The 288358-nt window shown below is 39.7% G+C and overlaps 2 protein-coding genes across 6 annotated transcripts; one reads left to right on the top strand and one right to left on the bottom strand.

Annotated features, from left to right (window-relative positions):
- Nucleotides 1–83932: 83932 nt before the first annotated feature.
- On the bottom strand, nt 83933–200659 carry ARHGEF7 (Rho guanine nucleotide exchange factor 7). 5 transcript variants are annotated; one of them, XM_066313810.1, is made up of 22 exons: nt 200480–200659; nt 185984–186070; nt 155768–155852; nt 151452–151582; nt 148794–148995; nt 139823–139911; nt 133635–133729; nt 133262–133357; nt 127093–127215; nt 117427–117565; nt 116491–116550; nt 115136–115282; nt 113194–113280; nt 109771–109849; nt 108329–108468; nt 107471–107695; nt 106346–106439; nt 103421–103510; nt 100098–100274; nt 90775–90874; nt 90109–90163; nt 83933–87051 (listed from the first exon to the last, which is right to left on the bottom strand). In XM_066313810.1, exons 1-22 carry the CDS (start codon nt 200642–200644, stop codon nt 86929–86931), a joined length of 2589 nt encoding a protein of 862 aa, XP_066169907.1. In that variant the 5' UTR covers nt 200645–200659; the 3' UTR covers nt 83933–86928. The 5 variants fall into 5 exon arrangements, with proteins under 5 accessions (XP_066169907.1, XP_066169910.1, XP_066169908.1 ...); XM_066313813.1 differs by lacking the exon at nt 200480–200659 and adding an exon at nt 186162–186284; XM_066313811.1 differs by lacking the exon at nt 100098–100274.
- Nucleotides 200660–238158: 37499 nt separating this feature from the next.
- Nucleotides 238159–275007, top strand: ANKRD10 (ankyrin repeat domain 10). The gene is made up of 6 exons (XM_066313815.1): nt 238159–238458; nt 244225–244377; nt 252518–252609; nt 266790–267025; nt 270333–270428; nt 273352–275007. The coding sequence occupies exons 1-6, from the start codon at nt 238258–238260 to the stop codon at nt 273816–273818; spliced, it is 1245 nt and encodes a 414-aa protein (XP_066169912.1). The 5' UTR covers nt 238159–238257; the 3' UTR covers nt 273819–275007.
- Nucleotides 275008–288358: the final 13351 nt, after the last annotated feature.

A 288358-nucleotide genomic window follows, 5' to 3' on the forward strand; every position in this document is an offset into this window, starting at 1 on the left:
TTATCTTATTTCAAACAAAGACAAGTAAACATGCACTGTACACCAGAGCACAGTGGAACTAAAGGCACAATAGATGCAGGAGTGTATAATAAATACGCCATTAAGGACAAAAACCAAAAAAAGCCCCATGTTAAAATAATGTTTGAACAGCCTACTCAAGCATTCAGAGATCAGAAAATACACACCATAGGGCTGTTTTACACAGTCAGAGGAAGGTGCTGTCAGCAGCTACAGCTGTAGCTCCATAGGCTTCCCCAAGCACCTCTCCTGCCAGGACTATGGGTGCAGAAGGAGATCACCCAGATGTCCTCCAGCAGAGGTGATGCTGTGTGGGCAGGCACTCCAGCACACACTGAGCCCAGCACAGACCTGCTGGCAGCTGCACAAGGGCAGTACATGGTTGTGCTGCATCCAGGTGCGATCAAAGGTTACAGCTGAGGCCCCTAAAATAGAATTAGACACAGTCTTTCCATGTGACAGAACAAAATGTCTTTGAGCCCCAATACACCTTTTTTCCTTTTTTTCTTTTCTTCTTATTATTTTTTTTCCTTGAGTTAATATTTTATGTCAAGGAAATAATGTTAAGAAAAAAGACAGTGAACACTTGCTTTTGAGGGGAAAGGAGGAGCAAGTTCAAGTGACGTGAACTGTGGGATGATGGTTTATATCAGCTGAAAATTGATACTGTGAGATATTAATTTTTTCCTGCATTTTTTCCTGCTTTCAATGTGACTGAGACGGTCATCATTCCAGCTGGAATTATTTAAGCAGAAGTCATACCCTAATGCATCAAGAATGAATCATTTATCTAATTATCTGTATTTGTCTCTGTTCCCATCCAGTTTTGCATATTGAAAAAGATAAGCAATAAACATGATCTATTTTTTCTCTCATTTACACTTTTAAATATTAGCTTTTAATAATAATTCATAGGGAAAAAAAGCACATTATAGCAGCTAAAAATGTTAGCTAAAAATGAGCATAGTGCTGTTCTTTTCTATTACACAATTTAAAATAATACACTGCTTCTGATTTGCATTCTGTAACTCACTGCTTCAACTAGATTTTTCTAAAGAGAAAAAGTTGATACAAAAAGCAGAGGCAAGAGCATCTGGAATGAAACATAGAAAACCCCTCCCTGTGTTAAAGTAAAATGGCCTAACAGTAGCTCTGTGCCAAAGATGAGATCAGAAGTAAAAAATTAGGCAAGACTCCTATCTAGAATTCCAGACTAATCCTGATAAGGAAAACTTTAAAAAATGTTAAGAAACGGTGATAAAAGCAGGATGAAGGGATCAGCTGGCTAGCTGAGAAAGAGACATTAAAGAAGAAAAAGCCATAAATTGGAGGTTGAGGATACAGAATTTTATTCCGGAATAAGAAACAAGCAATTGCAGGCATTCGGGAGATGAACAACATTGATTTAGACACAGGACTGTGCGTCTTTAATGTCTATGACCACCATCTTTCAGAACAAAAGCGGAGAAAACAGAAGAACATCGTTTAAAAACGCATTTTGATGCTCAAGGAGCGTTTTACCTCAGTTGAGGATGGAGGAATTTAACCAAGGCCCTGTGCTCGGAGGTTCCTGAAGGACAAAGTGCCTGCGGGTCAAGACCGTCCGGGCTCTCTGCTCTCACCTTCGCCGCTGTGTCACACTGCCTGCAGCGGAGTCCCGGGCTGAGCACAGAGCCGTCAGGGTCACGGCAGGCAACCTCACTATTATTTTACTTAGAGTTTGCCATTTTTGTACTCGCGTCCTCAGCAAAACCTACACGTGTGGACTTGCACGAACGAAACTCCCTGAAGCCAGCGACCCCCTGCTCCCCGCCCCTGCACTCCCCATCCCGCCGGCACCCGGCCCCAGCCGGGCCAGGGGGGATTCCAAACTCCCGGAATTTCCTGGTGAGCCTCCGTCCAAAGATGGGCGGCAGCGCTGGAGCGGCCCCGAGCCTGCCCCGGTCCGCAGCCCGCATGGCCATCCCGCAGCCTCAGCCTCAGCCCCAGTCCCAGTCCCAGTCCCAGTCCCAGCCCCAATCCCAGTCCTCAATCCCAGCCCTCAGTCCCAGCCCTCAGTCCCAGTCCCAGCCCTCAGCCCCAGTCCCAGCCCCAGTCCCAGTCCCAGTCCCAGTCCCAGTCCCAGTCCCAGCCCTCAGCCCCAGTCCCAGTCCCAGTCCCAGTCCCAGTCCCAGTCCCAGTCCCAGTCCCAGTCCCAGCCCTCAGCCCCAGTCCCAGTCCCAGTCCCAGCCCGCAGTCCCAGTCCCAGCCCTCAGTCCCAGTCCCAGCCCTCAGTCCCAGTCTTCAGTCCCAGCCCTCAGCCCCAGCCCTCAGCCCCAGTCCCAGCCCTCAGCCCCAGTCCCAGCCCTCAATCCCAGCCCTCAGTCCCAGCCCTCAGCCCCAGTCCCAGCCCTCAATCCCAGCCCTCAGTCCCAGCCCTCAATCCCAGCCCGCAGTCCCAGCCCCAGCCCGGCGGCTTTTCCAGAGGGATGCTGGCGACATCTGGTGGCGCCGGGAGGCAGGCCCGGGCCGGCAGCAGCGGCAGGGCCGGGGAGACTCGGGGAGACTCGGGGCAGGAGGGGCTGCATCAGCCCCGGCCCAGCCACCGCTCACCCCCACAGAGAATCCAGGGGGGAAAGGAAACCTCGCGGGCTGAGAGAGGAACAGTTTTAATAATTGAAGCAAAATAATATTATTATTATTATAACCAAAATAATAATCGCAATTAAAAAAAAGGGGGGGGGGGGGTGGGGGGGGAGAGAGAGAGAGCAATAAAACCCAAGACAGACAAGTGATGCACAGTACAGCCGCTCCCCACCCACTGACTGATGTCCAGCCTGTCCTTGAGCAGTGATCAGCGGCTCTCAACCTGCTCCTTTTAACGCTGAGCATGACATTCTCTGGCATGGAATATCCCTTCGGTCAGTTCAGGTCACACCCCTGGCCGTGCTCCCTCACATCTTCTTGTGCACCTGCTTCTTGGCAGAGCATGAGACACTAAAAAACGCTTACTTAGGACAAGCATTTCTCAGCAACAACAAAAACATCAGTGTGTTATCAACATTACCCTCATACTGAATCCAAAACACAACACTGTACCAGCTCCTGAGAAAAAAAACTACAGCATTCCAGCCAAAATCATGACAGATGATGAGACAAAAAATATCCTTGGCCTAAATAGTACTAGGTGGCTCCAAGAAAGTTCCGAATCATAGGGAACTTCAAAAGTCAGATAACAAGAGCAATCTTGCTGTCAGGGTGGTTGGAACTTGCCAATCTTTAAGGTCATTCCATTCTATGACTCAATAGCTACCCCCTTTGCAGCATTTGTGCCATTCTTGTAATGCAGCCACAGCAAATAAGAGGTCTGAACCTAGGTGTGAGCTCCAAACTCTCTAACAGGCTGTCTCATCATGTCAAGATACAAAACATCTTTCAGTGTAGAAAGAACATACATTAGAAAATACTCATTTTACTGGAAATGTAAATTGCACACAAACTAGGTGTTTAAATATATTTCAAACATTGCAAGCTTATAAGAGTTTAAGACTTTCACGGAATCATCATTTTGCTTCCAAAACAAAGCAAAAGAGTAAACAATTTGTGGACATCCTGAAGGAACAGCTGTTAGTCAATTTCCCAGTTGGAGTTTTCAGCATACTTTTTTAGAGTTTAAATGCCATGTCTGATCGGTTCTCACACTGCAAAGGAAACCCCAGACAAAACTGATGAGTTTTACCATTTTAACTGGTGAAATTCATAGGACTCTCGTACCAGACTCTAGATTACATAAAGTTTTCCAGGAGAAGTTTTGGATGTCCCATCCGTGGAAGTGTTCAAGGCCAGGTTGGATAAGGCTCTGAGCAGCCTGGTCTAGTGAGGTGAAGGTCCTTGTCCATGGCAGGGCAGTTGGAACAAAATGATCTTTAAGGTCCTTTCAACCCAAACCATTCTATGACTCTATGATATCAGTACATTGACTTTATTGCCACGAAATCATAAATACTTTCTCCCCAAAACTGGTAACAATGGGAGGTCACTAAGAACACCTGGGCACACATCTTTCAAACATGACCTAGGTCTGGTGAACCCTTCCTCATCTAGATTGATAACATGGGCCAGCTCACCTTCCAAGGTCATGTTGAGGAAAATGGAAATTTTTGGCAAACAAGTCTCTCAGTTCTACCTCCTGCTAGAAGCACTGCCAGAATCCCCACAAATCAAGAGCTAGGAGCCTTTCTACCTTAGAGGCCTACCTTAGAGCTGTAGTTACTTAATAATCAGGCATATCCAAATATTACTTATATTTGAACATCATAAATATTCCACTAAACCTCTAGGCACTTGGATGCTCATGTCCATAGAACAGCAAAAAATCAGAGGTATTTTGAGGTTACACTTCCTGGTACATTCAGCACCTCCAGTTGAAACTGGAACCATCACATGCAAAACATAGAGAAGAGAACATACAATTACTACATAAACGGAGTTATATAGTAATTTGGCTTGAGAAATACCCTGAGGGAATGGACGTGGTTAAGCTCAAGGACAAATTCTTTGCCTGAATGGTGTAAAGGTCTTCTAAGCTGGGGAAAAAAACCCAACAAAACCAAAAACAAACAAACAAACAAACAACAACACCCCACGACTGGGCCCTTTGCTTTTCTGAACTGTAGGAGAGGGGATTCTTGTTCAGGGCAGTTTAGGACTTACTTGAAATAGGTATTTCCAGACAATTCTTTTGTTCAAGTTTCCTCCATAGATCAATGTACCAAATGTGTATTGCTTTCCAGGAATCACAGACATTACAAAGAGAGGAAAGTACAGTTGGAAACTTGGGAATGACAGAATTGATGTGTTTCCACTTTTCAAAGAAGGCAACAATGAGTCAGCCTTAGATAATCATTGAAGCCTTGACTCCAGCGTGCTGTGAATAATCCACAGTTAGAAATCAAGGAGTTGGGAATGCTTTTCTCTATAGTGGTAGGTGCGTTGCTAGAGTGGGGGCGAAGGAGAGAACATGACAAGGACTCTCTTGCATCTCAGTGAGTCTTGACTGTTGGAGTGGCCTATTGACACTGCTGGCAGCTGATACAGATTGAAGTACTTTGTGAGCCACTCAGTCTTGCCTGACTGGGACTTCAGCTCTACTCAGCGCTGCTAAGGCAGCAGCAAGAATGTGATGTCTAGTTTTGGTCACAGCACTTCAAGAAAGATGGGAGACAAATTAAGAGAGTCCAAAGAGGTAATAAAAATGAAGAGAAGTGTAGAAAACATAACCTGAGGTAACAACTTTCCTTAGAAAAGAGAAAACAGAAAATACAGTCCATGAACTGTCTTCAAAAATGTAAGCAGTTACTGCAAATAGAGAATATATCCTTTGGGGTAGGAAAAGCAGCAACAGATTTAAACTGAATCAAGGGTACACTACATTTTCCTCAGGGTACAGAGCAATTACACCTTCTCGTTTTAGTTTGACACGACTCATTGCACTGCTTAAATATAATGTCAATATTTTATTCTTAATTATCCTATGTGCACTTTTCTTTACCGCCTTGGAAAAGTAAAACATACAGTCAAAATACTGCCAACAAGATCAGTGTTTACTAGTACCTTATTTTCTGTATACCTCAATTTACAGCATTCCTATCTACTTCATGCAGTTGTTGTGAGACCTACTCAAACACCTGCTAAGATATTTGAAAAGTGCAAGTGTGAATAGCATAATTTTATTAATATATAACGATATTGTGTATATTTATGAATAGTATATCTCAATATATGTTTAATAGTGTTTTATATATTATTAACAGAACTAATAAAAAATGAGAAAAACGAGGCCCCAAACTGTGACCCTGCTTTCACCAGAAATTTTTTAGTCTGGCATCTTTTAGTCATTTATAATTACATATAGCTGACAAAAAGGTTGTTGGGATTGTATTCTAATAACTGAGGAAAGAGACAGGGTCAGTTGAGTCATGCAGGCATGTCAACAGACCAACATCAACAACCTACTTTTCCAAAAGAAGAATGTAGTCAATAAAACATAAAGTAAAAGCATTTTAAAAATTTAAAAGCTTTTCCAAATACAGAAAGTCTATATTATGACAGCAACTGGGCACTCCAGGAAGCACATTACCAAAGCATGAAAGCACTGCTGAGGTGACTGAAGTCACTCTGCCTTTAGTCTTGTGTCTCTCAGCACACCCAAGGCACACATTAATGGCTTAATGTGTTATTGCCTAATTAAATGATTAAATGCCTTGCATGCAAAAGACAATCAGTTAAGTGGTAGGTTCTGGCACGCCTTGCCCTGAAAACACATTAAAAAGCACTTGCCATCTGAAAAGAAAAGAGATGAGGGCACAAACATTTGGGTCTACACTACACAAAATGAATTCAATAAAATGTGTCAAAATTTAATGACAGTGACAGTGAGTGCACAAAATCATGAACTTGCTTTCAAACTGTCAGAACAAAAAAGAAAAAAAGCCTGGATTCATATGTAAAACAAGTGGCAAATGCCTTCTAAATCTCTTGCATGCAGTATCTATGATGTTTTGTGGAAATGCATGATAACACAGAGGTAAAACTTCATTTCTGTACTAGGCATGTCAATGTGCATATTTTCATTAATAAAATCATTGCTGTTTGTGGTTTCACTACAACTGCTGCACAAAACATCAAAAATACACTATAGCTATACCTTAGGGAAATTGCCTTGCACTTTAAGGGTGGATTAGCATCATCTAAAGATTGTTAAAGCTAAGAAAACTTCATTAGCTCCCCTTCTAAGTCCAGAAAACCTAAACTCAGTCCACACCACAGAAGATTATTGACTAAAAGGTATTAAGACTGTGTTTAATCACGAAGAAAAGGGCTAAATGGCCCAGTTCATCACCTGGTTCTCCTAACTGCCACAATTCTTGTATTTCTGTGGCAAAACTGAAATGGGATTGCTTAAAGCAGAGCATAGCCCTAACTCTTGTCAGCTGTACAAAAAACCACTCAGTTGCTGCCTTTGCCTCATTGGAAACTTCAAAAAACTACATGCAGTTCTAAAAGAGGAACCCTTGAACCTGACCCACCAGATGTCACAGAAGCAGCAGAAACCCAGCCAGTAGCAAATATTTTCCTTTGAAGCAAAGCTAAAAAGAGATAGTGCCCAAGGTAACAGCACATGTGTTTAGGTTAGACACTTTAAGCATATGCAGGCTTTATTTTAGACTTTTTTCTAAAGATAAGAGCTTGAGGATGACATTGATTTTAGGTAGAAAACACTGTAAACAACTACCTGAGGTCCCTGGTCTCCATACAGGTGGCCATGTATGGTTGTGGATGTCCCAGAAAACAGAGTATTGAGCAGCAGGATGCCAGGCAGCAGCAACACACAGAAAAAATGCATTTCTACTAGCAGGAAGCTGAGCTTCACAGCCAAAAATTGCCTACTCTGCTTTTAAAGAAAAGACCAAAAGGCATTTCTGCCTACCTAGACATAGCAAACTCCTTGTTTGGCTGTAAGAAACAGGATGCCTCAGTTCAGTTGCTCCCTCAGGCAGAGGGAGCTCAGTGTGTCACACCTCAAGAGGAGCTCCTGACTCGAGATAGGCCTGAACAGGAGACCCTTCTCTCCATCTAAGCCCACTTCACTAACAAAGCTAACATTGTGGTTGCTTTGCATTCTTGCTTTATTTCGTAGAATAACATGTTACAGAAGATGGGTTGTTGCTCAATGAACAAAGGAGCATCACAAATTCCTAAGCCCAAAATGCAGCCACTGCCTCATGGCACTTATATCCCAGCACTCAACAACATCATAGAAAGGCTTGAGTGGGAAGAGATCTTAGAAGTCACTGATTTCCAACTCCCCTACCTTCCACTAGGCCAGGTTACTCAAAGCCCCATCCAACCTGGCCTTGAACACCTCCAGGGATGGGGCATCCACAACAGTGTCTCAAATGTCATGTTTTGGGTGTTTGATGTGAAGAAACACTTATATTAAAGATCCTGTAGCTCTAGATTGTTCTTTAAAGCTCTAACATATAACAGTTACTTTTGAACAGTTTCAGTTATGACTGCTGTGAACTATAGACTAAAGTTTCACTCAGAGTAGTGAGGGCCAGGAATATGTGTTGTGTTATACTCCTGAAAGGCACGTTGCCATCTGAGCTTGACAGGGATGCCCTAACATTACTTACCTGCACTGATTATGATCATCAGTGAAAGCCACTAAATTTGGCTAGTGTGAGTCATTTTGGAGGCTATATATATATGTAAAGAATTGACTGTCAGTCTTTTTATTCTCGAGTTTAAAATACTGAAAGAATGGTCTGCTCTCTGAATGAGCTTCTGAGTTTACAGGAAAGGTAAAATATATGCATTTACCTGAGAAGGTCACATTTTCATGATAGAAAATTAGAATGGGAGAAATTTAAAGGAAGTAGAGGGGGTTTTGTTTGTTTTTTTTTTTTTTTCATTTCCCTGATTCCTTTCTTTGAAATCAGCTATCCCCAAAGCATTCATGATAGATTTTTGTCTAGTCTGTTTTCAAAATCCTAGACTGCATTATCTTCCCCCAAAACAGTCACACATGCTAGTATGTGCTTATATTTGCAATAAGAAAACAATGCAGTTTTTCTACCTTGAAGTTTGATGCAGTTTAAATTCACAATTTCTTATTCTGTCAGTACAGCACACAGAAAATAGTTTCTACTGGTTTTGCAACTTTTTCATCTATTTGAAGACTGGTTCCCCTTTCCATTAGTTGCAGATTAAGTAATTCCAAATTCTTCAAGATTTAGTAATAAAAGTTTATTCTGCCATTACTAGGCTCATGGATTTTCAGTGAACTTCTTTATTTTTGACACCTTCCTAGCAGTTTATCAAGCATTTCAGCAAGCTTTCCTCACATTAAGTAGAGCAAATGACTACTTCACAGTATGCAAATATTTCCCGTCACTTTCTCTTTCCACTAGATCTCTATGCTGTGGCCCAGCACAATCAGCATTATCTTCTAATCCTTTTTTACCATGCTTCTCATCCTTATTTAGCCTGTTGTTTCCAAATGTGGGGTTTTACCACTTTCTATCCCTGCTTTCCTCTGGTATCCTGTATTATGCTGACACTAAAGTTTACCCTGTTCATTATTTCATTGTTTGTTTTGTTTGTTGGTTGGGCTTTTGGGTTGGTTTTTGGGGTTTGTTTTGTTTGGAGCACTTTTCCAATTCATTAATATAATTTTGAATTGACATTGTCCTTCCTTATTCTGAGCATCCTTTCCAGCTTAACACTGCTTGCAAACACTACTACACCATTTCCATGACTTCTGAAAATCCTGAGTGGTGCCAGCCCAGGAGACATTGTGAGTACAAAGGTTGCTAGCAAGTCAGTAGCTGGAGAATTAAACTGTCCTTATGCTTTCTCACAGACATTAAGGAATGGAGGGCCTTTTGCTTTGGTGATCCAAGGTCACAATCATGATTTGTTAACCCACAAGGTTCAACAATGTTTCTATTTGCAATTTGATATTTGTTTAGCTTATCAAATTTCAGTTATTCATGTAAGGACTGCAGAACTAGTCCGTAGCTGGATGGATTGGCTCCTTTTTAACTGACTCACCCGGACAGCAGACTATTTTTCAGTATTATTAAAAGTATAATCTCCTTAGCTGACCTCCAGCAGAAAACAAAACCAGAGGTCTGTTTCCATAAAAGAAATTCTAAGACATTACATCATACTCAGGCCTCTCATTGGTTTAGTACCACTTAGCTTTGTCCCTGGCATAACATTTAAACTACATGACTGGGCAACAGGCCCTTTAGAACTGCAAGTCAACCCTAATAAGCTTAGACTTATGATACAAAACAAATTGAGTCTGACTGCTGTAATGCATGCTGTTGGCATAATTTTGTCCAGAGAAATCTGAAGTCTAGTGTACTGGTCAAGGTCATTGACATGATGATGCTCCCTTCCTTCATGCCCGTGTTGTTTAAGTGATGAGTGCTTAGATAATGAATCAGATTAAGTATCTTGATGACACTTTTGATTATGCTCCTTCCTCAGAAAGATCATCAGATTTTGGCTGGTGGCTGGCAATCAGCTTTGGAAAGGCAGCAAATTTCAGAGACACAAACTTTCCCTTTTTGGTAATGCAGTGACCTAACAACAGCAACATACACCCTTGGGCCAGAAGATTTGATTATTGTAATTCTATCCTTGCAGAACCTTTCCAGTGCCGGGGGTTTCCAGCTTGCAGGGGGTTCAGAAATGTGTATGTGCACTGGAGTAAGCATCGCAACCTTACTCAGAACTGTAATTTCCTACAGCAATACTTTCACCTCAGTCAATGGAGCTGCTCCCCAGTCACCTCCCAGTGGCAGAATTTGGGAAGCTAAATCCTACAGCAGAAAACTGTCCCTGTTCCCACATACTCCTCTGTTACTTCTCCAGGACCTGACACCCACACAGGGACCCAGCATGTGAGTATACATGTGGCTGAGTTATGTGGCAGAAGTACAGCCACTTGGTTCAGGGGGGTCGTGGTGAAAAGATGCTGTCACCTGTTCATGCAGCCCCTCTGAGCCACTGCCAGCTGAAGCAGCACAGCTCTGGAGCCTCTTCCAACCTCAGCACCCACGGTGTCACAGTGAACTGTGTGCCCTGTGGTACAGGCAATGCATGTGCCACAGGGCACACAATGAAAAAAACCACTGGTTCAGGGGTAGCCAGTGTGATGAGTGAATGCAGCCGCAGGGAGAAAAGACTCCTCGTGTTTGGGTACTGTTTCACTCTGAGCAACATCTTCAACATCTCATCACTAGATGGCGGCGACCTTCACAAATTTCTAATCAATGAGAGCTTTATTCTCAAATGTGCTTGCCAAATCCCTGCTTTCTCTCTTTCATAACTACTAAAACTGCTTTCTCTTCTACATAACAGTTTCCTGCATAATGCCTTTGCAAATAACGAAGTAGATCTGTTTTTCAGTACAGGTATTCTGAAAAATAAAAGTGTGTTTTGCTAAAATTCGTTATGCCTTTGAAATAACCCTGTCTTGCTGAACAGAGAAAAAACATCCTGTTCTGAGCTTACATCAAATTTCTGGTTTTATACTCAAGTCTGTATGGAGAGAATGCTTGTAGTCTTCATATAGATCGATCATTTATGCAGTTCACCTATGTTATTTTCATGGGACTATCCCATCAGAGAAAAATTCTGTGAAGTTATCCCTTTTCATTCAAGTTACCATTAATTTTTCTAGCTGTTTACAGATGTAATTTCACTCAATGTACAGGGAAAAACACAAATCACAAAGAAAGCACACGTATGTAACAGGTTTATACATCTCAGAAAGTCCTTTGGCCCTATATAGCGCACCTGCCAAGTGCCACACTTGTGATTGTCCTTTGGCCCAGTTTCACATTCCCTCCTGCCCTCTCTTGCAAGTCAAGGGAGTATTGTCATTTATGTCCTGCACCAAAAGCCTGCATTGCCACTGGTGTTTCACTGATTTATCAGTCAGAGGTATGCCACACATGGGAATCTGGGGCTGAGAAGCAGCTCTAGCACTGCAGAAGCCCAGAATTTGATGCACCTCAGCACAAATGATCTGAAGTACCTATCTGGAAGATGCATGCACCCCAGTAGCAGGCTTGTACTGCAAGTCCTCCCTCCCATCATCTGACCTAGCATAGAAAAGGCACATCCACTTCATGAGAAAGCAGTCACGAGCCTCAGGAACTGAGTAACAGCTGCTGGGCATTTTGTCTTTTTAATCACTGTGCTAAAGCTGGGGCACAGTGATATAGAACAAATCTCCTCAAGCAACAAAGGGACGGAGCAGAGCCCCAGCTTTAATCACACTATTGAAATCACATCAGATCTGGAGCCTAAATTCAAACTTTAGCTCTGGATACCAACTTAATGACATCAGCAAGGTTGCAAAGGTAGTTTACTCTGGTCCTGCAGCCAAGAGCAGAAAGAAAACCTGCTTAGAAGAAACTACACACAACTGCATGTCAGTTCAGAACAGATCTTACAGTGCTGAGCACAAGGTACACACTGGAAATATATGGTAAGATCTAAACCTAAGACTAATAAATTAAATCATGTTTGTTAAAATAAATATCTGTTCTATTGCTGAGATTTATTTTTTGGCATATAATTATGCAAAATATACATAGTAAGACTAAAAGTTTAGCGTTTCAAAGGTAATTCCTTTCACTACATACATACAATCTTGTAACATCACAGCTATTTAATGTTTAATCAAATTATAGGAAAAGTGTATCTAATCCAAGTTCACTACTAAGTTGATCCAATAAAACCAGCTTACTATCATATTTTGTAGTTTAAGGATAGATTTCTTTCATTGGCGCTCGTGGCTAAACCAAATTTGAAGCTTAAGACTGAGACTTTTGAGACTGTTCTTCAAAGTTTATCACCTAAGAAGCCTCTTCAACTTGAATGTCTACATAAGATCAGTTGCAAACACTATATATATATATGAGAGACCAAATTCTCATATATATATGAGAGACCTTTGCAAGTCAGAGCACAGGCTCAGCCATGGAGAGCTAATTACATGGGCATAGCCCAGGAACACATGCAGTAAAGACCACAAAATAAGGCAAGTATGCAGAGATTCTTCTTCCCCAGTGTCCATCAGCTGATCTAACACAAATGTGGTAACTGATGGGCACAGCTCGCATTCTGTCAGAGGGAAAGATTGCCATTGCCTTCCTAACATTTCAGTCTCTGGAATTTTACAAGGTAAAGTACATGGTATTTCATATCTCAATTTGTGAGGCTTTCCTTTCTCCACTTCACTGTAAGGGAAGAGACTACCTAGTCTGGGAACACAGTCCCCTTGTTTGATGGTGGAATAAATTTCCTCCTGAGAACCCTATTTTCATCTTTTTATTGACTACAGAGATTCTTTTAGAAGAACTTGCTTAAGTCCTTTTTGCCTTCAATCTCTGTAAATAAGCAGGCAAAATTTATGTATTCTCTTGTACTTTAAAGAAAAACATAATGAATTTCAAGGGAAAATATTTACTTACACTGAGCAGAGAAAAAAGATGGGAATGATATCTGCAACCTTCCCGTAAGATATGATGTTGCTCTTCCAGAACTGCAGCAATGTTCAAAATATATTTATTAGGAGCAGCCCAAAGTAAATAGATTTGAGTTTATCAGAAGCATTTCAGTTGCTCAGATATCATTAAATCAGACCAAACCCTGTGGGACCAATTGGACCAACTGGAGGTCCAAAGTTTCATCCCAATACTTCTGAACTGACTCCAACTGCCAAGAATCACTTGTCTCAAAACCAAAATGCCACAAGTTGTGATAGTCAGAAATTGTGAGACACTTATCGTTGCAGCTTGTTCTAACCCATGTAGCACTTCAGACTGAAGAATAATCTCAAACACAAACACTTTCATAATTGAAAAAAAATCTACTGATTTGTATTTTAAAGTGCAAAGAGATTTTTCCATCCTAAAACCCTAATATTGTTCAATTTTTCTCTGTTTAAACAAAAATTTCAGCATCTATATTTTTACACTCTTCAGAGTGAACAGCTTGACTCAAGACTCCTGCTGCAGAAGGCATGTTTTTGCCACACAGCTGTTTGATCATCCAGTAAGGTACAAACCAGATCAGGGTCCCAGTGTACCACCAGCATTCCTTGGAAAATACGAGTCATGAAGAATTGACTTAGAAGTCTAGACTGAAGTCTAGACTTAGAAGTCTAGTCTGATCCATCCACAGATGGATCTCTGTGGCTCACTTTCACTTTGTTAGGGACACAGACTCTAGCAAGATCTACAGCTTTGGAGATTCAGCATCCTGTCCTGGTTTAGGGCAAATTTGTGAGGAAACCTCCAAATGGGGTTCCTCTAGAGAGCAAACCCAAACGGCCCCTCCCCCAATCGGTCCAGGAAAAGACTTCCTTGGAGAAAAGTGGAAAAAACTATTTAGCAAACAAACTGTCCACATGCACAAGGAATGAACAATATGAAACAATGAAACCTTTTGTTGCTCTCAAGTGAGATCGTAAATTGAGAAAGTCCTTGCCGTGGGTGTAGCTCGGCTCTCAGTCTCTTATCAGTCCCTGCAGAGGTCCAGGCCCCGGTGGGCACAGGTGTGAGCTCCTGGTGCTCCTCTGGATTTTTCAGTCCAGAGCAGATTTAAATAGTCCCAATAAAAAGAAGAAAAAGAAGAAAAAACAAAACAAAAAAACAAAACAAAAAAAAACCCCAAACAAACAAACAAACAAACAAAACCACCAAAAAAATAACCTGTCCAGGAGCTGCTCTGCTTCAGCTAGCTAAACTAACTACAAGCAAAGAGAACTCTGTCCTGCAGTCTGTCCGAGCCTCAGACTAACACACAGCCCAGAGAAGGAATGCAGAGGAGTGAATGCCATTTTCAAAACAAACTCTGTACTACTTTCTCCCCCTTCACTCCCAGAACCACTCTTAAAGGTACAACACCTAACATACAGAATAAACAGAACAGAAGCATCATAAAGTCACCCTAGGAAACATCATGTAAAGTTCTGCTCCCAAACACAACAAGAAAGAAGCACAGCCATGCTGAATATATATTTCAATACAGCATATATCCAAGCATAACCTAAGTACTTTTGAAATTAACATTATAATCTTAACATTATGATGTAATCAAGTGCAGATACTAAAATTGGAGCAATAAAGAGAATATTAGCAGAATATTAGAATATTTTCTACCTGAAAGGAAATGGTAGCCAGGTAGGGATCAGCCTCTTCTCCTAGGCAACCAGTGACAGGATAATAGGATATAATTTCAAACTGGGCTAGGAGTGGTTCAGGTTGGACATCAGGAAGAATTTGTTCGCAGAAAGGGTTCTTAAACATTGGAAGGGCCTGTCCAGGGAGGTGATAAAGTTGCCATCTCTGGTGGTGTTTAGGAAACAACTGGAAATAGCACTTAATGCCATGGTCTAGTTGACAAGGTGGTGATTACTCAAGGTCTTGGACTCAATGATCTTAGAGCTTGTTTCCAAACTAGTAATTCTGTTTCTGTGAAATTTATTACAAATCCTAAAAAAATCTAAAACTATTGGTTTTTTGGATCAGGGTACAGGCTTCAAAGTTTCTCTGACTTCCTCACACACCTAAATTCCTCAAACTCCACTCTGAAAAACATACTGACATAACCCAGTCAAAAGCACTGCATAGCACAGCCCACAGGTTTACCAAGGTCTGATTGCAATACCAGCCTCAGCCAAGGATGGCAATGATCCAATTCCTATCTATAATTTATAAATTATAAATGGATGCTATCCCCACAATGATAAAATTGATGAATCAAAGACTGACTCAAATACACAGTACCTCTATGGCTTTTAAGAAAAGGAAACTCTCCCGTCAAATCACAAACAGATGGCAACATGGGAGATGGAAAATTCTTCTGCAAGAGTCAACTCTCTTTGCTTTTCAAACTAGCTGTCAAGTGACCTTCTGGTGAAGCAGACTTAACAAGATCAAATCCCTCCTTTCTTTACACATACAATGGAAAACATGATGCAAACAGAATGTTTGGTTTTCAAGTAAGATTGCAAAATACAAAACATTTGGTAATCTTTTTTTAAAAGCTTCTTCCTTGAGTTTCTCTCACAGAACTTTATTCCTTGAGTTAGTCTCAACATCTCAGATTCCAAATACTTTAATATACTTAAAACTCATCTTTTCTGAGTTTAAGTTACAGTATCACAAATATATTTCTCAGCTCTATTTCATAGGAAGTTTGCATTTGCTTTCAGCAATTTAGTTTCACAAGGGAACATCAGTACTTTCAAGAGTGAAGACTAGGAAGACTGTCGAAAAAAAATCTACCTAAATTAAGTAGGAAAGCAAAACATTGAGAAAAGAAAAGCTTGATTAATTAATTTCCTTTCCGTATTTTTTGTAGAAAACTGAGGTATTAATCTTTATATGGATTATTCACCATTTAGTGAAAGTACCTGTGTAATTTTAGCCTCTCATCTGTAACTGCAACTCAATGTACATTACAATCCGTCATGATTTATGGCTTTGGTCTTGAGAAAGAAACTCCATGATGTATCAAAATATTATCTCTTGACAGGAATTTGGTCTACAAGAAATAATGACACCAGGAAATAATGGAGGATATGCTGGAGCTACTGTGTATAGGTGTGAGATATAGTATGGGATTTTTCAACACAAAATTTTCAGCATTCAGCTCTAAGTCTTCTCATGGAAGATGCCCTCTTGCTACCTTCAGTGCTGCCATAAGAGACTTAAGGATCACAATTGCCTCAAACACTGCCAAGGCCACAGAAGGATCTTGTCATAAGATAAGCCATCACAGCCAGAACTTGAGATAAGAAATAACTGGGACATAAAATTGAGACCAAAAAAATCACTGAGACATGAACTCCTATTTGCTTTGACTAAACTGTTTTGGTGCCACTGCAAATTCAAGATGTTTATTTTCATCTGTTGTCGTCATAACACTTGAAGTCACCAAGAATACCCAGTTCGCATGATGAAGTTAAAATAAACCAGATAATCTGTTCTTACTATATCAAATCCCAGTGTGAAAGCTTTAAATCTCTCTCTGTAGTTACTTTTTTTGTCCAAATAGATGCTGATATCCCATACCTTGTAATTGACTCAAACATTTTACCAGGTACATGACGTGAATGAAAAAATCCTGTTACTTTAACAGCAAATTGAACCAGTGCCGAAAAGCTGCTTTGGGCAGTAATATGACATTTTAGTTCATTTCTTTGGCAAAATAAAATGTAAAATAAAAAGAGAGGGGAAAGAGGGAATTGGGAAGAATCCATTGACAAACCCACAGTTAAAAAAAATAATTAAAATAAGAGGAAGTCTCCAGAATTTTCAACTTTTGATTTGCATAAAAACTCTTGAAATATTTTTTAATACATGCAGAGAGAAAGCTTCTAGAAATGTAGTAGCAAACATGACACTATAATCCCCATTTCCTCCTCCAGTTATCTCTCTGATATTCAACTTTAAAAGAAAGTTAGAGAAGAAGTTCAAAGGCCTTAGAGTAAATTCCATTTATTCTTTTTTGTTTGTTTGTTTGTTTTAAGTTATGCATACAGCTTTTACCATATTTTTTTTTCTTGCCTTTAAAATGTCATACTAGTCAAATGCACCAGAAATTAAAACCATGTGAATTTGCTTCAGATGTAATTTGAATTCTGTCATGCTGGAGCACTCAAAACTTTGCAAGTATGAAATTATAAAACATAAATGTCATATGTTTTCATGTCACTCCATGAATGCCTACAGTGGCATATCAAGTCCATCCTCTAGAAATACCCATATTGAAGTATTAGAAAAGCAAATGCAGCTTAACAAGTAATCAAGGATATGCATGATGCAGGGCACTGAGTTCTCTCAGATTGTTACATCATGCAGGAAAACAAAAGGTGAGTCATAAAAACTTTCCACAATGCATCTGTCATGTTTCTTCAGAAACATATCCAAAAATCCTTAAAGTATACTAAGTCACACCAAAGCATTTCTAGAGAACACAAATAGTTTAACAAAAAGGCAATAGGTTTTATCTCTGTATGTTTGAAGGCACATTTTAAACCTACTTCCATTATTTGCTATTTCTTCAGTACTGGGCTGCATCATTTTCATCCATGTGCCCTTGATTGGGAGCTGGTTATCCCAATTTTTGCAAACCTCTATCACAAAAGCTATTAATATTTTCTTCCCCATTCCAACAGAACTGAAACCCAGGGGACTTTGCCTAAATAGCATCTGGGAATCTGTCACTAAGTATTCTAACAAGATCACACTGGATGTTGAGGAAGAAGAACTAGGTCTTCCCATGGGATCTCCCTTCTGTGAGTGCTACAGTACAAAGCTTGAATTTGAGTCTGCTCCAGCATAAAGCTGGATAACTGCTCTTGCATCAGCAGCTGTCCAGTACGAAGTTCCTGGGAAGGGTAAAAGTGATGGTATTCTCTCTCTCAACACCAGGCAGGATAGCTTCATAAGAACAGATGTGACTACTCTAAATGCACTGACACATCATAAAAAAAAATCTGTACATCTATAACATAAACAATCCATACAAGAGTTCAAAATAAAAGCAAATCTTCATTAAGACACATAAGAGAATTTTCAGCATAACCAATCCTTCTTGTTGCACCATTTTCTTAAATTAAACATTTTGAAAACCAGAGGCAATTCTACCTTACAGTAGGATTCCTTTGAGTCCTAAAACAGCATGAAATGGAAAACAGTTTTATGTGTGATTCTAGAATAATATTATTGTAGTATTTACTATTCAGATGGTAACTCCAAGAAGTGATCTCTAACATGTCCTTGGTCCACACCAAGAGGAAAACAAACCCAACCAACATAAATAATTTAAAGTCCTGGATTTGGAACATGTATTTTCCCACACAGGACAGCCTCTGGTACTCCAAGCAATTCTAGAACCAGTCTGTGAGCATCATGATTGACTGTTTAGCTTCCATTCCTGCAAATTTCAGGCACAGAAACTGAGTGAATACAAACAAGCTGTATTCTCATCCCCTCAACTACTTTGCCCATCCAAATGCTCATGGAGGCTCTGGTCCACCTTTGACAATTATGTGACATTTTCTCATTGTCTGCCAATTCCAGATCTAAAAACCTAGCCACCATCCATTTTCTGAGCATTTATGGATGACCTCCTTTCGCTAACAAGGATCAGCTAATCTCTCATTCCCATCATACCAACCTACTGAGAGCCATGAGGGAAGCCAGGAGCTTGCTCTTCTTGGAGTCATTCTCAGCACCTGCTGCAGCCCGAGCACACTGTCCCTTCCTGCTTCTCACCTTCAGCAGTGCTAAGCAAGAAATAATTCATCACTTGTAAAATGGATTAGAGAAAAGTCCGTGTTTATGTAAATTTCAGGGAAAACTCTTCAGAAGAAATTGCTTGAAGTGATTTGGAACACTGATGGAATTAGATTGCTGTTGTGATTTTCTTCTGTTCTACAACAGGGAAAACCTTGAGTACCTGGGCTTAGTACAATATTTTGCATATCAAATAGGTACCAAATTGCTAGTATTAAAACATTCTACAGTCCAGCCAAGCAGACATCTTTCCATGAAATATGAAATAAGAAACCAACTTAACCTCAGCAAAACAAAGGCTTCTTCTTCAGCTTTCTGAAGTCCTTCTTAACATAAAATACTGATAAATTAGGGAATGTAAATTCCTCTAAAAATTTCACTGTATGTGAATAACAGATGTCAATTTTCTATAGTACTGAAAAGTTATTACATCATTCAGATTTTCATGAGTAGCAGGAAATGTCACCATTGTGCCTGCAACCACATGCTGAGTGTAGCCAGACTAAGAGCTCTGGGCTCCCGTTGTTTGGTTTGGTCTGATCAGAGCTGACACTTTCAGTAAGGATAAACAAAACAGCTCTATAACTGTTCTCATACTTTGTTGATCAATAGTTTTCTCTTGCTGCTTTGCAGCAGACCAATTATTCTCTTGGTGTCTGTTGCTCCCAGTACATTTTGGATGTCTCTAGCTAGTTATATCTCATTTTGTTCCTTTGGCATTTCTGATGTTATCTTCACTTGCTTATGCTATCCTTTTATAACCTCCTTTAAAATGAGACTCAGCCTGAATTGTGTGTTCCCTTCTGTACGTCAGGGCAGAGTTTTCATTGTCTGGATTTTTCAATGAATCTCCTTTTTTGTCTCCATCTCTGCCCACCATAACCATTTTTTATTCTTTTGTGTATAGCTATTCAGTTTTATTTGTGTTTTTTAGAAATCCTGACTCTGCCATGATGTTCTAACTGTTTCCCTTTTACTCCAGCTTCCTCTGTAACACCTTTCCTTTATCTTACTTGTTTTGCACTGATATACTCAAAAAATATTTGCAGTTAACTTGTTTTTTTCTTTGAGCTAATCTTTTAATCATCTAAGTGTATTGAGCTTTTTATGACGTCGGTGTTTTTGGTTTTTTTTTTCTTTCCCTTTACTGAGCTCATGACAAAATCTGGACTGTTCATTTGCCTTACAGGTAGGAAGTAATTCTTTCCCCCCTAGCTTGCATCTCAGTTTACACTACTGGGACAAACTGTGCTTCAAAAGCCATTTTTCCAGCCATAGGTACTTCAACATTTCTAAATGTTGAATGTATTGTATCGAATACATGCAGACTGTCAGTCCTTTAAGGGCCCACCTTGTTTCTTGATGTTTGTTGTGCAAGAGCTGTAAATGTTCACCCTGGTGGGGTGGCAAGTTCATAGGGTCCACATATGGCATTTTCTATGAATCATGCAAGCCGTACAGCCTTCTGTTTGGAGGAAGTGCTCCTCAGAGGAGCTTGCGTCTGCTGGACAATACGGAAAACAGAGAGAGATTAATGTGGTCCAACAAAGACCTGCTCTGTACCATACCTGGAGCAACTAAGTGCAAACAGTTTCTGGACTGTCATTACCTGGAAAGGATGTGACACTCAGGGAACTCAGACATTTAAAGGTTTCTTCAGACACTGATCAGATACAGCACTGGGTGGTTCACTGCTGGATTCATTCATCTCCTTATCCTTGCCTTGGAGTGGATACACAGCCTCAGTTGTGAACTTCCCATGTCAAGCAGTGCTAACAGCTTCTGAATCTGCCTGTCCAACTCTGTCATGGCTTAGCAACCACCTTGCCCTCAGGAACAGCAGGAGCTGGGAGGACAGAGAGAATACCACTTCTACTAGAAATTATTTGTGCCCATAAAGTCTCTTCTTGTCTCCTAACTGTTCCTCCACTCCCATTCCTCTATCAGGTATTGCCATTATTATCTGCTCCAGCACAGAAACGCACACTTTAGCCCAAGTTCTTTGTCTTGCAGACTGCTGAAGCTGATGCAAATGCTGCCAATGGCATAAATAGCACACTGGTCCATGTCAAAGATGCCTATTATGTTGGGGCTTCTTTTGTATTCAAGAAGTCCTAGGTGGTTTTGATTCTGAAAGCATCTTCCTTCAGTGTATAACAACACCACCACCAACAATAATAATAATAATTATACAACCCTCCTCACACACAGAGACAAGATGTTTTGCTTTTCCTAACAAATTTACTGTTTTGTGACACTTATTGATATGTCATGTCATCTCCTCTGCTTGAGATATGTTCCTCAGAGCCATCATAACTGGCTTTCCCTGCACACAACATTTCAGTGTCATGGGCCACAGTCATAGAAAGTGAACAATGTTATGGCATGGTACATGGAATAGTTTAAATGGGAATTTCCCCTCTGGAAGGCCACAGCTTTACACAAAGCCAATAGAAGTACTCTTTATAGAAATTGGAGATAAAGAATGACAAAATAAAACCATATGGATCAAGCTTCAAAGAGTAATCTTGAAAGGATGGGTTTTCAGAGAGGAAAGTAAGGTACGTGTTATTTGGAAATCAGATGTTTTAATTATTAGTTACAGTCAGAAAATCTCAGTCAGTAGTTTCATACTTTCAAGATTTCCCAGCTGCTTATTATCCCAGCTTGCACATTTTTGTGGGTTTTTTTTTTCCCAGTTCATTTTAAAACATGTTAAAAAAAAAAAAAAAAAAAAAAAAAATCCTGTATGAGTCAGGAAATATAACTTCAATGAAAGTCTAAAAAATCCCACAGAGTGAGAGAACAAGGATTTTGACACACTACTGCAGCTATATCCACATCCATCTCCCTTTCCAGGAAAAATAACAAAGTATAATGCTCTTTAATGCAAAATTGTATTGCCCCCTATAGCTTTTTATTTGCAGATAAGATAAGCATCTTCAATTTTTGATGGAGTTGTGAATGAAAGCACCCAACCTAAATCTCAACAGTTGTTAAAATGGGTGACTGATATGCACCTAGCCAATTTGTTGTAAAGAAACAAATTTTAAAACAAATACACTTCAGATGTAGCACAGCATATGGCTTCACCCAGCTCTCAGTAAGAACAGACTTAAAGTTTTTCTAGTAGAGTATTAAATACAGTGGTTTTCCATTTCGAGCAAAAGCAAAAATTCACACAAGTTATTGTTGTAAAACAGCAAAGAATTTTTGCATACCTCACAAGTTTCAAAAGGACAAAAAGACCCCCACCTTATTAAGATATATACTTGCTAGATAGCCTACCTAAAGTAATCCAACTCAGTGTAAGTGTAATATGAAAACACAGAAAATGAACACCATGAAAATGTAGTGATGTGAAGTTCTACAGTGACCTAGAAATAGAGATAGGAGCAGAAACAGGCATCCTGGACTTTTTCTCACAGTGCAGTCCATGGGGAAAAGCAGACAGCAACTTCACTAATTCTTAAGTACTTCAAGACTGTGAATAAAAGCATCACAACATATACAAGATTTTGATTATAGAGTAACTTAAGAATCTTTGTCAATGGTTTATGTGGCTCAAGATACTTTTTTCAAGTTAACACTGAGGCACATTCCACTGACTGGTGAAATAACCACAGTGCACAGTAATGTTTAATGACTTGCTTGAGAGAATTCATAGCATGCAATACTAATTAAACTTCACTGCATTCTTATTCCTCAATGATTGACCTGTAACATTTTACAGCAATGGGAAAGATTTAACACTCCTGTCATTCAAAGATACAAAGGTTTCCATGTTTCCTGCAGGTTTTAATGAGCAGCCAAACATAATTCTGAAAACAAAGCTAATGACCACTTAAAAATTCTCCCCAAAATTAAGTGCAAGATATTTTGCATTTGCATTTCAAGCAGGTAGGCTTTTAAGTACCAGTGCACAGTTGCCCAGTTTCATTTATTCCTACCAGCCTCTGCAATGTTTAAAAGACTACCTGCAATCAAGTATTTGAAAGACAAGGTTTTGGACATTGAGTAACTTGCCCTATGTTTTGGCATGTTTGATCCCACTGTATTTGCAAATGAAGAAAAGGACTCACTGAAAAGCATATGGAGAAAGGAGCCTGAGTACATAAACCTGAAGTTAAATAGATCCTTAGATTTGGCTACCCAAGACCTACTTCCCAGTTTTGAATACCTGCTCTCTGGAGAAGGCTCATTTCCCAAACAGGAAGATTCACAGCTGCGTAAAACTCCACCTCCAGAAGGAAACACATGTATAAGGGGGCTGGGCAAGGCAGTGCTTGCACATCATCAGCTGCCATGACAAACCTGCACACTCTTTGTGTACCTCTGAGGTGGGTATGTGCCTGTCACTCCCCCCAGCCTCCTGAAGGTGCCATGATGGTGGCAGGTGGGCTGCTCCACTGATAAAAAAACGCTACAACACACAGGTGTGGAGAGGACTGAAAAACAACACAGTTTGTGGCCAGCTGGCAAAGGTACAGTGTGACAGGTCAGGAAGGGAGGTCCCAGTTATTTTGGGAGAGGCCAAAAGCAGAAATTCCTGCTGAGGGGTACCCTGGGAGTGCTGGGGAAAGATGCTTCCTGAGAGACGCAGTGTCTGAATGAAGGTACAAAGATAAATGTACTGCCCTGCTTTGCTTGTCCAAACGGGAGGGACACAAGATCTATCTCCAAAAGGCTGGGAAGGTGTGTGAAGGATGATTTGTGAGACGCTCGATTTGGAGAGCACTGCTACTGCATGGAATTACTATGCCCTAAAATTGAGGAGGCATAACAAGAACTCTCTGTAGGTAATCCCTTAGTTCCTTCTACAGCTGATGAACAGAGACAGGCATCTCTAGAAAATTATTACTTTCATCCCAAAACTAACAGGTGAAGTAAACTACTTTCTTAGCATGCCCATTTCTCTCCAACAGATGCAAGAAGTTCTGGGAAATTAGCTCAGAGGTAGATGTCTAAAGTGGAGTGAGATGAACTCCACACATCATTATCCACAAAAGCAATCCTGCCTATGATTACCAATAATCTATCATCACAAGTCTTACCTGTTTTTTCTAAAAAGAAATGCAGTTTATTTAGATCCCAAAAGGCAAGTAGTCAGCATTTAATTCAGCAGGTCTTCCCCAAAAGAGATATTTAATTCAGTCTCTGATGTTCCTACATTTCTCTCATGGTGTATTTTGCCACAAAGAAAATGCAGAAAAAGAGAACAATCTGTGTTATGCAATGCCATCTGACACCCCTGACCTCACTCCTCTTCCTGTACAATTCAAAAGCCAAAGGAAAAGGAACAAAAAGCTCCCACCAAAGCTCCAGCAAAAACCATTTTCTCATCATGTTGCTATGGCTTTTCATATTTCCCCATAGTGACTGACACTGCTTTATAGAGCTGTGCAGAGAAACAAGAAGAACATATCCAGTCCTGCATCACCTCAGGCTCAGTCTTCTTTTTTCTGTTTCAAGTAACTATCAAATTGAGAGTAGAGTGCACTTGAACTAATTTCCCCCTTCCAAATACTGATAATAAAAGGAACCTACCCTGCCTAATTTTCCACATGCAGAAAATAAAAGAAGATCAGCTGCTCCCAGAACAGTCTTCACAGAAAGAGACAGTGGTGTCAAAGGCCTCAGTGTGCTTCCAAATACTTATTAGTGCTACAATATCAAAATACATGTTTCACAGGCAAGTGAAAACAGAATGTTATTCTGTGATGTGGATAAGAGATCAGTCAGATACATACCTTTTACTGGCACTGCACTGAAAGGCAAAGTTTGACTGGAAAGGCAGATGCAGTAATTTCTGGCAGTGCCATTAGGGTGGATCTTTTTCTCTCTGACACAAATCAGTAGTAAATAACACACAGTTTTTCTGGAAAGGTAGTTCAGAAAAGCAGTTCAGAAAATCATTTCTTTACCACCATAAATGAAAGCAACATGAGAACTGTACAACTTAGTAGAATTGATTTGTTAAATTGTAGTATATGGTGCTGACTTCTCAGTCAATATTAAACTACTTCTGAAAAAAAAAAATAATAAAATCTCAAATCTTTTAATGGTCTTTAGTTATTTTGAACAAATAACTGAGCTCTTCTTGAGTTCATAGAATCAAAATTGAAGTTCATTTTGAATTCAAAAAGGGAATGGACCCATAAAGGCTCCATTATGAAAATGCTTTTGACTACAAAGCCTAAACAACAAAAAGATGAAGGAGCCCAAACAGAGGCACTGTGTTTCCTGATCAGTAAAATTACCTGGGGTAGGGAGTTTAGAATTGCATTTATTTTTATATTTTTGGAAGGATTATGGACCAGGTACAGAAGTAGTTTCATCAGAAAGTTGTCCTACAACTAAAACACTGAAAATCATGGAATGGTCTTATATTGTAGGATTATGGCATGATATTAGTTTTGCATTATGTATTATATGCATGTGTTTCTATAAGAGTTTATGGTGTCCCATTTTAGGTAATATACTCCAAAATACAGTTTCCTTTCCAGAAAATCTGCTAGAAAATATATTTCTCTGATGTGAAAGACCAAAATAAAGACAAGTTGAAGAAAAGTGAAGAAACTTTTTTTGAAAGAACATACAATTCTTTTGTTTATCTAATGTTTTATAGATTTGTGGAACCAGAACAGGAATAATATCTCCCAATAGCATTTTTTTTTTCATTTGGAGCACACACAAGAAAGTTGGGCAGGAAATATCACCACATGTCATAACACACTGCCCAGATGTGAATGTCAGTGATAGCAGCTTTCCATTAAAACTGCTGTATTGTGTAATAAAATATTCAAATTGTTGCTAGTGATGCTTTCTTTTCCTCAAGTACAGTAGCAGAGAGCTACCAAACAAAACCAAATGTTGACATAAATAACAGCCTTCTAGCACCCTGAAATTATTTTAGTGAAAAAATGATTCATTTTTCGTAATGCTTGTAAAGACATGAATCCCACAAAAGATAGCTGGGCAAGAGTGACAAGGAAAAATGCTTTTACAAAAGAGCTTTTGCCTATTTTGCCATCCAACAGGTAGACGTTTCACCAAGATGACAGAGAGAATTGTTGTGATGATGACTTGAGAAGTACCTTTTATTTGTGGGTCTCTCAAATCACTCCTCCATCCTCAAAAAGTTATCTTGGGAGGCATAAGGTGCATGTCCTAAGAGAGTGGGCTGGCTGCAGGAGCCCTAGAAAAATCTCATCCAACCTCTGTCTTTCTCTCTCTCCTCTCTAGAGGGACATACTTCCCTCTTGCAACTCCACAAACTTTTTGAGGGGTCATATGAGGAACAAGCAGAGACAACACAAAGGCTAGGTGTATGGGAGGTGCAGGCATGGAATAGAATTGTGGGATTGTTTAGGTTTGAAAAGATCTCTAAGATCATTGAGTCCAACTGTTAACCCAGCACTGCCACGTTTACCACCAAAACACATTCACATGTTTTTCAAACACTTCCAGGGATGAGGATTCCACCACTTTGCTTGGCATCCTATTTTGATGCCAAATTATCCTTTCAATAAAGAAATTTTTCCCGTTATCTAATCTAAACCTCCACATGCTGTAGAGATGCTTGTGTTCCTCCTGACGGTCTGCTTCCCATGTAACTGGACACTGAGCAGAGGACTGCCTAATCTACTGCAGTGCAATGTGGGTTATGGTACCTTTGCAGGGATGTAAGGAGCAACCCATGATCCCTGCTTTCATCAGGAGTAACCAGTGATGATTGACAACCACAACTATCAAACCACCACCCCTTCGGACTGCACAACACTTTTTCCAAGTCCTACAGAGCACTGATTTTACTTACTGCAAACTATTTGGTCTTTGCTAAGTTGGGAGGCCCAAATAACAGTCATAGCTAAATGAATTTGATATACTTAGTGAACCCAAGCTGAAGCTGTGACAGTCTTGTTCTTTGCCCAATATCTGTGATGAAGCGAAGGACTGTTCATTATGCAATATAAGCTCTACTTAAGATTTTTTCTTTCCAGCAAGTGCTATTGTTTTTTAAACATTATAAGTGAGCAACATCCAAAAACAAATGCTTCTACATCATTACAATGGAACTTATTCTCTTACTCCTTAGCTTAAAAGTGGTATATTCAAGTGTGGAATCCATGCAAATTCTGTGGTAACTAAGTAAACAAAATGTGAATGACTGAAGATCCTTTGGATCTGCAGCCTTCTCAAGACACAGAGAAATCGGTTGTCATAAATATGCCTGTGGAATAATAGGAAAATCTTCTCTAGTCAATGTGCATTCAGTAGGAATATTGCACTCATGTTATTTTCATTTTATTAATTTTAATATGGAAATCAGAGCTTCATTACAGTGGAACAAGAAATACAAGATAATATAAAATTTCAAAGCACACAAATAAAATTATGCCTTACCAGCTTTCATTTCCCCACAGCACTCTGCAAATAATACGAACAGAAGTTTTGTTTCAGGATCGGTGTGGCATAACCAATTTTGCTCAGGCAAAGAGCCAAGAAAACACAAGTTCTAATCCCTACCCTCAGGCTCTCACTTCAGCAAGGCACTTATGTCCCCGTGTAACTTTGAGAAAAAGCAGTGTAGTTGCAGTCAATGAGCCTATTTCACCATTCATGCATTTTCCAAGTACTCAGCTGAGGTGCTAAGCTCCTTTCTGCCTTTTTTTTTTCCACCTATAATGGAAGACATGCTAAACTATGGCACAGTGTTGCTGCAAGGTTCCTCATCTGTATTTCTGATGAACTGATGCAGCCCAAATACCATGGAATGCCAGCATTGTGAGGTCTTTAATATGTTTCTTTTTTAAAACATAAATTCCATTTTACCAAGATACTACCTCCTGATTTTAAGCAATGCTAAGCACCTCCCTTTTTATTACTATAAGAGTCCAAGTGAATTACCCTTGCAGCCCACCGGTCTTTGGTAAACCCACCTGAGCTCTGCTTTAGTCCTTCTGCCACTTTGTACACATCATTGCTGCCCTCCTCCTTGGGTTTTGTTTGAGGGATTGCCTGTCTGTGAAGATAAAGCACCATTTTAAATGTGGACCAAGCTTGCCTTCACTGTGTCTCTACAGCTTTACATTTTATGACTATCTGCACCTTCAAGTCACTGTCTCCTGCTTTGCATTAGTTTTTGCACTAGTTTGGTTTTTGTCCTGGTTCCAAGAATTTCCTCCTTTCTGCACATAATATCACCTCAGACCTTTTTAAAGCTATTCACATCCCTATTTCTAGGACCAACCTTCAAATTCATCATCCCAACTGCTGTGATCCACTCTTCCAGCTCCCTTGCTGGAGTAGTGGATCACCTGGTAACAGGCTCTTACAGTAAGACCAGCACCCTCATGGACTACCCTAGCCCACCTCTGATCCTTGCCTTAGCCCTGACAGTAATGCCACAGCACACATCCTTTTCTTGCTTCTTTTTCGGAAAGAAGTATTTCCCCACTTTTCCAAGCTGTCCTAAATGTGCTTATTGGCTTTTAGTCTCTCAATACTTCTGATATTCTCTTAAAAACCAACAACCTTTCCAACATCAACAAGGCGAAAAATGAGCTGAAATCTTTGCTTTTCTGTGAAATTCATTCTCCTATGCTCTCCTGCACTCCAGCCTAATTTTCCTGTTTCTTCCTGTCTTTCCCTTACATGCAGTTTACTTGTTTACTGAGATAAGGTCTGTCTTCTTGCTTGCTCATGGCTACAGCAACATCCACAACACACATCCAAATTGCCATATCTCCAATAAAGGCCTGTGAAAAGTCAGCCATGATTGGTTGAGTACAAATCACATGCTCATCCCTTCTGTCCTTTCCCAGGGGGACATCCTCCCTTGGACACTCCCAGGAAATCAGCAGGTCCCCATGCCATGCTTTACTAATATCCCAACACCTCGTGGGTCAGTACTTTACACACTGAGGAGTATCAGCAGGTTATTCCTTGGTGTCTTTAGAACATTGTTTTGTGTACATGGCTGCTGTGTACATTTTATTTTTATAAAACACAGTGCTTTTCAAAAAACTTCAGGTCTGTAACAAGATGCAAAAGCCTGTGATATTTAAGAAACAACATTAAAATATGTTTAAAACTGATTTAAACATATTCTAAGGATTACTTGTTTTCAAAATATTACTTTTCCCCATATGACTGTAAATTATGTAGCTGCATATTCTAATTTTGCACCAGAAGTGGAAAACATCATCAGTAGATTCAAGACCTGTTTCCCATATAAATACTGGAATTGTTTCACAGTTTCCCAGCAGGACAGTCGTAGGGAGCATCTACTTGGAGGTAATTTTCTTCCAGACATCTGTCCTCATAATTGCAGCTAGACCACTATCTATGTTCTGGTGAATCCAAAATTGGGTTTGATGCACCTCTGTTCGGGATAGCCTTACATTTAATTACAACTGCTTAGGCATTAAGGTAGACTGGCTGTAGCCCCTCAGTCCTACAATGCTGATAGCACAAGATCTTGGAGGATGCTTTCAGTGGGGTTTTAGGGGCCAGATGAACATTCTGCTACACTGTGATACATATCTGTGTACCTCCATCAATTTCCTGGAAGTTTCACTAATATAAAATCAGCAGAGGAAAGCAAAAGTTAAAATCACCAGTTTCTCTATCACACAGAGGAGCCTGAAATGACACAGAAGATGGAACTGCTACACATTGACATGGCCTGCATTCATGCCTTGCTATGTATACATAGAGTAAACATATGTAAACAGAGAAAGACAACCAGCTTTCTGCTTTTAGCACACTTTCCAGTACAAAGTCACTACATTTGCTTCATTACAATACTTCCACTTAACACCAATAACCATCTGTACACAGGCTTGTGGGGCCTATGCACCTGGAGCAGCAATAGAGCACAAGAGCTTTTAAAAAGTTACTTTCTGAAAATAATTCAGTCACTGGGAGGTAGTGGAGCAGTGGTTTGGGATCACTGCTTCTCTAGAAATAAGACAATATTCACACCCTGCAGTGTATTGGGGGCTGCATGTTGTCTGTAGGTAACGGAAGGGGATCCTTCCCCCCAGCTCACACCGGTGAGATACGTGTGATGGGCTGGCTCCAGTGCTGGGCTCCTTGGTGCAAGAATGACATAGACTTACTCAGGTGAGTACAGAAAAGGGCCAGAAAGATGATGAAATGCTTGAATCATGTACTGTATGAGAAGAGGCTGAGCACAGCACCATATCAGCCATTTCCTCAGATATAAGTCACAGCATTTCAGCTACAGAAAGATTTCTAGGTTTTCTTGTCTCAGACCAACCTTAATACTGCAATGCTAAACAAACTCCTCTCAGAAAAACACAAACATGAGAAATTGAAAGGAGACAAGACCCCATTTAGCCCTACAGGTCTAAACAATCCTTGCAGACTTAATTTTTCCCACTGTGAAGCTGGGCATGGGACAGAAATGAGCCATAAAGGGTTAAGTGTTACAATATCAAGTTGCCTTTCTACTGGTTCTCCATGAGGCTGAACTTTATTCCCAGTTCAATGGTCTCTCCTAGCCTATCTGAAAAATAGGTTCTGTTGGCCTCATGCTCATGCAGATCAGTCCAACACTCTCTCATGTATAAAATTTTTAAGTAGCTATATAGGGCTACTTACCGTCCTGGCCCTCTCACACCCTGGCTCCCCATTGTACCTGCCATTGTACTTGCCATCTGTCTGAAGACCCTGCACAGTGACCTGATAACCAAACTGGCTTTCAGACAGTCCTCAACAGCAAACATTCAATTCAAAAGCTCTGAAGCACACAGAGAGGGACTCATGTCAAGCCTTCAAAGCATATCAGATTTATTGTATTAAATAACATAGCATCCAAGCTCTTCCAGTTCTGGGAACAAGGATGGCATCTCAGCATAACCCTCCATCTTTAGGTTTATATTTGATGCCTCAGAAACAGAATAAAACTACTTGCATTTTATTTTTTCCTATCTTTCCATACATTTCATTCCTGTGTAATAAATAACCTCCAAACCTGAATTCTAGTCAATCACTATCTCTCTGACAAGTCTATCAGGGAAGGAGAGAACAAAGCAGAAAATAAAAAGTGACGTCATAGATGCCTCTGAAAAGTTAAGCTTAAAAACTGGGGAGTGGAGAGGACTTTTCACACTCCATGAAGGAATAGGGCAGACAATACCATAAGACCCTTACTTCAATCCAAAAGCAAGTGAAACAGTCTTCCAACACTGTAAAAAGCTGTGAAAAGCTAAAAGGAGCAGGAGTTAATGGAGATTAACACCAGGGGAACACCTTTACATTAAAACACACTCCATCAGACCTCATTCTTCATCACTACACAGGGGTTCCAAGCTTCTTTTCTTTCTGAAACCATCCTATATGATGCTTCATGAGCCCTAAATCCCTAAAATCAGTTGTCTAACCGCAGACAAATGCAGTATCTGTCTTATACAAGCAGTTGGAAGCTGCAGAGGGACCTGCAGAGCTCTGTCTTCTCACACACATCATCACCTGACTGGATGACCTCAGCAACACAGTGGCACTGGATTTAACAAATTCTTAGGTAAATGCTATTAAAACTGTATTTCATAGGGTTGCACAAAAGTTTTGTACTGGATACACAAGTTGCTATTCATCAACTTTCAAACTTGATCTACTAAACATAAAACGAAGAACATAAGAACATAGTCATAATCCATAAATGAGAAGACTTGAATACAATTACAGGGGTTTTTACTATATTAATTTAAAACACTTCAGCTAACATCTACCATATTTCACTGAAATATTTATGATAATTTACATTCATCAGTTTTAGCCCCGGTTTTCAAGATTTAAAATTGTTGAGATATTACTGCCCAATATCCATTTCCAGGATGTGCTCATACTGCATTCATGAAAATATCTGCTGAAACACTCAGGCATAAGAAATGAAATTTCAAGTCACTTTTTATTTTAAAATTACAGGTCATACTGTAATCAAGTGGAGGAGTTCATAAAGGTAGACCAAAAGAAACTAAGAGAGTTTCCCATATTTCTCAAACTTTTTTAGTGTCGCCTTTCAGATAATGTGGATTTTATCTTTCAGCAAGAATTACAACACGGTATGGGATACCAATATTTCCCAAAGCAGTATCTTTGCAACTAATGTACTGCAATTTCTAATTATTTTAATATATTGGCTATGATTAATTTGATTATGATAACAATGACATTATTAAACTATTATTGTTGGATCATGTGGCTTATGTTGTTTAATCTGACACTGACATGATGAAAATCAGACTATTACAGGAATATTCCTGTTCCTGTTGTAACACACCTTCAGTCACAAACCACAGGTATTTGTTTCTAACTGCTGCTGAGTTCCATCATGCATATTTCATTGAGAAATGTTTGCAGAGTTTGCCTCCTGAGACCAACAGATATGAAAACATGACAAAACTACTTAGCTTTAATGTACAGAGGAAAACAATGGATAGCTACAACTTGTTAAGGTGTGCTCAGAATGAAGATGATGTAAGTCATTTGCCCAAACCTGCTTTTCTCCTGAGCAGAGGGTCAGTACAACATTCAGTCTCAGTCAAGAGCAAGCAAGGAGATACATATGTTTATGCCCTTTAGCTGTTTGTGTCAAGTATTTTTGATTACAGAAATATACAAGGTCATTGAAAAAAAATTGACAAATGCACATTAATCAGTTAAGAGAGATGAGCAGGTTTTATTCCTCAATGAAGCAAAATTAAGTTACTGGCACAACATGAAACCTCTTCAATGATGTGAGTTCAGCCTCATCAGTATTTAATTCAGTTTTTAGGGAATAAAAATACTAAAAATGGAAAATAAGCACGTGGGGAAAACGTAACTTTCCTGTTGTTCCTATGGGCCATGTGATGTGCCTGCTGGGCAGCTTGACAGAAATCCAAAGATGTTTCTTATGCTCAGACACATGATTTTTGAAAAGCCTGATTAAAGAAAGTGTTGAAGGCTAGCGACTTAGATTTGCCCCAACTGTTCAATTTATGATAATAATAACAATGTGACATCACATTACAAACTTTCTGTAGATAACCAATTTAGTTGCTTTGTTCACTGAAAGATGATTTGAAGATGATGCTCCTTATCTGAACTCACTTCTATGTGCCAGCAGATCTAGCAGATGCTTCTTCTGAAACATGCTTAGAGCCTACTTAAAGTACTAAACTGAACTTCAGGCCTAATAGTGTCTTAATATGAACCCAAAGCAGGCGCACTTTAACTGTAACTGGAATGAAACAAGGGTATTTCTATCAGGTCAGCAAGCAAAAACTTCCTGCACCGGGTACCTCACAGACTCACAGCTCTGTACAAGTCAGGAGACAGCTTTTGCAGAGCTTCATCACAGTATGAGTCAGTAGAATGGAAAAGCTCTCTTGCTATCAATGAACAGCTGAAGGCACTCCAGAAACTCATGCCCACAAACATATCAAAGAAGCTCGAGATGCTCTGCCAGTGTGACTGCAGAGCCCCAAATCACAGCACCTTCCTAGCAGGTTAGAAATGACAGCATGAATTCAGACTGGCACTATATTGTCAGCAGCTCAAGGGCCTAGGAAGACCTAGCAGGATTTAAAGGAAATTAAAACAATGCAGAGATTTGTCTATTCTTTTGCTAAAAAGCAGAGAAGGTAGAAGATCAAAAGAAAGATCATCTCCGTGGATCTTAAAGGATCCAAACACTCCTCTGCCAACAGGTAACATAAAGCCTGCAACAGAATAGAGAGCAAGGAAAAAGGAGAAGATTGTCCTAATTAAGAGAGGTAATTGTTTCCTTTTCAATCATGTCCTGCATGCTTGCTGGCTTTCCGTTTCCTCACAGTGAAAGTCAGGCAAAAAACAGACACTCATTGCTTTCCCCTCTTCTTCCTCAATATTAAAATGAGGTAAGCCCTGACAGCATTTTCTTCTCTTCATTTAAAGATCCAGCACAAACTAAAACAAGGAAAGCCGTGAGTGAGGAGGGTACCAGTGAGGAGAGGAGCCCACTGTAGTGTTCTGCAAGGCCATGTTTGCATCAGTCTCCCAGGGAGTGCTAATTCCTGTGCAGCTTGCCAGTGTCCTGTACCCAGATGATGCAATGCCCCTGCTGCACAAAGTCAGCACCCACATGACAAGCTACCAAAATGAATTGGCAAGCCCTCATTGCTGCTTTTGACAATCAGCTTCAATGGAGCATAAGACATTAGCCCATCATCTACTGAGAGAAGCATTATCGTATAAAGCTGGTAGATATTTCATTCTCTTGCAGAATGAAAATCATGGGAAGCAGTATGTCCCCTGGACATTCAGAAAAGACATGCAGTTGGCAGATACAGAATCATTACAGCATGTGACTGCTGCTAGAGCTTAGCAACTGAACAAATATCTTTCTGTCTTTAGGTTTGTATGTTATATCCAGCCTGGAATGAGAGCAGCTGTAAGTTATTGCCACCTATGATTGTTCCATGGGCTATTCCTTAGGAAGAGCTAGTCTCAAAGCATTTCTATTTGTCAACATTACCCAGGAAAATAGTCACTTGTGACTTTCTTAAGTTGAGAGCGGAAAAGAGCTCATAGGCTTTAGATTCACACGTGTCTTTATGACATAAAAGATACAGTTGGATCCACCTTTCCAAACAAGTCTCATGTTGTCTTCAGAGGATTTTATACTGTGTCAGTTTTGCGCAGCGACAGCCACTCTCTCCCAGCTACATGCAAAATGAATACAATTATTCGATCACAGGGTTGACACATTCCCTTCCCATGTTATAAAGCTCAATCTTTCATTTTCTATTCGGTGGTATTTTCAAAATTCTTTATCCATTTTCAGTGCTGGATCCATCCCACAAACTATGCAGTGAAGTTACTGACTTCCTGCTCAAGCCTGCACTACCCACCACATCTTGTTCATATGATGAATTACATAACAAAGAGTACTTTACTTGAGCACATCTGACCAGGTAGAGACAGCCTTTAAAAACACACATCACATCCACAGGATATGTGTAATGCCCATGAAAAGACATGTCCCCAAAAACCTGACAGGAAGTTTGCAAAAGTTCAGTGTGTATAGCTTTGCCAGTTTCTACAGTGGCTTTGGGATGGGACTTTCAACAGCCTTTCATCACCATGTGTGTCCTTTGATTCAGGTCCTCTGCACACAACTATACCACTTACTTTCAGACTAGCCATTATTTTGAAAGCATGGAGTCTTGCAGCTTAAAGACTCTTTGCTTCTTTGAATAGGACATTTTCCTTTTGCTGTGCTGCCATCCAAGGCAGCATTTACACACACAAAAGCTTGATTTCTAGGGACAACAGGAATTCAGTGGTCAAAAAAAATGAGTTCCCCTGTTACATGAAGAACGTTGGTCTTACCTTTATAAATAACTGAATGTTCATTTCTCAAATCTGTCATTCAGTGTTGGGAGGAATACTAAAAGAGGGTCAATGCCCTCTTTCCCCTACTCACACAGTGTGAGGTATGAATACCTAATGGGACAGAATTTCTGTAAGATGATGTACTGGTGTTATTCTGGAGTGGGTTGACATAAAAAAATTGAGTCCCAAGCAGTTTTTCAGGAGGGTAAAAATTCAAACACATCCAAAGCTGAATGTTTATCTACCTAGTACCACAAAAAATCTGGCCTATTCTGGATTAGATTACTGTTGAGACATTAAGGAAGCATTTTCAGCAAAATGTGCTTTCAAGTGTCAGAAGACAAAAATTGGTCACCCAGAATTGAACTTAAAATGGCAAGATTCCCACTAGACTAGAGATCTGTATCAACCGGACCTTTTTCTATATCCATTCAACACAGTACTTTTATACTCCAGCCCCAAGACTGACAGGGATGCTGGCCATCAATGTCAAAGTCTCTGATGCACATCTCAAACTTGAGTAACTCAAGTCCCACATTCTTATTCTGTTAGACTAACCAGAGTATTACCTTTTTATGATTTTAAGTGCTGAAATGCTTTATTATATTAACAGGCAGTAGAGTCTCATTTAAAATGCTGTTCTGGTTTGGAGACCTATTGAAATGATTTAATTCACTTTAAAAACTCATTACAGTAGATATTCTTAAGAACTGACAAATTATTTAAATTATTTCAGTACAGTTATGTCAGTTTATGAAGTCAAGTGTTAATCAGTAGTCCATTATTCATCTTACATATTTGCAGTTCAGCCTAATAAAACGACTGGAGAGTCCAATGTCATTTTATCCTTTAACATTTATGGGCATATTTACATTGATTTTGTGAAAAACTGTCAGTTGAAGCAACATAATGCCACATTTCCAATATGGCTTAAATGCAACATTTTCACAATTCCAATGTGGTTAAAAACTTCCATGAAAGACCTTGATGAAAGATTAAGACCAGCTCCAAAGAGACACTGGAGATGAGCTCTCAAACAGATAAATCAAGACACATTTTGCTAGCTGCTATGAGATATGAAGTATTTGATGTACTTTATAAATGCTTTGCAGCTGGATGTTCCATTTCCTAGGGAGACTGTAATGACATTTTTGTAACACTCTCTAAGTTTTGTCTCTTTGCTGATTGGAAGAAGTATAAACTGTGCTCTTTCTTCAGTGTAAGCAGTGCTTGGGAAAAGGCTGTATGAGGATGGCTGTTTAATGCTTCAGTTGTGCTACAAGCCTAGACCATGAAAATGAGTAACCTTAACAGTTATAATGATGAGTCCCCTTAAATTTTTCCCATTTCTATGGTAATGTGTAGTGGACACTTCTATTACTTCTTGCTCCTGTTCTTCTGAAATGGCTGGTATCTCTTTGGCTTCAGTGTGGCAGTGGGAACATATATTTTTATAGATGACCTTAACACCAGCAAACATGGATGGCTTAAGGAGCAAAAGAGAAAGGCTGTTCAACTTCAATGCTTTCACATTTGACAAAAAAAGAGACCTGAAAACTTTTGCAAAGCTAGCATTTTACTCTGTGTGCACATCTGATTCCCCATCACTTTCACATCTGCTTTCAAATTGGCTACAGATATTTAAGTGATTGAACACTCTCAGGAAATTAGGACCAGTGCTTTGAGCAATGATAAGCTAAAATTAAGAGAAGATTAAATTGTTTTTAGAGAGGTAAGAAAATCAGTGGAAGAAAAAAATCCATGTGTGGATAAAGAAAAAATATACTGTCATCACAAAGGCACAAGTAAATTTTTAAAAGAAATTGACTATTTCATGCTTTGTGGTATTCTCCAGATTCCTAAGGATTGCCATTTTGTATTTTTTTTTTATATTTATATTTACTCCTCTGTGTACGTACTCAATGTACCCAATGTGCATAGGTCTGATTTTGCAGCATGTATTCTCTTTGGCTAGTGGTATCAGAGATGATGCTAGAAATATTCTGAGAGATCATTTCATCAGGAATTTACTTCCTTAAACATCTGATTCTTCACAGCTGTGCAGAGTGACTTAAAACTCCCTACAGTTGCAGCAGGTGCTTTTTGTACATTTACACCACTATTGTTGTGGGCTAGCCTGTGAGCCCAGAAACTTGTGCCTAGCCACCATTTCCTCCTCCTCCAATTTCATAATCTAACCTGGAGGATGCCCAGGCCTTTGAACTGTAACCCAGCTGCCATGCCAGCCTCCATTTTTAACCTATTTTCTGAAATCACCAGAGAAACAGCAGCATACTAGACAGTGGAGAGTTAGGATCCTGGTTTCCCATTTGTAATAGCAAATTGGAAAATTTTGCTTCAGCTCATTGTTTAGTTGATTTTCCTCTGTTTATTTCCAGCCCATTTTGAACCACTAAAAGCTATTAAAGTGGAATCCCTCCTTTCATTCAACTGCTGAAGCCCATTAGGTAGCCTAGCTGCCAGCAAAAATTTTACATTTATTGACTTATTTGTACTGTGTTTCAGAGCCTTAAACTAGAAAGATGCTGCTCAAACTATCTTTAAGAACAGTTTGGATAAAATGAGCTGAATTACACTGTAAAATAACCTTACCCTCAGGCCATCACACTAAGAAAAGTTGAAGAACCAGCTCCCCTTATAAAGCAAAAAATTCCTATTTCAAAGCAGAACATTGGCATTCAAATAGCTACATTAAGAAAGCACCACACGCATTAGAGATCAGCTCTTTTTTTCTGGCTACATTTCCATAACGAGGAAGTTAAGAGTGTGTTTACAGCAGGTGACAATGCAAAGCCTGAGCACTAGAAGGCAAAGCCTTGTTTACAGAGTTCTCCCTGGATGTCTTAATAAAAATACTCAATGCTTTTCATTTTATATGCACCACGTGGATTCAAGTACATCGATAAGGCAGAGTGCATTGAAAGCTGAGAACACAATAAGCATTGAAGTCTGCTAACCTTACACCTAACTTGAAAATAAAAAGACACCCATAAACAAGCTCTCAGTTTTCAAGGAATGAAGTAGACAGACATGAAAGTATCGAAGCTTCAGGCTGCTCTCAACTTTTATCTCTGCAATTTATATAAAGAAGTACAACATTATACTTAAATCTACAAAGTGTAAGCAAACATAACAATCAGAAGAGCAAAAGCAGGAAGGTCTATGAAACAGCATTCTACTCTACAGACATTCATCCACAAAATATGGGTTGCACTTTGTGACCTTCATCATCCCAATTATTGATAAAAATCCTTTAATATATTTTTCATCTTAAGTATTATTTCTATACATTTTAAAGTCTATCACATAAGCCTGTTGTCAGAGCTATTCTACCACCAGATTTCTAATATGAATAAATTATCCAGATATGCCTTTACTGAAGACTCTTTTTTTAAAAAACAACTACATGCAAATCCAGCCAAGGTGACCACAAACTACTTGAAAATCAAGGCTGGAAAATTTAAATATATTTACTACAGAGGCAATGAATATGTAAAAATACGTTTATATTTAATTCACTTTGTTTACCTTCTGTACCCTACCACAGGGCATTTTTTCCCTGTGGTAGGGTACATTCATTAGGTAAGATATACCAAACCTGAATATATTAATTTTTATTTTACTGCAGGATTTGATGGCCTTCAATTACGCTAGTGTCTGCAATGACTGGAACTTGCTTTTTATTGCAAAATCATTACTAACATTTGCCTTGTACCTCTAGGGGAAACCATAATCAGTAAAAAAATTAGGTTCCAGCGTCAGCAGTAACTTGAAATTTCAAGACAAATGTACAGGGCATCATCCAACTAACTGTGTCAACAGGGGACAACTTTGTGTGTTGCCTGTAACTTATGGCTGCATAGACTGCAAATATGTTCCTTTATAAACTTAGAAATGCTAATTGCAATTGGAAATATGTGCTTTTGTGAGTTACAGCAGTACATAGGGTTAACATTGATAAACATAATATTTATTTATATTATAGTCTAAAATAGGCATCATGAAATTAGTTTGGAGGTCTTACAGTGTTTCTCTGCTAGGTAATTATTTCTTATGTATAACACTGCTAAAAATCAGAATAATTCTTGGGCACGAGAGGCATTAGCAGTCCCCTTATGGGAAGCTTGTACTTTCTTTAGAGTACAGATGTCCCACTCTGGTGCTATCAGTGTGGGAAATGTCTAATGCTGGTGAAATTTAAAGACGTAGTTTGTTTTCAAGGATGTCTATGCTTATACCACAGCTTCATTAGAGCACCTCATACCTAAATGAAGCATCCTTTTTGCATGAAACCCAGAGCAAACCATGCATTTCCATGGCAAAGGTGAACCCAACATCAGAAACATTAGGAAAGACACTGCTTCAAACACATACATTAAATCTTATTCAAATATGGGAGGAGAAGGAAAATTCTTTCTAAAGCTGTAGACAAAGTAGATTCCTTGGCAAAGTTGTTATACCTATTGTATGTATTTGGTACTAGGACAGCAGCACCGTCCAACTACAACTGAAATGTTTCCTTCTAAAGAAAACTGATAATGCAATGTACCAGAACTTGTAATTAAAAAGCTAATATCACCACCACCACCACATGTCAGTTTCCCAATGAAACAAATGCAAAAAGCACATTGCTAGATAGTTTATTTTTCACCAAAACAAAAAGGTTGGTTCTGTTGAATAGACTCTCTGTTCTCATATTAGTAAGTACCAACAGATGCTCTTTTATATGCTAACATACTTCCCATTCAAATGCACTTGAAAATTTAGTTATATTATCATTCTTTTAAACACAAGCAATATTATTTATCTCAATTCAACTTTAAATGTAATATAAAGCAAATTTTCCCATTGTGAAGAAAACTGCAATTGAATGCATGCTACATTTTGTCTAACCAGCATTTACCCACAATTTTTGATTTTAAAGATTTTTCTCTAGACAGAGTTAACCCAATGAGGAACAACAATATAAATACTTGTAATGTGCACAAATATTATTCCAACTGCAGCAGCAAAACATATACCAGTCTTAAAACACTTTGAGAAATAAAACACTGTATTTCTGGGAGCCAAACACAGAGGTATGTTAAGTGAATAATAAAAACACATTTGTGTGTACTAATTGGATAATGACATATATTGCTTTGACTGTCAGTTACCACTGTGCCTTTAAAAGTTCCTTTTGTTAAGCATGTAATTTCACTGTTAAAAATGAATAAAAACCTCTGCAACTACCTCAAGACAGCCTTGCATACAGATACAATGTCAATGTTACTTTGAAAATAATCCTCATTGTAAGACTTTGCACTTTACATTCTGATTTACTTTTATCTATCTGCCTTGGATGTGTTCTGGTTTGGCAAGGGTGGCGGGGGGCGGGGGGAAGGGTTTGTTAAACTTTTCTAAATCCTTGAGTAAGTTATAAGGAGAACAATACACCTGGTATTAATCCATTTCTTCTTTCAGATTAAAAGAGTGTGGCTTGCAGAATCTGCTTTACAATCCCTTCCACTGGATGAAAGCCCTTTGCAAAGCTGCTTCCGACTTGCCACCAAGACACGCTCAGTCCTCCAGTCCTCCCTGCCCCCGAAATCCACAAGTAATAGCACAGTTTTGAGCAGCTATCATGTCTCACCCTGCTTCTCCCTGGGCACTCTAACGAGTGGCTTTAGTACCAGTTCTCTAATCCAGGCAGGAAAACTAGTCAAAATTCAGCTAAATCTTTAAGCAATCTCTCACCCCAGCCTTGGTGAGGCTGATCAAGTCTGCATCTTACACATAAACAGGCTCCAAATCAGCATTTTCGCATGTCTGCGTCTGCATGCAAATTTGTCACCACTCAGAGCTCAACACTATCGAAGCTATCAACAATTTAAAAGCATTAACTGGTGGAGAGGAGCGGGAAGGAGGTAATTTCAGGTACTCAGGCTGAAGTTTACCCTCCACTCCCCTCAAGCTGAGGCAAAGAAAAAGAGTCACTAACAACAGGACACGCTCCCAGAGTTTTCTGCCAGCCCCTCACACAACCTATCTGGGGAGCAACCTCCATCCGTACCAAGACCTTTAGCACCGAGCCACAAAACGCAGACCTGACAGCAAGGTGCGCCAATTCAACACGGACCAGCGCCGAACCAAACCTCCAAAGCGTCACCCGGCTACACAGTAAAAAACCCCAGCGAACCCCAAAGCAACATTTCCAAGAGCGCCTCGCAGAGCGCTTGGAAACCCTCGCTCCTCGCCCCTCACGTCCTCCTCCAGCCCCCGCTCTCGGCTCCGGAGCGAGCGAGCGGATCCCACGCCATCCTCCCGGGGGCTGGGGCCCGTTTTCCCGGGGCGCTGGGACAATCCCCAGGAGAGGTGTCCCGGGCGCCGCGGGCAGCGCCGCGGCCGCCGTGCCTTACCCTGAGCAGAGCGCAGGCGGCGGGTGCCTCCGCGCCCCGCGATGGAGAGCGGGCAACTCTTCAGTGATAATCAGCGCTGAGAGGCTGCTCCTGTGAATAGTGTACATCCTGTAGCAGCAGGCTCTGTTTCTAGCAGCTGGCAGCAGCTTTCGCGGGAGCGGTGATGAGCGCAGCTTGAGATCTTCCACAATTAACCAAATATTGTATAGCGGCAACAAATCAACAACTAAAACCCTGCTCGCAAATAAAAGCAAAGTACAATTTCAGATGGGAGCTGAAAGCTTAAGTCACCGAATGCTACATCTCTTCTTCAAGATTATTCCAGCAAGCTCCTTCTGCTATTTTTACTGTACCATAATGCACTAGGTCTGGCTTTTACCCTATTGAAAGAACATGAATATATTATTATCCACACAAAAGAGCAGGTTATTGTTTATGAATTACCAGCCTTCCCAGCAACAAAGGCTATTTTCATAAGAAAACTCAATTTCATTTTAGCTCCAATTTGATTACCAGCTGAAGAAAAGCAGCCCTGCGCCTAAACCTCAAAGGATTTTTATTCATACCATTGAATGGGCTTTATTGCTTCCTTTTCAAAACTGATGTAGAAAGCTTTTAGAGTAAAACATTGACAAAAAATTATTGCGCTGCTATTTTGTGCAATAACAGAGCTGAAGAGGGGCAATGATTTCTCAGTCATCCTTCACTGTACTTCAGAACAGTAAAGGCTGGAATTAATGACAGACCATAGAGAGGAGCTAAGCCAAGGTCTCACAATGCATGTCAAATCTAAATGATCACTATACATTGAAAAGACCCAAAAAAGCCTGCAGCTGATTGATTCATGGCTTTCACAAGAAAGACAGGCTTGAAGAGTTTATTGCACCACAATTTACTCTGAATTATCATAAAAATGAATGTAGAGGCTGAATGTCACCCCGGCACACTCCAAAAACACACATCCAGGGACAAAGTTCACCCAGGAATTATAGCAGTGCTGTTCATGCTACTATAGTTAAGGGTCTGTCACTTTTCTCCTATTATAGGGGGTTTTAGCTCAGCTGTAAAGCTGTGCTCCAGGATAAAACTTGGCACAAAGATCTCATTTTGAGGGAATATAATTTTTTTAAACAATTTTTTTAAAAAAACAAACCTTCCTGGCTGTTTTTAAGTTAAACATTTCTAAAAGCTGCTTGCTAAATTCTGAGGCTTTTAATCAATTGTATAACTCCAAATTTCGTTTAGGAATTGAATGATTTTTCTTTCTTCAAGAAATAAAAATTAAGCTGTCAGACCATAAAGGGTACAAATTGGTTTTGCTGTATTGGATGGAAAGATTTTTAAATTATTTTGTTTTTTTAACATGTATGATAGAAGAGTAGAATTGAACTGCTAGTGTATGGACTTTGTCAGAGACACCTGGATGCCACATTATGAAAGCAGCCTCTGTACTACTAAAATTTGAATTGGCTCAGTCACTAAGTTAAGAAGTCTACACAAAAATTCGCATCCAGCAGACTGGAATGGCTCAAATGGAGCAAATTTAAGGCTACTGAGACAATTTCTCTCTCTTTTCATAGCTACAGTAAAAATGCAATTAATTCATTTTCATCTTTCGATGGTTTGACATCAACTTATGAAAATCTAAAGTGGAAAATAAACTGTAGTTGCTACCATAGGGCCCATTTGGGGCTCTTTGTTTAAGACAGAAACTTTGAAAAAAAAAAAAAACCAACCAACTGTATTAGTTTTACAAGTACACCGACAAGTCTCAGTTCATGCTGAATTTATACCTTTTACTTCATAGTGCATTTTTAGCATTACCTGTCCTGAGCAGAGACTCATATTTCAGACATCACTCTTAATCTCATATAGATTTCAGGGGGAAAGAAAAGATTATCTTTAGGTTTTGGTGGAGTCCAAACCTGGAATTTCAGAATAAACTGAACTTTCTTTCTGGTTCTTTTTCAGAATAGGCACAGCTCACACCGAAAAGCTGGAAGGGTTCAGCTTGGCTAAAGGCAGATGCTACTCCTGAGGCTCATCTCTAGGTCCAAATCGGCTTTGGTTCTTGATGCTCACTTCAGTGAGTCAGGCTTTCTGTACTGGGATGGTCTGACTGCAAAAGTCGTTTGTGAATTGCTGTTAAGATTGTAAAAAACCTGCTCTTCTACATTTTAATATGGAGTATTCTCACTGAAAAATATCTGGAGAGTTTATAAAATCAAAGAAGCCTGAAAACCCCTCTTTTAGTGCCAGAAAGAAAGAGAATATACATAAAATTACTGACATTTTGTGAAATACTGCAGTTTGGATTTTTTACAGCTATTTCTGACAGTCGGGTAGCTCTCTACAAAATTCGGTGTACACACAGACCACTGTCAGCTCACAGGAGCTGAGTACAAAGGAGTGTTTCAAAATTCCAACATACAACTTGCTACACAGTCTCGTATTTCTCACATCTTCAAGTTTTTTCATTATTTCATTTTAATTTTTTATTGTATTTGAAACTTTTCTAAAGAGTTGGTGGCAATGGCTATGCATTCCCTTGAGACACAACCAAACCCTGGCAAACTGATGTGGAAACTGGAAAAATTTGCAACCCAAACCAAGGAAATAAAAAATAAAATAAAAAAAAGGGGAAGAAGAGAGAGAATGGCATAGACCACAGACCATGAACAATTACTCAGTTTTCAAATTCAAGAAGTTCTAATTCCACAGTAATTTAACACACATAAAACATCAACAATGTTGTGTACTTGTGTAGGTATGTCTGAGTAAAGACAGGATGGCTACAGCCACTTATGTTCTGAAAAATAGTAATTTTTTAGGGAAGTATATTGTAACTACTAAAAACTATTTGTCCACATAGAGCAATTTCAGTTCCTATTTCAAGGCTTGTTGGCACATCAAGGCAGAAAGGGCACCTCGTACAATACCACTGCCCAGGTCCACAATTTTTAACCACAAATTCAGTTATTCTTGACACCATTTCTAAGTGAAATACTACTGAAGATCAGGAGAGTATTGAGCACCAAAAGAGATCTCACACTATTGTGTGTTTAAATGTGTGCACACACACAAGCAGACTATAAAGGTGGTCTCCATATATAAATGCACACAAAATCTGGCTGGTTTTGCAGCACTGTCATAATTCATGTGTAACCATTATATGCAGTCATGCACACGTGCACATTTTTGTTTACAGCAGATGCTTTCTGAAAATATCTATTGTCTCATATCCCACATTTTTTAAGCATAGAGGATCTGACAGACTAGGGAAGTCTTACAAATAGACAGTATTTTTATATATTGCTGCTCCCTGAAAGCCTGAGCTGACAGTGGGTTTGGACCCTTCTTGGAAAATCCATGGCTGCACCCAATCTCTTTTCCCACTCATTAACACTTACTCTCTTCCTTTGGGACAGGTAGTTCTCAGGGCAGGAGTAAAAAGTCCTTCACACAAGGCACCTTGCACAACTGCAGCAAACAGCCTGCTGTCTCCTGGGTAAACTCCCACTGCAGGAATGCAGGAATGGCTGCCAGGGTGCTACACCATTAGGTAGTTCCCATGTAAGAAACCAGGGGTGGAAACCCATGATAGTTTTCAATCCCTCAACACACAAAAGAGGCTGATGCTGTGGAGCTGGGAGATGTCTTTGAATGCTATGGTCATGAACGTGCATTAAGCACTCTGCCAGGACAACAGTAACTAGGGAAATAGCCACAGGATTTGTCCACATTATTTCATTAGAGCATTACACAGCAAAAATCAAGGAAAGCTGCCAAGCCATCAGTTAAGCACAAGACTTTATTTGAAGCAAATGGACTTTCCTGTATCGGGTCTTCATCATTAATTTTTCCACAAGAATGATGATACAGATTTATCCCTCCTGTGCCTTCATCCTTGGACAAAATATGATCAAAATACCCTTTGGCACAAAGAGGAGCAACAACAACACAGGGTTTCTAGCAGACATTACTTCACTCCAGATGTCTTCCTGATCTTTAATATTTCCACAATACTTTGCCAGAGACCCTTCCAGTGTTCCATAGAATCACAGAATTGATTGTGTTGGAAAGGACCTTAAAGATCATCTAGTTCCAATCCCCCTGCCATAGACAGGGGCACGTTCCACCAGACCAGTGTGCTCCTTGTCAGATCTGACTTCAGCAGCAGTCTTAAATTTTGTCCCATCACATCCTCCCCCACAGGTAAAGGCTATGCTTTGACTCTCCCTGCAAATCTTGACCCTTCTGTTCCCTTCACCTCTACTGACTTAAGTGACTGCAGTGAGAGTGCAGTGTGCTGGCACAGGAGAGACAGGGAATAAGTGTCTCTGGGTGTAAAACTAGGTTGTAAAAGCTGCCCTTAACTTGAAATAAAAAAGCTAGAGGGTCTGTCCTCTTAGAACATGAGTAGTAAATTCACTACTTGGCCAATACTGAGAAATAGTTGTTTTGCGAAAGGAGGTGACACAGTTCGTTTTAAAGTGTTTGAACCTGCTAGTATTAGGCAAGCCCTGACATTTTAGAGACAGGCTCACTGTTTCATCATTGTCTTACAAGTGTGGGTCAAAGCACTATCAGTCATCCATCTGCTCTCACAGATCCCAGTTCAGCCTGCACTTCAGCAGTTGGATGCTAAGTAACACACAGGAGACCACACAGGCTTTTTACAGGTGAAGGGGGAGGGATATCACTGCAGAACTTCAAAGTAACTTAAGTTGCTCTTTTGATATTATCTCAAATTTAGGTAGGATCAGATAAATGTAAGTCAGATTAATTAATTTATTAAATGTTTATTATTCACATCTTTTTCATTTTGTTTGCTCTCTAGGAAATGCCTTAGACTTACTACTAAATTAAAAGTAAACGTCCTCTCAATTTTCATAATTCTACCATAGGAAACCTTCCAGCAGCTTTTCAGATGGCACAGCAGCTTGCTTTTTCACCAGTTTAGGAATCTCAAGCAGAGATCATGCTTTTAAGTCCATGAAGAGAGAAGTTGCTACAAACTGGCTAACAGCATTGCTACTGTGCATGTGAGGAGGCAAACAAGGGTTCACCAGCACCATTTTTTTCCCCCACTCCCAAATGGAGGGGCATTTTGATGGGATCTTCTCAAAAAGAGCTAAAAGGTACCTTGTCATTGCTGTTTGCATTATTGCAGGAGGTGGGAAAACTGCTGATGGACTCAGAGCCCATAATATCAAACAGAAACTGCTCTCTGGTGTGGGGAGTGAACAGCCCAAAACAATGGATGTTTGGGTGCAAGTGAAGATAAGGCTGTATTGTCAGTCAGTTCTATTGACTGGTCTCCCTGGACATCAAGTCTTTAATTTCATTCATGTTTTCATAAGTATTCCTAGAGACTCTGATTTTCAGCTGGAAACCAGATCAGAGTTTGTTTCTGGTGGAAGGTTACAAGTTTTTCAGTTAGAGTGGGCCAGGGAAGTGTTGAGCCACTATTTATTAACATAGAGACGAGCAGAACCTAAACCATGCAAACCTAAACCCCAGTTTAAGTATTTATAAGGATACAGGAAATTGTCTTCTCCATGGCAGAAATCCTTTCTCCCTCACCAGAAAAGTATTTACTTTAGAAAAATAAATAGTATTTATTAGAAATGTTATTTAAACGCACAAAGCAAAACTGTCTTGTAAGAGATAGCTGGAAGAAAAACCCACTCAAAGTAATATAAAAAGAATGTAAAGAAAGAGTAACTGTTGGTGGGAGGAATATTCAAAGACAAGCAGGGAAAGAAACGAGCTCAGTTCAAAGGGAGGTTGTGATAAATGACTGCCTGAAGTACACTTAAATGGAAGAAGACAACTTAGAGACACCAAAGAGACAAACACTGAGGACAACAATCCTTAAGGTAAAGCCAGGAGTCGCAGCTAGGTAGTTGAGAATAATTCCAAACAGAAGCAGCTGTTTTAGGGCAGTCCTGCATTTCTGACATAAAAGGACTGCCAAAGAAAATAATCCTCAATAAATAGTCTTGTTTGTGACAGAAGGAAATTACATCTTGCTTATCTGCTTCTTTTCTTCACTGTGTATAAACATACTGAGAACAGGTTTGTTTGAAAAAAATATACTCATTGTGGCAGCAGCCCACTCTTTTATCTTTCTTTTTTCTTTCTTACCTCAGGAAGAACAGAACCAGGAATATATTTTCTACCAATATTTCAAAATAAAAGATAGTTCTCCAAACATCACAGATATGGTTTGCAACAGGATTCAGTGATGTCTGATGCAGTGCCACTGGAAGGAATAAAATTTTTTTGCAGTGGAGGAGTATTTTTTGAAAATTAATAAGAATTGAAAAGAAATGGAGAAGAAGGCTGATAGCAAAGGTTGAGGAAAACACAAAGGGTCTATTGGACAGCACTTCTATTCTTCTCTGTATGGTGCATTAAGTGCATTATAGTAAAAATGAAGGAAATTTCTTTCCTTCTCTTTAAAGTCCAACATTATTGAACTTGAAACCTTTAACTGTGAGCAAAGCTGTGGCTTTTCTTTAATACAATTCTGCTATTGATTTCTCCATGCATTTCATTCGAATGATTCTGACAGTTTAAAAAAAAATACATTACCTTGATGAAAGATACAATTTTTCTCATGGAGAAAGGCATTCAAGTAGGTATGTGTGATGTATCAGACATGTGAATCTTAAGTGATGCTCCCAGGCACCAAAAAAAAAAAAAAAAAAAAAAAATTAAAAGAATGGCGATCCAGCTCTCATTGAATGGGACTCTGCACACACACAGGTATCACAGCAGCATCTTTGGTAAACACAATGACTTTTTCCTTTCTACTGCTTTCCACTATCCTAAATCCCTTTTCTGATCTGTTGACCTCTCTTCTATTGTGTTTATCTCCTTCATTTGGCATTTGGTCATTGCCACATTGCATTAGCTTCCTCTTTATGCAAATTGTGTTGTTTAATCTTTAATAATGGAGAAACGTGTATTTTTAATGTGTCTTAATATCCTAGCACCAGCTGCTTTTTTTATCACCATATAACCAGTCTCCCCATTTCCCATCACAGTCATCCCATTTGCACATGTGCTCTTTTGAAAAACACTACACCTATTCCTTACAGACATAAAACTCACAGACATGAAAGACAAAAATAGTCCTCTAGTCCAACCTTGTGCATTATGGCACTATAAGATTGTTTATCTGTGCGTTACTTGAAGCTCAAAAGCCTTTCTTGTGCTGGAATTTATGCATGAATACTGAGCTAGAATTTATTCAATGAAGGGCATTGCTGCCCTTGATAAATTATAACAATGGTTAATTTTCTGTACTGTTAGAGTTTCCTTCATCATACTCTTACTTTTAGGCTGAATTTGTCTTTCAGGCACTGTAAAGAGAAAGACTCTATTCAAGCCTCTGCAGCAAGAACGTGCCCTGATTTTGTTCCTATTCTGAGGACAAACACATCTGAACTAGAAGTACTGCTCACTCTTTTTTCTGTACTACAACAACCCCAGCAGTTGAGTATATCACTTGTCCTCTCAGACCACCAGCAGCCGGGCAGATGTTGGCCTCAAGCAGTCTGGGAGAAATATGGTGTGCCATTGGCAAGACCCAACTTTGCAGAGGGAACTGGAATTTTCACTTTTGCAAAGCAGCCTCCATGAAAATGACACAGCAAAAGGATTCCCTTTGTGACCTTAGCCAGCTCATTAATCCTCTTCTGTGGAGCAATTTAAGAAATCCTACATGTCCAGATTCCAATAACTCTAAGCTGACCATGCTGCTCCTAAAGGAATAAAGTTTCAGTATTTTTCTAAAAATTGTAAATCAAGTTATAAATCTCCTTATCTATATTTGGGGAAAAGAGCAGCTGTTTGGATGAATAGTACTCTGCTGGGGGCCTGGAGCAAAAATTTCCATTTCTATTCTGAGATGTTCACGTATTCTGGTGCTGATGTTCTTCATAATTGCATTTCTAGAGAAAGTGTCTTGGTCCTGTTCCACTATGCATACAAAGCATGGCCTATGGTACCTAGAGCCTGTGCAATGGGTGCATGAGGAGAAAATGGAACAAGGCAGATGGAGAACAGACTGGCCAGACAACTGCATAGACATGGAGTTCCAACTTCCCTAGCTGCAGTGCAGAGTGGTAGAAATCCAAGAGTTTCCACTGCTTCTTGCTGCACAGAAAAGTGTTGTAAGTTATGTTAAGGGATAAAAGTTCCCACAAAGGAACAGAGAGAGACAATAGAAAGCAGAGATCCTGACTGAAGGACTCCCAAAGTATGGACACTGTATCCAGGCCCCTCCCAAGCAGACCCAGCAGATCCATCAACCCACTTTGTGTGTGTCTCTAAGGGTGACATCATGTGTGGTGGTGGCTGTGGGCCCAGAGGAGAACCAGCCAGCTCAGGGTGTAGGGGGTGGATGGGTGATGTGGTATTTGCCAGCAACTACAGGGAGGGTCTCATGCATCCAGGGGCCAGCAGCTGGGGGACTGGGATCCAGGGGCCATCCGTGAGGCAGACTGAGTGTCTGAGCCCAGGCATTGGACCATTGGAGTGGTCCATCCTGTATGGATAGGTATGCTCTCACTAGACACCTCCTGGTACTGCTCAGGGATGAGCAGGATGAGGCTGTCATTGTTGCCTGTGACTGTGTGAGTGCCCTGTGTGCCTGTCTGTGACCTGTGTGCCCAGCCATGTATATACAGATGTGGTATATATATGTGCTCTATCTGTCTGTGGCTCCTCGGGGTGCATTTCTAGCCTGACTACAGGGACGAGCTGCAGGCACATAGCTGCAGCATCCCCACCTCCCCAGGGCTGCTGTATGTGGCATATTTTTGCTCTAATAGTCTAGATTATCAAACCATTCTGGATTTTTCCCTCATACAAATGTAAAGACGTAGCAGGGTAGGTCTCTACCCCAAGGTCAGATGTCAAAGAAAGAAAGTGAAAGTTGAAGGTACAGACTTTGTCAGCAGAGAGTGACAGTCACAGAGAGAACTACTCAAACTGTAGTAGCCAAAGTTCACCTTTTCAGATTTTCCTCCTGTTATTCTACTATCCCATCCATTTCTGTGTATTTAGAAGCAAAAAATAACCAAAATTTTCAGTTCATTTCTTGGAATGTTCATATCTCCAGAACAATATGTGGGTGACTTTGATCCATTTCAACACTTTTTATTTCAAGGTGAGAAACCAAGGACTGTGCATAAAAGATACCCCTCTTGAAGGCTCTTCTTGTAAACTCTGTAATACTTTTCCCAACTCACCTCCATATCTTGTTCAAGAATCAAGACTCTGAGTGGAAACATTGTCATCTGTCAGTCAGGCAATCTGAAGCTACAATCAGATGCCCAATGCAGAATTACATATTTCTTTGTACTGAGTTTGTGTGGCCAGGTTTTGGTAGCAGAGGACTAGAGGGGTGGTTTGTCTGAGAAGGTGCCAGAAGCTTCCCCATGTCCAATGCAGGCAGTTACAACTGGCTCCAAGACAGACCTGCCACTGACTAAGGTTGAGTCCTGCTGTGATGTTGGTAGCACCTCAGGAGTAACAGATTTAAGGAGGCAAAAGAGTTACTGCACAATAGCAGTTGCAGATAGAGTAAGGAGTGAAAACAGGTGAGAGCAACAGTCCTGCAGACACCCAGGTCAGTAGAGGAGGAGGTGGAGGTGCTCCAGGCAGAGCTGAGGTTCCCCTGCAGCCCATGGTGCAGACCATGGTGAGACAGCTGTGCCCTGCAGCCCATGGAGAACCAGTGCGGCAGGACACCATGTAATAAACTGACTGCAGCCCCCATTTCCCCCCTACCTGAGCCACTGAGGGAGTATGAGGCAGAGAATCAGGAGGAAATTTAAGTCCAAGAAGGAGGGAGGGATGGGGTAAGTTGTTTTTTGGTTTTGTTTCTTTTTAAGATTTACATTTACCTTCATTATCCTACTCTGATTTCATTGGTAATAAATTAAATTCTTTTTATCCAAAGTCCTGTCTGTTTTGCCCATAACAGTGACTGCTAAGTGATCTCTCCCTGTCCTTACCTCAACCTATGAACTTTTAATTTTACTTTCTCCTCCCTGTCCAGCTAAGGAAGGAGTGATAGAGAGGCTTTGGTGGCAGCTTGGCATCAAAACCCACAATTTATGCTCACTTCTTAAGTGCAGGGTCACTGTGTTTCAGGAAATCAGCTTTTGCTCTTGCTGTAATAAGCCCCATGGAAAAACAAACTCAGAACTGCCTTTAGAAATATTACAATAAATTTTTCTTGCAACATAATGCTTATAAAAATTTCGACAGTGCTGAGATTACTCAGTACTATTGCAGTGTTATTTCACTGACGCTCTTTAGACCTAAGAGGAAAAAGGAACATAAAACTCCCAAACTGATCAGGGTAAAAATCAGTTCAGAATAATATCCTGTTTCTGATGCTGGTCAACAGCTGGAAATATTTGTCCCCAGTATATCCTCCTCATCTCATTGAGAAGCACAGGGGTTTCCCAAGGCAAGCATCACAGTCAAATAAATACATGCAATAACCCAGCAATGGATGTATTCTTGAACTTCTCCACATCTTTTAAAGTATTTTTTTTATTATTTTACTCCATCCTATGACATATTAGATGATTTAATTACACACCATGTTTGTTTTAAAGACAGGATGTTAACTAGGCTATGTGTTCCATAGCCATTTTCTTGTGAAAAATAATGAGTAATAATTGCCTTGTCGTCTTTCTAGATCATCTGCAAATTTACAGTCCTCCATTCCAATTCAGTTGGAGATGACTGTCTATAAACGCTTCCTACAGAAAACCTAGAAGACTTGGAGAAGCCTTGAAGCTGGACTTGGACATCTAATTTAAACTTACTAAAATTAAGGAAGATTAATCCTAGTTTTTACTGCCCTGAAAAATATTGTCTGAATATGGCTACTATTTGAACACTCATTAATTTTTATGATTTTGTTGAATTGCATCCAACTAATGAATCCCCTTGGCTTTTCAAGAGCATTGGTAATTAACATGAATTCTAATACCAATAAGCTGCTATGCATTGTATTCACCACATAATTAATATACTGGATCTACAAACTTACGCATTCAGTACAGAATTAAGAGCTTTTTTAAAAACATGACCTTTTTTCATACCTATCATAGCAGAAAGTACTGTAGAAAAATCCCTCACACACACACACAATCCCCTATTCTGCATTATGGAAACAGAATCACGGAATGGGTCTGGCTGGAAGGGTCAACAGTGGTCATCTGGTCACACTAGAGCTCATTGCACAGGATGGTGTGCAGATGGTTCTTGAATATCTCCAATGAGGGACAACCCACAACCTCTCTGGGCAATCTGTTCCCAGTAAAACAGTTATTCCTCATGTTCAGGTGGAGCTTCCTGTCTCATTTTCTGTCCATTACCTCTTGTCCCATTGCTTGGCACCACTGAGCAGAGCCTGGTCTGCCCTCTGACACTCCCTTCAGATACTGCCAGACATTGAAGCCTCACTGCTAGCTTACACTGCTAGCTTACAATGTGGGTTATCCTTGATGGAAACTCAAATTAAAGATTAAATTTCCTTTGTCATTCATTTAAAAATATAGAAAATACCATGTTAGAGCTACTGCTGATGAGGACTATGATGGCTATTTAAATAGGAGGAATGTGCAAGCTTTGTGTCATCTTTGTTCAGTATAAGTGTTCCTACAGTCAACAACAATTCATAAATAGGTGGATTTCACTGCAGAGCTGTGGCACATGTTTTTAGTGGAAGCTCTGTACATATCATTTCTCTTTCATTAGAAAGCCCACTGTAGGTTACCTGGCCCCTGAAGTGCCAGCCAGAGTGCCTTGTTCAGTGCCACAGTGTCTTTCAGAGCCACAGGCTGAGCTGGGAGCCCCAAAGCAGTGACCCTAACAGCTCCAAACCAGCTCTTCAAGGCAGAATTCCTGTGGATTTTCACAGGGGACTGAGTTGTCTGAGTATGTGTTGCACAGTTCCTTGAAGACCAAGTTCTTCAGGGGCAGGTGCAGGTGCTGATCGACCTTCAGCCATATTAGGCATCATCTAATCACCCATCTGCTCAAACCAGGAACCTTCAATGAAAATTGGAACTCCAGCTGGAGCACCATATAAGCCTCCAGGCTGAATGGGCTACTAGAAGGAGGGAGCTGGGGGTGCAATATTGTCCTTCAGTGCCTTAAATCTTCCTGCACTTTAGTTTGCCCCCAGGTGCTCTACTTAATCTGGTCCTTAGCTACATGGGTAGCCCAGAAAATTCAGGATTTGGAGGTGTATTTGAACCACAGAAGAAATAGGCCATCACTAACAGTCTGTAAGAAACAAGATGAGTGTAGAAACTGCTGTAGAAATCTGCTGGGTGTAGAAACTCAGAGTGATTAAACTCATCTGGGAAAACAAAGATTTGTAATAAAAGTATTAAGATTGGTGGGAATCAAGAGTGAATGGACATATCTGGGCGTGGAGGGAAAGGAAGGAAAAGAAAGGAAAGCAGAAGCAGAGCTGTAAGAGTGGCAGGTGGCATTAGGAGCCAGATATGCAAGTTCCCAGCATCCAGACACACCTTCACAGAACACTCAGGCAGAGGAAGCACCTTGACTTAAACAGAGGACACTGTGCACTATGAGGAGATGACAGAAAAGTAATGGACAACTGGAATGTTCAGACACAAACATAATGAGCTAAAAGGGAACAAGTATTAATGAGTTACACAAGTGGGTCGGGATGTCTCAAAAGAGCACTGTTGCAGTCAGTTCCTTAAAGGCACATCTTGGTGACCTCAGCTTACCAACCACATGCTGAAGAGCCCAGGAGATCCAGGGAGTGGAAGATAACTGGCATCCATCATCCTCCTGCCCTAGCCAGGCCCTCTGCACATGCAGCTCAGGACTTGTGAATAGGGAGGCATGAGTAGAATTAGCCATTTTTAAAAGACATATTAAAAAAAGATTCATGTTGAGCCTTGCTATGTCATCTCCTGGATTCTGGAGACACTAACACAACCTTTGGATTGGACTTCAGTTTCTTTCTTCCCTGGTAGCTCTGAAAGTATTGAAGACCCTTTAGTACCTTTGCCTCTGCACATCAGCCCACAGTCTTCCTAGGCAAATGGTTAAGTGAGAGGGGAAACCACTCAAAAAATCAGTCTGTCTCATGAGGGGAAGAACATATCTCATGGAGGCACAAATCATGGAAATTATTCTTGGCTGACAAATACACAGCTATCAAGTCCCCCATTTTGGAGATCGATTGCTCAGTCTGGTAGTTATTCAGAGTATTCACAGTTGATCTGCCAGCTGTTAACGAATTTAGAGGGGCCAGATACTTTATATTTGGGAGGAGATGAAATGATTCTTGGTCACCAAGGGTTCACTTTCTTCAAGGTTAAACTCAGCCATTGTTGCTCTGATAGAGATGAAGCCCTGGGAGCAGTGCCACTGCTCTGTAGTTGCTGACTACACTCAGTTCCTTCTCTGCAGTTCCCCATGAGCAAGTGAAGTGCACTTGTGTACCTAGGCTGTATTTCAGCTGAGAGGTGCTATGTGCACAGGCTAATGGGAAAATAGTCCCGGAACTTTCAAGTGTATTACCTGTGGTAAATTAATCATTTAATGTAGGTATACATTTATGTAATATTTGCCCGAGAGTTGCTCTGGAATTCTCTTTGAATAATATACAATTAGATTTAAATGTTTTCCTCAATTTTCCTTTCATGAGCATATTTTCCAAATTTTCTCTGATAATTCATTCCATAGCTGCATTTCAACTGGTTTGTAAAATTTTACTAACTCACAAAGATATAATTTGCATAGAAATGAAATACAGACAGAAATGCTGAAGAAAAAAGGAGGTTTAAACTAAGTATAGCATCGCAAACAATTTCTTTCATAGGTGCTTTCCAGTGCAGTTGGAAACAGTCATTTAAAAGAATACTATCAAAGAACATGCTGTACCAAAAAATGGTATATTATAAACCCAATTCAAACAGCCACATCTAAATTCCACATTCATATGAATTGAATGATTGACTGATTATTACTGGCATTTATTTCACAGAAAGAGAGCAGCTTAATAAAAGTGTATTATTCAGTCAATGGTATGCTATGATGGATAAAGAGGTGAAAATCACAAACATTTAAATCCAAAAAAAGGCAGAAGGCAAAGCAAGTACTGAAAAAGAGGGAAGAGAATTCACTGCTAAGTGGTTGTCTTTTAGGCTACCCTATTGACAGTCTACTCTAGCAGCTAGGCTCAGAAAACATGGAAAACTGTGCCTGGGACAGAATTTACAGATGACTCTTGGATAAAGAAGGAGGAGCTGCTCACTATTTTTCTTTCTGCTTATTGCATATTGCTCCCATTGGTCTTTACCTACTGGCAAGATTGGCCTTTGTTGATTAAATCTTGCATGGACTTCCTAAAAGCAATTCAAATCTGAACAAATGTTGGTCTTACAGGGAGCTGACATATGCATTAACATTTGTACCACATCAGTCAAGGGGAACCTTCAAACAGAGCCTTAAAACCAGTTTAACCCACATGTAAAGCTCTCTCTCACCTAATGGGTTGAATCCAGAACTTGAGCTGTGCTCCTCTAGCAGCCTCAGAGCACGATCCCTCATTGCTAGTCCTGATGATGCACAAAGCCTGTAGGGAGTTAAGCTGCCTCTTAGCCAGACTACATCTTCATGTCACCTGGTGTTCACACAAGGAGGAGCTGACAGTCACAGCCATTCTCCTTCTCCCAGAAAATGAGTTGAAGCCCTTGGAAATCACCTTTCCCATCATCTTCTCCTTTCCCACAGTTTCAGCAGCAACTCAAGTGCTGAAATTCAAGCCCCTGCAAAGACCCATCACCCCTCTTCAGCTTCTACCTGTGCTCCTGCCCATGCCCCTGTGAGGGCCAGAAATGAAGCACACAAAACTATGAGGGGACAAGATTTTAAGCAAGTAAGTGCCCTCCCAGCCACTCTTTAGTAGCCTACCTCTTCACAGTACTGTTTCACAACAGCCAAAGCTGCATTCTGCAATGGCATTGGAGGAGCTTCTTCTGGGGGTCTCCTATCCTGACATATGTGCACATTACCTCTCCTGCTTTAAAAAACACCCAAATTTAAAATATTTGTCACAAGTCAGCCACGGGGATAAATAGAAGAGGCAAAGCATTGTATTTACTTTAAAAACACTCCAGTAAAAGCTGAAGATGAGGAATTAAAAGATTTGGGCCATAAATGCATGGTGTTCCATCATGCACCAAGGAAGAGACCCAGCTCAATTGCTGAGAAACATCTGTGTAGCATTGATCAGACACTGCTTTACTTCAGCATATCCTTAAAGCACAAAGAAAACCCACTTCCATCTGGGGAAAAAAGGTACGGGGACTTCTTATTTTGAACTAGTTTTTATTTTTAACCTGAGTTTGTCAGTTATAAAGAAATCCTTGTATACATACAGGATAGTTTCTGAACAGCAATCACTGATCTCTTCCCAGACCACAAATTATATCTAAACTATGCTGACAGGTCAGAGTAATTGAATGACCTGAAAAATGCAGTTCACATAAGTCCAGGAATTTGCACAGCTCTCAGAATTTTTCTTAAAGAAGGATGGAGAAAATGTAGTCTACTTTCTGCTTGTTACTGCAGTGGTTTCTCACACAACGCTCACTCAAAGGAGATTTGGAGAGCCATTTACCTGAACAGTGCTTTATAAATCCTTCCTAAAAATGGCATCTCACAAGTATAAAATTCAGTTTTTGCTCAAGAGACTTGGTTTAAGGTCAAAACAAAAAGAAATGCTAGAATTGCATAAAGAGTAAAGACTATTTTCACCTTTATATTCCCAGTTTCTGAGTCTTTATTTTTGAAATATAAACCACCTTCTCAATTATTTGGATTTTTGCTTCTTAAACGTCTTATAGAACATTTCTTGTGGTGAATGAATGGAGCTGGGAGAGGTGAGGATGGCAGAAACTGATGCTATTGGCAAAACTCCTTTGCTCAGATTTGGACTCTCAGAACTAATAGTCCCCAGTACCAAAAGAGATCCTTTTGCGTATATTCTTGTAAAAACAAACCTAACAAAGAAGTCCTGAAATGCATTGCTAGGTATGTGAATCTTTTAAATAGTCCATTCTTCCAATAGTTTCTGGATGCATGCCAAGTATTTGGAGATAAGAAAGAATTTATTTATGCTGTTTTTTCTTTCACCCTTCACACCAGACCAAAAGGTTGGATCAGATGATTTTTTGAGGTCCCTTCCAACATAAGCTAGTCTATGATTCTGTGAAATGGTCATTGTATACTGAACTCTTTTGCTTAATGGATATTGATTTGGAAATAATTTTCGTCTGTAAGTCTCCTTCTGGGTGAAGATCAAAATTTGGTGCCCATTTGGTACTCACTGGAATAGCAGGTGTATGTCTCATCTGCCCATTCTCTCTCTGCAGAGGAGTAGTGTTCAGACTATGTGTATTATTCCGATTATCAACTACAGGATGATATTTTGTATTTGCTTTTCATGATAGCAAGTGACCAAAAAAAAAAAAAAAAAAAAAAGTGAAGAGCAATCCCATGGGGGTTCTTATTGACCATAACTAACGTGTATGAGAACACAGACACTATTTCAGTCTCTTACAAGTTTTCTATGAAGAGTCTGATGCTTTTATTATACAGAAAACACACCTCACTCCTCTCATGGTTATATTGTGAAGCTGGAGTTAACCAAAAACAGCAGTGAAAAAGATTTATCATAATTTCTTCATTCAGGATGAACATAAGGTCTCAGATGGACCTGGAACACAACCAGAGGAAAACAGGTTTGAGCAGAAGCTGGCCCATGCAGCTCATGCAGCCTAATTGGGAGAATGATGTTGCAACTGCTGTAAATAAAGCACTGATTGACTCTACCCAGGCTCCAAGAGGAATGTTACTGCACACTGTTTTCCCATCTACCTCCTTGTAGCTTGCCACACTTACTCATACAAAACTCCTTTTCCAGTTAAAGCCTCTGTAACTGTACTGTTGTTACAGGACCTAAAAAAATCATAATGCAGTTTGTTTCCACAGATCCAGAACTACAGCAGCTTCTCTACATTTAAATCTGTAGCAGCAACTTTGAACAAAAAGGCACAGCCAAGACCATGATATGCCATGCAGCATGGGTAAATGGAAGCACACACTGGATGCATGTTTCCCAATAAAGATTTGTAAGCCATTTGTAGTTAAAATCATGCAGAATCTCTAAAAGTAGCATGCAATGTTCATGTTCTTCTCATATGCTTCTTTCTTTATAGCATAACTTCATCCTATTCAATGGTAGATGAGTGAGAACAAAGACAGAAACACATCTGGCAGCTTCAGAATGATAAATCCCTATCAATATATTTTTTCAGATTATATCATAAGAAATCAGATTTTCTTTTCTAAAAGTGATCCACTGCAAAAGAGTTATTTAACATACCTTTAAAGCTACTCAGCCCTAGGAATTAAAAGCCATGTCAGAAGCAGGTACTACAGGAATCACAAGATAACAATATTTTAGAAAAAAGCAGGAAACACAAGAAAAACAGGGAACATCTGAAGCTTTTACAGGGCAGCTGCCAAAACACCCACTCCTTCAGAGAACAGTCATGTAGTGAGAAACCTGTGGTAGAGAGGGTGAAGGACACCCACAGGAACTCTTAACAGTAAGGGAAGAACCAACACCTCTCAACATCTGGTTAAAAACTCCAGGATGGAGTGGACAAAGGCAACTTCTGCTCCTGGACTGGTACTGGGCATTGCCATCACTCCCTGTGGAGATAAATAAGCAGCTGATAGTGGGTAAGGCAGGAGCACTTTGCTTTCAGCTGCTGGTTTTTGTTGGGATTTTAGAGCAAATGGGCAGGGAAGAGGGTGAAATAGCCCTTTCTATTTTTCATTGCAACATATTCCAAGTGAGAAATGCAATAGAACAAAAGAAATGGGAGCATATAAACATGGAAAGCAAGGGTAGTTCTGAAGATTAGGGATTTGGGACAAGGGATAAAAAGGAGAATATTTGTACCCACTGAGCAAGGAAAAGCATGGAAGAATGAGAATATGAGATCAGGAGAGCCTGGATGGCAAGGTACAGTTAAAGTTGCCATAGAAGAGAGTAAGAGAAGAGAAGAAAATGCTGCCCCTGCATGAGGCTGAGGAATCTTACCACACTCTTGTGGCCAGCACCATCTTTCTGATCATCTTAAAACATTGAGAAATTAAATAAAGAGAAAGAAAGCTTTCTAAAAGAAAAAGACCAACAGATCAGGAGTAGTCAAAGTGTTAACACAATTACCCTAGATAAACTGGAAACTGTATTTTTGTGCAGATGGAGGCAAGCCTTGCTACTCATGGCCTAGGAATCACATGATAAAGAGTATTCAGTATATTTTTGCATCTTTTTTTCTTCAAAGTTGTTCCAGATTTTACTGAGGTGTTGACAACCTTGCCAGCTACAAACACTTGACTCAGCAGGTTTTTAAGATCTGTTCCTCTCTGACTAAAGACAGATCCTGAGAAATTATGACAGACAGATTCTCAGGACACATCCTGAGAAATTATTAGCCTTCTCTGAGCATCTCAAACCATCAGGAATAAATGAAGCAATATCTGTTTCCAGAAATGAGACCAGTGCATCCTGCTAATGACGAAGCAAGAAGCCACAGATCCCTGAGAGAATGCATCTTTCTGTGCATGAAATGGTCCAATTTTAAACATGTGATACCCGGCATAGCTAAGGGTCTCTTCACTCCCTCACCCACATTTTCCAGATAGACAAGTTTGGCATGTTCCACACTGGGGGTTTCTCTCTGGCATCCATTCTATAACACTCCACACCTGGGCTGCCCCTTAATTGATAATGTAATTATCAGCATAGTCATATTACTTCACACCAAGCATTTTCAACCATTTATCACAATGTTGATCTTTATTTTAAATATAAATCAGGCAATCATTTATGTCTTTTATGTTCTTTGTATTTATTCAAGAATATTTAACTGTAGACAAAAGGTGACTTATTCATTATTCATCCTGAACAAGGCAAGTATGGCAATTTGAAAAGCCTGACATTTGAGCTTTTTGCCAACACTAGCAAAATTATATCCTTCCCATTGTAAATCAATGAAGTAGAATCATTGTGCACAAAAGAATTAAATTGCCTTGTCACTTTAATAAGGCCACCTTATATACAACCTTCAGCCAATGCCATTGTGCAGAAAAAGGGTGCATCCTTTGCCTCAGCTGTCTCAGATCTCAGTAGGCTTTCCAATTAAATGAACATCCTCTTAGTCTTTCACTCCACTCCACTCTTTCTCTTTTTTGAGAGGCAATGTCAGAATGTCATAGGCATAACTTGCTATCAGTGGCATGCACACATCAATGTGAATTAACTTCCTCCAACTCCTGCTTTCTTTTGGCAGCCTTTTTAACTTGTTTGTCAATTCCAAAATGATGGACCTCCAAGAAAAGGGATTTTTTTTTTTGTTGATGTTTACTGAGCTTGGATAAAAGCTGCAAATAACTATCTGCAAAGCAAAAAAAATCTATACAAATGTGAAGATCCTTTGCAGGCAATGTAGATAATGTAAAATGGCAAAGAAACAACATGTCCAATCAGGAAGAACACAAGTGGCATACACCAGAAAGAGATCAACTTTGTATGTTCTCACTTCACAGGCTAGGACCCTATTATTACAATCAGACCTGATTTTTCCAATCTAACACCCCTTGGACACATTTTACCCTGAGAGTAGAAACCTTTAACCAGCCATTTCCAGGCTTTTGAACCACTATCCAGAGCAGCTATTTCATAATTGAACAACAGACGGCTGCCCATAATAGTCATATGCCTGCCTGCCTTCCTTTCAATCGTAGCACACAGAGGTTGAAAGAGTGACTTCAGCCTGGATTTTTCTCAGAATCAGAGAACTGAAAACAATTGAACAAAGCCATGCACACCAGCAGCTGAAACACAGCAACGTGAGTGAATCTTGATATTTCAAAACATACCTAAAAGTCTGCAGCTCTGCAATTGTTTTGGAGTCTCAATATTTTGTCCTGTTTTGATAGTTAACTGATAGGTGCATGGTAAAGAAAAAAAAAAAACAAACATGCAAGTATAGAAGCAGTGATGATATTCTTGACGTTGTTAACATTTTAGATTTAGTCAGAAAATGTTAATAACAAATGACCTTTTTCTGAAGGGTATTTTAAGGAGAACAAGCAATTTTCTGTAATGTGGTTACCATAGTGATTTGCCCTCTAAAAAGACCAGAGGGGAAAAAAAAAAGATGTACATCTGTAATCAACCAGCTACTGCAACAACAAATGGTCTGACAATACAACACTTTAATTCAAGCTGGAAGGATACTTGGTCTGAAGTTAAGTATAAAAGAAACTATTTATGGCTGCAAAATAGGTCCTCTAATAACTATTACAGAACATTTGTGATGATTCAGAAGGGATTTTCCTTGAAAAGCTTCATTGGCGCACAATAGATAATTTTTTTCTTAGAAACTACATCATCTGTACCATATTGAGCCGTTCAGTAGAAAAGCTCAGCAAGCAATTAGGGATGGTAATAGGAACCTCTGCCTCCTTCACTCTCTGTCTCTTCCTTTCCTGGAGCCCACCTGGAAAATAAGCAGTTAAAAGAACTGCTACAGTTCAAAACTTTTCTGCAACTAGACGTACAAACTGATACCATAAACATTTTCAACCTACTTGTTCTGGTAATGTTGGGGTTTTTAAGGACAAGAACTTCAAATCACCCGTCAACATATAACTTGACATTCAGAGTATTAAATTAGAATTCTAAAACTTCAACCATCTTTCTAATTCTCTTTACTGCTTCTTGACACCGGGCATAGACCTTGAACATGTTCCTTTCCATGCTGAAGTTCTCTGGAACACTGTGGGACAAGCCTGCCCTTACTCAGAGAAGACCTTGCCACAGCAAGATGCTGCAGCCTGAAATCATGTCATGTCCAGAACAATCCCTTCTTTTGTAACCTTCAAGGCTTGGAACATGTCTAACAAACCCCAGCACCACAGTGCCAAATATCAACTAACTTTTTCTTTTGTTTTAAGGCATTTTAAACCGAACTATAAAAGCTGAAGAACAATCCTCTTTTAATAGTTAACAACACAACACAGAATAATAAATGCAGGGTGGCATAGCATAGCAGTTCACATTCACAGATAGAAATTGGCTAGCTCTCAGCTGGGACATCCCAAAGCAAGGAGGTGGGACCAGTTCTCACCTGAGGAGGTGAACCCAGCTCTTTCCTTTGATGTTGTAGGCATTTCTTGGGATACTCTTCAGTCTGAATACTTCTCTGCAATCAGTCTAGAGATTCTTCTACCTAGGTCTGGAACACCTACAAGTACCATGCCCAAAGCTCTGCTGGCCACTTTCAGCTTTCTCTATAACCAAGGCAGACAGGCATGTGCACAGAACATTTTTATCTGACTAAAATTAGTCAGATAAACATAAATACAGTCAGTTATATTATAAAGCTTCTGCATGCACCCACAAAGGAGCAAAGTATAGAGGAACAACAGCATTCAGAGGCTGGACTAGACACAGCACTCCAGTTGAGGCTTCACCGGTGTTGAGTAGAAGGGAAGGATCATCTCTGCACCACTGTTGGAAACATTCATCCTACTGCAGCCCAAGATGCCACAGAGTCTCTTTGAGGTGAAGGCATGTTCCCAGCTAAGGGCCCCAGGTTCTTGCTGCAGAGCTGCTCCCCAGCTGGGCAGCCCTGGCACTCCAGCTAACAGGCCTCCTCCTCCCCAGGAGCAGGACTTTGCTCCTCTTTTCATTGAACTTCATGACGTTTTTGTCAACCCATTTCTCCAGCCTGTCAAGGTCCCTCTGAGTGCCTATCAGATGCTCGTCTCAATTGAATGTCATCTGCAAATTTTCTGGGGGTGCACTCTGTCCCCTCATTATGATGTTAAACAGGGTCAGAGCCAGGACTGGCTCCTGGGATACACTACTGGCGTGGTGGTTTGAAAATAAAACAAGTGAGAAGCTCCAAGTCAGAAATACAATTTAATAAGAAGAAAAGGGAAAAAAGGTAAAATAAAATAAATGCAATAATACAAAAAGACCACTGACAGAGTCAGAATACAACCTGAGCAGAGTGATGGAAGCAGTCCAGGTGAGGTGGTCCTCCTGAAGCAGTGATCTCATAGAAAAGGTCTGGTCCTCTGGGAATCCAGTGGGTGAGGACTACCTGTACTGTCCCAAATCCCAGTTTATATCCAGGTGAGAATGCTTGGCTCCTCCCCCTGGGCAGAGCATCTCACAATGGGATGATGAGTCATACAGGGGCTCCTTGATGGCCCATTAAAGAGAGATAGCTCCTGGAGAGAGTTATCTATGAGTCATGCACAAGGCATTGATGGGCCATTAACAGAAGGCACCCCAGAGGAACTGGGGCCTGGGAAGAGCACTGCTCTAACAATTGGGTTCATCAGTTCATGAAGATGGTGATAGAATACTTTGTGCACATCCTGTACTACAACCCAGGACAACTGGCTACTGGTCTTCACGCAGACTTCATACCACTGACGTCCACCCCCTGAGCCCAGACACTCAGCTGTTTGTCAATCTGCTTTACTGTCTGCACATCCAGCCCACACCTCATCAGCATTTCAATGAAGACAGTATCAAAAGCTTTCCTGAAGTCTCGGTAGACAATATTTGCTGCTTTCCACTCAGTTACCAAGCCAATCATTTCACCATATATCAGATTGGTAAATCTGTGCTAATTCCTCAAATTATTTTTTGGTATGACATGCATCTGGAAATGGCTTCCAAGATCTTTACTTTACCTTCACAGAGATCAAGGTGAGGCTGATAAGCTTACAGTTTCCTGGGCCCTCCTCCTTGCCCTTCTTGACAATATGGGGGACATTTGCTTTCCTCCAGTCCTCAGGCAGCTCTCCCAGTCACCATTATCATTCAAAGATAATAGACAGTGCCCTCTCAATGATGACTGGCAGCTTCCCCAGCACTCATGGGTGCACCCTATCAGGCCCCATGGATTTATGTAGGTTCTGGTTTGCTTAAGTTCTCTCATATGTTTTTTTCCTAACAAAGGTAAGTCTTTCTTCCTCCAAACTTTCCCACTGTTCTCTGGGTCCCCATATTTCTGAAGGAGGATCTTACTATTAAAAAGTATGCACTCAGTACCAATGAAAGACACTATTCTTAAACTAGAAGGAAGCAATCCTCCAATATCAACAAAGTCTCCTGAACCTGTTTTATCTACAGGGCCATCTCCCATAGGATTGTTCTAAGCATATCCCTGAAGAAGCCCAATTGTGCCCTTCTGATGTCTGCTGTTATTGTCTGGCTTTTTAACTTGTTCCTTCTTCTGAGTATCCTGAAGTACACTTTTTTCATTTTTCTGAAAAAGCTGTTTCATCTACTTCTTCCTGATCAGGCAGCATGCAGCTGACACCCACTGCACCACCACCCACTAACCCCGATCCTATAAGTGCTAGGCTGGCTCCTCATCTTTTCTAGGCAGAGCTCTACGCAATTCTACTGCCCTCTCTCACAAATGCTAAGTCTCTTTCTTTGTCCTCCTAGCCTGCCCCTCCACAGAGCCTGTATCCCTCACTGCAACACTTAGGGAGCATGAGATACCCCACCACATCTCTGTGCAAGTGCACACAGATCCCAAAACCCTGCAGTTTGTTCCCCTGCTGTATGCATGACTCTACAGGCACTTCAGGGAGGTACCCAAGTGCACTGACAGCCCAGAAAAGGTAAGAGCTTTGCCCACCATGCTGTCCTGTGGGCATTTCTTCATTCATGTGCATACACTCAGAAGTCCTTTCAGTCCTTTTCTGCTGTTTGCAGGGTTTGTCTTGATAATATTACCCTGCACCTTTTACTTGCCAACCACCACCTCACTTAAATGTGGCCATCACCTCCCACTCCTGTTATTCCTTCATAAAGCTCTTCATACCAGGTTAGTCAACTTGCTGGCTATGATGCGTTTTCCCCCTTGGTCAGGTGAACCATCTCTCCTCTTAGGCCTCAGGCAGGTCCCGTTGTCATAAAAGCCTCTGTTGTAAGTACCAGCTGCAGAGCAGAGTTTGAGATGGCTAGGTCTGAGCCTTTAGGGAATCAAGGACAACCAGGTAACTCCTCATCTTTGTTTCAAACCTGTTGCTAAAAAAGCCCCTCCATTTATGGATTCTCTGTACACTAGGGAAATTAAATGCACGCTCTTACTACTGCTGATTCCATGCTTACAGTCTTGAAGAGGTCTGCTTGGGCTTATTCATCTAGGTAACAAATCACATCATCCTGCTGTGATGTGAGTCTACAGATAAGCATTCTGTGCAAATACTGGGCAACACCTAGTTTAGGAACATAAGGAATTGAAAATCCTCTCTAATTTCTAATGATAATAAATATTTGTGCCTTTGGACCTACCAGCAAGAGTTCCTATGTTGTTATCTCATCAAGTCTTTAAGGCATGTGGATTTGTTAAGTATACAAAACAAAAAAACCCTGAAACTCACAGGGCAGGCAGGCAGTGTGAATGACATGGCCATTATCTCATGTATACAAGCCAGTGTTTCAACAGCAATCACATTGTTTTCTTTTCCAGCTATCATTTAATTGACTTTAAAAACAACAGTTTATTTGAATAAATGTTCTAAGTCTCTATATATCATTTAACCAGGCATTAATGACCAGTTTATTATCAGAGTATATCATGCTGCCAATGGTCCCATATTAGTTTGACTGTGATCTGATACTGCTCTAAATTTCTCTGGATAATTCAATTATTTCAACATCAAGATATGTTTGCTGAAAATGTACCACTGAATGATTGTTAAAGTCTGCCTCTATTAAATGAAAATTGATTATGGACTTATGATGAGCCATAAAACAAGTCCCAGGTGTTTTTTTTTTAATTCCTAGAGAAAGTATTTTAGCCAAAATCCTAAACTTTTAATAGAAGGTCTTCATACAAGATAGCAAACAACATATTATAGTCATTTTTGGGCAGAAACTGAAACGGAAGGTGACTTTAAAAACTAAAACTTCTGTCAGGAAGGACAAAGTTGAAATCAATCAATCAATCAATCAATTCAGGCGAAGTAACTTCTTTAGACTCCTACTGGAGGACCAAGAAACCCTGTCTAGAAATGCTGGAATTCACAACAATTGTAACATCTTACCTTGCACCCATCCTATAGTGACCCTCAATTCTTCCAGTCATTGTAGAAGCAATTGTTACTACCCATGGAGCAGAGGGAGGCTGTTATTAATAAGTGGAAGCCTAAGGCATAGGGGAAAACCGTGGTAATTATTTCCTGTGGGCCTTAATCACCATACAATGCAGCAAAAATTACAGAGTGGAGAAGCCAAATTTGTTATCATTGGTTTAAGTTGTGTAACAGGAAGAAAGACTTCAGCCACTGATGAGCCACAAGCAAACATCTCAACACTCAGCCTTTCCATAGCCCCACACCTCACAGCCCCCAGTATTTCTAAGACCAGTAGAAGCAAGTTTACAACCTCTTTCCACAATGTCCCATCTTGGAACTCTCAAAAATCTTTGCTGAATCAAGTATCTATTTTTCTCCAAATTTTTATACGTAATAATTTAAATTTTAAAAAAATGAATCTCTGCATTTATGAATACAAAAGGTTCATAAAGAAGTTATGTCTTACCACAGGACCAAATTACTAACATAATTCCCTCACAAATCCAACAGAACACACTGAAATAAGATCACTTTGAAGTGGTGACCAGTACCTTATAGACGAATGACTTTTATGAATGAATGAGGGAAACCAGAATCTTCTCAGTAGGTTTTATCGGTGCCAGGAATATTCCAGGACTTATGCAGATGGCAGTCAGTGTGACTACTATCATTGAGATAAGCTGGGTTTTCTGAGTGGCCTCCAGCAGGGCAGAGATTTCCCACAAGTCCTCTAAGACATCTGCTAATCAGTAGAGTAATCCCAGAGCAAGGTTCAGCTCACATCCTAAGCAAACATCAGATGGATGGTTCTCTAGGCTCCACAGACTACAGTGATTTGCTGCCAGGAGAGCTTAGACACCGAGCACATGCACAAAGGTGCCCACATTTGGATGTCTTAATTGCAGCTGAACTGCACAGTCAGGGCCGGATCCAACTGCTTGAGCAGCTCAAGCCTGTCCAAAAGGGCACAAATCATTTTTCTCAAATCCTCCCTACAGTGGAATAAAGCCATAATCTGTCCATCATCCTTTTTTCCATGGCTGAAGGGAGTGAGTTGCATTGAATGACCATCCAAGCTTGTAGGACAAGATACTCAAAACAACTCGGTTGTGCCTCACCACACAGTTTATTCACATACCCTATCTTCATTCGGTATTCCCTGGGCCAGCAGCACAGACATTTCTGGGGATAAAAAAAAAGAAAAGAAAAAAAGTTCAATATCTGTGAAAGCCCCTATAAGCTTGAAATCAAGTTATATATGGTACTAATTCAATTTTGACAAAGTCAATAGAATTACATTTTCTTTATAGAGTAAAAGCACTCGCCTGCTGTATACATAAATATGATGAAGACACCCGGGACAGGTATTATCAAGCTGGCAAGCACTTTCACATATGCTGAAAAACAATTACACTTTGTCATCTACAACTCCTCAACATTATTTCTTCTTCATCCTTTAAATAATGATGGCAGCAGCTTGCACATTACCTACAGGAGTGGCATGGACAGCACACACTTAGTGGTGTGATTAATATTAGGTGTCATTGGAATAGTTTTCCTCTTCCAACATGTTTTAGGATCTTACAAGTTTTTTCCTTTATTTCCTGTAATCTGGAAGACAATTCTATCTAAATCTGGAAGATAATTCTACCTTTGGAACCCTTCACGAAATCATACATTTTAGCCTCGCTCATTCAGGAAAAAAGTAAAGAGAAGATTATGCTAAAAGGTAAGATGCCAAATAAAAGAGCCCCCATATGTATCATTAGAGGTACTGTTAATATTGTCTTAACTGCCATGACATTTAAAAAAAAAAACAGTTTTTAAAAGGCTGGAGTTTGATTGCTGAAACACTGGCAGAGTCACAAAACACACTTCCTTTACCGTGAAGGAATCAAGTCCCTGAATACCTTTGTACTGGCACATAAATAAACTTACATAAAATAGGGAGCATTTCAGGGTTCTGTTTACTCAGCCAAGGCAAAGGGTCAGGGGATTTCTATCCCTGCTTTACAGCCTCACTGGCATCAGGACAAGGAAGGCTTGAACCCTGTGTCCCCACCAGCCAGCAGATTCCTCCTGAGGTTACCACTCAGTAAGGGAGAAAAGCAGCACTGCATCCTCCCTGCACAGACCTGCACTTCTCTACAAACCCATCCTGAAGCGCTGTGATGGTTTTTTTATGGGTCATTTGAATCAAGCATTGAAAAATGTCATGTATTTTCCCCTCTTCTGGCCAAAGCTATTCATATAATTCAGTCAGGATGTGAAACTCTGAGCAGCCTCAATGAAGCAGCACTTTTTTGGCAAAGAGATTTGTATGAAAGACAATACCCTTTTCTGTGCACAACAGTTCTTTCAGCAAAGCCTCATATTGAGTCTGAGTTAAAGGTGCCCTATGCCAGAAGAAACAATACCACACACCATCTTCCCTGCACTTAGCATGAACCTGCTACTCCAACAGTGAGTAAATTAAAATAAATGAGGAAATGCAGAGAAGTCAATGTTATAACAAGTGAAATAACCCAGATCTCAGGAAAGGGTGCTGAAGGACATGCATACACTTGTGTGTGTGTTTTGCACTTGTTTCACAAAGAGAAAGGAATTAGGAGGAGAAAAAAATAAAATGAGGGGCACATTTGGTCTGGTAAGCTCATTAATGCTGTGATCATAGAACAGCCTGGGTTGGAAAGGACCATGAAGATAATTTACTTCCAATCCCACTGCTATGGGCAGGGACATTTTTCTGAAAATGAAAACATGCTTGTGCAGCTCATTTTGGTGTTCCTTGAATACCCTAAATTGTAAGTCAGAAACCTTTTACTCCAGTCAGAAATTAAAATCTGTTGAGCAGAGTTCCTCTCTTGCAAGACTCTCCAGGCTGAAGAGTTATAGGTTAGTAATTTGCCCCTTTTTGAGTTCCATTTTATGCCATTACCCACTTTCACACAGATACTGTCTTCATTTTAATATTTTTTTTAAATTCCTTTCCTATCTCTGGTTTTACACCTTTTGTATTATTATTCTTCATTATTATTTGTCCAAGCTTCTCACAGAATATGCTGAGTTGGATGGAAGGGACACATCAGGATCATTAAGTCCAACACCCAGCCCTGCACAGCACCTTCCCTATGAGTCATATCCTGTGCCTGAGAGCACTGTTCAAACACTTCAACTCTGTCAGGCTTGGTGCTGTGACCACTTCCCTGGGAACCTGTTCCAGTGCCCAACCACCCTTTGGATGAAAAAGCTTTTCCTGATATCCAACCTAAACCTTCCCTGACACAATTCAGGCCATTCATTGGATCTTGTCACTGGTCACCACAGAGAACAGATCAGTGTCTGCCCCTCCTCTTCCCCTCATGAGGAAGCTGTAACTGCAATGAGGTCCCCTCAGTCTCCTCTTCTCCAGGCTGAACAGACCAGGTGACCTCAGCTGCTCCTCACACGGCTTCCCCTCAAGGCCCTTCACCATCCTCATGGCCCTCCTTTGGACACTCTCCAATAGTTCAGTTTCTCTCTTATACTGTGGCACCCAAACCTGCCCCCAGCACTGGAGGTGAGGCTGTCCCAGCTCAGAGCAGAGGGACAGTCCCCTCCCTTGCCCTGCTGGCCATGCTGGGCCTGATGTCCCCAGGACAGGGTTGGCTCTCCTGGCTGCCAGGGCACTGCTGGCTCATGTTCAACTTGCCATCAGCCAGGACCCCCAGGTCCCTTTCCATGGCACTGCTCTGCAGCATCTCATTGCTCAGTCTGTACATCCACAGCTGCCTCATCCCAAGTGCACAATCCAGCACTTTCCCTTGTTGAACTTCATATAGTTGGTGATTGCCCAATCCCCTAATTTGTTGAGGTCTCTCTGCACGGCCTCCCTGCCTTCCAGGAAGTCAGCAGTTCCTCTCAGTTTTCTATCATCTGTGAACTTGCTCAGTATCCCTGGAAGTCCTCTGTCCAATTCTTGCACTGATCCAGTTAACTTTCTCCTGTTCGGTCAGTCCAGGTAGACTTCTTATATGAAAACCAGATATTTTCAACAACAAGGTTTTTAGCAACACAGAAAAGAATCACAGAATTGCATAAATACAGATCTAATTTAGATGTTCATAACCCATACAGGAAAAGATAAAGGAAAATTGTCTGTCCCACTTCTCTGTGAAGGTGCTCTTTTGCAGGTTTCTTTCTCCTTTATGAAGAATACATGCCTGCTCTACATTTTTATGGACCTCTTCAATAATTTTTCTGAGTAAGCTTATTTCTGCCCCTTTACTCATAAAGATTTTGTTCTCTTCTCTAACACGTTGGGTTTTTTGTTTGGTTTTTTTTGTTTGTTTGTTTTGTTTTTTGTTTCTGCTTTTGTTTTTGTTTTTGTTTTTTGTTTTGTTTTTCTCCTGTGGCTCTGTGAGAGGAAGCTGAAACCAGCCCTCTGAAATGCAAGTACAAGTCAACTTACGAACACCAGCTTATGTTTCGGACACAACTGAAACACTAATCAGTCCTTGGCTGCCTCCAAACAGGCAGATTTCTCAACAGTTAACAAACTGTTAACCTGTCCCAGATATTTTTATAATGAACCTTTAGATAATTTTTTATTGGAATCTGGGTATTATTTCTGCAAATTCTCCTCCCACATTACCCAAAATTGATGAAGTTCTCTTGGTTCATTTAGCATGAACAATGGGATGCCAGTCATCAGAGTAGGATGCAGGGGCACAAGGGCATCAATAACTCAAAATGAGAACATAAAGTCTGTGGTGAGCTTCATGGGTGTAGGTCCATCTCTTTCTGCTTGAGACATGAGAACCAGAAAGTTGGTCCATGAAAAGAATTATTCCCAAAATTAGAAGCGATATCTGACATCTGAACAATGCTAGTTTTCAGATAACTATTTCACCCACAAAAGGAGCAGTCTGTGCTTACCTACACCTCTTCTGGAACTTTTTGGTGATGTATTTCATAAGCATGGAGTTCAAAAAGTACAAAATAGAAAACAAAAATGAAGAGAGGAAAAAAAGGCAATGGATTTAACATTAGCTTTTAATTTAACTTCTCTACAAGTGGCTGCATTACCTTCATAATCACTGAAAGTGAAATCTGTAATGCTTGTGTAGGATAATTTAAAGTTTGAAGCAAACAAAATAAAGGTAGAATTGACTATTCATAACAACACAATCTTCAAGTCATAATGGACTTCAGTGGAAGACTCTTGCTGATGCCAGTCTGAATAGTCCAGCAGAACACAAGACAGACTGAATACAATAGAAATGTTGAGATTTGATTTGTAATATATAATTATTTCATATTTTACTGTATTATAAGTTTAAATTATCCACATCAGAGGTTTTAGTATTTCAAGTCTATGTAAGAGAATAGAATTTTTTACTCCTGTTCTGACAGGAAAGGAGGAAGATAATGAATATGTACTGCAGAAGAAGAATAAAGAAAAGTACAGCTCTGTGACTGACCAATTTCAATATATTTACAAGTAGTTCAACATTTTAAACAAGAAATCTTTTAATAATATAAAGTGGAAATGGAATTGTAAAATCACTGCAACTAGGTAAAAAACTAAAACTGGAGGGGAAAGCTATGTGCTGGCAAATTGAGGCACTCACACAGGACACCGTGTGCAACAGGAAAGAACACATTGAACCCACATCAGGGGACACTTCCCAGATGCAGAACTAATATTAATGGAACGCAAACATTAAAAGATCAAAATTTTAAAGGGATTTTGTTTCAACAGGAGCCTTTTGGAGCTGCACTTTTGGAGATGTCTGTGGCCCAGAGCCATAGGCATGACCCTGCAAATCTGCTTTCCTGTAACCACCAAGAAGAAAGGGAAAGCCCATTCCCAATCAGCTCTGTCCCAGTTTAAAAATGATATGTATATTATGGAAGTAGAGGCATTGTAGTGCACTATCTCAGGGTATTTAGTGCTGCACAACATGACTGTGGTATAGGGTACATACCCTGATTCTCAATACAGAGCAGTGCAGAGAGCACCACACTACCATTTGAGCTAGGACCAACACCAGCTACACTGCAGCCTTACAGATGTCCCCAGCCTATCTGTACTCTGCTGTTTTGAGTGAAGTTCCTTCAGCAGCATGAGCAGTTCAAGCCCACTGGGTTCTCTGGTGAGTTTTTCATCCTTGAGGGTTTTTGAGACCTGTCTGGACAAAGCTTTGAGCAATCAACTCAGACCTCAGAGCTGTCCCTGCTCTGAGCATGAGGCTGGACTTAAAGACCTTTCAAGGTCTTTTCTAGCCTGAATGTTTTTAATAATGTACCTAGCCCGTAGCAAAGGTTGTACTGCTTTAGCTGGTCCTACCATCAGTGCTCAGGTGGAGACGATGATGTATTCAAGTTTAGGCTTGTTCCTCTCTGCTACAGTCAAATTTCTAATCTTTATATAGGCTATGAGCTCTGAAATGTAGTAACTATGGTAAATGTGAGCAAAGGCCCACCTCTTTTTGTTTTTTAAGGTAAGCACCTGGGAAGCCAGCCTAACTGTGGAGCATATGTGATATGGGTCTAATGCCTGTCCTCTCAGAGTCAAATCTTGATCAAATCTTGATTAAGCAAGAAAGCTAAGTCAAAACAAAAACAACAAAAAAAAAAACCAAACCAAACCAAAACAAAACAAAAAAACCAAACAAACAAAACAAAACAAAAAAACCCCACAAAGAAACCAAGGATGGAAAGACCAGCTTGACCAGCTGGCTCAGCCTTTCTCTTGGCAAAAAGAGAAATTTTGTGAAGAACTAATAGGGTTTAAATACTTAAATATCCTTGAGCCAAACCAGGAGCCATGATCTGGAAGGATGTTTTTCTTTTTCAGTATGAGTTCAGGTTTCCTATGCCTCACTACTAACCCTAGATAGTGGTTCCAAATCCCAGTTCCAACTAGGAGTAAAACTTCCCAGGAGTTGTCAATATCACTTGTTGGGCTGCAGCAGTCCTTGATGATAGCTGCACGAAAAATTAGGGTCAATTTTTCTGGGAAAACGAGAGCTGTGATGATAGAAACTACCACAAAATACCACAGATCTGCTAATTGATGAGGACCAACAAAAGAATTTTCTATTGAAAATGGACAGTGAACATGCAGAAGGCTGGATCCAGCCAGATACAGCCCCTAGAAACTTGTGAAGTATCTGAAAGTTGTACTTGGTTTGACTGGAATCTTGTTCTTTTTCTTCATAGTATTTCATATGGTGCTGCAATGTTTAGATTTGTGATGGAAACAGTATTAATACACTATTCTTGCTGAGCAGGGCTTGCATAATGTTAAGGGCCTTTTCTGCCTCTCACACCACCTCATCCAGAAGGAGCTGGGAGAGGGCACAGCCAAAACATCTGACCCCAAGTGACCAGAGGGATATCCTACAGCATGTGATGTCATGATCAGCATGTAAAGCCGGGGTGAGAAGGAGGAAAGGGCAGGGGAATATTCAGAGAGATGGTCTTTGTCTTTTGAAGTCACCATTAGGGATTGTGCAGCCTGACTTTCCTGGAGATGTCTGAAAACCTGCCTGCTCACAGGAAGTGGTGGACGAATTCCTTGTTCAGCTTTGCTGGCGTGTGCGGATTTTGCTTTGCCTGTTAAACTGTCTCCAGCTCAGCCCACGAGTTTCTCCCTTTCACCTCTCTGATTCTGTCCTCGATCCCAGAGAGGGAGAGAGTGAGCGAGCGGCTGCCGGGGGCTGGGCTGCCGGATGGGTTCAGCCACGGGGAGGCAGACAGAGAGCAGTGAAGAGAATGCCAGAGCAGCAGGAAGAGGCGCTGAGAGGAGGGATGACTCGGGAGGGGTTTAGCACGGTTTAAAGCCCCGCTCCCCGGGCTCGCCTTCCTGGGAGAGGTTACAGTGCACAGACAGCAAACCCCAGCGAAAAGAGAGAGCGCTGTTTCCTCCGCCCAGCGTGCTAAAGACACTCCGATGTAGCACAGCAGGTGGGATTTTGTCAGACTAGCAGAAAGATGTATGGGAAGGGGATTCCCTGGACTTCGGAGTTTCTTAGTGCTTTCTGCATCTAATTGGAAGGCACAAGTACAGCACAGCACATGATGCTGCTTTGCTGTTCCTGACTGATGTGATTCCTCCAAGTCCTACTGCCCTCAGGTCAAGCACAGAAAACCCTTATTAACAGCAGCTTGTTCTCCTTCCCTTGGGAACTCATATTGAGTTTCCAAGATATTTCTTTGTTCTACTTGTACTCTGTGAGCTGTCCTTAATTTACATCTTCATGGGCTTCTTTTCTTCCCACCACTGCTCCTGTGTGCCACCACTCCCCATCCTTGTGCAGCGAAACAAAGTAATTCCTGCACTGGTTGGTGACAGCCTCTTCACTGCAGGCATTCACAGAGCCCGGTGTTGCATTTTAGAGGATGCAGGCATCCAGATAGCCAAGAGCATTATCCAGGAGCTCTAGGGAGTCCATCCAGGCTCAGTGCTCCCAAGCATCAGAATAAAACACATATTTCATTGTCTACTTCAGACACAAATAGCATGACACTAGGATAAATACAAATGAAAGAAGGGCTAGCAGACTTCCAGCTTCCCCAGCCTGTATCCTTACATCACAGTTTTTGTTAGGATTGTGTTTGTTCCGAAGATAATACAATATATATGACAAGCTTCACTGGTTTTCTTTTTCTACAAATTTGTCCACTTTGAAAATGCATCATATAGGATTATTCACCAAACCACAAAACCTCCTCATGATGCAATGTCCCATACAGTGAACAAAGATAAATCAGACTTTGCTGAAATGTTCTGTGAATCTCATCAGTCCATCATGTTTCAAAATCTTGTCAATTGCACCAGATTTCAGAATCGCTCAGCTTCTGAGCAAAAAGCTCAAAAAGGTGAGCAAAAACTCACCTTTTTTTTGTTCTTCTGATGAATACAGGATTTAACTGCACCATTGCACTTCTAGATCCTGTTTACTGCTTTACCACAGTTTTAAGTAGTGGCATGACTAATTTACAATATGTACCATTTTGTGGTTTTATAATATTGACTGTCTACATTTCAGAATTATTTCTCATCCAGTGTGGCTTTTTCTAGCCCTGAAGACAGGTTGTGTATTCTCCCAGGGCCTCACATAATGGAAGTACAGCATTTGGTTTTTTGCACTATAAGCATGTAAACCCGAAGTAAATATAAAGCAGTTTGCTTCCTATACCACAACTTACAAAGGAACAACTTGTCCCATCTATCCCTATTTCAAAGCCAAATGCTCAGAAATAATTTACTTTGGGGCGTTTCCAAAGCCTGCCAGGAAGGGAATGTCACAGGATTGTCAGTCATTGTATTCCAGGTATGCTTTAATACCCCAAATTTGGCAGAGGAGAGGGAAATACTTACCTGCACAACAGTATCAGCTACAGCAAATGGCTAGATTCAGTCCCTCAAATATTCCCTTTTTGCAGTTATCACCTGTACATGTATCACTTCCAGAAAACAGTATCTCACAAAACAGGAGCTGAAGAGGAGCTCTGTCATGGAGGAGGGATTTTATTTTTTGCTTTACACAACTTTTCATTTACTTCTCATTTCAATGTGGACAGTCATGTTGATTTCATATCCATTTAATCTGATAAATTTAAAATATTTTTCTGTGAACAACCGTAGAACACATCCAGATGATGCCCTACAATTACTGGTCCAGGGCAGCATCTAAGCAGCCAATTATGAGAACTTGGTTCGGAGCAGGGGCTTTCATGGAGAGATGACAAAGAGGCAGGTTCAGAAAGAGATATGTTGAGGGTTGTCTGGAGAACAGCCAGAGGCATTGATCTGGATAAAAGAGTTTGCCCAGGACCACATCAGCCAGCACAACATGCATGGACTTTGTGCAGTCAAGTGCCAGCAATCAGAGGGAGAAAGAATTTGGTGGAAGAGACATACCCTGAGCCATGGGCAGGAGGGACAATGCACTGAAGAGACAAGAGGGTGCAAGTGTGTGACTAGTTCATAGAGTGAGGTTTATAAGTTTAGTTTTGCTCTAGTCATTTTTGTTCAAATTGCAGACTGTTTCTGTAAGTCTCTGGATTTCCCTCAGTCATTATGCCTCAACTTTTTATATATTTTTTTCCTTCAAATATCCATGGCATTACTTCACTCTGAAAAGGGGGACAGAAGTCCAGCAACAGCATTCTAGAAGCGTTGGGCAGCTGTTCTTAAAATAGAACTTCGCAACTAAACAAGCAAAGTGTTACTGACTTTGGAAAGGGGGTCTCAGCAAACATCCACATAATCTTATGGCTGTCCACAGGCACAGCCTCCAGCAGCTGGCAGACTTCAGCTGAGCTGGGCAGCAGCCACTCTCACACAGGCACCCACATCTCAGTGCCCCATAAAATCATAGAGGTTTAGGTTACAAGGGATCCTAGGGATCATCTGGTTCCAAACCCTTGCTATAGACAGGGACACTTTCTGCTAGACCAGATTGCTCAGAGCCCCATCCAACCTGGCCTTGAACACTTCCAAGGATGGGGTATCCACAGCTTCTCTGGGCAACCTGTTCCAGTGTTTCATGGAGGTGTCTGACATCGCCCTGTTCCATCGTGTTATTTTCAGTTGTTTCAAGACTGACAAGTTATTGATTTGCTAAGAGTCTTTACACAACGTTTTATTTCACTTTCCTAAGGTGCCTGCAAAAGCCACAAAATCCGGCAAATATGGTCAAGTCCTCTGCTTTCCATACTCTATCCAAATCTGAACAATTTCTGAGCCTCTTGATGGAGGTTCCTCCTCATGTCAAAACCATGTTTGACAAAAGGAATGAGTTCTTTAATTTTCCATAAACCAACACTCATTAGACCCAAAAAAACACTATAAATTATGCTCCTTAAATAAACATTAAGAAAAGATTCTACCTTATTAAGGCTGATCACAGAGCACTTCCAAATGCTGCAATTCATAGTCAAGACAAGATGCAGAACACTGTAACAGGAGCATGTTTTTGCCTAGGAACCAAGTAATAGCTCACTGAGTAGTTTAACATATTACAATGTACACAGTCACTGCCTGCACAATGCATGAATGCACAGAGAAACTACGTCTCTGCTTTCTAATCTTACTGGAAAAGCTTCCCTGTAAACAGGGATCCAGATCTCCCCCGTGGAGATCTTGCCTGAACACAGACAGAGAGTTTGTGGTCAATGATGATGCGTGGCTTAGAGGGAAAGGCCAAGCCTGGAAGCTGAAAGGGAGCTGTGAGGAAGTCACACTAACAAAATGTGCTTCTTCATAGCAGTCTGCTGACTTTGTTTGCAAATCTATGAAGAGGAGTTTCTGGAAAGCCATTTCAGTTGGAAATGAAACAGAGAAAAGGCACAAAGGATTCTAATGTGGCTGAGAAAAAACAAAGTGTTCAGTAGCCTGAAGTTTAGGAGTGGAATCTTTTCCAGCTGCTCAGGACCTGCAACTCACCCTTCTTTCCCCACAATGTGGGCTGATGCTCAGTGAGGTCATGTGATGTTCCACATAGCATCATAGTTGTCAGCACATGGATATGGGAGGCATAATACAGAAGAGGACACTAGCAGAAAAGAGCAGAATAAGGAGCTCATGTTCTGTGCACAAAAACCCTCCAAAATTTTCACCTCATCTGGGACAATGCCTGTGGGTTACACAATGTTTTCAGTCCTGCTTCCCCATCAGAGAAAGCCTGTCACTCCAACTTCTTCCAATAGCCAGGGTTTTCAGTAATGCCAAGCAACAACTTGTCTGCCACCCTCCCACTCAAGTTTTCACACTCCTGTTCTTCCCAGTGTGCAGAGCACATAGGACATGCTGCCTTGCTGAAGGAGCCCATCAGTACTTCCCCTACCAGGGTCATGAGACAAGGGCATTTTCACTGTGGTTTTCTTACGTCACAGGTCAGCTCCATGTCACAGCTCCCTGCTCCCTTTGCCATGTTCCCCTCCATAGTGCACCTTTACACAAGGCTGTCCATCCACTTCACCTGCATGCAAACCCACTTTTACCATATTCTGGTTTGGAGTGCAGCTCAAAGCATGACTGCTGTTTCCACAGGGTGGTTGAACTGGCCTTTAAAAGCCCCTGCCAAGAAGAGTCCTCGTGTCACCCACCACATCAGGCTGTGCACATGAATCCAGCCTTACAGACATGTATAATGATTAAGGTAGAAATTACTTTTCCTCCTGCCATACACCAGTGCCTCTCCACTTAGACAGATGCATCTGAGCTCTTTATCTACAGGCTTGCAGAACACAGAACTCTTCATGTGAAGTATTTCATGGTGGATGTTGATAAAAACTGATGCTCTTAATGAGCAGGAAGTCGTTCAGAATAGCCAGAGAATTATATGCTTATCCTTTTAATCCAGTGCTTCCCTACTAGTGGGAAATACATTGAAACGCATTGAAATGTTACATTATTTCTTGCATTGAAGTGTTATTTCACTCTCTAATATAAACGAGTTCATCTGAATTGTTTTAAAGTCACATCTAAACAGATTCCAAAATACCAGCTCCCTAAATGGGAAGAGGGAGATGAGGAGCCGAAAGAAGCCCCCATAATCCAAGGTAGACCTGCTACATCACTCAGTCAAGAAGTCTATGGGGCTGAATGGGGTTCACCTGAGCATACTGGGGCAACTGATGGAACTCCTCACTGAAACGCTTTCCATCATTTCACAGAGTCACAGATGGGTCAAGATTCAAAAGTACCACCAGCAGGCCATCTAGTCCAACATCCCTGCTGTGGGTGTCTATCTGGATTTCAGTAAAGCTTTTTAAACTGTCTCCTGCAGCATTTTCCTGGAGAAAATGGCTGCTCATGGCACAGACGGGTGCATTAATCAAGGGGTAGGTAATAAACTGGCTGGATGGCCAGGCCCAGAGAAGGATGGTGAATGAAGTTACATCCAGCTGCTGGATGGTCACAAGTGAGCTCAGCACTGGGGCAAGTTGTGTTGACTATCTTTACAATCTGGATGAGAGGATCAAGTGCACCTCCAGTCAGTTTACAGCCAGCACCAGGCTGGTCAGGGTATTGATCTGCTGGAGGGCAGAAAATTCTACACGGATCTAGACAGGTTGGTTTGATGGGTCAAGGCCAAGAGTATGAGGTTCAACAAGGCCAAGTGGCAGGTCCTGCCTTTGGGTCAAAACAACCCCAGGCGACAGGGCAGAGAGGCTGGAAAGCTGCCTGGAATAAAAGGAGTGGGAGGGGCTGGTCAACAGCAGCTGAACATGAGCCAGCAGTGCCCAGGTAACTAAAGGCAGCCTGGTCTGTATTAGCAATAGTGTGGCCAGCAGGACCAGGGCAGTGATTGTCCCCCTGTACTTGCCACTGGTGAGGCCACACCTCAAATCCTGTGTTCAGTTCTGGGTTCTCACTCCAAGACATTGAGGCACTGGAGCATGTCCAGAGAAGGGCAACGGAGCTGGTGAAGGGTCTGGAGAATGAATAATGAGTGACTGAGGGAGCTGGAATTGTTTAGTCTGGTAAAGGCAGCTCAGTGGGGACCTGGCAAGTAAAGATGAGAAAAAGAGCAAAACATGCAGCCAGGTCTGTCTGGATGCAGTGGCAGAAATCCTGCTGAAAATCTGGTGGTCATGGCAGGGCAGGGATGTTTTCTTGAACCTGTATTTTCAAATGTTTATCTTCAAACAGAGAGAAGTTACCGTGCTCCCTTAATGCATAGCTCTTTGCCCTTCCCAGCACTGTTAATAGTCCTATATCATAAATGCCCAGCAGTGATGAAATCAAGTGCAGTGGATGGAGCACGCATTGCATCAGCTCAGTGTTTTCTCAATTCAGTCTCAGAATGAAGATTTCACATGTTAGACGTTGTAGCAGTAGATTTTTCTCAGTTCCTGTGAAATTCTGCCAGTTACAGAGCAAGGCCAGAGATTTAAATGAGTTAGTGATCAGAAAAATTCCTTGCTTAGTTCTGCCTGACAATAAACTTGATCCTGTGTTACCTCAACACTGCATTATGCTGAAAGAGCTTCTGTGACGCTCAATGTTCAGATGCTATAATAAGTCATGTGTGCCATGGGGAAGTGCTAAAAACCCGACACAAATCCCACGGGCACAGCTTGGTCAAATGCTACATGAACACTTTCAACTGTGACTGTCTACCTCTGTACTACAGGACAAAAGGACTGCACTTTTAGACTGCACTTCCTGGAGCTTGAAAAGCTACTCCAAAATATACAAAAAGCTTACTCCATTTGGTTATAAAAGCACACAAAAGTAGAAATATTAACAAATTCAGGGAAAGTGAGTAGTTTCTGACACAACAGAAGCTAACACAGTCCCCTGCTGGAAAAATATTGCAAAAACATGCTATTTCTGTATTCATCTCTCTACTGCAAACACACAGCTATCACAGGCTGCTTGACTGACAAGAGGCAGCTAGCAACACACTAAGAAAAAAATTAAATTGTTTGGGGAATCTCACCAGGCCTACAAATGACAGCAGAATGGACATTAGGAAAAGGTTTGTCCTGGTTTCAACTGGGACAGAGTTCGTTTTCTTCTTTCTTACTAGTTAGTACAGGGCTAAGTTTTGGATTCAGCAAAGTGTGCTTCCTTGCCCAGGCTAGTTAACACTGCCCTGTTATTGGAAAGCCAGCAGACATACCTGCAGGTGTGCACACCCACACAAACAGGTGAGGGGATGGATTCAAGACAGTGGATGGGGAAAAGAAGAGTCCCCAAGTGAGCTCTGCCATGCGTAAAGGAGAGCCTGTGCACGTTCAACAAAGAAAGGGAAAGAGATCAGTGAGAATGTGCAGGAACTAATGGGAACACCTGAGCAAGTTTTGGACTGTGAAGACCTGCACTAAGTAATTGGTACCACAGTCCTAACTATTCATAGCAACTTGCAGAACTGTAGCTCATTTCTAAATCACAAGATCTAGATTTAGGTCTGGACAGTGGCTTTAAGGCAGTCAAATTATTGAGAGCTGAGGACTTCAATTTAGTTCCAACTCCAGGCTCAGGTCCCCTTCCAAGACATTATTTGACTCGTGTATTAAAGAAACAGCTCAAGTGCTGAGCACGTAAGGTAAAATACGGTGAGCCTTCATCCCTTCTCCAGATAATGATGCATGCCTTGCACAGCAAATTCATCTCAAATTTCATCTCAGCATTTCTCCAAAGTGCAAACTTCCCTTTTCTGGGATTCTTCAGCATCAGCACTGTGAGACTTAGGGAGTAGATACACACACACACACATTAACCCACACCACCCACTACTATTGTAGGTCCCTTACTCCCATAATCAAGGGTTACATGCTTCTTCTTTTCCCTTCTCATGACTATCACAGCAAGCAAAGGTGTCCACTGAAAGTGGCTAATAGCCTTCTGCACTTGAATTTTGAGCCTGATAGGTGTAGCAGGTCCAACAGGATGCAACTGAGACACCCCTTGAACAAGCAGGACACAGCTAAGTGTCAGACAAAATGGTGGTGCCTTGAGGAACATCCATTTTAGAGTGCAGCAGTGAGGGAAAAGTGCAACAAAAGGTCCTGTGAACACCTGAGTTGGAGGGGAACAAGGTGCCACAGGTGCTGGAGAAGGGTCCCCTGCAGCCTTTGGAGAACATCACAGTGAAGCAAGTTTTTCCCTACAGCCCATGGAGGACTCCACACTGCAGCAGAGGCACAGAGGGAATCTGCAGTCCACAGTGAGCCCTCAGTGGGGCAGGCTCATTAGCAGGAACTGTAGCCCAGGATGAACCCACCTTGGAGCACATCTACCCTTGAAGGACTGCCAACTGTGGAGAAGACCAATACTGGAGCAGGGAAAAGCACAAAGGGGGAACAGGAAAGAGGAATTGTCATAGACCAAAACCTCCATTCCCACATTCCTGCACTGCTTGGTGGGGAGAGAGGGGAAGACAGGAGCAACAGAAATGGAAGAGTCAAGTTCAGCCTAAGACGTGGGGTAAGGGAAAAGTGGCTTAGTTTTTCTGTTTGTTAATGATAAGAAATCAGTGGTTTTTATCTCAAGGCACAAGCTTTTCCATCTTATTCCTTCCTCCATCTTCTGCTGAGGGAGAGGAGTAAGAGAGCAGCTGTGTGAGGGTCTGGCAGCCAGTAATGGTCAACCTACCACAATAAAAATATTCAGAAAGAAAAATCCCCAAAACAGTTCAGGTGAAAGGAAATGACCACTTGAAATTGTGCAAAACACCCATCTTTACAGTGATGAACCCAGAGAAAAGTTGAAAAGTGAGACTTCTGACAATAATTATAAACTATTACAATTAAAGTCCTCTGTTCTAAGGATATCTCGCTGCTGAACTAGGCTAGAATAAATATATCATTTCATACACCCAAAAGGTTACTAATCCCTTCAAATGCCTTGTCCAAAGACTGAAACCATCTTTTCAAACAAATGGTTCCCTGCACTTTCCTTAACCCACCATCTGGCATAAAGCCATACTGATAACTCTCTGCCATAAAAATCATCCCTCTCCCCTGTTCCAGGCAGCACCAACCACAAAAAGTCTCTATGACACATACATCACTAATTTCTGTCTATTCAGACAAATCATGCATATTTTACTGAACTGATGCAGTTCCTAGTTTTCTTTCCTTTTACTGTTTTCTGTCTTTGATCTCTTCCATTTCGTACATTACCTGAGCAGCTCAGATTGCCAAAGAAATCTAAACATTTCTCAATGTAAGACAGCTAAGAACCTCCTTCTCACCCCTCCCAACAACCCTTGCTTTGTTTTTGGGGTTTTTTGTTTGTTTGTTTATTTTTTGTTGTGTATTTTACAGGCATCAATTTACTATCATAAAAGACCACAAAAAAGCTCTTTCAAGACAGTATAGCAGCTACTAAATTGGAGAGGTGGTTATTTATATGAAAGGCAAAAAAATTAAAGCAAAATCCCTTCTTTATCTCATAGCCCACATATTAGATGAAATGTAAGACTTCATATGGTAGGGGGAAAAAAGTCATGGTTTAATTACAATGTAGCATAAACGCTTTAGTAGTGGATACCAGGATATTATTGTGACATCTAAACTAGAATTCTCCACAGACACTGTAAACAGATACTCTAAATTCCCTAAATGATTTGCATTAAAAAGGTTTATACAAAAGCAGTCAGTTACTCAATCTTTAGGATGTCTTGACATGGTGAGACAAACACACATACATCAGTAAGTACAGAGAAATTATGTTATGCTACATTTTGGACAGTTCAGAACTGAAAGTGCTTCACATCTATAGGATAAGAAATGGCTTCATCTCCTCATCCCTAAATGATGAGAGCAAACAAACAACCCTTTAATAGGTTAAATAAACAGTGCCCCATTTATCCATGCTTATTTAAAGTTTCCAACAATTCAGAAGGTCCACAGTGACATTTACAATCTATATACACTGTAACAAATTGTCAATGAAAACAAGTTCAGGTACTTCTCGGTTCCCAAAAGTTGGAAGCTGTTCTCTGCACTAGAGACAAAAGCTACTTACAACATTAGGTCAGTTTTCTGGTTTGCCTTTTTTTTTTTAATTTTTGTGTGTGTGTTTTTGTAAAAATTAGTCCTCCCAATCCACCTTGAATAAAATAAGTCCCTAAGTCCTGGTCATATTTAACAACTGCTTCCTCCCAGTGTTTAAGGCATGTTCATCAGATGTCAATGTAGGGGTACTGTCAGAAATTATAATATTACAGGTACTAAGAGTCAGCAGATTTACATAGCAACACCACTCTTTACAGTATCATGTAAAACAAATTGTTATGATGGAAGTTGTTCCTGAGTTAAAATTTACTAAACACTAAAGTTAATGTTTTCCTTTTATACTTCCTCCTCTGGAATGTCCTTTTGCATATGTTCAATCAAAAATTAAAACTCACTCTGAAAATACTGTGGATGTCAGAAAGTGAAAATGTTAGCAAAATTCTAATTATATTGGCTTACCCAAGTCTAAATTTGGCCATGATAATATGCATTTTCAGGGGTTAGTATCATTTAGTTTTTAGCAAGGATATTTTCTAAATGGGAAAATAAATATAATGTCAGTCCACAATTTTGTGTAACTGCAAACATCAAGGAAAGATTTTGGTATCAAGAATTAACAAATTTAAAATTCTGTGAATACATGTAACTCTGTTAATGTAGATGTTTTTCATTTTCTCCTCCTTTAGAATTAAAGGAAAACATTTTAAATTGCAGGAATACAAGACACCTACAAATATATTCAGCTTTCTAAAAGAGACAACTTGTCTACTCAGGTTATGAAACATCCATTCCCACAGAATTACTTCTCAAGTATTTGACAGAATTTCCTATTTTAAAAAAGCTGTTCTTGACTGAAAAAAAGTGGGTAGCTTTAAAAGTAGATTTTTCATTAGATTCAAAATGTGCATGACGATTCCTACAACCCAAATCATCCTGGCTCCAACTCACTGAAGTTCATACAAACATTTGCTCAAGTCTGAGCATTATATTTAGCAGGAGTTAAAGGGCACTAGAAAATCAGAATGACAAAAAGTGTGACTCAAGTCTGTGCTATACCTGCACTTCTGACTCAACTGAACACAAACCCCTCAGAAAGTCTAGAAATTCGACTGTCTAGAGTTGAATTCAAAGTCTGATGAAATCCATGAGAACAATGAGCTTTAATGGGATTAGTATTTTAAGTGCTCCATCTGAAGCTCACCGTTTGCAGTGATGTATCATCTATCTTAAATACAAGAAACTGCAGTGATTGCACCTATCAGACTAGGGAATGTTCCTTTATGTATTTTAAAATCTGTCAGCAGTGCAAATTATGAATTACAGTATGATTAAAAAAAAAATCTTACTTCCACATTTCTTTCCATTTAAATCCTAGTAGGACAGAAATCAGCAACATGCAAAGAAAACAGGGTGGGAAAGGAACAACTGCTTCCACAGTATGGGAACTCCAAACAGAGTCTTATATAGTGGTATAGAAACAATGCTCTGAATTAATTTTGGCCTAGCCCATGTGTCTTATACACAAAGGTTAGCTAAAATTTAATTGCTGTGACCATAAAATATAAATAGCAACAATTTATTCACAAAATTCTGGATTAGATTGATTTTTTTTCCTTTAACAAACTGCATGATCTGTTATCAGCCAGCTGTATGTTTAAGCACAATAGAAAATGTAGTACATCAACACCTAAAAATCACAGTCATAAAAAGTAGGCAAGTACATCAGTCTTTTGGTGGCCAAAGCACAACAGATTAGTCTGCTGAACAAGTGTATGTGAATGTAAATTGTGGACATTAGATTTGTTAAAAATTGTTTTGACTGTCAATAAACAATTTCTTGTTTATTGACAGTCAATTTCAATACTGCTCTTAAGGAACTGTAAACTGTTTAAAGTAACAGGTAACAGTAAAGGATTTAAATATAGTGGTAAATAGGAAAAATAGGGGTTTAAATTTGCATGTGTGGTGAGTGGGTAATTTGGAACTAATTCATAATTATCCACAAAGAACTCTGACCTTTCTTAGTAAGACAGTACTGCCATCATTTCTAACACTTGTGACCATTATAATAACACAAGAAGAAAATCCCAACATATCAGCCCTGATACATCAATCACATATGCATTCTAAATTACAGCTATTTACATGAAAAATATATATTTAATTAAAAAGCCACTGAAAAACATGGACTTTTAGTCAGGTGCTGCACTTTCTGCAAAATGAGGTAATTTGGATGCAAACAAATTAGGTTGAGTAGAGTTCAGGATCCACGGTCTCCATGCTTAAAGTACAGATTGCTTCAGTAAATGGCTTGACTCTTTCTTTATGTTCAGAGCAAGAAATCACTAGATCCAGTTAAATTCTGTTTTATAGTGCTCTTGATGCAACACTGACTAATGTCAGAAGGCTTCCCAGCTCAGTTTTACAACTGGTCTTTCAATAGAAAGAAGAAGGGCAAAAAAAAAAAGTGGTTATAAGTTGGTTTCATCCCAGGATGGATCATTCATATTCTTTAAAACTTTTCTAACAAGCTTCTCCAAGTCCTTGCGAGCTCTTTGTTCCTCTTCTAATGACTTCTTCATCTTTTTATTATCCTGTTTAACAGAGACAGAGATATTACTGGTTTGTTTTGGAGGTTTTTAACAGATCTGACCACATACACTGTCAATTACAAACTCTGAAGGCTCTTCTCAGTAAAACAAATACTACTTGTTCAAAAGCAAAGCTTCTATTAAATCTTCACAAGTTACACACAGTTATTTCACACAATGCAACAAAAGCTACCAAATGGAAACTGAGCTACTTCCTATTCGTACTTAGGGGGCCTTTACACAACAAGTGCTAGTAACAGGTGGCCACTAATCTTGAATTCTTCTGCTCAAATCTGATCAATGAGGAGTAGAATATATTTATTGCTAATGGAAAAAGGAAATGGAGCAGTAAGCAGACAAAATACCCTCTGTACATATACCCTCCTGTGATTTTAACTGGTTTCAAACTCCAAAACACTTCTCAAAACTTTATGCAAATTAACTTGCTTCATTAGGAATGTAAATACTTGAAAGGAGTATCCTGAAAACCATTACCTTCTCTGAAAAGTGCTTTATGACTAAATTTTAAACTAGACTGATGACTACCAGCAGTCTAAGAGAAGCCTGAATTTCAAAGAACACCATCTCTCCACATGTATATTAACAAGTGAGTTGTCACTGTTTGGTGCCATCAGGCAATATTGAAATAAATGAACAACAGGACTGAAAAGGATGACAGGGACCAATCCACAGGAATGCTTACACTATTTAATCCTGTACAGGTGATGCTGGGAACAGTAGGGAAGCAACCAGAAGGTAAAATAACATTGAAATAAGACCCCAAGACAAGTCTAATGGTGTTTAATAAACCCAGGTCTTCAATCCATGGGTCCAACTGAACTCCTATTAGCTGTCATTTACAGATATTTTAGAAATAGGACAGGATAATAAATTCATAGAATCTGAGTTGAATTGCCTGAAAGCAATGTACAAATGCTTCCTGAATACAGACACACTTGGTGCTGTGACCTGGGGTGCTGGGCTCCCTGGGGAGCCTGTTCCAGTGCCCAATTACCCCCTGGGTGAAAAACCTTTTCCTAATATCCAACCTAAACCTCCCCTGACACAGCTTCATCCTGATCCCTCAAGTCCTGACACTGGTCACCAGAGGAGATTGGTACCTGCTCCTCTTCCTCTCCTCACAAGGAAGTTGTAGACTACAATGAGATCTCCCCTCAGCCTCGTCTTCTCCAGGCTGAACAAACCCAGGTGACCTCAGCCCATATTGCTTCCCCTCAAGGCTCTTCACCATCTTTCTTGCCCTCTTCTGGACACTCTCCAATAGTTAAACACCTTTTTTAAATGCCAAACCTGCCCCCAGCACTGGAGGTGAGGCTGTCCCAGCTCAGAGCAGAGGGGACAGTCCCCTCCCTTGCCCTGCTGGCCATGCTGGGCCTGATGTCCCCAGGACAGGGTTGGCTCTCCTGGCTGCCAGGGCACTGCTGGCTCACGTTGCCATCAGCCAGAACCCCTAGGTCCCTTTCTGTGGCATTGCTTTGCAGCTTCTTGCTCCCTTGTCTATACACACCACCATGGTCTGTCACCTCATTAACTCCATTCTCTCTTCGAGTCTGTTGAGAAACTCAGAAAGCTCATTATTTTATGTTGGAACAGATGTAAGTTATTAAGTCTGCCAATTCAGGATGAGTTCAAGTGTATTGCCTGTGGAACAACAGCTATGAATAACTGATGGAAGCTGCTATAGGAAGGATCCCACTTTACAGTGGTCTACACCAACCAGGAGACTATGAACTCCCAGAGAGCTTTTATCCAAAAAGCCCTTGCCAGCTCAGAGGTTATTTCTTCTCTGGTTGGCAGCATATAGCAGTGCACCAATAAATGCTTTTAAGGTGAGATTCCTGAATTCCTGATACACAAGAAAATGAAATCAGGCTTTAATATGTCTTGGCTTGGAAGACTTAAGTTTCTGAAGAACATTATTTGGAAAGGCACCAAAAAAGAGCTGTTGGCATGAAGCTTAGGAGAAGGTGACTTTTTGTTTGAGGTCATGGAGCTGTGCAGAGCCTCAGGGAGGCTGCACATTTATTCTTTGTACATAAAGCAGGAAGTCACAGGAGTATTAGAGGGCTATTATTTCTGCTTTTATTATATGAACTGTAGTTTGCAAAAGACTGCTGAATTCAGATCTAACCTGGGATACTCATTTTTTATATGCTGAACACAGTAGAATTTAAGTATGCGATAAATCAACTGTCCTGTTTCAAGGAATATGCAGGACATCTTTAGAAATACTAGGTATGCTTACAGATTGCAAAAAAAAATTTCACATTTTTAGCCCCAGACCTGAAGAAATTTGAATACAAATCCTTTTTACATTAACACAAGAAATTTTATTCAACTCCCAGAGTCAGACTGGTAAGCAAATTCACACCTTGTATAATAAGGAAAATCCAATGCTTCGTTTCACCTATGCATTAAGCAAGGACTACATGGAGCACCATTAATATGGTTAAAACAAGCTACATCCTGAAAAGATTATATTTTTATTTATTCATGGTGGATATTTAGAACAAGTAACAAAAAAGCACCCAGAGCTATGGTGAAGCCCTCATTTAAAAAAAGGCGTGTGATAGGCACTGAAAAGGACTTTTGTCTTTGGAAATGAGTGGTTTTAAGAGCTAATTTGTAAGAGGTGTTTAGGTTACTTTAAGATTGTATCATTTTAGAACTATCAGTATCTGGTTTTATTTAGGCCTTTATTAGCATTCTTGAGTAACTAAGATTTCTCAGTCTCTGTAAGCTTACTTTGCTGGTGATACAGCAAAACTGAAGTTGCTTAACTTCCATCATTTCAGAAGCTGCAGCACCCAAAACCAGCTTAATAATTCACTTCAGAGAATTCACTTTTGCTGTTCTCAAAAGACTGATGACAACAGCAGGGAGTGCTTTTTGGTAAATGGTATTTTACTTTAAAAAGTAAATTAGTCCAAAATTAAAGTTCATGACAGTCAAAGTGAACTTGCAAGCCATATTTAGTTTTACAACAAGCCTTCCATCTTTTCTTTCTCCATGTTGCTATAAATGTAGTAAGTTACCAACCTGTCTTAACTCCTGTACTTCATCCTTTAATGCATATACTGTGTCAACAAGGCTTCTAAAACGAAAAAAGATCATCTGTAAGAACAGTTTCCAGAAGTATGCATCTAAATATATTATTAGACAAAACAGTTTAATGAGATGCAAATAAATAAAAAACACCCCATACCTAATAGCTAATTTCAAACCTGTGTTAAAACACCATTTCTAATCCTGATTTATATTCAGCAAGGCAAGGACTTGTTACCAGCTCCTGTGACAAGAAACACCTCCCAAGCACTTATGGACCACTACTGGCTTCTTTATTACAGCTTTCTACAACAGAACTGTGGTTTCATTTCCAACACACACTTTACCAAAAATGTAGAACAACACCACTCGCTAACTAGAGGGATGACACATGTTTAATACTGAAATCTCACAGCACTTGGAAAAATTATTTATAAGTGAGGCACATCATTTCTTGGCATGGGTGGAATAGGTTGCACAGCATATACAAAGAAACCAGACACTTAAATGAAGGCCAACCGCACTTTGAGGACTGGCAGCATACTCCAAACAGCTCAATTCCAACTACAAACAGACCACGCACACCCTACTATAATGGGAGGAGGAAGAAGAGTGCAAAGTTTACTACTTTAATTCATCATTCATTAAATGTTTTCTTACTTCTCTTCTATAACAGTCTGACCATTACTTTTAGTTTCTTCTACAATAATTTTTTCTTCTTCTGGAAGCAGGACTTGAGGAGCTAATTCTTTACGGGAACCTGTTGTAAAAATAAATTACAAAATGAGCAACTCCCAAATACTACTGGGGTATTTTAAAGATTATTCTTTCATTCACTGCATAATACACCCCCATGACCAAGGTATACAACTTTCCACTTCCCCCTTCCCTCTACACATGAGTTGCTGACACATTTTTTACTTTTGAAACCACAGCCTTACAATAGAGATTGTCTGACATTCCTATCTCCACTGGCGATATAACTCCCAAGTCACTGACAGGGATGTTACACTGTTCAAGGAACAGTGCACTATTCAACCATCAGTAAAAGTGCAAATTCCCCACAGCAGACTGAGAAAGACATAGCTGTGTTTAAGTAACAGCGATTTAAGCATCAAGGACAGATTCTGATCTCACACTGATACAAAGCCAAAATATAATTCTGCTCTAAACCCATTACTCTGTCAGTAAGGAGCAGAATAGTGGTATCAAATGACACAGCAATTGAAGAAAAGTCAAAACCCTTTTCCCCGTAACACTGTAAGCACCACACTTTGTGTGTGCACACATACACGTGCAAATACTCTTACAGATAGCCTTTTGTCCTATAGTACATTCCTACCAAATGACACGCACTCTTTGTATTTAATAAATGTTTTAAAAAGCACTTCATGGTTGATGATAAAGACTCAAAACATTCCAACATCTTCAGAACTTTTTTCACACATTACAATTCAAGATAAAACATATAAAGATATCAAGATAAAACATATAAAAACGTAGTTCTGACTAGAAAAGCTACAGAAACGTGCATCCACCCATAAGTATATATTCTATAAACATTATTCAATTAGGCTGCAACAAATTATAAGGTTCGGGTTTTTTTAAAGAAGGTCTGTAAATAAATTGGTGTCTAAGCATTTGTTCAGAATTCAAACATTGCAGATAAGGCACTGAAATCCTCACATTTTTTTAACTAAGACATGGATTTTAAAAAACAAAGAACACCTGCCCACCAATTCGCTGTAGTGAACTTTCATTAACCAGGAATTTCTCAAGTCTCATACAGTTTGAACTGATAACTTGGTACTACAGAGCACATGCCTGTCCAGAGAAATTAGTTGCTGAACAGCTGCTTTGCGCTAACAGTGCTTTTCTTTTATGGTTTGTGGTAAAATACATAATAGAAACAAGTAAATAAAAATGTTGAATAAATCACACTTACTACAAAGTACTAACTTCCCAAACAGCTGCAGTCTTGAGTTCTGAACAGTGAGCTTGTAAGGACCCTATCTTAGCTGTACATGTTTAGCTATTTAAACTATTTTAACAAACAATGCAAATGTCTTTAATGAAGAAAAAGTTTTCTTAAGCTTACAGTAAAGATCTAATGTATCAGTATGTGACTGTCAAAATTACACAGAATAAAGAGAACAGCAGATTTGAGAAAGAATCTTGTCCTTGAAAGCTGTAAATTCTTCTGACGGAGCGAAGAAATCTTTTAAGGGTTAATACACTTCCACTTATTTTCCAGGAGGAACAACCTATAAAACAAACACATCCAAATTCTGTAGGGAGCTCAAGGACACTTCCCTGTTTGAGCTGTCAATCTCTAACTGTGAAAAGCTCTCTTATGTTTATTTCAGTTAATTGCTTACTGCTCTGCTTTACTAGCCTTGCAGCTAGCACAGAACTGAATTAAATGTTTTATTAGGAATAAGCTCGCACCAGCTGTTACCAGATCACTGCATTTTGGGTCTCTGGACTGATGTGGAACATACCTCAGCCCAGCACAGGCCAAGGGAGACACTGACCAACAGGAGAGAACTGCCACACACTTCTCACCCATGACTCCCTCCACCCAAATGGAGCACACGTTATCTTTCCCTTTGTATAGAGCTGCATCCAACTCTCTGCCTGGGCAGGGTAACATGGGTCCTTGCAAAGCACAAATAGCATGGAGGAGACAGCTTGACAACAAATGTCCCAGCTGTTCAGTTAAACACACACATGCATGTGAAGCAGATGTCTAGAGCAGCCCATCCTGAAGAATGTACAGCAGAGCACAGCACACAACACTGCTGAGACACATAAGGCAGTTCAACAACATTATACACACAAGGAGACCTCACACTGCACAAACACACACAATGGAAAACTGCTGCTGAGAACACTGACCTTCTTGTGCCACAGGACAGTAACTGTGGAACACAACAACTCTCACTCTTGCCTTCACTGTTCCAATACCCTTGGTCATACAAACTCTTGTTTGTATGTCAGAACTCTTGCTGCTCTTATGGTTTGTACTTATGCAAAAACCACCATGCTTTCTCCTTGATCATGGCTTGGGTTTTGTGGACTTTGGAGAGTTTTTCTTTATTGTAGATACTTTTTTTTCCTAAACCCCAAAAGCACTTGCTGAGTATCAAAGGTACAAACACACAGCACATCTATCCTGCCACAAAGGATCCAGTCATCAAATCAGTATGTACACAGTAACATCAGACATGAGGTGTCAAGTTCTAAAGGCAAAAGGAAGCTATTTCAAAATCCTTCTTTTCTGCAGCATTTATGCTAGCAGCTATTATTTTTTTAAGGTGCTTTTTTTTGCAATTACACATCTGAAAGTAACTTCAAGCAGAGTTATCACTGGCACTCAGCAACATCCCCTAAATTCCACCTTGCACCTTCATCCAGTTCTTTATGCCCTACCCTCTGTGTAACCATTTCCCTCTGCAAAAGCTGCAGCTATAGGACATGAAGAGAGGGTTGTGTTACAGTACAGTGGGGACTTCCCACTGAATTAATACTGAAAGGACAGTCTAGGGAATTCGTTCAGCTCAGATAATCCTAAAGAATTTTGAGACATACCCCACATTTTCAGGAAATAGGCTGGAAGAATGAAGTCACTTTAGTTTGCCATGTCTGCTATTCCTCAATCCTAAGCATCCAAGTTTCACACTGAATTTTATTACAAGACACTATTCCAAGTCAAAAAGGCCAAATGACTATATTTAAATTGACCTCAAATAACTGCCTAATACACCTTGAGACAACATAACCACAAGTACTAGTCAGTTAGTTTGCTGGGGTTTTTCATGTGGGGATTTGTTGGTTTTGGTGGGTTTTTTTTTGTTTGGTTGGTTTTGTTGGGTTTTTTGGTTTTGTTTAGTTTGGGGATTTTTTGTGGGTTTTGGTTTGGTTTTGTTTTTTTTAAGATGGACACTCTGCATGCCAAGCTACACAAAACATGGTTTCATTTGATTTTGGGTTTGGTTTTTTTGGGGGGAGGGGGTGAGTATTAAGGGAAGTAAGGCAGATGGGAGAAGAAAGTATGTTTGACAAACCCAAACAATTACTTCAAGATTAGCAAACAAATATTAAGGCCAATTAAGTTGATTCTCAAAAGGGAACTCTTAAATCCAGGGTCTTGGAAGAAGGACCCCACTGTTTAGAAGTCTGTTGAATCATTAAGGCAAATAATTGACCACTACAATCAAGATTCAACTAAGTTTTCACAAATTAAATTCCATGAAAAAAAATACAGGTAACTATTCAGTATCAATACCTCTCAGACCTAGAGAGGAGAATAAAGAACTGCAATACTTTTTGACAAAACCATATCCTAAATTACAGGTTAAGTAAATTTAGCTTCCAGAGTAAAGGCAGTAACAGTACAGTCCATTTGACTATTCAGATCAGGGCTACAGGCCTTAGCAATATCCCCTATATAATGTGGTAGAACACTTGAAATACAAGAATAGGCCTGTGAGGAAACTGAGCTTTTGGGTTTCAGTGTGTGATCCCCTTTCCAGCTAAATCAATCAGTCAATCAATCAAAAACAAGGAAGCAGTTCTGAGCATTTCTAGAAATAAGGAAAGCTGAAACCTGTTTGGGTATTTACATGGCTGAAAGACTTCATAACAAAAGTTTACTTCATACCTGCCTACAACAGGTAGAGTATCACTCCTAGCCCCAGGGCATGGTCTTAACACCAAACCAGGAAGATACTAGAGCAGAGACTGAATGTCACAGAGGTTCTCACTGGCGTCTGTTTCCAATCCTAACTCACAACCTCAGCCTTTTATTCACTTTTCCCCCCCAAAAGGAGCATGACATGTTACAAAATGGTTGATACAGAGTCAACCCCCCCGCCATGGGCAGAGACACCCTGCCCTAGACCAGGTTGCTCAAAGCCCCATCCAAGAAGGCCTGGAGCAGGGATGGGGCATCCACAATTTCTCTGGGCACCATGCTGTTTTTATATGGCACCATCCTGGCTCCTGACAGAAGGGAGGCTTCAGAAAGAGCTGTACTGGTAAACAGTCTGATCCTTTGTTCTGAATCATTTAGCAAACAAACATGAAGGGAGTTCAGAAGTTTTGCAGGAGGGAAGTAAGAAAAGGGGAGTGAAATTCAGAAACCTTTCCACTTTAACTGGATATTAAATCTCTGCCTATATTGAAAGACCTTGTCTGTCCAGGAACCATTTAAGCCAAGAGTAAAATGGAGGTGGGTATGACATCATCTGCTTAAAGTAGCTAATTTCAGGGCATTAGTTAGAAGACAGCTCTCCACAGTCAACCAAGAACAGCTGCTGTAGTTATCCATAGAAGACTATGAGTGTCCTAATTTAAGGTATGGAAGTCAGATGTGTGGGGATGGTGGTAATTTCAAGAAGTGCACAGCATTATCTGAGGCTGTTATCTGAGCAAAGACTCTGTTGCACAGCTTTTAAGTATTGTTGTTTTCTTCATACCTTTACTGTGATTAAGATAGGTAAGGAGGGGAACAAGGCAGGGATAAAGGTCAAAAATTCAAAACATTACTTGTAAATATACAATTCTGGGTTTTGCCAGCTTTACAGGCTAAGAAGCCCTCAAATTAAATTTACTTTCAATAAAAGTAAATGAGTTCCAGTGAAAGGAGCGTGACTTGCCACTGAAAAACAAGTCCTTGCAGCCTCAACTGTTTAGATCTACATTAACACCAGCATGTACAGACATGTACATTTCTTAGTGAAGCAGATGTTATATAAAAAAATTACTTGTCATTTTAAATATTCAATGTTTCACTGCATTTGTTATAACAAAGATGTTAAAGCAAATGAGCACACCTGCCAAATTAACTTTTTCTTAATAAATTTTTCATAAGGTCCTAATACAAAGAATTCTAAAAATGCTGCTCCTGCATGTGTTAAGATTTAAAAATTGGAAAAATCTGTGCTACAGATCTGCCAAAATCAAAAGGGTATCCTTTACTATCTTTGTAAAGAAAACACAAATCAGAACCCAAATACCAGCTAAACTTTAGTTCATTGTATAAAATACACCATTGTTGCAAATTCTTGGGAATAATAAAAAGTTGGGCATGAAGTTGTTTTGTCTTTTTTTTTTTAAACTAATAGAGATACACAAATAAGAATAAAACCCCACATGACTCAGATGACTGATTCAGGCAGTTTACAGCAATATGTTTAGATGAGTAAAATGGACACAATTAAAGTGGAATGAAATATAACTTCATATGTAAGTGTTAGTCATGTAAAAACAGAATGAATAGTTGCAAAAGACAGATACACCATCTGAAGACATGGGAGATATCCTAAGACAACATTTGGAAAGAGCTACTCCACTAAACTGCCTGTATTTAGCTAACCAATACAAAATTTCCAAGAAGATGGCTGCAGGACTAGAGTTGCCACAATCATAGCAAAACAAAGTTACCCCCTTTTAACAGAGAGGGGTGATTATTAAATTTATTCTGATGTAAACATTTTAGCATGTCTATAAGCTTATTGATTTGTTTAAATTCACTCATATGTAAGCATCTTTTAAGTAGAAGCATTAAAGATAACTCATTCTTTGAAAAAAAAATGTTGCAATATTAAATCATGAAAACAAATAAGGTTATATAGACCTTAGTACATTCATAAAATTTCTCTTGCAATAGGACCTGCAGAAGTGAGTTTTAGATTGTTCCAATAACTCAGCCCATGCTTTTACTGAGAACATATCTATCAAAAACAAAAATAAACAAACAAACAAAAATCAACCCCCAAAACAACAAAAAAAAAACCCCCTAACACCTAAAAGGAAGAAAATAAAATCAATTTAACAGGAGAGGAAGGCAACAGAAAAACAATCTATAGGTGGAAATATCTCTGAAATTAATTTTAACAAAGAAGAGAATATAGAAGAATACATACTTCACATTACATTGAGTTTCCTGTGGATGTCAATTACATTAACAAAGATTACACACTTATGTCAAAAAAGGTCTTTCACGTCAGCATTTGATTCCTCTGGGAAGAAGGGAGAAAGAGAAAGGAGGCATAGGGAGAAGAGCACGTGTTAAGTTACAAGTTCTGCTGTCCTTTCCCCCTGTGTAATAATTAAATATTAAAGTCACAGTCTAGCAAATGCAAAATTTATTTCAACTGTACATAACAGATGTCCTTTTCATATAAAACAAAACACTTAATTGATATATGCAACCACAAACAATATGCATACTGTACAGTACAATGAAACATTCAGATATACATCCATTTTGCATTTTCCAAAGGCAGTCACCTACTAAAGATGGCTTCTCCCATTCACAAATGAAGTGCACAATATATATTATTCTTTCTATGTTTTACGTCACTATATACACATGACTGTGTTTTGGCAAGATTACGCAAAACACCCAATCAATATTGGTTGGCTTCAGTTTATGGTAAGTACTAATTTATACGGAAACACTGCATGAGCCATGAGAAGAGGGCCTGACAATGGCTTGAACCTACCTTCTGATTCAGGTTCTCCATCCTTCCAGTGTATTTGTAACTGTACACATACAATTTACAGAATTGCATAAACATAAGGTACTGTTATTACCATGACTAAAGTTCCACAAAAATAGAAACACTGAACCTTTGGACTGAATACCACCATTTCCACATTTGCTTTTTTTTGTTTGTTTGTTTGTTTCAAGCATTTTGCATTGATACTCCTGATTAGTTCACAATAGTTTACAGGCTGTAACACTGAGACATAGAATGGTTTTAAATGTGCTGTGACGTTAATATGAGAATACACAATATGAGAGATCCTAATTATGATAGTACTTAACAACTTAAATGCTACAATAATTAATGGTGGTAAACTGTCAAAGCTTTGGTGCATAGAAAGTCAAAATCTTCGGATCTGGATAACAAAACTTTCTGTGTGATAAGGAAAGTTCAAGTGCAACAACTGTATTACAAACTCATATTTACACTATATAACATGAAACAGACATGAAGGAATTATCATTTATCCAGTGCAGAAAACATTATTCAACTAGAACACCACGGAGCATAAGAAACAGATCAAAAAACAATCCATACTTTCCATATATGTTAAAAAAAACAAAACAAAAAAACTGACTGAAAAGAAGAAAGGAGTGAAGTGGGTTACAAATGTGCTGTGAAATGATATGGAGCACATATACTTATTTCTCTAAGCAAGACTCCTCTGTTTGCGAAAGGTTGAACATACACAAGTTCTTGGTCATTACATTAATATACGACCAGGAGTAAAATGCACCCCTGAAAACCCTCCTTGGTAAGCACTAGTGCTTTTGTTAGTCACATTATAGAATGCCAGCAACAGTGAGAGAGGATAAAGCAGGGGATTAAACAAGACTGAATGTAAATTGAAGACATGAACTGCCTTGAAACATATTCTCCACACTGACCATCTTCTGGAATCATGCATGTCTAGCAATGGCAATTTTCTGATCATGTGACCTGCAGAAAGGTATTTATTACCTTTTAAACAGTGTGATCAGGTTCCCAGGCTGCAGTCAAATTTCATCATTATTACTCTGAACTTGTTCACACAGTACTATCTGAACACTGGATAACATGCTTATGTGAAAAGTAATAAGGGTGCTGCACTTGGGAACCCTGGCAAAACTGAGAACTGTTTCTGTCCTTTCATCACTTTGACCACACTTTTCCCTAATGCTTACAGAGATTTGGAAAACATGCTGTTTGTGTTTTGATGCCAATTATGTTAGAAACAAGACAGAACACACACACACAAGTTCTCCCCAGCAGTGCCCCAGATGCAGGTTTGAGACCTTCAGCTGTGCACAGCACGTCACAGTTCTCTGAAAAAGCCAACATGACTGTAAGTGAAGAGCTGCTGCTGAAAACAAACCTGCTTATGAGAGAAGTTACAAGACACAATAAAATCTGTCATAGACATGCTCCAAGCAGTACAACCCAAAAGCCAAGCATTCTATTATTCAGAACTTCAAACAAGCCAATTTGATCACAGTTGTACCTAGAGTTTCAGATGCTGAACACTGGAGCCTCCATCAGGGAAATCATTTTCATCTCGTCTTTTCAAGAAGAATGGTCAATTGAGAGTTGACAGTTGACAGTATTTTAAGAGGCAAGTAAACATCTAAACCCTGCTTTCTGCCACGCTACTGCACACAGTAAAGTGACAGTATGACCACAGGCAACATGAGAGTACCAAAACACTGCGTGTAATGAGCATGGACTGCCAGGTTTTCATGACAATTGCCGGACTGGGGTGGGGAAAGAGCAGCGAGGTCCTTCATATAAACGTATTAAGCAATGAACAAAAGACAGCAGTATAAAACCAGAAATTTTTATGGATTAGCAAATGCTCTTCCAAACAAATAGGCCAGATACGTGAATATCTGAATGATTTTACAGCTCTTGTACTGCTTATTTTTAAACTGCATTTCACTTACTCTACCAGCTATGTATTTTAATATGTAGAAAATTCAACCACTACCACTAAGGTATTTCCAAATAGCTGGCACTCAGCTCTCAAACCAGTATGGTTTCAGTACAAAATATAAAAATGTGCTTATCCAAAATTAAAAAAAAAAGAAAATAAAGAACCTGTTACTACACTGACCAAGTTAAAAAAAAAAAAAAAAAAAAAAAGACCATTCAGAGCTACAAATTAACATCTATCAGTTAAAAAAAACCCTCAAGAAGTATCATCCTTAACAGGATATACACTTTTTAGAATGACTTATTTGTATGTGTACTGAATTGACAATAGAGCCTTCCACCAGGTATAACTGAAGTTTCAGGAACTCCCTCAGAAGTTGTTAAAATATCACATTAAAGAGACAAGGAACAGCAAGAAAACATCTAAGAAAAGCAGGCTGTGATACAACAAGCATTTGTTAAGAAAAAGCTCAGAAGTGCATTAGTTCTGGTGAGAGATATATGAGCAACAGCTCTTACGAGATGTAGACCCCATTCTGTAACTATGGGCTGTCCATATACTGTCATAGTCAGAGTCTTCTGAGAGGTCTGAAGGCTCCAAACGAGAAAGACTACTGCGACGACCCAAGGAGTCTAGACTTGATTGGTCATCATCAGCCAAGACGTGATTATGCATCAGGTCAGTGCCTTGCCATGCTAAGGATGTATAGGTGAAATGAAATGGTGGATGTGGATAGGCAGAGGTGGGATGAGGAGGAGAACGTAAGGAATAGCCACAACCAAACACATGAAATAAAAGCAAAAAGGTGATGGGAAGAGAAGGAAAAGAGAAAATATTGTTAAAAAGGCACCAAAGTTGGAGGTTTTTCTTTTTTTTTTTTTTTTTCCTCAAATTTGTTTGGGGTTTAGGTACAAATTACACTCAGCACATAATAATATTTGAACAGAGTTAAAATGCAATTTTGAAGTGGTTTTTAAGTTTCTAGGCAGTCTCAGTTGAGAATTTTGAGTAACAAAATATTGTTTGAAAGTAGAATTTTTTAAAGAGGAAGTCAGGTTCTTTTGAAACACAGAGTCAGTTCTGGTCTGGGGAGGATTTGACTGGGCACAGAGCAGTAAACAAACACAGTAAGCCAGCATGAACCAGCACCAATGTGAAAAGCAATAGCTCCCTCCCCATCACATATCTGTACCTCATCCTTTCCCTCCCTTGCAATGACACAGTCTTTTGTACAGCTGCTTCATGAGCCAAGCCAGGAAACAGCTTCAGATGAAAAAAAATCTTTTGTAGGGTTAGTTTTTCAAGCAGATAGTTTTCCCACCAGCTCACAACACAGCCAACAGAAGTGCTTGTGTCACCACCATGAAGAGGAAAATGAAGGGGGAAAAAGAAAAGCAAAGGTTCTCATGCAGAGCAGGGCTGCTGATTACTAAATCAGCAGCAGCATCTTGCACCCATTGAAGGAGATTGTGAAAGTACATGTTTTTCTGTGCCCATACCCCTTGTTATTTGTTAAGCCACATTGCAAATTAACTCACAGAAAAATGGACCAAGAACCTAACAGTGACGTGGCCCATTCTGACCCCTCACACACCTCTCCCTACACATCTGAGTCTATCCCCATAATTAAATACTGTTAGACCTCTAGGGTAGTTGGTCAAGCATAATAAGGACAGGTTTTTTATTTTTCAAGATCTAGCAGTATCCAAGGATTGAAGCCATGTAAGTGGCCATATTATGAGCCACCACACGTATGATACTGCAGAGGATTTAAAGTCTTCATTTGAACCAGAAATGCAAAATAAGCTGTGTTCAAAAAGCATGAGAAAGTCAGACTCTGCTCTTTCATTTCCATCTATCTACCCAAATTAAATATCACTTATTTCCCACCCAAACAACTGATAAAAAGCTGTTCTGCTACCTCTGCCACACCTTGTCAGTTTGCACTGGTGTCACAGCTCTGCTGCACTGACACTGCCAAAAGCAGTAGATTAAGGGACAGGCAGAATATTAACAGAGAGGTAAGAATGGAGTATGTAAAAAAACACCATACTTCACAAGTGACAGGCAACACTCTCATTCCATTATTCTACACTGACTACTGCTCCAACAGAAGCAATTCCAGTTTTATTGGTTCTTTTCCCATTTCCAATTCCAGTTTACAAATGGACCTTCTGAAGCATAGTCTTAGGTAACAAGACTATACTTCCCAAACAAAGCAGCTATGTGCCTAATGATTAATTTTTTTTTCTTGCTGCAATTAAGAGCAAATAAAAGCTGCTGACTTCTGATGTATGCAATGATACCCACAGCACTATGTATATTTCTTAAATATACATAGACAGGAAAAATAGGCAAGCAAAAAAAAAAATCGTATCCACTTCATATCTGCACACACTACTGTGCAAGTGCAAATGTTTTCCCAACCATTTCTTGTCACATTATCCTTGGGAATAACAGATCACAGCTGAGGTGTTTAAACGACAATAATCTCATTTGATTTTGTTTGGAACAACAGTATATCTTCAGAACTTTGAACTCATTGATTCCCTTTATCCAATTAAACACATTACTGTAATGACTGTAGGGCTATAAAAAAAGATTAGTAATTATAAAAAAATAACAGTAGTAGCCGATTTCATGATCTTGGAGATCTACGGTTCATTAAGACAGAAAAATTAAAATTAAAGCTTTTGTTGCTACTTGAGAAGTTTTTACAGTCTATTGTAACTGCCATATTCCCATTGTAAGTTACATAGGAATACAAAGTAGCTGTGTATTTTTTCAAGTTGGCAATAGCAAATGAACATGTATTAGAAAAATTCAAGAACTAAGTCTGCAATTGCATTTTAAGACTTCAACTGTCAGCATGAAGTGCCTTTGCTTCAAGGCAAAATGGGCCTAGAGCACTGTAGGCAACAGTGAATAGTATTATTTCAAAATTTAAATAGCTTTAGTGGACAAGAAGTTATGATGTCCAGTCTTCTAGTTCCAGCAAAACCAGCCAAGTACTTCAAGATCATTATACTGTGTTCCAAGGATCTCCAAATTAAATTTGTATTCAACAGTGCAAAAAGGAACAAACGCAACAGCATTTTCTCCTTCCTTGTGTAAATGGAACACATGCTGGTGGACTCCCCTGCTTTGAGCAATGTTTTACTTACAATACAGAGGAACTCCACATGGCAACCTTGATTTGGATTAAATGAAGTAGGACCCCAGAGGCACGTTACAGGTTTTCAATATGCTATGTATTGATCTGAGAAACTAAAAATGGCTTTAAGCAACACATATCTGAGAACAATTTCTCCTAAAATTATGAGACGGATTAAAATTTGTAATTAATACTAAAAACAACTAGTGGTAATAAAATTAAAGAAATTTTATAGGTCTAGGTTACTTTTCCATGGAGAAAGTCTTTGTTGAAGAGAACACAACAAAAATACAGTCCTCCAAAACTACGATGACTTCTTCATTCCTCCTACTTACCAGTCTCTTGAAATTTATCCAAAAGCATACTGATAGCTGTTAATTCAGTTCAGATACCTTTTATTCATTGGTGAAGCTTTAGTACAATTTTAAACCATGACAAGTAATCACATAAGGTTTTTTGTTGTTCTGGATTGTTTCAAAATACTGAAAAAATGATAGTCTCTAATCATGGTCCTTGGCATCCAATACATAAACACTTGGCATTGATGTTAAACCAGAAAGAGGTTATTATTTGCAGGTCCAATGTGCTCTTTGCAAAGACCTGGGAATATACAGCACTCACTTTTGCAAACTATCCCATTTGTGTTTTATTTAGCCATTTCTACACATTAAGTACCTTCTAACTTACTTGAATTTAGTGTTTGACGTGTTTTGGCACTTGTGCAATATGCTTCAATGACTTTAAGAATTTGAGCATCTTCTTCTAAAGCAGCTGTACCTAGAATCAATGAGAGAAACAGAATTTTAAAAATGGGCATATTTCTTAATATAGAGAAGCCTTTGTAAATCAGCACAGTTCAGTTGAGTCCAAAGTTCAGCCTAATCAACCCTTTAAAATCCTTTTAATCATACAATTTTAAAAATCAAACTTCAATGAACAAAAGTAACAGTTTAAAAAGACAAATACTATTTTGAAATGCTTTGAAAAAATTCAGTTAAGATTAACCACCCACACATTCAAGAAATTTTCTGTGTCTGATGTACAGAATATGTTTTGAAGTGTGAGGACTCTCATTCTAAAGCAGTCATTTTACTGAAAAGCCCCTTTATACTCAAGTTATTATATAAACACACAATTCAATATGCATACTATTCCATTACTCAATCAAAGAAGTCAAGAAACAATACTAATTCCCAGAAAACATCTTGAAAACTTTTTGCCTATATATGTGTATATATATAAAAGCAGATTTACCCCTTTCAACAGCACACAGTTGAAAATAAATCTCATAATTAACAGCATAACTTCAGCATGCAGAAGGAAAGATTCCACTATCTGTACCTATATCTATCCTGTACATATATCTGTGAAAAGTGACTACTCTAAACTACTCAGACTTCAACACAGAAACAGGACTACTGAACAAATTTAACTATTCAAGCTTAACATGGCAACATTTTCCAAAAGTAAAGCTCCACAGCAAATCTCACTGGGTAACTCAGTAAAAATACCGTCAAACTGTTAACCTGCAATAGAGTGAAATTCCAATCAGAAATCCAGAGGTGCCTCTACCATTATTAGTTTAGATGAAACCAGAAGTCTGTGTGCAAGGCAAGACAATTTGTTGTTTTAAAAGCATTTGTCCTCTTTGCCCCCATGAGATAATTAGGTTTGAAGACTTCCTGCTGCATGAATCTGAGCAACTTTCAACATCAAAATGCAGTTGGATTCTCTGCCAGCCAATATATCCTGTTGGGTTTTGTAACTTATTATCATCGGAACAAAGCCAACTTTCCAAACATTTATTGGGACAGGCTAGCTACTGCAGAAATTATCTTGACCCAATACAATTTTCCTACAGTTTAAGAGATGCAGATACTCCAAAGTACAGGTTATCCCTCTTTTAAGGCAGGAAAAATAATTGGATTTTGTAGTTAGAATGCAGCACCATATTATTACAGTATCAGGACAAATACTACTCTTCTGAAACAGCATTTTAAGGGCAATCAGTTAAAACATCTCAGTTGTTTTGTCTGTTGAAATGCTCATTTGACACAGCGATTCTCAAAACATCGCCCATAAATCCTCTGGATTCCTGAGAAGAAAAGTAACAAAACCCAGACCACTCTATCAATATGCTTTAAATTCAATACAAGTGGGAAACTTTTATAGCTCCACAAAAAAGCTGAGAAAGTTGAACTAACAGAACCTTCTAATTACTGATTAGGGAAGATGAACATCAAGAATCTGTAAGAAACATTCTTTGACTAAAAGCTACTAAAAGATCCCCTTTCAATACAAATTATTGAATCAGGAGTAGAACAATGTATTTGCAAGCTACAGACTCCTCCTTTACCCCAACTAAGAACCCTTAACTCCTCCCACTGTGTTGTTTAACAACGGCTAAACCTGCAAGTTGACAGCTTTATCACCATCACTACAACTACTGAATCTCCGTTCTCCAACATCTCAAATGATACAGCATTACAGTATTTTTGTTTTTCCTAAACAGATGCCTTTTTTACCCTGTAAGGATAAAACATCCTGAACTACAACATCCACCTGCACATCTATGAACAAGAACCATTCTACTCACTAGCTTAACCTTTGCTACATGAAATGCACAGAGCATTCAGAAGGACTAACACCTCAGACAAACCAAGAGCACCCGGAGGAAAAGTTTTTTCTCTCCAACTCTATATAAGCCTCTGAGAGACAGCTGCCACAATAACACACTTCATGCACTGAACACTCATGGCACAGACTATCTTAAACAGCCCATGAGCAAAGGACAGACACAGAGAAGCAAAAGCTCCAGTAAAAATCTGCCCAATAAAACACCCTGTCTTTTACTGATACAAGTAACCAGATTATTCATCGACACAAATTTCTAAGGAAGAATTACAGCAACACTGACAACTAAGTGAATACTGTGTTTGCTTGATAACAATTAATGCTCCCTCTACTTTCAATTATCCCAACATTCAGATTTTGACCTCTGATTTTCTGTACATTACTCAGTCTCTCTCACATCAGTGTTTTTCTTCGTACTTCACGCAGCCTAAATATCTGCAATTTATTTAGATACAGACATGAGCAAATTACTTTATTTACAGGAGGTAAGAGAAGACTGTTGGACGCCAGAAGGAGTGCTTGTGGAAGCAACTTGCCTTCAAATCAGCAGCAATAACCAGCCTTCCAACACTGAGGACAAAAGCTCCTACCAAGACCAACTTAAGAACATAGCTACAAAGTATTCTACAAGATTGGTTCAATATCTTCACATTGTTGTTTATAGCACTAAAAGACAGGTTTACTTCACTGAACTTCACATGGCTCTGTAACCTCTCTTCCTTCTGTAACACAGAGAAATAGGCACTTCACAAGCAGACATCCGCTGTAGCAAGCAGTAAAGCTCTACAAAGCAACTAATACCATCATAGCACAAAATGAATATAACAAACCATCCTCTGGATATACCTACCCCTCTCCCCTGACATGAGAGAGGAAACCAGGTGACTTGCTTACACTGTACAACTGACTCTTAAAGAATTTAACTGATGTTAATTCCACCCTTTGTATTATACAGGTATTTTTTCAAGTCTCTCTTACTTTTTCTCAGTGCAAACTCTTCATCTGACGGCTTCCGCTCCGGCTTGCGTTTGGGAAGCAGCTTTTTCATGGTTTTAGGGCTTTTACTGAGATCCTGTATAGGAAAAATAAAAAGAGTAGAGCTTCTAGACATATTTCAAGAATTTAACTTCTAAATGCATATAGAAATTACTAACTAAAAACCTTTTGACAGCACCAAAATTCAGTTTACTAGTATTTTTTGCCAAGTTCAATTTGCCTGAATTGGCTGATTTCCTCCCTACTCTTCTTCCAGCTATACACATAGCCAAGTATTTTATCTGTTCTATTAACAGAAATACACATAAAACCTGCTGCAAAGGCATTCAGCCTGTTTGGGAGCTAGTGAAGGGTGAAAGAGGCATGAACACATTAATAGGTCTTTTTCCTGAACAGCTGAAGAGACAACCCACTTCACTTGTCTACTGGGAAGCAAGAACAAAGGATTTAACAAGGAAGCTTGGCAGGTACTACACTCTTGAAAGCCAAAATTCATTAAAGTTTAGGTCTGTTTTTACAGAGGTCTTCAGAAAAAAAAATCAACAAGAAAAACATAAAAAAAAATCCCCAAAATCACAAACAAACAACAAACTCAACAGCATTTCTGCTCAAAATGTGGTCATGATAATTTACAGGAACAATACTAAGTTTCAGGAACAAAAGGCATATGCTTGTCTACCCTTTACCTGAAAGATACAATACATCTTCTGTGAAAATACAGAACAAGAAAGTAAAAAGGTGACTGAGCAGGACCTACCAAAGATGATCATGACAGGTTTTGAATGCTATTGTATGCTAAACATCATATGGATGATTGAAATTTTAATACATTGGAGAATTTAGTGGCCTACACATGAAAGCATAAAAGGATTTTAAGTTAAATTACAAAATGAGCACATAGTACAGCCAAACAGAAGAACCTCTTCTAGCAGCTAAGTCTCAACACAAATCTTGCACTGAAGATCCACTCTCACTTTTTCCCTGTTGTTTAGGAGATTTACAAAATTAAAGGAAAGTCAGATACACAGAGCCACCACCAAAAAATAATTTACAACTTCCTACTGAAGGCCTGCCACACTGTGTCTTTTCTTGGCTGCTGCATCTCACCTCCTTATAGCAAAGAGCAGCTGAGGGCCGTAGCGGAGGCGCGGGCCGCAGGCAGCTCAGACTCCACGGCTTGGGCGTTTTCGGCGGCTCCAGCGGTCCCCAGTTTATTGTGGTGTGTGGAGTGCCGTGATGTGATGGATGAGGGAGAGTGTGGTAGGCAGGAGTCAGGGGTATTGGCTTGCTGTCTGAATGCTTGCTGGAGGGAGTCACTGGGTGGGAAGGAAGCTGCCAAACAGGATGGGAAAAGAGAGAAAGCATATTATCATAATGGAGACAGAGTGTCATTAAGGACTGCTGAAATAATCCCACCTGCTATAGTATTTCTGTTTATTACAGGTGGGCTTTGAAAAATTTTACATTAAGTTATTTTTTGGAAAAAAGGAGCTTGATTTTTTTTTTATTGTCTACCACAGACGGAGCACAAACTAAAGAAAGAACTGCTCCCACTTCTCTCACCACCAAGGGTGGAGCTAAATTTAGAACCATTCATATCCAACAATTCAAATGCAGACTCCAAAGAAATTACTGTTTCTCCACAGCCTGTCAAGTACATCACAAATTATAACCTACTGTTCTAAGTATACTTAAAAGACGGTGATGCATGCACTTGGTCAAAACAGAAGCAGTAATGATAATGAACTTTCTTTCACCCCATTAAACTGTTACACTGAGTTTTAAGCATTTTGTTCTTTGTTCCCACAATTAAAATCAGCATTATCTTTTTACCTATTAAACTACAGTGACACAATTCAGTTCTTGTTACTAATGGCCAAAAAAAAAAAAAGGCTTTCCACGGTGTAATACCTGCCAGACAACCTAATTCTGCTCATTCACTTGAGTCCAGAAGCTCTTTCTTACCGTGTGAGATGGCACAGAGTGCGGTTTAATGGTGGGATTCCCAACAGTTGTGACTTTGGTTTGCTTCTGCAGGTGATCCACCCATTCATGCAAATCTTGTTGGTTGTTACAAGATACTAATATCCTTTCAATCATATTTCCTAGGTGATAGATAGCAGAAAGACATAGGAAATGAAAAAAGAACAATTTAGTCGATCTGACATGATTAAAAAAGACACTCATTTCCTAAAGGATTATGCCCTCTCAATACTAAGCAAAAATTTAAATCATATTTTCAGTACAATAGCATCCCACTTCTCCAGGTTCTAACACACATTGCCTCCATTAATTTATTCTTAGTCAAGCACAGGAGTTCCACTTTTTTCCCCCTAGCTCTAGTAATTAAGCACAGACAAGAGTAGGAGACAGTCTTATGCTTTTCCATCTTCCCCAGTAAAGCCAGCACAAACCTAAAATGTCACTCTCGACTCTGTACACTACAGCACAGGAAAAGTTATAAAATCAAAGTTCACCAATCTTCTCTCAGAAAAAAGCATAAAATTAAAGCTAGGGCAAAAACCACTTGGAAAAGCAATCTCAACCAAAGATAACCTTAATTTCTGCACTTAACATAATTTAACCCAGCCCATTTCCCTTGAGGTCAATTTCACAGCTATTATCACAAAAACCCCCATTTTTTTTCTCAATATAAATAATCTTTTCCCCTGTGACTCATAGTACTGATATACTTGAGACAGTCAAAATTAGTCTATTTAAATGCAACCTTGGAGGTAGAACTGATCCAGGAATTGAAGGAAGATACGAAATTCCACCATGGGGACCTTGCACAGTCCTTTAAATTGTCTCAGGACATACATGATGAAATGAATGAATAAACAGATAGAAATTACCCATATAAGCATAATGGCAACAATCATTAACATCAGAGATGCTAAAGGAGCATCTCATTTTCTCAGAAAAGAGGTGGAAAGCTTCTAGAAGAAAACTGCTGCTCAAAGCTCTTCCAGCACCTCTCTAATTCCTATCCTTTCAGTAAATAGTGCACTTTGAACTGCTTCATCACAAAAGATCTTCCCCAAGGCTACTGCCTCCATTCTTGAAGACAAAGAAATTTCAAGCTGAATCTCACGTAAAGACATCCTTAACTGTGGGTAACTGTGCTACAAAGTTTGTATAATCACAGGATGGCTGAGGCTCTAAGGGACCTCTTTAGGTCACACTCCCCATTGCCTAAGCACAGACACCTGGAGCTGGTTGCCTGGGATCATGGCCAGGGAGCTTTCCAGGACCTCCAAGCACAGCCATCTCCCCAGGCACTCTGTGCCAGTGCTTGGTCATCCTCACAATGAAAAAAGTTTTTTCCTCTGTTCAGAGCAAGCATATGATGTTCAAAACAATATATCCTGGGATAACTAGTAAATAAAAATATTAATGGGCAATACCTGATATTTCAAATGCATTTTTATGGTTTTCACTGTCTTCTAGCTTTGTAATAGTCATTCCTGTCATAGGCAGTTTTCCCTTAAAAAAAAAAGATGGTAACATTGACATTAAATACAAAACACAAAAAGACATTATCAATTAAAGAAAACACTAACTTTAAGCTCTGAAAAAAGACATTCATAGCGAATTGACACACACACACCCTGATGGATTTAAAAACACTTAAAAATCCATATAAACATCTCACAATGGGAGTTTTTCATATGTCCAACTTCTGCAAATTACATCTGTGACATCAGTACATCTAGCTTATACCTATCCAGGCTACAAAATCCATACAAATACAATAGCGCTCATTCCTCAGTCTCGGATTCTTGAAACTGAGACCTTCAGGATCATCCATATCACATGACTGGAGGCAATAGTAACTCTTCTTTAAGCTCACTTGCTTGCAAACTGATCAGCTCCCAGAATAAGGTCTGTAGAACAAGTAAATTTATAAAGGACTATTTTACTAAATAAATGCATCAATTATTTACTGAATATTTCTCTAATAATGTCACTACTAAATTGCCTCATGGAAATACTTTGAGGGGAAAAAAAAGCAGTGAACACCTTCACATTTGTAAATTTCCTTCAGGAGAACATACTAATTTTGCAGAAGACCCCATTTTAAACCCAGTCAACCAGGAAAAAAGAACTCAGTTTAGGATAACTTTTTGACCCTTTAGAAACGGAGATGAATAAATAAAGTTGAAAACTTCTGGGATGAAAATGAAACTTCAATAAAAGTTTTTTAAGACAGATCCTGTATTCTCCTGCACAGAAACACTATTCAGCAAATACTGGCAAAAGCATAAATGCTATGGTACTGTGGAATTTGCTCCAACAGAGCAAAAAGGAAAAAAATAAACAACTTCATGTTTTCTTTCCTAAAAACAGCAGAATGGACAAAGGTTTCTTAGAAGCTTGGAAATGAAAAATCCCTTGGTATTCTGTAGGCACAGAGCATGCTCAGGCCCAAGATATCAAAGAGAAAGGACTTCTCTTGCGGCAGCTTCCCCACTGAAGGAAACATGGTGGCGACACACACTCCACAGTGCAGTTAAAATGTGCTCTTTTCCCTTTTTTCCAATGTTTGCTGGTTCATGACTAGCACAGCATACAACCACAAGAGTGATGTGCAAGAACTGCTGACACAGGTGGTACACTGGTGACAGAGATCCCCCGAATCACATGGCAAGGAAAAGTACAAAGTCAGCAAAACAGAAAACGGAAGTGAACTTTGGAATCATTTATATTTCCCTTCTAACAAACAATTGTGTAGCCCCCCTAAGAAGCATGGTCCTTGCTCCTTGTGACTTCAGCTTACCACTGGTAAAAGTTCTTCCCATTAGCTCATGTGGCAGATATCAGCATTATCAACCAGAAAATCTGAAGCCTGACAACAACCGGGCCATTCAGAAATGCAGGGAGGGTGTTATGTTGGATGATGCCTCCAGTGGAATAATTTCCCTGAGAAGGACTGAGGGAACTGCATCATCCTCTGTCTATATCCGTCCCAGTTCTGAGATGTGAACCTCAGAAAAAACGTCCAAAAGGCCCAAGTTATGCACTCTAGACAAGGGCTCTGAGCAACTGTCTCAGACACAAACAGTGATGAAACAATTTCACCTGGCTGTGAACATGTAGTCATTAAAATCTGAGACATTCTCAGTGATGGGACTATCACACATGATAGTCTCCTCACATGAGGTTGTGAGGAAATTAAGAGTTTTGCTTTCAAGAGCTGGTTGGACAGTCAACACTAAGAAAGGGCTGCAGCCATTCTGAGTAGAAAAGACAAATCACAGAAAATCGTTTATTTTTTTACTGAACAATGCTGAGCACCTAGGGAATAAAGTGGGTGGGAAGAAGAAGAAATGCAAGTGATAGTAGAGGAAAAATAAAGCTTGATGGACTGTTTAACTTCATGCTGCTTGTAATATACAAAACTTCCAGTCAGCTGCCTTCATGATGAGTACAGAAGAATCTATCCTCATCAGAAATTTGAACTGTGCCACTTCAAACACAGAACCAACCTGCCTTTTCTAGTATTTTTTTCCATCAACATTGGGATAATTAGAAGTGGCACAAAGTTAACAAACTTGGCAGTCCACTTGAACCACCTAATGCAGCAGCTTTTCAGACAATTGTGGTAGGTAAGGTACGAATCCAAACACAAATTTTGGAATTTAATTGCTCTTAATTAAAAAAAAAAATCTCCTTTTGTGATTGACTGTGGTTGATCACATAGGAACACCAAATGATCAACCTTCAGCATTCCTTTGAAGCAGGCAAATCACTGCTCAGGAGAAAGGAATGAACTGTTCAAGTGTTTTACAGAAGCATTTCTAGTAGGTGAAATCTGTCTCCTTTTAGAACTTTGTTGCAGTTTTTCCTTGTCCTTTGGCATTATTTGAACATTTTCAAGACTTTGGAAGTCATGGATTGCACATTTGCCTCTCTCAGGAGTCTTTGAAACTATATACCCAAGATGCAAGCGCTTCTGTGAAACACAGCCTAGAGCTCCAGGGGAGCCAGAACAAATGGCACTCCTGCACTGCAGCAGTTGTTCCTCTGGAACAGGCCTGTAGGGCAACAGCCACAAGTACTCAGCTAGGAAACCTGGGAGAGAGCTCAAAGACTGTTTCTACCAGCTGTGAGCAGAGGACTGGTGAAGTGAAACACTTGGTGCATTTCAGGTGGTGTTACACTGAGGAGCCCAAGGCTGGGGACAGGGACTCAGCGTCAGTCCATGCACTTGAATCTTTTCCCATTGTTGGAGCATATCAAGCACATTTGGAGCATGCCTTCCAATTCAACTTTATTCAGAGAGAATCTAGTCTGTGAGCCCCAAAACAATTTCGACTTTATAACTCAGTGCTCATTAAACAGAAAAAAACTAAAATATGAATTTTAAAAGTGTGCCGCTGATTCCAAGATAAAACACTAACGTGGATGCCTCTTACCAAACTGATGGTAACAGCCTAATTCACACTGACAAAAGCTTAAGGGGGCTGTGCAATTTTGTTAAGTCTCAGTAGCAGTCAAAGAGCACTAACAAACCTATGCAGCAACATTGGTTTTCCACATAGATCTAAAAAGCTACCAATACTTCCTCTCATCAGCTACTACCAACAGGGTAAAAAAAACAATGTCTTCTTGATGATAGTGACAGCTACAAAGAAGATCAAACCCTGGGCTTCTATGCCAGAATGATATAAGACAGACGACCACTTCTTATGCAGATATTACTTTTTATCTTTATAAATGCAAAAGTTTAATAATCCTTCCAATGAAATATCCTTCCTATGAAATATCATTTGGAAATAACACAACTCCCAACACATTCTTAGACATTTGTAAATGTATTACTTTACCTGGTAGATAAACCCACTCATTCTTGGGCTGGCTGACAACATTAGCAAAATGTTAGGGAAGAGAAGAAGATACCTTTCGTTCTTTTCCTTGTTAAAAGAAGAAAATGAAAAAGTAAGTACACCATCACAAGTCCCCTCTCCATTTATCTATTACTAAAAGCTATCAGCATTATAACTGGATGATTACTCCACAAATATTTGCTCAGTGCAAAACTCTCTCTCCACTGTATTTAGAAAAATTAAAAAAAGGAAAAAAAAAGTAAAGACGACGACAGAATTACTTATTTTCTGCTTGAAAAGTGCTACTAGCACATGCCTATACTTTTTCCAGAAGAGCACAGCCTTGTATTTAAAACAGGAATTTCACAGGCTCGGTGAAACACTGACCTTGTTTAATATGATAACAACTGTTTGGCCAATTTCAGTAAAACCAAAATTACATACTGGATGTATTTCTTCCTATAATTTAGATGGATACTGTTACAGTCATATCGAGACTGTGGTCTCTCAAATTGGAGATCGGATTTTTAAACACTGGATTATGCCCAGAAGTAGAAAAAGCAAAGGAATAATTACTAGAGTCACAACGAAAGCACTCATTACTTTGCTGTGGTTTGATTTGCTGGTTTCACGTATGAAGTTATCCATTGTGGTTTTGTTTTGGGGTATTTTTATGGAAGGAGGAATAAGTTTACTCTGAATCTACTGCTATAGACAACAAAAGGGAGAAGCACTAAAGTGTAAGAATTAAATGACAAAATGAGTGTATCAACTGATAAGGCCACCGTTCTAATTTCAAGCGTCTTTGCAAAATTACAAGTCCTTCGCAAGTTTTAATGTTTTTTTAAGTAAACATTTGCAAATGTTTGTATCATTTTTAGAAAGACAAAACCAAACCCAGATGCTGTTGCATAAATGGAGCTGTCCTATATCTTGCCAAAAAGCTGTAATGCTACACAGAAACTTCTAGAAGTCCATTGCATTTGACATTTTACCTCATAATGAGAGTGGGGGATGGTGATTTGTTTTGCTGGCTTCAAAAAGAGACATGACTGCAGAACATGCACCATCAGCTCTACAGAATCTTATTTAGTTTAACACCTAACAAAATATCTGAGAGAAAAATATCAAGTGACTAACTTTTAAATATTCAGTTGCATAAACATTTTTCTTTTTCTTCATATTTATGGACCTCTTTGTTCTAAGGGAGGAAATGGACTGAATGAGGTTGCAATTCAAAAGTCCTCATCAGGTTCAAAGCCTCATTGATTTTTCAGGAGAACAACAAGCAATAAAAACATGTCAGTAACCTGTATAATGTTGCCTTTCTGTTAGCACTTGCCTTGAAAATTATTTGAACATTATTTCTGGTAGGACAAGTTTTGCTTTATGTTTTATTTGCTTCTTTGGTTAGAAAAAAAAAAAAATCGCCCAACTTTGTCACTTTTAACTTTCTAATGTATCTTATTGTACTTCTCAAAGATCATTTGGTACTCAAGACTGTATTTCAAAATTTACTACTTCAGAAATGTGCCCAAAACAGTCAAAAAAGAGTTTGCCTCAGACACCTTACAACACAAAACTTTAAACCTTTTGCTATTTAAAACACACGGTAAAAACTGCTACGCACAATGATCCTGTAACATAACAACGCATGAAAGTCTTGTTTAATTATGCACTTTGAAAAAAAGCCCTGCAAAAATCATCTTACAACATTTATAACTGCTGTATTCAGTCACCTTTCAGTAAATTTTACAGATAAGACCATCCACCTTCAAGGAATTTTATTTTGGGTTTTGTAAAAAATGCCTTAAATCAACAGAGCAAGACTTTAGCGGAGATTACCATCCCTGAAGCACTCTCTCTATTCCTGTTGTATAATGATTATAATGAATTTTACTGAAAATTGGAATAGTGACATTAAAGATGAGAAGGACATTACCTCACTTCCAGCACACTGAATCATGACTTGGGACATGTAAATCACATTGCCAAGTGTTTTGATATCCTCTCCCTCCCAACAACGAATAGCTTCTGTCAGTATTTGCAGTTCGAGTTCTTTCCGTTTCCGTACTTCTTGACATTGTGCCTAACAAACATTGGGAAAAACATCATCTCTATAAACTCCATCAATTTGGAAGGATTAAGGGTAGAAATACCTTAGAAATACCACTACAGCTGCATTTACTGCTATGCTTGTAATACACAGAAGACATCACCTTACTTGAAGCATTTTTATTTAGATGACTATTACTAATATTTTTGATAAACCAGTTTTACTAACTTAAATATTATGGCTTTTCAATACACTGACTTCAATTACCCTTCCTAATCCAGTCATAGCTCTGTTACTCAAATTTCTCCTTCCTTTATGTTTCAAATCTTGTTATGACTAACCAAAAATGGACATGCTCAACAGCAAAGAGCAACACAGCTGTCAGAAATACATGCCTATACCACAAGGCATCTTCTTTCAGTAAAAAGAGACATGCCACCTGTGCAAACTGTGAGTGTCTAGAACCTTGTGTTACTACTTCTATTAAGTAACTCTACTCTGCTCTACTTCTACTCATTTGAATTTTCCTCAACGGAATTGTTTCCTCTTGTTTGTATAGCACCCAACAGGATGTAACACACAAACCTCTTCTGAACACTGATAATACTGAATTTCTAGTTAAAAAAATTTCAAAAATGCCAGGTTATCATCAGCACACATTCCTAACAGGAAGCACAACACAATAAGTTTATTATTACTGAGACTGCATTAATTATATGCTTATTGCAGTTCAGGCAAATTTTCATTTTTTTGTAAAGACTGTAGCACACAGCCTATCTGCTCAAATTAGGCTTCCTGATCCTATTATTGCTAGAAGCTTTTCATCTTCTGAACTTCACTAGCACTTTCCTCTTCAATCCCTCTGTCTCAAAATCAACACTATTCCCCTAGAAGGAATGCACTTAGAAAAAAAAAAATCAGAACATGTACTCATTTGTTGTAAAGAAGCCACTCTTCAGGACACTAGTTGTGCAAGCACTAGTAGAGAGAAAGATGAAGTATGATGAAAGGGCAGAAGTGCAGAATAGTTTGCTCAACTCTTACTCCAAAAGTCTATTTGCTACAACTCTTCAGCAAATGACCATCCTTAGCTCTGCCCACATACAGGATTAATTTCCACGCCTTTAAAAATTTACTACACATTTACAAAAAAATGCTTCACTTCTTTTAGGCAATAGAGGGAGATTAAATTAGCAAACATTCTACTTAGAATATATAATCTATTCTTTTATCACACTTACAGAAAGATTTTTGAAGGCAGTCATGGATTTTTGAATATCTGGACGATCTGGATGATAATCCTAAAAATAATGGAAAAAACATATGTAAAGGGTTCCATTCTAGAAAAATTAATTAAAAATGTTAGAGGCTTAACCAAAAACAAGCAATCCTGCAAAACTGAAGTTGTAGACTAATCTGGTCTCTTCATGGCCTTCTTATATCAAACATTGTGGGTCTAGCTTCTAGTAAAACTGCAGTTATTTAGCAAAATCCTAGTTATACTTAAAATAGAGTCAAGGAAGTTTTATAAAACCTAGTGGATTACAGATTTTGAAATCCCAGGAGGAAAGTATTTACAGAGTTTTGTTTAGTAGGTTAGCTTGTCACAAAGGCAATTCCCTACAGACTAAGTAGCATGTTCTGCTGTTTCTGGCTGATAAGCCAATCTGTGTGACAAGACCACTATCCTTCCTATTTCTTTTTTTCACACTCCATGCATGTAATCTACTAAATGCAAAGGTGAAAAAAGTAGGTGCTCAAACACCTTCTCGCCCTGTAAACATCACTTTTGGACAAGTACTCATTAGAAGTCAGAGGGACTACTTTGCCAATGTGTTGGACGTGCTAAGGTGAAAAGCAGTACTCCCGCTACAAGATAAAGTGACCTCAAGTAGTGTGCAGTAGAGACATTCAATGTCAAGTTAACTAGAGACCCTGGTAAGACTATCCTAGGAATGATGATCAACTTCTCTGGATAGTTTTACTTCAAATGTTTAGCTTTTACAGGAAGTTTTATTGCACTGACTTTTACATAAACCACTGCAGCCTGTAGTTTAGAAGGCTGACGGAAGAGCAAACAAATGTAATTTTGGGTCCCATCATGTTTGACATGTACCTTTAAAATAATTGCTGTCAAATCATCATTAAGCTGGAACATAAATGCTGATAAGATATACCTCCATGTGCCTTTCAAGTTCTTTGAGTAACGTGGGGTATTTATCCAGACGCATAAAAGGTTTGCTGAGGCCCGTGGTCAGCACAAGGATCCCAGGGCTGTTTGCACCTTTCATCTCCATGAATTCTCCTAGCTCCTCACTGTGTACACAAGACATTTAAGGAAATGAAGATTAAATTACCAAAACAAATAAATTACATTGAATCCATGATTCAGTCCTTCACCTGCAATGAAGTATGCCAATAAAACAAGAGGCCAAATACAAAATGAAATCAAGTACAATTCAAGTGCTGTGACCCGTTTGTGTATGAAACAGAATACAGGAACAAAGCCAAGTGTAGATTTGGCATCTAGCCAGGGAAAAACATACATAGGATCAAATCCTCTGTTCTAGACAACCAGTGCTCAAAAGACAGTTCCTAAATGTTGCACCATTCAAGCAACAATTATAGAATAAATTTTATTACTTAGCTTTTTATTCTAGTAAAATTACATATGACCCCAGAGGTGGTTTACACAAGTAATACAAAAGCAAGAGTCAAATGCTTCATATATAATTAAAAATAGATATTTTTTATGGTGTCAGACACTAATAAGAAGACAGAACAGTTCAGAAGTTTTTCTCTCCTCCACTTCCATTTTTAATGACCTCATCTCACATCCAAGGTGTTAATGCAAAAAAATTACCAGCATCCCTACAAATGGTAGAAATAATCACCATGCAGTCTATTCTCTAATGAGCTACGGTTTTGTTATGTGTGGACTTATACAACATATTTCTTTTCACAGCAAAGCCACTGGAAGAAATCCATTCTCTCCATGTATCATGAATTGCTACTTCCCCTCTCCAGATATTTTTTAGTGTTTAATTAATTCAGAACTGGCCCAACCCCTCAATTTTTATAGCAACTCAGTTAAAACACCAGATCTGAAGATTTCAGCTCCCTTTGCTATCAAGAAAACAAAACAGCTACATTTCCTGCTTATAATGCAGAGACTTTAGAGGACTATGGTGGAGGAGCTTTTCAAGAGTTTAAATTACCAAGAACAAAATGAGCCCTTTCCATTTGGAATGGAAGATATGGCAGCATCTGGGCTGATTGCCAGGCTTCATAAAATACAACTTGCCAAAGAACACAAAATTCTAAAGGCAAAGATCTAAATAAAAGAAATACAGAAAGTCATTTATTAAAAATGTAACATCTTACTGGTATTTAAGACACACATACACTCCTTCCCATTCCGGAACAAGTGACACCACTTATTAATCTCTTTTGTCCAAACAGGTGAAGAAGACAACAGAACAAGAACACAAACATGGTGCTTAGGGGGATTGTTTAGTGGTGGACTTAGCAGTGCTGGGTTAACAGTTGGATTCTATCTTAAAAGTCTTTTTCAACCTAAATGATCCAACAGTTCTATGTACTGTGACCTTCCCATCCCAATATAAGTGCTCTATGCACCATCCCACCTGGATCATTCACCTCCCAGATACCAAAGTTTCCCCCAGCTCATATAAAAGAAGGTACTTTTCTACCAAGTTTACTCCAAGTTTACTTGCCTTCAGATCAGTCAACTGAATTTACTTACACTACCTTGTTTATGTATATCCAGCACTGTTTCTGAATTGTCAGGTCCATCATCATTTACATTACCTCTTTCAAGAGCTTTCTGTCCCCATTCTAAGGAGGCCCAGGCACTCCTCAGTGTATGTATTTGTGCCATTTCAGCTGCATTTAACTGCAGAGTGGAGAAAGAGGGTGAGGGGATTTCTCAACATCTGCTGTGCATTTTAAAGATGCAAAGAGAAGGGCTGGGCACACTTGGGAAAGACCTTGCATCCCTCTTAAGCAGGATATATCAGCAACTCCAGGCCTTCTAAATCAGCTTGTGAAAAACAGGTTTTAGCCAAAATTAAAATACCTTGAAAAACTTCCTACAATACCTTGCATGAAGCATTCTAATAATACAACACAGATAAACCTGAGTACTTTTTGAACTTAAATTTAAAATTAAGCAAAGCTGGCCAGCTCTGAATACCTAGAGGCTGAAGAACTTTGCTAAACACTTCCTTAATCACAACCCTTGCTTAGCACAAAATCACACCAGGTCAGAATTTGACAGCTGACTGCAGTGGCACCCTAAACAAGACTAAAGACTTGAACGTGTAACTGTGTCTTGGGTTAACCAGTACCAGCTGCTTTCAGGTCAAGTACTCAGGGTAATTCACTGAAACATCAGGATGCATGGCACAGTGTGGGAGCACCTCCTCTCCTTCTGACTCAATTAAAAGGAAAGAAACTGTTTCCAGTAAGTAATAAAGGTATGACACCCAATTTACAGGAAGCTTTACCAAAGTTCACCTGGGAAAGCCCTTCTGCCAGAAGGCCATCATTGGTTTTAAATTTCAGTTCCTTATATATATGACACTGATCACGTGCAAGTCATTGTTTTTCTGTTTTATTCATTCATTGTACCTGTAATCACCCCCACCCATTTCAGCATCCTAAAGCCAGGTTACACACAGTACTCCATACTTCATCATATTTCATCTTCTTCATGTTAAAGACATTTCCTACAAGAACCAAGAGGAAGTAGCTGTTTAAACTCATTCTTTGCATTTTGTTTGCTTCAGTCAGACATAGCCCCTGCTGCCTCATTCTATCAACTCAGCCCTTTTACAGTATCTATTACTCTTCCTCATTTCAGAGAGCACAATCCAGAAGGGTATTGCACAGATTCTCTTTCACCCCTACAAAGCTGCATTTTCCACAGGAACTGCCAATCTCAAATACCACAGGCCACTCAGTTTAACACCATTCTGAACAGTCCTCATTTTTGCCCTTAGACTGCTAAGGGGCAAAACCCCCTTTTCTAATTACTTCAGCCATCTCCTTACTGTTGGATGCATACAAATGCATTATACAAATAGCATTTGCTGAGCTACCCACTCAGACAATTCTTGCACTTCCCTCTCCCTGCTTTTTTTTATTTTAATGTTTTTGGTGTAGGAGAAACTTTGGTTACCATTTCACCCATATTCACATTTCTAATTTTTTATTATTGTTGTTCTATTTTTTCAACTTCAGCATTACAAAAGACGTGTGATAGAACAGGGGAAAATCCCCTACAGCTTGAATTAAAATTGACTTCTTGGAAATTTGAAATAAAACTTGGTATTATCTTGTTTTCACTGTCTACTCTGCAATCCCTTTAACTAAACACACTCTGTGGTTATGCCATTCTCTGCTCGAGTGACACTTTGTGTTGATCATCGTCTTTTTTACTTAATCACAGTACAGGAATCTATGGAGCAAGTTTAAACCTCAGCTCACTTGAAACGTACACAAATGTCCTGAAAAACAGGCTTAGCAATGCCATCATCAGGAAGCATCTAACAGGGAGCAGTGTTAATAGGTGTAATTAAAACTGAATGACGTAGTTTTCCTCCCGACATTCCCAAGAAGACAATGTCTTCTTTTATACATTTCTCTGCTTCCTTCTGACAAGTTTTGACATGCCTGCTTGTTCAAGCTCCAGTCCGAACACAGGCACACACTCCTTTAATACCATAGTACCCAAAATTTTGTCTAAGCAGGTCCATCATGCAGACCACCCTAATATTCTACTCATGCTATATGAACCTGGCAGCTCTGCAACTATGCAGACATAAAATACTCATCAAAATGTGGATGTTACTTAAGCTCAAAGCTTAAAGTGAGTGTCTTTCATTTAGTCACAAAAGACAAATATAGTACAAGACATAATAAAAGGGTTTACTTTTACTTTCAAACACATGAGTGCGTTAAAATACTGTTTGAACACAAAACAGCTCACAACCATTTTATAATTAATTGCAACATTAAAAAAGTCTGTGTCAGCTGCTTTGCCAAAGACAATGGCTCTTTCATGTCACAATTTCAACTGATGCCTGCAAGTACCACTGTCTCCTAGGCACTATAGGCTAAATGAAACTCCAGCCCACAGCTAAGAGTATGTTTTAATAAAAGGCTATCATTTAGCTGAACAGGAAAATCTTTTGAACAGTGAAATCATCAACTCAGTCACAAGTGCATAAGCAAGTAGCTTTTCAGAAAGAGGCAGATGAGACTTTAATTCATTACTTGCATCACTTTACACAATAAAATGCAGAGAAGCATACAAAAGTGCTGTGCTTCATTTATTCTGAAATTTCAAGCTGAAAAGTTCCTCCCACTCCAGACTAGAGTTGGTTCACAGCTTGAGGTATTTTAAAGGTCACCATGAAAAGTGTCTTTAAGCCCTACTAATTCAAATCTTTCTCAGAATAGCTGCCTCAAAAGCTGCAAATGACACTGGAAGAGGGAAGAAAACAAAGTTCAGATGTGCCTACAAGTAACAGATGGAAAAAAATAAAGGCCATTGAACCTTGATGAAAGCAGATCCAGGAACTAAAAGCATATACATTTAAAATCACAACTTACACTTCTGAAGGAGGTCTCTGTTTGTAATAGATGGAGCACGAGCTATCACTGCTGAGGGGTCTGAGGACTGCACACAGGCACCGCATTTTGAGTGTGTCGTGACACAGCTTAGCTCAGCAGCCCCTCAGCCGCAGCTTTTAATTCCCTAGGGCAAAACCTCGCAGGCAAGCTCCTCTCCCGGGGACTGCTGCTCGGTGTATGACATCAGCCTGCACACTTGCAGGCTCAGGGATCCACCAAAGTGGGGGAGGCACAAAGAGTTTTCTGACTCAAGCTGATCTGTATTCCATGCTCCAGTTACTCAGAGTAATTGTGATGTTACAGCTCCACAAATTTTCTCCAGACTGCTAGGTCTGTGATGCAAGTGTAGAATATGTTTGGGACATGTTATCCAAGAGAACAGAAGAATCTAGCAAAACTAATGTTTCAACAAGTAAAGATCTGTGGATAGCTTTCTTGCTGCTGAGAACTGGCTTGATATTTACCACTTTGCAAAATAAAAAAACCCAGGTGTGTGTTAGTAATTTTCAACTGCCTTTCCATTAAATTAAATTTTCATCTGGTAAGATTTTTCTTCCGTCTGTTTTAAAATAAATATGCTGCTGTTTAAGCAAATTAAAAAAAGCTTAACACCCCACTCTACCCCTCCAAAATTACATACCTGATGCTGGTTACATTGGGTCTGTCCATATTTCCTCAAAAGAATTGTCTGTCCACTGATAAGTGGGGCCTGTTATTTGGTTTTTTAGATTATGTTATCCAACCTTCTGTAAATCCCATACTCAAATACCTTTTCTCTTGCTTTTGGATATAGTCCATAGGAAGTTGCAGTGCTAGCTTCTGCCTGCTCTTGTGCTAGATTTTTTTGTTGCACTGAACTTTGTTGCTTGTGATCTTTCCCAGCTAGGTAATATGTCATGTTCCTGGCACTCCTTATCCTGCTGCAATTACCCATTTCTGTACTTTGTATCCAACTGGGTTTTTTAATCTGCAGGAAATTCACTCTTTCACGCCTTCCGTTGCTCATTCTGTTCCTTTGCTTACTGGAAGGCAAGCATATGTCTATGATCAGAAGCACACACTAGAACAGTGCTAGTTTGACTAAACTCTACACCCTCAAGGCAGTACTGGTCTAATCAGCAAGCTAAATTATCTCCTAAAATAATACTATATATTGGAACATCTATCCTTAGACCTGAACTGGGATCTTCAAGCCGCAAATAGTAGAACCAAACCTGATAGAATGGAGCTAAAAAGCTGGGGCTGTTGTGGAATAAGGAAAATGAGATAGGGATGGTGCACAGTGGCACTACAGCCATTATGAGAAAGGACCATGCAAAACTCTGAGCTCTGTCAGAGCACCACCCAACCGTACCCAGCAAACTCCACCTCTCCAGCTTGTCCAGTGGCTTAAGACACAATTACAAGATACAAGGACAGATCTGAGAAAAAATTACTTAATCCTTCAAAATTCTTGATTCATTAAGCAGAAGGAATTTAAACATTGGAAAGAGAGTATGCAATAGCTCCAAAACAATTCCTGAGACAAAAAGGACCTATCAAATTTCAAGACAGAATAAACTGGAGAAATTATGTTGCATACCAACTTTAACATCTGGGTAAAACACAAAGCCACAACTGGAATCAAGAAAAGAATCTGTTCCCAAGCTTAATAGAAAGATTTTGTTGTTGCTGTGATTATCAGAGGTAAAAACATCTTCAGAAATACATAGCTCTGAAATCTGAACTAATGTATGGGCTTCATTAAGCTTTACTCCCATTTCTTCATGTTCACAGATACTCAGGTCTCCTACTATTTTAACGGTCTTTTAATTATCTGACTATTAATAATTTAACTTAATGAAATGAAAAATATTTGTGGCTTTGAAGATTTGAACATGATAAATGTCTTACTTTTAAAATAACGTAATTGCCCCCCTTTGGCCCAGTGGTTTACATAAACATGAACACACACACACACACACACAAACACCCTTATTCTGTATTAATTGAATAAAAGCCCCCATGTTCCTGCTGCAAATGATCAATAATCAAATGACAAAAGACGAAGCGGAAACAGATTTGCATTCATACTGGATGGCACTTAAAAGAAAAGAAAAAAACCCAGTCACATTCCAATTGAATGCCCATTTTAAATCTCCAACCACATCCCCAGGACAGCTATTTAGAATCTACTCCACAAGAATGCTTTTCAAAGAAAGTTTTTGTCTAGAAGTGTACAGTAATTCTGAGCACATTAATATTGAGTTTTACCTATACACACACAGAGCCTTTACAAGGTGTCAACAATATTTTAACAGGTCTTACAACAGTGCTTGAAGAGCACCCCTGACAGCTCAGAAAATGACATATAAAACCCCCACGTGTAAGGCTCCACCAAACCAGAAAACTGTTTACCATTTTAATGCAAGTGATCCAATCACTCTGAAGAAAGAATACAGCTAATGCTTCAACCAATTTCCTTAAAGCTTTTTTCAGCCAGTGACAGTAAAAAAACCAGTAGCAGAAGTAGTATCTTTCATAAAATTTAAAAAAATCTTCACCTAGAGCAATTATTCAAGAGATTATTTTGTTGGTATGGGTTCCCGGAAAGCAAGTAGTCTAATAAACTGAGTAGAAAATACTAATTCTGTGATATAAGGATATGACATTTGCTAGGGTTTTTTGTAGAAAGGCTTTCAGAGGTACAATTATTGGATATGTGTTCAGTTTATGAATTGCACAGAGCTCATGGAAAGAAACAGACAGTAAGAATTTATGAAGACAGTAAGAATTTATCTTCCAAATCAAACTGCTCTAGCTAGTTCCCTTTTCTTCTCCAAAATGCTACTGAATAGCACAGATGCTACAAACGTGATATTGAAGTCCAAGCATTCCACATACACTTAATTCTTTGCCCTATTTTTGCTAGTATTAAAATACATGGGTTTGGACACTCTTCTAAAATTGTACTGACAAAACAGTCAAACAACATTACCTTTTCTTAAAAACCTTAAACCTTGGTGTTTTAGCCAGTATAAACTGCAGTGCAATTGTTTCACCATTACTACAATCACAGCTACCTCAAACCTTACAGCCATTTTTAAATTAAGGTTTATAGGGGATTTTTTACAAACTAAAATGATTTCAGCAAAAAAAAGAGACAGTTCTGAGTATTTGACATTTCTTCATGCCTCCAACCAGTTTGTTATTTTTCTCCTTCCCTTTGCTTTGAAACAATGTAATTAAAAGTTTTCCAGCATTCTGAGAGATAGAGATTCAGAATTGCTTAAAGCCACCTTCTGATTTCTTCACAGCAGTTGTGTCAAGCAAAATATTCAGTCAGGCCACTTGCTACGTACAGCAATGTTGAACAACAAAATTTAAGGTATTAGAATAATAAAATAGGGAAAATTAGAAAGAATAGGATGCAATTCATGTTGACTCATGCCTAGTAACACAATCGCATTAGAGAGAAAACTGTCTATCTCAACTTCTCTTCCGCTGAGCTATCTCATACGAACAAACTTCCACAACCAAATCATTTAACTGCTCTACGATACTTATATTGTCTCCACCAGGATTTGATGTCAACCTGACTTGACAGACTTGAAGATGAATTTTTCTCAGGACATCTTACACAAAATGAAACATGAAAGAGAAGAAATGCTCCTCTTCTCCATTTGCATAACAAACAGCTATCCTCTCACATTTCCACCTGAGTTTTGAGATAACCCTTTACAGAGATCTCCGAATCTAAAGAAATGCAGATGATCATTTTGCTGTCACATGCCAGCTTCCATCTATAGGTTAAATCCCAGACCTCTGTAGGGAAAGAGCATAAAGACTCAAACAAACAAAAAATATTCTAAGCCCAAAAGTATTAAAAACCCTTTACAGAAAATGGTACTAAGAAGAAGGTCATTTGAAAGAAAGCAAACACATAGGGATTTCATCAGGGGAGGATTAAAAATACTTTTGTCTTGCTGAATTTTAATGACAAAAACTTACCTTCTTTTTGCCTATACTGTAATGTGAATTTGCAGCTTGATTTTTCCAGCTGGGGTTGGAACATAGTTACATGTATTAGTGACTTAAGTCAAAGTTCAGAGTACTTGGTAACTAGAAGGCTTTTTGTCTCCGTAATACTATGAGAAAAGCTCACAAACATACCACAACATTGCTGTGAAAATGAAATTTGAGTTCCTGAAAGAAGTTAATACTATAGGAAAAAAATCTATTGTGACTCTCTTTGTTTTCTAAGTGTTATGAGTACTCAAAGTATCTTTACTTTAATCCAACGCAACAAGACAAAAACGAGAGGAGTGTCTGAAGCAGAAGAACATATATCCTGCTAGAATGTGTCCTGTAGTTAACCTCCAGAAGTATTGGTTCTGCCCTGCACCACAAGCAAGCATAAACTGCCCCAAACTAACAGCTGCTTCAGCATGAGAGTAATCAGAATACAAGTTGATAGCAAAAGCTTGTGAAAGCTGACTACTTTCATCAAAATCTTGCCTCAATACTTTTACCTCAAGGTGATACAGGACATCCTCTATGCAAACTTAGGGTCTGTCCAAAAGCTGAGCAACCTACATCATGCTAACTAAGTATTATACTTCTTACAGAAAATAATAATCTTGTAAAACTCACACTTCTTTCATATCACGCTGAAGTAAAGCTAAGGGCTAAATATTATGAAGTTCAGTATATACAGGCTTTTACATGGCTAAGTTACAATGAACCAACTTTCTAAGAAGCCTAAGTCATGTCAGTTATGCCATAATTCCACAAATTTGTTTTGATCTCAACATTTTTAAAACAAAGATGACAATCAGTAAAGTCTGGTTTATATATTCAGAGTCTAGCATGTGTTCTTTCAATGAAAAATTTCTCTCAAATAGTTGACAAAACACTGCCAAAAGTGACAAGCTGCCCTGATCATAAACAGGGGGCATTTTGGGTTTTTTTAAAGCATGGGGTTTTTTAAAACAAAAGAAGACAAAATTACCTATAAAGCACGTTTTATGGAGCATTTTGTCTGTTTTATGGGGCATTTTGTCTTTTTTTAAAATGTGCAACTTTTTTTCTCAAACAAGTTCTATTACACCAAACATGTCAAAAGAGATGTCCCAGCTTTACAACTCAAGTGTATGCTGCAAACATTTTTGTATCAGACTTAGAAGACCACAAAGTTAACATACCTGTGTTCTGTAAGAACATTTACTGCTGATGGGTGGTTGGCACAGTATGTAAGGTATAAGCTTTTCATTTGTGGCATCAAATTTAGAAAACATCCTCCAACCCTCTGCTGAGCTTCAGGCAACCTAAAAAGAGAGTAGTGAAGATGAAAATACTGTAATACCAACCAGACAGAGAAACAAATTAAAGGTCAGAAAAGCAGTGCATATTGTGTGCTGAGTTTGGCTGGGATAGAGTTAATTTTCTTCACGGTGTCTAGTAGGGGACCATGTTTCGGATTTGTGCAATAATGTAACAGTGACAGAAGGGATGAAACTCTTCTCTCCAGAGCAGCTCCCACTTGAAGGACTAAGCCTCTTCAGCAGAAGGTTGTATGGCCAATTGTATAACCCCCACTGAAGTTAACCAGAAGATGGGCCACTAGCTTTCATCAGTCCTAGATGACAAACTTATTCCTGACACCTTATCTAAACCACTGTACAACATATGCAAGATAAAATGTTTCAATTTCTCCATGCATTTGCCCTCTTTCCATAAAGGCTGCACTGCCTAACATAAATATGCTGAATCTTTGCTTCTTTGCAAGACATGAGAGTGGATTTTACTATTGTTGTTAATCTTTTTAACGACTCCTAAAACAGTACTTCACTCTTCACATCAGCGGTAAAGCTCAATGAGCCCTCACTGAGTACTCTACGCACAGACTGCTGGCACAGTCCAAGAGCCTCATTTTAAGATCAGTTTCAACAGTTCTCTCTGGAAGAATATTTTTTTTTCCCTGAAAAATATTTTTTTTTAAGTCAGTATTTTCTGTAGTTGTCCCAGACATGTACATAAAGTTCCTAAACATCCATATTCAGCAGCAATTTTAGAAAAAAGTGAGAGACGCTCCAGTGAACTTCAGTAGGAAACAAACTGTTCAGCTTTCCAGGACAATCACTCCTGCAGGCAGGGGATGTTCCCATTCTGCTCAAACACAGTCATCTTGTCCCAGCCCTTGGGTTTGGTCACAGCACATCAAAATTCAAAGTTCATTCCAAGAAATTCTGCCCCAAATTCCAAAACAGGAAGTCTGTCTCCTATTAAGAACATTATGGGAAGACTACCCAAAATGAAGTTAAAATTGACTGTAGAGGTGTTCCAAATGTGAGTCAGAGGAAACACAGTCCCTGATTTGAGAGCAATGCTTGTTACAGACACCCAGAAAACGACAGCTGAAGCCCCAGCTAACACATCACACCAGACACACTCAGGTCGTAGTTTCAACACTTCTTATATCAAGGGCCAGGGATCACATTTTAAGTTTTCATTTTTTATTTTTAAAAGTTTAAATTCTGAAGTCAACAGACTGGCTGCTTTTGCAGGTGTTTAGGGGAAAACCAAGGGCATTCCCCATCACACTGAGGGAGTGCTATTCTTACAGCCTTGCCAAGCAGCATTTCCTGCCTAGCAGCTGGCCCCCTTTATTAAATCTAGCATGAGCTAATAATACATTCTTCAAGTAATAGATGCAGCCAAAGTCTCAAACTCTGAAGAAATACTCAAGGCATATAACTCAGTATTAAATAGCAAGAGGCTCCAATAAACAGTTGCTAAAAATGGTTAAATTCTCATTTCATACTGTAGTGATGGGGGTGGAGGGTGAATTATGGCTGTTTGCATCAAGCAGACATCTGTGTCTTCTCAGTCTGCTGTTCTTTCAGCAGAATCAAAGACTGACATTATTCTCTTTCACATGCTGCACATGCATTGCCACTTTATACTGCCCATTCTTTGTTGAATTTAGATAATTAATAGACTTTGTAAGGGGTAGTAACTCATCCCATTTGACTTCTCTATTGCATGCATTTTAGTTGCAAGTGCTCTACTATTTTCAGCAGATATAGATAGTTTATCTCCTCTACCTGCTGAAAAAAACAATTTAATACCTATCACCACATCATCTAAATATTTTAGTAATTATTGTGTTCATAAAGACCAGTTATTTTACAGTTTATTCTGAAGTTATTGTCCCAAAATTCTTATTATATTTAGCACTTTAATTAAAAAGGAATCATATTTAATCACATTTAAATATTTACACATATATTTAAGTTATACCAACTTCAGTTAAAGAAAGGCCAGATACATGTTTCAATTCTATTTGCAAATGTAAAGGAACCATAACAAAGCCTCTGCTGTTGTACACATTCTAGAAGAATCACCATGTGTACATCCAAACTACCTAACATTGTCTGCTTGTTGGAGTTGCATCCAGCAGCTGTCAGTTCTGTTTCTCCAGACTTACAACAGGCACCCAGTGCACGGTAATTTGAAGAAAGAAATAAAAAATAAGTACAATTGAACTCCAAAGGGTGCAGTCTGTGAAGAAACTAAATGCATTATCTCCTGAGGCTTCTCAGTTAACAAGGTTACTGAAATAAGGGGCCACTTTGCAACTTTCTGAGCTACTGTTTGGACAAACTGAGGCATTACTCAACTTGTTCACAATCCTTCAGTCTAATTTTCATCATCTTTACTACCACACTATTCACTAATTGTCTAATTGTCTAAGCTCCAGACACCAGTTACTATGCATGTTTGTTTCAGGATATCTAAAGACACTGCATTCAAATTCCATTAATATTCATAGCCTTATTTCTGTTGATACTCAGGATAACCAAAAGTAAAGGACAATACTAGGACTTAACAGACTTAATTTGTATGTGCACTCCAAAACCAAACCTGAAACACTAACGAGTTTTGGACTAGATTTAAATAGCCTCCCCCTCACACTCTGGCCTCTCCCCTCTGTTTTTATTGCTTGGGATTTTTTTTAAATTCCATTCCACTTCAGGATCATCCCCAAACATGAAGTATCTGCTCCCACTTAAACACAGAACAAGACAACAGTTACTGTGACTGCAAGAGCACAGACATGAGAGGAACAGAAGACAAACCCCAGCTATGGCTGTTACAGGGTAAGAGGTAATCCCGTGATACCACGTAGAAGAGTTCAATTTGCTACAGAGGAGATTCCATCCAGCAGTGCATGTAGCTGGTGTCACCAGCCAGCCTGTGTGCCATGTGCCCCTCCTTACTGAGAAATACAGCCATGGACCGACAGCTTCTACTTCCAGGTGAAGGGAAGAATCTTTTCTGGAGCAGGAAATCAAATGAGGTTCATTCTCCTGCTACAAAAATACCCAGAGCAACACTTCCAATAGAGATTATTTCCATCAGCCCAGAGATCCCCTGATGGACACTGACTTTGTTCACAGAGACTCTTCTGCTGTGTGAACTGCCGCAGAACTGATCTTTGCCACAGACCACAGATGTGGAATGAAACCTGGACCACTTTTTGTCTTCAAGAGACCAGAGCACAGAGCACACTTGCTATGTTTCACTGTCAGAAATGTGCTCTTTCACAACTGAAGACTCCAACAGCATCTCTCTGCCTTGTCTGTTACAGTTGTTTTCCATCCATGAACCAATGCACTAGAAGCTGATCAGCCAAAAAAAAGAAGCACCTTTGAAGTCTATCAGCTAGAAAATTCTCACTCGATGCTAGTTAGATTTATTCTATGCACCACTTCTGTTTGGTAAATTAAGAACTGAAGTTACAAAGGTGGAAATAACCCCAACCTGGACAAGCTCAAAGAAGACAAACCTTTAGCAACGAACCAGAAGATTTTCAAAGCCATGGGCAGGGTGACACACAACTAAACCAAAACCATATCCAAACAACCATTTCCCTCAAAACACATAAATAACCCACTATAGCATTATATGTTCTGAAAAAAAAAAAAACAAACCCACAACCCAAAGCTTAACATCATAAGGATTAAATAAGCCAAAGTGGCACAGGCAAAAAGGAGAAAAGCATAGGAAAGTTTCTGCCACTGAAGTGCATGCCAGGATTTGTTAAAAAGAAAACTCAAATGACAAACTGTCTTCAAGGTGGGTATGGAATTCAAAAACCATTTAACTCTCATGCCCAAGAAAGGAATTTGTCAAGCAAGGCAGGTTGGCAACATTGCACCTGGCAGGATGACAGCATTTGGTCATTCTGACATGTCAAGTTAGAATAAAACACCACACCGGATGTTGTAATATGAAGTCCCTCAATGATGGAACTATAAGCTCTCTGCCAGAAACAAAAGAGGTGATTAATCTATTTTCAGCCCAGGAGCTAATCTGAGTTTACAGAACAGGTTCACCAGCCAAAAAAACACAGCAAAATGACCAAAAAACACAAACAAACAAACAAACAAACAAAAAGGCAGCAGAGCAAGGATTCTTCTACATGATGGGAATCATGATGGATTAGTGGATTAGATTCCAAACAGGAGGATGCTGTATGCTCAAGTTAATGTGCTATGATGAAAATACAACTCAGCATGATGAGCCTATTTATGAAACAAAAATAAGACAAAATGTTTGCAATAATGCTTCAGTAACTCTAGGGCATCACTTTCTCTGCCCACCTACTAGTATCCAGTATGTTCCTAGTTAATTATACAGCAACATTTCACTTACCAGAAAGAAGAAAAAAAGGACATTATGTAAAGGTGCTTTAAAAGAGTTTAAGCCAAACAGAGTTATTAATGAAGCTTTCTGAGCTTGAAGCTCCATTATGATATCACATGCAGGTTAAAATGAAGTTTGCATTAATATTTGTTTAAAGGTATATACTCTTTTCCTTTCATTTTTAAGACCATCATAAAAAAAGTTTTAGAAGATTGACAGTCTATTCCATGCAAAGGATTTAATTTCCCTAACTTCTGATACCGAGAAACACAATCATAGTAGCAAGCAAATGAGACAACAAGGAGCAGTGATGAGAAACAAAAGGAAACATCTGAGTAAGTCGATAAATGGACACTTTCAGAGATTTAGACCTTTAACTAATCAAGCCAAACTTGCCAGAATGACTATCCTCCTTTCTCACAGCATGAGAGACAGACCATTTCAAGAAAGTTTTCATTACACTGCTAAACTGCCATCTGAACTACACAGCATCCTCCCTTCCCCTCTCTCTGGTCTAAGTTATCCAGAGACCGGAGAGAGGGACAGAAGGCAGGTGGTTGGAGATCTGAAGTCAGCAACAGTACAGGCATCTGTTACTGCCTAGTGGAGATGCAGCTTATACTCTGTCATGACAAGGCTGCTTCTTCACACAGAGCAGCTCAGGGAAGAGGAGGGAGAGGTCAAAACAAGACATATTGAGGTGATACAAAGCTCACTGTTGCCAAAAGAGTCATGGTCTTCTCCGTCCAAGACATTAATTCATTCTCACAGCAAACTGAAACTTGTTAAGCCCTTGTTAAGTAGCAATTCAAATTATTAACTTGGCAGAAACCAAGCAAATTTGCATTAGGAAGTTGTCTTAAGTCACCACACGGTCAGACAAAACTAGAATACAGGCAAGGAAAATGACACAACTGAGGCTAGGAATGTAAATTGCACTTTAAGTGGAGTTTCAGAAAATTGTTAGGACAATGCAAAGGCTATATATCCACCTTCTTTCTTACACACCTAAGTGCTGAGGTAACAAGCTGAAAAATACCAAGTCACCGTGTCAGCCTAATTTATGGAAGGAGGACTAGTGTCTTCATGCCCTTCTTTTTGTGCTCCATGCTTCCTAGATGGTGCAGGACAAGCATTGAGGAGTTTCACTTAACTCGGGTTGCTCTTTCTGCCTATCCTGCAGACCTCTCCCAGCACACTTTGATGACCACTTTTGTTCAGGTCAGAGGAATACTAAGTACAGGCACTCTCATAGTGTCCTTCATCCAAGTAACTTACATCCTTCTCCATTGTTTCAACATGACATAGGATTCCTCCATTCCTTCTTTGTTTCTCTTACTTTGAGGAAAATACTTAAAATTCATGCTCCCAAAACCACTACTTTCCTACTCGTATGCACTTGCACTTGCATCATGAAAATTCAAAATTTCTTTTAAACTGTATCAAAATTTCTACCTCTGCTATTGCATCCTAGGTCCAATATGTATCTGTACAAACAATCAATATATTCTCCAGACATCTATTACAGTACTGCTCTGGCAACAACTCTTGAAATAAAAGGGGAAAAAAAAGAATCTATGCCAAACAAAATATGCAACAAGTAAAGCAATAGAAGATATTTGCATGTTAGCATTTACTCTATCCAGTCTGCATGGTACTTACTTGGTGCATTCTTCTAAAGACTGTACAAGCATTTGCTGGAAAGAACTTATTTCTTCCAGGTTTCCCATTAAGTATGAAGTATTTGTCAATGTTAACCTGGAGCCAAAGCAAATAAAACATGTTTAGGTTTGCAGCTATTGACGGATTGTGCATTAACACTATCTATTGCATTAAAAGAAAATGCTTACTGGTTCTTAGATCAAGGACCAGATTGTTTCAGTCAGAAAGCAAACTGAATAAAACCAATCCCTGTCTTAAGAATCACACAGTTCACAGAGGTAAATTCACACTGACATCGACATTTTGACCATGTTAACCCTCCCCAGTACAAAGATCTCAAGCTTAATTTAAAACACAGGACAAACTCACATACTTTTCACTGGCTTGTAATGGTCGCAGGTAGTTTGAAAGCATTGTTTGTAGCTCCTTAGCATATTCATTTTCTGTTTCTAATATATTTTGTAGCACCTACAATAAATGACAATTGCTAATTGGTACTTTTTAAGAGATATCAATAACAGTTTTAAAGCTATAACTAAAATTTATTAAGCATGAGAAGAATGTAAATGAGAGTTCCTACTTTAAAAAAAGCAAACACCAGCAAGAAAAGACTGAATACTATACATCTAGAAATTCACAGGGGAAGAAAACCAAAACACTACACACAAGATGAGCTACCTTTTAGCTATATAGAAAAAAAATGGTAAGCTAACAGGATTATCATTAAACATTTGCAAAATTTGAGTTACACAGAGCTTTCTTCCAAAGCCAGGGGTAATTATTCCCCCTATGTACTTCAGAACAGTCACAGATCATCAGAGGATGGTAAAGCATAATAGAAGTTGCAAGAGAAATGAGCAGTGTCATTCTCTCAATCTCAATTACAATGCATTACAACTAATGTTGCTAGTGGAGTGTTCAGAAGTACTAAATAACCTGCTAGAATACCTGAATATTAACAGATCTACAAAGCTCAAGTAATTCCAACTTCACTTAATAATACAATTAGCACTATTCCATTATTTTTAAATAGTGCTGCCTAACCTTACACTGGGAGTACACTACTATAAGAAAATTACAATAGACTGATGCAAAGCCAGATATTTATAAAATAAAGCATGCACTTGGGTTTTGGCTGAATATAAATCAAATATGTAGAATAACCCCAAGTATGTACAAGAGAACATTTTACTGGACCATTTCTTGAGAGCCTGCTTTAGGATATCCTCCAATATAATTGAATTAGGTTCTACTGTGCTTTTAGAAAGCAACTTATTTTTTGGCTCAAAAAAGTTATTTATCAAGAGAATCGTCAGAATTAAATGCAGTTTAGTGAACAGAGCTTTGAAAGCTTACTGCTATTCACTGGTCATCAGCAACACCACAACTCCCATTTTGTTACATGCCATATTTGTCAAGCCTACAGTAATATCTCATTTCAGCATTTATAGGAATTACTGTAATTGAGTGCATTATTCACTGTTGTAGTCAATACTCTTTCTTAGGAAATAAAAAAAGCCATTCATTCCTAAATGCAAACCTGATGAAATAACTTTAAATAGTTCAGTATGTCAATGAAGAATTCACTGTTCCTTTCACTGGAGTCATTGACTCTGCTTATTCCTTGAATGCTTCTATTCATTTGGGGAGAGAGAGAAACCATTTTTGAGTCCATTCTTTTGTTGCAAATCTGAATCCTGAACTGAAGATTAAAATGTCGCCATTCTCTGCTAAACACTGTGACAGAAGAATGTCACAGGGAAAGTTATGGCTACTAACTGGGAAATTACAGCATAAAGTACAATATGGGCACACAAATTTTAAAAAAGCTAAGGGGTTTTTTGACCATTTAAACTAGGGAAATAAAATACCTATGCCAATCATAGCACAAACTCACCCCAAATTCTCTTTTATATATATAAAAACAAAGAAAGCAAATAATTCAAATGGTAATATAGAAGTACTTGGCATCCATGAGGTTCAAAACTAAGTGCAAAATCAATCTTTTTCAATATGGTTTTTCCTCAAAAAAATCTCCCAGCCCAAAGTCATTACGCTCGCAAGAAAAATTAGTGGGGAAAAGGAGACTGAAAGCCAGGGACAAAACCACAGTGTCCTGATGAAGAACCACACAGTATTAAAAGACACTGAAAGATAAAAATCAACAAATTTGCTAAGGATCTTAAAAGACTGCACCACTATCCCATTTTCTCAAAGACTACTTCCATTCTGTGGTATAAACAGCTGTCAGAAAAGCTTGAAATAAAACTAATTTCATGTTGGACGCACTTCATTTTTTTTTTTCTTGTGCTGGTTTGGATTTTTCTTTGAGGATTTTCTTCACCATATGGAGAACATGGGATAAGAGGAAAAAGACTTAAGGGCAGGAGGAGGTAATAAAAAGAAAGCTTAAAAACTAAAATTAGTAATCTGACAATTAGAGAAAAACAAAAATTAATGCCACTGTAAACAAAACTATGCTACAAAACCTGTGCAGAGTACCAGACGAACTTAAACATCTTTTTATTCTAGTAGTTCACAGTGTTACATGATACTTGAGATACACACAGTTTCAACAGTCCCCAGAACACATTAAATCTATTATCCTTTCTTTTTAACAAATACAATTTTCACTACATATAACTTTATTTTTTTTACTTTGAATATATTTTTAAAGAATAACCTTGCTTACATTGCTCTAAAACGTAATTTCTGTGATACCTTGTATTCTTCCAGCTTGACTTACCTACCTTACTGAGAAGTTATGAGGACTGAACTCTTGCACTGTGCTTTGAAGTGACAAGTAGTCCTTACTGCAACTCAGTATTTTGGCACCAGAAATCCCTCACATTCCTCATATCCACATCTTGTCCACATGATCTAATAATCACCTTTCTTCCCTTTCCTGCTTTCTGTGCATTCTGGCTGCTGCAAGACCCCATGAGACCTCCAAGACCTTGTTTCCACAACTGCACCACAACATTTGCACAGATCCAACTGAGTACCAAAAGAGCAGCACTGAAGTGACTGCCTTTGCAGTCTGTAACGCTGATGAATGGCAGGCACAGACAACTGAGCTCATACAGCACCAGCTCTCTCAATCACATCACATGGCATACAAAATTCAAGGGTGGTTAACAATTCTGTCACACAAAACCTCAGCCTTCTCCCTAAGGCCATAACTACCACACAAAAATGGATTTAAAATTACCTGCGTGAAGATGATCACCTCCCAAACTGGTGGGAGAAAAGGCAGAGTCCAGAGATACACCTGGACATGATCCTGCACCACATTGACATTTTTTCATAGTAGTATTGCACTTAAACAAAATATCACCTAGTTGAGCAAAATCGTGATCAGTATGTAATTTTCCTGGATCACAAGAATTTGCATGAGGAACTCCTTAAAACAGTGCAAAGCACTGCACAAGTACACCATATCTTGAGGGTCCTCAAAAACTTACATGAACTTCAGTAGACAACTTGATCCAACTGTAAAGCGTGGCCTCAAAAGGAGTTTATTGTCTACTACTTCTCAAACACTCAGAAAGGAACAAGGTCATCCAAATACTCACAACTGTGGAGAAATTTTCCCATTTCTTCATCTGCTTTTAGAACAGCTACCTAATCTCAAAACAACTGTAAATGGAGAGAACCTGATTTTATTCTGGATACAAAGTTATAAACTCTCAAGGGATCTGAAGTAAAAATAAAACTCAGAGTAATGCCTGCTCTGTCTTCAGGGAATAACTTACAACAGTAAATACACCCACTTCAGCAATAGGCTACTAAATCACTTCTACATGAAAAATGCTTAATCAAAAGTCTGGTTCATACTACACACTACTATAGAAATGTAGCATTTTATAGAGGACAAAACCTCAGCATTCTCTACTAACCTGAATTCCTAAGCCAGGCCAAATGTACGTACATAACTAATGTCTGTCTTGCCAGCAACACATAGTGCAAGGAGCAATTAATTAAGCACACTAAAAGGCATGAGATTTGCCTCATGAACACTACATAGAGCCATAAATCCACAGAAATAAAGAACATTTTTACAAGGGGGCAAAGAACAGAGGAAGGTGGTGAAAGCAGTCTCCTCTCTACATTAGGTATTTTTCCTTAGCCTATCCCCAGTCCTCCTCCCAGAAAGGGAGCTTTTCCTACCATTTCCTGAACTGCCCTTTGATTTTGTTCTCAGTCCAACAAATGTATCCGCAGGTGCTGCCTGCTTCCCTAGGGTAAAGAGCAATAAATAATCAAGAGGACTAGAGAATCTCAGCACATCCCCATGTGGGGACAGCCACAACTCAAAAATAATACACAGCCCCAGCGTACTAGTCTCAACTCAAGCTTGCTAGCCGACAGAGCCTTAAACACAGATTTTAACATTTACTCCCTCATTCGAGCTACATCCCTTCAGCTACTAGGTGCCAAAAGTTTTTTTGCAGATCTTCTGCTTTTTCCACAACTTTATTTATCAGTACAGATTGACGATGCACAGCACAGGGAAGTCTCATGTCTGCAGCTTAGGTATTAAGGCAACAAAAACTCCAACTCAGAAGTTCACTTCAATGAATGGGCTTGATGTTTGTCTTACCTACATGTAAAATGTAAAAATCATACCTATTTAATAATAACCAAAAACATTTTATAGCTATATTGCCAAAAGCGCAAAATGTATTTCAAGAAAATCTAAATGTCAACATGTTTAATTTAGGTTTCAGACACAGCAGTACAGTCTTACTTCCCTGAAACAATGGGCATGCTACAGTACAGTCTCATTTTAAACCAGAAGAATAAAATGGTGAGTTAAAAAAAAGGAGGAGTATTTGCCACATCGTGGAAAAATGTCAAAACAAGGCAATTACACAATTCATTGCAGGCAGACTTCTTAAGAAGCACTCTAGGGTCAGTGCTGTAATTTACAATGTATCTGTATATTATTATGAGCTGGTCATTGTCACCCCCTACTATGTCATCAACAGTTATTAAGTAACTAGCACTCAAAACAGTTGGCATCTTACTTAGATTAAGTTAATTGTACCAAGACAGTTGCACCTGAGCAAGATGAAAAATAAACTAATCCTAAGAGTAAGTATACGATGGTCACTAGGGTTTGGGGGGGGAGGGTGTGTGTTTGCTTTTAATTAAGCTGCTTTAAAAGCCAGCTACAGCTGTATCTTCCAAAGCATCGTAGCTTGAGACACCACGATTAGAAGGGGTTATCCAAGGAACAATTAAAAAATGACACAAACTGAAGGTGATATTTCAAAATTGTATGGTATAGCTTAGATGCCTGAACAAATTTAACATTTACTTTCTCTTATTTTCACTTAAATACACTTTTACCTCTCAAATTTGCATCCATACACTATAACTTAAAAAAAAAAAAAAACCCAAAAAACCAAACACAACACTATAAAGAGATAGAGTGAAAACAAAAATAAATTCTATCAACCCACTGTTTTGTCACTGGATATACCACAGCAAGATTACTACTTCCTGCAGTTAGAGGGAAGGGTGTGCCTGCACAGATACTTTCCATTGTACCAGCAGTTGTGGGATGCAGTAGCCAAGGAACTGCAGCCCTGCTCCCTTCACCACAGAATTGCAGCTACTGACAGAGGCAGGAACAGAGCCAGATGGAGGAGCAGGAGATTGCTTCATGGCTTTCTATTAGGGACTACAGACAACACACCTCTGTTCTTCCAGGTGCTATTCATGCCACAACCACACATGAGAAAAAGAGAAAATTATGCTTTATGATCCTTTTTACAAATTGACATATAAAATGAAAACCCACGACACCTGCTTGGAAGAAAAGGGAAAGAAAGGCTGTGGTATGGTTTTACACCAGCAGGGAGCAGTGCTCAACAAAAACAGTAAGATGCTATTTTGCTTCCCAATGTATCTACTCAATAAATAAGTTACTCTCAACATGGTTACACCACGTTTAGAGAGTTTGGTATGTTTTTAACATGTATCTACCAAAGAGGTCTGAGTACCATGTTAAGAATTCCTGGGAGTGTGCTAAAGACTCACTCTGCTTGTACTGCCTTGCTGTAAAATTTATCCACCAGTTTAAGAGAGAGGTTCCTTAAGTTAACAACAGAGTTGATTTACAAGCATGAGTACAAAATAAGCAAATTAAACATTTTGAATGATCTCCTATTCAACAAAAAGACCAAAAATATACTTAATCAATTAAACACAGCAGAATTTCAGTATTTCACAGAGATTGAAGAACATTGATGACGTGGAGAATGGGAGAGAAAAAGGAAATTAACAATTAGCAAAACACAAAAAATGAGCATATTACATAAATGCCAATCATTCACTTACTCTAGACAATAACTTTTGCACCATGTTTAAGGACATATATGTGGTATTCTATTAAACTAATAATGATCTTGTTTATATGAGAATCCACCAATATCCCTATCTAATTTTGGTACTTCCTGGCAAGAGAGCTTTTTTTGTGCAAATAAGAACATTTAGTTAAACGACATTCTACTGTATATAACAGCTCACATGGAAGAAAAAATGATCACTCACCACATTGTAATAACTTTTGTTAATTGCAGATGTATCAAAGCCTTTAGGTGGACTCTTCAAGGTACCTGATTTGGGGGAGACTGGTTTTTCTGAAATAAAAGACATTTTGGGGTCAATGGGGTGCAATTTCACAGCTCAACACTAGAGGTCAAACAAACTGCTTTAAAATATTTATCAAGATACAGTGAAAAGGGTGCTTCACTGAGAAACATACATAATAGTACTTCAAATTACTGGTAAAGAATCAATATGTTCACAATGAATGAAACTCTAACCTCATCAAAGGCAAGCAGAAAAACTCCCATTCTTTTTCCTGCACCAGAAAGTCAGTTAATAAAATTTGCTTTTCCAAATTCATTTTTTAAAAACAAGATCACAGACTGCAATTTTAAAAAAAAAGAAAAAAATCAGTAACAGGTATTTCCAAGCCATATACACTTTCAAACAAAAGTAGTATTAAGTTTTAATATCAATTTAATGAAGTCTGTGAAAGCAAGTGACCAATCAAAAGCTGAACACTCCAGAGGTGAGACACTGCATTCAGTCTCAAAACACAGATTCAAAAACACTATACTCATGAAGTGACTCACCTTACGCCCAGAAAATAATCTTTTAAAAAAATATTTTGTTATTAATGAAGTAGAGAATAAAAATGCTTATGCACTTGAGAACAGGGTCCTTCGTAACAATAAATCCTTCCTATAACCCACAGGGAATCTATCCCTCAGTAATGCATGCTCTTCCTAGAAGGACAACATTAATCTGCCAGATCAAAACAACAGTCCTGAGCATTACTAAAGTGCTGGCCCAGAACAGAGAGGCAGAGAAAACATACTCCTAAAGCCTTCCCTCCCACCACTACCACTCCTCTAAGTCAACTACAGAGGAGCAAACACGAGGTGAGAGAAAAATCAAAAGCAACATGCTGCATGCTGCAGAAACAGCCAGTAAGATTTACAGCATCTTTTTGATCTCTCACACTTGACTGTGCACTTAACCAACTGAGAATGCTTGCGAGACTATGTTTATAAGGACATTTTGGTGTTTTGATTTGTCTATTTTCGTACATTTTTTAAATAGTCAGTCTTATCTAATACACAAATGTCAAATAAGCATTTGAGTAATTTGCATCCAGGCCATAAAACAGCAAATTGTCAACTGAACTGCCCCAAACAAAACCACAGAAGCATCATCAAAACATGCCCAGTGAAGGCTCTACTTTCATTTTAAAAGCAAGCTCCTGTTTCAAACACATTTTAATAAGATACATGAATAATTTAACTCTAGTTTACCTGATACCTCAGGCTAAGAATAAATTATGCAAGTCTCAAACACTTTTCCAGAAGAAGCCCAGTCAGCCAGGCTAAGGGCCAGCTATGGAAAATTCCCATGGACAGCAGAGCTGACCAGGGAAGCACCATCATAAGCATAACACTCCCTGCGGTACCAGCCTCTCCTGAGCCATTTAGGGCTTCTTCAGGCTCCCAGCTGCAGCCCATGGATGATGCCATCTCAAGCAAGCTGACTCCAGGTGCGGGTCACCCTTTCATCTCCAGTACCAGGACAGCCTGGCAGGCCAGAGGCTTTAGCTATCAGCCCATGAAAGGCAGCTCAGGCCCCATGAGCACACAAAAGCAAGTATCTTTAAGGAGATTTGTTCTGTATTTCACTGGAACTCCCCTCAAAGAAATTAATCTAAAACTAAAATATAGTCTTAAAACTGTCAAACATGAGCAAAGAAAAAAAAAATATTCTCCTTACCACATTCAGGGGTGACAGTAAAACCCTTTTGGTGAACATGCCCTGCCTACCCACACCACGACAGATCTAAGCTGACACACAGCACAAAAACTATTAGACCCAGCAGTTATCCAGCTGGGAACACTGATACTCTCAGCCACCAGCCCTGCAATCCAGACGTGCTCTGCTAGACAGCCAAGTAATTCCAAATGGCAGGACTCCTCCCACCCCCTTAGAACGAAGCTGTAAACTCAAGCAGATTTATCATCAAACACTCAGTGTGAGAGAACCTAAAATCATGTAATATGTATGGCTACTCATTTACATATTCATCTATATTGCTACTCTATATGGGACAACTAAAATTCTTTTCTTTGTACTGTATTATGAAAATTATGGCATTGCCCCAAACATGGTAATTTGCTTTCATTCTCTGTGGAAGCTCTTGGACTTATCCTACAATTCATAGTGACTTTCAGGTTCACTAAATACCTAAAGGTTTATTAATCATGTGCCAAAAAGCATGACAGGAGAAACCAGAGTTATTTAAGGATAAAAGTAAATACATGTCAGAGAATTTATCATAATACAGATGTCTTGAAAGGAGGAAGAGTTATTTAAGGATAAAGATAAATACTTTTTACTGAATTTATTACAATATAGATGGCTGACCATTGTTAAGCTGGCTGATCATGGAATTCTGCCTCTTTGTTATCTTAAAGGGGGCAAAAGTACCTCTCCCCTTAAGCTGCTGAAGAAAGTGGGAGATTTTTTTTTTGCTGAAACACATAGAAACATGCCAGCTGTTCAGCTGATTGAGTTATCAGAGACACTCACATGTCCAAATTGAGATTTAAAGACAGGACAAAAAAAAAAAAAAAAAAAAAAAGAATCACACATTCATATTATTTTGCCTGAACAGCCCTAATCAACATTTATCTTTTAAAATGTAAAGGCCATTTCTATTGCAGAAACAGAATCAGACACAGCAAATTAGTCCAGCTGTCTATCATGTCTGGTATTCTGCCTCCAAGCAGTGCCTTGCTTCATAAGGAGGAATAAGAAACAGTCTTGTTGCAATTAGCTTATTACACAATGCATCACACAGAAGAAAATCCTGATCTTGCACATAAGAAATCACTTTGTTTATGCAAAGTGTCATTTATTATCCTTGGTAATAGAACATTAGAGTATTTTGCAAACAGAGCATATTTCATTAAACATTTCAAGAAGGTACCACCTCCATTGAGCACACTATGTCTTTATGAAGTCCATAGGTTTTTGGATCATCAGCAAAACCTTGGCACCTTGCCCACTCCACAGACTATATTTCTTAAAATCCCAGAACAGAGTGACCTGAGCCAAACACTAGTTTTTCCCACACAGAAGGTTATTGCATCTCCCCTCTTTTCTCTCAGCTACAACATGCATCCCTTATATTAACACTGAAAGCACAATGAAAATAGCTCAGTGTATGATCAAATGCAAAGCTGGCAGGCATCTGTTCAAGTGTGGGAAGAGATGGTATCCTGCTGCTGACTGAAATCAAGAGCTAAGTTACCACTGTCCATCTCTCCTGTGATCAAAAGATCACTTTCAACTGCCCTCAGCCACACTTGATAATGCACTGTCTAGTGGCTTATGATAAATCAGATGGACTTAACAGATCATCTTTGGGAGGAGAATGAGGGTAGCAAAGGCTTTTTAACATTACTCTTCTACCAAATAATTTTCTTCATTGTAGGGAATATATAACCATTTATAACCTTTCCTTAAGTAGCACATAAGATGCCACAAACTCCCTAAAACAAAGTTATCTTATTCTTTACAAATACTTATTTGCTGTAAAAAGACAATTTGCCCAATCCTTCCCAATACTTAGTTTCTTCTATTTTAATTTACATGCCTTCAAATTACTTGACTTCCCACATTCTCTCTCTTCTGTCATGTCTTCACTTTATGCCATATTCATTTTCACGCAACACTCTACTTCGTGCCACTCCACAAAGTATTTATTCCCTGCAGAAGACACTTTACTAAAGCACTTTGACCCTACTGCTACAAGAACACCCCTGCGTGTTTCTGTGACTACTGCACCGTGGTGTGTAATCTAGATAAAATCCTATTCGAGCTATTTTATCCTACATTAGAGGAGGAAAGATGTGCCAACAAGAACACCAAAAGCTATGTGGTTCCTATCAGCAAAGTGCTACAACAAGCTCCAACTTCCTAGACTAATCAGTTCAAGTCCAGCATTAGGAGGGCAAACCTAAACTTGCTTCCAGTTCTCAAGATGGTTCAGGCACTGCTCCAGTGCTCCACTCTGCAATACAGACACTGCCAACACTTCTACCCCAATAGTATTCACTGGTCCCAACCTCTACTTTATTCATGTCTGTAGAGTTACACTCAACCAGCAAACATAATACTCCTCTGAGTATAGGCTGGGGAGAGAAAACTAACATTCTTCATGGGGTTTTCGTTATTTTTTCCTTTCCTTTTTTCAAAGCCAAAAGTGTAATTTCTCCTTTCCTCACACACCACAATATAGAAACAGCTGACACTCTACTCCTCCACTATATTCTGACCTTTTCCCCACACTGATTTTGTTTTTTTAACATCCAACCAAAAGAAACGCTATCACTGTAATTTGCACTGGGCCTGACACTAACAACTGTCAAGAAAGCCTAAGAGAGGCCAAGGCAGTAACGATATATTAATTTCTGCAGAGAATCAGAAAAAAGTTTGACATATCAAATCTATTTCTTACAAAGTAATACTCCCTCCTGTGTAATCTCATGCCATTTATAGGGATTATGCTTGGATAAAACTCAATAACTGACCTTGTGATTTTTTTTAAAAAAATCTGATTAGCATCTGACAGTAGCTATCAACTGCATCCCATTCTGGCTAACCACTCTTCTTTCCATTGCAAGGGAACCCACTAAAGTAGGTCTCCAAGTCTCTAATTACCATGTGAGACAGAAGCAGCACTCTAAGAGACAAGACTGACTCCATCTTCACCCTTTCCTGTTCTCATTTATGTAAGCAAAAGCAACCACAGTAAGGCCACACTGTCAAGTATCTCAACAAGGTTACACATTATTTTTTACCCTCTGTCACATGTAACAGTAGAGCAGGATAAAAACAAAATCTTTTCATTTCAAAGTACTTCCTGACTAGCAACCAAAGAACATTTAAAAACATAAGATGTTATAGGGTTTGAAAATGGAAATGAAAACACAGGCAACAGGGGGAAGGGAGAGAGAAACAGATGATTTTTTTTTTGAAGCTCGCAGTGAAGCACATACCTGAATAGAAAATATTACCTTTTTTTAAAACATAGTTACATGTTTGATCATATTTAAACAAAACCTCCTTTTCCCCTTGGGTCAGGGAGGGGGACAGAATAAATACACATTCAAAAGCAAAACAAAAACAGTTTTCCATCTCAACCAAATTTATTTTCCCCAAAAATAGTCATTGTCCAGCCTAAGAAAACAAAATGCTGTGCTTTGCTGAATAATCTCAGTATGTGTCCTACAACAATTGTTAGCTCACCTCATACAAGTATTAGCATTGTCTGCTAACTCTAATCACTCAGGCACAGCTAAACAAACAAGTTACAATCAGAGCACAACCACTGTGAGATACCTCATAATGTGATATGCTCTGCTGGTGCAATTCATGTAAAGCAGCTTACTTTTCTTCTAAACTCTTCAAGACATCAATGAGGGCAAAGGCAGCTCCATTGCCACACATCTCTTTCTTCCCTTCCTTGAATATATAACTTCAGACCCACCGTAAAAGCTAAGATTACATATCTACAGGTTTTTCACACTAGAGTATTTTAATTTAGAAAAATCCATTTATCTAAACATCTAATACCTATGAAGTTTGTGAGAATTAAAAGAAAAACACACATGCATAAGTAACTTCACTCATTTCTTCTTTTACTCAATTTGCAGAAGCCAGGTTACAGCAGTCTCAGAGGATTTAATTTAGTGAAACCCAGGAGCTTATTTAGTCATGTCCTGGGAGCTCGCCACGTAATGCATCATCCTACATGGAATTTCCAACTATTTACAGTATTTTCAGCTACATTTCAGAAGAAGCATAGAGTCATACTACCGATTGCCAGAACATTTTACACAGTATTCTGAAAACAGATGAGATGTCCAGGATGAACATTTTTTTCAGAGACCTTAATCAAGAGCATGTATTTCAACAATCCTATCTGGATCTCTTTTTAAAATCAACCTATTGTAACACTGACAGAAAACATATTTTGAATTTGAGCTAGCAAGGCTGCAAGTTCCCCTAACTACTTTCAAAACATGTAAGGCAAAAAAGAGCACTTTTATATTTCAACCACATGCTTAAGGTACTTAAAATACTTCTGAATTAGGAAAATCCTGAAGTGAGGTATATATAGTTACTAGGAAATCAAGAAAAATGGACAGTGTAAGATTATCAACTCAAGAAACGCCAACTCTCCTAATGAAGACAAACTAAGAAGAGCAGGGACACAACAAGGCAATGGAAATTGCATATAACCTAGATGAAGCTTCTCATGAACATCCACCTATTCAAGTAACTTCAGAGCTTTGCAACAAACAGCATTACATCCTTGTTTCAACAAGGACAGCAGAACAGACAAAGTGCAGCAGCAGGACACAGTGGCAGTGCATTTGGATACAGAAGGGAGGAGAAGTCCAGAAAAGCCCTCTCTCTAGGATCATCAACAATACCCATAAAGCAAAACTCAGCTGAGAATAGAAATATTCATAGCAGGTTTCATGGAAATAATCAATAAAATAAAAGGTGCAGCAAAATTACAGCAATGGACTTCAAGAAGAATTCAGTAAACTTAAAAATATGAGTAAATAAGAAGTCCTACTAGTAACAATATAAGCAGAAAAGGCCCATAAGAAAGATAATTCCCTTAAAAATTAGTGGCATGTTAAAAAAAGAACAAAAGAAGCATATGCAAACTGACATGGAGCAAATATCACAAGTATATACACTGACCACAAACACACGAAAAGACGCAAAAGTAAGCAGGAAAAGTCAGGTCACCATTCAAAATACTAAGATGGTCACAAGGGTAATAGCAACAAAGCATTCCACAATATGCATACATACATGAAAAGGTAAAGCTCATCTGCACAGTTTCTAACACACTAAGCTCTTGGTATAGTATCATGCTTCCTTCTACCACCCCCCCATCCACCTCATAAAAAAGTCAACTTCAGACAACTCAAACATATACCTACAAGTGCATAAAAACAGGTTAAAATCACTATTTGATGAATTACACAGTAATTGTGCTGATTTGATAGTAAGATAACTAGCTACATCCATATCTGAAACCAGAGAGGACAAGTGAAGTTCCATAAAGTACTGGAAAAGGCCAAACACAGTAATTTTGAAATGGAGGAGGAAAACAGAGAAAGCTAGTGAGCTACAGCTCAGTCTTTTGACTTTGTAATACTCAATGAACTAAGCTTCCTGAGAAAAGAAAAGCAGGGGCACAAACAAAAGAAACATCCATAGAAGAAACTGGACATATGAGACAGCAGTTCAAGAACGCAAGAAGTTCTGCAGAAGCCAGAAGGGAGAACTATTGAGGCAGAGAACACACACCAGTGGAGGGAAAAGGACTTGGGAGAAAATACTTCTGAGGGCAAGAAGTGGATGTAAAAACCATGTCAGCCCCAGGGATCAGACAGGGCTACAAGGAGTCACAAGCATCAGACTGCACTTGGTACACTACAGCTTGTCTCTTCCTGCTTAGAAGAGTTACTTCACCCAAGGGCAGCATTCTTAATGAAAACAAGAACCACTTAATTCCAGTTACTGACAACTTCCAGCTTTTGCATGTTCACTGTTAAAGCATTTCTGTTCTGGTGCTAAATTGCCTACCCAGGTTCCAGAAGTCGGAAGAGGTCAAAACTGATGATATCCAAACAAAATCTCTGCAACAATGATTTAAATTAATAACAATGAGACAAGAGGGTCATCATGGCTCATGGTACAACACTACAAACCAAAAACAGGCTTCAGGAATTGCTTCTCAGGATAAGCTGCATCTGAGACATCACTACAGAACATTAAAACCAAGTCTTACATTGTGACTAGGTCTGAGAGAAGCTGGTTGAAAAGGACAATGAAGCTGCAGATCTAAGACCAGCATTTTGCAGCAACAGACTGGAGGTATTAAATCAAGGAAGAAAATAAGAGGATGCAACCAAACGAGAAAAGATACATTTGAAAATGGACTTTTGCTCCCACAAACTCACTGCAATCAGGCATCTAAACAGCTGCTTCATAATGGGGGAAAAGAGGAAAAAAAAAAGCTATACCAAAGACTTCAGCACAGTCCCAAAAGATGTGCATTTTCGCTGGAGCCATAAAAAAGGAAACAGTGGTAAAGCCTTCCAGAGACCCTGGGTAATTTTATCCTACCAGGCTTATCCCTAATCTCTGAAAATAAACCAAGACAAGGAAAGACATGGGGTAAAAAAAGGAAATAAAGGAGACACAGAAATTATGTCACCCACAGCAATGTCCTAGTGGATCAAAAAGGAATGTTACTTCTGATATTCAGATGACATTTACAGACGGCACTTTGACTGTATAAAGTTCAAAACAAAATTTCAGCAGATGGATGAAGCTGGTACCAAGAAAAGCTGAAAGCACATGAACAAGAAAGAAAAAGAAAAATCACAAATACATTATCATTCAAAAGTAGATTTTGATAGAACTGAGTTTCTTTCCTGCAGTTGTTTACTTCTAAGTAATGGGACGTATTGAGTAAATTCTTGTTTGGTTTAGGGATTTTTCCTTGTTCATTTTTTTTTTGGTTTTTGTAGGAAATCTCTCACTATTTAAACCCAAAGCACCAACTCAAAGTCTGTCAGCATCTGAGTCAAAATCCCATATTCTAGGAATTCAGACCAAGGAAGTGAGAGCAGTGCAGACATGACAGACAAGCAAACAGAACGATGAGTTTTCCGCATGCTTACTGCTAACTCAGAAGCCACTCTATACAGTGAGCTGGGGTGGGGAAGTCCAAGTTCCTGAGCATTAATCATTGCTGGGAATGACGTACAGTAAATAAAATCCAGCTTAAACAAAAAAGCATTAGAAGTTTTAATGACTCAACCAACCATCAACCTCTACACAAAGCAAGAATTTCTACAGATATGTTCTCCCCTCCAAAACTCACCATTTGATTTAATTTCTCGTACATAGTTACTTGGAAACCACCCTGTTTTTCCATTTAAAGTTCCTTCCCACCAGCCTCCTTCTTCCACTCTTGTAACATGAATAATATCACCTTTTGAAAATGAAAGTTCATCTTCATTTGTCTGTTGAAAATTAAATTTGGCTCTCACCACCAACTGATGGTTGCCGTTATCTGTCATGTCCTAGTAAGAGAAAATAAATAATAAAATGATCATTAGAGACTTAAACAGTACTTCCATGAACAAAACAGAAATGTCCATAAAATGGAAATAGCCTTTCCTCCACACAAAACAGTCCCCAAACATTTTTAATCAAAAGCCTTTACAAGGAGCAATTTGGCATTTCCAGTATTTCTGGCATTTTTAGTCTTCAGATTTTTATCAGCCATAGGAGCATATATGTTACTTATGACAGCCCCTTCAAATCAGAAAGGGTTAACAGAGCTAAAATGAGAAGAATTATTGCTCTCACAGAAAAAAATAAACAGACAAACTTTTTATGACTAGCATAAACTGAAACTGCCCTTGACAACTACAAAGAAACAGAGGCTTTACATTAGAGCGTTTTTTCCTAAAAGTATCTGTGCTGCGAGGAGGGAGAAACTGAGTTGGGTTTAATTTAGTTTTTGTCATATAGAGAGTTTGCACCTCAAAACCTTTTCCTTTTCTTTTTTGCTGTAACAGATCAGGTTGGTGGCTTCCACAGCTGAAGTTACAAGTCTCCATGGCCTGCAAATAAAGGAGTGTTCTTTCACAAAACCTACAGAAATGTTCTACAACTTACCTTGAGCAAGTACTCCCAAGTAATTTCTCTTGAGGTTAGCAAAGCTGGAAGCCTGCAGCAGTCAGACTTGCAGCTGTCCATATATGCTATGTATGCATGGTCATCTCCTACCATGGTCGTGAAGGCAGATTATCACTTTGCCCTAACATCTGAATGTCCCTAAAAGCAACTAATAAGTCCTTCAAATAAATGACTTTTAAATTCAGCATTTTGTCCTAGGATGTCAGCTTTGGGTATCTGCACCATTCAAGCATTTCATGAGAGTTTGGGCAAATTTTTTATGCTAAAAAAGTACAATACTTGGACAATTTCAAAAACATTGCACTGGAACTGAGAGAACAGCACTACAAATCATGCTTGCCTCTATCATAACTAAGGATCAATACCTGGACAGCTAAAGAAGTCACTTAGTGAGAAAATGACTGTGTAAGCAGTCCTAGTGAGCTATCCAGTTAGAAGCATTTCACTTGCATGTTGCCTATATAGTTGAGGTGATGAAAAGACTGCATATGTTGTCACTAGGAATTTACATGTCAGCTCAATTCATAACCCCAGAGATCATGTTATTGCATCACAACTCAGAATGACTTTCATCAGAGTTAGCAGCTGAGGAACTACAGGAAGATGAGGGTAAACACAGCTTTGAAAACATGCAGAAAGCCCCAAGATAGTGTAAGTCCCAATGTCTGTGTGATGTCTGTATGTCCCAATGTCAGCACATTTTCAAACAAGGAAGTTGTGCTTTCATGCTCTCTGCTCAACAAGAGAAAATGTTTTCATTTAGTAAATGGTAAAAAAGCCACAAGATAAGCATAAACACTGCACAGTGAGATCAACTACAAACCCTATGTTCTGCCAGTTTGGCTTTCCAGCAGAGGAAATGAGTACAAACTTGGTGAGAACGGTTCCAAAGATATATCTACACCAACAAAACCAAACTAGGAATTTCCTGGGTTTGGCCACTAGCACTTTTTCCCTCCTTCTTGCACTTCTCTGTTTTAACTTTGCACAGAGCAACTCAGATCGCCAAAGTGACAGAAATAGTGAAAAGTCTGATTACTTCAGTGATCCAGCTAACAGCTAGTCCCACCAACTGCTGCATCTGCAAAACTGAGTGGGCTGTGAACAGCAGAACAGGAGCTCAAATTAGTGGCCTAGGGAAAAAACTTGCACAGGCTCTGCTACCAGAGAAAACACATTACACCACACCTAAAAAAGTCACAAATAAAGCAGCTTTCCTTAGGGATCTGAACCCCCTTGCAAACATTCAATAAAAACACATTGATAAAAACACATTTTATCACAACTTCCATGAGCTATGCAACCCTGATTTCAGCTGTACTATAAAACAATGGCCCATAAGACTCAGTTACCCAAAGGCAAGTTGAAGGATCAACCTTGAAATAAAACAGAAAACAGGAACAACTACCACTACTGCCAACATTATAAGTATCACCTTCACAGAGGTTTGAATAACCTTCAATCATCACCCCTAAACTCACAGAGAAAATGAGATTTTTACCTTTGGAAAAGCAAGTCCTTACACTGAAAAGAAAAACATAAATCCAGGAAGAGACTGTCTATGTAGACAACATGGAGCACTAGAGGAGGAAAAAACAGTTCAAAGTTCCCAAAAAGTTGCATGCATTTTGAAACATCATATGAAAAGCTGCAAAAACAAACTCAGGGGCTAAAAATACAAAATAGAAAGAGAGGAAACAGTTACTTTGCTACACTATAATTTACTTACAAAACTTTTTTAAAAAATGGGGAAAAGAAAGGCCGGGGGGGGGGGGGGAGGGGGGGCAGGACGGGACTATCACACCACAGCATGTTTCATTCTTCCAGAACTTACCAAACTCCGATACTGTCCCTGAAAGAGTTTTGAAGTTCTACTGTGTGAAGACTGGGATCCCAGAGAATCAAAGGATTTTATCCGATGAGATGAGGGACGTGCACATACGATGTCACTGCCCAGCCCTATGTCTGTAGGAGGGTGGGAAACAAAAACCAAATATTAGAATTTTAAAAATCTGCATCTATAACTTCTGCTTACCTCTGCAAAATTCACATGCTTAAAGCAGATTTGATGTATCTCCAGTTATTCAGTAATTCAAGATTTAAAAAATGACAGCAATAAATAATCTAAAATCCTGAGACATCAACAATTTCTTCCCCATACAGAGAAGAAAACTACTTGGCCTGTTTAGAGAGGAGGGTTAGGGTTGTGTTTCTCTATTCCTACTCACTACCAGTCTATTTAAAGGTAATTAACCAGCATCATTTTAGCTAGTAGGCATGAATTTTGAATGCATAAAACTTGCTTGAAGTGAAGCCAGCCACATCTGTTTCTTAGCTCTTCCCACAGCCCCCCATATTCTCAATTAAAACATTCCTTCCACTGTCTTTTTTTCCTACATTCCTTTGCCTCATCCCATTTTTTTTTTTTTTTTTGCCAACTAAGCTATTTTTTCTTTTTTGGAGGGAGGACTAGGAATAGAAGAAAGGAAAATACTGCTTCTCCAGTAAACAACACCCTCCCAAAACATCTCCCCTCTTCCATTTGTCTCTCTTCTGAGAAGCACACCCATGTGATATATGCACCTGAAGGGCTGTGTGCCATCAGGGACTGCTGGGCTCCCTTGTGGGCTGGGAGGCACCCAGGAGCAGCAGGACAGGGCTCATCCCACCATCCCAGCCAGGAGTGGGGCAGCTGGGGGCACCAGGGCAGCCCCAGCCTCCACCACTGGGCTGGCATCTCCCCGGGATGGGATGCTGCCAGCCAACAAAGGGGGGTGTGTCCTGTGGCTTAGGAGCCACAGCCAGCCAGTGGCTGCACCAAAAGCAGCTCCCAAGAGCCAGGTTCAGGGCTGGCTGCAGCTTCCCACAGCCCTGCTGGGAGCCTCTGCCCATGTTACAGGGGATCAGGGGTTGCTCCTGCCTGCACCAGTGTCCCCGTTCTCACAGCCAAAGGCCCAGGAATGGGCTCCTCCCAGGACCCTTGCACAGTTTCGCACAAGCAGGGCAAGTCATTTCTTTTTCTCATGTTTTCCACACCTAAGGAAACTACTCAGTGAGCATCACAGCTCAAGAAGCCCTGAAAGCAATACAGCATTTTCTGTCCCAAACCTAGGCGTTTTCACCACACTGCACAAGACTCCCAACTGCTCTCCTGGCTTTCATGCCTGTTACTCTCTTTCCCAGTACTTTGCTTTTCTTCCATATTGAGGTAAGCACACAACTGTAGTCTCTTAACAGTCACTTTCAGACTGAAGTAGAACATAATTATGCAAATGCAAATTATTTTTTGTCCAAAGAAAATAACATATACAGGGTTCAGATCCATGGACACCAGTGAATAAGGTGTATCTCCCGTTCCACGACAAGCCTGAAGAGACAATTCAATTCATCTGAACTGGCAAGTCTTTAAACTTGAGCACAGCATCCAGCAGCAGAAGTGATGCAGGAAGAGGCAAAGGGATTGAGACTGAGAACCAAACACAGTGCTGACAAAGGATGATCCAAGTCTGCAGTGACTGAGACAAAGGGAAACAAACACCTTCCCTGCTGCATCTTTTTAAATGACTCAATGATATCCTTTAAATATCATCATCCTTACAAAAACCCCAATAAATCTACACTCCCCAGTCAAGTAGTGGGATACTAAAACTATACATATTGAGTATTTTGTATCCACAGTATCCTTACACATTGAAGTAATAAAAGACATCACACTGTGAAACTGCTTTCCTAAAAGCATTTAAAGGCCATGGTATTAAGAGAAACACTGGTGATTATGATCCATTAAAAAAAGGTCATACATGATATGTTTTCACAGAATACCAGGAAAGTAATGGGATTGGATTACAGGCTTACTTTGTAAATCATAACTATATGGCTAACTCTAACATTCCCAGAAAACCTTTAAATTACCATAACCATCACTACCCAAGAGTGTAAGGACTAAGAGTAACCTAAAACATCTCCATGTCCAGTTTGCTATGTTTCCTAAGTGCAGTCAAGTCCAAGAACAGACAGCCACCTAATCCAGAATTACACCTTGATTTAGCTTGCCTAGAAAACCAGCATCAGATTGACTTATGACAGTGCAACTTCTGGGCAACTCTAAAACACTATCTAAAATTTTAGTGGAATGATTCCTGAAATTTTCTCATTTCACAGTGGCAGATAATACACCAACACAAGAGCATCTTTTTGGGTTTGAATTATAAACTGCATGTGTCTGAGGTGAAAACAAAATTATTACAAATAAATCACATGCAAATTGAAAGTATTTTCACCATTAGTATCTGAATACTTTCAAATCTATCTGAAATGTTGATACATTTAAAAGGCTTGCAGACTCCATGTATCCATTAAGTTTCTATTAAAATACCTAATAACAAGTTCAACGAATTTCTCAATGGTATTATTGTAAAAAAAACCAACTCTGCTTCTAAAACTCAAGAATCTTGAATAGCAACAGAATGTGCACGTTTAAAAAATTTAATTTGGTAATTTCCTCACAAGCTTCATTCTTCCTTCCATTTAAATATTTACAGTGTTTGTAAAACCTTTCACTCTTGCATCACTATCTCAACTTTCCTATACCAGTTCCCTTCCCCTCATCTGTCTACAAACAGCAACTGCTTCCTTGATCCCACCACTCCAGAGATTAATACTTTGATGGAGAGAAAACCCACAAAAGTCTTTCATCAGTAACCATGCCCCTTACCCACATTTCTCATATTGTAGGAAGGCCTGTCTCAGAAGAACCTGTGTATGACTGAAATTCTTTAGACCCGCATGGGGATCTGACAGCTATCTTCCAATACTAGAGCAGAGAGATCGAGTCTAAAACGCTTGCTATACAATTACCCAGTTAATGAAACTGGTTTGGAAGAACAAGAAGGTTTATGCTTGCTCCTAGGAATGAGACAAGACCACAGTTCGCATGTGGTTTTCATTTTTGGTTTCCATACCACTGCCACCACATGCCCCCACCGTGAAAGGATCAGCCCAGGTCCCTTCTCCAGCTGCAGTTGTGCTGTTTTGACATGGGCATTAATCCACAGATATCCAGACAAAACAGCCACATTCTTCTCCACTTCAATGAGAGCAGAGGCAGCAGTGGCCAGTGTACAGCAGTTTTAAAGATGTACTGCGCTGGTTTGCATTTGCACTTACACTTGAGATGAGAGACAGGATGTCCAGCTGGTCTAAACAGCTTCAAAGAAGTCAATGGTATTACTCCATGTCCTTTCATTAAAACTAAGACCTGGTTGCAAAACTTAAAGGGTGCTTTCTAATGCAAGGAAAAAATAAGCAACAAAAAAATCTCTTTTGAAAGAGACCAGAGAAGTATTATAAATGCTACAATATACTTATCTCCTTAGCATTAAATGAAGTAACACTTATGCATCACTGACTTTTCTACCACCTTCCTTTTCTTCCTCACACAAAAACTGACACTATGGTTCCATTTCAGACTTTGACCTGATGGCAGTACTGGAACTTGCTGCTGATGGTGGAACCATCAGCAGGAAGAAACCAAAAGGGCCAATGTTAACATTTCTTGAGTGTCCAGGGTCCAGCTGGCATAATTTAGCACAGCCTCACCCAACAATGACGGATGGGCACCTCTCACCTGTCTTATTTCTACAGCTCTCTTCCCTCCCACCAAAGAACCTGAGGTGAGTGGTTCATGACTTCTAGCTGCTAAATGAATGAAATATGTCGCTTAAGGGATCAAAGACATTGGTTATCCTTTTGTTATTGGCAAGAAAGGATAGCGCCAGGAAATGTAGGCTGGGGAGGGCAAAAATGTTACCAAGCTCTTCAAACAGGAGAATGACAGAATGGAGCAAAAGTCAACTTCAGTATTTCAAATGTGGAGGAAAAAAACAGAAAAACAACCTAAAACACAGGCCCTTTTTCTAAACTGCTTGCCAGCTTAAAGGCTTAGCCTTAACTCTACCACAAATCTTTCTTCCTGCAGAAGACAGGAGTAGAGAACCCAGAGCCACTGCAAAGTTTTAGATACATGAACTTCAACAAAAGCTCCTATAAAATGCTGCATATGCTCATTATGGGTACAGCACAGGTATAAATATACACAGATTCAGGGTGAAAGTAGCAGTAAGCCAGCACAAGACAGAGCAGTCTACTTACCTGCTGTCACCTTATTTAAAGCCACAAGAGAGCTAAGAACTTTGCTGAAATTCTGTCCCTGATACAGGTCATTTGCATCAAAAGTCTGGAAAAAAACAAACAAAAAAAAAGTAGTAAAGTCATAGAAACAAGTCTTTAAACTTGTACATACAAACTATGACTGTAGAAGCTATTACATAATCAAGGCATTAGTCTTTTAGTGGATGTTATAAACCAGTAAAACTGTGGTGGATTTCTTCTCTTTTAAAAAACCCAAAAAACTATGACACTTAAATGGAAAGATAATATAGCAACAACTGCATTTGAAAAAATCTGAAGAACAGCGAAAGTAACAATATCAAATATCATTTAAGTTACAAGAAAGTTGGATAAAACAAGTATCAGAAAAAGAAGTTTTCCTAAGACATTTTGGCCAAAAAAAGTTACTGGGTACCATTACTCTTGGCATATTCTTCTTTTTCTATAGCAGTGCATAGGCATTGTACCTGATTTTTCATAATGTACTATGAAAATAACTACAAATACTTTAAGGAGTACTACAATCTACATGCTATCTCTTTACAAGATACAGAGAAAAGCAACATTCCTGAACATTAATGAATTTTAAAAATAATTTAATTGCTTGAAAGATTAAGGATGAGGTTTGGGAAGGGGACAGATGAAAAGAGAGGTTTATTTTATTTTTGTTTTTTAACTGTGGTAATGTGATCCAAACCTTGAACTATCTTGCAGAAAACACTCCAGCAACTTTCAAGCACTGGGTGATAACATTAAACATTTGGATTTTGGGGGGGAAGAGAGGACATTTTTAAAAAAAAAAGAAAAAAACCACAAACCCATATTTGCCTGAGGTAATGGAAACACTCATCCAAAGTCTCTCAAAATCACAGCTCTTGCAACAGATTCTGCATAGGTTGAAAGGACTCTTAGTACTCCTTTGTGCAAGACTAGAAAGCTGACAACAAAAGACAGCTGCTACAGCTCTTCCAACTGATTTAAGAAACAGAAAGAGGTTTCATTTTCTGCAATGTAGCAGTTTTCATCTAAAAAGTCAACAAAAACCTGTTCACTTTCCTGATAACAGACCCATTCCACAGACACTATCAGAAAGTCCTTACCCCAGAAAACAGCCTTCACAGACAGGAGAGGAAAAACTCATAATCCCAGGGGAGAAGCGAGAAAGGAACAAAGAAAGGCTAGTTTAACCCAAGAGAAGCAAAAAAGTTAACAAAAGCTATGAAAGTAACCACAGAAGGGGCTGGCAGATCAGTTCTGACTGGTGATGTAATATCACAGCAAAGGTAAGACAAGTTTAGCAAACATTTAATGACTGTGTTAGTAAGTTAAAAAAAAACAAAACACCTTCCAGTGCATCCACAGTATTTGAGGCACCTGCATACATTAACAAGCTCATTTCTCCCCCCACTCAGACTGAGGATCATCCCTGGTCCCAGAAAGCAGCAGTTGTAGCTGGGCTGTACAGGTGCCAACATTTCTCAAGCTGAGTAGCATTTACACAGCTCAGAAAAGCAGTGCCACACAACTCACAGCATCAAGAAGTCAAAACCACACTCCAGTATACTCCAAGCAGTTATTGCTCACATAGATTAGGTCAAATAACTATTTCAACAAGTTTCACTGGACTACAGATAATTTAAAATTACTTCTCTTAGTTATTTGAAGCTGTAAGGAGAGGCATCAGGGAATTGCCTAGATGTGAATTTTGTAAGGCTTCTCATCAAACACAAGGAAGATTAAAAGACTATGTACACAAAAAAAAAAAAAAGGCATTAAGGAAATAAAAAATAATCTGATTTAACAAAAAGACACGAAAGATTTTATTAACAGCATAATTTATAAAGTCAAAGCCAGGCTGGAGATCAGCTTAACCACTGCTAAAACTGGGGGAAAAAATAAGCTGCTACGGAACAAGAAAGTATTAAGAGTGTGAAATTTCCATTGCTACTACATGCTTATTGCGGTAATTTTTAAACAACTAAACTTAAAGTGTGAACAGAATCACAAAAGCCTAGCCCTGATACTAAAAAAATTAAATACACTAGGACAGGTGCTCATGCAGGAACCAGAACTGGATCAGAAAGGGAGTACAAGGGAGAAAGAGAACGACTAAGAAAGGGAACATTTTTTTAAAAGGTTAAAAATTATAGCTTAAACTTACAAAAACTTTAAAACAACCCAACCCTAAATCCATTTTAAGCTCACCTTCATTGTGGATTGTGATAGAGTCAAGAGCTCTCCAAAGTCAGGCTAACTTGAGAACAAAAGGTTGAGAGGAAGCCTCGTTTCCTGCTACACTCAGAGTATAGGATACCAAGAACAATTTGATTGGATCATCCCAACACGGATAGTGCCATAAAAAACCAGTATCCAGGACAGGCATCCAGTCTGCTCCACAGGAAACAACACAATGGGAGGATGCAAGAAACATTTGCTTCCTTGTGATTTTACATGAAGCAATTCTGACAGGAAGCCACCCTCAGCAGCTCATGGCCAGTATGTTCAGCAGCAGCCTACAATAAAGGGGGAGGGGGACACAACATCCTCCAGAGGGATCTTCTCCTAACATAGCAAATGTTTAAGAAATAGCTAACTAGAGAGGTAAAAGGTGAGGGAAATAGCATGTGTTCTAAAGTTTTGAGGCAAATTCTTGATTATAAAACCATTATGTCAAGAAAGTACCCCTAAAAAAAAATCCAAAACCCAAAGAAATACGCAACCCACCCCCCAGAAAAACCACCCACAAACAAACAAACAAAAGACACACAAAACAAAACCAAACAACAATCCCACCAGAACAAAACAAAAAGATAACCAAACACCAGTCCCTCTCACAAACCACTTACACCCATACTCTTAGTGGCAGTTTGCTCATTTCACAATATATCTGAAAATTTTGACAAAGTAAGAGCATCAAGTAGTCAGAGAAAACAACCTACTCCAGGTTTTCAAGAAAAGTCTGACTTGCATGTGGCCTATAATCATTATGATGGAAGATTATGGGCACATCAGCTGTAGAACAGACTCTCAAAATTTATCTTGATGTTAAAAAGAGTAACTTCTCATTCAATGAGACTGGATGACAAACAAACCCCTGCACTTTATAGTACTCTCAATTCTTCAATTGCAAAAATCAAAGCTGAATTTTGACATCCAAATATCAAGCAAAACTATTTTTATAACACCATATATAACCAAATAATAAGGTCTGCATGCTAAATTACCTTCTAAAATACCGGCATAACACACATTTCTAATCATAGCAGAAGCACAACATCCTCAAACTTGCACATCCTTACAGCACTTTAAACCTAAAAACACAGACACTTAGGAAAGTATTACTTTGCAAATATTAAGATTTGTCCTTTGAACAGTATGGAACAGATATATATAGGCATTAAACAAGGCTTTATATGAAAAAATTCTTCCAATATGCCCTCGATTTTTAGGCAAACAGAATTTATAACTTTTTAGAGACTCTACCTGTGATAAATCCACCCTCTTGTTCACTCAATCCTTACCCTCCACCAAGAGTCAGATTAAACCTTACTAGGAATACAAGAATAAAACCGTCATAAATCAGATCAGATGAGGACCCAGCTAAGCCAAATCCTTTGGACAAACTATTTAACTAACATACCTTTGTTTTTAAATACCACGGAATTGTCCATGTACACATATGCCTTACATAAGCATTAAAACAAGAGGAGGACAATGGGGTAATGCTGAGCATGATGACATTTGTCTTCCCAAGTGACCACCAGGAGTGATGCAGCCTGGCTTTCCTGCAGATAGCTGAACATCCATCTGCCTGCTCATGGGAAGCAATGGATTCATTCCTTGTTCTGCTTTGCTGGTATGCATAGCTTCAGCTGTACCCATGACACCTCCTTTATCGCAGCTGGAGAGTTTCCTCTCACGTCTACCCTTCCCGATCTCTCCCCCACCTCACCAGGGAAAAGTGACAGTGCAGCTGCCTCTGGCTGCGCTGCTGGATGGGCTTGAAGCACAACAATCTCCCAGATGGATATGGTGTTCTAAAGGCAGACCAGATCAGGCCAACAGTGACCTAAAAATCACACTATGTATAACACTCCAGAGCACTCTGGCGCTTTTAGTCACTGCCTGCCAAGACCTGCCAATTGCCTACCCCCACCCACAGATCCTGGCTTCCCTTCCCATACACCACACTAATTCCAAACACACAAACCTGGCTTCCCACAACTACATATGCATTTTCTGCCCCCAGATTTCAACTAGCTACACACTTCGATAACAATTCTATGGCCTCTTCCAATTCTAACAATTCTACAGTCATTAATGAAACGTTACAGAATGTGGTCAAGTAGCAGTGGCAGCAAAACCCCTACAGCAAGATATACACTGGATGGTCATTCTGCATTTGGAACTATAATGAAGTGTATTAATAAGCCAGTTCTTAAACTCACTTCTTGAGAGCCATTTTCATTATTCCATCACTGACATTTCTTCAACACCAAACAAAATGCCTTAGAAATTCATTTCATCCACATACTGGCTTCTCAACTACCACATCTACTCTCTGATTTTAAACAAGACTAAACTCTGCATGGATCTGCTTAAACTCCATAACTCCCTGAATGTATTACTAGGGCTATTTTAAGTCATCTAAACCACTAACCCTCAGTGGATGGAGACTTCTGTTCAGTGTTTCTCATCTAATAGCAATAAGGAAACAAAACTAACATAACAATAAGGAAATAAAATTAACATAAAATGATTATCCCTATATCCCTGCAATAACCTACTGAAAACAAAAAACATTACCAGAGAACTTGATGAAAGAAAAAAGAAATAGGAAAATAAAGCTGAAAATATACCTGGTGAGAGCAGACTACAGCATGCAGTAAGCCTGCAGCAAGATTCTTTCCCTCGAGTCCGTCAGTTTTGAGGCCTCATGTAATCTTCACACTATTTTATTTCCTCCTTCTAGACCTTAAAGTCAGAATCCAGTTATGGAGGAAGTATTTTTAAAATAAAGGTACATCACCGGATAAAGCAAGGTCTACAGCTGGCGACGGCGGGTGGGGGAAATCAAGGGTAGTTCAGTCAGGCTTTCTTCTGACACACACTTTTTTCAAATATGTCTTCTACAAACCTTAACTTGCTTGTATTCTTAAACCAGCGGAGGATCAGTAAGGTTGTATCTAACAGTCCTCGCAAGAAAAGTTCATGCACTGGTTAAGAACAAAACAGAGTAAAATATAAACATTTTTCCTTGTTAAACTACTGCCTTGAATATACACCAGTACAGTATTCCCAGTGAGTATCAACACTTAAATCATCTGACAAAAATAGGTAGCAGCTCTCCTTAGAGTGCTGCATCGTCAACTGCAGCAGCTGAGGAGCTGACTTAGGAGCAGCCCAGGCATCTGTGCAGCACAGACAGGGCAGCTGCTGCTGACCTCACCATCAGCCCCCAAAAAAGCTGCAACCCCTGGGCTGTGTGTACAAGACCAGCAGGACACTTTGCAGCTCCGTTCTGCAGCCTCGGGCCCTCGTGCAGAAGATTAGGAGAACACTGGCTCGCTCCCGCAGCGGAAATGAGCAGAGAGGCTTTGACAAAGCCCAGCGTGACACCACAACGTGTCACTCCACCTGTTCCTACGGCACACACTGCAGCGTTTCTGGCCACGGCAGCATCAACAGAGAAGTGGTAGGAAGAAAAATGCAACTCATGTTTAGAAACAGGTGATATAAAACCCACTAAGAATCCCAACCCCTTGCTTTGTTGTGCCACCACCCCCAGTGTGGCACAGTCCTTGCAGCACCTGGCCAGAGGAAGGCACGGAGGCCATCCACGGCTCCCCTTCCAGGGATGACACCCAATACGCCCAAGCTGAAAAAAAAATCCTGTAGGTAAGCCCACATGCAAATCACAGATCTGTTCATTTATTCTCGCATTAGGTCAGCTCTAAGTGGTGCTGCAGCTATTATGCAGCAGCTGCTGCTCGAACTGGGCATTATCATCTGAAAGCTGCAGCAGTAAAAGAAGAGATAAGAAAAGCAGGGAACTATGACAACTGAGAGGAAAGGAAGGGGTGAGGGGAGAAATGGTGATTACAAATGTTCTGGAAATCTCTATGAAGCATACTGTTGCCCAAATGTAGCACTGTACAGCACAAAGGAGAGCAAAAAGAAAAAAAAAAATCTGTTTCAAAAAATAAGAGTAAGATAAAAGTTAAGGTTTGCAAATAACTGGAAGAGCAGACCTGCAGTACAAGATTTCTGTGCCATTTGGTAACATTTCACAAGAGAAACATCAGGGTAAAGAATAAAACTTCAGAGGTGGTCTGGAATAAATTTTGCTGCTCATATAAACCTGTTCTTCAAAAGAAAAAACCTAACTGTAATAAAAACATCACATCACCTGGAAAGCTTTAATTCCTGCAACTAGTAATACTTTTAAGACGTAACATGTTATCTACAAAAACAAGCAGAACCAGCTGTAAAAATGTATATAGAAGTTTGTAGTGTCTGTGTGCACATCTGTGTGTGCATGCATCCAGATACACATTTAAAACAAATCCAAAGAGAACAAAGGTTAAAAAAACCTGGTTTAGGACCTAAAGCTTTCCAGCTCCAAGAATTCTTGCCCAAACCATACACATCAAAGTGCTAAGAATTCTACAGAGCATTAATTGCAAATACTTAACAACATTTTACCCAAGAAAGTGCTTCAAAGTAAACTTCTAAAGATTGCCAAAACTAAACATACACAACCTGTTTTTCAACAACAAAAATATCATTAAAATTTTTCAACAACAAGCAAAAATATCATTAAAAAAAAATAAACACAAAGAAACGCTACCTTTCCTTTTGGAGATGAACTGCACAATTTCTTAAGCTTTCCAAATCTGTTTTTAGAATGTAACACTGCAAGTTAGTATCCTGAAATAAATTCTTTTGTAAAGTCATAGAATTTAGTATTTTTGAGCATAAACACCTAGTAGTAGCAAAGCAAGATGTAATTTAAAAAGCAGAAATAGAAAGATTAGGGCTGCCTACACCTGTGTAAGTAAGAAAACATAAGAACAAGCCTGTTCCAAATTTCTACCTGCACAGCAAAACAAAAACTACATTTATCACACCTTCATCCTAAAACACTTTCAAATTGCTTTGTAGGTTTTGGATTATAGATGATATCACAAAGTGAAAATCTCAGCTGACATAAAGACACTCAGTAGCACACAATACTAATACACAATTGAGTACAATGGCTTAAGGAAACTCACACTCCTGAAACTACAGGCAAAAATAAAAGCTGTTGGAATTCAATCACCACAGAAAATTTGATCAGGACACTGAAGTTCAGATGTCTCAGTTCTTGCCAATGTAACAGGTTACACCTACATGCTTGGCTGAAACACAGCAATTGCATAAGCACCTTCCAGTGCCAATGAAGAGAGGCAATTCAACAGGAAAATTGGCCAGAAACATACTCTGAGAAGGATTCAGCCCAGCAAAATCCACCTCTCTTCCGGATATACACAATTACAACTATGTAAGCTGCTATCCTAAAATATTTTAGGAAATACAGCTGTGGAAATCCAGGCCAAAATGCAAAGGGAATACTGCATCCAAATAAGAAGACACACAGCATTGAGAAAAAGATTCAAGAAGTATACATTTGGAAATAAATACAGGCAGCTCTTCTATCAAGCAGAGTAAGCAGTCAGTGATAAAAATGGTAAAACAATTTCCACTAGTAACTGCATAAGGCAGACACTGCCAGTACATCTTACAAATAGGAACATGGTTTTATATGACAAATAAGTCATTTTCTTGGGGAAAAGCATATGGGTATGGTGAAGGATTTTTCCAAACAAAATAGACTGTAGAGAAGGAAAGCAGCTTCTTGGTTTCACTACTCTTCCCCCCAACCCTACCCATCACAAGAACAAAGCTAACATCTGCTTCAGGACTGTGATGCTGGTTCAGAGAGTAGACACATCTATTTCATGAAACCAGTGCATTCTTGTATGAATAGTTCATTAAAGATCAATGTTGCAGGAGAAAGCCTGTGAAGTCAGTTTTTTGGGCTGCCTGCAAGACAGATGCTGGTAATTTGTTTGAGTGAGTTTGTCAATAACTTGCAATTACAAAAAACCAGAAGATCTGGCAGACTTTGGTCTTCCAAATCTATGTGATGTCTGTAACACTATCAGTTGGGCACCTTCCCAAGACTACAATCCCTCTTAGACACAAACAACTGCAAATAAGGGGTGTAGCTGATCCCTTGAGTGGCAGCATTGCTTTTAAATCACAGTATCAGATTATGATTTTGGGAAGCTACTCCTTCATTCCACAGCTTCTGCTACTTCAGACTTGATTGACCTACCCTTTCACCAACCCCACTCAACACTGACATGATGGAGCAGCATGGAGAACATAAGTCTTCCTGAGTTTCAGCTCAGAGCATGTCTATCGTGCCCTGTAGTACTACATATCAGGTAGGTATCCTCCCCTCCATCATCCATAGATGAATGCCAAACTTTTAAGTAAGGTTACTCAACAAAATCTGTATATTGTTCCCACTACAGAGGAGAAACATTCATTATGGTATCATCATTTTCATACATCTGCAATTTTTTCCTGACTTTTCCTTTTTTCCTCAGTAATAAGTTAAAACAAAACAAGTTATGAAAAACTTTAACAAAAGAAAAATCTAAAAAAAGGTCTTTGGCACAAACTCGTGACCAACACTTCATGCTAAGCATTGGAAGCACTGGAAAGGAAAACTGACCTGAAATAGATCAGTCAATCACAGTAGAAATCAAAATGACAGGAGAGCAGCAAGGACAGTGGTGAAGACTACCAAAACAGGATGCCCAAGGGGCCTGGCCTGGGTCTGGGAGTAGTTACTGAACATAAGCACTCAGAATGAAATCATCTCTTTGCCAATGGCTGAACTGAGTAGTGACACAATAAACATTTTAAACCTCAGATTAAACCAGTTCCTAAGAAAGAGGAAGTTGATATACTCAGGAAACTTTCAACTAAGTTTCAAGCATTATGAAGGGAGAGTCTGCTTCTGGCATACTCGAATTGTAGATTTACTTTCTAAAAAAAAAAAAGAAAAAGCACATCAGTTAAACTGTGAACATCTCCATACTCTTACCTAAAAACACAGCAATGATGGCTTGCCACAATTGATTTCAGATGCCTTCTGTCTACATGCATGTTCTGCCAACATTTCTCAACTAATTTCTGAAGTATCAGCTTAGTTTCAAAAGCCATGTGGTATGGAGAGATGAAGAGAGGCCTATATAATGAAGCAAAAAGCTTAATTTATATAATCTAAATTTTTGAGTGAAAGAAAAAAAAAACCCTAGGAAAACCTGCTTCCAAAATAGCGATTATCACCTGCAATCCAAATCTTCATATACAAAACAAATGGAGATTTCCATGAAGTCCAAGTAGCATAGGCACACAGTGGGACTGCTGAGAGAGATTTGTTTCAGAACAGCAATGTTCAGAGACACAGGCACACCCAGAGCATGTCACAGAGCAAGAGCTGGAGATCGGGGAAAGGAGGCATCTTACAGCAAAAGATTTTGTACTACATGAGGTTATCATCTCCCTCCTAAAATAGCCTGCTGGCTGTTTTACTACACTACCACGTGCTCCAACCACAACTTAAATGCCATCACATGCTCACATTTCATCTGGAACAAATGTGTGCAGCCAAGTGATCAGATGATGCACAGATTCAGCATCAATGGAGAATGAGCTACAGACAGAGCACGAGCCAGAAGCACAGACCCACTGACCTCAAGCACACTTACTTCCCCCACTGCTTATCAGCTTGGGAGCTGATAAGCTCACTCTGCTGTGTGCACACATACTTTTTCAAATAAACATATTAACAAAAGAAATAGGAAAACCCTTGTAGCATTAAATATGTACTAGTAGCCAAAGAAAAAAGACTGAGGAGGAATTGGTATTCTGACAACAGTCAGAATTTGACTAAGCTTGATTTAACACATGGGAAAAAAAAGTGGGTAAGGGGAATAAAGATAACAAAGAAATGCAAGAATTAAAGAAAAAAAAAGGAAAAGAGGTGTTACACCCTTCTGGTAAGAAGGGATTTAATCAGAAATCTCAACTGCTTCGTTAATACACTGTGGAAAGTGCCAAAAATTAAGAATAAAGGCTTACACAATTTTCATATAGCTTGTTGAAACTTTCGTTAATTTAGAATCACAAAACGGGAAAAAAGCAATTCTCAAGTAGTTAGCAAAAATGAACAAGCCCCAAAACCAACACTTCAGGTTTCAACTAGAGTAAATTCATTTCAATACCTCCCTTTTAAAACTTGACTGAAGAACACAAAGCTGTATGCAATCCCTGAGCTCCTCCCACGCACACCCTTTTCTATCCATAGTTTACTATTATGACTCCAGCCAGTACAAATACTCTTTAAAAAGGGGCTTAGGGCTGGATCTCTCCCTCTCTCACAGGATCCTGTGACAATGTGATCCAGCATCCTCCACCATTTATTAACACTCATTTTGAAAGAGCAGGCACAGGACTTTATCCAGGAAGCAGGGCCAAGCCTCACCACACCCTGCTGCAGTGACGAACCCCTCCTGCCATGGCAGGGCTGGTGGAGCTGCCTGGGCATCCTGGACCCAGTGTCACTGGCCAAGGAAGACAGAAAACTGAAGCCAATTTAATGCAACAGTCCGTAAGCTAAGGGCATCCAGCAGGTGCCAGGCCAGCAGATAAATCACCTCTCGGAAGGACGAGGCAGACATCTCAGAAACATGCAACACATGTCTAGGTAAAACCAGGCCTACTCAGGATTTGCAAGCTCACAGAGCAGTGCAAGATTCCAGGGGTAGTTTCTGTAGTCAGTTTCTGTAAGAAATTCAAATGTTTATGGGAATACCCATAAAAAATTTCCCATTCAAACTAATAAAAGATGCCCTCTAGCAGGTGAAAAGCAACCACAAAAATTCAATCCACACCAATTTTGTTAATTCATAGTAGTGTCTGGGAATTCAATTGGAAATAAATAAAGATAATGCCCTTCAAGAAACTAGCTATTGCAAGAATTTGATAGCTCTGATTCATCAGGTGATACCCTGTAGGATGTGCTTGGGTAGCCAAGCTGACAAAGGCAGCTAGAGGTGATACTGTGAGCAGTCAGGCCCAACAGTTTATCTCAATTCCTTCTAAACAGTCTCATCTCCACAGTCCAGGGTTCTTCCAGCCTCATCACCTCCCACACTGCAGATGCCTTAACTCCAATGCCCTCTCCAAAACACAACTGCTCCCACTCCAGCCTTTACAGAACAGACTCCCCAGTCCAGCCTCTCACTGGTAACACACACTGCCTCAACCAGAGCTGCCTGGGCCTTGATCCAGCAAGCACATCCCGCGTTTCCTACAGCCACGCCCTGAACACAGCAAGCCCCAGGCACCATCGGATCAATGGTAACCATACAGATAGATGCCCTGTATGGTCAGGAATGTGTCTGTCCACAGGCACAAGAGCTTGGAACCTGCTGGAAGACTCAGGTATGCTACCTTGTCCTTTTACAACAGTTCAGTGACTGGCAAAGATTGCTTTGCTGCGAGCTCTTTTGCTAATGTACCTGCTGCTCTTTGAAAGCAAGTATTTCTAGCAGAGGGCCATACACTCCTCCAAGCAGCAGCCGGGGATGCCATGTGTAGAACCAGGACAAGCACTCAAGAAAAATCAGTGACAGCCTATGCAGGCCCAAAACCTGCATCTCAGATCTGCCAATATGGAAGAATAGAGAAAGGCAAATATTACATAGTAATACTTCAACATCTCTTCCAACAGTTTGTCTCAGAGATTATCTCCATCTAAAGATCTTAAATGGATTTTTTAGATTTTTATAGTCACTTTGTAAATCATGTAATTTCGACTTCTACAAAAATCACAGAAATCACTTGCACGGCTTAGTTACAAGGTGAAGAATCACTTCCTTTCATTTGTTATGACCTTGCCAATTGCTTGGGTTTTTTCCGCATTAACCCTTAGCTCCTGTGCCTTTCCAAAATGTTTCTATGCCTCTTAAAGCAATTAGCCAAACATAGGGTAGTTTGGTTAATACATCTGAATATCTTCTGAAAAGACAATACAAGGGTTGGTTTTATTTTAAACAAAGGTAATTTGAGCTAGGAGACTCCTCTTGAAGATTCAGAAGTGCTACAGAAGAAACAAACAACAGCTGTATACAAACAACTGGATTTCACTATGAAAGGAGTATCAAAAGTGACCCACAGAGATCTTAACTTGGGAGCCACATTACTCAACACAACGTACCAGCAATTTCACAAAAGGCAGGAAGAGAGAACTTTGCTGAGGATATGAAATTATTTGAATTAGTCAGAACTTGAACTCACAGAGCAGCAACCATACAATGTTGTCAATGGCCAAACAATAAAGTGAGGGATGAAATCCAGTGCCAATAAATGCAGAACCTACCTCAAGGCAAAATAATAGAAAAAGAAAAAACCGAATTCCACTGCTATACCTGTGCAGAAATGAGTTCTCAATTAGCTATTTATACTGATAGGTAGAAGATAACAGTGAGGTAACAACCTCAGGTCACTAATCAGCCAAGTCATTAAGTCTAAGAAAAACAATACTGGAAAATTAGAAAAGACAGAGGCAACAGATTTTTTTACTATTTCCATAGTATTTCTATAGCCTAAATACAGTATGTGGTCCAGTATGATAGTACAAAACAAGAAAGGGTACAGAAATGCAAACTGCTTAAATCAATTATATTAATGCAATGGTACTCACGTGAGGAAAAAGTAAATTAAATGTGTTCATCTTGGAAAGAGATGTGATGTAGTGCAGTACTCCAATGCCATATGAACTCACATATAACATGGAGAACATCTCTGACACAAAAATAAAGGCACTGCCACCAGCTGCAGTAGTTGAACAAACAAAAGGAAATTATTATAAAATGCATAATTTAGTAATGGAATTACTGCCATAGGGTTCTGTGAAGGTACCTGTGAAGGTAAAGAGAGCTCAAAATAGCTTTAGAAAGCTACTTAAATAAGCCATAGAAGGAGTTCCATTCAGCTGTTTATAAATATATAGATACATCCCTGACTCCACAAGAAGCTCCTCAGCTTATGGACTGCCAGAAGCTGAAAAGATTTAACAGCAGGTATCATGCTCTATTTTTACCAGCCTGTCTGGGTTTTTCACCTTTTCTTCCAGGCAACTACTAGAGACCTGCATCTCACAAGATAAGGTAAGGTAGCCTTGGATTTGAACTTGCAGAGTTAACCTTAGGTCATTGGAGACAGTAAGACTATTTCTACATTTTTAATGTCCAAAAGCAAGTTAGGTAAGAAGTTTTTTTATGCTTAGTGTAGTTACTACAAAGAATCTTCCGTAAAACATTTGTTGAGTAATAGCATTTATTCCCCAAATTCTCAAAACCATGTATCAAATTTTGTTTCACAATTATTACAGGATTTAAAAGTTGAGCTAAGCAATAAAGTTGTCATATTGGAAGACACAGAAATTATTATCACAGAAGTTACTTCTGAGGAGACAGAGAACATTGTACCTAGCTGAGTGTAACTGCTCCAATGGCCAGTGCTGATTCCATGTCTCCCAAAGGTGTGGCCCCCACACCTCTCCAGTGGGGAACCTGGCCACAGATCATACAATCATGGGGTGAGTCACAGAAAGTGGCAGGACTGTGTCTAAGACTGTGGACTATTGGGATTATCCAATTTCACACTACCAATCCATAGCCACACCAAAACATATGCAACAAACCTTGTTCACTAAGAGGCAAATGCTGTAATCCTAATACCACTAAATGCACCACATGGACATAACTTTGCACCACTTCAAAATTAGCTAGCAATTCTTTCTAGGCTTAAATGATAACAAGGAGATCAGCAAGAAGAAACAGCTCTAAATATCACTATACCAGTATGTTAAACTAATGGCACAGGAGTAACATTTTGTTTTAAAAATTTCATGTGATACACTAACATGTGGGAGTTTTCTCCTCACTTAACCTTTAAATACCACATTTAAATACCACAAAAAAGTCAGCCTTAGTCTAGAAGAACAAGTTATGGATTATTACACTGACCCATCTTCACAGTTGATACTGTGGAGTTGAAGTTGATACTAATGGGACTTCTGTGGGAGGCTCATAATTTTCTAATATGAAAAGTCAAGTTTGCTGAGTTAATGATGAGGCTTCAAGTACAACTGAAACCCCTACAGGGAAGCATTTAAACTGAAACTATGATTTACATAACACCTTCTGATAAAAGGATACCAACCAAACCACATGGATCTACAGCATCCTCAGAAACACAATTCATCACTGTAAGGCCATAAATGGCTTTATGTAACATTGGCATTTAGAATAAGTCTCAGAAAAAGTCAAATTAAGAGGGCATACAAAGCCTTTTCAGATTATTATTTCCATTACACTCCCCAAAAATCCCATGTAAAATTCCTGCTGAGATCACCAAGGTGACTAACATCAGTCTCAAGGCATCAGCCTTTTAACTGTGACACCAAAGCAGAGATCCAGTTATTTCCAGAGTCATGCAGCACTGGAAATCTAACTTCTACAAGACATGTGGACTGCAAAGCATACTCATTTATTAACCAGTATTTATTGACAAAATATGCCTATGCAACGAAATAGAAAAGCAGTAACTAGGGCAATGATCACAAAGATCCAGCCTCAGAGGAACATGCTCAGAGGTGCCCTGTGTGTGGCAAAAGGAAGCATCACATCCTGTGCGGATAATGCTTCAGCAAAGTTATCTCAAAATATTACTGCTACTCAAAATAGTACTGTGAGCATCTTATCTTTAGGGACAACATCATCAAGAAAGTGACCTGTGATCCAAAAAAAAAAAAAAAAAAAAAAAAACACAAAAAAAAAAATAAAAAAAAAAAAAAAAAAATAAAAAAACACCCAAAACAAAACAACAACTTCAGTGGGTGAGAAACCCTTTCAAATACACTGCAAGAAACAATACAAAGCAAACAAAGCACAAGTTAGGACAATACTGAAGTTTTCCAACAGATCACAACTCCTAGTGAACAGTGTCAAGAGAACACCCTAACCTCTAATTAGTAACAATAGCTCTGGAAATAAACATACAGTTTTAAAAAATCTGACACAAAGTAACTATTAAAAAGCACTTCTCATTTGTAAAGGACTGAATAGTCTTGTTCTTTACTATCAATCTGCCAAGCAGAATTTGTTTTGCCCAAGCCTTTGCCAGGCTTCTAGAAGTGCCTGTCTAATTTTGCACCAACTGGACTGTTGCTCAATACAACAAATCTGATAAAACAATACACATATACTGTACAGGTACAGTACACACTCCTCATATTTGTGCCTTGCAACTTAATTAGTTTTAGTGTATCCCAACAACAAATCCACCTATGAAGAATGTGCTCAAGTTTGCATCAGTGGCTTCCATACTACCTTTTACAAGCAATTCTTTTCAGACAGACATTCAAACCATAATCCCAAACTTAATGCCACCTTTTAAAATGGAGTTAAGCCATAATGCAATATCCGGGTCGTACCAAAACAGTTCAAGTCCTGCTTCGTGGCAATTCCCACCCTAAACTCCATGATTCTAGTGCTTTCTGAACAATTTGATTTCCAACTACTAGAAGCCACTGGGTCTTCCAACATCGGAGTATCTCCTTTGCAGTGCCACCCTGCCATGCCAACTAATGGCCAAGGTATTCTGCCAAAAACTCTTCAAGCCAGGAGAGCAGGTGAGCAGCCATGCTCTCTCCAAGTCGTTTGCAAGCAAGTTCTCTGAATGTCAAACAAGCCACAGCTCACTGCCTGTGAGGAGGGCTGCATCTGCTTGCATAAATTCCCTCAGAGAGGCTTTTTAAAAGGCAAGAAAACAAAGGAGGAGAGAGTTTCATGCTGTGATTTTACATCCTTCATTAACTCACAAGAAGGGCACCCAAGGCTTCCTCTTCTGGACTACAAAGCCTCCCTATTCTACAGAAGAAAATGAAAAGATGAAAAAATTGTCTTAATATTAAAAACAGAATTATTTAAAACAAACCTCAGTATATCTCACTTCAAGCATCACCAGTTACCTGAGGGTAGACACTGCCATGAAAATATAATTATTTCCCTTGAGTCGTTTATCTAGTGAAACTATTAGTATTCAGTAGGTAGTGAGGACACTCCTTGATGAGACTTGCCTTAACTACTACCCAGAACAGACTGAACTTGAGAGCAACTACAGGCAGCAATTAGAATTCAATCCAGCTTCAGCACTTACAGTAGTGAAGTAAAACAATTAAGACTCTATTTAAAGGACTGAGTATTGTCGTACATCCCCCCAAAAGTTAAAGTCTCTTAAGAGGCAGGAGAGGTCTGACAAGCTTTACCTCCACGAGACAGCAAATTCAAACGACGTAAAACAAAAGCCACATTCAGAAATAAGGAGGGGGAGCACACCACACAAAGAACAACACTGCCAGTAATAAGTTTCTCCTAAATTTAGCAAAGTATTTTTCAGATGTCTGGGTCAATGCTGGGTCTTCTATATCCCTAAAGACTTAGTCCCACCCACTACAGGGTTATCCTGTGGAGAGGCTTCTGTTGTTGACTATAACAGGAAGCCTCTCCATAATTAACTTTAGCTGGGACCCATGAGACAGACAGTGCTGAAGCCAGGAGGAAAGGATACTGTTACAGACACCTGCATCCTTTGCAAAACCCACTGGCTTTAACTACACTCTCAGCTACAAAGTTGCGTTCTCCCACTAGGTTTTGAGCCCATCACCCCCTTTGCTGTAACAAACTGAACTGGCTGAAAACTAAATCAATCCAGTTTTTTCTGGGAGTAGTCCTCAGCGTTTCAAGCACCTGACCAGCATCACAAAGGGTCTACAGCAAGCAGTTGCAACAGATAGAAAAATACTTCTCCCTTCAACCAGACACAGCACTGGCCTTGGAAACGTCAGAAATCAGGGTTAGACAGCTAAGCTAGGAATGACAGGAATGAGGAAACAGAGGCAAGTCACCTAGGAAAACATTGCAGAACTTAAAACACAAGTGGAAAAACAGAGCCAACAAGAAAGAGAGAATGGGAGAGGAGAAACAAACAGTTACTAAGAACTTGGTACAGAAGCCAAGTCATATCATCCCTCTGCTATCAACACTTAGAAAACACAGCAGTTGAGAACATGCCCATCTCTTCCCAGCTCAGCACAAAGCAGAAACCTGAGCTTACCACCACTGGCAGATAAGCTGACAGCTCAGGTGCAGAGGCTGAGACAGAGACACAGCAGATCTCCCACACATCATCACGTTGCCACAGAAAACTTCCTTTCTCCCTACTTTTCTGAAGTCTAGGATCACCTAAAGATAATCTACATATTCACTGTACAATAATCTATCCCCCCACTTCGTGCCAGCCCCAGCTCCTCCTTGACCTGCACAAAGGTCAATTTGGTAGGAAGGAAAAGCAGGTTAGCAGAGGGATTTCTACCAGCTGACCTTCCTGCACCATCTCACCTTGAGCCTGCCAAGCATCCACGCCAGACGATGCATGGGCAGGAAATACGTAAGTGATGGCATGTGTCACTGCTGGCCTACTGCCACAATGGTGTATCTACCCTAGGACCACAGCCTGGCTCCAGCCTGCTCTGTGTCATGTTCTGCACCCACAGCTCCACCTGAGGCCCAGAGGAGCTGTGTCAAACCACAGACACTCGAGGCTGCAGCTCAAGCATCGTGAAACAAGGGTAATACCGCTCCTTCAGAAACCAAACCAAAAAAAGTATTGCGCAAAGCATTACGTTCATACAGCAGCTACTACTTCTGCCTCCAAATTCATACTTAAATCCAAGTCTGAGACCATTTAAAGAACAAAGGAAGAGCAATGAACAGCTTTCCAACTGGAACCACGCAAGTTTCCTAGAAAAAACAGTGCAATTACCTATTCAGCACAATGTACATACAGAGGGGGCCCCAATAATGCTCTTTGGGTTTGGCATAGCAATTTCTTTGCTCAAACAGACCACATTTCTTTGGAAACATCCACATCAAAAATGGAACTGAAGAACGTGTGGTGTGCAGGAGTTAAGCCTACAGTTGTTCTAGTCTTGCAATGCTTTTACAATACAAAGATAAGTATTCCACTTACCTATTTTAAACTAAACTAATACAAAAACTGATTTATTTACACCTGTGCAAAACAACCCCAAATTATATGCTTTTGAGTGTGTCAATTGAGGACAACAGACTGCAGCATTCTAAGTTACAACAGTCTCATTTCTGTCTCAAAGTGTACTTCCCCAAGACCTGAGATTTTTTGGAGTGCTCTAAAGGCATATGTACATTCCTCTGCATTTGCTGACAACAGCCATAAGAAAAACTACACTCATTCACTTAGTTTTGAATGCTATGGTGACATCTGAAATACCTCTAGCAAGAAATATTAACAAAAATATTAAGAGATAAGCCATCTTCAGCAAGTACAGGCAGGAAAGAAAACAACTAGCTGACTGGTATCCTCAAAACTGCTGAGCGCTCCAAGCCAACTAATTAACTTAGGCCATAAATAATGCGTAGATGTGGTCAATTTAACTATCAGCAGTTTACAATATCAAAGTCAGGTAATTACTACAACTTTGTATTTTAACAATGAAGAATTGCTCTTTCAGTGTTATTGCCAAGTACAGAAAATAACTTTAGCTGCAGTTATCCATGAAATTTATCTTTTGCAAAATGTTCATGTGACACCAGGGTGAAGAACTAGCCTAGGGCAAAGGGTGTGAAAATGCATTTTCTTGTAATTTACTTTACGCTGCTCACAAGCCCACAGGGTGGATGGATTTAAATGGCCTATTCAAATAATTATTAGATTAGTATAGATTAACATCCTGTTACATGTTTGTAATTCAAACACTTTCCTAAACATTTGGCATCAATCTTTAGGGGGGGGGGAAAGTGAGTGATTACTCTTATCTCCACACACTTAAATGCTTTAACATACACGATTTTAAATGCGCTAGCAACCAAGACTTTGATCGAACAACAAAATATGATGAACCATGTCATGACTTCTGCAGATGCTTGCTTTTAGACAAAACAAGGCAATGCTTAAAGTGTACATTTTGAGGGCACTCTATGAAGCTAATAAACATAAAGAACATGCAAAAATAAAAGGCACCTGAATATGTTTTGAACAGAAAACCAGTTAATTTAACAAGCAGGAAGTGTCGTGCCTGATGATTTAAAACCAAGTGCTTCCAGGCACTTTCTGCTAAGAGATTTAAGAATTCAGAACTGTCTTTTTCTTACCTCATTTTTATTCATTAATTTATTCATTAAGCATGAGGGGTGTGATAAATTCCACCCCCTCTCCCAGTCTCTTTGCTTTTAAAATGATTGAATGAACCTCAAAACATTTGAAGAATAGGCTGCTCCAGTTAAAAAGTATGTAAAGGTCTATCTACTACAGATTGAGTTGCTGCTGTCAAAAGAGGGCATCCCAGACTCCTCCCTTTTCCACTGTGTCCTCTCCGCCAACCACTCAAATGATCCAGTTCTGAGGGTCAGTTACAACTGGAAAAAAATCTAATGCATAGATTGGCAGGGAAGCAATGAATAGTTCACTGGGAGTCTGTCAGATCATCTAAAAACAAAGCAAGATGTGTTTCTGCCCCCACTTCTTAAGAAATAATCATGAAACACTATGTAAACTTACCTAGATGATATAAAAATAATATACAGACAATACACACTTGCTGAGAGCTTACAACTCTGTTAGGAAAGTAAACCAGGGAACTGATACCTTGCTAGGGGTGCTTCCATAGCAACTCCCATTGATCAAAACCAGTGTGCCCTTCTCTGCCATGCTCAGTCACTGCCAGGCAGGTGGGCAAAAACAATACAGATACCCAGAATATCCATTCTTGAAAATTTTCAGAGGGGAACTTAAAGAAGGGGGGAGGAAATAGGAGAGCTAATTTAATTAAAGCTAGGGCAGTGGTTTGGTTTTCAGCAGTACTTGCCCAGGAGAACTGCTTTTGCTAGCAGCTCCAGCCAACACTCTCCTAAAAACATGGTGCAAAACAGCCAAGGGATGGCTGTGAAGCAAGAGTGGACATCACATTGAGAAGGGTTGATCAGGCAGGATCTGCAAGTTATTTAACAAATATGTATCAGGCCAAAACTAATAAGCATGTCATCACAACATTCTCACTAACCATCACTAGTCCTTTTTCTGATAACAAGTCTTCTACCTTCCTCAAGGAAAATGTGTCAGGGGTAGGTGGTAGAAAATAAGAGTGGAGAGTATGCAAATAATTTTTTAGAAATCTAGATATTAAAAAAATCACTCAGCACTAGCAGGAGAGGATCTGTGAAGATGCCCTTACATCAGCTAGTAATAGCACGTATTTGTGTTTGGGTTCCACCACCTCTAGTTTTTCCTTCATTATTTCACAGCCTAAGGTTGCACTGCTACCTTTCATAGGGCTGGTGAAGCAAGTAGCATTGAGGATTTGTATCAGAGGAGCTTGGCTCAGTATTTAATGATTTATTTGTAAACTGGACTCAAAAGCAACTGCTACTTCACAGTTTCTAAACACTCCCTTTAAAGAAGCATGGCCAATAACAGTCAAAAAACTGGAAGAAGTCTATGACTTCAGTTGAAGTTCAGGCAGAAAAGAATTAATCAGGATTTCATCTGCTAAAAACAAGCCTCTAGTCCCAGCCCTTCAGAAAGCATACCCCAGGAATGCTTCACCCTCTCCCTGATGGCCTCAAAAGTAAAGAGGGCAGCTGTTGGGCTGCCCACATACAGGCTCCCAGCAAAAGCTGCCAGCAGGGCAGAGCCACCTCAGGACACCACACAGGCAGACAGCCCTGGACCAGAAGGAACACCGTACCCTTCTCCTTTCCAAGGCACAAGTGCTCAGGCTCCTGTATTTACACTTGGCCCACAAGATGGCACTGACAGAAAAACTTTGCTCCCTCTTTTTTCCTCTCTCCCTGCCTCTCTGTCACCCGGCTCAACCACTGGCCCCGGACTGATTCAGAGAAGGACTGCCACCTACTGAAAACACCGTATCATTTTCCCACATAGCTGAATCTCCCTCCTCACCTGCCCTCAAGTTACCCAACCAGCTGGATCCTGCTGAGAGGTGGAACATTAGGCATACAGCTGCAGGCAGCTTATTTTCAGTATCAAAAGTCAGAGATTTTCAGCCTCGGGCAATTTTCTCCATTACCTAGAATTTTTCAGTATTTCCTGAAAAACAGAAAGACCTGGGAAAAGCTAGAAGAAAACATGCTGCTCTTCGCACAGGCAAACTCCAGCTGTCAGTAATACTGACAGGACCATCCCAGCATCTGATGAAACATCTAAACACAGTTACCTATAGTGAAATAGAGGGCTCAAGCTGAAACATGCAAGTGCTAGAACCATTTGCATATTCAGTGAGCACAGTAAGATAACTCCCCTTAAGGAAATGGAGAAATCACCATAATCTAATATTTATTTTTCTTTTAATTAGAGCAAGGTGCTTTTCTCCTCTCATCAACACCATCTTTCAAAATCAAGTCTGTGAAAACTACTCTCCACAGCAGAATGCATATCACCTTTCCCACACATGCCAGGATATTTACAAGCAAGCAGAAGTCAGGAGCAGTTGGAAAGCTGGAAGCACAATAAAAATCAGAGTAACTCACAAAAGACCTCGATTTGGTACCCTGTCATTTACAGATAATTGAAGTGATTTATGTCGGCTCTTAAGTTCAAAGCAAATTGAAAAGATTCTGGCGAGATGACAGTAAACAAAAGCAGCAGCCTGCTTTGCCAGGCTGGACTCTCTTCTGCATAGTCCTCATTGGAGGTAAGCTTCAAAGCAACTGTTCTGCCAGAATTCTTCCCTTGCCAAAATGATGCAATACAGTCATTGTCACAAAAGGAGAAAGTTTTCCAGGTTCCTGAAGAGATTGAGCACCGTCATCTCACATACTGCAGAATACAATTCAGCTCTGAGGACCTTCCTAGTCCAAATGCATACACTAAGAAAATATGTTATGTCATTAAGATCTGCAGGTACTCAAATTCTCTTCACACAATATACCGCCACCTATAACCTATTTTGTGTATTTTTTTGGTTTTCCTCTGTCACATACATGCTTGGGAAATAATCTGACACCTAATAACAACGTAACTGTGTTCAGTATACACAACTGTAGTTGTTTAGTGCAAGATTTATCTACATTTCTATTTTTAGTATGTTTGCCTGCTTCAAAACCATGCAAGAGAAAAAGTGTGTGTGTAGGGGGGGAGTCTGAGACTTCTAAAGTCCAGCTTCACAAGGCATTCATAAAAACCACAAGAGCAACTAACAAGACCATAGCCATCCCCCGAGAAGTAAAAAGGCAGGTCCTGACAGGAACAAGACCTGACTTCTGAAATGCACTTCTCTGCTGAGCACTGGGCTCACAGCAGGTGCCACTGTCCTGATGCCATCTCCATTCCTCTCTCTACTGTCCCTACTGCTCCCTTGCTGAGTGGGACAGAGCTGCTCACTCCCTCTCCTCCCAACACCTGCCTTCACACACGGCATCCCCACCACCTCTGCACAGCTTGCTCCCTGCTCAGGACTAACCAGAAGGGCCTCCCTTCCCACAGCTCCCACCCTCCAGAAAACCAGCGGATGAGCCCTTCCTCACTGTGCTTCACAACAAAGGAGGGCATGAGAGGGCTAAAGAAATCAGAGTGCAAGAACTCCTTTGAAAAGTCAGGAGAACAGTGCATAAATCAGGAAGCAGACTCTTCTCTCTTTTTAAGCCTTAAGGACTCTGAAGTTCTGCTCAAAACCCTCCAACTCTCTCTACCCACCCTTTTCTCCCAACTTTCCTAGTTTCCACACTTTCCCTCAGATTATTAACTCCTATCAAAGAAGCAATGGAATCCTCTTGTGAAATATAGCAAACTGTGAAAACAGTTTGCTATATTTGAGCGTGAGTATAACACTGAAGTCTTCTGTGCACTCCCAATTAATAGTGCAATACATTTGAATTGCTAGACGAAGGTTCATTTTATTCTCAAGATCCAAACAAACACCACAAATGAAGCAGTTACACAGAGGCCTCTCCCAAACCACAGAGCAACTCATTTGCGAAACTGTTTTAAACAGATCTATACCAGTGCTGTGCTTTATCCTGGCAGGCAGCTAAACACCACTGAGCCCTTCACTCACTCATCCCCCCCAGCCCTCCACCCCCCGAAGTGGGACAGGGGAGACAACTGGAAAGAAAGGTTGAGATAAAGGCAGTTTAATACAACAGAAAAGGAAGAGAAAATAACAACAATAAGAAAATATAGAAAAGAAGAGATGCACAAGCACCTGTTGACCAGGGCTCAGCCAGTCTCCAAACGGCAGGTGGAGAGCCCCTGGCCACCTCCTCTCCGTTTCAGTGCTGAACATGACACCACATGGTGTGGAATACCCCTTTGGTCAGCCAGGATCAGTGGTCCTTCCAACCTCCTGTCCCCCAACCTCCTCCCTTGGCAGGACAGCACAAAAATCTAAATAGTCCTTGCTTTAGAGTAAGCACTGCTCAGAAACAACTAAAACAGTGAGTTATTAACATTATTCTCATTCTAAATCCAAAATTCAGCACTATAGCAGCTTCCAGGAATAAAATTAACTCAATCCTGGCGAAAACCATGAGGACTAGTTAGTATTTTCTGTGTCACTGCAACTTGCCCTGTACATGCTGACCACCAAGACATGACTGAAACATTTTGGATGCATTCTGACATGCTAGACTCACCCTCACACATGCTTCATGCAGCAAAGAAAGGAATCTGCACCCATGATATATCCATTGTGCCAGACTCTACATGCACACTGTCTTATATGTTTGTGTTCAAAGCACCACAAATCATGCAACAGAAAAGAACTGGCAGGAATTAAAATGTTCATAGTCTAATTCAAAATTTCAAAATTATTTTTTACTTGGAAACTACTGAACATAGACTTAAAGTAGCAAAAAAAGTACTAGCATGTTCCCCAGCTATTTGTTACATTATTTGTTACAAAGACACACTTGTAATCCACTTTTGTTTCTAGATAGGTTTTTTCTAAGTCTTTTTAAAATCACTATATATCAGGTGCTTTTGACCATGTACCCCAAAAAGGAGGTTTATTCTTCCTGTTTATTGTAAGCCACTGGACTCACCTTAGTCAAGGGGTGATAGCACAATACAATGCCACTTGCTGATGCAACAAGCTCACACAAGGCAGAATCACAAGAAATAAATTCTTACTGAAAGAGAAGGAAGGTTTAAGTGAAAAGGGAACCATGCAAGGATTTGAAAAGCTACCATGCACATTTGTGTTTTAGACTGGGTTTTACTGAATAAGAATAGAACAGTTTCTGATACTACCATTCCTCCCAGTCCAATGCCATATGTTCCTGCTTCCTGTGTCACCTTCTCAGCTAGCATGACACTATGCATGAATGGTATACAAGATGAGGAGCTAGCCTAATCTCAGAAAAAAAATACTGTTTTTCCACCATTCTATCTGTAAGACACCCTTAAAGTAGTATTCAAAGGCTTCACTTCAATAGAAATACAAAGGACTGGTAAACACATGAAACACAGTCTCAGTCCCAGGCCTGCTACTCTGTGCATCATAAAAATTCTTTGTATCACAAGAAGCCATTCTTATGAAAATAATGTACATAAGTCAAGCAACAGCATCTCCCTGTCTTAAAAATACATATTTACACATGAGAAAAAGGATAGGAATTGAGGGTGTGAGGGAAAGAGAACTAGTCACATGTTGAAGGTCTGTATGTACAAGAAAAGCTGCAGTGACACACTACACTTCGCTGTAAGCAATATTGAAAATATATTCAGAATAGTTTTGTGAAAAAGTAGAAATCAGGGTGGGAGACGGAGGAAAAAATACATTAGACACATCTTAATTAAAAAATACAACTTTTCCTCTTTGAAAAATATACCAGTAAGATCTCAGCCTCGAAATAAAATTTCACAATGTGCAGTGTATAAGCAAAGAATGGTAACTTTAAACATGAAAATTGTGGAAAATGCTTATGACATTTAAGAACCATGAAGACATTTGGCAGCGGACGTTCTGAGTTAGAAATACACTGTGTTGAAATAAACCCAGGAGCAAACCTAAGGAATACTGACTGTTCTTGACAAAATAAAGATGATAGTCTGAAGAAGGGCTGAAAGGAATAGGCAGATGATTTAATTTCTGTATCACCATCCTAAGACTGGTATAAAGCTCTTCAGTACTGAAGTACTTGTTTATTCCTAATTCAATGACAAGTAAATGTCAGCCAAGTCCATCCACACTAGCAGCATAGCTCTACACCTTTCTTATACAAATAAGTCTTTGAAAGTCAACTGGCAGAATGCCTTTCCAAGTCCACACTGGTAGTAGGAATTTAGCCATAATGATCTAAAGAAGTGGACAAGGCTCAGGAGAAAGAAGCATCAACTGTGTTAGGGGTGGCTGTGAGGGAAGGACACAGACAGGGTATCCTTGCTCCCAAAAGATTTCGTGCTCTAACAGAGTGACATTGGTATCCCTTACAAACTTTTCGCCAACTCCAGAGCTCCATTATAGACATTCACAGGTATTTGTATATCTTGATTAAATCTTGAGTGCTATGAATTATATTTTACAAATTTGCATGCAGTGTTCTGAACCTTAAGGGCAAATCCCTCTTGTACAAGAGATTTTATTAGTATACAAACACAGAATCTCCTCAGACTGTGTAAGACTGCCAGGTTTGCTTTATTTCTTCATTGGTTAGTTTTTTATAGAAATAAAGTCCTGAGTTTGGCATTGTTGTCTACGTAATAAAATGACTATCCTTCAATCCTACGGGCAAGCAGGCCTCATGGCTGGCAGAGAAAAGGTTCTCAGATCCATGGCTTGTCTTTTTCCATTAAGCAGTCACTATCTTATCCATCAAGATATGGATAAAAATAAGATACGTATAAAAATCAGAAATACAAAATATTTTTAGCTCAAGAAACACGTTCACATTAGATATTTGCAGATAAACAAGCATTATTCTTTTATTTGATGAAAGCCAGCAAAAAAAAATAACAAACCTGCAAGATGCTACTTACAGGGTTTGATCACACAGACCGTGACATTGTTCACAGGATATATCAAGCATTCTGCCCTTTAAAAAGCAGAGACTAACATGGTTTTCCATTAACCTATTTTTGTTTATTCTACATTCAACTGCTCCTCCAACAAACCTCACTGCTATTGAACTATACAGTGATTTCTCCAGGGCTTGTTTTTGGTCCTGCAAGCTGTCAAACAGCTCTGGCCAAAGAATAAGAAAAGACAACATTATATTCAGGAAGCTCAAGCTCCTCTGAAAGAGAACAAAAGTAGAGTAATATGACACAGGTACAAGAAAATCATAATGGCAAAACTTCCGAGGGCTCAGGTAAAAATAAGCCATCACTTTTTCATTCTTCTCTCCTTTGCCAGACTTCTGTGGAAGACATACCTGCAGTGAGCTCCTTTTTACCTATACATACCCACCCATATTCTTCTAGAGGCCCTCAGGTACAATAAATAACTAGGACTCTGTTTTAAAAAGCAGGTCATGCTCCTCAGAAGGCAGTACAGTTAAATGTCTTTTCACCCAAAGAGAAAACTGGGTGGGAAAACAGCCTTTAAAGCAAAAAATGGCAGGAACAGTATATAGCAAATATTCTATTTGCCTACGGAAAAGGTGCCCAGTAAGACGTGAACTGACAACACAGGCAGCTATTCTGCAGTCCCCTCTGTCCATACAGACATTCAGCAACAGCGCTGAAGTCTCAAAGTAGAATAAACTACTCAACACCACAATTATTCTAAGGAAGCACTAATGGCGTTCTGAAGGGAAAAAAATAGGGAAATTCAGTCCCTGGTGGAGGTCATAGGAACATTTTTTTCATTAATAGGTCTCAGTTCCTTATACCCGCATACAAAAGAACTGTATTAAAAATAATTTTTAAAACTCAGTACTTGCAGCACATTCTGGTTATTTCTGGAATCATGCTTTGCTTTACAAAGATTGCTGCAAGCTCAAAATTAAGTATTCTCTTTTCTCTGGAACACTTAAATATCAAAAAATACTGGGGGGATGTGGGAAGGGAGCCATTGGTTTCCTCTGAGGAACAGCAATCCTCCTCATTAGAATTTAAAATATCCTTTCTAAGTGTTTTATTATCTTTCCAACAACCCAAAATTACTGGGAAGCAAGAGGAAGAAAATAAGAAAAAACTTTCAGATACCAGTATACTTTTCAAAATCAACAGATTTTCTCATTTCTGCCCCTTATTTTATGTGCAGGAAAACAACCAAAGTTATCATGTCCTCTAAATAAAAGGATCCACAGATGAAAGCATCTCTAAGAAGCCACCAACTGCTGTGCAACTTTCCACTAACCACAGTAGTTTATCAAATTCTCAAACATGCCGTAACAAAGTCTCCAAAACTGGAGACCTACAGAGCTCCAGCAAAGCAAGGAACTCTGACATGGCTTCATAAAAATACACCACCACTGCTTCCAAGATGAGCTCAGATCTGGGAAGTGCTTGTACAATGCTGATCTTAGGCTAATCAAACCACAACTGTGCTTTCACCAGGCTCACAAAACTACACACAGAGAAATCATTTGATCCAACTATATATAATTCATTCAATGTAAGGCTCAAGCGCAACCCTTACAGGTCACAGAAAACTTCACACTGTGGAATACTTATTAGGAAAAGCACCATATTAATGCACAGAATAATGTCATATCTCCGCACACCAGCCTAGAGCTTCCTCTGATATCCATATTGTCCAAATGTTTCAATTATTTAAGGTACTACAAACACATCCACCCCTTTATCAAATATTTGCACTCACCACTAACTCCTTGTCAGCTCGTCTGCCCTCTCTGAAAACATCCCCTAAAGCGGTTCCAGAGACACTCCTCACACTCTTTGCTCAGCGCAATCTCTAAACCTTGACTGCGGCTCAGGAAGCATCACACAGACCCTGCACAGGGGAGCTGTGGCATCTCCCCAGCTCCTGCAGAGAGGAAGGCACAGATCCTCCAGGGCTGACTCACACCCTGTTAACAGAGGGAGGGGAAGGAGCCCAGGAGTAGCGGATGGCCACGAGGCCCCTGCCAGCTGCTCCCTGGTTGAATCCAGGTTGCCATTGCTCCCATCTTTGGCCACAGTTAGGGGGTTGGAAAAATTAATGAGAAAACAACAGGGAACGGACAATGTACCAACCATAAATACATGCACAAGAGTTCCATAAGCCCAAGCATTTGTGCCCCTTCTTGCCAGCTTCTGAACTCTCTGGTAGCTTGGGAATAATTCCTGTTCCAACATGCTGAGCTGGAAGCTACTGCTGCCAGTTACCTCCATGTAAGAAAGGTGTTTCCGGCAGTCTTGCTGAGAAGCCCCTGAGGCCAGGTTAACAATTTGACTATTCCCAAAAATATTCAGGCTCTCAGAACAAGGCCAAAATTATCTTTTCTTTTAATCATTTTTCTTTATTTTCTCATTACCCCAAGGAAAAGAGCTGACAAAAGCTTTCTGCAACCAGAAAAGAGACCAAACTACAACACTTTAACTATTCCCAGCCTGTCACAATTGCAATACCTTTAAGCTTTGTTAGAGACCTGATGAAGGAAATTAGCAAAAGGGAGGCGACGCTATTAATGCTATTTTTCCCTCTCTTTAACATTTACAACACTCAATTTATTTCTGCATTGCGATCTGAAGTACCTCCTCTCTGGTCCATGAATGTCTACCACTTGAGGTTTGGATCTGCTCACACACATGAACATTCAAAAGATGAAAAACTCAGTGTGACCCAAGAAAAGACAAATGGGAGTGACAGCTGCTCCAAATCAAAAAAGAATGCTTGACATAATGCACTGTTCACCTCAGAAGCTGGTTTCTGAGTAATTCAGAACTTAATTTGGTTTTTCTCCCAAGAAATCCTAAGGGATTTTCTATGTATTTGGAGTGGAGAAGGGAAGGCAGGTAAAAATGTAAGGACTTGCTCACAAGAGGAGTGCTAAAAGCTGTCTTAATTTCCATCTTTATCCATGAGAGAACCTAAGATTAAGGGCAAGTCCTGCAAGTATCATTTATTTCATTAATGATACTTCACTATTTAGAGGCCTCAGGAAAGCAATCAGCGTCTTCTTTAATGGCATTCAGTTACTGCTCAGCAAAATCATAGGCAAGACCAGAGGTACCATAAGACCTTGCAAATTAATTAAGGCAACACTACATTAATTTTAAGTTCAGAAGCACTAGAAACCAATTTTTCCATCCCAAAAAAATGTCTCCAAGAACTGAAATTACAATACCTCTCACTTTCCAACGCAGAGAAGCTGAAACCTGTTTTTAATCTCATCAGTTCCTTCCCACACACCAACATCAAGTAAACTCGACAGCAGTATGTACTTGCTATAGCTAAATATACCAGCAATATTCGAGAACCTAATTTGCAACCCTGCGAACATACGTTCGGAGAAGATGGCAGTTCGCTGGGCTTTTATGTAACGCAAATTTAAATAGAAGAAACGGCACCTGCCATTTTCTTCAATTAGCATTTCGCTCGGCTGTAGGCATCTTAATTTCTCGAAGCCGACCGCTGCGCTTCCAAAGCGACTCCACGAATAAATCGGACACGATTTATACGTACCAAGAATTCCCTCGGACAGAAGAGCAGCGGCACCCGCCGCCCCGGGGCCGGCCAAGCCCCGTTCGCGGCGCTCGGTGTGCGCGGTGACAGAGGCACGGGGCGCGCCCTGCCCGCCCGGCGCTGGCCGAGGAGCGGCGCGGCCCTTCCACGCGGTCCCCGCCGAGCGCGGCTCCGCCGGGGCGCGGCCGCCGCCGCATCGGGCAGCGCCGAGGCCGCCGAGGCAGCCCCGGGAGGACGGCGGCGGCTTCCCCGCAGCCCCCCGGGCCCGCAGCCAGGGGAGGGGCGGCCGCCACCATCTTGTCAGCCGCGTCCCCGGGCACAAAGGGAGGGCGAGAAACCCCCCGCCCCCGGGACCGAGCCGGGCGCCCCCAGCCCCGACTCACCTCCAGGCGCAGGGAAGCACCGCAGCCCCGCAGGAACTCGCGGATGTTGCTCAGGCACTCGCCCTCCGTCCGCGGCTCCGGGTACACCTGCAAGAGAAGAGGCGGGCGGCTCAGCGCGGGGAGGAGACGGGACCGCACCGCAGCGGAGCGGCGTCCCCCGCCCCGCCGCTCCCCTCACCTCCCGCTCCCTCCGCAGGCAGCGGCGCCGATCGCTCCCACTGGAGGCTTTGAACCGGGAAGTAAACACGGAGCACAGGAAATGGCGTGCGAGGGCGGGGGGCGGCGGGCAGCAGCGCGGGCAGGGGTGCCCCGGCCAGGCGCGGTCGCGGCGGCTCTGCCCCGGCGGGGCGGGCGGAGGGAGGAGGCGGCGCGGCCCCGCCCCAGCCCCGCCTGAGGGCGGGAGCGCCCGAGGGAGCGGCCCCGGGCCCGCCGCGCCTCGCAGCGCCTGCCTGCGCTCGCACACACGCCCCGTGCCGTGACGGGCTTGGCTGCGGGGCGGAGCGGCCGGCGGGCAGCCCGGGGACAGCCCCTCCTCGGGACGAGCAGCGACCGCGCACAGCGAACAAGCGCACGCCGCGGGTGACCGGTGTCTCCAGCGGGGCTTGTCGGTGCCCTCCTTCTGACTCCCGTCCGCCCTTGGGTATCGGTTTGCTAACGAGGAAATATATCAGAAATGGCCCGAAGACCTCCGCGGAAAATACCAGCACTCGGAGTTAATAATCTACCAATTCCAGGGTCTGATGTTAACGACCTTTATCTGTAGTTTATTAAACAGCCCCTTCCTACCCCAGAAGAAAAACAACTTCACAAAGAGAAAACCTCGACTGAATCTAAGCCAGTTTTTGGCAAGGCAGCCGTCTCTCTGCAGCCGCGCTCACGGTGCTTTCAGCTCAACCCATCTCCTCCTTCTTTTTTCCAAAGAAGAGCAGCCAGCCCCAAGAGCTTCAGGGACACGGCTTAACTTACCACAGCTTAACTAAATCCTGTGTGCACATTAGCATTGTTTCACAATAAATTCATTGCTTCCTGTGAAGTAGTTTAGCAAACAAATCGTTGCCCGAACCAAACACCTCGTTCTGTCAGAAGGGGAAAGCCTCGCACAGAAGTGGAAAGTCGCTGGAAACCGAGGTGTTGCAACACACAATGTCATGGCCTTTGATCATGCATTACACTCAGAGGAGGTTTTGTTAAATGCACATGTATGTCAAGGTTACATAAACTCACGGCATAATCCACCTGCACAGTGCTGGGAACTTCACATAAGGTTGACTCCAAACATTCCATCAAGCTGCAACAAAGGTAGTTCCTTCTGACATGATTATAAGATATTAAAGATACCTCTGTCCCCACGATGCCATAAAAATTAACAAATATGACAGCATGACAGGGCTGTCAAACAGGGCTGACAACCTGGCACAAAGAAATTTGAAACACAAGTCACTATCATATTCTAAACAAAATTCAGATGAGTCTTAAATGAAAGCCACTAGTCTATAATACAAGGAATTTGGTAATGATGAGTTGGAGAATTTTCCTTTCCTCAAGGAAAGCACACATACACACACCTCTCCAAACTCCTCAAATTGTTTGGTACTACAATAAATCACTGTGGGTTAAGAATAACCCTTTACTACACTAAAACATAAAGGGAATCCTAAAGAAGCCCCATGGAAGTACTACAGCCCAAAAGATAATGTCATTAAGTTTGAGGGACACAAGTGGTGAGAGAGCCCTCCTGAAAACACCATGACCTTCCTGTCTCTTGCTTGAAATACTTTTTGATTACTCTATTAATTTATTTCTTAATTCTAGTAAGAAATCTAAAGCTATCATGCTCACATCCTTTGTTAGAATAAGATGCTGGGAATTTTTTTAATGTTGATGCTTCTGGTATGCTCTTTCCTGTATGTTCTTAATGTCCACACAAACAATTATATAGTTGCAATTTATAATTGTTTTATCCTAAACTATTTGAATAATAACTGGGGTTTATCTCCTTTTGCACGTTCTACTTCCTTGTCTCTTTTTTGTACCCACCGTTTCCTTTTTTATCTACTTTGTTCATCAAGGCCTCCTTTCATTCTGAGAAACCTTAACATTACCTCTGCTCTTCAAACATGAATAATGTCTCACAAGAAATCACAGAAAATCCAGGTTTCTCTTAAAAGAAGTAAATGTCGTCTCATAACGTAATCTACACTAACACAAAATGTCCCAAAGTCTCCAAAACATAAAACTCAGTAATTCTAAGAAATCCAGACGTGTACTACCACCTCATAAGAGACTGCATATAATTCATAAAAGACTGAACAATACCTGGAAAGAGGCCAAAAAATGGTTGAGGGGAAGAAAGGGGAGAGGGTAAGGAAAGACATGATCGGAGAAAGGCAAAAACTTTCAATTGAAGATTAAAGAAACAACAAGCAAAGAAAACCCAAACCCTGCAAATTGTTCCCTGTCAGATCTGGAAACTTAAATTACATGCCAAATACACCACTGAGACATTAGCCCCACCAACACACTAATGCATGTTTCCACTTAAAAATCATCTTCCTCAAAACAATAAAATAAGTTACAGTAAATCTTCAGAAATGTCGTTTCTTCCTTCAAAACAAGGGAAAAGACTTTGGAGCAATAAAAGAAGCAGGGTACATTTTCTCAGCTCTGTGGCTGCAATGGCATTTTTATACAACAGAAGACAGAAGCATATGGGTAAAGAATTTAAAAATATCTTAGCATTTGCATCTTGCTAGAAATGTAAAGCATTAATGATCCCATAAAATGGAGCAACCCCGTTATTTACCTGGAAAATCTTAATGTTATGCTGGCAACCTTCTCCTACAGACAGCTGAGAAAAACAGTAAGGAACCTGAAGAACAAAATCAGCCCTATGACAGAATGCTGAAGTGCAGTTATGTGGGCCAGGCCCGTGATAAAATCACACATATGCTACATGATATTCTTTACAGTTACAGGAAGCTCAGGAGCATGACCTCTCACAGAGATGGCATTTATAGCCTCACAGACTATTCAAAATGTACCAGAACATCATGCAAGGAGACCATGGGCAGGTAAGTCCTAGTCTGCCTGAAGGACAGCAAATACATTCAGAGAAAAAGATAAACAAAATAAAGGTAGGGCCATATTCCCAAATTACTTAGCTTAATAAAAAGTAGGTTGCATGTACACAAAGCCAGTGAAACAAACAAGTTACGTATTTTCCTCTTCAGTATTTGCTTCATCCCTTTCCTAGACCAATACCACTAGTTCATTAATGGGGGTTGTCTACTTCTTATAAGTATACAGCTCTTAATCCAAAAGACCTCAGTGTCCAACTGGAACTGCTGAGTGCTCTAGTAATACAAATAAAAAAGGTTAATAGTAATTAGAAAAGAAAAGGATTCCAGAGGGGCATGACAGATTCTTAATTAGGGACCGGGGTGCCACAGTGGAATCCAGAGAGATGAGAGGAAGGTAATATGCACAGCAGCCACTGTTTAAACCACTTCTTTGTGGTTCAGGGACAGGTTCTGATTAAGATTTAATCTCTCAGGGAGCAATGCTAAAAACCACAGCTAGCTCAATGAGGACACTTATGTGATGCACTGCAGCTATCAAGGAGCAGGGTACCTCTCTCACTATCCAGAAAAGGTGGGGAACAATGCGCAATGCAAATAGGTGGTACCTAGCTAAATGTTACATCCCTTTTGATCAGTTTAAATCTATGTTTTTAAACAACATAACAAGTGAATTAAAAAGGGCAATGCACAGAGGCTGCATCACAAAAAGGTGTGACAGGGGTAGTCTTAGAAAAAATGAAAAAGGCTGCTACTAGTTCATTTGGACATGGAAATTATATGAAGAAAATAAGCAAGGAATGTGTATAAAAATGATGTTTTTTAAAAAAAGCAAACCCACAGTTCTTTGTAACCTCAAGTAAACGTGAGACATTAATAAAAAGAAGGAGACATTGTCAGCTATATGTATGGGAAACTAGCTGTTTACTCATATTCATCTGCTGAGCAAGTTGACAAACTGAGTCACAGAGCAAGAAGTGTACAAGGTCTTTATATAGAAATTGGAATCTGCTAGATAAACTAAGTAACAACACAGTTTCTACATGCAAGTTACATCAATAATTCATCTAGCACAACATATAAGTATAACATGTAAGGAGACTCTCAGTTATTAAAAAGCAGAAACTAATAGGGAAAGTAACACTAACTGCAAACTTGTAGCCAAGTTCAGCAGACACTTAAAAATGTCCTGTTCAGGGGTACGGCTGCTCCAGCCTGAAGTTCGAAGACTGAGCCTTTAAGTAGGGGGATATCGTATTCATCCTGCCTGGAGCCTTTTACATCAGATTCCCCTTGCAGCACAAAACAATCTTCTCTCCATGTCTCAGAACACCTTGTACACACAGACCATAACTGCAATCTAACCAGTAAAACTACCATAATTGCACAATGCAGCAAAGCTAACAAAAAGGTCCTATTGATCCCATTCAGTCCCACAGCTCCATTTCCCTTGCTTCCAACCCCTATGACTGGTCAAGGGCAGCTGATCTTCCAGTGGGGCAAACATCTCCTGCACAAGCACTACAGCCTGGGGTTTGTCACCAGGGCTTGTGTTCAGGGAAAAAATGAAATTAAAAACATCGTGAGGAGGAAGCCTGACCATTCTCACACCAGCCTGGGTGGTGAAGCTGCAGGTGATTAACTGTCCAACAACCCCTGCAAGTTTCTTCCCTTCCCACCCTTCCCAGCTGTTACCTCCTGCCTGCACCTGCACCCAGCCCCAGCAGGGCCCATCCCTTTCTGCATTCGGGTTTCCTGCTCTGTCCCAGATCATTGGCTCTCATAAATCACACCCAGGAGGGATGGAAAAGAAAGAGTGGCTACATAGCTACACATCCTCTGCTTCTCGAGGAAGCATCCACTGTTAGGGACCAATGGCAGGTGCAGCACTTCCTCCACAGTCAGTGAGCAGTTGGGCTGAGAGGACTGCAGATGGAGCCCCGTGCTCCTCCCAGGACAGCAGGAGGCACAGCTGCACTTCAAAGGATCGCATCTTCCACATCTCTAAGTAAGGAGCACTCCGCAGTCGAGCCCAATCACTTAAAGGACCACGCGTCATACTGATGGCCCATTAGCAGAATGCCATAACTAAATTAAAACACAGATCAGGATTCTCAACAAAGTGCAGTTTTGTTTTAAAATCAGATATCTTGATAGAGCACCAGACCTTAGCATGATGGTTTCTGTGGTGCTGCAGCTCTTCAGCACTGACTTTCCCCACCCTATAAAACCTGTGACCCACAAACTTTTCAATAATAATCTGCACAGCAGACACCTGTATTTTGGCTTGAGGGAACCCATGCTCTGAAAGCACAGCAGCAGGCAGTCAGACAGACAGTCACATAGATCGTGAGAGCTAGACCTAGCAAAAGACTGAAACGCCTCCACGTCATGCACTAAGATGCCAAAATTTTACATTTTCACAACTCACCTAGGCTCTTCATACAATACAAAGAGGAAGGAAGGCGTCTTATGATATGCCCTAAAATTCTTATTTCCTGAAAAGGATACTCAGTCAGGAAGTTAATCGAGACACAGCAGAAGGTAAAAGCGGTATTTACCAACAAATCCAATCCCACATTTAGCCACACAGACATAACCCACCATCTTTTCTTTACTGTCCAACAGGCCACACCGACTCATCAGCCACCACTCTGTGCTCCCTCAACCTCCACTTTGCTATGCTATCTGAAACCTGGAGCACTTTTGGTTGGCTGAAGACTCCTCCAGCTCTTCTGATTTCTTCCTCTGCACACATTCAGAAATGCTCCTCTGCCTGACCAGCCATCATTAACGATGACCTACATTCAAACACACAAACACTCTGCTTTAGCTGGTTCAGTTCTTTAGTGTAATAGCCCTCAAAATCTAAGTTCAGCTAAGTTTACAAATGAAATGTACAGTTTGTTTAAAGTACCAGCATTTATAAATGGGCTTTATGCAAAAATTAGAGCTGCTTTTATTTCCATTAATCTGCCCTCCAAAAATGACTGTAAAACTGATTCAGCTGTTTGAGTTCATCTTTTCAGATATGTACCTGAAGTAAACAATATCCAGGAAAACAGCACATTTTTTTTCAGTAAAAGTACAGTACTTTTGCCATTTCCCTCGGACTCTGATTAAACTCCCATCGAAATACACAGACTCAAGTTGTATCAGGGAAGGTTCAGGCTGGACATTAGGAGGCTTTTCTTCACAGAAAGAGTGATTAAATATTGGAATGGGCTGCCCAGGGAGGTCGTGGAGTCACCCTCCCGGAAGGTGTTTAAGAAAAGATGGGGCACTTAGTGCCAAGATCTAGTAAACAAGATGGTGTTCGGTCAAAGACTCAGTGATCTCAGAGGTCTTTTCCAACCTAACTGAACCTGTGATTTTGTGGAAGTCTATAAACTGACTCCCATGAGGCAGGTTTTAACCCAGCCCTAAGATACAAACACAATTGTTTAAGGACACCAGGGCAGTCTGTAGGGTACTTTTGTTTTCTCAACTTTCCATCAAATTTTTATATTTCATAGAGAAAACATGGGTTGACACAGCATTAAGAAAATGAGAATGCCATGTATGTAAAACTTACAAGCTTTTCAGCTGCTGTTAGGATCCTTGCAGGCCCCCCCTCTATGACCTGAACTAGGCAGGAGTCCTACCAGAACACATGCACAGGAGTGTGCCTGAAGGATGTGATGTCTACATATAAGGGAGTCTGGTTGCAGCTGCAGCAGTAAACTGCTTTCCCTTCCTTCCTAAAAGCTAAGAACTAATATTCCTAATTCCTGTGGTTTTGCTTATTTTCGTGCTATTTTAAAGAAAAAGAGGAAATCAGCTAGCATGCAACTGACCCCAACCCCAAGCAGCACCATCAGCCTCAGGCTGCTGAGCTCCAGGGGTGCCAGCATTAAGTGGTCCACAGGAAGATGTGTATTTCCCTGAAGTCAGTGCATAAAAAAAAGCCTAATGAAGTGCAGCTCCAGGTGTGGGCTTGAAAGGAACTGAACCAAAGCGATTCCCCTGTGGAGGAAGGCTGATGGGGAAGGATTTTGCACCCCTTGTCACGTAAACCCTGCAGTGTTTCCTGTGGAGCATCGCTGTTTTGATGCAGCGCAAGCTCAGGCTTCAGGAGTCCAATCACTCAGGGTTTGTTTACACTGGGAGAGCTCTGCTGCTAGATATGCTGGCATCGCTCCTCAGTGTGGATGTAACATATGCCAGAGAGGGAATTCCTCTGCCAGTCTAACAGTACCACTTCCTCCAGTGACATTAACAAAGCCAACAAAAGCGCTTCTCTGACAGCACAGCTGCATCAGTGGGGGGTATATGATTTTTACTGCTTTCCCCCTCCCCTCACCCCATGAAAATATTCCATAGGACTACCAAAACCCTACAGAAGGGATGGATTCTCTTCTGGGCAAGCTGCCAACATCATCCAATAGCACTCACTGCAGAGCAGGAAAATGGAGACGCGTATTGAATGCACTTAGACCCGAGCAGAGTTTCATTGGCTGAGAAGGGACAAGGGCCTCTGCCCACACGGTCTCAGTGATGTGTGATGAGGAGTGGCATGAAGGAAACCTCTTGCAGATGAAGCTAGCCACCCCTGCTCAACTTCTCACCACCATTACAGTGCTGAGGCACTGAAACAGGTTGCCCAGATAAGTCATGGATGCCTCATCCCTGGCAATGTTCAAGGCCAGGCTGGATGGGGTTTTGAGCAACCTGGTCTAGTGGAAGGTGTCTCATAGCAGGGGAGAGGGAACTAAATGATCTTTAAGGTCCTTTCCAACCCAACCATTCTATGGTTCTATGACTCTGGAGGTGCGTAATGGAAGCAACCACATCATACTGAGAGATGTGGAGAGGAAATGGCTTTGCTCTAGGCAGCAAAGTGAGGGAGAAAGCAGAAGTGTCACACTGGCTGAGGATCAGGGAGTAAAGCTTAGCCAGCCAAGGTGCAAGACACTGCTTCCATGCTGCCAGCTCACAATATTTTTGCAAGCTCTGTCATGCTTGAAATGTTTTAAGGTTCCAGCTCTTCAAATCACAGCCACTGGATAACAACTAATTAAAATTGTTATTTAAGGAAAATGTATATTGAATTCCCCTCACAGCCAGATTTTAATATTATACATGCATATTATACATAATATGTATAAATATATATGTGTGTATATATATAAATACACTTACATACATACCTAGTCCGCAAACTTCAAATTTTAAAGCCAGACTTTCAGTTTTCTAGACTGGAATTACAATCCTACACGTTTTCAGCTGAACAATGTGGTGCTGTCAGCCATTAGCATGCAATGTAACCAGAAGAGAGCGTGCTGGTGGCATCCCCACAGTTTTTCCTTTTCTCCACACAGCCACAGCATTTGGAGGACAGCTGAGTAGCTGAGTAGGGTACTCGAGGGCTAAAGAATCACTTTTTCTGTTGTCCATACTATGTACAGGCATAGAAAGAATGCATATAAAAACTGTGGAAAAGACATTAATGAGAATAAGATTGGCAGAGCTACATTATTTTTCCATGTTTTCTCACAAAAAACAATTTAATAGCCTACAGTCTCCTTAATTGCCCCCTCTTCTCAGGATCTGGCACATCCTTATTTAACTCAGTCTAGATCTTTATGCCGATTTTCAAGGAAAAAAGCAGTGCACATAGATACGAGTCCTCTGCTTCCTCAATGAGCACAGGCAGACCATATTTCTTTGGATAATATCTCAGTCACCAGAATTACAGAGCCAATACATAGACAGGAAAAGCAAGGGCATTCTCGTTCAAAGCATTCATGCACCCCTCCTCTCACAAGGCAGTAGGAGTAACATGGCCAATGACAAGTCTGTAACAGGACCAAAAAAATCCTACAAAGCTCACGGTATCACTGGCGAGAACAGCAGGTATTCAGGAAAAAGACACTCTAATGACTTTGTTTGGGACAACTTTTCCCCAGGCTCTCGGCTCCTCCTTGCAGTGCTACCACCCTGGAGCAACAGCATTCGTACACACACCGGCGTTCCCCGAGCACACAGCCACAGCAGGCACACCTGTCAGACACAGATTATTCTTGCCAGAAGCACAATAATTTCCCTGGGAGGACTGAAGAAGGTTGCTGAAGGAAGAGAGCATATCCACATTAAAATGCAGATTTCGCTTCCTGCCTCCCAGGTCTAGTCCTGTGATGACCTGCTGCTGCTGCAATACCTGCAACCACAATACCTTCCCAAGAGAGTTCAGTGAGTGAAGGCAGGACAGCCTTTGGGATCAGCCAGGCAAACCCCAACAGCCTCACCAAGGCATCAGGATGAGAACATCCTGACAGAACTTCCAAAAGGTAGGTTGCTCAGGGCCAACTAGCACCTGGAAATTTCCACCTTAGGAATAATGTCTGCACTGCTGGTGGAATGTTCTCAAGCTCTGTCTGGGCTCCACATTCAGCTCACAGCCAGCATTGCACCCTCCGCAATGACACCCTCTGCTACAAAATTTGTCACTTGCTATTAACTCTGGATCCAAAACACCTTTCCTTTCTCCTTCCTTCGCAACATGTGAAATACCACTTTTAGGTCACACCTTGTCACAACAGGAGAAAAGCATACTTAGCCCTGATATTTACGTGTGAAATCAGAGGTAAGTGAGCATAAATCTCCTTTTGCCCGAGCCGTAGGCGCACGCTCATCGCGGGGACAAGGCTGGTGACATGGCTGCCGCACGTGGCAGCCCAAACACTCTCTTTGAATACTCTCAGTGCTTGTGCTCATACACAACAATTCATTTGCCTTGCGAATCCCAAAGGGTTAATTTATTCCTAAATTACAATTCAGAATGCCTCATTTAGCCAAACACCTCTCTCATTAAGAAGAGAATCATACAGATATATGAGGTATTTGTACAAAGATCTTAATCTTTGCTGCCATCAGCCCTGGTACCTAGTCCAATTAATAACCAAATTAATGTCAACGCCAGTACCCAATCATCCACAGGGAATAGGAATGACGTTTCCTTTCAGCCACGCACCATGCCTCATCCAGCAAGAGAGAGAGAGCTGTATCTGTTTTCCCGGGGCCAGCCCTGTGCGGTCCGTCTCCCACCTCAGCGCCGCGGGAGCAGCAAGAGGAAGCGGCTGTGTTTTGGATCAGCCTCCCACGCGCAGCAGAGCAGCTTCTGGGCTGTTCAATCCTACGCGCAGTGCCACGGCTGCGGATGGGCCATTCCGCGGAGGCGGAGAGACCCAGCCGCGCACCCTGCGCGCCCCCCGTGCCCTGGCTCCAAAGCACCGCAACAGCTGCTCTGTGCCCTCCAGGAGCCCCTGCCTGGGGGGGAGCACCACGGGGTGTCAAATGGCTGCTGCATCGCCTTCCCCGATGCAACTTCCCTATTTTCCCCAACAAGAACAAAGCTGTCCTCAAAACGACGCTTTCCGTCGAACAGCTGACCAAAAATAAAAGTACAAATAAAACTTAATGGAGCGCGAAGCCTCATATGACAAGGAAAATTCCCGCTCCAATTCTGATCTCTGTTTACAGCGTTGAAAGTGGGTCAAACTGGGCTGCGATGGAGGAATCTGTTTGGAAAATGATCTCTGAGAGAAAAAACATCTAAGCGGCAGACAAGTGCACTGCAATGCTTCCACGGGGATCCCTTCCCTGCCACCAAAGTAATTCAGTTTTACCACACAAGGTTGAAATCCTGTAACTTGAAATTACGGCTTTTCATTTAAATTACATAAATTCAGCAATTCCCTATCTTCTGGAGAAAATCAACTAACCATGTCTCAGCACAGACCTCCATGCTTTAAAAAACTAAGACATGGCTGGCTTTGGACAGGGGGAAGCTGTTGTCAGTTTTGTTGATTTTGCATTGGCTTTTTTTAATAATTGCCCTCACTTTTGTTCATATCCTGTGTTGAGGACAAGGTTATTGTGCAGCATTATCACACTGCCTAACCCAACTATTTTGTTTTACCCCATCATGGTCTCTTTCGAAATGCAAAGGAATGATTATGACATTAAATGGGAGCCCAAAAATAAGAAACAGTCTGTAACAACATTACTTTCCAAGGTATTTTCATTCTGACTTCCAGAAATCTAGTGAATTTAATATCTGTCCTTTCCTGTTCAAGATAGAAAATTATTGTAATGTAAACAAATTCAGCCAAAACTTCCTGGCAAGAAGCTCTGTAGGTTGGTCTGTGCAATGCTGGCATACAAATACACAGCAATCTAAAGAAAGACTATACTAATCAGCCTTGAAACCCAGTAATTTGTTTTATCGACTTATGAAAATTTTGTTCTTTGACCTTCATGTGCTTGATTCCTTTTATGGTCGCACCATCGTTATTTATTAAAAATCTCCTACTAATTATTCTCAGGGTACCCAGAGGCTTTAAAAAGCACAAAATGCCAAAAATATGCATTACTACATTCCTGCATATATTGAATCCTCTTTCTAATCTGTTTTTGAAAGAAAGAAATACATTTATAGCATTTTCTAGAAAACATCTTTAAAAGCACCCCAAGCTGATAAACATTCCTTCATATTTATAATCTGCATTTTTTAATGTTCTCTTTGGTTTTAGTTACTATTTTTTATTTACAGAAAAATGAGCTCTGTGAGTCTTCAAAGTGTCTGCTAATGTCAGATATTTATAGAAAGTTATGATCTCAAAGGATTTTAAGAACTGAATCAGTCTACATCCATGGGACAAACCTTGTATCCTTTAGACTTCAAAAATGTCCAGTTTCAACTGGAGACTTTTAGGACAAATAAGGGATAAAAAGGCTCATATTTTAAATGCACTCAGTATAAAAAAAAAATAAAGTAACAAACAGTAGTAGCCAAAAAGACTTATGGAAAAAATATCACAGCACAGGAAACAATGCAAATTTTATATCTGTTTACTAACAAACAAAGAAAAAGAATAAAGCAACACGGAAACAGCTCAGACATAACGTAGATGAGAACGTGAAAGAGGTATGGGGTAGAAATTCTGAGTCTACAGAATATTTACAAAGTTAGATGGAAAAATGAGTTTGTGAGTCTCTCAGACACATCTATGAATTAGAAAGCATTTTGTGCATGGCCCATGGAAATAAGTACAGTTACCCTCACAAAACCAAAGATCCCCCTAAAAAAAAATTCAAAAGGGCTACTTCTCCCCAGACTTACAACTAAGTCAGAGCCAGAGGAGACACACGGGGTCAGCTGGGACGTCCAGGGCAGCTGCCTGTCCCAGCACCCTGCTCGATGCGGGGCAAGCTCGGGGAGGTGGGAGGCTGCGAGGCGCCAGCGTTCCTCCCGCCCTGGCTGCCGTCCCAGCCTGCACACCACCCGCTGCAAACCCCGTGCTGCTGCACCACGAGGTCCACGATACGTCTCACTGACAGCTCCTTGCACGCACGGCTGGTGTCCTTGTTGGCTGTGGGGAGCTGTGCACCTCTGCAAATCCTCCTCTGTATAGGAGTGCTGTGAAGGGACCCCCGCCCGAACATGAGAGGTGTTTGCTCCTAGGAGATGAGAAGGGAACCTTTCATTCAGTAACTGAGATGTCCCCAACTATACTGTAACAGAAAAGCACGGTAAGTTGGGAAACACTCTTTCAACACTTATTTCTGTTATGCTTTTTTGTTTATTTTGTTTTTCAGTAGAGCCTCTTCCCCAGACTGAGTGCAGGACCCCCATTTCACTAGGCTTGACATCTACACAAAGGGGAAAGATCTCTTCTGCCCTAAAGCTCAGAAGCCAAAGTCCAAGAGGTGCTCAGGGAGCAGCAGTGTGGGTCAGGCTGCCAAAACCCTCCACGGGCTTGGTGCCACCAGGCAAAAGAGCCTGGGGACAAGGAGGCATGGGCAAAGCCTGTCAGAGCCAGTGAATAGTTAGGTGGAGGAGTCCCACGTGCCCCACATCACATATGTCACCCTGGATGGCAGAACAGGACATTTACCTGCTCTGGAGCCCCACTTTGCATCACAGTGCACTAGAGAACAATTTTCACCTCATGTACCACCTCCACAAAGCTGCAGTCCCTTGGGAGCAGGGACATCCTCCTCAGCTCTATTGCCTGAACAGCCACTTAGGAGGAAGTGGCAGCAGGGAAAGTTGCAGCAGCAGTGGCAGGGCCTCAGCTGTCCCAGCTAGCCCCACTGGCCACCATGGTGGTCCCTGACTTACCCACGCTCCCACAGCCAGTGACACACTGTGCCCGCTCTCATCACTTCCATCACCCACCAACAGCACTGCGGGCTCCTGGGGGGTTTCCATATCCCCATACCACCTCCTAATATACCTGTGAATTTGGGAGGCAGGAATAATCTACTACATCTGCAGAATGGAACTCCAGTCCAGAGCTAAGACCTCCACGCCACAGTACAAAACAAAACAGTAACAACACCGGTGGGTGGCAAACTGAAGAACCAAAGGGGGACGGTCCAGCCCAGTGTCCTGCTGAGCTCGAAGCACTGGTTTCAACTTCGTGGGTCTGAGAAGGACTTGAAACAGAGCCACAAAAGGTAACAAAAGCCCACTGTCAGCAGGCTCCAACAACTGGAGTGCCCTGCCAACCGCAAAAGGTGAAAAATACGATGTTATTTTCAAGCAAGGAGTCATCCCATCAGCACAGCAGATGACCTTCATCAATCTCCTCTTCACCACCTTGGACTGACACACAAGGAAAGTTTTTTGTCAATACGTGGATCTCTGCGTGCACTACGTTACTGAACATCAGGTGAGACAACAGTACTGTCCCAAGTTCTGAGGCACAACCAAACCCCTCTTCTTCTAGCTAAGCTACGACGGGAATTAAGTACGCACAAAGAACACATAAAAGTTACCTGACAGAGTACATTTTCTTCAAACACAATGAAGACTAGAGCTGTAGCGCGTTTTTTCAGCACCCCCCAAAAAAGGATGAGATTTTTTTCCACAGGCTACCGAACGGCAAAGGACCCACATAATGCTAAAACAGCCTTCAAGAAAACGAAGCATCAAACGCTAAAATGTCCTTCAGAGGCGGGAAGGGATAAGCTGAATCACCTCCCAAGCGAGGTGAGGCACCGGCTGTTCCAGCAGTTGCGTAGATAAGTTTGCAGCCGGCTCGTGGCACTCAAGAAAGGGTCCATAGTCCACCCCCCAAAATTAATGCATCTCCTGCGCACAGCCCGGACGCCGCTTTGGGGAGCGGAGCGATTGTAAAACACTTGCAGAACAGCGGCCCCTCAGGGGGGAACCCCTCCAGCCCGGCTGCCGCTCCCCGCTCTCCCCCGGCCCCCCGACGGGGACGGGCCCCCGCTCCGCCCCCCTCGCCTCCGGCCGCCCTCCCCGGGCCCGGGGGTCCCCTCTCCGGCGCGGGGGGCGGCGCGGGCGGGGCCGGGGGCGGCGGGCCCGGCCGCACAAAGGGCGGCGGGGCGGGGGGCGCCGGGCACTTACTTTGTCTATGGTGCCCGGGAGCAGGCGGTCGAGCAGGCGGCACAGCACCACGCCGTCCTTCAGGGAGGACTGAAGGAAGCCCTCGGGGTCGGAGATGGTCTTTTTGGGCGACTCCAGCACGCCCAGGGCGATCAGCCACGTAACGGTCTGCTCCGCCGAATTCATGGCGATGGCGGCGGCGGGCGGGGGTCGCGGCGCCCCGCGCCTCGCGTGGGTTTTGTGTCTCCCCCGGCGGGGGCTTCAGGCGGAGGCCGGCGGCGCCGCCCCCATGTGAATGCAGATGACGACGCCCCGGCCCCGCCGCTACAGACACATGCAGCTGCAGTGCCGCCTCCTCCCCGCCCCCCCGCCGCCGCCGCCGCCGCCGCCGCCGCCGCCCCATGACATCACTGGCAGCGGCGGCGGGCGGGGGCCGCGCGCCCGCGGAGACCCGCGCACCGCTCCGCGCCCGCTGCGCGCACCGAGGGCCGGCCGCCGGGCGCCCCCTGCCGGCCATCCGGCGCCTCCGCGGGCGCGCAGCGGGGCGGGAGCGGGAGCCGCCGGGCGCCGCCGGCCGCGGGGAAAAGTTGCGGGATCCCCCGGGCCCTCGTTTCCTCCTCGGACGGCGCCGTCGCGCAGGGAAACGAACCCCCACGAGCCTTCGGCGCCAGGCTCGGGGAGACTGGTTTCGGACCGTCTACCTCTGGGAGCGCCGGCAGCGGGTTCCGGCCCGAGCGGCCGAATGACCGCGATCTCTTGCCTTTGCCCGTCGCTCCCGTGCGAGAGGAAACCCGTTCGGGAGCCTCGGCCCAGCGGCCGCGCCGCGGGCTCGCCCCGGTGCGCGCCATCCCCGCCGTGCGCCTGCCGGGATGCTCCATCCCGGGAGCGCCTCCCGCCAGCTTCCACCCCGATGGTCTGCGGCACCGCCTGGGAAGCCAACGTAAATAAATACTCAGAAGGACTGTGCTGAAACAGAGCCTTCCTGTGCCTTTTATTCTGACAAAAACCATTCCTCAAGGCTTTGCACGGACAGGACGCTATGAGCGATCAGTGTTTTTTTGCTAGGAGCTGGCTGGTGTGGGCTCCCAGGGTTCCTCTGTTGCCATCAGCCTCCCTGATGCAGCACAGACGCCAGGAGAGGCGATACCACCACAGCCCCTGCTCTCCCTTCTCGCCCCACCTGACCCCCTCGAGGGGAAAAACGCCTTCAAGATAGAGGTAAAGGGAAAAATGCCAACCCAAACTCATCTCTGCTGTTCTGTTTCCAGCCTGGCGTACTGCATCCTCCACCACCACAGTCCCTGAGCAGCAGCCCTGCTTCTGACCCAGAATGTCCTCGCAAACCACTGGCCAGGCCAGCGAGACAGAAGTGCATTTTGATTTGAGACAAGATAATCTAATTTCAACACTCAATCTCTTTCTAACCCCTATTAGGTACAGATTTTCTTGAATTCTGACATTTCAGGTAGATATCTCTTCCAAAACTTGTTTTTCCTTTTGCCCTTGTTTTGGTGAGAGCAGCAGACTGGCCTCTGCCAGTATTAATGCCCATCCAGATTCAAGCAGGATGGGATAAACAAGTATAATGACCACAGCGGTCAGAAGGCATTTATTACCTCAACATCCCTAGCAGGGGTTCCCCAGTAGCTTCCCCAGCAAGGTAAGCAGCAAGTGGGGACATCCCTGGCACTGGCCCATGGTAGGAAACAATGGGCATGAGTTTATGAAGCTTTTCATGTGAGAGATGTGATGAGTACATGAACGAGGTGAAAAATTCATGGCTGATTATGGTAGAGAGCATGACATGTGGAAAAACCCAACTAAAGGCAACGGAAGTAACAACATATTACAACACAGAATAGTGATCTTAACAATGCATAAAGTTTCATTATAAGCAATATCTGGGTTATTACTGACAACCATCATCTATCTCCTCACCATTCTTCTGCACTTAACTGTATACTCTTTCATATTTATTTTGAGCAACAGCTTCCAATCCAATAATTTGCCAGCTATGAAGAACACAAACATGGCAATTCTTTGCCATTGGAAAGCTGCGTGGATAGATTGCCTGGAGACTTTTGAAAGAAGCTTGACATATGTCAGGAAACCATGTCCAGATCTTTAAAGAAAAAAAAAAAAAAAAAAAAGGAAGTGCCCAAAAGATTCAGGAGCATGTCACTCCCTTCCTGGCTTCCTTTCTTGTCAGACTTTCCCCTACAAGGTATACACTGCAAAGCACTTGAACCCTCTGCACAGCTCCCTTGTTTTATTCTTTTCTCCTACATGTCCCAGTACTTTATACTGCAACCTTGTAGGACAAAGAGATATGTTGCATCTGCACCGTCTGGCAAGTGAAGGCCATGCCATGGTGAGAGTTTTGAAGTAATACAAACAATGAAACATACAATTATTGCAAGTCTGCATTCCTTCTTCTTTGTTTCACAATTAAAAATATCCTGATTCTCTTATGTCCTGACTCTGGTCCCAGTGTTGCTTCTAAATCATAAATCCATGACATCTTTATTCAAGCATCCATTTTGATAATATTTAAATAATCTAAATTCTTTTTGGGGGAATCATAGAGGGATGATTTTAACCACTTTTTTCTGCAAAACATTTTAAATTTATGCAGTGCTGAAAAAGTAATTTTGGCACTGACTCTCATAAACAAAGGATATATATGAAGCATGTACGTAGGTTCAGGTAACTTCCAGGCCTTAAATCTGTTTACACAAGAAAAGAGATTCTTATATTTGGTTGGGGGTGGAGGAAGGGAGGAGGGGTCTCAGTTTAATACTATCTGGACCTCTTTTGAACAAGAAAGAAATCAATGTTCTATGAAATACATCAGGTAGCCTTGGCAGAGATCTAGTAGATATAACAGCACATAATTTTCTATAAATAAAGATTAAGGACTTGACAATTTATTTGGTCTTTTCCAAGCTTTTGTCATATTCTTAGAAGAAGTTACTAAGGAAACCAGGTAGGCACAAGGTAGAAGGTAAATTTCTGCTGTGGTTTAGCGAGTGGTTGAAAGACAAAACAGCAGGAATAAATTGCCAGTTTGCAATTTGACCAAAAAGTTACCAGTAGAGATACTTCCTCTATTCTGTGGCATGAATTAACTGAAAGTCTCCAAAAGATGCGTTTACTTCTGTGGGTTTATTCTTTTAGCCTGAGCAATTGGTTTTGGAGGAGGCAGAACTGGAGAGGAAGGAAAGAACAGGTAAAGAAAGCTACTCTTTCATCTTGGACTTTCATTTGCCATTTTCCATTCTCAGCTGTTAATACCTTGTCTCCCTGCCCCTGAGCAGCAATGAGATGCTTTGGCCAGATACACAAATCTCTGTTTTCCCTACACCAAGCCAAGGTCAGGATTTCAGTGTGGAGGTGACTAATTAATTATCAGTATGGCTTGAACAGAAATTGCCTTGACAATCTGTAATTAGCTGTATAAGGGTCATACTGGATCAATCACTGCACTGGGGTTCCCATGCTATACGTAATTATCTCTGGTTTTAGCCTAGGGAGGTTTACATCTCTCTGTAGTGAAAGCCTCACCCCAACAAAGCACACTTCTGTGTTAAACTCAGAAATGTATTTCCATGTAATTTAAACCTACCTTTCAAAACAATCTTGAGGCTTGTAGAGGAGCTAGTCTTTTGCAGTTCCTGAAACCAGCTATCACAAGTTCAATATCACCAGCTCTCTCTGCTGTTGATTGACTACCTGTCAACTGAAGGTGGCAGCTAAAACCCATACACCAAAGATTGTGTTGGTGAACTTAGGAAGGCAGATCAGTGAACTGTGGGGTGCTGGCACAAGTGTCAATGAATTAAAAAACAAACAAACAAAAAAAAAAACCTCAACAGAGAGCAAAGTATTTCATTACCTTCAAAGTTGCAAATGTATTTTAATAGGCAGATGCGAAGTTTTTTTTTGTCCTGACAGGTCTGTCAATCAAGCATAAATAAATGAGTACCATACAGAGACCAGCTAAAGTGCTTATGCAGAAACACAAACCCAGGACTCTGAGAGCAGGTGCTTGACCAAGGGTGACAGCAGCATGATGCTCCAGACTGCAGTGCTCAGCTCCAGGGCAGCATGATGGGTGCCCAGGCAGCCTTGGACCTCTCAAACAAGGATCACAGAATGCAGTGTGTTGAATACACCAATGTCCAAGCCATCTCCAAAAAGGAAAAAACAATCAAAGAAAAAAGGTGCTTTTAAACCTCTTTCTTTCATGGATGCTGCAGGCACCCGTTGCAGAATTTGAGGGAAAACAGGGATACTTAGCTTCATGAGAGCTTTTAGCTGCAAAAGAGATGACCTAGAGATCAAGTCCCTCATTTATTTCCCCTGATCACAGATCTCAAATATCTCAAGGATCTAGTGCATTTGCTCTACTGCCTCCTGTGCAAGCACCCTTAGGGCCTACTCAAAAGCTGAAATACTGTCACCAAGTCTTTACTTTAGATCAATGCAGCCTATTGACACCATGCTCTGATTGAGCTCAGAGTCCAGGCGGCTGCCAGGTCTTTGGCTATCTTAATCCTAGCAGTCAAATTTTTGTTAGCATTTGCTTGATTTGATGAGGCAATCCTGTGTTACTAGCTTTATCATAGTTGCTCGTGCAACTTTTAGCCTGGATATGATGGTGGAAATATACTGAGAATCCTCTGGCAAGTCTGCAGTAGCCCAAAATGTAGCTCTGCTTCTGCGCTCCTGAGAGCGTCAATTCAAGAGCTGCCTTTGTCTTCTAAGTGCAGTTCAGGATAATGGAATTGATCCACTACATTCTTTATACTTTCAGAAACCAGTAAGTGTCTCTGCTTTTGGCAGAGATGAATATAAAATGAAGGTCCTTGCCATGAAGGGCTTAGTCTAAATCACAGATCATGGAAGATGAAGGACAGACCTGAGAAAGGAAGAAATGAAGCAGGACAATAGGCAGCAGTGCAGTCACATTTAGGCTCTCTCCACAGGAAGAAACCTATTTTAATTGCCATTACAAAAGTTTTATTCACATTTAATAAGGTCTGAGAATGAAAAGAAGGACAAGAATTAAGCGGCGAGAAATCAAAATTACTAAAATGAATGAAAATGTTTTGAATTTAAACCAAAAAAAAAAAAAAAAAGGAGCCAAAATTCTTTGATGTTTTTAAACAAATGCATAATGAACAAACAGTGTTTTCCAAATTTTGCCCTGTATTTTGTTAGCATGAGTTGGAGTAAGTGCTTTTTTAACATTGCAGGCTGGACAGAAGCAAATCAGTGGTTCCCCTGTGGAAGGACTTGGGGGAGGGGAGTTGGCAGTGAGCTCCACCATTTCAGGCCAGACACAGAGAAAGCTGCGTCCTGCAAGCTGAAATATCAGATGCAGATCCCCAGCTGGTGGAAGTTGTCACAGCTCCCCTAAAGTGGATGAATCTATGACATTTTTAAATAGCGAACTCAACAATTTGCAAAGAGCTCTTATCACAGGCGACTGACATGACCATCCATAAAAAAGGTAAATTGAATTCCAAATTGTGTCTTATGAAGAATTTTGGGCAGAGTAAATGTGAGAGTGTTACTGAGTCATCAGTAGAAAGTCGTTTGGATTATAGCACAGAAACTTGGACACTCGTTCCCTGGAAAAACTAAATCACATGGCAATAGAGTCATTAGAAGACTGACAGTGATCTTATGGGAACTCAGCTTGTTTGCCCTGGTGAAACAAAGCCTGAGAAAGGGTACAGGAGGGCCATCTATAAATACACCAGTGGGTAAATATCACAGATAGGCATGCAGCTACTTAAGCTTTAGAACAATGCTAGCACAAGACCAAAGGCATATAAACAGGTCCTGAATAAATTTATACTGCAAATCAGAAAAATATATTTGCTTCTTCTAGCCATAAAAAATTTCAGTGCTGATAAGAAGAGCAAGGCAAATAACCCAGCTGCTTTTAGAGGGCCATATAATGTGCAGGTTAAAGTGATTCTACAGTTTGACTGCAGTAGCAGGGACTGGACATGGCCCAGGTTCTGTACCCCAGCAGACTGTGCGTTATGCCTACCAGAATCAAAGTGGGCCAAGCATTCATCATGATGGATAAGGTTTAGTGAGAGAAGTCAAATAAGCAGAACCACAGTCAAAGCCATTCTCTCACTCTGAGTGAATGCTAATGACACTTGTTCATTGCCGCTTGGAAAATACACTTAGTAAACTAGGTTAATGGAAGAAAAACCTCTTCTCTGAGATATGGGCTCACAGAGTTGGAAGCTACACATAGTGACCCTTGAATGCTTTTTTTAGAGTCCTTTTGTATTCAAATTTTTCAATCCTATAAAAGTCTGCAATAGATCTATGCATCTTTTGTTTATAAACACACAGCAATTACCAGACTGAAGTAGCATCATGCTACTCTACTGCCTGTCGTCCACTTCATCCAAAAGCTTTGGCAGCAGACAGATAGTTTTGAAGACATTTTTGAAGTGTGGCAGGGTGGAAGGGCAGCACAGGGAATGGGAGAGAGGAAGAGAACACAGGTGATAGAAGCTCTTAGTCAATGCATTGAGCAGGAGCGTTAAAATATACAGCTCTTTCATCAGTGTATTTGTGACAAGATTTCCACACTTTGCCTAGGTAAAGAGAAAGAGAATGGGATTTTGATGGGGTTGGTTAGCTGTTGAGATTTGCAAGAGGATTCTTATCCACAGCTGTATGAGTGGTCAACATACTGAATACATTTGATAAAACTGTAAAATTTGATTAGTCCCCATTCATGGGGGAAATTGCTGTTTCCCTCCAGCACAGCAAGTGTCACCATCTGTGGGTCACCCTTGCGCTTTTTTGTGTGTGGAGGTTGCACTGGCTGTCGTTGAGAGCAAGGCATGCTCAGGGAAGGGTTTTGGGACCCTGCTCCCCTGGCACCCAGCCAGAGCCCCAGCCTGGCACACAGCAGGGCTCAGCAGAACATCTACGCTCGATCAGGCTTTCAAGAGCTCTCTGGACTACTTTTGCAAGAGACCACATGAGCTGATGGAGCTGTTATTTTTAGTCCTACAGTACTATTAGTTGACTATGGCTGTTTCCTGTGCAGTAGGTGCTGAAGGGCCAATGCACTAGAAGCCTTCTAATGATCCATCAATAAATGTTACAGTCAATAAATGTTACAGTCAATAAATGTCACCATTTGCCTTACAGTTAGCATCTGCACCCTTCCAGCCCATAGTTATGTTATGTTATGTTATGTTATGTTATGTTATGTTATGTTATGTTATATTAATTTAATTTAATTTAGGTTATAGACCCATGTGTCATCACCAGTTGACTTCAGATTTTTTGTGACACTCTCAGTCAATAGTAAGATGGTCTTCTAGTGCTCCTTTTGAAAGAAGCCAAATACTAAGTCCTGATGAAGGTTTACCTAGCTTATGCGAGCCTCACCTCCCTACACTACAGGGTTTTCAGGGGTGCTGTCACCAGGTACCAAGAGGGAGGTGGAGGGCCAGTTGTGGAAGCTTCTCATACAGAATATACAGAGATGGCAACAGCTAAAATCTTGTGCTTTGCCCTGGAACCTCTGGGCACCTCTGGCTACTTTCTTTTTTGCTAGTTAAAACTACAGCCACCCAACAAAGACGGATTACGATTATTTGGCTCAGGTCTCTACCGTTTCTCTTTAAGCTCCCAGTGTTTAAGGACATTAACCTTGTGTATTTTTCCTTGGCTTTTATAGTCCTGTTGGCAGTGATTATAACTTTCAGTGTCCTTAATTTTGGCTGAATGAAAGTATGCTAAAAAGTATGCTCTGATAAATTAGTAGTCACTTAACAAGCATCTTACCCAAGTTTTCCAGAGGGCCTGAATCCTAAAGATCTACAATGTTACAAAAGCCATGGTGCACATACAGTTACCCCAGAGCTGATTAGAAAGGAGAAATAATCATCACTGACATGCTGAATTTCCTAGAGATCTCAAGCTCAGGTGAGACCACCATTTAGCAAACAAACTCTCTGTAAGGTCTTCCCTTGTAGGCCATATTCTCCCATACCATATTCTCCTTACAATCTTTCCTGTTTGACTTGGAACAGGCTACCCGGGAGTCACCATCCCTGGAAGTGTAAAAAAAAAAAGTAGTCATGGCACTTCACAATCTTAGTGGGCATGGTGATATTCCTTCCAAAGTTGGAATTTATGATCTTGGAGGTCTTTTCCAACCATAATGGTTTCATGATTCTAGGATTCCAGGTGTAATCCCACTGAAGTTTTTACCCCATATAAAAATGCCCCTTATAAGGAGAGCGTCAGGCTTTCATTACTTGATGACCTTGTCTTAAATCTTATGTTTCCAACAAAGTAATGGGATATTCCTGCTTTTAAACACAGGAACTGGACTATGAAACATTCAAAGAACCCTGGGGTAAAGATTGCCTGAAATTTTTGTATCCTTTTTCTTTGTCCACATTTTCTATGCTCCCAACAGAGGGTTTCTGTATCCATGTAAAGCCTATCTTGAAGACAGCTCTGCAGCCATTGCTGCCACGTGTTTCAGCCAATTTCCAGAAGGTATATTCTAGCTGCTTATCTGATACAGCTACAGAGAGGAACAACATTGCATAGGTAAGACAAAAAAAAATTAATTAAACAAAGTAAGTTTTTGAGTGTTTACTTTGAATTTTCTAGGGCACCTTCAAAGCACTGCAGATCTCTGTATTTTCTGCAGATCTCTGTACAGGTGATGTCTTGATGTGATGATAATTATAATCCTGTATTAGTTTAATCAGTAATTAATATAATAGATTGACTCTATACCTAGTTATCTTTCAACCTGAAGAGTGTTCAGTCCCATTTCTGTCAAGATTCTCTATCTGATCAGTGAAACAGACCATGATAAAAGCTGTGTAAAAAAGCTTCCTTCTTTACTAATTGGACTGGACTTGGAAATCAGAGGCTTTCCTGGGAGCATTGCCTATTTTCCTCATAATTATTTGCATATTCAGTTCAACAGCAAAACAAGTCTGTAATTGTTCATTTCAGAAATTAAAATCTCCTTATCATGTATGTCAGTCAGAAGAAAATGTGCAATCACTGAATCAATTCCAAACAATACTAAATCGGTACTATCAGCACTAATTTAGGATTAGGAAGTGTATTAAACAATAACTTAAGAAGCAAAGGATGTAAAGGGAAGGAAATTTGCTGCAGACATTGTTCAATGTATCCTTGTTAGTACAAGGAAGAATTTTCCACTGTTCAACATGTAAATTACATTCACCCTCTAATTACACCAATTGAGGCAATCTGAGGTAGTTTAACATTAAGAAATGTTTTGTAATTTATATTTTACATTTAACTCACAACAGTATCAACATAATCTTAAAATTTAATAGCAGGGGTGGGATCAGACCTAAATGTGAGCCTTTCACTTTGATGTCTGACAAAGGCAATGTACACAGAGATGCTCAAATGCTCCTTTGCTGTTCTGCTGTGGCTTGAATGTCACAGCTTAATGACACTGGGAAGAAATAGCACCCCCAAAATAACTTGATCCACCTATTAAACTTTCCAAATATATACGAGGAAATGAGATAAAGCCAAAAAAAGAAAAAAGTTGGTGTGGAGGTAAAAAAAAAAAATACTCCTGAAATAGAGTGTAGTTCTCACCATTCAAACCGGCATTGTTTTCTCATGATTTTGTTCCACCTAAACTCAGAAGACTGCCTGGACCAGTATGATTACTTTTACACCACTACATTACATTATAAAGATTTGTGTCTACTGGTCAAGTCCTTCTTGAAAATAGGATTATTTAATTAGCTAACACAGAAATCGAAACACTAAAGTTCAGGCTCAAGCAAATTTGCACAAAGTAAATAGGAGTTTTACATGAGGAAGAAGTAACAAAAAAATTCAAAGCCCACTTCTGGCTTTTCTTTCACCCTAAATTTCAGTACAAAACAAAGGAAAAACACTGTCCTAAACATGAAGTATAAAATCTCATATTATTCTTTATTCAAAAGACGTCACAGCAGCAGACAAATTTCTGTGGATAAGAGTAAAACATTCTGAAAGAATTGTATCTGAATAGTATTTTAGAAGTATTTTTCTTGGATGCAGTTTGTCAGGCTGAGAAGTTGATCATATAAACCTGTATGGAATGAGCAGACATGTGAGAGACAAACTTTCACCATGTCTATCCCACCTTTGATTTCAAGCTCAGACAACTTAGCTGATGTGGCACAGATGAGGCTGAGGCACCAGAAAGCAGGTCTTTCACAGATGGATTCCCCTGTGCAGTTTCAACATTTTGTTCTTGACAAGAAGGCTGTTCAGAAGTTAACTCCAAGTTTGGGGTTGTTTTCTAAGCCAGCAGGCAGAGAAATGCCATTGGCTACTGTCACGCCTGTACAACTGTACTATTTTTGTTCAAATGAATATAAAAATAGCCTTTTAAACAAAACTTTCATACGTATATGAAATATTTCAACGGAAAAGGCAATCACTGCTGTTTCCTGCCATTCATACAGTTCTGAAATGGCAAATGAGAAGTTAGAGACACCATCCACTGCTGCTATTGCCTGAAAAGATCCAGGAAGGATGCTTCTCAGTTGCTACAGAAGACTGCTCATACATCACAAAATAACACTGCACTATCCTGAACTGTAGAATTGCACAAGAATGAAAGAAACACTGATACAGGAAGAGAATTATGAATCAAGTAGTTCAGCACCATATACAATAACCTTACTTATTTAAACATTACACAAAACCAGAATAATGTATTTGACTTAAACAATAGCAGCCACAAAATGATCCCATATTTTTTATTCAGTGATAAACACACTGAGATCTTCACCTTAACAATTGAAAGAGCAGATCTTCTGTAGTAGTAATGAAACATAATTAAATATTGTGTGATGTGTATGGAGTCATCTTATTCACATGGAGATGGGCTTTACTCCTCAAAGAGACACAGTAGGACTGTTTGAGGAGCAGATACTGTTCCACAAAATAAAGAGATCAAAATTTGAGACATCTTTATTTAAGACACGATTTGTACCTTTTAATTTGCAAAGCACAAGACATGTAATAAGTTTTATTCTAAAGTACATTTGAGGGATGTATTTATTAAAGAGCATAGGTTATCTGAAATATACATATTTTTACACTTAATTTACAGCCAAATAACCTAATGAAATGAGAAAGAGGAACAATGGCACATCATGCCTGCAGGACTACAAAGCTGGCTGTAATTTAGCTTCCAAAATGAAAATAAAAACTAAGCAAACAAACTTTGAAAGATTTCCACTTTTTGTAGTCAAATGTTGTTCTTTTACTAGGTTTGTAAACACTAGAATCTCACATAAGCAAATTTAGCTTCCACAAAGGCATTTAATTATTTACTGCAAATAACAGCTATATATATTTTTGATCACCATTCAAACCAAGAGAAATCCTGTTTGAAGTTAGGAGACCTAAAAATAAGATGACTGTCACAAAATATTCACTTTTAGACCATGAACTTTGACACTGCCCTTTAGTCATAAGTCTAAAAATAAATTTAAAAACCCCAATGTGCTACAACTGTACTTCCTGTAACATATGTTCATGATTAAGATATCTCACTTGCACAGGATGTGCTCAGATGAAATGGAAGCTGTCCCTCCATGACAGCCCATTGAGCTCCCAAAATAAGGATGAGTTTGTTGACCACAGCACAATTAAGCCTCAGCTTTCTACCCAGGCAGGGAGGTATAAATATACTGACAGCAGGAATGTTGCAAATAATCTGAGTATTCAGTTAATAATATTGAAATTTATTCTAGAAGCAAATGAGATGTGCAAACAGCATTTCCTTTAAAGGCTTTGGACCGTGCAAGCCTACAGATGGATCCATGTCCCTCCTGGTCATTAGGTACTATGATCTGTTTAGACACACAGGAAGTGTGGGGCACTGGTAGCAAGAAGTGGAAAAGACTTTTTGAGAGAGACGTTCAAAGAGATGCTGAACTCTAAATACAGCCTACACATATGGGGACTAAGCAAAAAACACTGTTTTGAAGAAAGCTCATATAAGCATCCTGAAGCAAAAGGCTAAAAATTAAAACTTTAAAATCCATACAAAAATTATATCTCATCTACATCAACCCCCTGTTGCCTTGAGCACTCAGAGACTATCCAGTTGGCCAAGAGAAGTGGTCTTTTCCTCTCTTGCTTGCAAGGTCATTATTCCCACTTGAGGGGCTACTTCTGGAGGCATACCTCCTGTTCCGGGCACCCCAGTACTGAAGGCTTGCTGACAGTCTGGAGACAAGCCAGCACAGGGCCACAGAGAGATGGTCCAGGGGCTAAAGCACACCATCCAAAAGGTGAAGCTGGGAAAGCTGGGCTTGTTCCACCTGGGAAACAGCTGGCTCTGTTATCTCATGTAGAGGAGACCACATCAGATGCTTGTATTTACTCAAAAGAAAAAGTTCTTTATAAGCCTTGCTGGACTGGAGGCTGGACTAGAGACCTCCAGGATTTCCTTCTGACTTAAGTTATTCCACAATGCTGCTCTATGATTATGTGAGGAGAAATGATCCAGATTCTTCTTGAATGCAGCGCAGACATTTCATGGTGGGAAGCTGGGCATGGAAGGCAAGAACTATTGCCCAACAAGAGCTGTCTTCTAGGGGCAGACTACTCAGACCCTCCACCAGCTGGTAGCACAGACCAACTGGCTAGTTGACAGTTAAAGCTTTCTGAGGGGCAAGATACACAGCCTTGCTGCACAAAGCTGTTTCCACAGAACGAATGGCAACTGCAAGAAATCATGCGGTCTGACATTTCAGAGAGAACAGAGGCAAATGCAAGGCATAGCTCTACTTACTTACTTTTCATTCTGGAGAGCTGAAAATGGAAATCAGTCTTTAAAAAACACCAAAATAAAACATTTGAGTTCCAGTGACTTAGCAAAAATTTTTTTGTTGAACTGACCTTAGAAATCTTGTGTCTTTATCAGAGAATAAAATAATTTGGATAAAATATGAAAGCAAATTTTGATGTTTCACTATCAAGAAGTCACTCACCATGAAGATTCTAACTCCAAGTACTTGAGGCAAAAATGAAAGAACTGTAAGAATAACAATAGATACATGTGCTAATGAAGCTACTGATAATAGCAAAGGAAAAGTGAGAATGCAAGGCAAGAACAACAGCCCAGTACACAAGATATATGACTTATGCAAAAAGATGGAACATATCTTCAGATACATAGAAGGGCTATTTCAAACCATATGGAAATAATGTGTTTTTCATGTTTGTGGTGCATGCAATGAAAAGGAACAGCAGCAAGGCAAATTCAGATTGGACATGGGGAAATGTCCTTACAGGTTTTCTGAAGAAGTGTTGTAACCTTGGTATTGTTAGCAACCTTTAAGAAAACACTAGACCAGAATCTGTCAGAAGAGATATATCTACACATGTTCCTGCCTGGCAACAGAAAGATGCACTAGATGAACTCTGATGTCCTTTCAAGCCAAATGATTTCATACTGAAACTTCTACATGTCAAATAATTAAAAAAACCCATGAAAAATTCCCTAAATCTAAATTACAATTTAGAATACAATCTGAACTAGAATTACAGCTAGAAATTAAAAATCAGTAATGAATGAATTTTAGAGAAAAAGAGCCAGTCTTTCCTTGTGATAGTATTTGCTAATGAGAATTCATAGTCATCACCTTGACATTAAGAGAAAACCCATACAAGAATAATCTCAAGGCATTTTAATACTCAGTATTGAATAAGCAGATGAGACAGCATCCCCTTATCAAGCAGAACCTCTGTGACTCTAACTTCAGACATGACCTGTGCTGTGGAGAATGTCAGGCTAAATAACCATCATTCTCACTTCTGATCTTAAAATGCAGGCAATAAAACAGGATTTGTCTTTGGTCACCAAACACTAGAAAGACTGAAAAAATTAGGGTGATCATATATCATCTTCCAGGCAAGAAGTTGCATTTACAAAAATGTTTCTGATCTACTCTTCAAGAACGTGCAAGGAAAGAAAGCAAAACAAAAGAATCCCAAATTTTTAACATATCCTTCATGATAAAGAGAAAAGCAACTCAAAATGAACCTCTTGGTGTTAGCAAGAGACTATAGGATTTCTTTAGCAGGATGATGTTAGGCAACCAGCATCTTTTTTTCCTTTCTCTTCTTCTCAGCTATTTCAAGAGGTTACCTCATTCAGATATCTAATAAAATCACAAAAGTTGAAAAGCATAGTATGCTGAGCTCACTGATGTTCTTAGCAGTGCCTCTTAGTAGTTACTCTTACAGTGCCTCCCCTTACCAGTAAGACAAGCTCAATGAACAGGAATTAATTTCATCATGTGCCTCTGACAGAAGTGGCTTCTCCTTCCTGTCACGTCCTGGCAGTGAAAGGCTCTCCCCAACTGCAGAGTTCAGACTGCTCAATACACACAAATCTTGTTCAGGCAAGTACAAATTTTGTCCACACGGATTTTACACATACATGTGTGTAACAGTAGCTCAAAACAATATAGCCATTGCATGATTCTCTTAATTCTGTTGTAGTGTAATTGTCCCCCTCTAGTTTAGAAAGGCATATTAGCAAGCAGTTAAAAAAAGGCATATTTGAAGGCTAACCCATAGTAAATAAACAGTAATTAAACAGAACTTATTTATATGAAGATCTTAAAAATACCCAAGCACAAGTAACAATCAAATAAACCTACAGATTTTATAATTGTTAAACTAAGATTGATAACAAATATTAATCTTTCTTAGGACTTACTCTAAGTGGTATATGAATAAACATTCTGTTAAACTTCCATATAAGAGAGAAGTCAATTCCACATTGACTTTTCCCTAACCTTTAGCTATATTTAAATGTGGCAGTACTGTTTGCACACATAAATTAGTGCAAGCAGAAAATATTATTTGCATTTGCACAACTAGGAGCAATTTTTTTAATATATAAAAGCCATAGAGTTGTAGCAAATTCACAGGAAGAACATGTATGGATGATGTCTTCCTTAATACCCTGTCTTATGTATAGCTATGAATTACTTTTGTTTAGCTGGAAGGTAGCATGGTAAATATGGTATATATAAACTGTCTTAGAAGTCTTACCCAGCATCAGTGCTAGGCACAAAAATCAGTAATTGAAGAGAAGGCTCAAGCTCAAACCCCAGCCCTGAGGATCAAACCCCAAGGGTAATTATTCCCACTCTGACTGCAGTCACATGGTAGATTATTTCCTACTCTCTTCTTGGTGTTCTCTTCCTCCTCTGTATCACTTTACTTATTTTCTGTGGGTTTTTTCCTCTTTTTCTTTTGTCCTTACTGGTAGGTATTGTTGAAACACAAGCTTTTCTGCTGGGAGGAATTTGACTGCACATGCACATAGAAATTGGTAGTTTGTACTGCCCAAACCATTTCTGTAACCAAATTTCAGGATTTTAAGGTATACAGAATGCTAAAATGGATCAAATGCTAATGAATGCTGAGGCCACTTTTATTAAATATTTTAAACTTATTTTTAAAAAGATATTGTATGTTTTGGTTGGCAGAAAAACTTGTTTGGTCTGCTTTTGAAAACTTCCCAGTAAGATTGGTAGAACTATCTATTGATGGAAAAGTGTGACCTTGACCACATACAAATTTGCCTTGAAATCTCCTTTTTAACAAAAAATAGTAGAAATTTTAAAAATTTTCCTTGGAGTTTTCAAATGAAAATGCTTTGGCTTTCTCAACTTATAAGCCAGAATCCAGAGACATTTTTAAATCAAAAACTGTTGTTGTTGTTGTTGTTGTTGTTGTTGTTGTTGTGGTCCATACCTTTTAGGGACAAGATTTGCTCAGATGCATTTTCCAGTTTACCCCTGTCCTTTTATCCCTGATTTTCAGCTGTCTGAATTCCGCCAGGGATTGGTAATCACAATCACAGCAGTTCACAGGCCTGAACAGTCATTCAGACAATTTCCAAAGTGTAAGGGCTCTCTACTGACTTGAGAAAATAACCCCCAACCACCTGTTCCAAAGGTAAATGTTAGCTCATGGGTTACAGATTGGGAATCCGTGCTCCAGCATGGACATGCTGAATCAGCACATCCCTCAGCTGCCTTGACCACAGCCTCAGGTCTTGAGCACCTGCAGAGTCTCCATAGCAAGAATGTGCCAAGTGGCTCCATGCCAGGCCACTGCATGACAGGTTGCACATCCCTGGAACCTGTACCCAGGAGGGCTGCTACCGGTTATGCCTGAATCTGCCCCAAATTCTTCAAATAAGCAGCAAGGACAATGCAGGATAGAGGGCTGGAGGGCACATTTTCTGCATTATGAAGCAATGACCAGCCAGAGAAGTGGGAACAGAGACAGCAACTGCAGTTTAAAAAAAGAAAGGTCTTGTGATTACTGCATGTGGGCTCCAGACAGGGATGCCTGAGTTTGATTCACCATTGAAGCTCTAGGGTGTCAGTGTAAAATAGTATATGATCAACACAATCCAAGCAGATAACAGTATGTTAAACAAATAGCTGAAAATAATAACAAAAATTTGACAGTGTTGATAGCTGCCTATTTAACAGCTTAGAAACATCATGAATGACTTCACAAATTGCTGCTCAGATACAGTGACAGCATTCAGCTGTCTAGGTCACTCAGCTGGACATTTAGCACCATCCTTCAAGAGAGTAACATGAACCTGTTACTAAATACGGTCCTAAAGTGTCAGCAGCACAAAAAATGCACTAATCCTTTTACTACACTTCAAGACCTTCACATTTTATTGGAAATATTATACAGATTAAAAAATATCTGCAAAGTGAAGATGCATAGGCACGTGAATTATTTGAAACAGCATATAAATCAGGACTTTCAGGAAGCTTGCACTGCCTAACCTTCCTGCAAGCTTTCCAGTGATATGGCATGATGTAAAATAGCAGAGAACACAAAGTCTCCCGTGTAGGGTACTGACCCTTTTCAAGTGGCATAATAAATTCTATACAACCTTATTACATCCACAAACCTGTTTAGAATATTTTAACTTCTGTATACTTGTATCTTGGTCCTCCAAACAATTCTAAAAAGTGCAGCATTTGTCATTTTCAAGACACAATTCTTTTATAAAAACTACCAAGATAAATTTTCCTAGTTTGCAAAACACAACAGAAATTATATCAGCACCTCTATGAACTGGCAAAATGTCATCCATTTTTGACCTAGATACAAGACTTTGCAGAACGTAGAAAACCCAGCTTCCCATCAGCAGATTAAGAGCAATAAAATACATTTCTCTGGAGGAATGAGAGAAGAAAAAATCCATAGTATTCAGAAATCTTGCTTCAAACTTTCATTAGAAATGAAAAAAAAAGCTTAAAAAATCATGAGATTTGCTTCAAAATCATGAGACCTGATATACAAATAAATTCGGGGTAATTTATCTGCCATTGAAATTTTGAGCCTCTAGAGTGTGCTCCAGCCATATTTTCAAGCATTACCTCAGAAACTAAAATGTGTAGATACTTTATGTCCAGTGAAAGCTGAGATAAAGGTAGTAATTCAGTACAGAGAAATGTGATTTGTTAAAAAATCTGAACATTTAAAAAAAAATATGTATCTTATTACAAAATTAATAAGATTACATAATTAGTACTACAGTAGAATATTAGAAATATAATAGAGGAAGAGATAATTAAACTGACAGCAGAAGGCCTGGAAATGCATAAGCATTTCTGAAGAAAGGAAGAAAAATTTCTTCTGGTGCCAAGGAATATAAACTCTAGGATTTAGGATGTAGCTTAGCAAGCCACTTGGGTACCAGTTCAATTATCCTCTCAATAAGCATTAATACCAACTGTATCAAAGAGAGACTTTTCACAATATTGAACACTCTTGTGCCTTTACAAGTTCTGAACTGATTCCTCAGAGAGAACTGGCTTGCAAAAAGTTTCAAATTTGCTTTACAATTCATTTTCAGTTCCTTTTATTTGCCTCTTATTGCATTATTTTTAACATTTCAAGACACTCTCATATCTAAGGCTAAAAAGGTTGCTTTTATTTAAAAGAAAACAGGTTTTTAAAAAATAATAGAAATCACAAAACATCCCACATTAGAAGTGACTTCAAAATATTGCCTGGCCCAACACTTCATGATGAAAGGGAACCTTGAGGAGATCATCTAGCACCCAATGGCATCTTGCAAATCTCCAGTGGTGGGGATTCCAACACCAGGGAAGTCATTCTGGTGAATGATTGTTATCACTGTAAAATGTTTCTGTCTTAAATGGAGATGAAACCCCTCCTGGTGCAGCTTTTACTCGAATACTGTGATGATGTGCCCCCCAAGCCTTCTATTCTCCAGGGAGAAGAGATCTGACTCCTTCAGTCTTCCCTTCCTGGGCAAGTTCTCCAGCCCTCTGATCATCTTTGTGGTCCTGCTTTGGACCCTCTCCAGTCTGCCTGCCACTTTCTGGAATTGTGGGGATGAGAACTGAGCAGAGCACTGCAGGTGCAGCCAGGCAAGTGCTAAGTGGAGTGGGATGATGACATCTCTGTCTCTGCCAGTCACAGCCCTGCGGATACAGCCTGGGATCTGCTGTGCCTTGGCTACTGCAGCGGCACACTGCCGTCTCCTGTTCAGCCTGTGTCCAGCAGCAGCCCCAGGGGTCTCTCAGCAAGGCTGCTCCCAGCCACACCTCATTAAACTCCACACTGTTCTTGGTTGCTCACTCTTGCAGCCTGGCCAGGTCCCTGTGTGAGATGGTTCTCCCTTCTGACATGTCCATCTCAACCACCCAGGTTGATGTCACCAGCAAACTTGGTGAGGCTGCTTTCAACCCCATCATCCAGATAATTTATGAAGATGTTGAGTAGCATGGGGCCCTGTATTAATTCCTGGGGTTTTGTACTTGTGACAGGCTTTCAGCTTGAGTACAAACCATTGATCACTACCCTCTGAGTGCCTCCTCTTACCCAATTTCATTACCAGCTCACAGACCACCCGTGCAGCCACTTGCCACTTTGTGCAGAGGAAGGCTGAAGGAAACCATGTTGAATGCTTTGCTGAAGCCAAACAAAAGGCTGAAATCTTAAGGAAAATGCCAAATGTTGCAGTAGAACCATGAAGGCTAGCAACCCTGCATCATCTAACATTTACTAGAGACCAAACCAACATGAGACAGAGGTGCCTGTTGGCTCTATCAAGTCCACACTAACAGAACAGTCCCAACTGTTCTGCTCACAAATAAGAAAGCAAAATTCTGTATTATGAATTAGATGTGGAATACAAATTAACCATGCCCATAATCATGTAATTTTTCCAGCAGTTCTGCAATAAGGATGTAGAATTAACCATGGTAACAGACATAAGTGACTTCAATTAATATTTGCTCCACTGAATGCCTTTATGATAATTTGATAATCTAGAAGCTTCTAAGTGGGGAAAAAAGGCAGAGGTCTGCTCCTAAATATTCAGGCTCACATGGTCAGCTTATTTTCTATGCAGAGGTCACATAACTTTGAATCTAATATTCCATTTTTCCTACTGTCCCCAAGTTGAAAATATAGCACTTGAGATTCTCCTTAAGCTTCCCATGTCACACATTGGCCAAGCTTCAACTAGAGTAATGGATTCTTTTGTCCTCAACTCATCCTATAGCCCAGTGGCTAAAGCACTCCTATAGGAAGTAGATGGACATCAGACATCTCTGCAGCTTGTGATGTGTGTGCTGTAAGTACTGAAAACCAATAGAGTCCTTCTATTGCCATGGCAAGAGTATAAACAGCTATCAGACTAATTTTCCTGTAACTTGAACCTATGAATTTCTCTATTAATGATGGTAGTATTTATGTTAGATTGGTAAATGAGGATGAAAAGCTCTTCCTTTCTGGCATAACAAGAAAGAATGAAAAATTTAATGCACCTAAAAAATTTATGGATTCAGATCTGGTAGCAGGTAATTGTTGAATTTGTTGAATATGGCTCCATAATCATCTGACTTGTCACTCAGCCCTCACCCAGGTAACACATACATAGGTTTATTCTGGAGATTTACTTAAGCACGCACTCTAGTATTCATGTGTACACATTTCACTCTGCAAAGCCACGCTCCCAGGCAGGCTGGAACACAGCCAGATTTCCTCACACAGTTGGGAGAGACAGATTTCCTGAGGGAGAAAAACTACTGTCCAGAGTCTGACAAACAGCTCCAGATGCATAAAGCAGTCCAAAAGCACACAGGTACAGCATGTGGCCCAGGAGAGGATAAAGAACAGATGATGAGAATATCTTGGTAGAGACACAGTCGGGAAGCAAACCCACATTATAGCAGGACTTCAGGGTGCGTGGCAAATCACTAATAGATCCTTGTACAGAAAAAAAAAATTACAGGAATTGACATTAGCCTCCATTTTCCTATTCATACCCTGTGCAGGGCTTCATCAGAATAGCAAACACAATGCCTCATCTATAAACCAGTACACAATAGCCCCATGCCAGGCCTGTGGATCACAGAGTCTTTAGCTTCTGCAGTGTCTTGATTGGGTGCCTGATTCGGCCCTTTTCACAAGTGCTAACACAAAGACAGAGTTTTCTACCCAATGAGTCAGGCTCTGTCCTCCACTTTCTTACACCTGCCACGTGTGCTTTAAATATTAGAAGGACAAGGAGCTTGAAAATACTTCTGAAATAAGCACTGTAATTCAACACCATTGTGAATTTCATTATTTAAGTAAAATGCTATTACTAAGCCAATCTCACGTTGCTCAAGAGATTGTACATCAGTTAGTAATCACAGCGATTTTTAGCTGAGCTAAAAGAATAGAAAACAGGCTGGTAAATACAAGAAAGCTGGTACTGAATTCATGGGACACTTCACTGCAGTACAATGTAGAAAAAATTGAAAAAACCCTATGCTTTTATGAACCAACTAATGAGGGCTGCTACTGAATGCACACTGCTAGTGAGCTCGCTCAGGGATTGACCTTATAATCATCAGCTATAGAAACATGTATGCAATGAAATAACATATCCATAGAGAATCAAGTTTAAAAAAACCCCAAAGCATATGATTTTGCCCACTCTAAAAATGAAAGAATTTAAAACATCATGAATTATAACAAAAAAGTATAAGGGGGAATGAAAGCAGGATCCAATTAAACTCAAAAAGCATAGATAATCGACAGTGAGATTTGTTATCCCTCAGTTGCCAAAACAGCTTTGATAGTGAGTGAAAGTCATTATTACCTGATAGCTGTGTATTATGACTTTTAAGTGAACCTCTTGAACCTCTAGACAAGCCTTTATGGGAACATACACACTACCAAATTCTTGTTACATTTGGTCTTATTTCTACATGAATTGCTTAAAAACTAACTTTCCCTTTTTCCACAAGATAGGCAATTTTCAGAAGCCTGGACGCACTGATGGTGAGGAGAGCAGACTGCCTGTTGCCTGTCTTTCATTCTGGTTCACGCTCCAAGGCATGCAAGCATCTGTAACATTCTTCCCAGGACACAGCAAACAAGAAGCCAGCTCCTTAAGCTTCTCTTCATTGTCCCTCACCTGCCTCTGTTCTCCTTCAAAGCTGAAGTCAGTTCTTCTCCTACAATCATGCACAAAACATACAAATTCTGCAGCTGAGTTGCTTTGAATCAGGTAAATCTCAATCGATTTCTCAATATTATCCCATAAATTTCTTTTGATTATCACAGTTTGCTATTCCTTCATCTAGCATGCCAGGTAACTGCTCAATATTTAAGTTCAGATGGGTAAGGATTCAACACCTACAAGTAAAGAGAAATCATGTGTACAGTATGGTCTGTGTATTAGTGTTTCTAGCTGCAGGAAAATGTAAGGCAAAAGCCTTGACCTAATTCTGTATTTATCGCACTACACATTTCCTGGCCAAATTACAGTAGCATAGGTCACTGCCTTTCTCCTAAAAAACTAAGAGCCAGTAAGGTTCCTACACATGACTATAAGAAGCCACACAAACTTCTGTATTTTGCAAGATGATTTTGTGACATCAAAAATATCCCTGTTTGTCAAAGTTGTTGGCAAACATGACAAAGTCATAAGAAAACTAGTTAAACTTTCTATTAAAACACATGTGAAATTCTGTTCTAAGGCTACCTAACCTTATTTGAGCAACTGCACTACAAATTTCTCTGGCTTCTGAAGTAATTCTGTAAAACTCATCTGAACCAGAATCACTGCATTTTGGTGTCTTAAAAGGTATTCCCAATGGAAAGAAGCCATAAATGGAGTCACTCTTCTAATATGCTGATTAGATCTCCCTCTCCCAAACCCTCATGTAATAATCATCTGCTCTAAACAGCAGAGCAGCCATATGTTGATGCAGAATATTCTTTTGTTAAAAAGCTCTCCTTTACTCCAGACTGGCTGCAGGCACAGAAGTTCAGACTAAAAGAGCTCGTTCAACATTTGTGTCTAGACATAAACTCTTCAACATATTCCACTTTCATAGATGGGCTTTTGGCTCTCTACACTTCTCACCATCTGTTGGAGGGCAGGATGCCCACTGATGTTAGCCAGAATCTGTGCCAGTTGCCAAAAGAAAGGGATATATAGTCCTTCAAGTGACATCTGTTTCACCAGAAGCCCTAACAATGTTTCACTTTAATCTTAGGCACACTATTTAAGAACAGCATTAAAAAGGCAAAATGATGAAAAACCCTGGAAAGTACTGAAAGGGAAGGGAAACATAATGATGGTCAGCATAAGGGTACATTTCACAGAACTATGGAGAACTCTTTTAGTATTAAGATGATGGAAATACTGGAAGAAAATTGTAGGTGTTTTGGCTGAATGGACGACCTCATGGCAGATGAAGTCACCAAGGCATAAGAGTAACCACAAAGGACTCACTGTAATTTCCCCCAATACAACAGCTGTGGTCTTTAAGAGAACACTGAAGGAAATGGCACAACTGAATGTTTAATAAGATAATGCCTTTTCACATGTATGAAAGATTGAAAAAAGAAGAATCCATTATATACCCTTAATTAAATCTTATTGATTCAGTGAGACACACTGCAGTTTGTGTGTAAGAGGAAGGGCACCAAATGATGCAGGCTGTCTGTCTTCTGCTTGTAGACTTACCAGCACATGTAGAAGTTGAGTCCATAACGCAGAGCAAACACTATTCAATTTACTAACATTCATGAGATTTCTGCAAGAGAACACAAAGTCTCTGGCAGTTACATCCCAGACTTGAGAAGTATTACCGATAAATGGACCAGAGGAAAATTGATGAAGAAAAGAGGGAGAGATCATTGAGGAGTCATTAGCACTTATAGAAACATAGAGATCAGTATGATACAGTGACTGTTTCTGGAATGGTGAATGAAAGGAGAGTATATAAACCAACAAGATATAAAACTCATCTCAGAGACCTATTGACTGTATTCACTGAATCTTTTGTGCATTAAACATTTACATCACATGTAGAAATCTACACTGTAGACATCTAAACTGAGCTCTGAGTCTGGAGCTGACTCCTTCTCTAGGAGTCCATTCAAGATCAGTGATGACTTGTTCTGGTTTTGTGCTTCATTGGAATATGTAGCTGGGTTAAGGCTAAGGCATGTACTCACACCAAAGAGCCTAGAAATGTTCCTGAACTTCTCAACACAGAATAATGATATAACCTTTTATCCATTCAACAATTTGATTTCATTGAGGACATTGAGAAAAGCAATCTCTCCCATTCCCCCAAGATTTTTGTTCTGTAGCAACTGTGTCTCATTTGAAAAACAGCTGCTAAAGTAATACTGTTGGCGGAACAGTTTAAGTTATAATTTAGTTTAAAGGTAAGCCAAAAATTATTTGGGCTTACCTTAATATGCTTGGCTCCAAATTAAAGAAATTCAGCAGCTGCTACATTGAACAGCTGAACCATCTTTGCACTGAGGGTGGAAAACTGCATGTCATGGGATGGAAAGGACAGCTGGGAGCAGCAAGTGTCACAGCCATCACTAGATCAGCCTCACCACTTGTGATTCAGCACCCTCACTGCTCCTATTCTTAACACATTGCTCTTACAAATATGTAGTTCTGAACAATAGGCTTTCCCATTTATATTCCCAGCAGCATGTCATCTGTATAATAGTAACTGTAGAGTCTAGGTGACACTAGAACACCTATATTGTGCAAGAATTACATTAGTAGTAGAAAAAACATTATAAAGCATCATAGGAAATCCTGGCAGTTATGGGTTCTTTCCCGTAATATAAGACACAGGGGAAAACTGAGTTACTTTCAGTTAAACTGTCTGGCAGTAAAATCATGGAAAATTTGAATAAAATTGAGCTAGTGCTTCTAAGAAATAGCTAAGTATGTCTCAAATCTAAACTGTTGTATTAAACTGAAATATTGGAACTTATTACATAAGACCTACCTGGCAGAACTCTTCAGCATTTGGTCAGAATAGACCAAAGGGGTGGCTAGAGGTGAGAAATATAAAGTCAGGGTAAAAAAGATCATTAGCATTTTCCTTCCTGATTTTCATTTTCAGGACACATCCTATCTGTTTGAAACTCCCAAACTGTCTGCTACCTACATCCCCCTTTAAAAGCTCTGCTCCTAAATTCACTATAGACCTGATCAGCAACCTCCTTACAATTCCCCAGTGAATTTACAGACTCATATTCCTATTTTAGTTAGGCTGTTTCCCAAAACTGAAAAATTTAAATATACTTCCTTTTCATCCCAAGCAATATAAATTTTGAAAAGTATGCTGACTCCCAGTAAGGTTCCAAGTACACATGGTACATGCTACATGCATAACTTTAGCTTCCGAGGTCACACATCTCAGCACATTTAGTCTAGAATATTTAAAAACTTAAACTGTGGTAAGCATCCTCTTTTTTTTTTTTTTTTTTGTCAAAACTGAAGGTAGAACAGACATTGACAATTAATCATAAAGATCTTGATCCTTGGTCAAGGCTAAAACAGACTAGGAGGGCAGTGGTTTTAACACTGCGGTCCTGCTGCTGTCTTTACTCCATGTCTTGTTCTACGAGGGGTGAACGCGATCCCTCAGGCTAGTACCATCAAAAACCTTATACACTTGTTCTACAAACTGATTTAGATGGAGCACTACAACATCTAACCTTGGATGTTTCCATATCCAAACAGGTGCCTTGGCTTCTATGCAGTGCAGCTTTGAATGGAGGGTTAACCCAAGTCAGAATGAGCAGCTTAAAACAGCAGATTTTTCCCTTGCCTTCCCCTGAGAATGGTTATAGATCCAGTATGTTGAATTTGCCTCAATGAGCCAGGGTGATGCTGGGGCAAAGGGCATCACAAATCGTGTGATATATGTACCTCTCAAATGGATGGGAATAACACAGGCTCCAGTGAGGTGAGTGCTAGTAATTCATAACCTACACTGCCCCCTTCAAAAGGCTGCAGAAATACTTTTAGAAGAGGCAAAAGCATGCCAGAGCTTCCTGTCCTTCAAAAAATAGATGTCACCTGGTGAGACAGCAGGAATCCATAAGTTCAAGTTCACACATTTAAAAAAAAATCAGAAACTATTTTTAAAAGTGAAAAATACTCCTGCTAATTCTGATGTACAGGTGGACACTGTTCAGGTTTTGATTTATGTAACTTCAATACAAATCACACATTGTATTAAGCTAAGAAAATACATTAATAAATGTGTGAAATGTGTGAAAAAAATCATGTAATGATGTACATACAGAAAGCAAAGAACTATTGTTCTGTATAACTATGTATCACAACAGCCTGGAAATCTTTCAATACTTATTTGCTTATAGCACTGAATGTTGGGGTTATTTGAGCCAAATAGCTCTTATCCACACACAGGGCTTTATTTTCCTACCATTTCATTGAGGTAAAACCCAAAGCATTTCCCAAAAGTTTTATATCTCGTACTTTTGGGGTTTTGTTTGGTTTGGTTGTGGGGTTTTTTCTCCAGTGGTAATATGCCTTTTAATATGAATATATTACAGCTTTAGTATCAAAGATTCTTTCATGGGTGATGTATTATAGAAACTTGTAAGCTTTAGTTTACTTATTTCTATTTCTGTGTCCCTGGTAGTAGCTCAGGACTTTGCATAAATTCTACTTCACCTCACAAACTTTGTGGAATGAGTCCCAGCAGTTCTCCCTAGACTATTTTCCCAAAGACTAAGGACCTAGGTGAGATCCACAGAAGGTCTTAAGGAGATAACTGCTATTTAAAGAGGGTTTCAGCTGCTACAAATGGAAAAAAGAGTCTTTTTAGGTCTGGACCAGTATGTCTTATCTGGAACAACATAAGAAACCTCAAGTAGTGGATGAGCCAAAGCTGTTATACCATAATGCAGGCTGGTATCCAAGCTGCTTGGATATTCCTCAGCTTCTCAAATGCTTGAAAGTCAAGGAGGAATTGCAAGTTTGGTCATTCATTTCATTACTGTGATTAGCAGACAATTACTCCCCAAACAGGGAGAAAATTCTGTGTGTTTCAAAAAAGACAACACGTTTTAGACGTGGTACTATCAGTCATTTCAAAACCTGGCATGGCAAAAGATCTTCATCATTAACTTTTATGCCAACATGTGATATCAGACAGACTCTCATGTCCTGTCTGATTGCTTAAAATAACACATTGCCATTCCTTTGGGGTTACACCACTACTTTATGTTGACATAAATAATGGCTGTGGTTTAAGCTTCCTTGTAAGATGCTTCATAAAACTTCCTAGGTCTAATTTCAGAAACTTCTGAATGGCAACACCATGACTAAACAAGACACATCTTTTCTCTCTGAAATATCAGTACCTGTCAGAAAGATTGGTCAATAAAAAGAATATCTGCATGTTAGGATATTTTGATACAAGAATGTTGCCACTACAGCCAGTTAGAGAGCATCAGATAGGATAAAAACTTCTCCATGGGGAGGCTTCCAGGCTGCCATGTTGGTTTGCTCTGCCTAAAGCTTTTGCTTTCAGGCCAGCATTTACTCTTGGTAGTTCCTGCTGAGAACTGCTATTTCAGAAAGTATTCTGATACGCCCAGCAGACCAAGGAAAATGTACTGAAGTTGCACATAAGGCAAGGTCTTCACAGTCACTTTCTACACAGCTGCACTTGGTCTGTTACCATTTCTTCAGCTCAGCCAAATAGTTATCACTGGCACAGATTTATACAGTAAAATCACCAATCTAATTAACAAAGCTAACAGTTCAAAGCTTGTTCTGTTGTTTTGGTGAGTTCAGTGAAAATTAACATGATTCCAATCAGAACCTGGACTTAGATTTTGCAGAATAGATGACACTGGTGAAAGACAAGCTTGTGTCTTCAAAAACCAAGGGTGTGCAATAGGGGTTTAGCAGCATTTAGCTGATTTAAATGATGTCTAACATCTATTGGATGTGGTAAAAATACACTCTATTTCTCAAGATTAAATATAAATTTTATAAAAAGGAACAAATATTCACTTGTTATAATATAACACCAAAGTTAATGACAAAAAGAGACTCATCTGAAGGTGAAATCACAGGAAATATCACTGATTAACTTCCACCAGACTCTCACACTGTATATTCAGTACCATGTATCTAATATCTGTAAACTTTTCAGAGCACAGATAAAGCTTATTTTCCTCCACAGGTGTTTGAAATGTCTCTCTGTGTCAAAGGTATTTTATTTCTAGCAAATCAGGAGTTTACTGTTGAAGCAAAAGATTTCAGTCAAGTAAATTCCACATTCATTTAATATGTCAAGCTGGAAAGAGAAATGGGGAGACAAGTAGTTTCTTTTCTGGATGATTTCCACATTGTGGCATTACAAAATTCTCTTCCAGATTCTGCCATTTAATTATTTCACAAAACACTTTAAAAATGCTTTCCTTACTGTTTTGAAGAATAACACAATTTCTAATTGCCAGCTCAGCGTAATCCTAGTTAACAGAAACCAAAAATTCTGGACAAAGGTAACTCTAAGGCTGATCTGCTAAAAGCTTCCATAAACAGTGGATGGCAGTGATTTATTCCTAGGGAAAATCTTACTCAACTTCTTGTTTATTAATATGGAAGTGCTGACCTAGGTAAGAAATGTTTCTATGACTACAAATTCACTTAGCAACAAGAAACTTCTGGAAGCTGAATCCAGGTAATTCAAATCAACTCTGACCAGGTATGCTAAATGACTATATGCTGATACTCTTCAAGAGCTTTCATAGAGTTTAGCAACTAGCAGGAATGTAATACTTTTAAAAAGTACTGTCTTCCAAGCAGTTCATTCTTGCATTTGATCCTCTTTTAACTTCTTTACACTACACATTTCTTAGAGTGTGTGTCTATTCTCCTCTGAATATGCTACAAATGCCAAATTTCTGGACTTTTATATACCTTTTTATTAAAAAGTTCCACAACTACATCTGGGATCTATGAAACTGTAATTTCAGTTTCACCAAAGTAAATGCATGTTTCTGTGGAAACATATGAAAAATAAGTTTTTCCTTCCAGTACCACTCAAATATGTAGAGATAGAGGTCAAGCTGTGGTTCTGGGTAACTGGTGGTTGTCTTGAGAGATGCACAGACTCAGTTTTTGAAAGGAGACATTCTGCATCCTAACAGCTACAGAAATGAGGCAGGTTAACAACTATTATTTTAACTGTTATTCTAATACATTTTCTTCCAGAATCCTGTACATTAAAAGACTTACTTTCCTTTATAGCTGCAGATTATTTGTGTGAAAAATAATCCCATATATATGTTGTTTCTCCTATTCCAGCACTCAGAATAATCATCACTGTCATACCAGCAACACTTTTGGAGAGAAGATATTTTAACTCATTTGCTTTTAATCTATTTCCTAGGCAAGAAACCTCTCCTACATCTTTCATTCCAGAGATTGTCTCCTTTACTAGATGCAAGATAGAGAGCAGTAATTAAAATAGAAAGTAAAGATCTATGATTACTCATGAAAATTATTGTTGATTATAGCAAAGCAAACACAATCTTACTGATAATGTCCAAATCCTACATGGCATGATACCTTTGATTTGCCTACTTATGTTCTCTACAACTGTGGTGCTTCACTCAATTAAGTAATTTTCTCAAACAGTGAGACATCATTTGACTGTTTGATCTTATTTAGAGTGACATTGAAAATGATTTTTCCGTCTCAAGAAAAAACATAATTTTTTAATTCTTCTCTTTAACTAAGGATAAAAAGTACGTCAGTAAGAATTTTAAAAAATGGTAACTTAAGCATCTTATTTAACACCTTAAAAACATTTCAATTTTAGTGAGAAGTTTGAACTATTCCAGTAGTTTTTTAAAATCAGATTTTCATTTTAAAATGTTATATTTAAGAAAGAAAACATTCTGAAGAAGCCCATGCATATTTTCAGTAAAAAGTAATCAGTATTCTCTGATTGAAAATTTTATCATGTCTAATTTGAATCCAATGCCTCAAATACTTTCCCAAAATATATTTTTACAACATCTTTCCAATCTAGATGTAGTAAAAACCATTACTAATCCTGTCTCTCCTTTTCTCAATGCCTACCTTCCATTTCAGCAGGAATAAATATTAGTCTCACTTCAAACCCCAATTCCAGATTTGCACTTTCCTAGAACAATCTTTTCTTCAACTCTGAGGAAAACAATAAATCTCAAATGACACATTCTAAAGTAAGACTTTAACTATCTGTTAGTTGTCATATGTGCAACAATTTACCAGAAATTAGGTTCCATACATTTTTGCCTTCCAATCAATATTAAAAGCAATCGAATAAAATCTGTAACATTTTTCTGTATTTTCAGCGTGTTACGGCAATCCTTGGCCTGGATATTACATTTAGTAACTAATAACTGCAATAAGCAGATGGCTACCCAAGGTGAATCATGCATAACCTTATTCAAAGTTATTAGGGAAATTGAACCTGAAGCATTATGACTGAAGCTTGTGTTTATATGGTTTAATTACGGTTATTTGGTGGGGATTTTAAAAAACATATTTAAGTAAATGGATACAAGCATCAGTGATCTACTCTACTAGATTAGGTAAATTAGATAAATTTATTTAAAAAAATTAGATTAGATAAATAAAATAAATTTGCTCATCTACTCAGGACTGTGTGGATTTATCAAACTCTAAAGCTGGTAAATGCCATTGTATATATCAGCAAAGAGATGAAGAAATCTGACTGCTGTATCATCTAAATATTGGCTCCCCAATACAAGTTAGAAGTCCAGGAGCAAAGGGTAGGGATCCCTTGTGCCTGGAATGCACAGAGTTCCTAGCCAGCACATTTCAATGAAGATAACATATATATATTAATGGATATATAAATAGATAGATATAGATATAGATCACTTAGCATCACAAACAGTTCCTTTAATAATTGTATTTCAGAGGACATGCTGTTGATTGCAGTTTAAAGCAAAATTTGGAGTGCAGATTACAGTCTGAACAGAACTCAGAGAACTAGCAAATACTGGGATGGACTGACTAGCAGTGAAATGCAGACTGAACACACCTAGTTTAATCCTGTATGAACAGACAGATGTGCTATTTTAATTCTGAAGATTTAACAGAACAGGGACCTGATAGAAAAAAAAATTCTCTGAGTAAAAACATTTGTAAGGTCAAGTGTTACTCAGAAGGTTACATTTCGAAACAACAGAAGACAAATCATCACAGAAGTGTAGAAGCATGTTTTACTTCAGCTTTTCACGGCACTCTTACAGCAACATTTTATTTACAAAGGAGACAACCACAAGATGGCTCCTTTCATATGATGCAAGCTGAAATAGACACCATTTCTGATAACACAGGCTGTTCAGTTTCTTTCAATCTCTTTCCCGAACAACTGAAACACCAGGCATCAATCTCTGATGAAAATGTGGTGCCACAATTGCTTTGTTAAATCACAGTTTGGGGAGGAGCATGCTCTTTTTGAGAAGTAAGAACTAAACCTCTCAAATACAAGCATCTAATCTCAGCGCACAGGGAGCAGGTTTCACAAACACTTGCTAGGCTCAGACACAGATGTTTCACACTCTTCACCTTCCTCTGGATTTTTGTTTCCTCTCTTTTTAAGTGGAAATGGCATTTTAACCTTTATTAAATAATTTCCCATGTGAAAGTTTCTAGATTATTACACAATTAATCCATCCAGTTTTCCAGATAGGCATTACTTACTAAATCCAGGTAATCAGCAAGTGAGGTTTATATTCACCCTAAATGTCAACTTCTTTTTCGTTGGGGTTTTTGGGGGGGTGTTTTTTTTTGGTTGTTTTTTTGGTTTGGTTTCGTTTTTTTGTTGTTGTTTTTGTTTGTTTGTTTGTTGTTTTGTTTCATTTTGGTTTTGGGGGTTTTTTTCCTTTTCTTTTTTTTTCTCTATTTTTATTTTTACAGTCAGAACACAATTTGAAGAGGAGGACATTGAAGAACCTTCTCGTTACTGTGGTTCTGGCTCAATATAAATGGAAATGGATTGGTATTGATTTCTTACAGTACTGTTTTTAACCACAATACTGGTATTTTGCCACTCAAGAAATGTTAATTTTCAGTCAAAACTGGTAAGGAATGTGGGAAAAAGAAAGGCAGTTTGTCAAAAAAACCAAGAATTATACTTAACTCCCTTATCTTTTAGGGACTAGACCTGTCAGCTGAGCACAGTCCAGATGATTCACTCACATGAAGAAGAGTTGCACAGAAGCAGAGTTGACAAAGCCTTATGATGAAAAGGGTCACTCTTCCCAGGCTCATAAAAGATGGCAGCTTTACAACTGTAGTGCAACAAATCTGTTTTTATTTATTACCCATGAAATCACATCGTTTCCTAAGCAGCAAAGTTTTTAAAAAGGGCTTCTTTACGCATGACTAAATATTTTCCCAATGAACCCTTGGTTTGTCTTGCAACCCAACCTTAGTTTATTTAAGAGTGAGATTGCTTTCTCCAGGGAAGGCAGTCAGAAATGGGGGATGGGAAAGGGAGAAGTTGGCTCTGTCTACAGGGCACAGCTGCTCTTTGCTACTAGCCTCCAACAGAGTAATACATCAGTAATTATTTGAAAGTCAGACAGCTTCCCTGCTTTTCTTGCCAGACAAAACTCTGAGAACTGAGGAGTGGAAAGGAGGATAAAGGACTTTCAGTTTACTGTTTTTTTACTAATTACTTTTTTTTTCCATGTTAGCAGCTACTGCTGCTATTAATTTTCTGATCTTTGTACCTCCGGAGGCCTCACATTCTATGCACACTCAACTTTAGCACTTGAGCACCAATGTTTCTAAGTTTATGAAATTAACTTTTATAAAATGTTTCAGCTGCTTTACCCAATAACTTCCATCTTCCATTCCGATTCTGTTTTAGGAGTGATTTAAATAAACACTTGGTCTTTGCTGAAGAAAGGTGAAGACAGCCAAAAAGCTAGATAATAAAAACATACTTAAAGTGGTGCACCACTCAGCTGTGGTTTAATTTAACCAAAAATAGGAAGTAAATCTAATCTTTGAACTACTCCCTGAGAGTTATGAGTCAGCCTCTATTTACACTAGAGAAATGATGGGAAGTTCCCACCATTGCTAAAAAAAAGATTATGGCATCTAAAGAAATGTCACATTTTCATCACAGTTCACTGAGAGTTTTGGGGGGGGAAAAAACAAAAAAGAAAGGAAAAAGAAAGAAAAAAAGGACGGTGAATAACATCCAAATTAGTTCATCCTTTTGGAAAATTACCCTCAAAGATAGGAAAACAAAATGAAGCACAAGTGGCTACTACAACGACCCACAGACCCAGAACTAGATCCAGGCATAATGTAGAATGTAAACAGTGACTATGTGACAACCTCCTCCAAAGAAAAGAGGTTTTATGGGACTCAGGACCAGACAAAATTTGAGGAACTCCTTATGTGACTGGGCACATCAATTCAAATGACATTTATGGAGAAGCGTTAGCCTAAGAAGCCTTCAGGCTCTCAAGAGATCTATCAGCTCTGTGCAGGGACAGCAGAGAACTTGTGTCAACTGATCCTGCAGCAGCACCTGGCAACGGGGACAAATACTCTTGGGCATCTCAAATGGCACTAGAAATGTATGTATTGACAACTAAATAAAGCCCTAAGTGTTAACCAGTGCAAACTTGCTACAGCAAGAATGGAGGAATTTGAATGAATTCTGTATTTGATTGAATTCTAAAGTACTTTCTACAAAAAACCCCAAAACAACAGAATACTGAATTTGTCCCGTATAAATTACTAGAAAACGCTCCATATTCAACCTCCCTGAAAAGAAAAACAGGAAAATATAATTTATTTGTATCAAAGTGGCACAGAGAAGACAAGCACACTAGAGCTAAGTAACACAGCAGGTCCTTTTTCACAAACAACACATTTGAAATAACATGTTTGCTTTTTAAGTAACACAGCAGGTCCTTTTTCACAAACAACACATTTGAAATAACATGTTTGCTTTTTAAGTATATCCTTGTTAGACTAGTGAATATTCAAGAAGTCTTCATTTATAGACTATTTTATGTCTGTGCCATTAGCTGAAAGACAACATAAAAGCAAACTTAGCTAAAATAGAGCTAATCTCTTCTTCCGTTTCACTTTCCCTATAAGCTCTTCTGTACGTTTTGCTGTTTGAAATTTAATTCTGTTAAATGGCACAACAAAACATGAAGTCTATCTCCCTAATCTGACAGAAACAGAAACAAGGCTTCTCACTTCCCCTCAAAGATCAAGAATAGAACTGAGGATGAAATTAATGCAAATAGAACTGCAAATAACTACTTTTTGTTCAAATATACAAAAATAAATTTAGTAGGTGGAATCTCTGAGTAATTTAAAAAATCAAGAATGCATTTTTTAATAAATAATACTGTAAGCATTTACAATATTATTTACTGCATTCCCATAAAGAGTCCAGTTTCAAAAACATATTAAATGCTAAAATGTCTTAATATAAAACAGAAAATGCAAAGAACCTGAAATGTTACATATTACTGTGCCCCCTTTTCCATAAAAGTTTGTAAATCATAGTTTAACCCATGACTGTCAATTTCTTGAATTATGCCATGTGCAAACAGACCATAATAGCAGATCAGGGAAACCAAATCTATTATCTAGAAAGAAGTTAGAATCACAAAACAGATTTTTATTTTATGTATCTGACCTTTTGCACAGAGAGATTGTTGAAAATGTCTTTAAGATGTGTTTTGTTCCGTACAGAATCTAGCCATAGTAATGATAGAGAAGTACAAAAGAACAAATTATAATGTAACTGAAATGAAATGTTAAAACCCCCAGAATTTCTATGTCCTCAGTCTTCCAAGATATGACAGTAGTTAAAGATTTCATTTCTGTTAAATTAAATTAACTTATAAAGTCCATTGCCAAAATATTTTCAGGAAGTCAAAGGAAATGCAGAATATCAAAACATACACATTTTTACATTTATCTGGATAATGATTCACATTTCAAGAAATAGAGAGACAAATGTGATTTCACAAGTCATATGCCAACTGCAGACTGGTTAAGTAATCAATCTCATGGAGAGCATGTGCTGTACTATATTGGAACTTTTGGTGTAGATCACTAACATGGAAATAAAAATGATTGACCTCATAACAAAGAATTTAGTCACTGAACAAGACATACCAGACCTCATTTCCACACGCTGAATTCCTACACAGCATTGTTAAACCTCTTCCCATCTCTGCATTCTCCTTCCCCCTTTCCAAAAGAAATGCAGTGGTAGCTGTCTACCTTGTAGGAATTACTAGTACGTAAATGAAGTCACTCTCCATAAGGAAACCAGCCAGACCTCTGCCTTTGCCTGGTGTGGTAGTTTCTATATCCCTTTATGAGATAAAAAACACATGCAAATCTTGAATATTAATTTTCTCAAGGTCAGGAATCTTTAATTTTTGTTCCTCTTCACTACAACCCACATTCTTTATATTTATTGCCTTTTATGACAGTTATAAACAGTACATGAATAACTATGTCAGTGTTTATATACTACACTACAAAAAACATTGCTTTCTTCAACATGGGAAACCATGTTCTTTAATACTGAACATTTTGGTAAGGTCCATTTTTATGACATAAACTGTGGTATGGGTTGGGAGGTTTTGTTTTGGTTTGGCTTTTTCCTTGTTTGTTTTTGGGTTTTGTGTGGTTTGGTTTGGAATATTTTGGTTTGTTTTGGGTTTTTTTGGGTTGTTTTTTTTTTCTTTCAATTGCTCCATCATATAGGATCTGCATTATTTAATCCCCAAACAAGGCATGCAGATATAAAGATATAAAGCATGTCCCTAGCTGTGCATGGAAAAAACAATCCCCACAACCCAGGATCAGAAGTCCACAAAGGATGATGAACTTTCAGAGCTTTTGAAAACAAAGGCCAGGTCCAACATAAAATGGATGTTTCTGTAAGGCAAAGGATAAGGGACTGAACTGAAGGTTGCTGTAGCTGAAAGTACTCCCTCCCCTGGCCAATGCATTTAGCTTTCCTGTGCTTCAGTGTCACCATCTATAAAAGGGCTGATTTGTAATCCATCCTCCTTTGCACATTATTCTGAGATCTATAACTTGGTAGCATTCTAGAAGCCGAAGCGATATTTTATTTTGGTGACTATATAATAACATACAGGGGATACAAATATTAGCTGCAGTAAGGCCTCATGTTGAAATGCCTTGTCTGTATATTCACATCACAGTGTTATGTTTTTTACCTCAAAGCACTTTGATTAATTGAGCTTCTTACCACCACTCAGGACAGGATTCTATTACTCCCATTTTACAGATTAAAAAAAAATTAAATAAACTTTTACAGTTTAAATAAAAAAAGACAGCTAAGGTTAAAACAAAGGTTTCTGAAAGCAAGATTTCCATCTTCATATTCTGACTTGATATAGCCACATTTCAAGTTAATTATTTTTATGAATTTAGAGATAAATACTGATACCAGACTTGTGTTTCTAGTCCTAAATACAGAGAGCTGCATGTTATTATTTGACTGTGCAGATCAAAACAGAACTTTGGGAACACACAAAAAAAAGGTGTTTCATTTTGCTATGATTTTTACAGTCTAAATCTGTGGTTTCTAGCTCAGGCCATCTCTGTGATACTTTCAGGAAAATCTTAAGCCAAATCTCCAGTTTGCTGTTGCAACAGCTTTCTGGAAAGGACCTTCTCTGCATGAGAGCAGCACAATCCAACCAAACACCCACTCTTTATGGTGCCTTTCCACAATGAATTAATTCCTTCACCTTCTTGAAGGCTAAAAAAATTGCCCCATATGCTGACTGTCCAATTCCTTTTGTAAGATTTTACATATGTACAAAAAGAGTACTTGCCATGGCATATGTATGTCAGAGGGGTGTTGGGATATAAGCCAAGGTGCAGTTCTTTCTATGTGCAGATGTTTTCCTTTATGCTGGAACCTTATCTCTGAGCACTGGATACTGTGCACACACACCTTTATACATGCCAAAATGCAGAGACGCCAAATAAATGTGAGGAATGCCTACAGAATCACAATTTCTTAGAAATCAGAAGTCCTATATTAAGAAAAAGATATTTCACAGTAATGATCAATTTAGCCTGATGCTAAGGAAAAGCTTTTTAAACGCCCGTGTCTCTTGAGACTTTTAATAGAAATTTATTTGTATCTTCTTTGCCTCAGAATATAATCCCTGACTTCCATTGCTTAATAATGTATACTGAAAAAGGAATATTCCTTGATGCCCAGACAAGTTGTGGATGCCCCTGGAAGTGTTCAAGGCCGGGTTGGATGGAGATCTGAGCAACCTGGTCAAGTGGAAGATGTCCCAGCCCATGGCAGCGTGGTCGGACAGTCCCTTCCAACCAAAACCATTCTATGCTTCTGCGATTCTATGATTTTCAGGGGCAGGTGAGTGTACTTAAACAATTGTACTCTTCATTATCATCAATTAAATTTTACTGGTATCAGAAAAAGCCATTCACAAGTACTTTGGAGAGAAAACAATTAGGAGCAACCAACAGAAATTTCTTAAAAATTCTGCGGAGCCATTACTCAAGGACCGGTTTCTGGTTGCAATTCAAAACCTGGCATTGTAATCTTAACAGAGTTAAAATAACTAACAGGGTTATCCTTCGGTTTGCAGTCCACTGAGCAGCGCAAACCCCCGGTGACCTCCGAGTGCTGAAGCTCGACGGCCGGTCCGTGTTGTAGGGGAACGAGCAGCACGGCAGCCGCGGCCCCGCGCCTCGGCCCGGTCACCGGCACCCGCCCAAAGCGCTGCCGCCCGGCCCGAGGCTCTGCCGCCTCCGGCCACGGAAAACCTGGGAGCGGGGCGAGGAGACGGAGAGAGGAGAGCGAGATGGAGGAAGGGGAGGGAGGGCGGGAGGAGGGAGACAGAAGGAGAGGATGAAAGGGTACGGAAAAAGAGCGGGGGGAGACGGAGAGAGAAGGGACGGCAGTGGGGAGGAAAGGCGGAGTAGCTAGGAGAGGGAAGGAGGGGCAGGCGAAGGCGGAGTGGGAGGAGGAAGGAGCACGCACGGACGGACAGACGGGAGGCAGAAAGGAGGCTCCGCCGCGCCCCGCTCTGGGCTCCCTGAGGGCCTCGGCCCCGCCCACAGAGGGGCGGAGCCCCGCCCGCGGCCCCGCCCCGCTCCCTTTGTGCCGGGGCCGCGCGCGCCAGCCGCAGTCGCCGCCGCTTCCCGCCAGGGCAGCGCGCGCCCGCCCGCTCCTTTTCCCCCCTTCTCCCTCCCCCAGTCCTTCCCATTCCCTCTCAACGCTCTCCCGCTCGCCATGTCGCTGGGAGCCGGCCCCGAGGCGGGCTTCTCCAGCGAGGAGCTGCTGACCCTGCGCTTCCCCCTGCACCGCGCCTGCCGCGATGGGGACCTGCCCGCCCTGTGCGCGCTGCTCCAGAGCTCGCCCCGCTCCGACCTGGCGGCCGAGGATTCCTTCTATGGCTGGACGCCCATCCACTGGGCCGCGCACTTCGGCAAGGTGGGGCCTGGCTCAGCCGGCGGCGGGAGCGGGGGTGGGAACGGGAAGGAGAAGGAGAAGGAGGGCGCGATTCCCGCTCGCGCGCCACGCGGCGCCATCTTTACCCCTAGCGCGCGCCGTGCCGGGAGGCACCGCCACCCGCGCTCCCTTTGCTCGCCGCCTCCTGCCGCTCCTCAGGGAATCGGGCGGGACGGGAGCGGACAGCCGTGGCGCTTGGCTCCGTTCCCGTCCCCGCGGTCGGCGCGGCGTGGGTGGCGCAGGTCACGGGGCTGGCGGCACCTGCCGTCTCGGCATCGCTCATCCCACCCCCACTGCCGCCGGCAGCCGCCCCTCTCCCTCCCCGCGGCTTTCCCGGGTGACAGCGGCGGCCCCGCGCCTCGCCCTGACAAACGGGGCCGCCGGCACAGGGGGCAGCGCCGGGGAGCAGCCCGTGCCCTCCGGACACCCCCTGAGGACGCCGGCCGTGCGGGATGGAGGCACCGCCGCGGAGCGACCCCTTCCCCGCCCTCGGCTGGTCCTCCTTCCCTGCCGGCCCTCCCTCCCGGGGGCTTTGTCTGCGCCGTCTGGTCGCCGTCCGTGTCGTCCTCAGGCTCCGCACCTGGAGATCGCTGTGTTGTGGTGCCCGTGTTATGACAACCGGCTCGTTAGGAGTTTGGGCAAAAGGTGCTTGTCGTGCCTGTAAGGCGCTCCTCTTACCTTCGGTAGGAAAAATAAATTGTGGTTCATACGTGTGGAATTTTCTGCACTGGCGCCGTTGCATTGCAGAAAAGACCAAAACGTGAGAAGTAGCTACGCTAACTTCACATCTTGGAATGAGTGGTATTCTAATTTCTCGATTTTTATATATGCATTTGCTGTTTCGGATGCAGCGAGTATCTCAGACGGTGCAGGATTCCAGCCTGGAGGGCTAGGATCTCTTTTGTTCCTCATTGATTTGTCTGAGTTCAGAATTCGAGGGGCTTTTGTTCTTGTTCTCCCTCCCATTTCCCATATACTTCTATTTGCTTATTGGTTGTGTGCCAGAGGAGGAAGATTGATGTACTTAAGCACTTGTCATGGTTTATAAAAGGACGTTGGGAGATGGTTTCTATACATTGTGATCTTACCTGCAGTTGCTTCTTTGAGAAGCTTTTAGAAGCAGCTTTAATTAAGTTGTCTTCCAGTCCTAAAACAGCAAAACAGAAAACCCTGAAGCCACGAAATCCAAAATGTAGAACAGTCTTATGTGTTCAGAAAGAAGTAATAACCTGCACTCTGAAAAAAGTGGAGTGCCTTTATTTTCCTTGTGAAGTACACCCGCAGAAAATATTAAGATACTGATTGGCCTTGCAGTCTGTTTCTTGTCTCTGTCTTGTAAGAATTTGTTTTCAGTACGAGCTTCTGGCAGTCTTGCTTTTGCGAGGTAGTGGTTATTGGATTATCGGATATAGATTTTGGATTGTGGATGTGTTGTTTTGTTTTGTCCTTTAATTATCTTCAGCTTTCTGCTAACCCTCCTAGGTTGAGTGAGCTTTTGTGTGCATTCCAGTTTCTGTTGAAGACACACTCATGCAGAAATAGCAAAAAAAGGGAACAAGTCGGCCTGCAACATCTTGTGCTTGTATTTCGTATATTCATTCTTAGGTATGGGCAAAATTTGATGGGTGGTGATATTACATATGGGGGGAATCTGACAGATGAAAGGAGACTTGCAAAGGTGACATAGGCTGTAAATAGATTTTATAGAATTTTGCATATATGTTTTTTTTCCCTAAAGCCATCGGATCTAGGCAGCAATTCATGAAAGTTATGTACATACTTTACAGTCTAGTTAAGTTGTGTTCCTTTCTCAGAGCCAAAGACTGCACCACACTTAGTAGGAGTTACAGTAGTGTAATTGGATCCCCGACTCGACTGGCTTTGTGTTTGTGTGGCATAGTTACACTTGTACCTCTCACCGGTTAACAGAGTGTTGCCAGCAGCGACACAAGAGCTGCTCAGATGCATGTCTTACATTCGTATTTATGGCTTTTTTGTTTTCCAAATTCACATTCATCAAAACAAAATGTTTCTCAAAGTACCGCAGTTTCCAAATGCTAAGTTTTGAAACGTTCGTTAACAGTTACTGAACGGGTCTCCTTCTCTTCACTTTGTTTTTCTAGATTTTGTGGGATTTTCACGTGTTTGGTTTTTTTTCTTTTCCTGGAAGAAATTATATGATGACAGGAGACAGAACCTCAAGCCTGTCTGATAGAGGGCCAATTAGTAACACAGTCCACCAGACACTTATTGGTTCTCACTGCAGCTCTGTAAGAGGCTGAAAAGACAAAACTGATTTGATTCTTTTCTGGAACTACTTTTAAGCAGTGAAATCTAAGCCAGTTCATACAGGTACTCAGGTGTGTGCCTGCACACACAGCAGGAGTCCAGGTTTGGTGAACTTGAAAAAGAGTTTTCTTTCCCTCTGCCTGTGGCACAGGTTGAACATGAAAGATGGCTCTCCCTTCATCAGGGGGCAGGACAGAAGAATTTTACAGGAAAGCTGTGTAGAACTACATTCTTGCATGCAGTTGTAGATGTGGTAGGAAGGTAGCAGCAGCAGTGGTTAAGTTGGTTATAAATGAATATGTGAAAGAGGAAAGGTGGCTTATAGGGGGGCAAATACTGGTATAACACCACTAGTTCTCGAATAACTTACTCAAATCATACTTCTACAGCTTGCAGGTGATACTTAAAATACCAGCAAAGTCAATTGGAGGTGATGGATATTGCAGCTCGTGTTTCTAGTTGCTATGTCTGAGCATTTAATGACAGCATGGACCTCCTTTTAGAGATAGTAGCAAGTGCAAATTTAGTTGCTGTGTTGAGTACTTGTGGTGGAGTTTGCATTTTCAAGATATTCCCCGACTACAGAAAAGTGCTTGTCTCCTGAGATGTGAATTAATTCCCATTAGAGTTTCTGTATTTCAATTGGAGTTAATTATATAGTGCCCTAAATTACACAGGTATTCCATAGATTTCTGAGAAGATGGGTCAGAATGTAAAAATGCGAACAGTCTGAAAAAGCAACCAGAGCAGTAGAAAATACAGGGCTTGCATAAAAAACCTGATTTTGGCCTTAATTTTAAATCACTGTTTTGGACTAATCTTAATTTTCTTTTTAATCACTTGCAATTGAATTTTTTTCTCTGACCACATCTATTTGCTTGTGCTCTTCTCCTGCTTTTTTTTTGTTATTTGACTGTTTACATTATAGGAAGGAAAACAGTAGTAAATATGTTCTGTTTATTTGAACAAAAGTGGTAGAGATAAAAAAGCCTGTCTCTTGCTTGGTATTATGCCAGTGTTGTGGCCTATGTGGAGGCCTGTCTTTCTTCACTAAATCAATTTAAACTCTGCTTTAGGTTGGAAAGTATCCACTGTATTAGATTTAGGTTATTTAATGAAAGTGGACTTGTGTGTCCTGATCTCAAGCATCAAGTGAGGTATTGTTTTTTGTCACATTGACTTCTCCTGTTTGTGGATGTAATTCATCTCATTCTTCCATATTGCTGGTAGAACAGCAACCATTTTTCTGGCAGCCATGATACAGAAGGTCCATACTCAAGCTTTTGATGGGATGAAATGTTGTATTCATTCTTAAAGCCCTATGACTCTAAAGTCAGAGTATGTGGGGGGAAAAAACCCCAGTATTTAAAAAATGAAGTTGCATGGATAATCATAGTGTGTGACCATCTTGGATTTAAACAGTTCAGGATAGTGCTGGTGAATCAGTTTCTGTGTTTTTCCCTTTTCAGTTGATGGGCTATAACAGAATGCCTGTCTAATTAAGGAATTCTTTCAGCCCGGTGCCTCTGCAGGAAGTATTATTCTTTCCTGAAGTTGTAGTGCTTCTCTGGGAGTGTTTTCAAATTAACTCTATTAATAAAGTCTACTGTTCTAAAAACTGGCTGAACTTTATTTTTGCCTTCAGTTACCACGGATGAACTTCTTGGTGTAGCTGGAGGAGTGTTTTCCATCACATGACTTATTAATAATTGCAGTATTACAATTTAATTAGTAATTACTAAGGCTTGACAGCAGTATTACAGGTGCTAACGTGAACATCAAGGAAGGTCTAATATTGGCAAATACAAAATGTTGGCGTTACTAATTTTCTTACACCAGTTATTTGATTTTTTTTTTTTCCAACAAAAGCGCTTGTTTTCTTTTGGAAAGGTACTTTGTCTTTGGCAATGTTGGTGTTTATGGAACTAGAATCATTAATATGCAATATTCCAGTTATCCTCACTCTTAATTAATGCAGTTAGTGAGTTCATGGTACAACTTTGTCCAGGCTTAACTCCATTCGACTCCAAACAATTACTTCTGTATATCCCAAAGGATAGGGTTCATATGTGTTTGCTTGAATTATATGAAGGAAGGAAACAAATGAAGTTCACAACACATTTGCAAAACTAATATAAAATACTTTGTTACAGTGGTTGGTATTTTTATCTCGTGTGTGTAATTCAGCAAGGTCAGGGATTTACAGGTTAAGACAGGGAGAAAGAAAGGCTGACATACTGCAACAGAGAAGAATGTTATAATCCTGATGTTGATGCTTCTATTGGAGTCAAGCTGCCAGCCCACATTCAGATGATTTTTAATTGTTCCTTTATGGACAGACTATTTCACAGCTGTGGTGTGGCTGATGTTTTCTTTAATTGTAATACACTGAGACACCCACAGATTTGTTTTCTATGAACCAATGCCTGAGCTGGTGTAAGGGTCTTTGTTTTGCTGTGTGTTTGTGTGCAGTATTTGTTTTCTACCCACAGTAAATGGATGCCTAGACTAAACTGTTTATCTCAGCGTAGTGAGTTCCTTTTCCTATCAACAAGACAATGTTACTGTGTGACAGGAAAGGAGTGTTGTTTTGACTATTTTTGAAAGTTGAGGTCATCACGGTGGTTTGCCTAGTTTCTACAAATGAGAAGTTATGAAACTTCAAAAATAGTATCTGGTTATCTGACACGTCTGGTTAGTGTGTTAAGAAAAAAAGGGCAGAATACAGTTTGACAAAACACTGCAATTTTTTAAAACAAAAAAAGGCTTTTATTATCTTTGTGGTGCCACAAACATGCAGCCTGTTTTGTTTTTAACAGTTTCTTATCTAAAATAGCAAGAAAATGGTTGAATTAATTTATTCCTTTTATAGATTTAATATATTATATATATTGTGAAGTATTGTTTTTTTCTTGACTGGTCATCTGTCACTCCAGGAATACATTAAAGAAATGAAAAATCTTTTGTTTTTCTGATATAGCTTTCCATAAACTCTCCTGAGAGTATGAGTCCAACATCTATGTATCTCCTAACAACACTTCTGTTTTGGCAAATGTTATCTAATAATATCTGGTTAGTATCATGTTTGCTGGATCAGAGCAGAGCGTTCCCCCTCCCTTTTTTTTTTTTCTTTGCTCCCTTTCCACCCTCTTAACAAAAGTGAACTGAGATCTCTTGTAGTTAGGATTGAAGTGTTTATGTCCTCTTTTCCTCTTTTCTGAAATTAAAGGTGAAATTCAGTTTTGGAGGTGAGTATTAAGTACTTCTCAGATATGGTCTATGACCAAATGAGGAAGGGGGAGGAAATCCTCAATTTTGCTTTCTGTCTTGTTTTTCATTGATGTAGTCTTGCTAGTAAGTTGAGCTCTTCTAGGTTTTATGCATTTATTTAGCACATGCTAATTGTCATAGCACATCTGTGTAACGTTTTTGATTTTATTTTCCCTCATGTCTTTAAAGCTGGAGTGCCTAATGCAGTTAGTAAGAGCTGGAGCTTCTGTAAATGCCAGTACAACACGTTTTGCTCAAACACCAGCCCACATTGCTGCTTTTGGAGGACATCCACAGTGCCTGAATTGGTTGATTCAAGTGGGGGCCAACATAAACAAACAGGTATGGATTAATGTGTATTTCACGTATGCATATAGTTTTGCAGGGAGTGATTTGACACCTTTTTATGACATGTATGATCCTTACATTAACATAGAGATACTTTATTTTTGACATTAGCTGAAGTCAGATGACTTAATGATCAGTTATAGACATTTTTACATTACAGCGGAGATAGGACTAATAAATGTCCTTTAAGCCTCTAGGGGTTTGGAGGATATTTGTTTTAGGAATTGACATTTTGCTGCTTCTTGAACAAAATGGTAATGTTGCCTTGGTATTGGCGGCATTAGCAAATACTCTGATATTGTAGAGGTGCTGCAGGAGCAAGAATAGACTAGTGAGGAACATAGTATTTACTAAATATGCTAAGAATTGAAAAATTTACCATTTCCTAAAGACCATGAGACCTTTGTGGTGCTTCATGATTTACTCATACATCTAACTATTAGTCAGGGCTGCCTTGATTTATTTTAAGGTGCATCTGGGTTTATGTTGGGGTTTTTTTTAGATTATTTCTAAAGCTTTTCTAGTAGATTTCTGAAAATAGATCAGAAACGTGTACTTTATTAACAAAGAACAAATGGGTGATTTAAAAAAAAATCTTTTTTTTACTATAATTTTCATTAGTTTTACATGAGTATGTAATTTATCTGGTAGCAGAGAGTGCATTAATATAGCAAAATTCCTGCAAAGGACTGTTGTACTCTGGTACAGTAACAGAATCAATGCTTAAAAACTATCATGTTTCTGAAGAAAATGTTTGAAGTACTGAATGAACCTGTTATGTATGCTGGGCATACATAACATCCTTTCTAATGGTAATCAATTATTTTTAATAATATTCTGTGAGAGTAATTAATACTACAGCATGTGCTGTTGTTAAAAGCTGTGGTATAGCACAGCATCCATAGAATGTCTGGCCTGTTAAATCTTGCATCATACTTTTCTTAAAATATTTAAGGGCCAGACTGCATTTTATATGCAGTAGAGTTAAGCTAAGTCTGCTGAAGAACTAAAACATTTGCATTTCTAGAGTTTGGTTCTTTTTTTTTTTAAGCTGTGCAAAAATAAGAAATGGGGAAGTTTGTGTTGAGTTTTCAGAAAAGAAGTCTGGTGCATTGAGAACAGCTGTGAGACACCAGGAGAATGGTAGAAACAATGAAGGTGGCTGGATGCAGAGGCTATAGATCGCATCTTCTCCTTGATACCTGACAAAAGTAACTTATGCAATAAGTTATTGCTGCATAGTGGTAGAACCTTCAGAAGAGAAAATACAAGAACTATAAATGCATCTGGAGACCAGGTAAGAATGTAAAGAAATGGTGATTAGAGAGGACACATGGCATGCAGAATAAAGATAGACAAATAACTGCTAAATGAGAAGAGAAGAATGAATGAAAGTGAATGAATGAGAAGAATGAAAGTTTCCAGCTATGAGGATAAAGAGAAGAACTGACCAGTGAGGTTGAAATGGAGTTGAAGAACAAGCTTGATGTCCTGGAACATGATAAGGGGGGAAAAAAATCACATGTAGTAAGCGAGATTGTAGCAAAGAAGAAAGTAGCAGCTAGCTCCCAGAAGAAGAGAAGAGTGTGGAGAGATCCATGGGCTAAGGGCAACATGCAGATGACTGTAAAAGAAAGCAGAAGGCAGTATAATATGCAGTTAAAAATGAGCAAGAGACTCATTCCAGCTTAAAGAAGTTACTAAGGCAAGCCAGTGACTCAGGAGTCTGTATTTAGATGGCTTGTTGCCAGAGCAAATGGTCCTCCACATGGCCAAGTTTTCAGATAGTGATGATAGTATCCTGTAGACTTCTAGGGGCAGCCTTAGGCAGCGACAGACCACAGACTCAATACTGAGAGCTGACCCTCTGGGTGCCTTGTATGTCCTTAATGGTAACACTTGAATGTAGTACCTTTGTTTTTTTACCCCCACAAAATAATAATTGAGCATATGACCCAGAGGTATTTTAGACTCAGTTCAGTGATAAAATAAGATACTTCTGATTAATTAAAATGTTACTAGAAGTAAGAAGTTCATAGGATGCAACTGGTCAGTCACACTTTTCACATGCAAGAGCACTGAAAGCTAGGCAGTGTGCCTTGGTGATAACTAAAGCAGAAAACTCATCCCTCAGATAGTTGGAATGTTTCATACATGTCTAAGTAAAGCACAGTGCATGCTTTGCTATCCCCAGTTCCCTCAGCTGTTTATTGAATTGCAGTCAAATTCTACTATTCTTGTTGCATTTGAATTCTTTAAATTATCTCAGTGCCTTATTAACTTGCAAGCATTTTTAGGTGGTCATCTGGGGTTTCCACTCACACTTTTGAGCTTTTGGAGCACTATTTCCTGATGTGTATTTTGTTTATTCCTTCCAGCTCGCTGACTGATGCTGTACTCCAAACAGACATAGTCACTGGCTAATGCTTGTGTGAGGACAAGTGTTCCATGGACACTGGATACAAAACACATGCTGAGAAAGATCTGGGAATGCTTGATATTTAAACTAGTAAACTTTTCCTTCCAAACTGACTTCTGGTCATTGGCTACAGACTAACCCTTCACTTCTGGAAAAAGAAAAGGATAGCTTCTGAAAAGGAATCCACCCAGCTCTCTCAGTTTTACTGTAAACCTCCGGTACTCAGTAGAATTTGCATGCATGCTTTCTCATGTCTGCCCTGAGGTGTTGTATTGTAGCTCATGCTGCCTGCCCTGAAGTTTAGGAAAACTTTTAAAAGTCTTACCTCGTTGCTGGTGACAGTTGCCCAGGACACTTCTCAGGCAGCAGCAGTGAAGGACAAATGCTGAGAACTGCTTGTCCCAGCTGTACTTGGCTACCCAAATAAATTCTGTGAGTATATCTTGTGATGCCCAGCCCTCTTATACAAATGTATGTGCTGGCTAGAATCACATCTGTCTCTAATCAGTGGGCAGTTCTTTTCCCCTAGGATCACCATATAAAAATGCACAGGAGGAAAGCTGAAGTACCAAGCAATGGTCTGTTTCTACCCAGCAGTGGATTCAAGATTTCTGATTTTTCTTTTTTTCCCTCAGCAGGCTGTGCCTGCTAATGGTTCTTAGTAGTGTGACTCAGGACCTGCATTTGGCTGCCTGCCTGCTCTAGTTCACTGTAACAGTGCAAAGCAATTATCCTGCTACTTTTCCTGAGGATTTTTTTTTGACATTTTATACTTGTCACAACATGGATTGATTCTGGGCTGTTGTATATATTAATATCAGATAATGAGTACTTTCTGATTTAGAAAACCATTAACTTAATTTAAATATATTTTCCCTCTAGCCTCAACCTATTAAACATTTCTATTGTATGTTGCCTTTGTTGATTGGCCAAAAGAAGTGTTGTGTGGCCTGTCATAAAGAGAAGGAAGAAGAAATACTGCAACCTTACAGGGGATGCAACTCACTATTCATGCAATCAGTTGCCATCACATGGCAGTGGTGGCAGATAGTTTTAGGAGGATTAGACAACCCATAGTAGCAAGAACTGTGAACAGTCTGATATCCTTGGTGAAGAGGAAGAAAACATTCTTTTACTATGTTACAGTTTTTATTTTAAGCAACAATTAGGACTAAATCCAGATAAAAAGATCCCACCAGTTCTCATTTGCACTCAGAAGCCTTTTTAGCAAAGGAGAGACACTCAGTGTTCTTCAGTTTCTACTTCCTAGCTTCAGAAAGGGTAGGATACTGGTTCTAAGAAATATGAGAAATGAGTAGTGTTTGGGAATGAGATCATCTGTTAGAGCTTGAAATTCTGTCACTTGAGTTAAGGAATGGAGTTAGTTTGTATTTCTTACCAAGTAAGGGTTTCTGGGTCTTAGTCAGGTGTCATTACTAGAAGTATTTTAGAAGTGCTTGCGTAGTGTTAAGGTTTAACCCCAGCGGATACCTAAGCACCACACAGCTGCTTCCTTCTTCTCCCCACTCAGGTTGGGGGGAGAATCAGAAGGGAAGTGTGAGAACTCATGGGTTGAAATAAAGACAAATTAACAGGTAAAAAAGAAAACAAAATGAAATCCTAGAAAATCAACAGATAAAACATTTTTAAAAACCTCACACCACTGCCCAAAAAGCTTTGTTGCTCACCACTGCCTGATTGATGCCCAGCCACTGCTGGAGCAATGACAGCCCCAGTTTTACTTGTTGAGCTTGATGTCATATGATATGGGATAATCCTCTGGTCCATTTGGGTCAGTGGTCCCAGCTGTGCCACATCCCAGCCCACTCCTAGCTAGAACATTGGCGTACTGAAAAAAAACATTTTGCTGGTCACAAATCCAAAATGTCTTACCAGGTAGTATCAGAAAAATTAACTCTATCCCAGCCAAAACTCTACACGTCGCTGAAAGCTTTTAGTGTAGATGTGTGTGGGAGCTTTTTATTTTAAAAATAAATTTCTGCAGCTAGGCTGGTTTTGGTTGGGTGGGTTGTTTCGGTTTGGTTTTGATTTTGTTTTTGATAAATGGAAGCAGTGTAAAGGTAGCAGTGAGTGAAATCAATTTAATCATATGCAGGGACTTGGAATTTGGAGAACAAAATAGGGAATGTACTCAGAATTCAACTGGACCATCCTCAAGCCAACAGAATTGGAGTTCCAAGATGACAGGAGGAGAAATGAAGTTTAAAAAGGCTTTAGACTGAACTGAAAAAATACCCATACATGAAAGAGGTCTGGGAAGAGAGTTTGAGAAAAGTATTTAATCAGTAGAGGAAATACCTTTTGAGGTTAAACAGCATAGTGAGGAACAGGAAGCTGATTATTCAAGCTGAGATAGATTTACTGGTTAAAGCCAAAAAAAGCAAAAGACTCTTCAGCCGTATAAAGAGAATAAGGAAGGAAGCTAGATGTTTATTCAGTAAAATGAAATAAAGTCAAAGGTAATCTAGTCATGACTCCAAGCTAGAGAAGACTGACTGCCCTTGTCTGTGTGAAAGGGTAGCCATTCTTTCCAAGGGGAAGGCATACAGCTGTGAGTTGCAAAAACTAAATGTGTCTGTGCTGCTTCATGAATTCTTTTTGCCATTTCTTCAAGAGCACTGTGCGCAAAATATTTAGCAGCCACAGAATCAATCAAATATATTTTCTTGAATGCTAAATTAATAAAACTCAAATTGAGTTTCTACTCATTATTTATAATGTGTCCTCTAGATTGTGGAAAAAGTTTGGGCAGTATTGCAACAGAGGGACAATTTCTGCTCTAGTTGGGTAACGCCAGTACAAGTCATTGATGCTTCCCTTCCTGGTAATAATATTACAAAAGGGATTGTATCAAACTCAAGCACAGGTGGGTAGTGTGACCAATTTAAATGATTATGAGGTGTTATCAGGATAATCAGGAATTTATAGAGCTTCTGAAAACAGTAACTTGTTTTGCTCCACATAGCTAAAATGACATAAGGAAAGAAGTGTCTTTGACCTAAGAATGTGCTGACAGGCTGGACCCTGAACTGCTCTCAGAAGCTTCTTGGAAAAAAATGTTATTTGTTTTCCTGTTTGGTCACATCCATTCCAGTTGTTGAATCAAAACAGACTTGTTCTGAGACTCATGCAGAGTACTTTTGTTTTCTTCTGTATGCATGTTTTTGGATGCATTGAAAAATCAGTAAATTTAAAAGCCATCTTTCAAGTGGGATGTATATTTTTTCTTTCTATTTAGTCTAGCTTATCATCTAGAGAGAATTTCTGAGGAGAGCTAGGAAAGTGTTTCAGTGCAGATATATTTGGCCCCTTAGGAGAATTTCAAAGCAACGTAATAGTAGTGATGACTGAAATTTGGGTACTGTAATTAAAAGAAATGCTATAAAAATCTAAATCTGTGTATTCTGTCATTTTTTTAAGTTTTTTTTTTAAAGTTCCTTTGCTTTACACACATGGTTTTGTGGGCCAGTGATTGAAAGCAGCCCTTCTCAAGACATGTATTCTCTTCTCAAATGCTAATATTTTCTGTTTGGTGAAGGAAGTGGTAGCTGCTATAAGCTTAGCTCATTCTTCTAACACAATGCTGGGGAGTCCTTTTGCAAAGGTCCTCTCTCATCTTTTTTGTGTTTCCCCACAGCAGTGTTGTAATTTTGGTACACGTAATTTCTCTAGAGCCTACTGTGGGTGGTGTGCCAAGTTTATGGGGCTAGTGGAGATTTTCTTTCCTATGTCTAATGCATGGCCAACTAACCCTAAACTGAACTTCATATTGAATGGTTATCTTTTAACTTAAAGTTGGGCTTGTAGATACTAATGCTGACCAAAAGAGGCAAATCACTTTCTGTATGTTCACCACTTTAACAAAAGGAGGGAGAGGAGGAAACCATAACAAAATGATGAATCAAAGACAGTTTCTATGATTGGAAAACTTTTTCTGGATAAATTAGTGTCAAATAAATTTCCGTGTATGATAGTTTAAAAAATTGTATCGTCTCTTAAATTTCTCTCACTTCCTGTTACTTAAGGGTAAGTTAGAAATAGGAAAAAATGCATAAACTTCATTGGAAAGCAGTCTTCTATCCATCAGCTGCTGACATCTTTGGAAGAAGGGCTGTATAGATCATTTCTAATCTCCAAGGCATTTGCGGCTCTTTTCTGTGTCCGAACTTTGTCAGCCTCAACCATTTTCCTTAGTTTATAAGAAAGTAAACTTTGGTGCCATTATTGTTCCCTACTGGGTGTGCTAGGTAGTTCACTGTTTGGCTGAACATATGTGTTAAGCACTGGTAAGCTTGCTTACCCTCAGTGAATTTGTAACTTGTTATAAAGATATTTCACCATGAAATAAAATCGTCAGGCAGAAAATTGAGAATGCACACCTCATAATCCAAAATTCATTTTTAAGTTATACTTACATGGTCTAAAAAAGGATTAAATTTCTTAGCAGACAATTTTAAACATTTAGTAGCTTTTAGGTAGTATGATCATATTTTGCATATATTCACATTTCGGGTAGATCTAAAGTGTAAGCAGTTCTGTGGAGTTAGGCATGAATGCTTGTGTGTAAACACTGGTGAATCAGTAAAGGTGCTGTGTTAATTTAATAGCTAATGTTGATGTTTTAATAAAAGGAACAGGGGCGTTAAACTGAGGCACATACAGTTAGAACATGTTTAATATCTGGAACAGACCGATGAAATCTGTCAAAAGTTTGGAGACAAAGAGAAGGGAAAAGAAAACAAAGCAAAAAACCCACAAACCCTTGCTATACTGTGGGAGTGTTCAAGATGAATCACATTAACAGAACAGTAACAACATTTACTTGCTACTCCAAGGCAATGTTTCCTTACAGATTTTTCTCTGTGGTTCTTAATACTGATGGTTAATTGCGGGTACTGAATTCCCTCTCCAGCCTTATGATGCATGAATTTACCTGCTGCTTGCTTGGATTTGTAAAATTGTTGTAGATCCTTCCTGGATCTAGTTAATGGGGAGGAGTTGCCTGAAAAACAATACCCCCAGTATATCTGCACATGATGCAAAAAAATTATTTGATGTCCTGGCTAATAATAATGGAGTATAAATTGGTGGAGAAAATCAGACAAGATGAGTATGTAGGATGTGAATCAACGTGTATGTGTTGGGAGCGATCTGGCCTGTCCTGTGAACACTGGACATACCTCTATTACAGTAGAGCTCTGCGTATGTGCTCCTCTCCTCCTGAGTACTGATGGTGCAACACTCAAGGACTGAGTCAGTGTGTCACCAAGATCTGAAAGCAGCAGAGTCCCACAGGCTCAGCCTTGCTGCTCCCAAGTTCAAGTGGGTTTGCACAGTCCAGTGTATTGGGAAATGAAAGGGCCAGGAAATGAAGGTGTCACAGTAACGTGTTCTAGTGGGATGTGTTGGGAGGGTTAATCAGTGTTGCTGAATATGAGTCTGCTGATTGCTAAGCTATTGGATAAGGCTTACCTTGAGAGTTAAATCCTTCAGTATTACTTCTTGCTAAAAGTCTAATGTACATGACAGCCAACTGCAGACTTCAAAGTAATGATTAAGTACCTGATGTATTTGCTAGCTAATAATAAATGTTGCTTTTGTATATCTGCTGTCTTAATTAAAATGAGTAATGTAATAATAGTATTTTAATTTTTAGAAAGATTATGCTTGACAAAATGTAGTTTGTCTTTACAGGATTATGTTGGTGAAACTCCTATTCATAAAGCAGCACGGTCTGGTAGTATGGATTCCATAAGTGCCCTTGTGGCTCATGGTGCGCAAATAGAGTAAGTGAGGTTTTTTTTGTTGTTGTTGTTGATTGTTGTGTGTGTAGCTGACTAACTTAGATTGGTAAACATAGATACTAATTTTAGAAAGAAAACTCAAAACAGCAGACATGATCAAAATGACAGCTAGACATGTTCAACTGTAATGAAGCCTAAGATATTTTGCATGTCTAGTAATAAAGTTCATTTTCTTAAAATGATACCATTGTGCTACATTAGTGTTGCACATGCATCTGATACAGTAAAATATTTATCATGGTTCTGTCAGATGACCCCAAACTGTACGCTTTATTTATCATGTAGTTACTTTTTACAAGAAGTCTACACCTTGAACTGGTGAATAAATATAGAAAACAATGCAAAAGCAACATTATGTGTAAAACAATAATTGACACACTTCACCATTAGTTTATTACTGTTTGTTAGTGTATTGTGTATTTGCCCTGTTAACTTTTTTCTTTAAAGGTTTATGTACTGCAAAAACATTCAGAAAAGCTCACAAACTTTTGCAACTTACAGCATGGACAAAATGGATGCAGTTTTCACCTAGAAATGTTGAGTATAAGCTCTATGGCTTATAAATAATATCAATACTTTAGCAATTTGTTTTAATTAGAACTAGCTTTATTATCTTAAATGGTAACTAGTTACTGTATTTTAACCTGCACTATGAAACTTTGAAGTTGTAAGTGAAATAAGAATCATGTAGTTAATTTCTTGTTTTACCCTTTGGTTTCCATCTTACTGTTTTTGTAATGCTGCCTTGATAAATCTACCATAAAATTTTAACTCTTTCAGTGGTGTCATAGAGTATTCAGGAAATATATTAGCTTTAAAATTAATAGTAGTGACCTAATTGCTTTGTATGTAGAGATTTCTTTATAGAAAAACAAAATAAGCTGTTTCAGTTATTTATGAGCAAATTAAATCAGTCTTAAATGTATAATTTCCCATTTTTCACTCACTTTTGGATATTTTTAAGATAAACTTGGAATTAAATTTACTGTGGAATTGAGCAAACCTTAATTATCATCATCAATTAGTATGTAATCTTGTGGTTTTTACAAAGTACCCGAACAAAAGCAAAATTGTGGAACTGCATAAACAGTGTGAAATGGGTGATATCTGTCTTTGACCAAAGCTATTTGCAGCAGAAGCAGCATAGTTTTATAGCAGTTTAAGTGAACAGGAAATAATTTGAATTCTCAATTTTCTAACTTGGAATTCTATTTATGTTTCAAGTTTTATAGGTAATTAAGCATCAGGTCCTATAATGGAAATTGTAAAATCAGGAATGCAAAAGGCTTGTGGAGCAACCCAAGTGTAATTAATCATTTAGAGGATAAGGACTTGGCCCTATCATCTGAGGGAGTTAGCTATTGACTAATAGGGGTGAGGATTTTTTCCTTAGAATCCAGTTTCCAGGATCAGTATGTTAAATTAGGCCAAATCCATGTATATCCAGTTTTGACACTGATTAATTTTGGGTCATCTGGTTTTGAAAGCTGACCCTGATTCATGGTTATGTAGATTTTCTGGGTTTTATATAAACTTGAAAGTGTAGATGCTCTGGAAGTTTTGACTCCTTTATTTTATGGCTTCAGTAAGAAGAAAAGGAGAGGGATTTTTGCCATGTATTTGAATTTTAATTTATAGATATTAAGTGAAACAATAATTTACTGTATAAAACTAAGGCAAGCATTTTGTGAAATACAGAACTAAGCACTAACTATAATAAAGCTGCTGATCTGTAATTCATGATTAATAAATGCTTTTTATTTTACTAGGATTAGATCTTCTAATCAGTTTTGGGTTTTTTTATTTCTTATTATAGTTAACAGTACTGAAGTCTGGTTTCATAAGGATGCATTAAATACCCCTTGGAACTGCAAATAGTTTAATATACTACTTTTACATGATATCTAAAATATACATCCAGAATGTCAATCATCCCTAGTTTTTTATAGCAAATGGAACAGGGATGCTAAGATTTCATTATCACACAAGCACTAGAAACAAGTAGTGTAATATTGTAAGAAATGTATTTTTTGTTAATGATTGATTATTGGGATACTGCTGTTAAAATGAAGTAACTTGGACTAGAGAAATCTTGTTATCAGTGTTTACCACATTTCTGCTTTATTCCCTGCTTTGGTTATATTGGAAGACAAAGAATATTGATAATAGTCAAGTTAAGGATAAAAGTAAGAATTTTAGCTTTAATAAAATAGCCTCACTTGAATTTTTCTAGCTTACTATATTTCAGGTTTGTTAGTCTATTGCTTCTACAGAGAAAGGCAGGATGTTGCAGTCTATAATCTCATTAAGCTGTTGCATTGTTTTCCTAATTGATGAGAGAGAATTTGGGTCTCTATTCCTGTGTAAATTTTAAATAATATTAAAAAATAATAATTGCACCCTAGTGAAAATATTTTGATTTTTTTGTGGTATTTACCTTCTCATTTTAGCTGAAGCATATTCTGTGCACAGTATGTCCTACAGCCATAAAAATGGTTGCTCCACTAACTATGGTATTCATGGACCCTTGAAGAGGGGGAAGCAGGTGGTCACAATGTCCTCATATGAGTGAAAAGGTTTGCTGTGTAACTGACTTTTTAATGTGGATAGTACCTTTTAAAGTATCCATACTTACTGCTGGATTTTCACTAAAAGGCATATTGATGCAATTTATGTATGGTTAATTGTGTATTATTTATCATCATGACAGACAAGTGTTCACAGCTCTTTATGGAGGAAAAGCCTTCTTGGTGCCATGTTTTGTTTTGCTCTTTTGCACTGTTATGTAAATGCTGTGTTTTAATGTAGTTATATAGTTTTATCACAGCATATATAAAAATACAAAATTCAACTGTAAACACAGGACACTGTTGTATCAAAAAGAAGCAGCAGATGCAAGCGTTGATTATCCTGACTTGTTTAATGTCCATTTGCATGTGGTGCACTTATGCATTGTGTCCACTTATTTCAGAATAAAAATTCTTCTGCAGCTGTCATTTAAGCAGTTGTATATTCCTTAGTGTCTTGATTTAGAGCAAAGAGGGAAGGTTTAAACACTCTATTATCCTGGGATAGAGAGAGATGTAACTTATGGCTTTGTATGCTCCCATCCAATTGAACACAAGTTCTTTCTTGCTTTAGGGTTTTATTGATCGTGATATTTGAATAGTATTGTAGAAAAGCTTTTTATTTTCCTGCTAGAAATCTTCAGGTTTTGGGTAAATTTGGGTTGTATACGATGATGGAATATTATGAGACCCCCCCAAGAGATAATTTTCTTTCTAGTTTAATATACTCTGATCTCAAGGTTTGAGTAGAAGTGATGTGCTGGGGTAAATAAACCAGTACATCTGTTTCCACCAGATGACATTCATATGGTGATGTTGACCTGGTTTAGGCAGACACTTCAGCCACTTTCTTGTTAAAGCTGTCTGGCATTCACATCTGAGTGTGTAAATTTAATGCCAGGAATGCCCTATCACTGATACCAAGTTTTTCAGCAAGAGCTTTATTCTCATTCTTTGACAGGGACGTACTTAATTTTATTTCTTCTTTTCAAGCTCTTGTGTCACAAACTGCATTGTGTTGTTTAAAAAGGCAATTTTATTATCTTCTTTCTTCTTCACAGCTGCTCTTCATCCACCATAACAGAAGTCTGTCTGCTGTGATTTTTTTAGTGCTGCTGGATAAGTCTTTCATGAAAATCTTGTATTTCTGTTTCATGTGACCACTCTTGAGATATCTCAGCTTTTATTCTTCTCATTTATATTTTTGAGATTTCTTGACTTTCTGAAAATCAGTCACCTCTAGTGAAGAGACAGAATAGTAGTGATGTCTTGTTTTCATGACAACACAGAAGTCAGCCATTCCTTTGTGATGCGAACCCTCAGTTCCTTTTCAGTCTGGAGGGGAAGCTTGAAGGGTCTCAGGGCTCAGAAATCTGTCTTAATAGATATCTTCTTGATTTCTTAAAATCTTAGTAGCTACTTGAAGGTTTTTAATGTGAGCTTGTTTTTGTTTCCTAGCTAACTTAGCTACCAAACTTTTAATATTGAACTGCAGTCCATTTCTGGTGTTAATGTACTTGTGAAGTGCCATGACTATGTCACCTTTTTACTTCAGAAGCAGTATTACAGCATAGGTTCAGTGCAGAAGAACCAACATCCTACTTTCCTACAGTCATTAAATTAACCTCTTTTTGAGAGTAATGCTTTAGGCTCATACTTTTGATTTGGTTTTAGGTGCTTTTTTCAACAGAGAGGTTCTTATCTGTTAATTAGTATATTAATGCTTGTATAATCTGGTACTTTTCAGACTCAGACAACTTCATACACTTTTTTTTTTATTAACCTGATTGCCTCCAGATACTAGTTAAACTGCTGGATTAATTGCTGTTGTTGCATTATTAGACATTGCTGTATAATTAAGGAAAAATATATGGCAGTTCTTGTTTAACTGTATATAACAAGCATTTTAGGGCCCATTACTGTAGTATTCTTATAGTGACCATTTTTCAGTGTAGGGATACACGTGTTATCACATTTTATATAAATTTTATGGAAAGGAAAATTGAAAGTGGTATGTACATTTCAGTGGTGAAACACTAATTCCCCTTCAAAAAACCTGTAAGTAAAGCTTGGTTATTTCTTCCATGTTTGGTTTCTTGTTTGGTTGCTATGGTTGTGGCCATACTGGAGGTGTTATTGCAGGAGCTTGTGATTATGAAGTGTGGCAGTAATTTGGATTTAGTCTGGAGAAAAGATTTGGAAATACCAAAGCAGAATGTATCTGCATGGGTGAGGTGACTGATAAAAATGAGGAAGGGCTCAGTCTTAGAGTAAACTAGTTTGGAAAAATGTAGTTTTCACAGTTACTGACATTCCTGATAATTGCAAGAAGCTGAGGCAAACTCACACCACTGAATTGCTGTTCAGTTTGAGTACAGATTATTCTTAGTGGGGGTGGAATAACAACAGTGATTACTGACATCAGTTGGAAAATAGTGCAGAATATGAGAGGTTGTGCTTTCTATGAATAAAGTAAAATCCATCATTAAAGTAATGATACTTATGACCTTTCTGAAACATAAAGAGGAAATTCACTAGATGCATGTGAGATTGATAGGTTAGCTTAATCATTAGTAAGTAGCCTTATAGCTCTGGTTTCTTCACTTTCCTTCAGTCTAAGAGAGCTGGGTAAAGAATATGGAAGTGTTATGAAAACTTACATGTGGATAGCTCAGATTTCTGATGGGAATGTTTGGGGGTTTTTTGGTGGGCACTGATCTGCCCTCATGTAAGATATTGTGCTAATGTTCACATTAATGTGTGCAGTTTCCCTTAGGATAGATTTTTTTTTTCTGCAAGATATGCTATTCTGTTGCTATTCTGGCTACAGAAACCTTGGTACAGTTAAGTCAAGTGGAGAACCCAAAGTGTTACAAAGTGGAGCTTGGCCAGAGTTTAATACAGTGAAAGAAACAATTATATCCCAAATTCAGTAGTCTTGCTAGTTCTGATGGTTAGCCCAGATGTCAGTGGTGATGATCTGTAGGCGTGCTGTGCTTGATCTGGCAGTAGGTTTTGAGTAGATAGGTGATGAGGTGATTGTTTATTGCATTGTCTGTTCTAGCCTGCTGTGTTGATTTTGGTTTTGTTTGCTGATCTGGTTTCTGTCTTTTCATTAAAGTTGTTCATAGAGCAGCTAGTACCTAGTAGCCTCTAGACAAAAAAGCCCAGGAATTAGTTGTGGTATGGCCCAGAACATTTTCTGGTTGGTCAGAAAAGTTTTCTCATGTGTGTCATACACTACTGGTTACAAGATGTATCTCATGGCATGGATGCTTAACAAACCATTGAAGAGCTTTGGTAAATTAGAACTTAGTGAAATTATTATCTTCAGCTTCATTCTGTTTTGCTTGATTTGGCTCATATGTGATAGATAAATTTTCTTATAAAAGGAGAAAAATCTAAGTTGGAAAAACTTTTTCATAAAGCTCATTTAAGATGGTTTTATGCACTTCAGCAATTCCATAGTCCAAAAGATTTTATATCTGCTTGAGTAAACACAAGTTATTTTTGACACACACAAAAAAAAGTGTAGTTTAATAGTGTCTCTAGTATGGAAAAATAGTGAAACCATCGATTACCCGTAGTCCTTTCATTCTTCATTTTTTTTCCCTGCTTTTGTCACAAAAATACCTTAACATTAATTTACCTCTTTACTTCAGTTTTATTTCCAAACTTCCACTGTCCCTGCTTTTTCTACTGAACAGCTTGAACTTTCTTTCAAGTCTGGCACATTTGAGAGAAGCTGACTTCCTTCGTTTTTCTACGTCTACGCTATCTTTGGGTTTCAGTTGTTATGTTGAGGAGAAATAATGTCATTTTATTTGCTACTAGAGTCATCTTGGTAGAAATCTGTGTTGCAAGGTTTTATCTTTTCAAGTCAGAGTTTGCTCTGAGCCTGTCCTCAATACTTTTCCATTACGCTTTCTTCATTGTTAGCAACTTTATTTGCAATTCTTGCTGTTTCTAGAAACGTGAAAGCAACAGCAATGATAGTTCTTATTGTCATAAGGTTAGCTAAGTAACTCTTACATTCTCTTTGTGTTTAAAGTGGCTGCAGTACTATAACGATGCTTGTTTGGAATTTAATTTCACTAGTGATCTAGGAAATACTTTCATTTTAGTTGGAAAGGTCTTTTCTTTTATGCTGTATTACAGTCAGACTGTTTTTTTTCAAGAGTTACCATGTCTTCCATATCTTCTCTCTGTGAATTGTTTTTAGGAATCACTTCTTAAGTAATGAAATATGAATTTAAAAATATTGTTGCTGATACCAGGCCAAGGCAGGTCTATGTTGTTCAGGGAAAAATTTACCTGGAAATGTGAATATTTTGTACACAAGGTACTGAAAATAAAGTGCACTGTTTGAAGTCTTTACTAAAGCATATAAATGGGAATACAGATAAAACAAACAATCCTGATGGTGATGTTTGTGGTAATTGCAACATTGCCTACCATGGTTAATGAATTCTTTCTTCTGCCGGTGTTTGCTCAGTCAGGAGTTGAAATATCTAGGAGCTAATTATAGCTGCATAATTCATAGTGAACCTTGGTTTTCCTGTGGAGAAAGTAGCTTCACAAAGCAGAGTCTTCCTGTCAAGTATATTCCTCTTGTTATGCTTTTGGTTGATGTTTCAGTGAACTCTACCACTGCTTTTAAAAGTCTGAAATAATTTCAGCTGCCAAATACTTTGTTGTGAAATAAAAACTTGGCACCAACTTGTGCTTTTGTAGATGCCCAGTGTGTAATTGTAGCATTAATTTGTGTAGCTGCCCCAGCAGTGACACACATCTATTTAGTTAAGATTATTTTTCTCTTGGTATATGAAAAAAAAAGTTTGAAACGATTCTATAACTTCTGTATTTGGACACCAAAGGGTCAAAACACTTAAAGTTTAGTATTTTAAAATAATTTTGCTTTAGAAATTTTAGACTAGTATACTACTGTTTATATAGGAAACGATTTTTCTCACTGTGGGCGTTTTAGTGTTCTGATCTTTTTTTTTTTTTTTTTTTCTCTTTCTTCTTTTGTTTTCTTTTAATCCTTGTATCTGCTAATTTTTGTATAGGAATAGCTACTAATTCTTTTGAGATACAGCCTACTAAATTTAAAGTAATTGAAGCCATGAGTTGACCGGTAACTTTAATCCATTCTGTATAAATTTCAGTGAAGAACTGAAAAATTGGTTTCAGGGTGAAAGTTATAATGCTTTTAAAGGCATAAAAGGCTTAGTATCTTGTTGTTAAGGTGGTCACATGATAATGGCTTACATATTAAATAATGTGCTACAGCACTTCATGTATGTTAATGTACTTTTAATATTAATGTTGCCTGCAAATATGTGATCCCTTATGATATAAGTTTCCTGTTTATGCACCATTGCCCGTTTAAATCAAACAGAAGATTCTGAAACTGTAAAAACTACACATGTCAATGTTTTACAGCTACGTAATTCGAATTGACTTGATTTTTTCAAGTAATCCTAGAAAGGGGGAGCATTCCATATAGAAACTGCTGAAACTGCCACAGGTGCTTCTCCGAAAACCTTACAGTTGTGGCATTGAATGTTCAGTATCGCTTCCTTTCTGCACACAAGGCATACTGTTGAGGTATTTGTTGCGGTGATTGGTTTTAATGCTAATCTAGGAATTCAGATATAGAATCTATAGATTTGCATGCTTTGCTTACCCTAATTTACAATTATCTACATTTTTATTTGTAAACTAACAATAGATAAGTTGAGATCAGTAATTTTTAACAGATATTACATTGATATACGAAAACTGTGGTTTATTTTCTTAGATTGTCGCATGGCATTAACAAAAACACAGTAAGCTGTAGGTGCTGTAATCACTATTTCAAATTAAACATTTAGGAGGTTTTTTTTACATATATGATTTTCAAAGATACTTATTGTTGACTTTTTATGTAGAAAATGTTTGTTTTGTTTTTCAAGGTATGTGACATTATAAGTTGAAGGTAGTGTATTTCTATGTTAAAAAGACATAGAAATCTACTTGGTTATTTTCTGCCAATGAATATGAAAAATGAACAGTTAAAGCAACTTCGAAGCAATTTTTTTTTAATAAATTCAATAGCATTTATAATTCAATGTGAGAAGCACAAGTCTTTGTTTTCTTTCTACAGATCTTTCGAAGAGTAAATTCTGTAAGTTACAATGAAATAAATCTTCCTTGCCACAAAGTCATATTTAAACAATTCTAAATTTTGAGTGTCTGGGGTTTTTTTACTTTCTATGGCTTAGCTGTAGTGGAAGCATCTTGAATATTTTTTTTTAAAATTGCCTCAGTTTTTTTTCCTTTCTTTAGTAAACTTCTTAAATTAGATTGAAATAATAAAAATTTTGTCCTAAATAAAGCTAAACTGAAAGTTAACTTAGTGCTTCTGTACACCAATCCTGTTTGGCCAGATAATGCACTTGTTTCTTGGTTTTGAGCAACAATTGAATTGCACTCACAGCCAAGATTTTTAAAAAAGCATTTCATAAGAAGAAAATACCTAAAGGCATCCTTCATCGGTGTCCTCTTTATAGCTGCTTTAGTTGGATACCAGGACTCTCAGATGGACCGGGCATTTAGAGGGGGAGTTCAGATGATATCAACCCAGAGGGAGAAAAATGAATGCTAAAAACAAGTCCTCTTCATGCCAAGATCAGTCAGTTTTGAAGACTGCCTGTGGATATCACTTGATGGAAGAAGAAAAAACATGTTACAAGAGTGTTGTTTTAAGCACTGTAGGTCTGTGAATAAATGTATATGCAAAATCCAGAATGTTAACTCAAAATAGCAGTGTGTGTTTTGAGTTTGTTTATAAAACATCTTTCACTACAGAACGATGCAAGTGTCATATGTCAAGAAAACTTCAAGATCACCTACTCATCTGTATTCAGACTTCCACCATCTTTTCGCATGGATTTTTTCTATTTAGAATAACCTTATAATATGAAAATGTATCCTTCCTTTCATTTGGCTTTCTTCTTTTGCTTTGGAATTAGCCTCTTATACTTCTGTAGTTCGAAGAAAACAAGGTGTTTTTATTCCCAGCTCCTGGATTTTACCCTACAAGAAGGCTGAGGGTAAATAATACTGTGCTTCATGATTTTTTTTTTTTTTTTGGTCATTGTTTCTAGTAATAAGAATTACATGGAAACAGTGAATAAAGTATATTGGAAAAAATTGCTGCTAAGTGAAAAAACCTGAACGGGACTCAGTCATTTTTCAAATACTTGAATTGCCTTGGAAAAGATGCAAGATATGTGTTTTCTTAACATGGAGTGAATTGATTTTCTGACCACTGCCTTTATCCCTGGGCAATGTTAAGTAAGGAATTGTCCTCCTTTATGTCAGTTAATGCCTTCATGTATGTTCCTGTCAAGAGCAGGTGCCAAAAAAGAAATTATGTTTTCAGAGCTTTTGTTTTCAGTGTCCTTTCTTCAGTTTTTCCACTTGTTCTTGTAACTAGACTCACCTTTAGAGTTGTTTTTGGTTATTTTTTTTTTCTTTTTTTTACTGGAGAGTGAAGGATTTAAGTTTTTGGAGTACTGCTCTCTGATTTGACTAACTAGGCCAGCCTTTAGAACATTCTGCACCAAGTCAATGAATACTGTTTAATAAAGGCTGACTAAACATAAAACATCACTTTCCAAGACTTACTCTGATTTTCATATGTCTTCTTTCCATCCTTCCACACCTCCCTTGCTGCTGGCTTCTTCCTTCATAATGAATTAATTTGAAAAATGCTATTTGTCTTGTTACAGCTAGAAGCCTAGCCTAGAGACAAACCTTGAAAAGAAATATAAGCTTGTCCTTAAGTTTGGCATCTTCATCACAAAACAAAAAGTTTTCTTAAAAAGCCAATAACAGCAAAACCCCCTACAAAACAAAATGTAAAACCTGCTAGAAATTTCCATACTCAATTTTTAAGTCTGAGTAATGCAGCTGGAGAAATAGACCTGTCATATTTGCTGTATGATTAGGAGTAACAAAAGGACAGTTTAGCTGTAGATTCAGTTTCAGTGTGTTCTGAGCTTCTTGGGACTTCCACTATTTCAAGGTTTAGGATACCTAAAGATCAGAGCTGGTACCAAAGGGTTTTTTTACTTTCTGAAAATAGTGGAGGATGAGTGGAAAAGAAGATTTTTTTTTTTTTCCAAGATCTGTGACATTATGGTAGTTCTGTCCATGTTGTCAACTGGTTTACTTTATTTTTCCAGTGTTCTTATTTCACAGCCCAGGTCTTGAAGTTACTTTCAGTTATAATATCCTTTAACAATCCTTTTCCTTATGTTAGCAGCTATGATAAATGAAGTACCTTTCAAGGGATGCTTAATAACTGAAATAAATGCAAATTTACTTGAATATAGTGATTATCTCTGAATTTTCTGCCTGTTGAGTTTTCTTCCATTTTTTTAGCCATGGATTCCATGTTACATGGCTACTGCATTTTGTAGCCAAGTGAATCACATACCATTCCTCTTCCTTTTCACTTGATAGTCAGTTTACACACAATTGCCATTCATAACAAAGGGCTGACAATAGGGATTGCACATAAGAGGTTAAAATTCTCTTTTGTGGGGTTGGGGCAGTGGACCATTTCTATTTTCATCTGTATAATCTGGTCTGTCTACAGTAATGACACTTAAATTCTTAGCTCCTGGGATAAGCTGAGACAGACACTTCACTGCCAGACATGGGCAGCAGATTTAGTATTTAGATGTGTTCCAAGTTCCTTGTAATTACAGCTGTAACAGAATGGTTCCACTCTGAGTTTAGACTAATAATTTTAAAGAATGGTCTAGTATATATTCTAGCTTTTTAATTCATTCCAGTACTCCAGGGTTTCTGGAAGTACTGTATTAGACTGTTTTCCTGTTACAGACTCAGAGTCCTTACAGTAATTGACGATATTTCTAAATTACTTTGAAAATACCTAAACTATTCCAGTCTGGAAAAACTCCATGGTATCTGTTAAGGGCATTTTCATTCCTATTTTGTTCTTATTTACATAGGCAATTCTTTTGATTACTTGTATTTTGTTATGATAGGCCAATATAGCACAGCCAGCTCTTGCTGCCTTTTGTGTTCCCACTGACAGATTTTTTTCCTCATAGAGAAATCAGCTATAGAAGTAGGTCTTTTTTATCTTTCTAGCCTGTTTTTGAGAAAGTGATGGAAGGCTTCTGCAGAATTTGTCAGCTTTTCCTTTTCTTCTTCCTGTTAATATTGGAATGCAAGCCAGAATAACAGAAACTTGAAAGTTTATGAAAGTCCAAGAATAATCAGGCTTTGATGAAAATCATGGACATGGACAACGGGGTATAGAAAAGATCCTCAAATTAGTGTTCCCACTGTAAGTGAGCAGAGAGAATTTTACAGCTGTGTTATCTTCCATAACATTTGTTCAAACAGTTTCTAGAGTCATCTAGAACTTACAATCTTCTTCATTGAACTTTTTTTTCTTTTCATTACTAACTTGATAGGCTAAATTCAGATTCACACCTTTAAGAGAGGTGTTTCTAAACTTCAGAAGCAAGAATGTTGAATCCAATACACTTGAATCCCTTGAAAATCTAGGCAGTGCTCTCAGAATATTTCTGTAAAAGAAGCATATCTTTGTCTACTTGTTAAGAATAATTTGTTCAGGAAGAGGTAGGAATGGGGCAGATCTTTAAATATCAAAAGATCATTGCATTTTAAAATTTTGCAAACTCTGACTCCTATTTTTTTTTCTGGAAAATTTAATTTTTCTTTCCTAGGGTTTGGTTGTGTAGCTTTGCACGCTTTGATCTTAGTTTATAGTCTCCAAATACCTCTGGCATCTTTGGATCCTTTGGAAAATGATAACTGTAGTCTCTTACAGTCAATTTTGAAAAGCAGAGTTCAGTAGTACTTGCTAAGTAGTAGAATTACTGACTCCTTGAACTTTGTAAAGTTTAGATTAAAGATTAGGTGAGCATTCAATACTATATTGGTCATTTTTATCTTTGCATAACTTTATTTTGCTCTTGCTTAGATTTCTTTTACTGGGGCTCACAAATTTAAAAAAAGGTATCAGAGAACTGAGCTTTTCTTCTTGAGGCAGAATCTCAAGATTCAGCAACGTTTAAAACTTTCTCCTGATGCTAGTTTTAATTATCTTTTGTTCATCTTAATCCCATTCATATATGCTGGATGCACAGAACAGATTATTTGCTTTGCAGCACTCCTGTAAGTATTCAAAACTAATACCACCTTGAAGTTTCATTTCTTTTGACTAGCTAGGTTTTTCAGTATTCTGAAGTCTTACTTTCTAGAGCACTCTTGCATGCTGTTCTGTGGATTTTCACTAGTAGTCCAAGTAAATATGACTTAGAATACTGTAGTTTGGAATGAAATTAACCCTGGTTTAGGTTATGAGTTTTGTGATTCTGTAGTAAGTGGCTTATCCGTTTATGGAAAAAGATTTGCTGTAATAGTCAATTTCTAAAGGTTTTCTTACAGCAAGTAAGTTATAGTGATCTAGGAAGCAAATCTGGGCTTTGTTCTTTAGATTCTTCTCATGAGCTGCAGTTTCAAGAGAATCAGGTCTATTAATCTTCTGAATTCTTATAAGCAGTGGACTTGTTCAGATGGCTGAAGCCAAGAAACAAAACCTCCATTTTTCTGACTAGTTACATCTTTCTGGAAAAATACTAGGAAAGATTAATTGGCATATTTTGCATCATCTAGTTTTGTCATTCCTGGCTTTCTTGTCTCTGCTTTTGTGCTCTTCCTGATGAAGTTAGCCTAAATTGATAAGAAGACATCCTGTGTGTTTGTGTAAATGCATGTGATACAGCACTTTTTCAAATTAAACTTCTACATCTCTACATATCCTCCCTGATTTCATTCCTAACCTCCTTGCTGGACTAGAGTATGCAAAATCCACTGCCATTCTCTTGTGCACAGAAAAGTCTTGGTTGAAATTGCCAAAGCAAGTCCCAGCACTTATGATGTCACACACTTTGAAATGAGAAACAAACCAGAAACAAAAGTATAAGCAAAGCATAACTAAATATAGCATCTTTCTCTATCTATCTTTTACTATATATGTATATATTTTGTTGTTAGGAAAAATAGTGATTGTTGTTGTTACCTTAGAAACCAGAATGCCATGGACAATTGCCAAGTCATGTTAAGTTTGTTTTGAGTATTTGATCTTTTGCTCAAATTAAAGCAATAGATTGCAGAATAAACTGCAGAAGATGGTAAAATTCGACACTTAAATTAGTCTGAAGTTTATGTAAAGATCAGCTACTTCAGACTATTTTAGAATAAAGCATTCTGAGAAGTTTAAATAGGAAGATGGTTTAAGGCACATAGTATATTGATTTTATTTAAAAGTGTATTGTCTTCCCAAATTTTGCTTAGAAGTGAGATATATGTGCAAAAAGTTAAGGCAGTTATAAAACTAAGATTGATAACTAATTTCTTAATGGAAGATTTGCTAAGTGTATGTTTTCTCTCATCACCAGCAGATAGATAGTCAGTAAGGGCAGCAGCAGCAGCCAGCTAGCCTGATGAATGAGTGTAATCCAGTTTCTTTGTATTGTACAGCTTGAGAAATGCCAGTGGCCTGACAGCAGCAGACCTTGCACATACCCAGGGCTTCCAAGAATGTGCCCAGTTTCTCTTGAACCTCCAGAACTGTCACCTGAATCATTTCTATAGCAATGGCACCTTAAATGGGGTTCATCAGAATGCAGGTCCCAATCCATTCAGTGGTGGGACAAGTCGAAAGAGATCCTTTGAAGATGCGGAGTCTGCTGGAGTAAAGAAGGCTAGAACAGAAGGTGAGACTCCAGAGGTAAAAGGGATGGGTTGATACTGTTGCTGAGAAAGGAAAGTAAATAAATGTTTTAAAGTCTCCTGGAGTGGATGTTGAGTATTATTGACAAACTCACATATCTAAATTACATGCTAATACAGGAAGCAGATTAATACAATTATTCCATGCTGCAAGATCCCAGTTCTATCTATCATCATTGTGGCGTGTTCAGAAATTTCTGTTTCCAGAGAGTGCTAAAGCTGCATGATGCTCAGAATAATTATGCAGAGGAGTACAAGCTGAAATTAGCTTCTATTCCTTCCTCAGTTTCTTCAGCTTCAGGAGGGCCAAGTAATGTTCCATTGATTCACAGAGATGCCTGGATGTTCTGATGGTAATTTTCCATTCAGGGATTAATTCACAGTTCAGAAACTGCGATTAAGGTGGATGGAAGAAATTGAATGCAGAAGGGTTTCCCAAATCAAGAGGGGTTGTGTCTGTAAATTAACATATCCTAAGTTTCCAGGATTGTTTTCCAAGAGGAACTGCCGTCTTGCACAAGGGTGTAAGACCAGAATGAACCTTATGGTTTCCTATCCAGCCTTGTATGTTGAGCCTTGTATCATGCTTCACCAGCAATGATGGAATAGTACAACCTAAAGATATTTTTTGCAAGCTCTGTGTAGAGAAATCTTTTTTTAGAAATATCTTGAGTAATGTGGTTGAGAATTATTTTCTTCCTTTTTATTGGTCATCCCACTAAGTTCCTACTAAAATCAAGAGAATAGTTTTGCACTCAAACCTCCTTTTTCCTGATGATGCTTTTCTTCAGCATCAGGAAGGAGACTTCACAAGTCTTCATTGACACTTCATTCAGTTAAAGTTAATATTCTAATATAAGGGACTTTGAGCTGAATGGAATGGGCTTAAACAGTGCTCAATTCTAGATAGCAAAGGAGAAATTGATACCTAAACCATGCTTCTAAATACGACATAAGGCAACATAAATCTCATCAATATCAATACCACTATTTGTTCACTACTTCCTATCCAAACAGCACTTCACCTATACCAAAATGAGAGACTTTAACTGGGTACTCCATTGCCAGTCATAAGCAGGATATATCGCGTCATGTAGCTGGTCTAAATGATAAATTTCATTATGGAGAGGAGTCCCTGTGCAATTAAATACAAGACTTCGGGAATAGATATTTCCTAAGTAGCTACATAGAACAAGAAAACTTGCCCAGTACACAGTACCTTAACAACTGCAGAAAGATGTTTTCAGTCCATTGATCTGCTACCAGGAGTCACTGCATTACCTTGCATTTTGGAGATCTGCTCCATCTGAGTGTTCCTAAGCAGCTGTCTCTTTCAGAATATGCTCCAAGCTAGTCAATAGTCAGCGTTTCCCCACCCTGTGGGGGAGTGGTGCTGTATCTGCATTATCTTTTCACTGCACAGAGTTGGTCCAGTACCTGTTAGATTGAGCAAATAGTGCACGAAGTGAAGCAGTGCCCCTGAGCAATTACAGCAATGTTGTAAAAGAAATTGGAGTAGGTAACTTTTCAAACTGTTACCAGTATGACTTTTTATGACCTTCACAAACAAATGCAAAAGCTCTGCTGCTTTTGCTTGAAGGTTTTTGGAGTAACTAAGAGATGCATCTCAGCTGTGGAAGCTGCAGTTTCTAATCTGACATGTTTGCCCTCAAAGACATCAGCATCAGTAATAACCATTGCACTGATGTAAAAGTCTCTTGCACTGAGAATGAGTCACTGTTCCTGAGGCGTTCTGGTAAACAACAGTGCTGAGTAATGAGTTATCAGTACATCTTTGTGCTTAGCTGGCCTTTTTACAGAGCAAGACCAATTTTGTGTTAATTTTAGACCCTTACTAAAACCACACTGGTCTGTTGTCCTTTAAAAGACTATTTGCACAGGAGATTCCAGATGTTCAGAGAGGGAAGCCAGCCTGTATTGGCAGGGAAAAGTCAGGTTTTGATGGCCATACCCCCAAATCAGAACAATCACTGCTTTGAAACTACTTGCTGTGACAGCATATGTCCCTTACAAGAACCTGTAAGCACTAGAGTTGAGAGATAAATGCTTAAGGTGTGCTCTGCCCTGGAATAACTAAACTGGGCAGTGGATGGGCTTTACATGTTATTTTTTATATGCACACAGGTCTATCTGCTGACAGGTGCATAGTATTTAAAAAAGCCTTAAACCTCAAAATTAGGCAACACTGATACACAATACGCTGTGATAGAAAATGGTTATTTAAGTGTAATTAACAGAAGTAAATTGGTGACCACTTTCAGAATACATGATAAATAGTTTTTAATTTTGACTTAGAAGCATAACCCGTGTTTTATGTCCATTTTTCTGAAATCAATTCCAGAAATTCCATCCTTCGTGGGAAGGTCAGCAAGGGGTGGTGCACAGGTTCAAAGATGATGATGCATACTGGGCCAGCTGGTCACACAGCTAGATTTGTGTTAGTTGTAATCCTGGCCCCTCTAGTTCAGCCCTCAGCTGGACCCTGGAATTGGCCGACATGAAACTGCACTTACATATTCCTCAAGATAACTTAAAAAAAAAGTCTTTCCCTTCCTGGTTTAGGGTGATTTGAAGCCTGCTGATCCAAGGGCCCTGATGTCCTTTAAGCCCTCAGTGATCTCTTTGGCCCTGGAACACTTCAGGGCTTCAGGTTCTTTAAAAATTAGTAGTTTATGAAAATTTTAGTTGTGCCCAAGGTAATGGGAGCTGAATTGCACTCTGCCAAAACAGGCATTTATAACGTAATATTAAGGGTGTGTGCAGTGTGTGTAGAAAAGCGTGTTGTCAGTGTGAGAGCAAGGCAGTGCAGGCTGGGGTAGTAGTGGAGCACTGCCCTGGGTAGGTACAAGAAGTAGTAGTGAAGTCAAGCCCATCCTGCTTATTAAGCATTCCCCCCAGCAGTCTAACCACTTGGCAGCTTCTCTCGGAAGACAGTTCTGCTTATTCAGCTCTTGAAGAGATCCCTGGAACAGTCTGGTATGGATAAGGGTGGGTTACTGGGACCAGGCCCTTGGGAGTGAAAAAGGGAGCAATCTAAACTGGCAGTAAACAAATGTGAGTTGGACACATCTCCTGTAAAGCCTAAATATGAGTAACTTAAATTTCTCTTCATTCAACTTTTTGTACATCAGAATAGTAACTAATATGTAGGTGCAAAGTCTAATAGGTACCCTGGAAATTCTGTTTTGCTTTAATAATCAAAGTACTCAGCTTTTTGTTGGCTGAGTTTACATGTGGGTGCTAATGACTAAATGCGACTTTTTTTGTCAGCTTACAGCTTTGATGGCTTAATACCAATGCTGAATGGAGGAGCTGAGGATGATGCTGACAATATGCACGTTGATAGAGAGTTTGCTGTTGTATCAGGTGGGAGTGGACAGTTTCCTGTTAACTACAACAACATTCAAATGGTTGAAGACACCAAACAACAGGAGAGTACTTCTGTTGGACCAAAAGAAATTGAAATATACACTGTTTCTGCAATGCAAACTCCTTGTCGTTGCAAGAATCAATATGCATTTTATTTTTAATTTAAGTATAAAACCTAGTCTTTTATTTTTGCACATTGTTGTCTGGAGTCTTGAAAACTATTGTATTGCTGTAACACCCATTATATTGGGGGTTTAGTAGGTATCGAAAATTAGCTGTTTCATGCAATGTATTGTCATGGTGAAAGAGAAGGTTTAGTAGTAATTCCTTAATATTTCAGGTAAACAGAAGTCCACGATGTCTGTTTCACTTTTAACCTGAGGCTTGTATTACATTGTGCCTTGCTTCTAGTTGCTATAATTTTGAGTTAAAGGAAATTCACAAATAAGTTAAATTATTTGTTTAATTTTGATTGAGTAGATAGTAAGACTTGATAGGGAAACATATCCTAACTCTGAAAATACATGTTGTGACAAAGCTACATTCAAAATAGTACAATAAATGCTATAGAAAATAGCCTGGACATACACCTTGTGTTCAAAACTTGCTCAGACACAATGCTTAGGACACAATCCTAAGTGCAGGATCCTGCTGTGGGGTTTTTTATGTAAATAGAAGACCAGACATTACAGTTTTAATCTACTATTTGGAACTAGTGTACCTGGGCAAGCAGATCTCGTGTTTTGTACCAATCGTCATGAAACAGTCGAAATGTTACTAGGATTGGTCAATATTAATGCTCTAGATTTTTTTAAGGGCTGCTTAATCTAGATGCTTTTGGTAGCAGGATGTGTATAGAGTTTGATTAAAACTTGTGTCAGCCTATTTTGCACTTTGTAGGTTGACATGGAGTTACTGCGGTAGTACATTATTACATTCAGAAATTCCTATTTATCAATTTTTTCTGCCAGAAATATGTTTATGCTTTGTACCACAGATCCAGTTCAACAAAGGGAATGATAAATAATAGATATTTTAATATATTATGAACAAATATATATACATATATATAGTCAATAGTTTAAAAGTAGACTATGATATTTTCCAGTGATAATTACTAAGTGTTCTTATTTATGGAAAAATTGTTTTCTTTCATAAATATACTCTATTACTGTATTACTCTAAGTGCTCATTTTTAACCAACAATAACATTCTATAATTATCACTAGAACTATTCATTACCTACTTTTGCATATTAACAAATGGAAGTGCCAGATTTATTAAGTTTGATTTGGCAAAACCAGCCTATAATGGTTTATTTTTAAGCAGTTAAAATTTTGCACTTTTCAGTTAATAAACACTATATGAAACTCCTTCTGTGCGTTTTCATCACTGAAGTATTAACTTTGATGTCTTGATGGGTTTGTGGGGGGTTTTTTCCACTTTTGATGAGAATTCATGGTTAGTGAGTTTGGCTGATGTGGTTATTTTAACTGATGTAGGGACTAAATGGGAAAGTCCAGTTAGTACATACAGGGAGTTACAAATTGGACACATTTCTTGTGTAACATACTGGTGTCTCTGAAGTATTGATGTTGTAATTTGTACTTCAAATAATTGCCATGCAAAAAACTGAGAGAGAACCAAAACTCCAGATTCTTCCTTGTCAGACAGTGGTACTCATTATGTGTCACTTAAATGGGAACCCAGTGTTTTACAAATGTGGGAAGTTGCCAACAGACTAAATTAACTGAATTAATTTGCATACACGCAGTAAATGCAGTCCTGTTTTGCACATGGCTTTATGCGTTCATGGAGACATAAACATATGTGCATGTATCCAAGGATAATCACAGGATGTAAAATCTTTAAATGTCACCACATAGCTCCATAGTTGCTATGTTTGCCTTGCTCATCTTTACCAATATAGACATAAATTATATTTTAAAAGCAGAATATATCATGCATTTTTTGTGCTAGTACTTTTGAGTACCACTGCAAAAACATGCATTTCAGACAGACTGATGAAATCTGTTCATGGAAAGAAAACCTATTGTACTAATTACTAACTTCAAAGGGGAAAATGCTTCAAAACAGTTGTCAGTGATTTTTGCATGCACGTTTTTAGAATTTTGTTTCCCACTACTATTTTTCAGTCTTCTGTGCACTCTACTGTTGCTATTGTGTGGCATTTTGCATGTGGATTGTACACATGCTATTATAAACGTAGCATTAAATACAAACCTGCCCAGTATGTTAATCTGGCAAGCTGCTAGGTTCATTGAAGTACTTTCTGAATAAATGAACTTGGAAACATTTTAAATATTAGCACCCAAACATTTCTTTATTTGACTTACTTCAGTGCTTACTGTACTGTGAGGGTTACAACTAAAAAGAAAAATAGAAGGAAAAAAAAAAAAAAGCCACAGTTAAAGTGCAGCTGAAAAATGAAAAAAACCACCGTTCACCTTTCATAGATACTCAGTTCTTGTATGTACATAATCTTGTATCTCAAGAGGGCATTACAGTTAGGGTGGAAAGGTAGAAAGATCACTTCAGTTCCACCCTTGAAAACACTACCCAGGATGTTGTCTGCTGCACTCATTTAATGCAGTTAAATGCAAAACAAAAATCCCAAAAAAACCTAAGAAGTTGCCATTGTCTTTGCAAAGATTAGTATAGGCGTATTTTCAAAACAAATGTGGATAGATAGTTGCATTTTCAACATAAGAACCCATGCCACAAACTTACTGGTCAGATCTCCTTACTTGGAACTACCTACGTTGTTATAAAGAAAGGATAGATTTCTTTTCAAAGCTGTGTATGGAAACATTTTTAAGTAAGTGAAGTATAGTGGAGACGTTTTGATGTATTTCGATTTATTCTTAATTGTTGGTGACAGGTGTATTTCTTAATGCAGATATGAATAGCAGTAGCTCCATATTGAATGCACTGACAAATGGATGTGCCATCAATGGACATTTGGATTTCACCGCCGCACAGCAGCTCAGTGGGATGGATGCCAGGCGTGAGGAGTGCTTAGCATTAACACCCAACGGAGTAATTCCCGGAGTCACTTCTCCCAGTAGGCACCGAGTTCACACCAGTAACGGCACCGAGGAGCCGGAAAAAGCCATGAGTAATTCCACCGATATGTGTGGATCTCTCCACCTGAATGGAAGCCCGAGTAGCTGTGTTTCTAACCGGCCCTCGTGGGTGGAGGATCCTGGAGACACTTTGCACTATGGACACTATCATGGTTTTGGGGATACTGCTGAAAGCATCCCTGAACTCAGTAGTGTCGTTGAGCATTCCAATTCTGTCAAGGTTGAACAGAGATACGACAATACTGTCCTAGGCACAATGTATTTGTACCACGGTTCCTAGATGAATGACATTTATATCAAATGCATATTGAAATTGCTACCAAATGAAACTAGGGGGACAGAATCCTCACATAGCATTAAATTTGAAGATCGCAACTTGTTGCTATTTTTACACTTTGTTTATATGAAAAGTAAACCTTTGATTTGACAGCCTTATACAGTAGTTGTAGTTTGTTGCATGTATGGGGCTTATTTAGTGATAAAATAGGTGCTGTCATGATGGAATGTTAATTGTTTTAATTTTTTTATTATGGAATGTTCTGGTTTTGTATTTCTTTTCTAAGCTTGTTAACACTATCTTTCCCTTTTTAGAGCTGTTTTCCCTTTTATTAAAACAATGTTTAACTGAATTTTGTGAAGAAAATGTTACATATGTGCATCACTTAGAGGTAAAGATTTTTCTTTTCCGTATCTTCTGCTGAAGCTATGGTAGCAATATCAATGCCAGCTCTCACTATGCAAGGTTGAAAGTGGCAATCTTCTGGAGCTTCTCTGACTTTATAGTTTGTACATTTGTTTGGTATAATTAGATGTTCATCTTTAAATTTTCCCAACAAGTTGTTTAAAAATGCAGAGACAAATTTGGAAGAAGTTGCTGTTTCACTTTCTGTAGCGTAGAAGTGCTTTTTGTTGTTGTTGGGCTCTTTGCATTACAGAGTGGGAAAGTGGGCTGCCTTTGTTCGGTCGCAGTTGGGTGTGCCTCAGGTTAGCTCTGTGGTGGGTTTCTTTGGCTTCTCTCCTTTGTATGTGTGCTTGATGTTTTACCATAGCTCACAGACTGGAGGCATGTTGGCACTGTTCTGCTTTGTACACAGTTTAAAAATTGCTGTTACTCGTTATAGAATTTGCCAAGTCAAAATATTTGAGTTTGACTGTCTTGGATATACATTTATTGTCTTTTTTTTTTTTAACATATGCTTTGAAAATGTAACATTGTGTACTCTTTGGGCCATGCTCATGGAAAATACATTGTATTTAATGCTTAATACACAAATCAGAATTCATATAAGTGCACTATATGAGCACTAATGCTAAAGTTGCTGCTTGTGTTATAAGTGAAGAGTGGGGAAGAATATGGTAAATGAGATAAGCCCTCTGAATTGTGTTGATTTTTTTGTTCTTGTTTTGTTTAAAAAGGGACCTTTACAAATTGGATTTAAAAAAAATAAACATATTACATAATATCTGAATATTTTGTTTAGATGTTATTATTTTAGTGGCAAGTTGAGAAAGTATTAAATAGTTTATAAGTCACAATTCTCAGTGCTGCTGTTGAATTTCTTTTTGTCAGTATATGAAAGCAGATGGAACATCCCAACAAGTTGTCCTTGATTGAATTACAGAAACACTAACAGGATATTTGGTGTATGACAAGTCGCATCAGCCTTCAGCTTAAAAATACTGGGTTAAAATATTGCCTGTCTGTAAGTTAGAAATATATATATGTATAGTCTCATTCAAACATTTTTAAGCAAAATGCTACTCATTGCAGAGAAGTCAGTGTTTGAAACGGCTTTTACCCTCTACATAGCTCACTAGGCACAAGATGCTCACAGTGTATTCAGGTTGAGAGTAGGACTGAGGAAAATTGACCAATTCTTTTGCAGACCAGCAGAACTCCTCAGTGCCTTCTGGAGACAAAAAACCAAAAGGACTATTAATAAAAGCTGAGTGTCACCTGAGATGAGCTGCTCTGGCATGCACATTAACCACTTGCTTGTGCTTGGACAACTGCAGCTGAGCCCCGTTTTTAGATGGTGGTGTAGTGCCCAGAGGAGCACCTGCCATTGCCATTGTACTGACATGGGACAGTGACTCTCATTTGCTGTAGCATTTGGGCTTGGGGGTCTTCTTAGTATTTGCCAGGTTTGCTCCACATGCTTTCTCGTCCTTCAAATAAATCAAAGCAGCCCATAATAAGCACTGCCATCTTACCTTCATGGCTGTAAGCTGATCCCTAGAGAGCTTGCTTTGGGTACAACAAAGTTGGCATATGAGGGTGTAATGTTAGGTACATAATTTTAGCATGATAAGATTTATACTCTGTTCATCAGGCGAGATTTTTAAGATCTGTGTACATTTGGTTTTCATTCAGTTGCTCTTCACACATTTTCACCTAAAAATACTTTGGAAGACAATGTACTTCAAATTCAAAGGGAGAACTTCGAGTTTTATTTTAAAAAGCACTTCTGTGCCTGTCTGTTCAGCCATGTGCTGATAGAAAGATTTCAAGGTCTGTATCTATTGTCAGGCCCCATTGAACCAATTGTTAAATTAGGATTACGTAGAGAAGATCAGTGAGGGCCATATGATGTAGATGTGTGTCCCCCAGGCAAGAGCTGAGGTGTATCAATTTTAAAACATCAAGCAAGGATAAGAATTCAAAGATGGCAATTTTGCACATGCTTTTTGAGACTATATTTACTTACTACAAAGGCCATCTAAAATCTTGTTTTTAAATTATCCCATGAATTTTCAATAAAACGAGAAGAGAATCACAGAATCCCAGCATGGTTGAGGTTGGCGAATACATACCCAAGTGTGTACTGCTGTCGTGAGCCCATACCACACTCAGGAAAAAAAATTCTCATGCTTACTTGGAATGTTCTGGTTTTCAGTTTGTCTTGTAATTTGAAATACATGTGAGCCATAAGTTATAAAAGTAATGAGCTCAGCAGATCCAGCTGCACTGCTGCACTTCTGTGCTGAACTGGTAGGCAAAGAATTGTCAGGCACAGGAATGAGTTCTGCCAGCTGTGGCTGTGTCTTTCCATGGCGCAGAATCGTAGGGTGGGCTGGGTTAGAAGCGACCTTAAAAATCATCTACTTCCAAACTCTGCAGCGGGCAGGTACATGTAACTATTGATGATGCAGACACCTTGTTTTTAAATATCTTGCTGTTAAAATACAGGAAGACTTCCCTGGGGTTGCTAGACCAGCTGAGGTAGCCTGAGAAGCCTGTCACAGTTCACAAACCCTCCTCAGGCCTGAGTAACCAAGTCTCAGATTTTGCTGACAGCAGTGCTGAGCCATTTCAATGAAGCTGTGCTTTGCAATTCCTGAGGAGACTGCTGGCTTTTAAACACCTGGAGTTGAAGTCTCACAAGCTTTTTGCCTGGCAAGGGCAGTAGTCTTGTAGGACTGTTCATACTTGGGCCTTTTGTCCAAGTCTCGAATTTTCAAGACTTGCATCAAGCAAACATTTTTTCTAGGTGGTGTTTTTTCTTGCTTTTACCTTGTTTCTGGGAATGGCTGTCCAAAACCAAAGTTTTCTTTCCATCTGCCAGATGTAACTCGATAGCACTGCTGAGAATGTCATATGGAATTCACTATCTGGTTATTCTCAACATCTTCCTCATAATCTCTTTGACTCTCAATTTTTCTGTGAAATTTCAGTTTGTTTCTTTCTGGCTGATGCAGATGGTTCTGCCCTAATTCCCCCTAAATGTAGCTCCTTTCCTATTTTGTTTTTCAAAACCATTTGCAGAGTTTTGGCAGAAATACAAGTCAGTACAGATTCAGGCAGTATTATGATACAGAATATTTCTGACTAAGTAGTTAAAATTAGCGACATTGGAAGAGGGAAAAGGCAAGTGTTACACTAGTTCTTACGTAGTTACAGTCCTTAATATTTTTAACAATCCCCTGATTCCAAATAAAATCTAGTCGAAACTTCTAACAGTGATGAAAGAAGGCTTTCATTTGAGATATGTATTAGAATAAGATGAGATGCTGCTTGGCTTCAAGAGCAGATGCAAATACTTTCACACCCTGTGAACTTTTCTGATTGCTGGTCTTGCATTTTACTGATCAAATCCTGATCCTTGCTCTGGCTCTCACCGGGTCAGGTAGCAGAAGACATTGTAATACCATGTATTTTACTGTTTACTACGTTATCATCCTCCTGCAGTCTGAAATTGAACCTCACCTTCCTCTTTATATGCAAGTTACAGATTACTACCAAGCTTCTGCCATTCTGATTATGGATGTAATACATCCAAAAGAGCTGGCTCACAGTACCTGGAATTTAGTCCTGAGCAGATGACATACCAAGATGGAAAAGGATTCCTTGCTGTCCCACACACTAGAGCCAACCTACAGGTACAGCTGTTACCAGTCACACCCACTTTCTGAATTACAACCTTGCACACATCTCCACCTATTTTGTGTACTGCCATTTTCTCCCAGTCAGTGGAAAACCACCTTCTCCCAGCACAGAACTGCCCAGTTTGTTTCCATGCTGACACAGCCAGTGCAGTACATCCTTTGTGTCCCCTGATCTGGGAATGTGGGACAGCAGCAGCAGCAGAGGGTGAGGTGGCTGGACCACTCCTCCCTTGCTGGTTCCACTACGTGTGACACACACTGCGGCTTCCCACCTACATATTCGAATCCTGATATATTTTCTCCAGGCTGGTTACAAACCTGGTGAAATTCTTTCTAATTGTGCTTTTAGGAGCCTTTGTGACCAAAAAACCCCCATGCCTTTTCTGGCACTCTAATAAGTGACTTCTTGGGTTTGGGGTGTGTTGTGGGGCTTTTTGTGGGGTTTTTTTGTTTTGTTTTGGTTTTGTGGGGTTTTTGGTTTGTTTGTTTGGGGGGGGTTGTGTTTTGTTTTTGTGGGTTTTGTTTTGGTTTTGTTGTTGTTTTTGTTGTTTTTTCTTGTTTTGTTTAGTTTGGTTTGGGGATTTTGGTTTTTTGGTTTCTTTTTTATTTGGTTTTTTTTGTTTTTTGTTTTTTTTTGTTTTGTTTTGAGGGGTTTTTTTTTGGTTTTTTGGTTTGTTTTGTGGGTTTTTTTGGTGGGTTTTTTTGTTTGTTTTTTTGTTTGGGGTTTGTTTTTTTTTTTTTGAGGGGTTTTGTTATTTTCCCTAAATCCAAAGTATTGACTTCGTGTCAAGGTGGAACTGAAATTAATTTCTTGATGTTTCAGGGTGGAATTCCTGGATGCCATGGGGTCAGGTAACCTGGGGATGAAGCAATGTTGAGGATGTCCTGCAGGGGGAAAAAGGAATAGAGGAGGCATCTTCCTGTGCTGGGCTGGGCTGTGCAGCAGTTAGGCTGAAGCATAAGAGGCAGGAGTGGAAGATGGTACCTTGGGAGCATCCCATTTTGCTGCTGTTGCAGGACTGAGGAATGCAGATTCACAGAGCCAAAATCCCTGAGACCCAGCTGAATCAGAGGGGAAAAAAAAAAAAAAAAAGAGTCTTGTGTAAGCAGGATTTTTACTATTCCTGGCAACTGGTAACAACATTTCTGTTGCACTGCTTAATGACTCCCAGACATTTCACACCTCTCCTTCCTTTTCCAGAGTTTCCTGTCTCATATTGGTGCCTGGTTGTTCACAGGCAAGGATCAAAAGAACTCTGGTTTAAGGCAGATGGTTTATTTTTAAAGCGTATCTGGCTTTAATTTTTTTTAATACAGTGCAATAATTTATAAAAGAGCCATCTACTTCACTCTGTTATAAGCATTATTAATATCCAATGTTAAAAGTTTTACCACTCTCAGGATCATACCCCACGCCCAGAAAGCATAATGGATGTTATGTGTGGTATGAGAATGAAAGCTGGGCATTGTCTCTCTCACCAGAACGCCTCAGTGTTGATGAGTAACTTCACTTCCTTGAGATGGAGCTGCACATACAGGACTTGATAACCATTTCCACATCAGTAGGAATTAGGCTCAACTGACTGAAGTGCAACCAGGGGAGACACGCATTTGACACTGAAGACAAGTGCCTTGGCTCAATCACTAATCTTTGAGCAGTGTCCCACAAGGGAAATAACCAAGTACTTGAAGCTGAACACAAAACTAAGTTGTGTAGTCTTAATTATATTTCTTCTTGCCAGCTAAAACTGTAATTTTTCTCCTTTAAGAGAAAAATAAGTTTGTCTGAGTTTCTTTTGCTGCAAAGGCAGGATGTAATCTTGCTGCAGAGGAGATACCACGTATTAGTAGAGTTCTCCTTCTGACGTTACTGAAAGGTCAAGCACTGTTTATAAGTGCTAGCTGGCAGCTCAGTCTCACCAAAGATACTTCTGCTTTCCTGTGGCAACCACAAACTTCATAGTGCCTGCAGTTTTTGTCAGGTTTTGTACAGGGAAAGAGAAGTTGAGGTTTGTTGCCTTTATTTTATTCTCATTGTTTCTAAAAGGTGTTGCGAGTTGGATCAAGTGTCAGTAACATTAGATACCTAGCTTAGAACCTGAGTTTATTCTACTTCATATTCGACACACAGAATAATACAAATATTTTCTAAAAATCAGCACCAAAAAGACAAATTATGAAAATCAGGCAGGAACACACTGTAAGAAGAACCAAGCGAGAAGTATATGCATGATGTAGAAAAGCACTTACTTCAATGGTAGTTCCTGAGATCAAGCAATTCTTCCTACTATAAGTGTCCAACCAAAAAATCCTATAAATTCTAGGAAGTGTAAAATCCTTATGAGTTTTTATATGCAGTACATCTAATAAAATGCCTAGGGATTTATTTATTGGACTATATTCATAATTAATATTTCAAATCTGCATTTTCAGCTGAAATTCTAGTATTGATAAATCCCAGAGGTGTTTTCCATTAGCTGATGGGTAGGACGCTGTTTCACTAAAACTGTCACCATTTGCTAGATAGATCTTCACTCTTCATCTCAGAGCATCATCCTGCAGGTGCAGGTTGGCATTGCTGACAGTAATCAAACACAACATTGTTGATCACCCCTTTTTTGAATGCACAGCAATTCTGTAGATGAGCAGTGCCCCTCCATCAGTAGGGGCAGCTGTCCTGTCACATCTGGTAGATGGCAGTTTTACAGGAGGGAAGAGTATTCCAATTGCTCTTTTGGAGCTAAAGGATCACCGTTATCCATGCTAGTGTGAAAAGGAACAAGGATCTGAACCACAGTGGCAGCACCCACCTTCACATTGTCAAGGCGCCTGCAAAGCCAGCTCTTCCTGATACGGGCAACCCCTGCCATCAGCAGCGTGGAGTTGTGCTGGACCTTCCCTGTGGCCTGCAGGGGCAAAGGGCTGGAGGCTGAAAGGTTCCAGATGGAAGGAAAGCACCAGTAGCAGCATGGCCCTCACCACTGGCTGATCCCTCTCCACACCAGGACCAGCAGCCCTCCCAGTCCCTGGTGCCAAGGCTCCCCTGCTGGGAATGGCACAGACTTGGTGGGAACATTGTCTGCAGCAGTTGGAGATAAGCTGCTCTGACCAGCACAGCCCCAGCCAGACGTGTGCCAGCTGGGTGCTCTGCAACCAGGTTAGCGTGGCACCAAGCCCAAAATAACAAGCCCTATTTATTAGATCTTTGGCTAGTCTGCCTGAGGTTAAGCCAGCCATGACCCCAATAGTAAAAGGCAGAACAGCTGAGGGAATAATCCTGCTGAATCCAGAGACCAGAGAATAAGATCATCCCTTGGACTCAATTTGCAGAGTGGAAGAACCGAATGATGCACAAGGTGACCTCTTGGACAGGTCAGCTGCTAGTGTGAGAGTGAAGACAGCAAACATGGACATGATTGCCTCTTTTCAACCTGAAAGAAGTTTAGAGAACAGCAGCTCCAACATGGAGTGGCAGTAACACCAAGATATCTTTTGTCCTCCTTTTATATGTTCTCCCATAGGAACCTATTTGAAAATATCAAATACTCTGAATGTTACTGAGTGTGTCCCACTGTGATTATGTGCAAGAAAAGTTTGATTTATTATACATTTAAGAACAGTCTTCCTCCACATCCTGCTCCTGTAATATGTCAGTCTGAAAAAAATCCTTCCTTTACCTCAGATTTCATTTTAAGACCCCCTTCTGGCTTCTCAGTCAACACCAATGTGTAGGATTCCCCATTATTACACTATTTCATGTCTGCAGCCCTGAGTGCAGCTCTGCTCTAACCCCACCCTGGATTCTCTGCTGCTCCCTGAGGGTGTACAGAGGCTTGGGCAATACCCTAAAACTGAAAGTGAAGAGGCGCCAGCAAAGAGAGAAAGAAACCAAAACGGATTATTCCAAATCTGCTAGGAAAAAGAAACCAAACAAGCAAAAACAATACTTGGGGTATCAAACTGCAGCAATGGAGGTGCACAGCTCACAGGAGGAGGGGGGATAGGAAGGAGGTCTCGGTCCTGGAAAGGGCTTCCTTGCTTTCTGGAAGCCTCAAGGCTGCAGGCTTTCTGCAACTCTGGAGCGAGAAGCAGATTCCACATCCAATTTCCCACCTGGAAAGGATTAACTGGATCAAACAGGATTGAAATAGAGGACAACCGGCCAAGAGGCTGGATGAATCCTTCCAGCAGCTACTTTGTCTGTCCTTTCTGTCCCTCTGTCCCTTCCCAGTGTCTAAACCCAAAGGTCTGCAGAACCACTGGCTCTTCCTGGCAAGATGCAGCACAGCTCCTTCATCACTGCTGCCTGCAGCAAGCAGATGTTCCCCCACCCTGCCTGGGGCTGCTAGCAGGGGTCAGTTCCCTTATTCAGCAGAAGCCACGGCTGCCAGGGGAGAGTAGGTGGTTTTTTGTAGGCAGATCAAAAGCAAACTCCAGTCACTCCTGTAATTTCCACTACCAAGGCTTTCAAGGAGGTGTGCTGGTGCAGCGAAAACAAAGACGCCTCTCAAATGGTGAGGAGAGTAAATGACAAGACAGTTGTGAGAACAGATGTTTGACACAGAATAAAAATGGCAAAGGACAAAAGCAAAGTGGGGAAGGCATTAAATGAAGCCGCAGTAAACAATTTGTGCACTCCCACACAATCCCTTGTCTGCTCCAAATGGCTAGAGGTGGGCTTCAGTGTCTTTAGGAACTTCTGAAGGACTTTATAATCATTGCACATTGCAGGAAGGGAAGTTCAGCATGTGCCTTGTGTGGAATTTTAAATGTGGGAGGTTTCTGTCTTGCAGATTATTACATGTTGAGTGTACTGGCTGAGTTGGTCGCTGGTTGCACCTACATTTCTGCTGTGCACATCGGCTCTGGTGCCCTCTTGAGAACCTTCTCCCTCAGACTGCTTTGTTCTGTAAATGGGAGTGGCGTTGTGCCAAGGAGTGTGTTTTGGCTTGCACAGGGGACTGCAGAGAACTCTTTCTAATAGTGGTTTGCTATGCTTTAGAGCACATGGGCTATGGAAACATATGGGCCTCTCTGCACAATTTAGATGTTAGGAAAACAAGCCTTTGTAAAGAAAGAAATGGTATTGTATAGGCAAAGAGACAGACTGAGTACTGTGCCAGATCCCGGGTCAGAGCTATAGAACTAGGAAGCTACTGAATGAACCAAAACCACACGGAAATGGGGAGAGAGAAATTATCACTAAAAACCCAAGCAAACAAACAAAGAAACAAAAACCAAAACAACAACCAAAAATACAAAAAAGGAAAGAATAAAAAAAGAAAAGAAAAAAAAGAAGACAGACTTTCATCGAATACTCAATAGATAAAACCAGCAGAGTCCATTAGGGTGCACAATAAAAGCCAAAGCCAGAGAGAAATAAACCACTATTAGCTGAGGAGTCTGAAGACAGAAACGTGCTTTCTATTTCAATGTCCAGAATGAGAGCAAGTGTGAACATCTGTTTCCCACGGCCACCAGGAGCCGGTGGTGTCTTTCACCACAGGCATGGGGGTTGATCTGCCCAGTGCCACGGGAGGAGGTGTCCTGCCTGCTTGGTGACCTGCCAGGGGCTGGGAACCTCTGTCCCCACGTGCTGGCTGCCGAGGGCAGACCACTGGAGCTCAGGAGAGCTGACTCAGGAGAGCTTTCTCTTTCATGACCCTCACACGGCTCTAATGAAAGCCTCAGTCATCGTTACTCGCTGTGATTAAGGGAACAAAGGCAGCAGAAAGCTCCTTGGGGATCTCTGTGGATTCCTGACTGCTCTACCCACCCTCTGACAGGTGGCTGTAGTAAAGCATCAGAGAAATATTCATGCCTGTTCAGTAAGCTACTGACTCAACTGGCTGAATTGACAAATATCCCAGAGTACGACCACATATCTGCTACGCTAAGTGAGGACCATGCACCACCTCACTCCCTGAACCCCGTATGGTCGTGTGAGCAGTTGGAATTAGTGCTTGTTGTAATGAATCCATGTGCATTCTTCACCACCTTTCCCCTTCTGAATATATAGCATTGCACATGTCGCCCAGTGGTCACCTCAGTCCTGTGTTTATTCTCAGGAGGGACAGAGTGCATGCACTGGCAGATTGCCTCGTCCTCCAGGTGCTAGTGACACCCTCCTGCAGCAACCAGACACTGGACTGCTCATCCCAGTCTCAGCTCCAGGGAAGTCACCGACCTCCAGCCCCTCCACCCCTCTGTCTGTACCTCATGTGCATCATAAGCCCTGGTGTCTCCACATCTTCTGTTACTTGGGGAAGATGGGATGGAGATAAATTATCAGCCTACAGCCGCTGATGATGAGGCCGCCTTGGGCTTCACTAGCACACCAGCTACTGCTGCAAATTATAATGAATAAATTTTTATCAAAATAAGGTTTTGAACTCTGACATTCAGCACTACAGCCCCTCCTGTGTCTGGACTAGGGCAGCTGCTGGAACCAAAAGCCCACTTGTGCAGCCCTCATGTGCTATGGGTAAGTATCTCTTGCTGAACTGCTTTAGTCAATTCAGAGGTAATGGACAAAAAAAAACACCTTCTAAAACCTCCATAGGAAAATAGAGCCTGGAATTCATTTCTGTTATCAGGTGTATACATTTGCTGGAGAGAAAGTTGGATGTGAATTGAAGACTTGAAAGAAATTAAATTACTTGAGAGGATACTGTAATTGAAAAGAAGAGAAAAGTGTGTGTTTGAAATAAATTTATTTGCTACCACTAGAGAACTGTAATTGAAAAGAGGAGAGACTTGTTGAGTGAAGCATTGGAACTGATTTGAGAGGGAAAGAAAGTACAGGGTTCCTGTACTCTGAAATTAATTTCTTGCTTGATTTGTAGTATCAAACTTTGGAAATATCTATATTGATTAATTTGAAAGTGTGATGTCTTGCCCTAGGAAATCTGTCATTGCTGTTTAGGGATAGAAAAACATGATGCTCTAAGTAAGCCTGCTCCTCAACTCTTTCATGAAGTGGAACAAGGCATTGATTAAGATACAATGGTGCCCCAGTCTGGGCTCCTCAGCACAAAGGAGACAACGAGCTCCTGGACTGGGTCCAGTGAAGGGCTACAGAGATTATTCAGAGACTGGAGTCTCTCCTGTGAGGAGAGGCTGAGGGCTCTGGGCCTGTTCAGCCTTAGGAAGAGATGACTGAGAGGGGCCCTCACCAACCTCTGTCAGTGTCTGCAGGAGGTGTCAGGATGGAGCCAGGCTCTGCTCAGTGGTGCCCAGCAATGGGACAAGGGGCAATGGGCAGAAACTGAGGCACAAGAAGCTCCCTCTGAACATGAGAAGAACTTCCTTACTGTGCATGACCATGCACTAGAACAGGCTGCCCAGAGAGGTTGTGGAGTCTCCCTCACTGGAGGTATTGAGGAGCTATCTGCACACAATCCTGTGCCCTGTGCTCTGGGATGACCCTGCCTGAGCAGGGAGATTGGACCAGATGACCCACTATGGTCCCTTCCACCCTGACCCATTCTGTGATTCTGTGGTTCTGTGATGGCAGTGCTAGGTCTAGATTTCAGATGCAATGTCACCAAGGTTTTCTTCTCTGCTGGGGAAAGCGCACTTGTGCCTAAGATTTACCTGAGGGTAAAATGAGTGTGCATCATCATGAAATGATTCACAAACACACAACTATCTCAGAGAGTCCTATTGCATAAGGAAAACAACCTTTGCCAGTGGTCTGTCTAGCACTTGATGGAGGAGCTGGTTTGTCCTTCTTTTAAAAAGATAAAAATATCTAAATATGAAAATAAAAAAAGGATGCTGAACAGCATAGAGATTTCTCTGTAACGAAGAAATGGTTGGGAATGTCTCACACTGTTCCCACCCTGCAGTCCATACAACATCTGTTCTGCACCAGTAGGTGGGCTGCAGCCTCCCTGCAACATGGACATTTATGAAACACCATCCTGGGACTTCCAAGAGATCAACAGCTCTTTCACTGTAGTTTCCACTTGCAACCTTTCCAGGAATTCACTCAGTACCAAAACACAGGCTGAAATGTGGTGAAAAATGGCCTTGTGTGAAATTAGGTGAAAAACACATCTACATTTCTGCACAACAGATCCAGTAGCTCTGGGTCACTCTGGAAAACACCTGTGCTAGGTCTTCTCAGCCACAAAACCTACAAACTCAGCCTATGAACATAGATCTGAGCTTGTTTTTCTTCTGCCTGACACAGCACTGAGTGCATTCAGGGCTGTGTAGGGTACTGAAGGCTTCCATTGACACCACAGGGCAGGAGTAATTGATGGCTGAATAATAGGAACTTGCAAAAGGAACCAGCTGAAGATGTACAAGGCAGACTGGATGCCTTAAACTACTTTCTCTTCCTTGAAATAGCTCTGCAGGATAGACATGAATCAACTGCAGTTACAGTTTTATACTGTCATAAGGCTCAGGTCACTCTCAGGCTTCAGGGTTTCTCCTCACGTGCTCTGTTATTCCCAGAATTGTGCTCCACTTTTTGTAAAATATACTTTTTTTTTTTTCTTACTGTCTACATTTATTTCTTTGCAAGAACATATTAAAAATAAACAAATGCATTGAGTTCAAATGAGAGGCAATCCTGTTCCATACAATATTTCTTGTTCAATATAATATATCTTTCTGACCTCTGAAAATTTCTCCCTAAAGGAATTAGGATTAGAGAATCAGAGGATAGGAGGAGAAGATCACTGGACATTCAGGCTGGAGGGGACTTCAGGAGGTGCCTCTGCAGCACAGCAGGGCAGGCAGTGAGGTCAGGCCAGGTTGCTCAGGGCTTTGCCCAGCCAGGTTTCATCATCTCCAAGGATGGAGCCTGCCCAGCCTCCCCTGTCCTCATGGAAAAGGTTCCAGTGCCCAGCCCCAGGCCCCTCATTGCAGTTCCTGCTGCCGAGGCTCGGCTGCCTCCTCTCCATCCTCCCCAGGGCTCCTGGCTGTGTGAGGTGCCCCCAGAGCTGTCTCTGCCAGGCTGGACCAGCCCCAGCCTCTGCTCACAGGGCCCAGCTCCAGCCCTGGGGCTGCAGGGGGGAACTCGCCCCGTTATCGGCTGTCCTTCTGCTCTGGGCACACCAAGCTGCTGCTGCCCAGGTGTCTGACAGCCAGTGCTGGGCACAGGGCTCCTGCCCCCGAGTCCTCCTTGTGCTCCTGCTGCTGCAGCCCCAGATGCTGCTGCCTGTCTTTGCTACCAGCTCCGCCCAGCTCGCTGCCCCAGTGTGTGCCTGCATACCAGTTTCCCATATCCCTTGACTGCCTCCTCTCCATCAGTTTGTCTCGTTGCTTTTGAACCTGCTCATAATTTAACTACTACAACATCCTTTGCCAATGAGCTCCAAAAAGTCTGTATTCTGTGAAAATTCAATTTTCATGAAAAAGTGCTCCTTTTCATTTGCTGTCTCTGGTGGTTTCATTTGATGACCCACAGTTCTGTGAGAAGCAGTGAATAAATTTTCTTATGCAGCACACAATTTTGTAGAGCCACATCGTATTTCTCCTCAATCATCTGTTTCCCAAGCAGAAGAATCACATTCTGTTCAGTTCTTTTTTGAAGTGGATCTATACAGCATATTCTTGTTATTTCCTGTACCTCTTTTCCATTTCCATGATAACCTTTTGAGATGAGATGACAGTATATGAAAAGAGGATGCATCATAAATTTACAGTGTAATGATGCATGCTGTTTTGTGCTCCCTTCTCCTCCTAGTAATTACCAAGACTCTCTTTACTCCTTAACACTGAAATGGTGTTCTCAAAGCACTATCAGATATTTTATGTATTTAGAGGAAATAGAAAGCCCATCAATACTTGTGTGTATGTAGTTAAAACTGTTTTCCTTATGTGACCTCTGCTGAATGCTGTAACACCAGCTTTCACCTCTGCCTTTATTTCCAGTTAATTTGTACCATGACATCTTCTGGAACTGTCTGCAGCTGGTCACAGTTCAGATACCCTGGGACATTTGCAGATGTGGCCTTATGGACATGGTTTAGTGGTGGATATGACATGCTGCTTTAACAGGTGGGCTCAATGGTCTGAGAGGTCTTTTCCAACCAAAACAGTCCTATGATTCTCTGACCAACAAACCCTCCCACCTCATGGTGCTTGCTTTTCTTCCTACATCACTTACAAGTATTTTGAATAATGTAGGTCACAACATAAATTTCTCAGACTTCACCCATATCCTATTTTCAGCTGCTTATTTATCTCTACTTTTATATCCCTACTTCTGAAACTATTGTTAAAGCTTTTCTGTGTCCTTGTTTCTTCAAAGATCTTGGATAAAGTGACCTGGGGGACAAACCAAAGGGCAGCACTGTCCACTGGCCTGAACTGACTTCAGAGATGGTCAGTCTGCACCAGAAGGTGCCCACAACCTAAAATCTGCATCAGTTGTTAGAAACTACATGGAACTGGCCTTTCTCAAATAATGCAGGC

Source organism: Sylvia atricapilla, chromosome 2, assembly GCF_009819655.1.
Source record: "Sylvia atricapilla isolate bSylAtr1 chromosome 2, bSylAtr1.pri, whole genome shotgun sequence".
Classification (NCBI taxonomy): Eukaryota; Metazoa; Chordata; class Aves; order Passeriformes; family Sylviidae; genus Sylvia; species Sylvia atricapilla.

Coding starts and splice junctions, on each gene's coding strand:
- ANKRD10 (XM_066313815.1), top strand. CDS start 238,258: ATGTCGCTGGGAGCCGGCCCCGAGGCGGGCTTCTCCAGCGAGGAGCTG. Junction 244,378..252,517: donor GGGCCAACATAAACAAACAG/GTATGGATTAAT, acceptor TTGTCTTTACAG/GATTATGTTGGTGAAACTCC. Junction 252,610..266,789: donor GCTCATGGTGCGCAAATAGA/GTAAGTGAGGTT, acceptor TGTATTGTACAG/CTTGAGAAATGCCAGTGGCC.
- ARHGEF7 (XM_066313810.1), bottom strand. CDS start 200,644: ATGAATTCGGCGGAGCAGACCGTTACGTGGCTGATCGCCCTGGGCGTG. Junction 155,853..185,983: donor GTGCTTCCCTGCGCCTGGAG/GTGAGTCGGGGC, acceptor GTTTTTTTCCAG/ACTTTTGATGCAAATGACCT. Junction 106,440..107,470: donor CTGCTCTTTGCTATAAGGAG/GTGAGATGCAGC, acceptor TTTCCTATACAG/GATCTCAGTAAAAGCCCTAA.